The 288,358-nt window shown below is 41.9% G+C and overlaps 6 protein-coding genes across 12 annotated transcripts; 4 read left to right on the top strand and 2 right to left on the bottom strand.

The window, feature by feature from the left end:
* The first annotated feature begins 32,268 nt into the window (after positions 1–32,268).
* On the top strand, positions 32,269–41,162 carry VGLL2 (vestigial like family member 2). 5 transcript variants are annotated; one of them, XM_074580884.1, is made up of 4 exons: positions 32,269–32,407; positions 34,636–34,927; positions 36,655–37,173; positions 38,168–41,162. In XM_074580884.1, exons 1-4 carry the CDS (start codon positions 32,327–32,329, stop codon positions 38,209–38,211), a joined length of 936 nt encoding a protein of 311 aa, XP_074436985.1. In that variant the 5' UTR covers positions 32,269–32,326; the 3' UTR covers positions 38,212–41,162. The 5 variants fall into 5 exon arrangements, with proteins under 5 accessions (XP_074436985.1, XP_074436986.1, XP_074436984.1 ...); XM_074580885.1 differs by having other exon boundaries at positions 32,277–32,407; positions 38,330–41,162; XM_074580883.1 differs by lacking the exon at positions 32,269–32,407 and adding an exon at positions 32,465–32,602.
* Positions 41,163–50,594: 9,432 nt separating this feature from the next.
* Positions 50,595–123,830, bottom strand: ROS1 (ROS proto-oncogene 1, receptor tyrosine kinase). The gene is made up of 44 exons (XM_074578316.1): positions 123,708–123,830; positions 121,925–121,978; positions 120,178–120,237; positions 119,466–119,492; positions 116,562–116,622; positions 115,711–115,859; positions 114,152–114,290; positions 113,474–113,675; positions 112,726–112,802; positions 110,237–110,359; positions 109,044–109,228; positions 107,823–107,920; positions 106,782–107,293; positions 105,945–106,157; positions 104,630–104,740; positions 103,922–104,103; positions 102,789–102,980; positions 98,442–98,542; positions 96,714–96,928; positions 96,214–96,378; positions 95,381–95,542; positions 94,301–94,563; positions 93,371–93,434; positions 92,508–92,710; positions 91,567–91,781; positions 90,769–91,055; positions 89,659–89,835; positions 85,764–85,981; positions 84,958–85,093; positions 81,591–81,823; positions 78,787–78,963; positions 77,596–77,770; positions 77,012–77,129; positions 74,752–74,939; positions 74,161–74,253; positions 73,325–73,460; positions 72,745–72,907; positions 72,405–72,469; positions 69,683–69,812; positions 68,552–68,649; positions 67,717–67,920; positions 66,451–66,585; positions 60,977–61,137; positions 50,595–51,021 (listed from the first exon to the last, which is right to left on the bottom strand). The coding sequence occupies exons 1-44, from the start codon at positions 123,828–123,830 to the stop codon at positions 50,876–50,878; spliced, it is 6,936 nt and encodes a 2,311-aa protein (XP_074434417.1). The 3' UTR covers positions 50,595–50,875.
* Positions 123,831–141,460: 17,630 nt separating this feature from the next.
* On the top strand, positions 141,461–190,572 carry DCBLD1 (discoidin, CUB and LCCL domain containing 1). The gene is given in 17 exon segments (XM_074580882.1): positions 141,461–141,551; positions 141,554–141,606; positions 141,608–141,869; positions 157,995–158,207; positions 168,715–168,852; positions 169,423–169,474; positions 170,188–170,260; positions 172,004–172,137; positions 176,741–176,781; positions 178,052–178,267; positions 178,999–179,129; positions 180,988–181,135; positions 181,225–181,341; positions 182,787–182,877; positions 183,922–183,971; positions 185,542–185,661; positions 188,171–190,572. Coding segments are annotated over 17 exon segments (2,451 nt in total). The 3' UTR covers positions 188,692–190,572.
* An 11,331-nt stretch (positions 190,573–201,903) lies between these two features.
* GOPC (golgi associated PDZ and coiled-coil motif containing) lies at positions 201,904–227,052 on the bottom strand. Of its 2 annotated transcripts, XM_074580880.1 has the most exons (9): positions 226,684–227,052; positions 213,324–213,488; positions 210,748–210,771; positions 207,869–208,044; positions 207,442–207,607; positions 206,154–206,249; positions 205,205–205,369; positions 204,345–204,525; positions 201,904–203,823 (listed from the first exon to the last, which is right to left on the bottom strand). In XM_074580880.1, exons 1-9 carry the CDS (start codon positions 226,975–226,977, stop codon positions 203,705–203,707), a joined length of 1,386 nt encoding a protein of 461 aa, XP_074436981.1. In that variant the 5' UTR covers positions 226,978–227,052; the 3' UTR covers positions 201,904–203,704. The 2 variants fall into 2 exon arrangements, with proteins under 2 accessions (XP_074436981.1, XP_074436982.1); XM_074580881.1 differs by lacking the exon at positions 210,748–210,771.
* Positions 227,053–227,395: 343 nt separating this feature from the next.
* LOC141740095 (nephrocan-like) lies at positions 227,396–246,055 on the top strand. The gene is made up of 4 exons (XM_074578315.1): positions 227,396–228,416; positions 235,953–236,097; positions 241,000–241,901; positions 245,249–246,055. Exons 3-4 carry the CDS (start codon positions 241,018–241,020, stop codon positions 245,694–245,696), a joined length of 1,332 nt encoding a protein of 443 aa, XP_074434416.1. The 5' UTR covers positions 227,396–228,416; positions 235,953–236,097; positions 241,000–241,017; the 3' UTR covers positions 245,697–246,055.
* A 2,597-nt stretch (positions 246,056–248,652) lies between these two features.
* On the top strand, positions 248,653–266,930 carry NUS1 (NUS1 dehydrodolichyl diphosphate synthase subunit). Of its 2 annotated transcripts, XR_012586252.1 has the most exons (6): positions 248,653–249,216; positions 258,110–258,232; positions 261,583–261,735; positions 264,022–264,197; positions 265,872–265,971; positions 266,698–266,930. XR_012586252.1 is itself a non-coding variant. In XM_074580878.1 (5 exons), exons 1-5 carry the CDS (start codon positions 248,802–248,804, stop codon positions 266,786–266,788), a joined length of 882 nt encoding a protein of 293 aa, XP_074436979.1. In that variant the 5' UTR covers positions 248,653–248,801; the 3' UTR covers positions 266,789–266,930. The 2 variants fall into 2 exon arrangements, 1 of the variants encoding a protein (XP_074436979.1); XM_074580878.1 differs by lacking the exon at positions 264,022–264,197.
* Positions 266,931–288,358: the final 21,428 nt, after the last annotated feature.

The following is a 288,358-nucleotide window of genomic DNA, read 5'->3' as shown; positions in this document are numbered from 1 at the left end:
CCATGCCAGCCGTCTTCCAGCCAGCTGGGTGGCCAAGAAAATAATAAATCTGATCCATGCAAAGTAGCTGGCCTGGAATGCCTCATTACCCAGAGGCGAGCACAGGATCCAATTGACTAAATCCTCACGACATACCAGAAGACTTCACTCCTTAGTCTTCACTCAGCAACAATTGCAGTTCTTCATGGCCGCATCAATGGATCATCTTTTTTTTCCCCACTCCTTCTCCTTTCCATCCACCACAAATCAAAAGATTTTCATTTTGCCAGCCAGGTGAATTCCTTTGTCCTCTCTACTTTCTGGGGCTACTTTGTCCCTTTCAGCGTATTTGGGGTCCTCTGTGTCCAGAACCGCAAGGTACTCAGTAACCTGAATTAGGGTGGCACTGTTGCAGTGGTTGTTCATACTGACCTTGGCACAAAGTTACTTTGGTACTAGCAAAGTAATAACGCATATTTCCAATTGCTCAAGGTGGTTGATTACACCGAACTCAAAATTTGAATTCTGACAAGGAAGAACACACAGCAGTGTCTCTACTTAATTGGCCCAATACATAAAGTGTCCAGATGTTCATAGATGTTCGGATGTTCATAGATGTTCAGGTGTTCAAAGCGTTCTGATGATGCAGTGTTCAGTGTCCGATACATAAACAGTTCAGAATTAAACCGAGGCACCTGCAGTATGTGCTCATCTGCAGACATTTTCCTTCGCTAAAATGTCCTCTCTTTCATCAGCTACAATAATTTGTGCTCTCCTTCCACAGGAAGTTCTGCTCAAGATGCTGTTACTCTGTTAACACCTGCTGTATCCCTAAGGATTGTGCAAGGGTAAACTGTTAGCAATTCTAATGCAACAAACTTCTATTATTTTCCTCATTTCATTAGGGGACCATAAAAAAAAGTTGTTTTGTTTTCTGTGGGAATCAAATCACAGTCAGAGACCCATTCACTGCATTGGGTAGAAAAAAGAAGCAACATGCTGCCTCAGAAAGCAAACGGCCTAAAGCACTCTCTCCATCTGGAAAGATTTCTTGGATTTCAAGAAACACCTTTAGGAAGAAATCACTGTGATACTGCTCTTATTCGTAAGTATCTGAACTGATTTAAAGAAAAGAACTCAATGTCTCTAGGAAGTAAGGCCTGGGAGGACAAAGTGGAACAGATATCTCTCAGTGGAGATCTTGTAGGCTCACATTTCACAACCCTGTCTGTCCCCATTAGTTCCAGTTGCTAGAGGGTTTGAATGGACTTCCCATTAAACATTACATTTAGCTCCCTCCCCCCCACACTTTTTACGCAACGCTGCTCCTCAGAGGACAACCTGGTCTGAAGCAAATATGACTTGCACACAAGACTGTTTCAATATAGCCAAATAAAAGATTTTTTTGCATGCTAAAATGAGAATTAGTGCAGATCTCACAAACTAAGCTGAATACACCTCAACAGAACTTCATTTGGGGAACTAATATAAGAGTTTTTTGGACATGGGAATGTGCTCATACAATGGAATTACTTATTATTTCTTTAAATTAAAGTGGCCTTTTTATTTGGTGAAATGCATTTCAAACATTCAGGCCACAAAACTGCAAGTTCCCCAGCTCTGCATACTAAAATCTTCGTTACTAGAACCATTTAACTGAGTGTTTAAGTCCCTACCTGTTAAAGAAAGCCCTTCCTTAAATGCAGATGAATATAGGGATACTTAAGCCTGTGGTTAGGTCTTTTTCTCAATTACAATTCAGCTTTTTAAATCTAAAGAAGTTGCTCTTTAGAGTTCGTTCTGTGCAGAAGAAATTATCCATCATCACATCTTGCGACTTAACGAGTAGAAAAAGGCAGGAAAAGGCAGGCTTTAGTTTTGTTTAACACTGGAGAGTGGGTCAAAGCTGTTGACGACAGCCAGGTTGGCGGGGTCTGGCAGGGAATGAACTGGTTCTGGTCTCGGCGTTTCGCTGGCCGCCTTTCACCTGTAAATCCCGGCGGGGAGGGAGGCGGCCTCTGCCACAGCCAGCCGTCGTTGCCAATGCTGGCTGCAGCCCAGCGGGCAAAATGAGTTGGAGGTCCCAAACCAGGTGGTTGTGCCTGGCAAAAAATCCCCAGCGCTAATCGATACCCTTGATGGCAGAAGCCACGGCAGAAAGAACCAGGACCAAAGCAAGCAGGGAAATACCTTTTAGACACACAGTGCGCAAAGAAAACCTGAGACACTTTTCTAGACAAAGTAAGATTTTGCACAAAGAAAGAAACAGAACGCAGCACACCATACAGGCAGTCTGGAGATATCAAACAATCCCTAGCTAAATCTGAGATACAGTATCAAAAAAACTGTTCCTGTATTCCTGTAGGACAAACAGGGAGCTAGCAACTTGATAACTTGCCCCGACATCACCTAGAAAAATCCTCATCACAAATTAAAGCAAAAGTTCAGGACTACTAACTCTTGCCCCACCAAAGTCTTGCCACTGAAATCACAAGTACAGCCAAAGTCTAATCCACGGTCAATTTTTCTTTAATGCACCAGATGGCAAAGATATGGAAGGAAGAGGAGGCAGCAAATTTCCCTTCCCCACCATCAGGAAAAACTGGTCACAGGAACAAAATATTTATGGCTGATTATGCAGGGACAGCCAAAAGATGGAAAATACCAGCTATTAGGTAACCCTCCAGCTCTTCTCCTCTAGCTGAAGTGCATGTTACCACATTGTCTCATGCACATTCCCAGCCACCGCTCATTCATTGCTTGCAGGCCTGCCCCCTTTCCCTAAAAATGACAGATGCCGGCGCTCTAATGTGGGGCTGCCCAGATGCATCCCCCCACCGTCCCAGTCTCTGCCTGGCCGGCCCTGCGGGAGGCTGGCCGGCATGGCGAGTTAAGCTTAAGATTCTCAGGATTCCCCACAACATAACAGCAATGCTTCGGAGAGTTTCTGCAGCTTGTTATGGGGGATGCCGTGCATGGTTACTAGAGGGTATATTTTCATTTAGTCTGAATGCTTGGCACCCTCGGAGCGTAAACAGAAGCCTAGGTAGAAATAGATGGAATTATTTACTCACAGTCCCAGTGATGAAAATGATTAGTCAATTAACTTCCCTAACACACAGTATCTTGTGAGAAGATGTTAACAAGCAAAGCTAGCCTCCAGATCGTGTCAAAAAGACCAAGCCTGCTGACATTTAGGCTGATTTATGGTCAACTATGACAAGTATGCAAATTATGAGAGTTCCCTTTTATGTTTACATTTGTGCATTTTTCTTTGGCTATTTCTGATGATAGGCAGATTAGTGCGGCTACTTATAATTTGATCTCATTGACAGGAGAGCATTCAGCCTGCAGAGACGTCCTGCAACCCCAGCTTCCTGTAGTACAGCAGACTGAGGGCACCGTGTTGGTAAATACTTTCAAGGGGAAAATGGCAGCTAAAATTAGCCTCGATGGCATTACAGGGATCACTGAAAACAAGCCCAGATGAAAAAAGTCTATAACATGAGACAGGTTCAATTAGTTATTTAGTTCATTTAAGTAGTCCAGCTGGACAATTATAGACAGCTACCGATTCCATTACATAACCATGAAGCAATGTCCTCATGAACTTCTATTCGTGCATCACTGTATCCGTCCGGATCTCTAAATCTCTTTGCAGTTCACTTGTCAAATCCACCTTGATCAAATATCCCTTGTACAGGGTAGCTCCTGGGCTATAATCTAGCATGTGTTACCCACACTAAATAATATAATTTCTTGGTGTCTCAAGCCATGTAGGTGCTTCAAGCTTTCTCCAGCTGAACAGCCAACTCAGGTACTGAATGTGGTATGATCATGGATGGCCTGGACCAGAGGTTTCCATTCATTTTATGCAAATGGATCTTCATCCTCTAACTGTGCGCTTCTGCCTTCATGGGTGGTTTTGCTCTCTCTCTGCTCATCTGCTGCCCTCATTCTACCAAAGGACATGGAGCCCCACAGTTTATGGTCAAGCAACAGGCTTCCCTCAAACACATATAGCTGTGTGAAACTGGTTAAAGAATTAATTTTACAGATACTCCTTGGGTCAAAACTACCCCAAACAGTTTGACAAAAGTCACGTTACTGCCACAGGAGCTCTGTGAACTCTCCATGCCTTTGGTTTCAGTAGGCAGTTTTGGTGAAGAGTAAATCCAAGTGTTACACTCTCCAGAGAACACATTTTAGAGATTTCCTGTAAACACTCATTTTCCATCTTTGACAAGACTCACTCAAAACAATTTGGACTCTTCTTTAGGATATCAACAGTCCTTTCAGATAACCAAGATGTCTCACTCCAAGTGATGGCCAACACACAGCCCAGAATATAAGGAGCAACATGCCTATGCTTGTCCATATGACCATAAAACCCCAAAACTGCCTGTATTTTCCTGGCCATTTCTGTGTGTCTGGACTTCTCGTTTGCACTAGCACCAGCAGACCTGGTCTAGTGGGCCAGGTCTGGCCCATGGCAGGGGCTTTGGAACTAGATGATCTGTAAGGTCCCTTCCAACCCGAACCATTCTATGATTCTATGTAGTCTTATGTCAGCAGCAAGAAAAATTTCTGGCAATGAGTAGCCCTGATTTTGGTGCATTTGCTTGGAAGTGTCTTTCATTGCACATGTGCCAGGACAGATTGGGGCAACATTCAGGCCATAAAAAATACAAAATATTAAAGACCATCTAATATTAAAATGAGGTTTAATATCTATGTAGCCAGTTGCTGTGTGGGGGCCCATTAAGGGGGGGGGGCCCATTTAAGGGGGCCCCTTAAATATGTTAAAGCAGCTCTTCAGCTTCTGCTGTAGGGACTCATATTTTAAATTCATTGTGTCCCCCAATTCAAGCCCAAGCCCTAGATCAAAATGGCCCTGACACAATAAGGTAAGTGGTGGTAACAAAGCAGAGCTGCTTTTAGATCTTGTCAGGTTGTATTTAACTGAATGCTTCATGTAACTACCAGTTTTATCATTTCTAGCGTTTGTCTCCAATGTGTGTGTGAGCTATTTCAGAGCTTTCAATATTATCAGCTACTAATTCATATTTTTTCATGTATGTTGGTAATCCTCTCCCCATCCTGAACATTAAAAAAAATGAAAAAAACCCCAAAAAATTAAATCTTCCATGTATAATACTTTAATGTAGGTATGCGCAAAATAACTCTTGATTTGAAAAGTCATTGCATCAGCTGGAAAAATGAAATTTTCCATTGCAAGGTTGCATGAATTAGCTGGAAGACCCTCTCCCTCCTAAAATCAAGCAATGCTCAGCACTAACCACTGCTGCTACATTCCGAAAAAGCTGAAAGGTGGTTCAAAGGGCAGCCTACCCTAGCACAGGCAGAAAAGTTAACCCCAGTGTAATTTTTTCCAGCAAATGTAACACCCCAAGGCCTACAAAGCTGCGTGGTCACCAGCATTCCCAGCCACCAGCGAGGGCTCACAGGGCAAGCAGACCCCACACAGTTACAAGTGAGGTCTCCGGCGCAGCTCCTCCATTCCCAGACCGTCCCCATTCCCAGCGAGATGACACAGGCTTCTCCTTTGGCCCCGGCCAACAGTTGGACATGAAACCCGCCAGCAGCCCCAGGGTGTGCTACCCTGTGACACAGTTTCCACTAAGGGGGAATTTCCAGCCCTTGCAGCCCCACACTGCCGAGACGGAGCCGGGCTCTGGGATTTCTTCCAGGCAGTAAGCCAGAGGAAGGAAGAATGGGATATCCCCATCCAGATTTGACTCACTGGAGCTGGATTTCAACCCAAGGATGAGGCCGAGAGTCCCAAGGACACAGAGATGTCTGTCACACATTCTCTTCCCTGCCGGACAGGCTGCCTCAAAGAACAAGGCATAGACCGAGCCTTTGTGGCCGCATGTGGTCAGTGGTCACAGGTCACCCCATAACAGCAAAGTCCTTGCTGGTGGCCCCAGATCCTTCACCTTAGTCATTCACTTAAGGGCAGGGTGTTTGCCAATGTTCTTCCTGGCCATGGGTTCTTGCCCTTTAACGGAAAGATAGCACTAATGCTAATGCTAAGGGTAATGCTAATGCTAAGGCTAATATTAATACTAATAAGATAAATGGAGGAAAATAAAAACACCTCACACGTCAGTAACCAAGCAATGATTACAGTATCATATTTGACAACTCTCGGCTAGAGCATGTCCTGAGTCACCCAGATTATGTGGATCTGATTCCAGCCTGAACCTCTCTTGCATATCTGTAAAAAATTTGGAAGAGGGTTCAAAGGGCAGCCTACCTTAGCATAGGCAGAACAGTCAACTGCAGTTTAATTTTCTCCACTGGAAACTACTTACAAAGCTACTTAGTCACTGGCGTCCCCAGACATAAGCTGTGAATGAACCTGCACATCTCAACACCCCCAAGGCTTGAAATCAGATCTAAACTTTGAGCAGGTCCACAAGCATAAGGATGATGCAAAAAGTCTCACATCTGAGTGAATCCTGAATGTTAGGCAAGCATAGTCACAATTTCTTCAGGGTACAGGAGTGTTTCCACAGCAGCTTCCAGATGAGTGAAGGGGAAGAGGCAAGGCAATACCAGCAGTCTTTGCTTTCTTGTACAGCTGCCACACACTCCAACAAGCAACACGCTCTCTGCTGATCGCTACATGGGAGGTACAGCACTTTTACTGGGCCCCTGCAGGCTGCTTAAAAGTCTGAGGCTTTGGGAGAAAACCTGGAGACTTCAGAATATGAAGTTGTTTTCTTCACCTTTTTTTTTTTTTTTTCCTGTGGATGGCTGTGTAAAAAATTGAAAAGCTTTGGAAAAATTAAAAGGAAGCATTTTCCACACAGAAGAGATACTTTCTCTTGGAAGGAACAGTGAGAGAATCTCTGGATTATTTTCTTAAAGGAAAATCAAGTAATCAATTTGCCTTCTATAAAAATTAAGCCTTTCACATGATGTTACTTCACTGGAAAACTTGCAGCTTTGTGTTACTGAAATTCCTCTTTTCCTTAGGTCATTTCACTTAATATTGTGCAGTGTTAGCAACACAAAAATATCTCTACATACATGTTTATGGAATAAAGCTTAGTAAAGTAAAGAAAATTTCATTTTGGTGATGAGTAAGTAGCCCGCATTAATACTTCAAACTTCAGTTACTAGAAAATAAACAACTACAAGAAACAAAACCTGAAAAACCTTGGGAAGGAATGTTACTTCCTGGGGCTTCAAAACATCCAGAAATTTTGCACCTCTGGCTCTAACTAGAAACCAGCAAAAATTACCCAGGGCATCAAAAAAACCATATGAAATGAACTGCTGAGCAAATAAGCTGTTTTGCGCACTTGGTTTAACCATGTTATGGTTCAGTTGGTCACATAATGTTAGAACATACTTGATACAAGACAGAGCTATGCCCAACTTTACTAAACAGAGGCTATCTCTGAAGTTGAAACGGAAGAGGAATCAAAGATTATTCCTACTCTGGAAGCAAAACTGGCATTGTCAGGATAATATAATTTACATATCTCCCTCATTTTCTTAATAGAAAGGAAGAAAAAAAGAGTAATGTCACTGATTCCAAGAAGTACTAGGCTTAATCTGCTGCCATGCATATCTACACCAGTCACTTGGAGGCACGTCTCTGCAGGTCCCTGTGTTCCTGCCAAACCATTAGTCCAACTCCAATGTAACAGAAATAACGTGAAATAAAAATGTGAGCTCATCATGTGAGCTCATTGATCCTGCTGGGTCCTGAGACCAGTAGTGTGGAATGGGAGTAAAGGCTGGGGAAGTACCCATCATTGGGTACAGTCACAGTCGTATTAAACACCCAATTCTCACCTTCTCCATGGGTATGTCACATGCAATGAGGCATGCAGTCAAAATCTTCAAGGGTCAGTAAGGCAGTTCTGTCTTAAAACCAGTTTGGAGGAAGCCTCTTGGCAGACCGAGACTGCAGGACTCAGTCTTTGGATACAGTAAGAGTTTCAGCAGTAACAGGAGTGAGATCTGTCACAGGAGCCAGCCCATGCAACCTCCCTCGGTAACCACCAACCAACACTAAATGAAACGGTCTCTGCTCCAAGTAGACAGCTCATTTCATACACGCTTGGCCATGCAACGATGTGTGCATGTGTGTGTGTTCACATGTGTTACTTTACTTTTAAGATATCAAAACGTGTGCACATATCCTTCTGGGGGAAAAGATGAGAGAATAAATGTGGGATAAGTGTTAATTGCAGTGCATGAAGCAACATTGTAAAGTACTCGGACGGTGTAATGATGAACACCGTAGACAATGTGTTGGGAGCAGAACCGAATTTTAGCATAATATCTCTGAACTGGCATTTATGTAATCAAACTCTGTAAAACATGTCTAGACTTGCCTGCTGCTAAGAATAGCACCAATCCGAACATAAAGCAAACTGTATTAATTTCTGTGTATACCGTGGTTGGGATCATGTTGATGGTTGCTCGTTTTGAAAGGCGAAGTATGGCACGCAATCCCACTTGTTACAGACCCCGCTCAGCAAAATACCTTAACTTTAAACACAGGCTTCGGCCCCCAGGAACGGTTGGCCGAGTGAAGGCCTGGCCTGATTCGTGCAAGAAATGAGTTTCAGGAGGGTAAGACACACACTCCCATAAAACCGTAAAGCTCTGCAGGACAGCAACAGGCACCTCTCCTCTTACACGGGCAGCTGCTCCAGAAATACTGGCTTGTTTACTGCCGGCAGCGCGTGCAGAAGGCGAGCAGGCCTCCGCTCCTGCGCCCCGATTCAAAGACGCACGTAATGAGGCAGTGCGTGCCTGCCGAATCCTCCTGTCAGCAGATCTTCTCGGTTTTCACTTCTTCTTCACTACTTTGCAAACTCTCAGCTATTTTTTCCCAAGCGGTAACACGGGAGCTCTCCGAGATTGTTGCCATTCTCCCCCTGCCTGTCATACACCTTGTTTCCAAGTATGGTCACTATGAGGGGACTGTCGCTTGGAGCCTTTGTGGAAAATTAATGGCAGACAGGAAAGGGCAAAAAAGACAGGACAGATGGCTCTGTCACCACCACCAGCCTGATGCCACGAGAGAGCCTCAGTGCCTTTGCAAATGCCACTCTGTCCTGCAGACTTACTCTGAAGTTGATCCAATCGCACCCTTGGCAGCTGTCTTTCTTCTTTTTTGTAAGATTTTTCCTTGTCCTTTGACTTACCGGGCTCATCCACGTGGCGAATGCAAAAGGTCAGTTTTTAAATTAGTGACCGGGTGCTGATGGTCTGAAATACTGTTTAGCTATAAGCATATTGGCATCTTGCTAGAACTGGTGGTGAAGAGTGTTGTTAATAGGGCTTGTTTACTTGCTGGTTAAAATCCAAATCGGGTCAGCTGAGACCTGAAGGGGCAATGAGTAAACTTCTAATTTAGTAGGCGAATGGAGTGATGTCACCTCACTTTATTCTTTAAACAGCATTCTGTCTAGTTTCACTTTCACAGTGAAACACACACCCGTAGTATATTGGGTGCACATTGGAAGCATGAAGACACGCGTCTCCTTGTGCGAGAGGTGCCAGACAAACTGTGGTCCAGTTTATGCTCATACTCTTGTAAAGATATGATTAGGATTTTATGCGTTTAAAACACGATGAGCTTCAACAGGGTGAATAATAGTGACGTGACACGGGGCCATGCAGTCAGAGTCTGTCCAGAGAAAGCTAATACCCTGTCCTCTGGAGACGCGGGGCTATAATCTCTCGTTATGTAGCTTCAGCCTATATGATTGTAATTATAGGCAAAACTCCTCATTGCGCACATCCCAAGACACTTTGCTGTTAGGAAAGAAGAATTCATATCAGGCATATTTGCTTCCAAAGACTGGTATGTTTGTAAAATCTTGTTAATTAGATGCAAGATTAAATGTTTTTAATTTCCACCACTTTTGATATTGTAGGGGAACATTTCCAGGGTTGGACAAAATTAACAAAATGGAGAATTAGACTGAAGACCAGAAGAGCTAATGCTCCACTGTGGTTCGGAGTGGAACTATTTGTCCACATGTGAAAATGTGTCACTGTCACAAATCTACAGAGCATTCAACTGCAATTACCTGATGTGAAGAAGTATCCGAGATCTTGCACGTTCATGGGGACATTAACGGGAATTCTGAGACAGAAGTAAACAGACCATCAGTCACGGCGGATTGTTGCTGTTTCTGCACCGCACTCCAGAGGATCGGTACAGGCTGTTTCCTGTATCAGGTCTACCCCCTGTTTGATGGCAGCTTTTCCCATGATGGTTTTGCATCAAACACCAACACTACTGAGTACTGGAAAGTACTCTGCTGGAAACAGAGCTACAGATAGCTTGCAGGAAGACAGCTGACACACCACCTTCTGGAGTAGAAAGAGCTTTTTCTGTTGCTGTGAAGAAATACTGTGGTTTTTTGCCATCATAGCACTGTATCACCAAGTCAGTGATGACATTCCTTATGGAGAAGCCTGCTCTTCCACGTGTTTAAACAGGTTAAATTTGTTTTCCTAATCAAACTCATCTTCGAGCCTGATTCAATGAAGAGTTACAATATTAAAGTTTTAAGATAAGATGAAGTTCCATTCTGGGCAAAAAATACTCATTTTATAGTAATGGGTTACAACTATGCCTGAATATAAAGTATTAAAAGAATTTATGTGATCTGCCTGGAAAATGGGCCTGAAATAACTGAGCTTGCTGTGTTGTAGTACTGGGGTTACCAGCACTCAGCTTTGTGACATTAATCCACATATCAGAGAAGAACACTTTGTGATCACCTGCAAGGGGTAAACTCTGGATTTATGAAAACAGAAGCTGAGTAATGTATGTGGCAGCAGGATTTCAGGAATGTCCAAGATGTGTCACTCTTCCTATCATAAAGCAGTCATTGATAAGTTTTCTACATTTACCTGAATCATTTTGTATTCCTCCTGATTTTTTTGAGCAAGAAGAACTTGTAGCTTAGTTACACCATTTCCAGCAGACCTCACTTCAGCTTCATTTTCAGACAAATTAGAATGGAAGTGAATTTTATCTTTGGGATTTACAAAGCAGGATGGTACGCAGTGAGAATGTCACCAGACTAAACAGGGAAAGATGCAAATCATTGTATGTCAATATCTGCTTAACAAAATGGTGTCCTTACCTTGTCTGCACTTCACTGACAAGTCAGCGCTCAATGCTATGAACAATAGACCCACAGCTCAGTTGCAAAGCCCACTGTAGACACCACTGTTGAATCTGTTGCAACTAAAACAAGGTCCCAGAGCCATACACTTCCAGACCTGCAAACATCTGTTTGTGTATTCTGCACCCTGTCCAAACTTTAACCAGAGGCTGAAAGCAAAAAGGTTGCTGGGAAGGATGTAAAAACATAACTGCAGTCCAATATTCACTCTTAGTGGTGGACGGACATGCTGAGTACGGCAGGTGCCATCCTGCAGTCCCTCATGTAGGAACTTTGAATTAACTCATAGCTGCAATTTCATGTCTTATATTAATTACACAGGCAGCTTCCACACTCCTTAAATTCACTGAGAGTCATCATCTTTGCCTTTTCCAGGATGAACCAGAAATATACAATTTCCTTTCCTGATATATTTGCCTCATGATGTCCGTTCCTCTCCTTTCTTTTTTTGTCTTGAAACTTTCCCCAACACTTTCCCCCCTACTCCCCCTCTTTAACTGGCTGAGTACTCTGTCCCTTCCCCAGCTGGATGACTTGGCTTTCTCAGCCCTGGCCTAGATGTGACATTTCTACTTGTTGTCCTTGGGAAACATAAGTAATAAAGTGATGTCAATAGAAGACAAGCACGGGACTTTTGTTTTTGCGGCTGGAAGATTTTGTTTGCGTTTCCACCTGCTCCATATCACTTAGACACATCAAAATGCATCAGATAATTTCCTACTATTGCATTTCCTTGTCAACAAATGCTATAATCCCCCCCAGAAAGTTATGTCATGATGAATGGGAGGAAAGAGTCCGCTGTAATCTCCATGCGAGGACAGATAGGGTGCCATTCCATAGCTTCTCTTTCATATCCCAGAAGCACAGCCACCTTGGCCATGTTCAATTCTTGTTCTGTGTCCGCTCTTTATGTGGCAATAAGTATATGTCACCACCATGAGATCTCACTAGGGTGATTACAGAGGGAGTTTAGGAATATCAGGTTCTTAGGCAATCCACAAAGCCTAACATGAGGTTACTTTTTCCAGGCTGCAAGCCTGGGTCAGGTGCTTGATGAAGGGTAACTAAATAACATCTGCCAGTTTAGAGCGCGTGCTTGAAAAACAAAGGTGTTGTTAAAGTAAGCCTGGAGTTATGTGCACAAACTTGGACTGCAGTTCCTCTCCTTGGCCGTAAGCCTTGGTGCTGTGATGAGCCTACATGAGGCCTAATGAAGAGCAGAGTAAATAAAAAAAATACTTGTGATTTTAATTATTTCATTTACCAAGTAGATAAGCCTCAAATTTGAAGATGAGGCTATATCCCAGGATTGAATGATGGTGGTAACACCTCAGTGGCAATGTGTGGAGGTTAAGCAATGGATCAAGACTGTCTGTTCCAGGAACAGACAAACCCACTGTGAATGGGGAGATGGAGCCCCCTTCCTTCACAAGTTCAAGTGGGAAGAAAGGATGTGCTCCCTGGACTGAAGAAGAGCTCCAGAAACAGCTGTGTGGAGACATATTACTTCTCCCGATCAGCCATGTCTCATGTTTGCTCCTGTTTCCTGCCCTACTCAACCTTCTGGAAGAGCAACTCAAGTGCTGCCAGTGTTGTGGCAAGAGAAAAGAAGGCAGAGATTAACAAGCAGATAAAGTCTCACCATCTTCACTAACTACTACAAAATTACAAGCAACACTGATGAGCTACTGCTAGCTGCAGCTTATTAGGAGAGAGAAAGTGATCACACTGTCCCTTTTCTCCGCTAACAAAAAGTCTGTATTGATAAGCAGAGACCAAACCTTTGCCTTTCACTGAATGCAGTCCTGTGGATCAGAAGTGATGTGGAGGCAATGACAGTCACATCACAGTGACAGTGGACCCATTTCAGTGTCTACCTGACACACAACTGCCTCGTACTCATTGTAGTCTGGGGAATACAGAAAAACAAGGGCTACTCAAAATACGGCCTCGCAAACGTCTCATCAGATACATTGTGTTGCAGCAAAGGTTTGGAAATAAGAAGGTCATGTGCAGTGACTCAGAAGTCATGTTCAGGGTAAGCAAGTAGTAGAGAGGAGGGGGAAAGAATGGGGATGCTGCGTGGGGCTGGCGGAGAAAATGTGAGAAGTCAGGACTGTATGAACATGACATGCACATGGTCTTAGTAATACAGGGTGTTTAGAATAGAATAGAATCCTAGAATAGACAGGATGCCAAGGAGGACACAGGCAAGGTGTTGGGTAACAGGTTATTAAATGTCAAGTGAATCAAAGTGTGGGCTACACTGGGTCAGGTGAGTGCTAATTAATTATGCCTATGTCAGCAAAATGGGTAAGCACTTACAGTTGCTCTTGAAAAGCAGATACATGAGGCTGAACAAGACATGATTTGCATGACATGATGGTTTATAATGTCTTTGTGAGGCACATTTAGTCCTTATAAGCAACAAACAAGGAAAACCATGGAGAATATTATTGAAACTGTAGAATAAGAAATTAGTGGGGTCAGAATATTGACTTGGATGGCTTCTATAACAGAGGGAAGTGAATCAAAAAGCAAAGCTCATGTAAAATGTAGCATATCTAGGTATATAGGCATGTGTAGCTAGCCTAAGGGAAAAAAGGTGAAGAAACAAAGTCTCCCTGTCATGGTTTGGGCACTCCCCCAAGACAAAACACATTCAAGGACTTGATTACCTCTAGACCCTCCCTGCTCACCAGAATTTGAAACATATCGTTTCTTCATTCATCCTTACCTGCTTTCTAGTGTCAAAGATGCATTGCTGTAATATTCTTTCAAAAAGCCTGCGTTACGAGCCCGTGCTACCCTGGTAAGCTCATGGGTAACCACACCTGTCACCTGACAGGTTGATTCTTGTATTCCAAAAGAAATGTTTTGAAGGGGGAAGCTGCTTTCTTCGTCAGTTTGGAAATACCTTTTAGCTTTCTATCTCTGAGTTGGTTTTGGAAGAACTCATGAAGCAGAAAAGTGACATTAACCTCTTGGGGCAGCAGAGTGGAAAAAGAACCAGAAACGTTCACCAACGGTTCTGACCACAGAGAGGAAGCTCCTTTGGTCAATCTGAACTGGTCACCTCTTGGGAACAATTCCTTACCAAGGAACAGCATCCTGGCCAGTATCAGGAATAGTACGGCCAGCAGGACTGGGGAAGTGATTGTCCTGCTGTACTCGGCACTGGTGAGGCCCCACCTCAAAGACAGTGTTCAGTTTTGTGCCCCTCACTACAGGAAAGACATTGAGGTGCTGGAGCAGGTCCAGAGAAGGGCAACGAAGCTGGTGAGGGGTCTGGAGCACAAGTCTCATGAGGAGCGGCTGAGGGAGCTGGGGTTGTTTAGCCTGGAGAAAAGGAGGCTGAAGGGAGACCTTATTGCTCTCTACAACTACTTGAAAGGAGGTTGTAGAGAGGTGGGGTTTGGTCTCTTCTCCCAAGTAACAGGTGATAGTACAAAAGGAAATGGCCTCAAGTTGCACCAGGGGAGATTTAGGATGGATATTAGGAAACATGTCTTCACTGAAAGGGTTATCAAGCATTGGAACAGGCTGCCCAGGGATGGGGTTGAATCACCATCCCTGGAGGTATTTAAAACACGGGTAGACGTGGTGCTTAGTAACATGGTTTGGTGGTGGGTTTGGCAGTGTTAGGTTAATGGTTGGACTTGGTGATCTTAAAGATCCCTTCCAACCTAGACGATTATATGATTCTATTCTATTGTAAGTGGGCAAGGATTAAGGATCTCCAGCCTGCACAAGATTTAGGCAGGAATTGAACTGTGATAATAATTCACAGCAGTCTGCAAGGTGCCTTATTAAACCTCTTGCTTTTCTTTCCTCCATTCCACCAGCTCCTTCTGTTGGGAAGGGTTGTTTTCAGGGAAGGGTGCTCTTAATGAATACGCTGTTCTATCAAACCAATGGAAATAATTCTTCCATATTTCCCAGGGCCCTGAGAGTTCAGAGTGTCACTTAGCCACCATCAGCTTTTATTATTTGATCTGACTCTTAAAACATTGGCAGTTGCAATTTGTCAATATATGTAACCAGAAAAACAGGCATCAATAATGTCAGCCAAAAGAGATATGTGAGTAGCTTCTGTATATAGATGACATTTGTTACTACTGTGGAGACTGAGATGAATAGCTGTGTGTGACCAGGCTCAGACCACAGGCGCTTCATGTCTGCATAAGAGCTCCTTAATGACAATTTGGCCACCTGCACTGATACACATCTTTAAACTTTTTCAGAAAGCCACAATCGGCACACTGCTTAATTCACTGACGGCAAAGTCAGGCTCCATTAAACTCTTGCTATAGAAAGTGCACTGTCAAAAGGAAGCAGTGAGCAACTCAGAGATGGCAGGAAAGAGCGGCTGGGCCAACACTGCTCACGTCAATGGGCAATAGCAAGCGGGGAAGGTGGGACCCAAGAGCAACAAGAATGGATTCAGAAAAATTGAACAGAAAGCCTTCCTATTGAATTAAACCTTATACATTTGAAAATATGCAGCAGCTCAACTCAAATAAGTAATATAAGTACTTGAATATTTAAGGAGGAATCAATCTTCTGGCCTCCTCCAGATGTTCATGACCTCTCTGCATCCTTCCTCTTCCATAGCCTTAAGCCAAATAAGTATTATCTCTCCTTCATCATGTTTACAGAAGAGCACATACAACCCAATTCTTGAATACTGCCTTTTCTCTTTGATTGAGCAGAATGGCATCAGTGATGAAATTAAGTAGAAAGTTTGCTTCTGTATAAAAAACAGAACTTGGTAATTCTATTTTGAGAAAGCTGTTGAAGTGATGATTTAGCAAACAATTCAAACTCCTAAGCTACTTTTCCAGGAGAGAGGAATCTGTAGCACCACTTGTAATAGCATATCATTCCACACAAGCAGAAGTCATTGAATGATGCTTGGAATGTCAACATTTAAATTTATGGTAATGAGCGAACCCATCGCTTTTCTTGCAAGGGGGGTCAGATGTTCAGAGTCAAGAGAAAAAAAGTAATAATGTGTATTTTGATGGACTTGAAGAGTATATTAAAAGATGCAGACGCTGCATCTTTTAAATAAAGGTGTTACTGTTAAAGATGGATTTTTATCCACTTTTTGAAACTCCAGATTCTGCTATTAAAACATTTCATACAACTTGACTGAAAGACATCAAGCAAAAGATTTAAATCTTAAGAGTTAGCATCTCAGTAATGAGAATGCATGTATAATCGCAAACCAGGTCTAGCTCCGGGCAGCTCCTCCCCTTGGTGACAGCCCCCTTGCCAGTTGGACAGGTCAGCTCTGCCTTGCCTGGAATTTTCTTGATCTTCTGTCTTGAGTGGCAGCTGCTGGCACCCTGCGAGTACGGGGAATTCACTGGCATATTGTGGGTCAGGCACAGCGGACGCCTGAGCACAGCAAAAAAGTGAGGTGAGACCCTGCTAACTGAAGGCGAAGAGCACTGTAAAGAGAAAGAAAAGGAGGCTGTTGCACCCAAAGATCTGGTGTTTTTTTAGTTAGTTTCTGTCCAAAACTAGTAACCATCCCCCTGTGCCATTTTCTTCCTGCACTGTATTGATTAGCCTGAAGCCACCTCCCAGCCAGCAACGGGGCAGCTGCACCTCACTGCGCCCTGAGCCCAAGGTAGGTCCGTCCGGGAACACTCTACCAAGATGTCTGATGTGGACCTACCCTGGCATCCTCCCATCCAAAAGGTAGCACGTAGTGCCACACCTGAGTTGGCACCTGGAGTTTCTCTGCCCCTGCAGCATCGCTTATACCCACAAAGAGTGATCAGCCCACGAGTATCGGATGTATTTCCTTTGGCTTCAAAGCTTTCATTAGACTGGAAGCATTTAAAATACCAGACTGTTAATAGCAGCAGACATTTGCAAAAGCACAGCAGGCACATTTCTTACTGCTCTGTTGTTTAGTAAGTGTAATTCTTATTAACTTCAAGTGTCTTGCTTTGTGCTATGACTGAAGACCTCTTGGAAAATTCTCTTAAAGCAACATATCTCAGTCTGTCTCCTTAGCAGAGTTTTCTGCAATGAATGTGTTACTCCAGCCTGCACTACCGACCACATTTTCCTCCGGGTGTATCTTAAATCTCGTTTTTAACATACACACATTTTTAAGCAGCTTAGAGGTTAGTTCCCTTGGAAGTTAGTTATTTCTTTATGTAATCAGCTGAGATCTGATGGGGTGTTTCCCATCTTCCCGGTATCCCAGAGAGCTCTGTGTGCTGTGTGAGGGGGAGAGGAGAGGAGAGGAGAGGAGAGGAGAGGAGAGGAGAGGAGAGGAGAGGAGAGGAGAGGAGAGGAGAGGAGAGGAGAGGAGAGGAGAGGAGAGGAGAGGAGAGGAGAGGAGAGGAGAGGAGAGGAGAGGAGAGGAGAGGAGAGGAGAGGAGGATATAATAAATTCACCTGTGAAAAGGTTTAAAAGGCTGACTTGGGTGGGTGGTTGTGCAATACAAGGACTTATTACACAGTAGAAAGGATCAGTTTATGGGACATTGCCACCAGACCCCTCAGTTCAGTCATTAGTGAGCAACACAGACACTAGTGGTGATGAGGAAGGGTACAATGCCTATGTAGAAATGCACGTTCACTTCTTAAGCTCTCTATAATTAAATAAAATGTTAACCACCACAATAACCCGCTCACCCAGCCTGACATTCCCTGGTTGATTTCTTGGATGTATCTCAACACACAGAAAATGCTTAGGAAGGGTTTTCAAGGACAGGTCTTTCATGTATGGATTCAAGGAGGGCATCTCAGGCTATGGGGCAGTACAGTAAAGCAGACCTTGGCAGACCTTGATGTCAGCGGCCAAGCAGATGAAGGTAGGTGTGATAGGAGCAGAAACAAGTGTAATAGCTATTAGAATGCCACATCCAAGAAAGTCAGCCATAAATGCAAAAACATTTTGACTGACTTGGTTTTGGCAAATAGAAACTTATAATTACTGAGCAACCCAGAATGCCTACTTGCTAACCAACTAGTCTGCTGCTGTTTCAATTGGAAATAAACTTTCCCAATTAAAGTATGGCCCTGTGGAAACCAGAAGTCCTGGTTCACCATTCTCAGGTCAGGAGAAGCCGTTCGTCATACGACCAGATCATGACAGGGTGAGAAGCCAGGGCTATGGACTTCTACCATGAAAAAAATAATGGCATAATCTTGTCTTTAGCAATCATTATAGGAAGTCTTTGGTCAGAAGGAAGCCTGAAAATCCTGCTAAGTCCTCTCCATGAAGTAGATCAGCAGCTATCCGAATTATAGGAGCCCAAACTGATGAATTACACGTGGCGCTGACATTAAATCTTGGTGCGTCTAGCTCTTTTTTGGTTTTTAAATATGTCTACCCTCTGTTGGAGAGTCAGCATGTGTTGTCACAGCTTGGCTGCCTAATTTTAACCACTAATGGGGCTCGCGTATCCCCAGGATCCAGATTCGGGCCAGAAATAGGAAGCCGAGTGATGGTCATGTGTTTGACAAGGAGCCGGGCAGCGGGCCAAAACACATTTGAGCTGGATGGAATTTCTTGCCCCTGTGAAAATGCAGCGCTAAATCTTCCTCCCCCACTCGCCTCTTTACACACAAGTGGATCCCTCTAGTACAGTGAACTGTCACCCGAAACTAACAAGGAGGATGTGTCTCCCGGCAATCCGAGCTTCGGTCAAAAGTTCACCACTTGCCAGCCCCCCTATGCCAACTTGGACCAAGATTTCTGGAATGGTTAGAAAAATATTTTAATGTAATTCACCTTGCTATGCTATTTCATTAATAACCTCTAAAAATGCAAAGAGTGCGGCCTTAAAATTCCTTGACATCCTCAGCATATGACTAATAATAATGAAACTTTCTCGCTGTCGGCGGAGCCACTCTGTGAACGCTTTGTTTTCCCTGGAGTTTCATGGCGCCTTTAGCAAATGCAGTACATTTGCCGTGTCCATTTTTTACAGCCTAGTAACCGCTGTTCGGCCGGGCTCGGCTGAGCTAGCTCTTTGTCCACCCCACCAAACTGCACTTGCCTTTCTCCCTGCACTGTGCTATTTTTCTCACAAGAATTTTTTCTTTTTTTTTTTTTTTTTTTTGTCCGGGCATAATTTGGACGTGCGTGAAATACTCTTTTACACATCACGTCTTTTCTTATTTTCTCTATATTTGTTTTGAACCCAGTCTCTCAGTGTCTTCCAAAATATGTCGTCCATGCGAGGCACGGGGTTGTTACCAGCCCAGGGCTGCGTGTGCTCCATCCCGCACTGTGTGAAAAGGGCTCAGCCCTCCGATGGGGACAGAGCGTGTCTGACATGCCATTATATAACATGAAACCAATGTATACAAGACCGTCTTTAAAAGTACATTTTACAGAGATCCCTATTTCTGTGTCTTACTTCAAGCATTTCTTTCTAAAATAGCCTTTTGGGAGTCAGTGGACGAGACTCTGCTCACTGGGGGTAAGTCCAGGGCTACGGGATTGTTTTCCGCTCCGTCTCTGCATTCAGCCTGCTCCAACCAGGAGTTTATTAACCACTGGGTGGTATTTAGGACTAAATTAATTCTAGATTAATTTTTTGCCTTTTGCTCTAGATTTTGCCCCAACGGCACAAGCAGCGCAAAGAGTCAAAAGTGTTTCATTCTCAACATCTCCCAGACTAGTAATAAAACAGAAATCCTCTCATCGTCATGTTTTTTAGAGCATGTAACGAGGCCTGATTATGGCCCATACAGTGTACTCCCTATCCATCCGCAATAGGGCTGTCTCCACTGCACACCCAAATCTAATGGGATCATGGTCCAGAGCTCCCCTTTGACATGCAAGTATTTGGAGATGCTGTCCTGGATGATCGGAACAGACCCTTTACCCAACCAAAGCCTCCTTTGGACCTGGGAGGTTTGCAAAAATGTGGTTATTCTTTCGAGCTGGTGATTTTCCCACCATGAGAAGCACTTGAGATCAAATCAAGAGCGCCACCGAAAACCATGAGAGGTTATAACCCCAACATATTCTTTCCAGCAGGCTTAGCCAGAGGAACAGTCCCCTGAGGGCCACCCCGCACCGTGCCCAACTGCCCAGCTGCCCCGTTTTGCGTCAGGGAGTCTGTTCATACCACATTCAACCAGAGGCAAACAGGCAGATCCAGAAAAGTGTAGAAAAGGGAAGTGGCTGAAAATTATTTTTATAGCCTGATGACCTTCCACTGCGTTAATTTTAAATTATCCCTTTCCTAATGAATCCTGTTTTTTCCTATCCCTGCCCTGTTGCCTGCCTCAATTAACAGTTCATTTTTAGATTAAAGTTGTGCCATATGCACTGAGAATTTATTTCCAAGAACTTCACTCCCTAACAGATGTAATCTCCTAGCACAGGTGAGGTTGGCCAATGAAAGAGTTTTCCAGAAGTGAAATGGAGGTGGAATATTTTTTCCAAAATATTTCCCTATTGGCTCAATATTTTCCTATTTGTTCAAAAGTTGGGCCCAGGAACTGTAACTGTAACTTTCCAACCAGCTCTAGAGGTAAGCAAAAACTGAGGAAAAAGAAACAAAAATTTATCAAGAGAGTTTAGTGACATTTCAAAGTCCAGAATATTCATGGACGGCTGTAAATATTCCCAGCCCCAGATGCCTTGGATTTTGAAATAGCACAGACAACTAACAGCGGCTTTGCGAGTGGACTTTTTGTGGCGTGGACATTTGATTTGATTTGTAGAAAGCAGAGACTAGCTTTCCTCCAAAGTCTGGGCAGTTGTTATACTTCCACCAAACGCTGCCACATGAACACGAACACTGCTTTGGGTTTTTTTCCTGTAGGTTTGGCTGATGTCTCCAATAAAACCACTGGCACACGGTTGCAGGAGCAGCTGCAGTCTGAGGGAGTGGGAGCGTTCCCTTGCAGGGACTGTCTGGGAACAGCCACTTTCCATGACCTCCAGGAGAGAAGGAAGGACCTGCTTCTGGTGTCTTCTGGTTTCAGGGAAGCATCATCTACTGGGCTGGTCACATGCTTTATGTTGAGGCAGTTCTTCAATCAAATACTAGATTTTACCATTTTTTAAGAAAAGCATCCTTTTCTGAGTTTTTAATGAACAATTTGTTCGTTGCTGACAATTTTAATCTCCAGACTTTCACTATGGTTGCCAGAGAATGAAAAAGAAGATGAGCGTGTGTATCTATCTATATATAATGTACGTATACACATATGTGTGTGCGTGTATATTTGTATACACATGCATGCACACACTTTTTAACTACTTTTGCTGTCTTCTTCACGACAAACTGTCCATTTGTGGCAGCGTGTCAGAATATGTTTATCTGGGAGTTCATCCTGAGTGGCTGCTATACCAGTGGTGTGGAGTTCTGAGCAGTCATAAACCCTATTTACCCAGAAAAGCCAAACATACATGTATTGTATGTAAGCTGATTGGTGGAAAGCAGTCAATACATATAAATTAATCAAGAAAACAGTTTTTGGAAAGAGCTGTGTATATAACAAGCATTTTTGCAGACTTATTCTTACTGCACTCGCTGTCGGCCCACAGTGCCAACAGTATGCTTCTGAAATCTTCTGTTCTGAAAACCAAACCTATTCCTCCACTCCTTTTCTTCTCCCTTCCCTGCCTGTAGTGAACCTTTTTCTTGTTTTCCCAACTGCTGCTCACCGTAGGTCAGCAAGTCTGTGAAGCTGGAAACCTCGGTGCAGGTGGGAGCTGGCTGTCAGAAGCATTTTTCACACATCAACAAGACCTGCCCTGAGTAGGTTTACATAGCATGGTGTCAAAGAAGGTTGTAACAGCCAGCTGGCCATCCACGCCAGGAATGCTGCTTACACTGGCAGGGCTGAGATGAGGGTGCAAGTTTCTAGGAAAATGTCCCAATCCAAACCAGGGCCACAGAAGTGAGGGGCACCTGCTGAAGGCACACATGAAAAGATGTCTCACCACAAAACCTGAAGGGACCACACTGGGGTCTTCAGGGGCTGAGACTTCAGCTGACTCCAACATAAAGGGTGGAAAAGATGACTATGGCAGAAGAGGGGGCACAAGGTGAAAGTTCTCCCCCCATGACAGAGGGACCGGCACTAGAAAGCAACAGCATCAGGGAAAGCCCTCTCAAAAGTATTGACTACAACAGAACCAAAAGGTCATCAGCTGTGGCGCTTATTGTATAGCTGGATGCTAATTAGGGTTTTTTAAAGATATTAATGTTCCCAATACAGGAAGATTTCCAGTCCTCCTTGAAAATATAAAAAAAAGGGGGGGGGGGGGAGCTGGAGGAAATATGAACTCAGTAGAGCTGTGGGAAATTAATGGCTTTGGTTTAGGCCAAGTATTTCCACAAAAGACAACAGCAAACTGGAAATGTTTTGGGTCACTAAAGGAGGTTGGAGGTGAATCTTGGCCATGAACCTGCTGCGTATTAGCCTTCAGGCTGCCCAGCCCTGGTAAGCCAAAGTGCTCTTTCCTGTCCTCGGTTTAGAAGTTCCCCCATCATATCTAGTTCCCCCATCATATCTTTTAGATCTGAAGGCTTGACTTCTAGATAATAGGTGCTCAGCCTTCCCTTTCCATAAAATCCCTTTCAAATTGTCTCTGCTTAGGTAGCTGATAATTGTGAGCAATGTGTATTATAGGCTATTTAGGTAGGTAAGGAGAGAGGGAGGGAGGGAGGGAGGGAGGGAGAGATGTAAGTAGGAAGGAAAGGGTCTGGGGGGAGAGAGAGAGATAATCTTGGTAGGAACAGTCTAGCAGACATATAAACTACAACTTCCAAAGGATTTGGGGCACTTCAATGTGAAAGACACTGTATGTATTTTGTGCATGCTTTCATACATATTTAAAATATTTTTTAAATTTTTTTTCTGAAAAGCCAAAGGATTGACTCTTTGTGTTGATAAAGAAACTTGTAACTGACTTACAGTTTAGGATAAATGGTGAGTACAGAGGAACATAGTTGAAGACAAAAATGTGTTGGCTTAGAAATAATGGCCTTTTTACTAAGTTAATGAGGATGGTAGAGGTCTTTTTTTCTGCTTGTGGGTGTTTTTTCTTTCTGCTTTTCTGTTTCTTGTATGCGTGGAATCAATACTTAAGCATGTGCTCTCATGGTTCTGACTAAAGCACGTATAACTACTTGGATGAAAACATGCAGCCTCAGGATGCCCTGAATACCCTTTGGAAAGTTCATTTTACCCGTGTGCCAGCTTTCTCTCATCTACGTAAAAGCTGTGAGGCAGCATCACTGATTTAGGAGATTAACACTGATACAATTCATGGAGTGGGAGTCATCTTGCTTTTCTCAAATAACAGAAGCGTACAGAAGGGTGCCACAGGGCAGTCGCTTTTAGGATGCTCCTGAGACTGAAGGGAGGATGTGCGTTTTCCAGTGAGCTGCAGGAGGGATCCCTGGGCTGGGCAAACTGGAGAAAACTGAGCTGACAAACACTACCACCCTATTCCTACGGGGCAACTGGCTTTTGACGCTGTTGCCCCGTATGACGCTGACATTACCCCCAGGGGGTAATGTGCAAAAGTAACATGAAAAAGAGCTGGCAGCCAACCTCTGAAGCTCTAGTGAAGAGCAGGACACACATCCCAAACTGGCTGCAAGCAGAAAGGAAACAGCGTACCCATAATTCTGCATATGCAGACTATGGGGCAAGACAAAGCATAGGGCCAGTGAGGTTATGTGACATCTTCTCCAACACTGGCTTCACACCGTGTTAACAGCACTCGCAGGTCGGTGGAGCATGGCACCTGGGTGCATTTTGCTGAATAAAGGAAGTTCTCCTCCCCCGTGAGAAGATGCTTACCTGGAAAAGGGCACAACACCCATAAACCTGTGTGTGGTTTCCCCCGGAGCACGGCCGCAAGCTGTGCTCCATACAGGAAGGGGCAGGAGCGGGGTGTCCCGTGCTGCAGGAATGCGAGGACTGTGGAGTTTGCAGGGTGCTGGAAGGCGAGAGACTGAAGTATGGCTTGGCACGCACCGGCTGGAAAGACACGGCATACTGAAAGACATGCTCTGTCCTCGGCTGTGCAGGAGGCTGGGACACAGCACGGGGCGTGTGGGAGAGGAAGGAGCCGTAAGGGATTCCCAAGGCTCCCACTCTTCCCCTGGAGCGTGGCGTCGGTGGCAGGCTTGCCCCAACAGCTTTTTCTTGCCTGTTCCTGATTTTCCCCTTGAAACCACCCTCATCCCCTGCTGCAGCTGCCTTGTAAGCGACCACCAGCCTGCGCCGGGGGGTGCACGGGGGCTCCCGGAGGCAGCAGCATCCCTGCACAGCAAAACCAGTAAAGCCAGGTGCCAATCTATTCCCAGGTAGGGAGCAAAGGAGAAGACCAGGACAAGACTCACACAGACTAGTAAAACTTGCCCTGTGACCAGCAATAGGCAGTATAACAACAATTAATGCTGTGGACAAGGCAGTTTATTTAATGCAGCCAGGGACAGAGAAATAGCTTTGAGCTGCCTTCCCATTCCACTCTGTGTTTGGCAGGCTCTTCAGCTTTTATACTGTCCTCTACAATAAACCATGCTCCCACCCGGCCAGTGAGCTCTCTGTGAGTTAAAAATCAGTTTCTGAAAACTGTTATTCAAAAAGTTGTGCCAAATTCTGAACCTAAGCAAAGTCCTGCCTATTCATTTCTTGTGATGCAGTAACTGCAAGTATTTGTCACCCCATGTGCTTGGCTCTTACCAGCTAATACAGAACCTCAACAGAAACATAAAGGTAATTTTTAAAGTTTTCCCCAATTGCAATATCTTTCTGAATTGAAATTTGCATTCTCTTACCTTGATATATAAACTGGACCTGCATTTCAAAACCTTGATTTGTTAGGGTAGTATTTCCATCAAGTTCCATTTCCATTCAAGTCAGCAGACCAGAAGTTCTTTAATGTATGCAAGCCTTCTTTAAGGAAGAAAGCATAATCATGGGAGAAGTATGAAATGTCTTACTTTCTCTAAATTGATGGCTCTTACGTCTTCTGCCAGCTCACTGACTGATTTATATGTACGTGTAAAACACTTTGCAATTCAGGGAAGTGCCTACCTCAGCATGAGAAAAGATCCTTCCTTGAAACGTACAGCCATCTTGTGTGAAGAGCCCAGCAAATGATCCCTGGTGTGCACTTTGTGATATACCTTTGAGGATGCCTTTAATGCAGGGCGTTTTATAATTTCATCCCTATTCTAGTATTTTTGTGCAGGGACGTGGGGCACAGATTACATGGGTCCTCAATAGAGCCTGGAGCATTGTTGTTTGTTACAAATAATTCATCTGCATGCTATTTTGTTATCCTTCCGTATTAAATAAGATATATCTACACAGCTGCTAATATGAAATTAAGGCAAAGTTTCCAGATGGACTACAAATACGGCTATGTATACGCTAGTTTCCAGTGGACTGGGCTACATAAATAGGTATTATTATGAAAATCAAATGACATTTTCTTTTGTCCCCTTCTCCCTCAAACAGTGCGTACCTGCAGTGGCAGCATCTTTCTTTATTCCTTTCTTACTCTCTTCCTCTCTCTTTCTTGTTTGTTTTTGCAACTTCATTTCTAAGGATCGGGTTGGCTTTTGCAACCATCAGGACTAAGTTCTCTGTTAAGGATGGCCATAAAAAAAATTGGGCTCTGTTCTGTTTCAGAAAGTCAGGATATTTTCCAGCCCCTGAAATCACACCTATTTACACTCAACCCAGGAGCTACGTTACTGGGGCAATTCCAGGCGATGAGAACACAATTCCCTGTACCATGGCTCCACCTCCAGTATTTTGCTATGAATTTTCTTTTTACTTTATTTTGCACTTATTTTGATTAAAATATTCTCTGTCAACATTTTCTAGTGACGTTTTCTCGAGGCTTAGCCAAATACACATTGAATAAAACAGAAGTGAACCTGTGAGTGCCTCCGGTATGATATAATATTACCCATTCTGAGCAATACATATTTCCATTTGAGGAAGACTTAATCATGGAAGTAAATGAGAGACTTTCTTTTCCTCATCGCAGCTTCATATTGTCGGTATTATATGAAAGTGTGTACAGACAAAAACCCAACACCTTCTGTGTTTGTGCTCCATTGAAAACCTGATCGCCGTGTTCCCTTGCATGGAGCCGCTCACTCTCTCAAGCTGCAGTCTTTCTCTGCCACCTACCTCCCTCTGCCTGAAATATTGCCTTCGAAAGTGGAAAGAAAGACAGTTCTAAAATTAAAAAGAAAGTTACAGGAATTAAGACCTTCACATAAAAACACTTTATTTTTCAAAACAAGCACACAACTGCATGACTCTACCATCAAAATCACTGGGACTGGGTATTGCAGAGGATCTACATATCACTGTTACATCAAGAGTTTAGTGCCTATATTCATAGGGCTGGTGCTTAAGAAACTTCAACAGAGCTCAGACGCAGCCTGTTTCTACTTTCACATCAGAGCAACAAAAGAAAGTGAAATAAAACAGGAAAAAAAAATCTAATTTGTGCTTGGGGGTGATTTTTAGGGAACATTTTGTCTGAAATTGTCTCTGAGCACAGGGGAGATATGTATTATATATCCTGCATACAAATACAAAAATATCTGTAGAGTGTCTTGGTGAATGAATCTCAGAACAAGCCAGATCCATCTCCCGGTGGTTCGGTGCTGAGAGGGGGAGAAAAGGTGGGCAGTGATTCAGCACAGATCTCAGTGTGCCACAATACATGCACCAGAAAAGCTGCTGCTTCTACCTCTGACAGCAAAACCAAGCCTATTTGTGGAAAAAAAATCAAACAAAACAAAACAAAACACAACAAACTTCCGTGAGCTTTCATATTGCAAAACCAAGCCCTAAATTCAATGCGTCCAGTGTGTTCTCACACAAGTTAATATATTCCCTCATGACAGCTCTAGGTTTCCCTTCCAGCCCTGCATAATGATCTCTTCATCTGCCGCCATCAGTAGAGGAGGGACAGGTGATGCCCGCGGCCCGTGAGGGTCGGGCGGGACGGGTGAGTGACACACGCCAGATGCTGCGCCCAGCGCCGGGCTGCGCCTCCCCTGTAAATACATCACGGAGTAAAAAATCACCCCGTAGCTTCCAGCTGCTGCAGAGCCTGTCACTGGAGGAGACGTGTTGTCACATACACAAACGTGCAGCAAATAGTATCTGTACGTGTGATTAATTAGCGGCTAACAGTTAATTCTTCAAGACACGGGGAAAAAAAGGAAGAGGAAAAAAAAAAAAACAAACGACCGTGCCCTCAAAAGAAAATTAAAATTAACTGTACAAAGCCTCCAAGGTTAAAAATTAATAACAAAATAAATCTCGGTTCCTCAGGACAGCAAAGGAGACAAGGAAGCCAGTGATACGTGTCCTCGCGCTGTTTTACCGTACTGATTTTTATCTTGAATTTCAGTTAATGCAGTGCCCGTGAAAACTACCAAGCCAGGAGCTCTTGAGCCTAAAGTCTTCTGCATCAATACAGACCCAGAGGCCGCACCTCAAAACCATCCCCGGGAACACCATGGTAACAGTTGCCAAGCCCTAAAAAAACAAAAAGCTTTTAGGGAGACGGAGCACAAAGACCGATGAGCTAAGAAAGAAGAACAGCAATATTGATCTTCATTCATTTCAGCCATATTTGACCCACGTAAACCCACAAGCGGTGCATTCAACTGAAAGTTAAGTATGTGCTGAATTCTACAGACAGATTGAGGCATTACAGAAGAAAATAGAGAGCAGAAATAGGAAGCCTGGTGAAACTGAAGTTATCATCTCATGGCAGAGGCACTGCACAATATAAAAGATGCACGCAGCAAATGGACAAAAATTGCAAGAAACTAGAGTCAATGGAAAATCTTTATTATAAAGGAGTATGGATACAGCTACATAGGAACACTGTGTGTGATCACTATACAGGAGTATTCATTTTAGCTAGTTTGTGAACCATGCGAGATGTTCATCGGTTACTTGAAAGTTGGTATAAAGACACACCAATAAATTTTGCAGGTAACATAGTGACAAGAAGACCGGGGAGTAAGGTGGGAAGTGAGACATTTGGAAAGATCTGAGTCTCTTGCTAAGTCTCTTGGCACGTTCAAGATGAAACAGCACAGGAACGGAGCTGTTTGCAGCATTGCATGTCAAGGACCAAGGAAGAGAGGTGATGGAAAGGGTCCTGGAAAGGAAGACTCTACAAGGGGTCATGAGCAGATGTCACAGGCTCACATGGGATGGCCAAAGCTTTCAGCCTGGTTACCTGCAATCTCAGCCAGCTTTGTAAGGGCTCGAGAAGAAACACCAGAAACAGCCCTGCACCATCAGCTCCACACCACCAAGCAGTCCATGGTTTTTACCAACTTGTAGTAGTGCTTCTGAAAATACTGTGGTGATCACAGTGGGAAAGCACGTCAGCATGATGTGTCTTTAAAATTGTGTTGTGGCAAAAAAAAAACCCAACCAGCCACAAGCGTTGGTTGCTAAGAAGGTATTTTACTTTGTGTATACCTTCAGCAAGAAAGATGTCAGAATAATAACAAATTCTTTTGTCAGTATTTTTAAAACAGTGTTGAAAGATTGCACAGGGTGCACCGAGAAGGCAAAACAATGCCAGCACTTTCGCATGAATGTTTGTATTGCTCTGCGTTAAGGCACTGGAGTTTTCTCATGTCTTACATTGGACAGTTTTACAGTCAAATTACAGATCGTAATGTAAAAATTATCTGAGGACTGGAGAAATTGCAGTGGAAAATTAAGGAGCTGCATCTATTTTAGCAGAAGAAAAAATTGTAATGTGGAATAAAATAAGTTTCAGAAGAGAAAATATTACATAGGAAAGGACTGTTTAGCTAAGTGAAGTAAGGCATTACATGAACCAACAGCTGGAAGCTGAAACCAGCCCAACTCAAGCTGGAAGTGAGAAACACTGAAGGCAGCAAAGCACAGCAGCAAACGGCTGCAGCAAGGGCTGGATTCTCCATCCACCTCCTGGTATCTTCCAGTCAGGAAAGCATGCCTTTCTGGAAACAGCAAAAGTCCCCCTGTGCTTCTAAAAAAAAGTCTATTATCAACAGCATGAGGTGTATACGTGGTCAGATTGAAAAAACAGAAAGGTCCCTTCTGGCTAATAAATGCTTAATCCTTTTATTGAACATTATGTTTGCTGCTCAAACTTTTGCACGCCGGGTGCTGGCAGGTTGGCACTGGCTGTAGGATTTCCAGGGAAGGTGAGCAACAAATGTGGTTGGTGCTATCATGTTTCCGTGACTTTTTTGTCCTAGTCTTTCTGCATGGTGACGTTTCGTTTGACGATCTGTTTACCTGCCCAGCAAGCAGTTCACAGTAGTGCCCAATTCTTCTTTTGTGAAAGGTTCCATCTTAGTTAGAAGGTAACTTTGACTTCCTTTATAGGAATGTTTTCTGAGGCATCTCGCTGTTTATCAGAACCCATAATTCTTGATTCCTAACCACAAGATTTTCTTTTCGCATTGCTGCTGTGAAACATTACCAGTGTATGACCGTAGGAGTAGGCCCATGTCAGTGTTTTAATGGTACACAGCCAATTCTTAATCCATGTCCTTCCTAAAAGTGTGCTTTCCTTCATTGCTGTCATAATTTTCTCTCAGAGATATCTCAGCTGTTTTTTTCCAAGCCTTTGTAGTTCCTTGTGTGACTCAACCCACCTAAAATTCTTTAGTTAGGACCAAGAAAAACTATTTATATATAATTGTAAATATGCAGTGAGATCACTAGTGAATATAGTTTCTGACCCTTGGTTTCCAGGATAATTTCTTATACCAGGACTGATTTCACAGAGTGCACCGAGAAGGCAAAACAATGCCAGCACTTTCGCATGAATGTTTGTATTGCTCTGCGTTAAGGCACTGAAGTTTTCTCGTGTCTTACGTTGGACAGTTTTACAGTCAAATTACAGACCTGGTTCCCCTTACATATACTTGAGTGAGAGGCAAAACCCCTAAATTCAGCCCTCAAGGAGAGATTCTCCGAGGGACACAACTGTCTGCTTCATCACAGCACCCAGTTGCACGTGTTGCTATTACACGTGAATACGTGTAATATTCTTCTTCAAGAATATTACAAGAAGCAGATGCTTGGCCGTGGCAAGTGTCAGGTCCTACCTGTGCTATTGCACAAAGTCCTTGGTGAAGAGCTCGTACGAACAGCGGGAAGGTGCAGTGTGCCTTTGGAGTCAAATCAGTGTCACCTTCTGAGAAATGGGCTTTTTTTTGTACATCACCCAGCGTGCTGTTACCTCTGAAACAGGCACAGATCTCTGCCTGGTGGGAAAGCTCCCTACCACTCTGGAGCAGGGACACGCAGGAGGATCGAGATCCATCGTTCCAAGTGAGGTCCCTCGGTCTCTCGCTGTGAGGAGCGGAGGGGCGTTCCTTAGCTGAGTGCTTAATTTTGGATGCCAGCCACAGAGCGAGTCCTTCCCCGTACCGTGGCTATTCGCTTGCTACTCAGGGGAAATAAAATGATAGACTACGAGATACATTTCTTTTTTTGAAGGCCTAATACCAACAGTTCTTCCCCTCCTTCACTTTTCAACCAACGACACAAAATTTCCTCTGACGGGGGCAGGGAGCGGTGCTGGGGCTGAACCCCACAGCCACCGCGCTCCAGGCTGCATTGCAGTATGAAAAACAAATTTACCCAGCTAGAAGAGGGAGAAAAGAAATGTTTTAAATATGAATTTTAAACCTTGCACCTGGTGCAGAAAAAATTGAAACTTATGCTCATTAGGCACTGAAATACGATTTTGGCGAAGGACAGGCATTCGGAACAATTCCTAGCATTTGGAATACAAAAATTACATTTTGGGGGAAACAAAATAGAGGCAAATTATTGTGAGGACTTTCTGCTAAAATTCAACTAAAAATGTCCAGGTCTTCAAAATTGAATGTGTCCATTCTTTTCAGATTTTTTCCCTGTAGTTTTGTAAACAGTCAGCATTTGAAAACCAAGTTAAAATTCTTTCTCTCAGATTTCTTGTATTTTTTGGCTTTATTATAAATGCCTAAAACATAGTTTAAAACGGGTCTCTTTTCACAGTAGTTGTAACCCATAACGTGAAGCTGAATGTTTCAAAGGGTCGATATTGAAATGAGAACTTACATCTCTGTGTCAGAAAATAATCTCCCTCCTATGCGTTGCCGTCAAAATTAGCAGTTAAGATACATTCACCTATTCACGCCTCTGCGTGTCGTACTCAGGAGAAAGCTCGGGAGTAAATCCAGTTTACCGTCACCACAAGTTCTTCATTTCACGTGCCTTTACCCTCCGCGGTTTTTTTAGTTTCTATTAAATGCAAAAGCATCGCCATTCCCGGCATCTGTAATTACTCGAAATTTCTGGGGAGATTCCTCCTCGGGAGCAACTGTTTTTTCTTCCTTTGCTTCATCAGACTTTTCCGTTCCTCTAACTTTGGTACCGGCGTTTTCAGGGGGACGCCGGACCCGCTGCGATTTGGGGGTGGGGGGTGGGGGGTGTTACCCAGACCCCTGCCTTTCCCGGAGCCTCTCTTCGCCCCCGTCGGCAGCGGGGGGCGGCGGAGTGCCGGGGGGGGCTGTCCGGTCCCGACCGGGGGACACGGCGGGACCCGGCACCGGCGGCGGGGCAGCACCCGGCACGGTGAGCACATGAAATAAATGAAATTAAATGAAACTCAGCGGGAAAAGGGCTGCCCCGCCGGGCAACACCACCGTCCCCCCCCCCGCACTCCGCAGCCGCTGGCGGATCCCTGCGCGGCCGGGGCGGGCGCCGGTGCCGGAGCTGCCCCCGCTGCTCCCGGGCAGCCCCGGCTGGAGAATGGGGCTCTCCCCGCCTCCCCCCACCCCTGCCCCTCGCCGGGCATGGGGTCGGGGCTGAAACCCACCCCCCGGAAGCCCATGGAGCCCCTCCGGCCCCGGCGCATTTGCGGGAGGGAGCCGCGCTACAGGGAGGGAGTCAGGGAAGGAGGGCAGGGAGGGAAAGGAGGGGGGGGGTCATCTCAGCCCAGCGCGGTCTCATCCCCCCCTCACTCCTCCCACCAACGAGTGGTGCCTCTTAACCCCCGGGAACCTCCCTCCCGCGAAGCACTGCTCCGCTTTGCAGAACCCCGAGTTGATGAGAAAAAACCCAATTCCCGGCGGCGGCCAGCCATGAGCTGTTTGGATGTTATGTACCCAGTCTACGGTCCCCCCCAGCCCTACTTCGCAGCAGCCTACAGCCCCTACCACCAGGTACGCGCGGGGGGCAGCGGCGGAGCGGCGGGGGGTGGGAGGGGTGTCGTCTGGAGGATGGCCGTCTGGGGCCTTACCAAAAGGAAAAAGGGAAAAGGAGAAGGGGAGGGGAAAGGGTGGGGGGGAGAAGATCTGGGAGCCTGCGATGGTGAGCGGAGCAGAACCGCATCCCACCTTGGCGCGGGGCTCGGCAGGGTACGTACCCCGGCGGCGACCGACGGGCTGCGGGCTGCCTCGGCAGCGACAGGGAGATTTTAACCCTGCGGTGGCTTTTTAGGGATTTCTTTTCTTTTTTTCTTTTTTTCTTTCCCCCCCCCCCCCTTTGCCGGGACGGGCTCCATCCCATCGCGGCGGCTCGGGGCGGCGATGCCCGCGGTTTGCAGGGGTCCCGCCGGGAGCGGCGGGGCCGGGCTGCCCGGGGCATCGCTCCCCCCTGCCCGCCGGCATCCCGGCCGCCGCCGCGGGAGGGGTGCTCCGGAGTCACGGTCTGGACGTGGCGGGGTGCGGGGTGGGGGGGGGGGCGAGAGCTTCGGGAGGCTGCGGGGTTTCCCCGCTTTGGCGGTGGGGGAGGAAGCCCCGGCCCCGAGTGGAGCGGCGGGGCTGCGGAGATGCTCCCTGCTCCCGGGGCCCGCTCGGCGGCGGGACGCCGGCCCGGCCCCCGGCCCCACCGGGCTCCCGGCGGCGGCGGCCGCCTGCGGGACCCGCGGGTGCTTCGTGGCCGGGAGTCACGTCCCGCCGCCACCGCGCTGCTGTGTCGCGGCTGTCGATTCATCCCCAGATTTCGATAAAAGGATCCCGGCGGCCGCGGGGATGTTTGGCTGCACGCACGGCCCGTCCTGCGCGGGGAATCGCCCGCCCCGGGACACGCACTCTCCCGCGTGGGGCAGCGCTCGTTTCCCCGGGCTGCACCTGCTGCACACCGCTTTCTCTTTCGCCCTCTGGGTTTCTCTTTTTTTTCTTTTTTCTTTTTTTTTTTCCTCCCCCTTATTCCTTCCGGAAACGAATTCCTTCTCTACCCCGGCAAAATGAAAAAGGGGATGGATAAAGGCGGCAGACCCCCGCCGTGCAGGGCCGGAGCGAGCGGTCCCGCTCCGCGCAGCCCCCGGCGTGGTGGCCCGTGTGCCACCTCCAGCGCCTGGCAGCGGGACCGGAATTCCCGTTACAAATAGCAAATGATGTCCCCCCCTACCTTGCCTTCCCCCCCACCACCAACACCACCTCCCCCACTCCACCCCCCGCACACGGCTTCGTGACATTATTTAGGGGGATGATCATTAGCTCAATGGCCGAGCCGGGAGCCAAGCGGGAAAGGCGGTCGTCACGAAGGAGTGACATTATTAAATATCTCGCGTATCTTGGCCCAAGGCTGTGACTCGTCCCCTCGATGCTTCCCCCGCCGCCCGCCCCGCGGCTCTGCCCGCAGCGGCCGAGCCCGGACTCCGCGTCCCAGCGCTCATTTCTAAGAAACTCCCCGCAGTTGCGGACACTCTAACGCCGATAAAGAGAAGATGGGAAACATCCAGCGAACTTCTCCACGCCCGCTGTTTTCCCACCCAGCGGAGTCCAGTAAAAACAGAATCATCTTGTAGGAAATACCTGGAGCTTCTCGCTGGCCAGGGAAATGCTTTTTTTTACCCTGAAATGTGTTTGAGGCTGCCAGTTTTGTTTTCCCTCCCCCACTTCCTCCTCCTCGCCGCTGTGGGTTACAGGACAGTTTTGGGGACAAACTTTGCAAGCCGGGGACCGAGCGGCGCTCACCTTTCCCCCGCTGCCGGCGCTGCGCCGGGGGTGGCCGGCCACCGACCCCCCGCACCCCCTCCGCCTCACTCCCCGCATTTCAGCCCCTTGGCGGCCGCGCCTCTCCCCCGGCAAGGACCCGGCCTGCAAAGTGCCTTCTTGTGCGGCACTTCGTGTGGCGACCCGCGCGTGTGACCTGCCGCTGGCCCCGCACGGAGGCTGTCTGGCTCCATCCCGGGGTGTCGGGCCCCCGGCCCTATTTGCCGCCCCTGCGCTGCCTCCCCGGGGTGGGGCAGACACGCAGACACGGGCTGGGGGGTGCTGCTGGGGGGACAGCGGGGACCAGGCTTTTGCATCCTCTGGGAAAGATCGCGGGAGCGGGCTCGGCGCTGCATCCCGGCTGGCACAGGGAGAGCCAGCGCACCTCGCTGCACTGCGCTGCGTGACCGGCTCTGTTTTCTTCCTTCCGTCCTTCTTTCCCTTTCCTCCAGAAACTCGCCTTTTACTCCAAAATGCAAGAGGCCCCGGAGAGCGGCAGCAGCGCCGGCGCCAGCAGCTCCTTCCCCAGCCACCCCGCGGCCAGCATCAAGGAGGAGGACTGCAGCCCCGAGAAGGAGCGACCCCCCGAGGCCGAGTACATCAACTCCCGCTGCGTCCTCTTCACCTACTTCCAGGGGGACATCAGCGCCGTGGTGGACGAGCACTTCAGCCGGGCGCTCAGCCAGCCCAGCAGCTTCTCGCTCGGCAGCGCCAAGGCGGCGCGGAACGCCGGCTCCTGGCGGGGTGAGCGCGGAGCGGGGCGCGGGGCGGGGGGGTGCGCAGGACGGCGGGGTCCCGTCCCGGGGCACCCTGCTCCCCTCCGCTGGCCGCGGGTGCCCGGGAGCCGGCTGTCCCCGGGGCTGACACTTTTAGGGGAAAAAAAAGAACAGGAAAACTCCCTTCAGTTGACGTCGGGCTGCGGTGGCCCGGGGGCAAGCGGCCCGGGAGGTGGCCCGGGGAACTGAATCCCTTTCACAGCGCGGATGATTTACCTGGGGGGGGCTGCAGCTAAACAAGCCGCTGAGGAACCCCTTCACTGTGGCTCTGGCAAGCATCTCCCCTGCTGACCCCACTGGGGCAGTGTAAAGTTTAGCGCGGTGGTAATTGAAGATGGAAACAAAGGAAAAACCAAATGTGAGAACCAGCTTACCGGCTTCACACCGCTAAAAAACAGATTGTGCATGTCTCTGTATCTCGCCCTACGTTTATCACCACCCTGGTTACTGCTGGAGCAGAGAAAAGGACCTTAAATTTCTGAAAATGAGGGCTTTCAGACCTGCCGACGGCAGGGGCACTGTGCCGGCAAGGCCAAGGCCCCGGCTGATGTGCAGCTCTCCACAGCCATGCTCCATTCACCCGGGACAGGCCCGTGGGGGTACCTGGGGCAGATGGCAGTATCCTTCCCCACCTTCCACCTGCCGGACAGTTAGGGCAGGCATTTCTTTTGGGGCAGTTTTGGGGAACTTCCCTCGTGGGGCCACCTGCTCAGGCAAGAGGTGGTTTCCCAGCCCTTCTGTGAATTGCTGTCAGTTGTTTCTAAGAATTAAATAGTAGTTTAAATATTTCACGGGCGAAAGATATTCAGTGCTGGAATGGATGGCAGGAGAGAGAGTTCTTTGCTCGTCATGAACTGCTTCTCCTGAGTAATGCTAGGGCGCAGAGCTGACATACCTCCCTGGCAAACATGCATCATGATCATGTTTTTATTTGTCTCGGGAACAGTATGCATTCCCAATTAATAATGCATAACATCTATCTGTGCTATTAATAATCACTAGTCCACCTTGCATGTTGCTTACTAGGTCAAAAAAACGTAGGATCCTTGTACTTCGCCCTGCCAGTCTCCAAAGATCTGCAGAGATCTTCCCAAATATGTCAATGACATACCCAAGAAACAGGCGTAAGTCCAGTGTAATAGATGCAGAGTTGCCTGCAGATATTTATAAAATTCAAGTTGGCCCTTAGTTGCATCTCATGCTGTTCCTGCCCGCTTTGAAACCGTGCTGAGGCAGCAGCCGCTTCCCTGGCAGGGTCAGGCATCTCCGAGGTGCTGGGTGTAAATGCTTAGACAGGGAGATTACTACAAAAACAAACAAGACAAATCCAACCCTGGAAATCACAGCGGTGCATAATAGCTTTCAGTTTTCTCAGTTTCCAGTACTGAAGAAAAGAGATGCTTCCCTCGCCTTAGGTAACAGCCTTTTCTCCAAGTACATACTAAGAGAAACCGAGAGCAAATAGTTCCAGTTTCCTGGATGAGCCCTGGGCTAGGTGTGTTGGATTGTTTAGCTGGGGAGGAATCTGTACTCGTTGGGAGCAATTTCTTGTGTCTGGCAGTTTTTGGGGGGGATGAAGGGAATGTGAGGGCTGTTTTGGGGGGTATCTGGGGAGGGGCAGAGCGCTAGGGAAAGGAGAACAGGGCTCGTCGGGTGTGCTCATTGCTGCCTTTCCCTCCCGCTCCCTTCGCCCAGACGGCTCCTTCCCGATGAGCCAGCGCAGCTTCCCGCCGTCCTTCTGGAACAGCACGTACCAGCCCTCCTCGGTCCCCGCCACCCTCAGCAGCCCCCTGGCAGCTGCCGCCCACAGTGAGCTGCCCTTCGCCGCCGCCGCCGCCGACCCTTACGCGCCCGCCTCACTGCACGGCCACCTGCACCAGGGCGGCCCCGAGCCCTGGCACCATGCCCACCACCACCACCACCACCACCACCACCACCCTTACATCGGGACACAGAGCACCGCCTACCCCCGCCCCGCCGCCATGCACGAGGTCTACGGGCCCCACTTCGACCCCCGCTACGGCTCGCTCCTGGTGCCCACCGCCTCCGTCCGCCCTCACCGCCTCACCCCCGCCTCCGTGCCCACCCCGGTCAGCCCCCCCTGCGAACTGGGGAAGAGTGAGGCGGGCGCCGCCGCGGCCTGGACGACGCCGGGACCCTTCCCCAATGCAGCAGGGGACATGGCACAGAGCCTCGGCCTCAATGTGGACGCAGGTAAAGAGCTGCCCTCGGCCCTGCCGGGACCCCGGCTCAGCTGCACCCCTGTCCCCTGACTCGCTCACACCATCCATAGTACTAGGGAAGGACCCCCCGGTGGCGGGGCAGCTGGGGCGCTGCTGTGGGGGAATAAATCTGGGGGGTGGAAGCCCCATGGGAGACACCCACGCTCTGCCCTGGATGCTCTTCTTGGGGTTCTCAGGCCAGGCAAGTGAGGAAGGGGATAGGGACGATGGGAAGGGCAACACATCACACACACCCCCCAACATCCTTGGAATTTCTGACACCCTGAGGGCACAGGTTGCTTTGAAATACTGTTGTCCTGGCCCTGGCCCTGCTCTTGCCTTGGGTAGCGAGAGCTGGGAGCAGGACGGAGCCACCCCAAAGGTCACTGCCTCACTCCCTCCGTGGGCCGCCCCAAGGGCAGCCACCGCAGAGCAGATCATTTCTAGACCCCGGGCAGGTTCAGGAGCTACCTCCTCTCCTTATTTATTTTTTTCCTGCCAGTTTTTGAGAGGGAAGCACGATTGCATTTGCTGAGCAAAAAGGGCAATGTTTTTCCCCTGGTAGTGGTACCCTGTGCCTGGAAGTAAGGCTGTGTGGCCTTAGCGATGACAAAAAGGTGACACAGGCATAGCCAGCGGTGGCAGTTCCTGAGGCAGTGGTTGTGGAGGCAAGGAAAGCCCACTCTGGCAGCAGTTCTCCGTGCTGAAGTTGGGTTATCGCAGCCAGGAATGGCTCCTTTTGGTGGCCTCCCTTTAGGCAGGAGGGTCATGTGCCTGTCTCCAGTCTTGGAGACCCCTCTGGAGTCTGGACTCCAGAGCTTGGGCTCTTCTCCTTGCTTCTCGGCCTCCTGCCAGCTCTGAGGAGCCCATGCTTTAGACTGATTCTCTGATCTCAGCTGGCAGAAATGCAGTTTGTCTTTCTCTGTCCTTAAACGCCTGTACCTATTTTTCTTCTTCCCTTTTTTTTTTCTTTTCTCCGTTCTCAGGTTTGCAGCCTCAGGATAAAAGCAAGGATCTATACTGGTTTTAGAGCTGTCCTTCACTCTTCTTCCCCTGGCTCTCCCCTGTAGATCTCTGCCTGTTAGACATGGTGGCATTCAGAGCTGAAATCGGGTCGGTTTGTAACAGCTTCTGATCTTGGTTTGCAGCTCGCCGTTACTCCTTCTGTGGTGGATCCCTTCTGAGCTGATGTGCTGACTCAAAGACTCTCAGATCCCCCCCTTGCCCTTTTCCAAGCCCACCGTGGCCCTGCAGCTCGGGGAAAGACAACGGGACTTAAAAGGACCCGGCACTGCAAGGACGGAACTTTAGACTTATTTTGGAAAGGAAAATCCTTCCGTTGCAAGAGGAGAGCCAAAGACGATGAACTTCTATTTAAGCAGACCCCACACCCAGAACTGGAGCCAGACCACTCTAAAAGAGTCAAATGACGTCATGGATGGTGATGCAAAACCACTGGCCTTCGTACAGGGGGCAGAGGAAATCATGGGGTTGTTTTTTTTTAGTGGTGTGAATATTTTTTTACGTCAGCGAAAGTTATTTCTTGAACGCAAACATGGGAAAGCTACTTAGCAGTTTTGAACTGGATTTTTACTTTGCAGTACAGAAAAGTAAAAGGAGAAGAAACTGGAACTCACGAACGTTTTCAGACTACCAAGGAACTGCTCTGATTTTTCAGTTTTGTGGTTGTGAGTGGCAAGTGTGTGGCCGGGGCCACCTGCCCTGGGCTTACAGAGATGCAGCTGTTCCACACACAACTGCTCAAACCCCAGAAAGACGAAAACCAAGGTGGCACTTCTCAAAGTCTGGCACAACATTTGCATTGGATATGTAACGGTGGTTTGATTGTGTTTTTTGTGTTGTTTTTGTGGTTTTTTCTTTTTTCTTTTTTTTTTTTACAAGAAACATTTTCTGGTGAAAATAAAACCCTCTTAAAGCAGGGGGAGAAAGGAAACCCGTGAAGAACGGCTCACCCTCAACCCGACAGCCTTTAAGGGGAACACCAGAAGGAAAGGCACGTGGTGGACAATAGGTCTGAGTTGCCTCTAACATTTCTCTTTGTCTACTTGTTGCTGTCATTTTGTCACTTTAATAGTCGTTTTGCTTTGGTTTTTTGAAAGGGGGAATAAGATATCTATTTAACAGTAGGAAAGCTGCATTAAAGGTATCTCCTTCTTTCACCCTGTGTGCTTTTATGAAGAATTAAAGCTAAATAAGAGAAATGAGGCAAACTGGAAACTTCAGGATGAAATAGGAAAAAATACCTGTCGTGGATGAAGTGAGTTATTTTATTACTTTGCATTAAAGATAAATAGAAATCCTAGCAGTTGAAAATATTTTCTTACTGAGTAAAAACTACAGTGGTATATACAAAAGATAAGAAAATGCAAGATTGTTGCAGTGCTGCATTTTAGTGAACAGTGTCTGTGAGATGGGTTAAGGTGAGGGTGCTGCTCCATAATAACAGATGTTTCCTCATAAAGCTGATAGAAGAGGGGACTGTAGCATCCGGCTTTGCTATTGCACTGGTAAATTAAGATGCCATTATAGGGTGATGAATAAGTAATGAAACAGTGCAGAAATGGAAATTTCGCCCTATACTTAAAAGCTGACTTTTTTACAGGCAAAACATCTCATGCCAACACTACTGTGTTTTGGTTTGTTCTGTTTTTTTTTTCTTAATGTGCTGTTGTTGAAAGCTGACAAAGTTCAATGCACGTAAGAGGAGAGTCCTAACATTACCCCTCTGACACTAGGAGAAGCAGTGGAAAATGGAATTTTGTGCTGTGGTGCGAGTTTTTACCTTTCAACAACCCTCACGTAATCTGGCATAATGTTCATCACGTGTCAGAAATGGAGTTATGAACAACACAAACTCACTTCTCCTAGGTTTCAGCTCGGCAATAACTCCATTTCGGGGAAAGAATAGGAATCCTAGTAGTATGAACACGACAAAGCAGTGTGAGTAAATAGCGTGAGAAGCTGGCAAGGAGCGATGTGTGCCAGCGATCCCCGGCCAGAGCTCGGCAAATGGCTGGAGGTGACTTGCCGTCATCCCTTCGGCCAGACATACCCCCGAGCGTTTCGCGCTCAGACTCCGCTTAGCCAGAGCCCAGACAAGCTGTAAAGGGCAAGGGAAGGACTCCAGGATTTATATTACTGGTTAAACCAAAAATGTTCTGAGGCATCTATCAAGAAAGAGGGCAGCAGCACTTTGCAGGAGAAAAGTAACCAAAAATAGCATTTAACTGTATTGCTGCAGAGGCTTAGAGATAACAGGATCATTCTGTGAGCATTTGCCTGTGGGGTTTTTTAGGCTGTTTTTAAAGGTTTGTTTAAAAAAAAGATTAATCTGGCTCTAGCATTGGTTGTGTTTCACCACAATTGTTTCTTTTTTCTTTCTTTCCCCTCGCCCTTCCTCTGCAATTCATAATTAGGAGTGCTCAGCGGTACAACCCAAATACGTTTGGAAATATTCATGTAGGTAAAAAACAGTCATTTACTTCATTGGCATTTACAATTAATTTTGACTATGAATATTTTCAAGCATGAGAATTTATGCAGTGAGTACGTGAATTTGTTCTCCGGGTCCTCTTTTTTGTTGTCATATTTTGAAAGCATCCAAACACCAAAGTCCAGATTGTGGCTGGAGGTGTTAGAGGTTGTGCCAACAACTTTTTTTTTTAAATACTCCTGCTATGGATGGATTGCAATCTGAAAGAGCACATGCCCTATTTTGGCTAACCTTTGCAGAGTGTTGCTCATTCTGTGTTATTGTGCCTCCAGGTGCTCACAGCACCTACCTTACAGGCTTGGGAATGAGCCTTTCCAGGACCGGAGCCACGGCTCCCAGGGTGGTAACAGTGCAAACAACCCCAGTGCCACTTTGCAGGTCTGTTTTGTTCCTCTTTGCATCATAGTTTATTACTTGCTTAATCATGGATGCTTGCAGGGAATCTGGAAATACAAAAGAAACCCTTCTTTTATGTGACGTATGTCTTTTTTGTCACCTGCTTGTCACACGCGGAAAGAGCGGGGCTGCGAGTCCCCGCTCCTGCAGCCTGGAGAGCCGATCCTGCCGGTGCCCCTTCCTGAAAGCCGTGCGGAGGTCGGCACCGGCCTCGGCTCTCTCACTGCCCACCTGACAAACAGACCTGCCCAGCTGGGACAGACAAACAGACGCAGCTCGTGACCCATTCAGGCGGGGAAGGAGGCAGAAGGACGGGATCTGCCGCAAAGCACAGCAGTACCAGGCATAGCGAGAGTATCCGCTGTGAGAGCAGGTTGTACGAGTTTGCAGAGGGAACTCTGGGCACATTCACTACAGACATTTATCTCCCGTTCTGAAAATAACTGAAACGTAGCAAAGCGCTAAGGAATACCGTTTTAATGAACTTCAAGGTCAACAGCGATCTGTCAAGGAAAGAATGGAAGTGGGGACGGTACGTAGTATTTGTGTCGCAGTCTATATGGTCACAGTCTACGCTTTATTTTAACGAGTGTTTTGCTTCAGTACAGCTGCAGTTGCAAGAATGCTGCGCAGGCCTCTTTAGACACGTATTTATGTGCCCCTGCACTTACAGCCTAACGTTGGCGAGCTTTAGGGTGACGTTCCTTATTTCCCGCCTCCTTTTCCAGTGGGTTTTCCATAGGAGCCCCCAGCAAAGGAGAAGGAGGAGGGAAGAAGAGAGGCTGAAAGAGAGTCTGAGTAATCCTCTGCCTCTCCTGGACCGTCTGCTGCCTGTCTCTGGGGAAATGTATCTGCCCTGTCTCCTCCTTGGGTCAGGAGGGACTGCTGCCCCTTCTCGCCTTCCCTTTGAAGTCCTATTTAGGTTCATGACAAGCTCTAGTGAGGGCTTAAAGGTTGGTCCCTTCCTAGAAGGGAGGAAAATGCTGCTGGTGCCTTTGGATGCATCAGGGTTCTCTGACTGGCAGTCCTCGTACATCTTTTTCTGGGCAACGGCTGTAATTAAGGTGCCCTTTTGATTACAGAAGGGCGAGCCAGCTCCTCTGGGGGATTGTGGTGTCCTGGCTGGCTTCCCTGGCCTGCCACCCAGAGGAGCAGTTGCAGCAGGGGAAGGAGGGAGACTTGCAGTGTGATTATCTGGAGGAGTGAGGTATTGATTTTGTAGGCTAGGCAATTTTTGCACAGGGAAATGGGAATAGGGGATAGTTAAAAGAAAAAAAAAAAGGAAAAGAGAAAAAGGAAAAGAAAAAAGGGGGAAAAGAAAGTAAAAATTAAGAAAGGAAATGGAAAATAGAAAAAGAAAAGAAAGAAAAGACTTAACTTCAGTCAACCCTCAAGACTTGGGGCTATACCCTTGTGAACTGAAGTGTTAATTTAGTTCCCAGCATGGTTAGACTTTTCTGTAAACCAACTGCACTGTCAAGCAGCTCAGGCTATCAGGGTCCCCCCTGTTCATGTGGATCTCCGGTCGCACAGGAGGAGTTAGTGACCTTTGCAGTGCACCTTCTACTACCTCCATAGCCAGGCGTAACCTGTGAATCGTGCACCAAACAAACCCATGAGCGCAAATTGTAACAGAGAGGCACCAGGGCGCCGTGTCCCCCTCCTCCTGCCCCTGCCCTCTCTGCGGGAGAAGAAGGGGTGCAGGGCTGTGGGGGTGTGCACCCCTGGGCCCCACTCTCATGCACAGGCACCTCCCTTTGCCGTGCTCAGCTGCAGCTCACAAAAACACAGGCTGACCAAGGACTGGAGCTTTTCTTTAGGGATGTGTCAGTTGGTTATTTGCATTCACGGTAAAGGCAGGATAAATACAAACGGGAGAGCTGTCCCATTAGGAGATGTAACACCACGCTGGATGTTACTGAGGGTGCCCCGTCTCCTCCACTGCATGGCACATTCCCACCTGGCCAAGGCACGGCTGCAAGGAGCTCTCCTCGTTCAGAAACCCCTCCCCACCCCACACAACTTCTTCGCTTCTCCTGTCCTCAACTTCTGGCCCCATCCCTGACCCTGCATCTCATCCCATCTCTGTTCTCCTGCCTCACCCAGTCTCTTCCTTCCTGCACTTGCCACACTGGCCCCAGGGTGCAGGAAAGAGGAGCAAAGGAACGTCATTAGGAGGGACACAAACTTCCCCATCAATGCTGTTTGCATGTAGTTGAAGCATCAGTATTTGTACGATAAACAGAATTGGGCAAACATAGGCCCTCTCTGGAAGAGCCAGGGCATTGGCCCCAATCCTGCACCATACCCCTATAGTAGGAACCAAGCCCTAATCCCTGATCCAGTGGAACATCTCATTTTTTTCCACAAGTGGAGTTCTAAAGAGCTGCAACAGCCCCAGTTGCACAGAGACACAAATGATTATTCTCTCTTGACAGACCTGCACAGCTCCCTCCTTGTAGTTAACCGCAGTCCCAGTGAGCTGGATCAGGAAAGAGACACTTGATAGCTGCTGTTTCCGTGGTTGAAATATTTGTGAAGTTAGCGCATAATCTGAAAGCAGAAGCTAATAAATTATAGGGTGCTAATTGGGGCCGGAGTGGAGCTGTCAATCATATTATCCTAAACACACAGAGACCCTCATAACCTAAAAAGGCAAGAGAGCCTCCAGGAACAGCTCCCAGTTGTCACTAGCCATGACCTCCACTTCAGTGAGAGCACAGAGAGTCAAGGCAGAGAGTTTATTCTGCTAAGAAAACGCAAATCCTGTGTTTAAGAGGGCACTTGTATTTTGTTTTGTTTACCCTCTGTGGGAGTGTATTTCCCAGAGCACTTTCTTGTTTCGCTTTGCCATCTGAGACGCCAGTCTTGCAAATTTAAAAAAAAAAGTGTAAATCAGATAAGAATTCACAATTCTTATACTTGCATAGCCTGTAGAGCAACAGTCATAAGTTTTTAGTCACTGTCCAACCCCTGTGTATATAGGCCTGTCTTCTAAAATCCATTTTATTGCTAACCCTTCTTTTTTTTTGCTTCTCATGCCCCAGAAACATACATACTTCTTTGAGGCTGCAGGAGTCTATGATCTGAGCCAAACCACAACTGTGCAAACACAGGAGCAAGAGGGCACTTGCAGCTCTAGTCACTTTGTCATCATCTTTTCTTATGTTGCTTCCATCAATAGGTAGGCATTTCAGAAAGCATTCCCTGGAGAAAAGACCTGAAAAAAATGAGGAGCAACCCAGAAGTGAGGAGTGGAAAAGCTTGATTTTGGTGGCAGTATGACTACTGCATGCAGGCCTGACGACTGAGCTACAGTAAGGTCAAACCCTCTTCCTGATGACACCTCACCCGGCCTTTAGTGACCACCTGAACTTACTGCAGCGATACCATATGATTAACTATACAAGGACTTTTAAAGATATTTCTAAATGTGTCATTTTTCCTTCATTTTTGATACCTGTATTAATTATTTAATGCCAACCTTGAATGGTGGGAAGAAGTAGGACCAATGGTCCCTTCTCAGGTTGCTTCTGTGAAAAGAAATAACAGTGTCAAGCCTGGTGATGCTGTCACTAAAGCCAAGAGCCGTCTTTGACTGGGATAGGCAAGAGGAAGTCTTTGTCAACTGACTGTGGTTTATCATCAACACTAATTTTGTTTTAGTAGATTCAGGTAGAGGATAATTCTTTGTGCCTTAAGCAGCAGACTCAAAAATTATAGAGTGATACATCTGTTAAGATAACAAAGACTATGTCAGCAGAAAAACTGAGGAAAGCACAAAGCTGGCAAGGTCCTACTCAAAGAACACAAGGCTGCACTGTGTGAGCAGGTCTTGATCCTCGAGGATGTGGTGATGTTAAACTGAAGAAATATGAAGAGGTAAGAGGAGATATTCTCATAAAAGGCTAATTCTGTGACTCCCAGACTTCTGCCTCTCCTGTTTCTCTGTAAGAGAAAGCTAAATATATTCATGACTGGAAATTACTGAGAACTTACACATGGTCAGCCCTCCTGGAAAGGTGTGAAAATTGGATACGTGAAGAGAAATGCACCAGGAGATTAATCAGAGTCCTGAGATTTTGGTGATATGTAACAATGTTGAAACTCCACTGAGTTTCTTATAGGACAGATGAAGCTGCTTACTGTACTGCGTAGGACAACAAAGTGCTCCAATGAGCACTGAGTAACTTGTAACTTGTACTGTTAGGGAAGACAGGAAAGAAAAAAAAGCAGGAAAAAGAAGGTGCAGCTATGCCAACATCATTGCAAAAGGGATTGGTATCCAAACAGAGAGTGGCTATTTTACAGCTCTGTTCTTATCGTAAAAGATAGAAGGTGGTGATGAACATCCCCCAAATGGAAGACATCATCTGAAGAAGAAGTTAACACATTATAAAAAAGGTTATTTCATATGTCAGTATCAGTCATGTCACTGGCAATAATGACAATATTTTGGCATCGTCACTTGGCTTTGATGCACTGTGTTTCTGGTTATTTATTAGACTTAAAACATAATGTCAGTTAGAGGTGCCAAGTGTCATTATAAATAGAGCCATGATCGTTTGAAAAATCCACCTGGTATGCAAGCTCCTGCAACTTACTCCAGTGTGTGTGTAAGAAAAACTTCCAAGAAGCAATTGAAAGAAATTAATGTGAACTAGAACTTTTTAACCACCAACAGACACGTCTATTTTACAGACATTTTACAGGCTATTTTACAGACATTCTTCAGGCTATTTTACAGACATTCTTTTCCACAATAACGGTTTTCAGATCTGTTTTAGCTGAATTAAGATCAGCTTTATGTAGAAAGAGGTAAATTTGAATCAAGAAGAAAGCTTGCCCTTACAGTCATTATTAAAATGCATAGTCGTAAACCTGAATCACAGAGAATCGGTTTCACCTGGTTGTGCGCAGTAGAGCCACACCTGAGGACTCAAGCCATCATAGACAGCATGCTACAGATGTCAAAGAAAATAAATAAAAGAAAAACCTGGAGACATTAGTTCAAGTAGATGGTAAAACTTTCTCTGCTGAAAACAGCTGTGGGAATCAAGTGTGCAGTGGCCCTACTGTAAGGGTCTTTGTACCCTTCCATACAAGTACCGAGGGAACCAAATCTTGAGGGACCTTGTGATCTGGAGGATGTTACTAGTCTCTGTTATCTAAGGTACCAGGAAAGCTGAGGAACAGCAACTTTAGTTAGTTTAGTTAGTGTAGCCTGGGCCCTGGCTCGAGCTTCTCAAATAAGCAAGGCTGTGGTGAACTCAGCTCTTGTCTTGTCCCTGCCGCTTATCAGTTTTTGCAGGTAATGAAGACTAACAGAAAACACTCGCGTTAGCAGTATAGCCGCTCAACCTTTTGCCTTTATGGTGGCCATTTTTAAGTTCCCCAAATCTTGGGATGATGACATTGAATGACGTGACAATAAAGTTTCCCAGGGATGATGAGACCTAAATTGAAAATATAAAAAAGGCAAAGAAATCATCTTAACACCCTACGTTTTTCAGTCCTATGTGATACAAGCAAACACGTCTTTCGCTTTTCATATCTCAAAAAATCCTCTTTTCAAGCTGTATAAGTTTTCTATTCAGAGATCTTGACAGCCACATTCCCATAGCTCATGTCAAACTGCTGAGGGTTTTCTCTGTGGCACATGGGGATAAGCAAGTGATCCCACTGAAGCCTGGCATATCTCAGCAGCAGCTACACGCAAACTTTCCATAACTTTATCTTTCACCCAGTAAGAACTCAATTTTTTTTGGTCGTAAAGCTTTGTTTTTTCCTTTGTAGGATCTTGATTGTGATCCTGAATGGAAAGCGTGAAGTACACAGGTTTTGGATAGATCTGGTGATCACTATGTGCCAGCTCAAAAGCCCTCGCAAGTAACTCTCAAACCAGAAATGCACTGATGGTGGGGTGTTACCTCCTGCTGTAGACCAAGGGGGCTGAAGATAGCGGACTTAGAATTGATGCCACTGAAAATGCTGCCTTAGTAAATAAATAACATCTGCCCTGGCCCTTCACGTTTACAAAATAATTTACAAACTTTAATTAATCGCCACAGCATTTGTGTTATGTTGTAGTAAATACTATTCATAGGTAGCTGTAAATATTTTTCAGCCATTCATATGGATGTCAAGTCTGCAGCTGAGAGATTAAATAAGCCAACTAAAGCCACATAGTATGTCCATGTCTGTCCAAGCACGGCTCAGAGTTCAGTCATTGCCATTTGAGAGCCCAGCACTGTGGGCCTGTGGTATCACATCCTGAAGCATGCTCACCATCATTGCTCAGTGATCTCGCCAAGTGTTTGTTTTGGCATCAAGGAACAACGAAGAGCCTGAGATAGTAACCGACTGTGTCCCAGAGACTCACCTAGGGCATCCCCTCATCAGCCCCTGGGGTCACACACCTCTTCCCGGGCAGGTTAGAGACTGTAATGGGTTGGAGTCTATTTTCTTCATAGCAGCTCGTCTTGTGCTATGTTTTAGATTTGCCACCAAACATTAATGCTTTAGTTATTGTTGGCTGGGCTGGTCTGGGCATAGGTCTACCTCTCTCAGCCCAAATCTTGGGAAGCTATAGACTTGGAGGCAGTTTCTCCACTGCTGTACATCAGCACAGCCTAACATATTTAGCCTGATTTACAGCAGGTACACATTGGGTCCGTCTGCTTTATACCAGCCTCAGAATTATGCTTTTTTTAAGAGGCTTTTGGAATTGGTGGTAGGAGTCAGACTTGAGACATCACCTTCTGGTTCCTCCAGCTCTTGCAGAGGGAATCTTCTAAGGACGAGTTTCTCCTCTTATTTAGGTGGCTTTCTCTGGCTTACAAGGGAATCCAAAAATAATTCCTTTTATTACATAGATATCACACCATAGACTTGGTCTCACTGTACACCTTAAACGAAAAATGCATGATATTGCCTCTATGCTTGAGGATGAGTCTCTCAGCAGTACATCACACAAGTGTGGTCACAACAACGGCTTCACTTTTACCCTTATGTCGTATTTAACCTTTCTAATATGTCAGGATTCTTTTCTCCACTAAATAAATATTTCCTTTAAATTACATTGCCACTCTTGAACCCATTTACACTTATTTAAAAACCTATAGTCTTGAAAGTCAAGACACTTGAACTCAAGGCTTTCTTGACTCTTTCCCTTGATCTGCCACACCAGGAGGTGCCAAGAGCTAGAGACAAACACAGGCCAGGTGGTGCCACTCTCTGCACAAGGGACAATGTGCTAAAAAGATCTCTCATTCTCAACACTTCTTATATGCGCATCTCCCCGACTATAGCTTCGAAAACTGTGATCAGGGGCTGGCTGCTTGAAGGCAAGAGGTGATAGTGAATAAGAGTTGACGAGTAAAGCATGAATCATCGTGAAGAGTTCGAATGAAGAGAGGAAGCATCACTTCAATGAGAAGTGAAATGATGAAGAAGTGTAAAGAGAAGGGTGATACAGAAATATGAAGGATTAAGAAACTCTTTGCAAGTAGCATAATGAGTGGATGCAAGCAAGGTAAGCTTGCACACATCAAATTCAGCTTTGCCATAACTCAGTGGAACTAGTTGCGTTTGCATTCTTACTCCTCTAAGGCAGGGGAACGAGGAAAGGAGAATGGAGAAGGAGAATGGGTAGGGCCATGCTTCGAGCTGATAATTTCTATCACTAAGCATGCCTCAGACCACTGCACGTACAGGGAAGGTCGGGTACTGTGTCTTCCACTGAATTCAGCAACTTATAGATCAGGATCCTTAGATATGATTTGAGAGATTTGTGTTTTACCCAGTCCAATCCATTTTTCATACTATTAGATGCAAAAGGCATAGATCACTGGTCAGTATCCTGAGCTTTCATTTATTGGCAATGCATTAAACTTGACACTTTCTTCCTCATCATGCTGTGATAAATCCTTCATTAAAATTACTCTTGTCTTGCAACACTTACAAAATGTGGACAAAGGGAGACTTACCTTCTCCTCTGCTCTTTCTGTGCTGCTTTGGGTATTTGGGACTATTTCAAGACCTGAAGGGCATTACTTCCGAATGCTGTCTGTCACTGACACTCACCTTGCACACTAACCCATTTTACCCATATTGGATAGGCTCTTGCATGACTCTTTTTCAACTCAGACCTATATGAAACTGAATCGACTTGGGTTATCACATCAAAGACATGGTCATGTGGCCTGTGAAAGTTGCTGCCTGGACGAAATTTTGGCAGGATTGAAGGCTTCTTCTTCTAAAGAAAAAGATATCATGGGAAGTCTTGTTGGTTTTCAAAACCTTTGTTTGTGGCTTGCTGAGTAGTCCTTTTGAGTGAAGAGGAATTACACATGCACATGGAGTCATCCAGGTGTGGTGCCTACAGAACTGGGATCTTCCCGGATTCTGGCTGGCACATGCTACTGGTTAGTAAATGTTACTCACGTTTAAGTTAATGAAATGGAAGGATGATTGTACAATCAATTGAGCAGCACTTGAAGAGGAAGGAAATATTATACAGTATTTATTTATTTATCCGTCACTCATGGTCTGGTGAGCATGGTTTAGGAGAAAAAAAAAAGAAAGCAGCGCTGCAATTGTTACTAGCAAATCTGGCTTGTCCACTAATTTGTAGATGAAGAAAAAAAATATTTATATAATTATAGACCACTTGAAGGGGCTTTGTCAGGGACTTTGAAGAATCTAATTGAAAAGCTCTCAATTTCTATTTCGTTTGAGTAAAACAGTCAAAAAACAAATTTCTTCTTCATCTGTGTTGGATCTCCATATAAGAAACTTCTGAAGTTTGATTTCAGTGGAGTTGCATCTTAAAAAGGTATGCATTCTGACATCAGATAGTGCCTTTACTACTCTTTGGTGTCCAACATTCTCAAATATTTGAATAAGATCAGAGCATGTTTATAGTTTCCTGACAGATGTCAATGCTCTTCATAATTTGCAAACTACTATTCATGATGAAATGTTCCAAAAGGCTTATTGCTGTCTTTTATTCAGTAATGATTTATATATTGTTTTACTATATATTTTGACTTGATCTCCAAACATTAATAAAAATTTCTCTTCACCCAGTCTCATAAGAAATAAGCGAGGATGACCAACATTAAAAAGGGAAAGGAAAAGAAATGTAAGAAAACAAGCTTTCCTAGATTCACAGATCAGTTGCTGTGCAACTTAACATTCAAGATGATTGCAAGCATTTGTTTAAATTAAATGGCAAAATAGACTATCTTCAGCAGTGAACAAACCAGTCACCCTTGTTCAGTTGCTTTCTGATTTGGAGTTCATAAAAAAGCAACAAGAATTTATGTTAGTTTTTCAATTAGTAAAATCTTGTTTGTGCAAAATGAATTTAAACCGTTTGTTGGGTTTTTTTCACGAGCTAGTTGGTTGATTCTTTAAGACAGCATACCAATACTCCCTTTTTGGAAGTGTCTGAGGCATATGTGATTGTTTAAAGTTAATCAACACCACAGTAAAATCACTTGCTGTCTGGTTGTTTTATTCTCTTAAACTATCTCCTGTGAAACACCCAAAGCATAACATGTAGAAAATCAAAAGATATGTAATTGTTGTCTTATTCTGCTACACATCATTCAGTACCTTATGATTTTTTTGGTAGTTTTAATGTTTTAGAGAGTTCCTGTTTTTTTAAAGACATCTCTGTAAATATGATGAAGTGTAGAATACTTTCCTTGGCTTATGTCTTCTTTGGTAGAGTGTTTTCTCTTCTTTCACTCTTTCTTTCTTTCAGAGGGAATCAGACTTAACTAAGTTCAGCAGAATTGATGCTTTCTTGCTCTTGGTTGCCTTCTTTGACTAATACCAAATAATTTAAGCCCTCTTGATTCCTTGTTTCCATGAGCGTGGTTGAAAGAATACTGTCCGAATCTGCACATGGAACATCACTATCTGCATTTAAAAAAAAAAAAAAAAAAAGACAATGCCCCAGTGATATACATGTAGTATTAGAAAGCAAAGTCAGACAGCTGTTGGAGAAAGTTGGTCTAGTGACCACATAAAGAGTGACTGATGATTCAAATTTATTTTCTGCTATGGTCTGCATGGATTATAGCTTTAAGCAAATCACTTAGGGAAGGTTGGTCATCACCATTCATACTTCTACAGGCAACAATACAGTTATGAATATATGACTTGCTGCTTTTGATAGTAAAGATAGCCTGAATAAGGCCAAAGTGATTTTAATCTGTACCTTTGTGTAACCCTGCTAATAACACTGCTAGAGAGTCCTCTAACATAGGCAGTTCTACCTACTAAATCATTACAGACTGTCTCTCTGGTTTGTCTCTCTAGAAGCTTGAAGTTGCCAATCCAGTGTGTTTTTCCCATTTCTAAAAACTCTTCCCTAATTTGATGCTGTTCATATATACAGAGTTGCCTGAAATCTATTGCCAGGGGTATATCTTTTAAAAAATGTAAAAATGATTAACTAAGGGCTCAAGCTCTAATTGTTGCTGTGTTTTGCATTTATTTTTGTAACATGCACCTTCTTTTATTACACTCCCTCCTTACTTTACTTCACTACTGGAAAATTAAACATGTGACATTTGGGGTTATCTGTTCAAAAGAGTCACAAGCATTGTGCTGTCGCACCAGGCAAGATACAATTTATTATGTCACGATAATCACACACACCCCAAGCTATAAAGGCAACAGTCTGTTCCGGATGCTAAAGTCCGTTAGGAAAGATTAACAGGAAAAGTCTGAAGGAGAATTTTGATTTTAGAAACCTGTTAGCAAGATAGGGATTGGAACATAGAGCAAATTGTGGTCACGTACCACAGTGACTGACAGCTATGAAAAATCATTTGATACTCATTTTGTCAGTTCAGGACTATTATGGCAATATTTAGTAATTCAATCCCGACTAAGCCTTTACCAACCAGCACAGCTCTTCTTTGTATTTGTTTTTTGTTTAATAAAGCTTTTAATGGGAACCGTCAGGAGTCAGTTGCTTTGGAAAAGGCACAGTGGCAAATGCTGAGGGCATGTTTGCAGCAAACTCTTAAGAGAGAAACCTTAAAATAAGGACCCAAGTAAAACTGGGTATTTACAGACCAGACATATGCCGGCTGACCTGCCTAAGTATAGAACACTAGAGGAGCATTCAGATTTGTTTCCTGTATAAGTATCTGGAACTGATGAGGTGATGTTTACACAAATGTGAGTATGAGGTCACTGAGATATTTTTACCAGATATATAGATACATTACTAATTCTTTCCCCAACAGGTCTGGAGAACTACAGAATATATAAAATATTATAATCCTTTTTCAGCCTATGCACCACTGCATTTCTCATTATAGAGAAAAAGAGCTAAAAAAATCAAACACCTTGTCTTGGTTTTACTTTTTGAGTTTTGGGGACAAAATAAGCCAGAAAGACTATTTTTGCAAAATAAACATTCCCTATCCAAATACAGAGGAAGAAAATAATGTTGATGTCCTTTTCGCAATGGCATCACATGTATAAAATACATTGTCACTTTCACAGTGAGATTTTTGACTACAAGTGCCCTTTCCTTTGCTGTTGTGCCATCTCCTCTTAGCGCAGTTTTCGGCCCCCATGAAAGCGTAGCACAAGCCAAGATGTCAGGATGGCAAGTTATGCACTACAATGTTTGCCTCTCATGTAAGTCAGCAAAGCAAGCAAATATTTTTTTGCTCACTCAGTTATATGATGGATGGAGATAGAAGATACTGAAAAATGAGGAACTGAAGAAAAAAAACCATTATATGTTGTGAAATTCCCCCAGAAATGTGAGGGCTAGAAGCACCACCAACACGCTGGGGAAGCCATAAGACAATGCACAGAATTCTGAATAATCTTTGGAAGCTCATTCCCAAAAATGTTAAGAATTTGAAGGAAGAGAGAGAGAAGCTGGAGTGGGAAGGCAGGTCAGAATATTTATGAGATATCATTATTTTCTTTTCGGTTTTAACATTGCTAAAATTAGTTGATTGATGTATAGTCATGCTGGGTTATACGTGAGTAAATGCAGGATAAACCATGTGATGTGATCCCCTCAGATTTCACAAGCAAAGCCTGGCTGAGCCAACAAAACGTCCCAAGAGGAGGCGTCCAAGGAACACCTTCATGGAATCTGAAGTCGTGCTGGGGAGTCAACTCCAAACGCTTAAATCCTGAGGGGTTGTCTACACTGTGGACTGTTGCATAGTGTAGAATTACCCACGTTTGCTTTAAACTACCTACCTCGTGGCATGAGGCGGGCTAGCTCTGGCAGTCCAGACCTTTGTGCAGGCTGAGAAACACTGCTGAGAAGCAGGCTCCTAATTGAGGTCTGTGCTCTCTCAGGTAGACTGCTTCCAATAACTAAAATGGCATGTTCAAAGCTTGTACTTGGATAGATACCTGTCTCAGGTCCTAAACGCATGTAGCTTTGACCTTGCTGGACACTTTTCCTACTAGCGGTGTGCTTAAAGCACAACATCTGAGCCAAAGTGCAGGTAAATTAATTACAATGCATCTCTCCAGGGGTAGGCAGAAGCTTACTCTAGAGAGCCCCACGTTAATTGACACAAGAAACTATGATCGCCTGACTCATAGCAATGAGGGATGGAGTTTGCTTGCTTAGCCTCCTCTGAGGAGGCCAGTCCTAACCTGATAACATCCATGCTTCCCCCTTCCCAATCTCAGCATCTCAGTTGGCTGTTTCCTGCCGCAGGGCAGCTGCGATGCCGAGCTGGGTCACATATCCTGCCTCGCCATCGCAGAGTGTCTCTCTTTGCCTGCTCGGTAGGCTGTGTGGGCTCACAACATGTTTTGAAGTCCTGCCTGGAAGGGTGCAAATTTTTGTGATGTCTTGATAAGCAGATGGGTTTTTTGGTGTTTAAGTTCAGAAGGCGACAACATATAAGATGAAAAAAAAGTCAGAAGAAAAGCTGATTGGTAGACACTGAACAAACTGATCTAGAGAAGCTGATCTTCTATTACAGCTATTTCAGGGCCAGATCCTCAGCTAGTGCAAATTAACAAATCTCCATAGAAACCAGTGGGATGCCGCTGATTTACACCAGCTAAGTGGCCAGCTTGAGATGTTACTAATCCTGGGTAACATAAAGCCATTCGATGCTTAGCACCTTCAATATGGTAAGGTATTCAGAAGTACAGCCACGTTTACTTTTTCCCTCTAATATCCTCTTGCTTTTCTCATACATACACTGCCATGCGCTGTACGTGGCAGTAAACGAGAGGCTGGCTGACGTACTGGCATGGCTGAAAGGTGTACCTCACAGTGAACACACTCAAAAGAAGCGCTCGATGACGTATCTTTGTTCAGGGTGAAAAAGGTGGCTATTGAACCCTGACTTCTCCACCTCAGCTATGTTGGTTAGCTCAAGGAGATAGTTCCTGTGTAGGGAATATTTTCTTGATACCTGCTGGCCACCTGGAGCTGGAGGTGCTGTGTTTCAGTTTCCCCACATTGCCAGTAAGAATATAAATAGAACAAATATATATCTGTTTTAATACTCCACTCTGTATTATATATCAGTGGAGATATATCTGTGTTTCCTGTCTAATGAAGCATGTGATCTTGCATGGTTTAAGGGTGACTCACCAAGCTTTGCTATTCTGTCAAATACTAAAGGTGCTAAAAGTGAGAATTTTGCTCATCCTGCATTTCCACCGCACTAAACTGCTTGAAGCATTGGCTGCCTGTCTTTATTTTAATAGATTTTTTCAGAGATCTGTGGACTGAAATCTCTGTGTGCAAGAAGCTGTCTTGGGGAAATACAGATATAAACCTGTCTATGACCTTGTTTATTATCATTTATAATATAAGAGAACCAAAAAGGCCAGTTCCACATTTGCTGCAATATAATAAGACTATATAAATAGGGAAGCACCCCCCCTTCTCTAGGTCACAAAACAGGATTCATTTTATCAAGTTTTAATGGCCCTGTTCTTACAAGTCCGGTTTAGGCTCCTTGCCTAGGCTGCCTTTACAGTCAAAGGAGAGAGAGAAAGGAGGAATAAGTCACTTTGTGGAGATGCTTATTTCACACCCTTACCTGTACACAGTAACATCTCCTGGGCATGTCTACAGCTCTCTGGTGACTGTCAAACAGCTTAGACAGCCAGCGTAAATGCAATGCCTGATTTTTAGTTGCTTATACCTATACAACCATGCTACACAAATGTCAGCTCTTATAACATCATATCATCTGACTTTTTTTTCCTCAGTCCAAGGCAAAGTATTAGCATGACTCGCCTTGCAGTATCGTATGGCTCACGTGCGCGCTCTGGAATCAAACAGCATTTGTCTAGGGGACAAATAAGAAATGATCACACCACCAAGTCTCCCTTTTCCCGCAGTGTTGCAAGCACTCACTGTTTTGGAAGATGCCTTTTCTTTGACCTCTGCTGGCTTTGGGTCAGCCACTCACTAAGCTAAGTGGGGAAGAGGATTACTGAATTTCAGAAAAATACAAAGGAGACTAGATACAAGGTTTTAAAAATGTCTCTTATCAACACATCTGCTTTAGAGAAGCTTCCTTTTGTCCAAGTGATTACTTTAAGTTCAGAGAGGTGTGCAGAATAGTGTTTTAAAACACAGCTCATTTTAGGAAAATAAACTCATGACTCTTAGACAGGGAACAGCAAACCAGTACTCTTCAGCCAGCAGAGAGGACAGATATATAATGGTGAAATTGCTGATTCCAGATTTTAATATCAAACCCCCTCAATGCAAAATTTTGCACAGAGATTTAAAAAAAAAAAAAAAAAAAAACCACACATTTTTAGCAAGTACCTTAATTGCCAAAAAAAGTAAATACAATGAGTGACTGGCTTTGTAAAGAACAGTGAAAAAAGGAAACGTTACAAAATTCTGTTTTATCTTCCCACAATTTTCAAGTAACCTCTCCAGCTTAGGGATTTAAAAATGAGGATTTTTGAGGCCAAATGTGTTTCCTTTTAGTCTTTATTCTTTTGCCCTGGATTTCCTCGAGCTCCTTCCAACTGCCCTGCGTGTCACCAGAGGAGCCACTTCTAGCTGTAAGAGTGTAATGCTGCGGCACACCTTCTGAGTAATTTGCCATTTTTCCCTTATAGGTCCAAAAGGGATTGTGGGGAGCAGCACTGATAAGAATAGTCCTCCTGGGTCATAAAGGCAAGGAGCTGCTCCAGCTGCTTAATGACCAGTTGTCTGATGTCGGCAAAGACGTTTGCCAAAACAAACAGGTGTTTCCATCCGTAAAGGGGCACGCTTGGGACCTGAAAAAATATAGTGCTGTCTTGTATGTGCAAATGTAAAAAGTTATGTCTGAAAATAGACGGACTGGTTATTTATACAGCAATGCAGGGCCATCCTGTTAGCACACTGATTCATGACATTTCATTTGAACTTCTTGAAACTGCATAAAGAACAGCCTATCTTTCAGCAATGAATGGGGACTTTGGTGATGGGGCCTCTGCTCAATCAATTCCCACTGGATTCAAAGACCGCTGGTGTCTCAGCCTCCAGTTGGAAAGTGCTTCCTCACTCAAAAAAAATGTCAATGCTGCTTAATGCCCATGAGCAATGTCCTGGGAAAGCCTGTAAGAGCAAGAAGGAAAAACTCTGAACTCATAGACCTGTTCCTGGTCCTGAGATTGCTTCCCTCCTTCTGAGGCAGCAGTGCCAGGAGCTGCTGGTATTGCTCAGGCCTATTTATTGCCATTTGATGCCTCCTTTAGAAGGGCAACTGTGGCAATAACAAAGCCGGTTGTCCCTTTTGCCATCCCCACACTATCCTGTTAGTGTGCTGTCCAGACCACTAACATACTGTCTGTATTAGTTCACCCGCACTTGCAATCTGCATGTCATACGGCACCAACATTAATGTTGATGAGAAAATTTAATGTTTTCCAGCTCTCCCACCTATGAAATAGCACTGACAGCACATATGGACCTGCTAAAGGTGTGGCTACCTACAAGTAGGTAAGGCTCAACAGAAATTGGAAGATGCATGACTCCATGTAAGGCTAAATGTCGCAGTTATTTTGAGGCCTGTCGTTTCACTTTGCTTGACATTTAGCTCTTTCTTTTGGAATCAAGTCTCCTGGTGAGAGCAAGCATTTCTTGGCGGGAGGCTTATGACAGGAGTTTCATTACACACAAAGGCCAATGACCGCATAACGTTTTTGGAAAATGTTGTCCAGGACAATCCATCATGGAACAGTCTTTTGGATTATTCATTTTGGCTGTTATCTATCTACTACTACTACAAACACAAGAAGTACTGCATTTAGTCCCAGCTAAAAATGAATGCAAAATTACAGTTATTTTAAATATCGTTACTTATTATACAGCATTTTACAAATCACAGACTGAGACGTATCCCATGCCCCAAACTGCTCACGACAGGGTCATGAAGGAGTGAGTGTTTTAGTCTGGAAGCCCAACTAGAACCCTATGGCCAGTTCCTGCTTAAATCAACTGCACTTCTGGAGCCCGCATTTCACTGAACTCCATTGCATAAGATTTACATCTCAGGCAGAAAAACAGTTGAATTAGTTTAAGCCTGAAAAGCTACAGAAAACTGACGTGTATGTAACCCTGATCAGATAATCCAGCAAAATTTAGACATCCCCAGGACTCCAGACCTTCAGTCAAGTATGCAGCATAACGTTTTAATGGGCTTATAAAGACTGTACTTGGGGAAAGAGGGAGATAACCTACAGATAAAGTATTCATATAGTGGAAATTACTATGTGCATTATAGCAACATGTAAAGAGTTTATTAAGTGTTTAGTCTTTTAAAATACATTTAAACGAAAGGACGATACATAGATAAATAAAACTCAAGCTATACTGTTTCCTGATGGACATTCCCTGTGTGAAAATCACTAAATGAGTCTGAGGAGAAGTTAAGGAGGAGTTTCAAGAACTGAAGCATGAAAACATTGAATGGAAGCATGGAAACAGTTGTTTTGTCTTTCCATCCCAATGCAGATCCAGCAGCGGGTCTGTGGCAACAACAGCTGGGCAGAGCTTATGGAAAGGGAAGAATGGAGGGAAGCCACAAGAGGGAACAGGGCAGCTGGTGGGGAAAAGGGTAAGGCTCGGGGAGAGAGTGTGTCAAGAAAACAGGCTGACCCTGAGAGCTATTGCCAAAGCTCTGCCTGCATTGAATTGCCCTGGTTACCACAGTGGGACAGATTTTACCAACTAGGTTATTATAAAGAGGCTTAATGGAGTTTGATTTTTAAAATTACCACCACCACAAACAGATCCCCTGAACATACCTTATACATACCTTATGGAGTACCACTATTATTAAGACTACCTTAAAAGTAGTCTTACACACAATCACTTTCTCTATAGTAAGCTGTTTTTTCAAATTTTAACCATTCAAACCAAAACTTTTCATGACAGTTTCAATCCATATTTTCCTTTTCAATAACTTGGGCATTTCTAAGAATGCTACTTTTGTACCTGGCAAACAAATAAAGCAATATTTTTTTCTCTGTGATCTCTGCTGAGTGGCAGAACCTGAAATTTTGGCAAAAGAATGTTTTTTATGTTAAGAATACATGTTTGTCATCCCAGTGAAAGTACTGGTAGCCTAGATTGAGCAAGTTAACAGCAGAGGAAAGATCATGCTTAGCTGGCACATGCAAAGAGGAGACTTGCACTGAAACTAAAATCCTTGCATGTTACATCTGTGCCAGGCCTGCTCCACTAAAAGGATGACAACCTGTATTTCAGCCTGTTTCCCCAACTCCAAGCAGCAGAGGGGCAGGCTTGTATTTAAAAGTTTCAACCCTGCTAAAGATTTTAACAGATATTGACATAATGCCACAGGAATTTCTTAATTCCCTTAGTTTTCAGGTCTCTGTTGCCTGTGGAGTTAGGGAACGCATAGCAAAGATGTCTAAGCCAGGAAACCACATAAGCTCAGGAGCAGATGCAGGCAGCCAAAACAGTACAGCCCTGCGTCCAGTTGTGTGTCTGTAGCCATTTGAAAATTAAGCACCTAGTCTGGGATGCTGTGCTCAATTCGAATATTGCAAGCCTCCTAAATTACAACCATCATTGGTGGAGACAAAGGCAAAAGGTGACCATGCTATGGTACATGCCTAAAACATGTGAATTGTCACTCTCTGGAGATGTCCTTTTCTCCTCTCGACTACAGAGATATCTAGAAGAGTATCTTAGATGAGACTCCTAGCTTCTAGACAGCTGCATTTAGGAGAGATAAAGTCCATCCAAAACATAAGGCCTATTAGCTTGGACAAAGTGCCTAATTAATTGGCTGTACTCCTTTCCTGAGCTAATGCCAGGCTTAGATTTGCACCACATTAAGTATCTCTTTCCTGAACTCCACTGTTCAGAGTGAAGATGCCCCTAAAGAAACTAGGAAATTACACTACATGCAAATGCACAAAGCTCTTCATTAGAGCATAAGGGTGCAAAATCAGCTGTTTCACAAGCAGGAAATGGTAAGTTATCAGTGCTGACTTACTTTGGTCTCATCATGTCAATGATAAAGTCTTTAATCTGACATATAACCATATCATGCACAGACTGGCTCTGACAGAGAGAGAAATCACAATGGGGATAAACTCACGTTTGTAAAGCTACACCAAATGATAAAGATTAGCAAAATATCAAATAGACTATCATTAATTGAGCCTTGGACTATGCAAGTAAATTGAATATGGGTAGAATCCTGTAGAAAAATGTGTAATTGAGTACTGCATTATTCCTGGAATGGATAAGGAAGTTTTTAGAAAAATCACAAAATATTGATCTATCAAAACTGTTTATGAAGCAAGGTGATTTCTCAGTTCAACAACATTTTGTGAAGAAATGAAAAGAAAAAAAACTTTAAAAATTTTAGAAACAGCTAGTTTTTGCTTTTTTGGAATGGAAAACAATTATTTTCACAGGAAATATTTTTCACCAGAAAACCATTGTATGCAAATAGCTTAAAAAAAAAAAAAATCTGTGAAATAGAAGTGAAGTATTTCAACTGATAAAAACTTTCTTTTTACAGATTTTCAGATCACATTGTTTACTAAGGTTTCACTTTTCCTCTAGGTTTAGCCAGTCAGGAGTTACTGCAAGATGGGAAAAGCTTCTTGTTCTGTCCCAGTCAGGTTGTTCACGTTTAGAAAATTTGAATCACAGACAACTTTAAATTTGGCATCCCCTATTTATTTGTTCAATTCCTGTCCAACTTTATTCCAACTTTAACAACATTCTTATATAATTGGGCTTTGTTGTGTCCCCTGTGTTAAGTAGATCTTCCCTAACATCACCTAGTATTATTCATTCACAGTGTACAGAGGACCAACATGGTGTGACTCCTGATTGGGGCTATCATAGTTTGTGCTAGGATAAAGTTTGTGTGCCTAATTTATGCCTCACTTTCAGGCAACTACTGAATCAGTACTCCTAAAGTAAGTAAGTCCCTAACTGCCATGTTTAGCTAATGGAGAGGCAATAGATGCCTTTGAAATTGGAGCATATTTCCACCCAGAAGCCTTTAAAAGCTCTCCTGACTGTGCAGGGAACATTTACTTTAGCAGAACAGGGTCATGAAGTATCAAAAATTTAGATGCAAGCTGGATGTCTCTGTGAGGCAGGCTCAGTTGCAACCTCATAGGGGTCTTTTTGCTTGGTAATCTCGTATGTGCTTTACCTAATGCATCGTACCTAATGGCACCTGTTGAATGTTTACAATTTTATTATGAGAGAGATGTCGTTGGAGTTCCTGTTTTATAGGCAGAGAATTTGAGGCAGTGACAAATGCAGTGAAAAGAACTGCTGAATCACACTTAGTTACAGTACATAGGGCAGAAGCCACAGGGACAGGAGCTACTGGCCCAGACTCACCTTCAAAAGCTTCGTTGATGACTCCAGCTGTTGCTTCTTTGTCTTCAAGGTAGTGGAGACACAGTGGAGAGTGTCTTATCTCTTGTAGTTTGTCCTGAATGTAAGTAAAACTAGGTCTGTTGTGAGGTTCTTGGGCCCAGCATCTTCTCATTAAATCACATCTGAAAAAAAAAAGTGTTAAAATGCAAACATTAAAGATAATAGAATTGTTCATCTCAAAGCTTATCAATAAATCATCTGAAAAGCAAGTTTGGTCTAGATTTTCAACTTCTGAAAACTTTGTATGTGGTACAAAGATTACGATCAGTGGCTGAGGGAGGGAAAGCACATTAAAGATCAGTTGTTAGTAATACTCCCTATGAATGCCTTTAATTTTTCAAAGATGGATGTTTTTGAGACTGGGAACAGCTATAACATTAACAAAAAAATTTTAGAGAGAGACATATTTACCATTACTATCTGCTCTCACCAAAGAAGTCACCAATATTTTCTAAGAAAGCTGACAACGAGGTAATTCTCTCACAGAAAAAAATACATCTAAAACCAGAAATCAACCTGAAGCTATCGGCTTATTTAATCCTCCTTCAACTCACACCACCTCAACTTCAGGGGAAGTTCAAGGCAAACCCTCCAGCACAAAGAGGGTTAATTTAGACTTCTGCCTCCAGACAAAAACAAATAGGAGTAAGTTTCCCATCAAAGGCAAAAATGGTATGAGTTTCCTCCAAGTGCAGGGATCCTAGCCCACCTTGCACAATATTATCTGTACCATTCAGTGGAAAACTGCCCCTCCTGTTTGTCTAAAGGATAGGGCTGATTTATGTTTCTTACCCGAGGTGAGTCCAGGCTACACAAAACCAAATCCTACAAAAGCCAGGGGGAGCCAGGCTGAAAACCAAAACAGAGCCAGCACCTTGATATGCTAAATGGTGGGAGTGGAGGGATGTCTTATGGTCTCAAAACCTGAGAGCAGCCTTTGAGCAGCCAGTGAAAGGCCAGTCAGGAAGCTGCTACTGGAATGTGGAGTATTCACCTCTAAGCCCTAAGTTCAAATCCTTCCCTGACAAACAGCTTCCCAGACCTGCTGCTATATGACACCGGGCATTACTGAATTATTGTGAAAAGAATTGGCTTGCTCAGATCCTCACTTATTCATCTTAAAAAGGAGACTGCTGTCCTTCACCACAATTGGGTATTTTACAAAACCTTTGGCAGTAGGTGGGACAAATCTCTTGACTTCTGATTTTTCAGTGATATTTTCCATTAATATACTGGCGTTGGGTAAGAAACCTGAGCAGAAAAACTGTTTCAGAACCGCTTTTCATCTACCTGTATCATGTGGTTGTGGAGCTGGACAGACTGATTCTGGTTTTTCAAAAGGATACAGTGAAATCTTGAAAATCCATTTTAAGAATCTAAAAAGTGGTAGTGACTTCCTACCGCTCCGAATCACTTCATCTGCTAACTTTCAGGTGTACTCTTTATTGATGACACTGGAAATATGGTTGGAAAAGTACTGAATAGGATTCAAAATGAGGTGAAATTACTCTGGTTGTCCTTCTGCTGCCAGTAAAATGTCTGTCACATCAAATTCGAAAGCCATGCTTGGATTCTGGAAGCCAAACAATCTGCTTTCTGGTCATGCTGGTTGGTAGGATATTCAAGAAAAAAACATGAGTTCAGGTTCTGTGTTCCATTAGGTTAGCACTTGGGCTCTCATGAGCAGAGGCTTGTGCAAGGTGTAAGCAATGACATAAAAGAGCTCACTGAGTACATGGCTCCTCAAATGGAAAGAAAGAAACAGACTGCCATAGGCCAATAGTGGGAGAAAGAAACAGGAAATCATTCATACAAAAGTCACGGAGTCATAGAATGGTTTGGGTTGGAAGCGACCTTCAAAGATCATCTCATCCAACCCCCCAGCCACAAGTAGAGACGTATCCAACTAGATCAGGTTGCTCAAAGCCCCATCCAACCTGACTTTGAACACTTCCAACGATCCACAACTTCTCTGGGCAACCTGTTCCAGTGTCGACCACCCTCATCATAAAAAATTTCTTACTTACATACAACTTAACCCTATCCTCTTTTCCTTTATGAAACAAGAACACAACAAATGTGGACTCTGAATATTTTTGTATTCCTAAGACCAATCACTGTCTTTTTAAATAACTAATTTTTTATTGGACAATCATCTGCTTTATAAAGCTGTTCAGTATTGTTATTGAGTGGGGATATCATTGCTGCCAAAACATTCAGAATTGGAATTTTCTCATTTTAATTTTATTCCATATTCTTATTTCCTAAATCAAATTACTTGCTGGTTGGCTTAAAATTTTAATACCAGATAGAACTGATACTATTCACAAAGTATTTAATTCAGACAGGCTTTAGGTTTCTAATGACAAAAACTTTCATGCTGTCTCAGAATATATCTGCAACTTTTGCACGCATAGCTATTTGTGGCATGATATTTAGCTTTCAAGGCATGTCGTGACATCCAAAGTTTTAAGTCACATGGCATAAACTTTCACTAGTGCAGAAATGCATCAGCATGAGACCAGTCAAGAGGGTGAAAGCCAGGTTAATATGCCAAGACGTACATAAACGACAGCTTGAGCACATTCTTGTATGTCCTTGGTAGCCAAGCATAGGCTGGCAAGTAGTTCATCGCTTCAGTATGAGGAAAAGACTCAGAGGATTCCCTTACTTCATGGTGAAAGCCTTTCAGGGAGAAATGAAAAATAACAGATCCAAACACAACATCAGCTAAAGTTTTATGTTAGGTTTAAGAACTAGCCTGTACACCTGGATGTACACCTATGCACCTACATTTCACGACTGTGTTTTATCTGTGTGGGACAACAGGTAACCATATGTCCAATAGAGCTGCATACATAGGATAAGTAAGAATTTGAGAGCCTGGAAAACCGAAGAAGTAATATTCATTACCTAATATTGAAGGCTGAAAGTAAACAATTCTTGAAATACACTTTAGTGCACAGAAACTACAGGACTTACCAATTTTCTCTCATACAATTGATGTAGGGATTTTCTTAGAAAAAGAGAAAAATTGTTGGGATGAAAAAGAGCCTCTGCTTTCATCTGATGCATTCTGAGCAAGCCCTTCTCTCCCACCCCTCAAATACCTCCAAAGGGGGAGGGGGGTGGGGGTGGGACATTCCCAGAGCCAAATAGCAAAAGCTCTTAGTTACCAAACTAAAGTTTCTTCATCAAACTCAATTGTATAGCTTTGCATGGCAGTGAGCATTTGGTGAAACTGCAGCTTCAAGTCAGCAAGTGGCACCGCACTTGTACAAATTTTCCTGACTGCAATCCACAGGCTTTCAGGATCTATGTTAAATTAGCTCAGTTCAGTCCAAACCTTGGCATGCTCTTGCATGCAAGGCTCACACCCAGTTGACTGTGCCAGATGTCGATCTCTGACTGCAAAAGTAGTGCCGTTCATATATTTAATTCATATTTCAATAAATATGGCCCATTTATAGATCCCCAAGCTGCTTTTCCAGTTCATCAGCAAGCTTTACCTATCCACACTTCTCGGGGGGAAAGCAGATGATTACTCCCTGGAGTAACATCTTTTGGAGGCAAGGGGGAGAATTTCTCCCCCCTGCCAAAAGAAAAAAAAACCAATCTCACTTCCTTAGTGCTTTTACACCCCAAGGTTTCTGTGTCAGCCCTACTTGCCCTCGCAGTGTAAGCCTACCACAGATTCCTAAACACTTCTCAGCTGAAGTAATTTGGCCTTTGAACTCTCTTCCTATCAGTGATGGTTTGTTTTGTCAAATGACAATGAGCAAGCCAAAGTGCCAAGGAGACAATTACTGACTCATGGTGTCCTGATGCAGGTTCAAAACCAAAGAAGGGAAGCAGGAATGTCAAGAATCCCAGCATGCCATTAATGACCTAGCAAAGTAGCAAAAAGCTATTTAGCTACTGACAGAAGCTGCACGCAGGTGCTGAGTGTTCACCAAATGAGATAAAAGATGGTACAAGAGTCTAAGAGCTCATTCAAACCCTTGGCTTTCAAAAACTATGTTACTGTTATTAGGCCCTGATCCTACAAGTTACAACAGGTAGACTAGCGTTTAAGCCCTACCTGCTATGCTAAATTTAAGATCTGGGACCTTAAAAATTACTTCAAGCAAAGTTTTCTTGACTCTTCTGAAGATTTTGTCACTCATTTTAAAGGCAACTTATGAGCCTCTGTATGAGCTTGAATATCAAACTAGTACATGAATACACATTACCTCCTCTGCTTTTTTATTCATGAGACAACTCCAAGAATTTTTTCGAGGAAACTTTTTTTCAGCAGAAAATATTGAAACTGAAATTGTTTTGGGTTCTCATTTGTTCGGTGACTTCCAGTTTTCACTCTGTTGTTCAAACAAAATCATAATCTCTTCAATTCTTCAGTTCCCCTGAGTATTAAAGCTTACCCTTTTTTTTTATTGCTAATATGGTATTTAAGCTATATGTACATAATGATAAATAATCACCCTCTCTGGAACTCAGAGCATGGTAAATGATGTGAGACCTATCACAGAGGTCTGGGCTTGCCAATCACAGAATTATTCTCAAGCCATTTCCTCAGCACCAGGAGTAAGAATTGTGCACTTTAAGTAGCCTCTCCTTCCATTTGTAGGACCAGCTGTCAAGTGCATTGCTGTGACGGCTTATGCAGGGTGGGTGATAGAAGAATTGAGACATGAAATTAGACAATACTGAGTGATCATTGGGCTCAGGTTCAACTTCCTCCCTTATACACCTCTGGTCCGTATGCGTTTGATCCACTGTATATGTTCATTTTATTCTTTTAATGGAAAGAAATTTTCAATTAAACCTGAATTTTATGCTCAAGAGACAAATGGAAATTGGAATGTTTGTTTATCCAGCTCAGCTAAAGACTAACCAGGAGTGCAGACTTCCCTTTTGCTGCCTCAGCTTTTCTTATTGGCTTTTCTAAGATTAATATCTGCAAAGAGAGAATGGTTTGTTTTCCACACGTGTTTTAATAGTAGGCTAATTCCTGCGGCTATCATTGAGAAGGCCAGTTATATCTGCTATTGCAGGCACATGGGGTACAGGGACCAGTAAATTCTTTCTTAAAGCCATCTTAACTTTTAAGCAATATCATCAGGCACTCTCAGCCTGTTATCACATTACTGCCAGATTCATACCCAAGACTGACTTTATATTGTCTCTGAAATCCGGTTTAAAAGACCAATATCCACCATTCAACTTCAACACTTAAGTTCTTACTCACAGGCTGCACTACGAGATGAATCAGTAGCAGGTTGGCAGCTACAAATGCTAACTGTTTCATCTGAAATAAAATGGAGGATATTGAACTCTGCATGGGCGTAAGTAGCATTCAAAATTATGGCCACCTGGCAATAAGCCTCTTGCTTCTTATAAATATTACCAACAACATTTAAACAAAATTAACTTACAGATCATCAGGACAATTGTTTGGAGTTTCCAGCCTTCCTCCTGATCGTACATGGTGTAAAACTTGTGTATTGGAGAAACCTGGATATGGTTGTTGACCCAAAGTTAATGTTTCCCACACTAAGACTCCAAAAGCCCTAAGAAACACCAACAAAATAAATTAATTACCTTAGTCATCATTAACAATCATCCTATCAGCAGTTAAAATAACTCTAACCTAAGAATAAGACTCAGTCAGAAAAATTAAGAGTAAGAAGGTTTAATTTATCGTGAAACAATTCATATGTCTGTCAGACAGACTCTGGAATAGCTAACATAAATGTGTCGAACTGGCATACTTTCCCAGACTCATGGAGATGCAGCTTAGAAGACGTTAAGTGCTCACAGCTTCCCTGGGCAACCCTCTCTGGTTGAGCCTGTCTTCACTTAAACAAGTGTTTAGAAATGTCTAGAGGCGTCTTTCAAAATTGAGAGAGAGAAGTTCTCCTAAGCACCACTCACAAAATGATCAGCACCTCATTTGGTTTGGCACAGAGCATTAAATGACTTGCTTAGGTAAATAGAAGAGTGACAGTCAAATGAGTGGGCAGCAGGGGCTGAGGACTTGGAGAAAACTGAGGGGCTATAGCCCACCAGGAGTACCTATGGTTACCGAAATCTAAACTTGTGAATCTCAGGTTTAATGGATATGATGGGGCTTTTTTTTTCCATGCTTCCTGACAGTGGGTCTCTGCATCTTCATTTTAAACTCAAAACCACTCAAATAGGCACTTTAAGTAAACGTCCACAGCAAAGTATTATGACCTTCCTCTGATGATGCTGAGAAATTTGGGCTTGAAAATAAAGCATTCACCAGAAGAGGGTGAAACAGTAAGGGGAAAGTATTTGGCTCTAGGAAGGAAATGCCAATTAATCTAATGAAAATCAAAAAGGAACAGCATGCAGACGGTCAATTTACTGACCAATCAAGCAAAAACCACGTTGTGGACCTAGTACAAAATTGTTTGATTGAGTGACATTAGCTCTTTCCAGCCAGAATCCAAAGCTAGAGCTCAAAGCATTAAGAAATATATCCATGCAGGTATACTGTCATGGTGCCAAACTTTTCATTAGCTCATTAAAATACCAGTTAGGAGGAAATCTGCCTTAGCCTAAAAATTATTAGAGATGGCAATATGCAACCTTATCATTCCCCCTGTAAACCAGTATTTTCTTGCCGTGGGATTTAGTATGATTATTCCCACAGCTGTGTGGCTGCTATAACTCACCAGACATCAGAGCGATTTGTAAAGACACCATCCATGAGGCTTTCAGGAGCCATCCATCTGACAGGGAGTAGGCCTTCTCCTCTTTTCCTGTAGTAATCATTTTTGTAGATATCTCTGGCAAGTCCAAAATCACCAATCTTTACTACTCGAGAGGAGCTCTCATATTTCTTCTCAGACACAAGGCAGTTGCGAGCAGCCAGGTCCCTGATTTGTAAAGCAGAAACAAGAGGCTGCAGTTAGCATTGCAAGAATAACTCAGGTCAGAAGGGACCTCTGAACGTCACCCGGTTCAATGCCCTCTTCAGAGCAGTGCCAACTTCAAGGTTGGATCAAGTGGCTTAGGGCCTTATCCAGTTAAGTTTTGCATATCCTCAAGACTGGAGATGGCACAGCCCCTCTGGACAACATGTTCCTGTGACTGATGCTGCACGTTGTGAATATTATCCAATTTCCCTTGCTGTAACTTGTGCCTATTGCTTCTCATCTTTTCCCTGTGGACCTCTGAGAAAAGTCTGGCTCTGTGTCCTCTATAGCTGCCCATTAAGCAGGTGAAGACAGTAAATGGATCTCTCCACTTGCCCTTCTCTTTGTTGCATAGGATACATTTCTGTCCTAGGACGTAATGAGTCCTGGATTCAGATCTTAGATTAGGCCACCATTTTGTGAAAGAACTGTAGGTAATTTTTAGCAGAAAAGCGTAACATCAAAATTTACTCCAGTGCTCTCATCTTCCCTGTTACATTGTGACATCTTTCCAGGCATTTTTCCCCAGGTAAGGTAATTAATCCCAATACTGTGGGTAAACCTTGGAAGACTAAGAAAACAAGTCCTGTACCTGTGTATAAAATGCATTTTCTCTAAATAGACACAGCCTTTGCAAATATCCAAACATATATCCAAGAGGTCAGTCACTGTCAGTAAGGGACTCTGGAACTACGAGAAACAAAGACAGAAGTTAGCCATGTCTTCAAGCTTTACAAACTCAGAATGACAACATCCCTATGCAAAGATGCTATTGTTTCCTCATTTGAAATGTACAGGATTTTTCCAAAACATGCAAAGCACAGGTGCAAAATCTCTGTATATCAATAGAACGAATGCTAATTACTGGCAGGGTAAACTGCCAAATCACTGCTGTGGAAGGCAGATGAACACATCCAGGTTTTTCATTTGGGGCTAAGAATATCCTAGGACCTTCAGAATTGCTTCTTCACTATGGTGGGAGAAATGGGACCATGAAAATTTCCTCCTACTATCAGATCAGGTTTGCTTGCTGTTTTATTAATCAGCATAATGTATTGTTCTAGTAGAATACATGTATATACATTTCAGTAGAATTCATTACTGACTGAGATTTGATCTGATCATGTAAATGAACAAGACAGTTGCTATAATGCTATAAAATATCAGTGTTGAGGCCCTTTGACCTACAATTCAACCATCCATATTCTTAATCTGTATATTAACTATGGAAAAATTTACTTAATTAAAGAAATTTATTCTTTCTTTTTTTTCTCCTCTTTCCTTCTAAAGAATATGAGGATATGGGCGCAGGGACAGTATCTTCTTGTATGCCTGGACTATGCCTAGCACATTAAGGATACTGCTGATATTCAAAGACACAAAAAAACCCCTATGAGGCCTGATAGACCACATGCATGACCACCATTATTTATGCTCACTTTTCAAAGGATTGTTCATGGTATTCATAGAGAGAAACTCAGCACACATCTCACAACTGAAAACCCAATTTCAGTCAGTGGTCTAATGACATTCAATCTTCCTCACAACTCTGAATGCAAGGTCAGCACTCAACATTGAGGTCCCATCGTGTTAGGGAGAAGCCAGGTCAGGCCTTGCAAGTACAGAACAACTGGACATCAGCATGGCCTTTGAGGAAGGGAAAAACTGAGAAACTGAGGGCAGTTGCAGGTTAAAAATATGAGTGTTGTGGTCTTTACCCTACCTTTTGCTTTCTGGCTCCTCGTAAATAGCTAAGTAGATCCCCTCCTTCCATCAGCTCCAGTATAAGGTACTGAGGTTCATTTAACAGGCACACGCCAAGTAACTTCAGAATGTGAGGGTGATCAAATTTACTAAAGAGAAGGAAACGACTGTAAGATTACATATGAGAAATCCAGCTGGTTGATAGCTAATAAAGTTCATAAAGCTGCAAGCAATGAATGAGCAGCTTGGCCTTTACAATCCTACCTCTACCAACAACATGATTTAGTAACTCACAGCGCCTGGATTTGCTCAGTCATAGGGAGAGTGCAGGGACATCCTTTCAAAATGCAGGCTTACACTGTACTTTGATGGACACCCTAATGCATGCGTGCGTATTAAAAGCACACTTCATCTTATTTCCAGGAAGGAAAGAAAGGTAGCCAAATGTCAATCTCATCTAGGAACAACATGAATTACCACCTGTACCTTAAAGGTATCTGTATTATTTTAATAGAGTGCTTTTACTGCTGTATTCACAGTAGAACTGCTAATTCAGAGAAATGCACAAAGGTAAAAGCACAAGGTGCAACATATTATTTTCACAAACCAGAGGAGAACTGTTTCTCACGGTATGTTTTCAAGAGAAACAAAATACACAGGAGGAATACTTCCAGATATGCTGGTGATTGCCTCTGTGTGTCCAAACAGATAGGGATTACCACAGAGCAATCAATACTCCCAGACCTAGCACTCTTCAAAGAATGAAGAATATTTATTGCATCTGTCAGTGACCGTGTTTTTACAATCACATTTCTTGTGTTATAAAATGGTTTTCCCTTCTCACTGCTGTGTGAAAGGACTCCCACCAGCAGTCAGAGAAATTTGACTCTATTGAGGAAACTGCTCATGTCCAAAGTGCTGCTGTCAAATGCACCAGTATAAACAAACAAATAAAAGAGGACATTTTCCTTCTAACATCTTTCAATTCACATAATCTTAGGTGTGGGCAAAAACTCTTCAGCAAAATGTGTGATTTTGGGTTTGGCAGTTCCCCCCAGCACCCAGCACATACCTCTCACTCAGACAAACTCTCAAGAACAAAAAGAGAGGAAGGAGCACCTGGCACTTTCCTTACAGCTCAGGCAGCCCTTTCTCCCCTGAGCTGTCATTCCTTACTTCGCAAGCAATGGGATACACCCAAGAATTTATTACATATATATTTGTACACAAATGACTCACCAATAACCAATATCAAATGACTGTTTGAAATACAGGTAACTATTTTAATAAACGTCTGAAAAGGCAAGCAAAATGAAAGTTGCATTTAAATATCTAACATCAAGGTTTGTAAACAATCAGGTTCACTTACGTTCTCTTTCTGTCCTTGGTTTCATTTATGAGAACTTACAAGTGAACATCAAGAAAAATCATTAAGCCTTCCGTGAGGGAATTAAATCACTATTTTTCTCACATTAAAAAAATGAAAGTTTTAAAGTATATAAAACATACTGATTCTTTTTATTATTATTAAATGACTACTGGGAATATAATATATTTAAACTTTTCTGTTATCTTCATTTCTGTGTTTCATTGTATCGGTGAACATATGGGCCCACATTAGTGTTTACTTTGAAATGTAACAATTTCTAGTTATATATTTTTCCAGGATTTCTGGCTTGTGATTATTAGTTGTAAAAAGGAAGTAGTATTGGGGAAGCTTTAGACTTTAATTGTGGGTACATATAATTTCTGTTCTACACAGAAAAGAGACCTTAACTGGGCTTATGACTGCCACATTGACTGAAGATATATTGTAGAAAGTTTACACACAGCACTTATTCTTTGTTATGAATTTACAATTTAATGACATGGTTGCATTTTAGTTGTCACGAGCCTCTTACCTCAGTATTCAATCTACAGTGTGTGGAAAAAAGTTAGCCAAAGAAAAGCAAGATACTTTTTAAAAAAAAAGTAAATACATAAAAGAATGCTGTGAAAATCAATTTCAGATTTAGTAACACTGTTTTCTGTACATAATAAAAAATCTTTCATTTTTCAAAAGATGCTTCTAATTCTGCACTCATGAAATAGAAGTCAGAGAAGCCCAGAAGTGTGTCTGAAAACTAAACCGTACTCTCAGCCTTATGTTCCCAGCTGAAAACTACAGATCAACTTCTATTTGTCTCTGTGGAGACTCCGGAAAACCAGATTTCTAGCTGACACACAGACCTTCCTATGTGAAATTCCTGCACTGGTGACAGATGTATTATTTTTTTAAGTTTACTTCAATAGAAGAGGTGTGTGGCAGCCTCTAGTGGTAAGTATGCACATTTTTAAAAAACAGTTTCCACAGTAAATTGAAACTTCAAGGCATCAGCTTCTTTTGATAAGTTTATTGTGATAAAATGGGATTAGCCAAATGTTTCCCAATTGTCTTTAACAACTACCTTGGTTCTAGGGGAGCAAAGATATTGACTTATATCAGTCCAAACCCCAATAAATCCATGATACGAGCATACTGAACTTGCAATCTCTATCTTAAATTTTGCTAGTTGGTTTTGTACCCTTATTTTCATAAGATTCATCAGTAGTGTTTTAAATTTTTTGCATAAATAGGAAAGCACACCAAAAATAACACAGTAATTTGTTTAGAGGAAAGTGTTGCTTTCATTCCTCTTGAAGGCCACCACCCTCAAGTGACAACGGCTTCAAAGGGTGCTCAGTGGCAAAGCTGTCCCTACCTCATTAAGTGTGCCTCCTTCAAGAACTCACTCTTCTCGTGGTCTGTCGCACCCTTCTTCAAAGTCTATTCAATGGAAAGCAAAAGTGTAATAACACTTAGGTCATCACCACCGTTATCATATAGTGCTTAAGCAAAGCAATCAGACATAATCATGGCCTTAAATACACAGTATTTTTCAGCAATCATTACAAGGAGATAGGCTAGCTTTAAGTGACTTGCAAGAAATACTGCAAGGAAACACCGAAATCCATCAACACCTGTTTCTGTGGTACAACCTCTGAGCCAAATCTCTCTGCCCATCCCATTCTGTCACCAGAGAAATACACAGCTGTGATTACCTTGACTGCTACTTTGGACTCTCCACTTCCATCTGCCAGGATATCTACCGCAGTTCCTTCATACACCTCTCCAAATGCTCCACTTCCTAAAAATTTGTGTAAGTTCAGTTTGTCCCGAGGAAAAGCTGGCAATGATTCAATCTCTGCTTGAGAAGGTAGAGTGCTACAAAACAGCAATACTAGTCACTTGGTAATACTTAGAAATGTTTGAAATTTTATTAAAATTCTTCCTTAAATGAACCTGGTACTATTTGTCTCATCAGGTACGGTTAAGGGGAGCTCACGTGAAGCCTGGATGATTTGGAAGCTATTGGAAAACACCAGGTCGTCTTCCTTTCCCATGCACTCACGTTTCTTGCCAATGTGAGCGTGCAGGGTGGGATAGGGGCAATCCAGGCCAAGGTACACAGCGGGGAGTCAACATGGCAGGGTGTACTTCAGAGCAGACCTGCCCTGCAGCATGAATGCAGCCCTTACCTACACCTTGAGGTGTCAGAGGTGAGTGCACTGATGAAAACCACTCCAGAGAAGCCCTCTTAAATGTTTTTGTCCTGAAAATAAACTTGCTTCAAGGACATACCTTACAGCGTAACAGGCATTGGCTAGTCCCACTGTCTCAGCCACCCCCCTGAGTTGAGCTAATTCTTTATCTTCCTTGATAAACACTATCTGTCCAGGTAAGGCCTGTTTTCTGGATGTCCTTTGTTGGTGCCATACTGGAACAGAAAAGCAGACTGTCAGATATTTCACTCTGAGAACATCCCAGTGTGCAAGTAGGCTGAAAGCCTACAGGTTTTTTCTTATTCTGTTCAACACGTCCCCGCAGCAGCTCAAGTAAGCAAGATATTTCCATCTTTTCCCCCCAAAACTCAGACAACTGCTCCTTGAGCTGAGAAATCAGTCAAGCATCCAATCTGTAAGTGGCAAGACCCAAGCCCAAAGGGCTGCTGCTAAATCCCAGGAAGAAGATGAGTGAGAGGGCAGGACCATCACATGTGGAGCTACAGTTCAGGGTAATCTCTACATACTTTCTTCAGAAACCAAGCTTAAGAGGAAAAAAATGGGATCCATTGGTGCATAAATGCAGTACCCAACTTGAGAATTATAAGGTAGAAGTTTTATAAGGTTACACAGAAATACCAGAGTTCCTTCAGCATTCCTGTGCTCTCCCTGCAGGGAATCAACAGCAAAAAATGCCTTAGGATGGAGTGAACTGGTATTCTGTCCTCGATACTGAAAACATAACCAGCCATCTCTAGGTCCTCAAAGAATGAGAGCACACGAATTCTTCCCAGCTCCCACCCTGGGGATTGTTCAACATTTCCCTAAAACTAGAAGCCCATCATCTCCCGCCATCTGAACTGCCTTTTACTGAGGTCTGGTGAATCAAGGATATGGAAAAACTCAGCCACATACCAAAACCAAATAACATGGCCACAGTCAAGCCCAGCACAACCACTCCGATCACAACAGCAATGGCAATGATGGTGTCTGGGGAGATCATAGTATCTGTTAAATGGGAGGGGAAAATTGGTTAATGACTGTAGATACAAAACATATCAATCCTATGGAGCTGAGCAAACCTGAGAGAACCCTTGAGCTGCCTGCTGTGTAAATGCCTCTGCACAAAGCTCTCTTGTAGGCTGTATGTAGATGTCTACATTTGGTCAGACCAATCCTCCTCCCCCAGGTCTGTGCCATTCCTGCGCGGATGGCCTACTGTGTATACAGAAGAGAAAATCCCGAACTGTTTGACCACTCAAAATGTGAATCCCAAAAACTAGAACTACGAAGTGTAGGTCTAACATTCAGGCTGAAGGCAAGAAGTAATTCTCACATCCTTACCCAGCATGGGAGCTTGCCCTTTTTTCAAGAATCATTCCATAATGCAGATTGCAGGGCCACCGACACAAATCGGTATAAACAAGCAGAAGCAAATTTTCAGAAATCAGCATAATTATTCTGAATAAAAATCTTGATTAACAGTGTAAGAAAGTACAGACATACCTTCACCCAAAATTATATCCTTGCTTATGTCACTGTATTCACCAAGTCCCAGCACATTTGCAGCTGCTGCTCTGAACTGGAAAGTTCCTTCTAAGTTCTTGGCCTTCCATGTGCAAATACTGGCACAGGAGCCATTGTAAACCACCTTCCACAAGGACTTCACTTTGCTGGTGGTGTCAGACTGCTTCCTGCAATAGCCACAGCAAAATAGCACAGGTATGTCATTAATGCAGTGAGGGCTGTTTACGGATTCCTCCCCCATTCTTCACTTCAGTTCCATGGCCTTCACAACATCTCTCTGCCTGCATGAAAGCTCAATCTGGTCGTGGGATTTTGGCTACGGAGCAGAAAATTGTGCCGTGCCATTGCAGCAATGCTAGGAATCACACATCTTTAGCTTGGCATTGGAAATGAAATGCTAGAATGTTTTAGACGTAAAAAGCTCCAGCACTCTTTCACCTGTTTCAGTGTACACCTCACAGCCAAGATTTCAAAACTTTCTTATTTAGCTTTAAAAAATAAATAACTAAATAAATAAATAAAAATGTGTCCTGTCAGAGGTTTTTGCTTTCCTGGGCCCAGAGTAATTCAGTGGCTCTTGTGCATCAGGTTTCACAAGCTAAACAGGAAACAGGTCATTGGCAGTGAAGACACAATTCTTTAGCTAGCCAGTTTCCCATAGTATCTGCTGACTGCTGGGTATATTTCTTCCTTTCCCCATTGGACTGAGATTGATTGCTCACAATAAATTCAGACCTGATTATTCACCAACCAAAAGAAGACCATGTATTTAAACTTGAAAGGCCATATCTGAAATATCATTTCATGTCACACAGGACTCTAGTATTTCATGTGAAATGACCTTCATGAACATGTCAATCATTCTCCCAACATGTTTTAATGCAGAAAAAAGGTCAAACACTTCCAAACCAGAAAGACATGGGAAAACTATATGTTCATGTCCTTGGTGTGTACTCATCCCTACCAGAGCTGTACGAAAAACAGGGCTTATTTCAAAGGGCTATGCAAGTATTTTCTAGTATGCTGTGCAACTAACCTAACATTTTTCTACCTGTTGTAAAAGGACTATGAGGCTCAGTGTGAAATTCAGTCAAAAACATCAGCACATGCACAGTCAAACTTCATGAGAAAAGCTTGTTTCATTAAACTTAAAAAAAAAAGCACCTTAGTGATGCATTATGATTCCAGAGACAAACAAGAAGCTGGAGCCTGGAGAACTTAGCAGCTAAAGCACAATTCTAACAGAGACCAAGGGATTGTCCTTTCTTTACCCATCCACAGCAAGTCAGGTACAAACTGGCTGCTGGCGTATCAAAATTATTGTGGTCTCATAGCATGCAGGTCAGTGCTCCCGTAAACTCACAGAACTGTACGGAGGAAGCTTACAGCATCAGGAAAATATGTCTGGGTGAAAACTTATATAGGTAAAGCATGCCTGGCTCCACAGCGCTGTCAGTCTTTAGCTTTCATAAGCACAGAGTTAGCCGAGGAAAAAGAAATAATAGTAAAATAAAATTGCTTCCCTCCATCACTCCTGATTTAAAACAATGTCATAGAAATGTCTCAGAAGATGGACCCTGTTTTAATTAATGCATTCATTAAGCCTTGCACTGACTGCCTTCAGCAGACCCCTCCAGAGTCATGGTCAAAAAATGGAAAATTTCAAAGTCACCTGCCCACAGCAATATACTCTGACCTGTCCATTCAGCCCTTCCAATGACACTGCAGGAATAAGTGTGAATTGACGTTCTATAGATGCCTAATGAGCATGACATATATAGTCCAGGTAATCTATATTTAATGACAGAGCACTTTAAAAAAATATCTAATCCTACCATGTTGGTGGGAATACTTAGTGATTTTTTCTGGCAACTTTATAATGCCTTTCCATAAGTCCTCTGGCTAAGATATTTCTACATATATTTTAGCCAAAAATGCATACTAAATGCTTGAAATTCGTGATTTGAAAATCTTCTAATTCACTAACACGTATCCAAATATATCCCTGTATTTCAGGGTTGATCTAGAAATGTGTTTAGCGTACATCTTCTTCTAAGCTTTCCAGGAATTTCTGGAAATGGTGGCTACTTAGTTTACTCAAGAAAGGGATCCCATGAGAAAGGCCATTTGCGTCATTGATATTTCACTCTTCCCATCAGAGCCAAACTGAAAGACCCTGCACACCTGGATTTGTTCTGGGCTGCTCCCTATGGGGAGAGTGCCTGCACATGTAGCTTACCTGCATTCTAAGATGTAGTAGGTCAGATTGCTTCCATTGTCATCAGCTTTTTCCCATTGTACAGAGTTTTTAGTGTCTTCTGCTCTTTTTGGAACTCCTGGCTTACTGGGAACACCAGCTTAGGTCAAACGGGAAGAAACAGAACACTTAAAATGTGTTTATAGAGAGACAAAGGGCAAACAGGCACAGAGAAAAATTTAGATGCGCACATGGGTGTTTAAACATACAAAAGGACGGAGGATCTACATCAGTAGTCCTCATGGAGAATGAATCTTTGGCCTTCTCTTTTCAATGGACAAATTTCGACATTTTCATTCACAAGCAGCCTTTCACAACCATTAGTTGTGAGTTCACATGCATACAGGCATTTCTTTTCAGTTTCCCTCACTCTTTTCCCCTGCTCCACTTGGAAGTGAACCTCATTTCTTTCCCCCTATTACTTTTGCAGATATGGTACTGTGTTATTTATTTTTCAAATGCACATGACTACTGGGTCTTAAGATAAATTTTACAAAATATTGTGTTTGAATATTCATGGTCTGAAAATAGTCTTAAAATCTCGTTATCCTACACTAAGTGCTTACCTGTAGTTTTAAAGCTTGTTGAAGAGGAAACGCTTTTCAGTCCTGTAACATAAACTACTGTTACTCTTACAAAGTAGTTGGATGAAGGAAGAGTTCCTGTGAGATTGCACGTGTAAACAAGGTCTGCTGTGCAAGTAGTGCTTGCAGGAGAAACCCAGTCACTTTTTGTTTCCCACTAGAAAAAGAAAATATCATCATGGTCAACTTTCTTGCTCTGCTGAAAGTGTGTCACAGTTCTATTCCTGGGTGGATTAACTACTTTGCCACCTTTTAATATCATAGGGGAGAGATTATGCCCGTGCTGTTTCAGTCACGGGACTTTGTCCTCTTAGAGACCAAGGACACAAAACCTAGGTTTTTTCTTTGTTTTCAGGAGACCTACAGGTCTTGGCAGCCACAAAGGACAATAGATTAAGTGATACCTTTGCAAAGCCAAAAGGAGCCTTCCCCTTGCTTATCTCTGTGCAGCGTGTATTTCTGGATCACTGTGACGTGTCCATGAGTTCAGACATTGAAAGGAGGCAGTTTGGTTGAATTGTGCTATGACATTTGTTTTAGGGCAGATGGGAAATGTCTGGTGTAGGCCTAATAAATCCAGTTATCTATATTAAGGAATCTATGTGGTCCAGTTTAGTATGTGACATTTTCTGTGTCCAGTGGTCCAGACATTAAAATCTGAACCTTCCATCCATGCTGCTGTCACTGCAATGCCTAATTCTACGCTCTGCAGTAGCAGAGCCCCTTTTCTCTCCACCATTTTCTCCTAACCTCTATCACAGGAAAATAAAATTCATATACTAGATCGTAGCTGATATTTAATGCTAAAAACCCTTTTCTACTCTTTCTTGTGCAGAGCAGACATAGGACTTGTAGCTACCAGCCAAGTTGGAGGAGGGCAGTGAGGAAAGAGGGAGGAGACTCTACTGAAACAGGAGACCCAGGAGTAATTCTGGTGGGGTCATCCAGGATGTCCTTTGGCACTATGGGGTATTAAATGCTGCAGCTGCACTCCCCCTTGTTCCTGGCAAGCACTGCCTCCATCCTGCCCCTCTGAGCCACTAAGACTGACGTCACCATGCCCAAATTAACCACTGAGACTCTTCATATACACCCTGCCACCCTGTCCTGCTCACCAGGACAGAGTGGGTTAAGTTTGTTCTGATCTGGAAAAAAACTAAGGGGTATTTTTACCTTACGCAGCTCAAACCAGAAGCTGGTTTCATTGACGTGCGAAGGAGCTCTCCATTCTAGCTGGAAACTGGTATTTCTGGGAACTATGTTAGAAGGTGCAGGTGGAGTCTCAAATGTTTTTGCAGTAACAGGGGCACTTTCAGAAAACCAGTTCTCGTTGGGATGAAAAGCAAGAACCTAGTAAGGAAATGGATGAACTGTACTGTACCAGACCAGCTGAAAATGTGGCTTTAGCAACTTCAAGTGTTTGGAAGACTAGTTATTTTCAAACAAGAAAATATTCAGGCAATATAGATATAGATACATAAACATTTTGAGCCTCACAGCTGCAGCATTACACATCTTCAGGCTGGAAGATCACGGCCTAGAGTCCCCTTTTTCAGAGACTCTTCTTAGTTTCTTGCTTAATCTTTTTACCAAAACTCATCTTTTTCTAGACCTTTCTGAAATGCCACAAGCTCTTACACAGGCATGCAGATGTCACATCGCACACTGGGCAGTGTTTTAAAATCAGAAAAACACAGGTGAGGAGGTGTTTTAGCACACTGCCTTCCACTAAGCCACAATAAAATATGACCTACGTTTGGGTATACATACTTACATACATACATATAGGCATATAGGTGTATGTGTATCTGTGTATTACCTGTTCTACCATCCAAATCATTAGCAAAAGCACAAAATAAAATTAAGGCCAGAACAGATCCCCTCCAGCCATCAGCTGAATGTTCTCCCAGACCATGCACGAACTGTGAAAACCAGTCTCTGACTGGATTTGTGAGGCACCCAATGTGCATTCTGCAGACAACATGTTTACTTGATTGCTTTTGAAAATGTCACTCTGGTGACAGCTGTGCTGTCCAGGTGCATCATTTATTGTTCTCCTTTTAACCCTTCATCTGTAAAGGGAGAAGCAATGTGTTTTGTTCTTATGAATCCATATTGGACACTTTTATTCCTCTGTTATCCTCTAGATGCTTGTATACCAACTGTTTACCATTTTGTCCTAATATAGTCCTATCAATACCTATATATGTCCTAATATAGTCCTAGTAAAACTGTACATGTCCTTAAAACAATGTCAGGTACTGAAGTTACACTAAGTGCTCTATAAATTCCTTTTTGAAGCTAAGTGTGACTTTTTTTTTTTTTGCTAGTTCTATGGGACTTCCTCTCTTCCAAAAGTTACAGAAGATAATCGTGAACATTCACAGACTGATTTTAACCATCTCCCTGTGTAGTTTAAGGCCATCAGATGCTGCTGACTTAAATACATATAACCTACATAAATACCATTTAACCTGTTCTTTCCTTTTCTTGATCTGTTGTGCTTCCATTGGCTTCATGCAGTTGTGCTAAATTTCTAGTCACGGGTCTCCTGTTCCTGAAAACTAAATAAATTAAAAAAATACTAGATACTGCAGGCTGTTCTTCCTTTTGTCTTCCGCTTCAGCATACTAACAGAGCCTTCCCAACTGCTTTTTTTGTCCTTACTACTTTGAACTTCTTTGGTTCCTCCATTTCCTTGATTTTATCTCCATGTTAAGCTATTCTTTTCTGCTCATTCTTACAGCAATGACACATGTGCCCAGGCATGTAAGACTTCCATTACTTCAGGATGGTGCTCCCCTGCCCTGGCTGTCCAAAAAGCCTTGCTGCCCAAGTCTGACAGCAGGGGTGGCAGGGGTGCTGATGTCTCTGCCCCTAAATTCTCACTGTTCATAACCCAGCATAACTACACAAGTCACCAAAGTTTTCATGTGATGCTGACAGGGGAGTCCACACGAACTGCAGCAACTGATGGATGGGTATCCCATTCTGCTGCTTCTGCTAGTTAGCCTCAGGCTGGGCAATTTCCTATCTTCCTCTGTCTATGACTTGCCTGGACAGTGGAAGAAACTACTTTGATTGCACTGACAGCATCGTATTTCAATGAAATCCAAAATCAGAGGGTTTGCAACTACATTTCAACATTCTTGTCTACAGAAATTTTCTTCAAAGGTGACCAAATAACCAAACTCCTACTTGCATTTTTAAGTCATTGTTATTCCTCTGCATTTAAGGGTCAACATTGATGTATTGTTCTTGTTGTGAACCTTGCATGTGTATTTTATAATGCACTTTTATTTAAAATGTGACTGCTGCAAGACAGAATTGGTCAAGTATTAATTCAGTCATCACCTATATCTCTATGGACATAGCAGATACCTTTTGGTTTATTGGACTAAGAAAAAAATAGCTATTTTTTTGCTAAGTGAAAAGTTATTTATTAAAGAAAACAGCAAATGGCAAAATGGCTGAGTCTGCTCTTGATATAGCATATAGAGGTTTCCCCTTCATGAAAGTTTCAGATATGTTGCCTTCCTGAGAAAATCCTTTATCTTTTGGCCATGATCCATTTGCACTCATATAACCTTGTTTATTGTATTACATCTACTCCTTCACAAGCAGGTCACTGTTCCAGGCGTCCTTTGAGAACAGAGGTTACCCACCACTTGACCCTCTCTTCGCATGTTGCATGAAGTATCAGGACAGTAACAGCAAGATTACAGCAGAAACTCCTATTTACTCTTGAGATCTGTGATGCCCTCCCCAAATAGAAAAGATCTCTGTTCTACGGATTTAATCTGAACAATCTATGTAGGAATAAACTGCAATGTTTAATTTTCCTTAAGGCTAAAGGACTGAGAAATCTGCCAAATTTTTGAACTCATATTTTCAAAACACACATATGGCCTTACAGAAGAGCAATCTAAGGATTTGCAAGTTAGTGAACAAATAGGTAAAGCTGCTTGTAATTATACCTTGAATAAATTGTTTGTTCCGGATTGGAGCCCACTGACAGACCAGGCAAGTGTCCCGTTTGGAAATTCACTTTTTCGCAAGGGTGTAGATGGGACAGGAGGCAATAAATTGACAGAGATTTGATAGCGGATGTATTCTGGAGGTCCATTTGGCTTCAAAGGTTCACTCCAAGATATGTTGATGGTGGTGTCAGACAAAACCACAGTCTTAATGGAATCAACTGCCTCTGGTACTGAAATAGAAAGAAAAAATTAATCTCCTTTTAGGTACAGATCTCAGTAGGGTGGGGGTTTTGTTTGTTTTTTAGAGAAGTCAAGAAATGTCACTGAGGGAAGAAAAAAATGTTATAAGCATTATGATCCATTTACAGGACTGACACTCTACACTTGTAAAAGTCATATTCTTGTACAGTCAGACAGCTGCAGACAAGTTCAAGATATTTTGAGGGACTTTTCAGTATCTCCTTGGCTATCCTACCATGCAAGGAGACCAAAAAAAACCAAACTCAGATGCTGTCCTATACTTCTACATTTATAGTCATATCACTGAATTCCTGCTGTCTCTTAGTTTCCTAACCAGGGTCTCAGGTGTGAGTTTAGTATGATGCTTATGTGGATATGCACTAGAAAAAGTACCCACGCACTATTCCAATTTGAAAGTCTTTTCTTGAACAGAAAAATCCGAAGGACAAAACCCCAAAATTCAGCATTGTTTCACATTTACAATTTTGCTCAGCAATACATCATTTTCCTCAGCTGTGTAAGCAAGAAACTGGGTTGCTGGTCTGATGTCCATGCCAGCTAGTTACTCACTAGTTGTTCTGGAAAAATCAACCCTTTCTCTGAAGCTTTGCGATCACAGACTTTGAAATGGTATATGATATGCCCCAGCTCTGCATCAAAAATTCTTTTTTGCTATTGAACTTTCCAAATAGGTAAAAAGTTAACAAGTCATTACGCTACCTTTGTTCCCAGCATCTCAGAACGATGAGTACATATGCTATTATTTATGTCCCATAACAAGGCTGCAGATTACTTACGTGAAATATGCAAAAGCTGGGCTAGTAAAGACAAATTTCTCATTTCACTCGCTAAAACACTTGTGGAGCAAGAGTGACACTCTGTGGCAAGAGCAATGCAATAATTTTTCCAAGTTGTCTTCCTTTTTTTTTTTTTATTCCCTCTATCTTGATATTTGTTGGAAGGTACAAATTAATCCAAACTTCTTTCATTTCATTACAGAATTGAGAGAAAGACAGAGGGAATTCACACAGCTTCACAGGTGTGAAATAGTGTACACACTTCAAGAGGCTCTAGAAGCATCTGATTACAATATAAACTATCAGTTACATTCATGAAATTGAGAACATAAGTGCCAGGACGCATATACATTCTGTTTACAGCTGGTTGGAAATATTTCAACAAATTGTGAAAAGCTCTGAATGCTGATACAAATACATATTAAAAATGCTTAGGGTTTTGGGGGGTGGTGTGGTTTTTTTGGTTGTTTGGGTTTTTTTGCCTTAGACTTTATTTTGATCCTGACATTTTGTTTTGCCCCAACTAGAGAAGCCCGTTCTGAGTTTCATGTTTCATTTTAACTTGAGACTGAAAAATTCCGTTTCAGTGGAGCAACCAAGTCTCTCATTTCATACACTACCTTTATGTTTTACTACTGAAAGGGTGTATGTTGCTGCAGGATGGATCAGTTTACCACAAGAAGAAGCAATGCTGTGAATTCTTTCCACATCTTAATAGTATTCAATCTTATTCAGTATGTCATAAAATTTTACAATACAGCTGTGGATTCCCATGCAAAGAATTGAAATCTACTGATCATAAGCCGGCTTTCCTTATTTTTTGCCATAGACTCCTTAGGAATATGGTCATAATATTCAGAGATCCACATAGGATGAGAGACTATTTGCTTGATGCTGCAGATGCTAAAGCACCTGCCTGTTAAGAGAAAAAATATAGCATGGTTGGAAGAGAATTTCCAAAGTATAGCATCTCAGGATCCCAAAAGAAGAGTGGCAGTTTGCCTGCACCTGCACATTTGAAAGATGAAAAGAGGTTCATCTTAAACAGAGGTTTTCTTAAGGGGAAAAATGTGACTGCTGCCAGGACAAGAAATAAGGAATGATCTGTGCATGAGAGGAGCCCAGTACAGGCTCAGTACAGTATAGGCCCAGCTCTCAAATAGTAAAGAACCAGCTTGAATAACAACTACATGGAATTTAGATGCTCTTGATCATGCTTTCTTTTCTCTTTTCTTTTCTTTCTCATTCTTTTTTTCACAAGCAACTTTGTACTCAAGAGAAAACCTCTAAAATAAAATACACCTTTCACTACACCATAAGACACATCTTGTCTCTTATGGACAGCACTGTGTGCAGGTTTTCCCCAAAAGTAACCTTGACTTGTCATTTTGTGAACGCTTCCTGTTTTTCCAGAAAGTGAGCTGTGCACCTGTTATCTTTTCCCAGGCTGCAGCTACCTGCTCTCTTAGATGCTGCTACAAGCTCTTGTCCCTGTCTTCTTCCATTGCATCAGCATGTCACACCCGATCACAGAGTACAGAGGTAGCTCTGCTTGAACACAATTACATCTGGCTGCTTTGCCATCATATCTTGGCCTCTTGTCTTCACTCATACCTCTTTCACCCATTCACTCACACTGAAGTTTCTCCATTTCCTTCTGCCATAATTAGATAAGTTTACTGATGTATTTATTTATTTTTAGGTAATCCCTAACCAGTCCACTCTCTGCCCTAAATGACACAGTGAACATTCAAGTTCAAAGCACTACTCCTAGCTTTCTTCTATTGTGAAAGGAAATGAGAAGGGCACATCAAAATCCTTGAAACCAACTGAAAACGTGCTATTGGCATTTAGGTCAGGAGGAGTGAAAATGAAGTGTTGTCTTTTCAGCCTGGTTCACAATAAATCAAATCTGCGTTACCCTAAGAAACAGTAATTATCAGAATAAAATCAAGCCAAGGCAAAAAATCTTCATGCTGAATGAATACGTAACACACATACTTAAACATACCTAACCACATATACATCCAAACACAACTTATTAAAAACATGGTCCAAGGGAGAAACTGCAACTGTTTATCCACTTTCAACCATAGTTCATCTTTGCTCAGGAAAGCAATGAGCAAAAGCATTAAAGAATACGTACATGTCTTAGGAATCTTACAGATTCATCAAGTCTGGTTGCCAAAACCTTGTGAAGATCTACACAGGTTACATTTTAAGCAGAAAATATCTCTGCTTTCTTATTTGCAACCCAAATTTACACACAGCTTCCTTTAACTGAGAGGAGCATTCTGTTCAAAATCAGAATAAAATGTAAAACAAACCTCCATATAGTGTTGTGCCAATTGTCTCTTTTCCCATCACTTCCTGATCTGAATAGTAGTTTTTTGCTGCAACTTGTATGACATAACTTGAAAATGGCTGTAAGTTGTCTATGACGGCTATAGGACCCTGAAAATCCTGTAATTTGAAATCAGATAATAAACATGTATTCTTAGAAAAGAGAGTCATATGTCACACCAATCATCTGTCAATATAGTGAGTGTTAAAAAATAATAGTAGTGATTTTGTATTTTAATATACTTTAGTATTTAAGAATGTGAGAATTATAGTTTGGGTAATAAGTGACTACAGAAAACACATAAAAATACCCCAAGGTGACGTGTAATTAGCCTGGCTACAACAGCATATTTTTCGGTGACTGATACTTAAATAGGAGATGGCAAAGCAAAAAAAAAAAGGTAACAGAAGAAAAAATTACTAAGGCAAGTACAACTACCACAAAATACATAAAGGCAAGCCATATGGTTGCTGAACAGTCTCAAGAGTTATTTAAACAGATTAATATCAACCACAACTGCTCTTTTTACAAGTAGTAACTGAAGACCCGTTTCAACAGGATTTTAGCAAAGGCCTGTTAAAAAGTAGAGGAGTACTTGCACGAAGGAAAGCTACAGAATCTACCACTTAACAAATACCAAACAGAAAGGGGAATTACTGCTGGGGACGTAGAAGTGGAAAAACTCCCTGATAGAAAGTTACAGAATGGTTTATAAAATGACTAGAAGTGATATCACATCCCCTGTATATATATGGTATCACGTGCATTTTTGTTCCAAAATAGCCATACCAATGTTTTTTGCCATAGAGCTGACAAATGGTAGCTTGAGTTCCTGTGGTTGTTAGTCATTTGTTTGAGAAATACCAGGTATGTTGGCGTAGGCAGTGATATGCTGGGGCATAGCTGCTGTGGTCTGACAGATGGCAAGCTTAACACAAAACTGGTGTTTGTCGTAGCAAGGATAGTAGGTTTCTCAGTGTCTGGCAATAGAATCAGGCATCTTTTATCTAGGAAAGACATCAAAAAATAATAAAAAAATTAATTACTGCTGGACCAATCCAAATTTGCATGGGATTCTACCACCATTCCTAGGAGAAAGCATAACCACAAAGTTTTCTCTCTGCTTTCACAAAGAAGAAACAGAAAAAAACCCCACCTGAATGAACTTTATTTGATTACCTTCATGGACACAAGAATAGCAGTCATCAAAGTGAAGTCTCATTTATCTTTGATAAAATACAGATTTACTAGAGGTACAGATTTACTAAAGAATTTAGGTTCTTCTTTAAGTACCTAAATACCTTTGATGTCCACTCCATAGTTGCTGTCTTATCAAGGGCAGTACCTCCTGATGAGTCCTAACTTGCTTGTCATAGGAAAGGCAGATATGCAGAAGACAGAGTACCTTTCTCTAGCAATTAGATGTTATCTCTCTTTTTTTCCAAACAGCTTTTCATGTGTAAAGTTCATAGTAACAACAGGGAAAGGGGAGACAAATTTTGGAAGGAGAAAAGGAGTCTATAGGGAGAAAACAATAGAAAGCTACTATCTGACGGTAAACAAAATGCAACAAAAGAAACCCCCTCATCACTTGATGTACTTTTAAAACAAATTAAAAATATATTAAATGGACTTGCTGCCAAAAAGGAAAAGACTAAGGCAAGTACATGGGGAAGGTTGTAAAAGGACAAATGTTTGCCCTTAGGCCAGAACAACTGACCTCATGTCGAGATCTTTTCTCCCTAAATGAGCAACCCTGCAATTCCTACCAAAGTCAAGTTCATGCATATAAGGAAAGGAGAATAAAAAAGTCTGTTCAACAGAAATAAATGTAAAGTTGAATCTTTGTCAATTTTATGGTTACTTAGAGTAGCAAAACTCCCATCAAAAAAGTCCCAAATGGAATAAAAAATTGAATCATTTTCAGATTTAAAGTTTCTGTCAGGCAGTTCATAGAAATGTGTTTACCCTAACAAGAAAATCCTTCACTAGATATTCAGTCCCTTTCCTCCTAACCCTGACGAGAAATCATTCTCTCACAGAATCTGTGACAGGACAATAATTTTCACCAAGTACTTCTGATGTATTAAATGATCAACTGACATCACATCTCTGGATGGCAATTAAATAGGTTAGAATGAAAGATAACTCTAGAAGAACTCCTTGCTCACATCACTAAAGCAATAAAAAGCATGTCAGTCAACACAGCTGGTCTTTGCAAACATCACTTTTTCATATATATACCATTTGCTTCCACTACAGAGAAGGAGAATAAAATATTTTTTTTCATATTTTAGTATGTTCATTTACTTCTATCCTAAACTTGTGTGAATCATAGGATTGGGTTGGAAGGGACCTTAAAGATCATCCACTTCTAGGCCCCCTGCCATGGGCAGGGACACCTCCCGCCAGATCAGGCTGCTCAAAGCCCCATCGAACCTGGTCTTGAACACTTGCAGGGATGGGGCATCCACAATTTCTCTGGGCAACCTGTTCCAGTGTCTCACCACCCTCACAGTAAAGAATTTCTTCCTCATATCTAATCTAAATCTCCCCTCTTTCAGTTGAAAACCGTTGCCCCTTGTCCTATCGCCACACTCTCTGATAAAGAGTCCCTCCCCATCTTTCTTGTAGGCCCTCTTTATGTACTGGAAGGCCACTATAAGGTCTCCCTGGAACCTTCTCTTCTCCAGGCTGAATAACTCCAACTCTCTCAGCCTGTCTTCATAGGAGAAGTGCTCCAGCCCTCTGATAACCTTTGTGGCCCTCCTCTGGACTTGTTCTAACAAGTCCATGTCCTTCTTATGTTGGGGGGCCCAGAACCGGACGCAGTACTCCAGGTGGGTTCTCACGAGACCAGAGTAGAGGGGTAGAATCACCTCCCTCAACCTGCTGGCCATGCTTCTTTTGATACAGCCCAGGATACAGTGGGCTTTCTGGGCTACAAGCACACACTGCTGGATCATGTTGAGCTTCTCATCAACGAACACCCCCAAGTCCTTCTCCTCAGGGCTGCTCTCAATGTGTTCTCCACCCAGCCTGTATTTGTGCTTGAGATTGCCCTGACCTACATGCAGGACCTTGCACTTGGCCTTGTTGAACTTCATGAGGTTTTCACGGGCTCATCTCTCAATCCTGTCCAGGTCCCTCTGGATGGCATCCCTTCCCTCCAGCGTGTCAACCGGACCACACAGCTTGGTGTCATTGGCAAACTTGCTGAGAGTGCACTGAATCCCACTGTCCATGTCACCAACAAAGATGTTAAACACTACCGGTCCCAGTACTGACCCCTGAGGAATGGCTGTCACTGGTCACCACTTGGACATCAAGCTGTTGACCGCAACTCTTTGAGTGTGACTATCCAGCCAATTCCTTATCCATCAAGTGGTCTATCTGTCAAATCCATATCTCTCCAATTTAGAGACAAGGATGTCATGCAGGACAGTGTCAAATGCTTTGCACAAGTCCAGGTAGATGATGTCAGTTGCTCTTCGCTTATCTACCAACACTGTAACCCTGTCATAGAAGACCACCAAATTTGTCAGGCATGACTTGCCTGTGCATTGTCCCCCTTGCAAATGCCAAGTCTGTGGATTCCTCCAAATATATTTTCAGCAGTCAGTGTAAATAGGAAGAGCTCTGTGGGGTTCTCTGTGTAGAAATAATACCTTTGGACTGAAATTCTGTTCTTTCTTTTCTGCACCAGCTAAGCCTGGGGCTTTTGCAGGAAACCCTACCCCTGGGGACAGGGATTGGTACATTCTGTACCTGGGCCAAACCAGGCTCCTGTAGCAATGCCAAGCTCGTGTAAACCTCAGGGGAGCAAACTTGCCCAAAGTGCTGGTAAGAATAGCCTGGGCACTGGTCAGAGCAGCGGCAGGCAGGAGTAACTCTACTGGCTGCCCAACACAGTGTGAAATTATTTTGTTCCAAAGAAGTCCATGCTGTTAAAATATTCTCTTATATATTTGCCAGATTTTTATGCAAAGCTGAAGTTAAAGAATTATTTTGAATATATCCATCATGCTAGTGTACATTTTAAACCTCTGCATTTACAAAGATAGGTAGCATGAATCCTAACTTTCTATTAAAACTAATCTTTATTCTTCCATTATTATTCTACAATGGTTTGTTTAAAATATTAGGAGTTCTAAGTGAAGCCTGGCTCTACTATAACAAAAGCTGCAGTTGCCTCAGGTATTTCTTTATAAATCATTTTAATAAGCAGAGTTCTTATCAATTTGAATTGGGGGGGGGGGAGACTTTTTTTCAGCTTTGCATACTAGTGAACAAAACCAGAAATCTGTATCATAGCAGGGATCATTATCAAATTTTTGCTACAAAGCTTTGTGGACACATTTGGTCTTTTTCTGTGCTTTAATGTGCACCACCTTTTCTAAGTCTCCAGGTTTGACACAACTTTGAAAATAGGTGTGGTTTGGTGTTAACATCCTGGGCCTTTGAAAAACAGGCAATATTCATCATCATGACCTTCGTGATCCAGCAGAAGGCCAGTCCTTATATTCATAATTTTAAAAATGTGCACAGTGAATTTTTTCCCTCTAGAAGGTACCTGAATCCATAAAGCATACTTTACATAAATACACATAGCATGATCAGCAACTCAAATACATGCTCTGAAATAAATTTGTTACATTTACAAAACAATGCAAATCCTCTCTACCTGGATACAGTTGTGCTGCTGAACTGTAGGCTAAGATTTTCAGGTCATGAATTTCTCTCTTCTGAAGAAAGTGACTTGTGCTTTCTTTATTTGCTAGATGAATTTCAGTGTATTTCTTTGTTTCAATGCTCCAGTATATAAATTTCTTATCTACAGTCAAGCTTCCAATTTTCTTACCTGTAGGAAAACATTGTGTAGTTAAGCTTCAGAATAAACCCTAAGCAAACAATTTTGCAAGATCAGATAGTTGCTTGTATTCACAATGAGTCAATATGGGCAAGTATCTGGGTCATAGCATGTCTTCAAAGACCTCCACTGGAAAAGAGATTTCTGATATTTTCCAATAAGTCTCATGAAGCTGAGACACTTCATTATTTCAATTTACAAGTGTAGATTTGAAGGCTTTTTATTATCCATAATTATGAGAACTGCAGTTCAATTAACAAACACCAGAAATAAAACAGAAGAGCGAGAGTTGTATATAGAAACTTTCATCATTTTTCCAAGATGAAAACCACAGTGCTCTGCCATCTCTCAGGAACAATTAAGACAGCTCCTCTGGTAACAGAAAAGCTTTACTATCACTCCTCCAGGACTGAGCTGAAAACTGAGCAACAAAGATTAAGTTCATTACCAAAAACGCAACATAGATAAGTTGTCATACAAGGCTCTACTTGCGTGAAGTACCCTCCCCATATATTGAAGTCTGCAATGCCACTTTCAGGCATAACTTAAGATGATATTGTGTCTTTTCATGGAGATAAACTGTACTAGGTGTATCTAATATGAAATGCTAGCAAAATAATACATTAATACTATAAATGAAATCTATTGACAAGTAGCATTTGAGGCTGTAGCGTCTCCATTTGATTTACATCATACATACTTGTGTCAGTAAGTATCCTCACACTGCTCTTTCTCCTAGTTTGTATCAACAGGGTACACAAGTGGAAACACAGAACACAAACATTTTGTCCATCTTGCCTATAGGTGAACCAATTTTATAAAGAAAGTGCTTCATGAATGCTATTTTGCTGAAATGAACATTGTTTGATGTAAAGAAACAGCAAAAATCACAAACTACCTAGAAATGTAATAGAGCACTCAGACCTTGAAAACTTGGTATTTTGGTAATTCTCCAACAGTGGCAACCATCCATATCTGAGGCCCATATTTCATCTCTTCCTCTGATAAAGAGCAGCTGGGGATTCTTGGAGTGAGACACGTCTATACTCATAGGTTTTCCTAGCTCTGCTTCTGCCACGTTACAGGTGCAGTAGTTCCTCATCTGTTCTTCTGCTGATATGTATCCCAAAATGTGGTGCATGGTGTTATTCAGAGCATCATAATAAAACATGCGGCTGCCATAATCAAGCTCTTCCATCCAGTACAAGCGGCTATCAAATAAAATGCATTGCTTACAGTAGAAAAACTTCAATCTGAGCAATCATCTGCCCTAAATGCAGTTCTGTAAGTGACTAGAGTCACAAACCTCCCATACATTTAAAACAAGGTAACAGCAGCATACTTGCAGAGTGATTCCATGTGTTTAAAGGCTATTTTTGAATGGAAGGTCGCAATAACTGACTATTCTGAATGTAATAGTTATTGTAAAAAATGTTTGTCTGGTGCTGACTTTCATTTGCATCACTTAAATAAAAGAACCTATCAGTATTTAAGAATTATTTGAAATCTTTACTCAAACACAGGCGTCTTTTTGTCATTAGATACGTCCAAGCTCAACCAGCAGTATAAAAGTAGAACTACATCCAGAAATTTCTGAGATTTACACAATGCAAAAGACTGGTATACTAGAAAAAGTCCTTTTCAGTCCTTCTATGATTCTATGATTCATGAAAATCATATTTAAAATATGCTTTAAAAAGTTATTAGTAATATATGCCTCACCTTAAGAAAGGATATGACAACAGAGATGATACAGTTGAATTACTTTTACCCAAGCCTTGTATATTCAAGGCTTTTAGAGATTTTATCTTGAGCTCAAGATCAATAACACTTATTTGAGTTTCATTCCATGGTGTTTTCAGGGCAACAAACAGATGTCTTGCAATCCAGTCAACTGTGATGGCCGTGGCGTTGTGAAGATATTCATCTTTGAAAAACTTAAACAAAAATGAAAACATTACTAAAGCTGTTTGAGAGCAGAATTTTCCCACCTGATGCTAGGATATTATGAAATTAGATTTGTTTCCAAAATAATTTATGCTTGGCAAGTAGAAGTCAAAATATAAAGAGATGCTATGGAATGAAGATTCCAATATTTTTATACAAATGAAAATTATCGTTTCACATATATCAATTGTTGCTTCCATGTTGCTTCCATATTCTTGAAATTGGAATTAAATCAAATCAAATTAAATTATATTTGATATAAAACCAAATTTCTTGTATTTAATAGTGTGGATTTTAAATTAAATGCCTGTTGAAGTATTTTTTCAACAAAGCAGATATCAGTACAATCATATTTGTTTAATAGGAGAATTTTACCAACGGCATACTCTGGCCTATTCCAGTAGCTATTGATGACAAAAAAAAATGAAGTCCAAATTTTATTATATTATACATAGTTTTATTTTACTGCTAGAAATTATCCAGCTAATCTCTTTCATTTTACATCTCATACCAACTGACAGTCATTAAGGAAATTGTGTCTTTCCAGTTCTGTTTTCTCCACTGCATTTTGCCATTAAATGTGCTTTGTTCATCATGCTGCTTTTTTTCCTGTTTCAAATACACAGTTTTCTTCAAAACATAATTAGCCCCAAAATAATTACTATAATGGCCACATGTTTTCCTAGATTGTCTCAAGCAGGGGAATGAACGAATACCTGAAACTTTGAAGTATTCTGTTTATTTAGAAGAAAAAGAGAATCTTCTACGATATAGTACACTTCATCATCATTAGCAGTATAACAGATGTCCTTTACATTTGTCTTTGCTGAAAGTTCCCATATGGTATGATTATTGTCTATGTCAGTAAGAAACAACTTGTTGGCAGAAACAGTTAGAAGAGTTGGGACAGGGAAAAGATCTGGAAGGAAAAGGGCACAGCAGAATTTACAAAAAACATTCTAGACAGTAGCAGTCATTCATAAGGAAAGCAAGTACAAGATAAAAATAAATGATGGCCCTGCAGAAATTGTATTTGGTTGTACATCACAGCAAATAAATAAAATAATGAGATGCCTTCTTGTCATCACATGCAAACTCCTAAGATTTTTTCAATGGCATTGTGGATGTTTAGCTAATAAATTTAGGCCTAGTAAAAACAGATTTGCTCACTTAATTGCCATTAACAGCCCAAGTAGAAATAGCCTATGATCCCTAGTAGATCTCTAACTCTCACAGTTACCTTTCACAGCTCAATTAGAAAGATTCTATGATCTCTAGCAGCATGCAGATTGCAGACCAAAACCTGCTGTTCCATACTACCCTGGTGTTGCCTAGAAAAGTTAATTTAGCATAGTCTCGAGGAAAGTCTTCAAATTCCTGAAATTTAATCTCATTATAAGAAATGTGTAACCATTCCATGTCAGAAGCTATAACTATTTCCTCTGTGATGTCTACTGTAGGGTGGAACAAATATCATACAAAGTGTTGGAGACTGTTTATCAGATTACCAAATTCCTGTACTGTCCATTTCACCAGCTATTACACACAAACCATGAGATGGCATCTAAGTCATCCATACCTGATGAGTTCCTCTCTGCTATATCAGACAAAGCTCCTGGACCCACAGAGGTGAAGGCTTGCACCTGTGAGACGGGAGATTGTTACATATGTTAAGTAGCGGCATAAATAATTGCATTTCAGAACCTGTAAAGTCATAATTAATGACAAAAACAAAACCAGATTCCCTGTCTGCTCAGCTAGGAACATATGCATATGCTCTGTTTGACCTAAGGCTGTGCTGGTCAGTTCAAAGGCTACATTCAGGGTTGAACCAAGGCTATGAAGAGAATTTCAAGCAGTGGCCCAGAGAGCAAAGATTCATGCTGCATCTATCAGTTAGAGCTCGAAGGACACCAGTCAGTCTTGTCTCCTTCCCCAGGCTGGAGCAGTTCCTACTGTCAGTTGATATTGCATCCAACATGGTGTTATCCCCCAGTACCTGGCCTATTACATGCACTTGTGTTTTTAACTTGCCTTTCTGTGTGTTCTAAACTTTTTACCTCAATGAAAACATGACCTCTTGACAAGTTTTAATATGGAAGTCTCTTTTTATGGAAGCCATGTGAGTCCTTGCATTTCTCCAGCCGTGGAACTTCTCTTGATCTGTGGCTCTGTTTTAGTAGCTTGCCACCCTCCACCAGCTCAGCCGAATCTATGTTTAGCTTGCAGCTTTCAGCAGTAGCTTTATGAGACCTCTAGAAAAGTTTCTTCTGGGCCTCACCAAACCTGTGTAATATTGCAGCACTGTTTTGCACCTTATTTAGTGAACCATACAATACGTAGAAAGGTTAAGCCAGCTATCCATAGGTGAGTCAGTGAATCAGCAGTTCTACAAGCAGAAACCACAAGTTCTTGCCCCAAGCCCAATACCATCTCCTAAGCAAACATGTCGGGCTGCACTGATAACATCTACCATCTAGCAGGAGATAAGCTCGGTAATTTTTCATACCTGAAACCTTACTGTGAGGCTAGGAAGCACATCCCCGAGAGAAAAGAAATCCAGGGTAGGTGTGACGTTTCTCGCTTTCCACTCTGTGAATGTGTCAGCAGTGCCATTCTGACTCAATAATTGATAGTAAACCCTGAATTGTGTTAGTACTCCATTGTCCCTTTCAGGCCTGTCCCATCTGAACTCCACAAGGACTTTCTCATCGCTTCTATGTAGGTTATTTTGTAACACATATATTCTAGGGTTTGTAGGGGCTGAAGGAACTGCATAAAAAAAAAAGATTAAAAACACAGAATGAAGCACTCCTATTAAAACACAAACTTCACTTTATAATTAACTCTTTTAGTTTTGAGCCTGAGCTTTATAACCCCAATGCTGACAGTGACAGATAGCAATTGGTGAAGTATAAATTAGAGAATAATATCTAAAACTTCATTGTAATTCCCTTCTGCTTTTCATTGTTCTAATTTTTACTTGCTTAGCAAAAAAAGAATTGTATGAACAGAGGCAAATGCACTCCTGCACTCAGACTGGGGCATATCTATTTAGCCAAATCCTATAGCCAACAATGGACCTGCAAGAATTTTCACAATATAGAGCACACTCTGCCCTCCTCCTACCCCCTTCAAAATCTACTGCAGCTCATAAGCTTTCTCAGAGCTCCAGTCACTCAGCACTATATTTTAGCTGACTTAACTTTGACCTGCATGAGTGCAAAAATAAACGTTGAAGTAAAAAGTGTGTAAACTTTATTAAAAACTTAGTAAGTGGTTAATATATTACATGCAGCCTTTGATGGTCATTGTAATATATCTCAATTTCTCTTTCTTGCTCATAGTCATAGGCAGGTGGTAGATACATTGTCATGCGCTTTCTCTTCCAAATTCTATTACTGCAGCTGTGTGCATTTATATGTGCAGTAGATAATTGCAAAAGATACTCAAGAACATGTTCTTGCAACTCTGCCTACAACTGACTAGCCCTGAAAGCTGCTCATTCCTCTCCAGGGTATCACTTGCTGACACAGACCTGGTCCCAGTACCCATTACAGGTGAGGAAAGGGATTTAAAATCCTGGTACCTCCTTCAGGGGCTCGAAGAAGCACAGACGTTGTTGGCGCCTTGCCCCAGTATGTGTATGGAGTGACGGTAAAATCAAAGAGTGTGAATGGTTCCAGCCAATCAACTTGGTAGGATGGCACCGTCAAGTTACGGGGATGAAGGCACCGTTCACTCTCCAAAGACTGTGAATGAAATAAAACAGAATAAAACAAAACAAAATAAAACAAAACAAAATAAAACAAAACAAAATAAACCAAAACAAAATAAAACAAAACAAAATAAAACAAAACAAAATAAAATAAAAAAACTTTTTTTTCCCTCTCAGAAAGGCCTTCACTTTTCCAGAATTCCCCTCACCGAGTATGTCAACTAATTCAAGACAGAGCTTCTCTTCCTCTGAGTGACTGTTATTTCACCAGCTCCTGTGGTACTGCAGCAATGCGTAGCAGTCTGCTAGCAATCTGCCCTTTGAATTTAAAGTACAGCTTGCCAAACGTGCTAAGATTAAGTGTTGGTGAAGGCTAGATTTCACATTCAGGCAAAGGCTGTCCCACTGGCAACTCAGAGGACACTTCTGTCTCTGAGTTACTGTGAAAGGCTTTCTCACATTTTGAGCCCTGGGAGCTCCTCACCCGCACTTCGCACCTCAGCAGCTAGCCCAGAGATACTGCTAAGACTGTGTTCCTCCTGTGCTGGCCTTAGTGGTGGAGAAAGAGGACAGCTTGCTTTATATTTACAGTTTAGTTTTGTTACTTGACCAATTTGTAAACGCTGGAGAATAAACTGTATTTCTGTTTAAAAATAGATACATCAGCAAGTAGATGCAGTAATATATGTAGATAATCAGGAATATCCTCACTTGTAGAGTTTTTGATCCCACACAGTAAAAGACAGTTCCCCATTCCACATTTGTGGATGGACTCCAAGTGATGTGAAAACTTGAAGAATTTCCTTTAATCCTGAAGGAAGACTCTGGCACTGAAACTGGAATCACTTTTGGTGTAAAAGAAAAATTTCCTGTCCATAAAGAGAGGAAGAAATAATAATAATAATTTAAAAAATATGAGCTTTAAATAGACTTTTAAAACCTGACTTAAAACATTAAAGAACTATGGAAAGTCCTGTAAGCTGTCATTAGATAGAAACAATGAATAACACCACCGTGTATTCTTTTTAGCCACACCCATCAGCTTTAATAATTGCATATTATCCAGGTATTGCCCAATATATTTATTAATAAATTGTTGTTGTTCTCATCTTTTGTCACATGACTAAAGAATTTCAAGAATGAAGTATTACAGACTGACAGTGAATACCTTTATTGAGGGGTTTAGATAAAGAAAATGAGGTACCTGGCAAAGGTTTACGTGATGTGTGAACAAGGGTAAAGGCTGCAAACTCTGCTGGTTGCGAGAAGGGAATGCTAAGGCTCTGATTGACTTCCTGAGTTGTAATGAACTGAAGACTATTAATCCAGAACAGACGACCACTGTAGTACTCCACTGCACCCTGAGATATTTCTGAAGTACTCCATGCTGCAAATTCTGTGATGATGGCGTTACCACAACTGTGAAAACACGTATGAAATTAGCAAACTGAAAACACACATGTAGAGAGAAAGAGATTTATGCAATGTTTGGCACATCAATAAGTTTCTCATCATTCAAATTCTAAATACTCACGTAGGAGGCAGGAAAACAATTCAAAAATTTTTCTTTAAGGTCTCTACAGCAGGACACTTTTCCGAATGGCACATTGTAGGAGCGCATGCAAAACAAAGCCTTCATCCCTTTGATTTCGTTAGAAAACAATTACAAAATGGCTTAATATTCTGATGTATGGATGTAGAAAATTGAGTATTTTGAAAAGTCATCTCACCTTCTCTCAGCAATTCCGCTGAAACAGTGGAGTTTACTTCACACCAAGATTCACTCTACTTCATTAGAGTAAGTCCCCAGATGAATTTGACCCTGCTAGTTTCCTTGATAACATTCCATTGTTAATTAAATTCTATTATCATTTTCCTCCACTGGCATCGCTGGTGATTTAATCTGTCCTGTTACTGCTATGTCAAAATTTACAGGCTTTTTTTTTCCCAATTTATCTTCTGGGTAAGAGATTAAATATGTTGTAAGAGGCATCATTTTGCCATCTCAGAAATGTCTTTCAGCTTAGACACATGTTATCCAAAACAAATTTGGAAAAGCTTTGACACACCATCATGTCCATTAGGATGGATTACTTCTAATCTCTCTATTCTAGCATGCCAGGGACAATGATTTATGGCTGCCAATTGGTTCACAATGGAGCTGCATGTTCTAGCTAAAACTAATCAACATATTTTGATTCTTTAAATGTTTACCATTAATCATAGCAAGTCTAAAATCATTCACAAAATTCATCTGATCTCACACAAAGCCAGCCTGCAACATCATGAGCACATGTAAATACAGATACTGTTCAGTTATGTTTAAGAGGTTTAATCTGATGCTTGCAAAAAAAAAAAAAAGAAATCATGCACTTGGCACTTACAGAACAAATTAGCATGTTTCTTAAGGTTTTAGTATATAGTTGAGCTGACTCATAAACATGGGTTTGTTTGTGTGCTTTTTAAACTTTACCTTTCAGGAATAATGAAGCCATTTCATGTTCAGGATGATCAAGAGGAAAGCCTGCTGAGTGCTGATTGTTCAGGTGAGAAAGTGGTGTCAGTTCAAGTCCTAAGCTCCATGCAAGATGAACAAGCTACAGCTCTAGGCACTTGAAAACTGCCAGCTGTTGTAAATGCCAAGATAAAATAGACCATAAACGGTAACTATTTCCTAAAGCTAAGTCTAAAAATTGATGAGCGTGACCTTAGTTCAGTTGAGCACCATACTGTGTTTCTCTGACTGCAAAACCATGTTAACAACCATCTCAACATGTAGTTTCCCATCAGCTAGGTGTGACCATTAGCTCTTCTTTAGTTTATTGCTAAATTAGTAATTAGTGTGCCCAGCATTGGACAAAATTTGTTTTTAAAGAGAATCACAAAAACCAGAAAATACAGACTTTCTTACGTCTGCTACACATTTACTTACCCTTCTTTGCAAAGAGAAATTCTGTATAGGTTTAGGCACAGACTATCTTGCACAAGCCAGTAAAGAAAACCATAGGTGAGATCCAAAGTTAAACCAACCACCTAAGGAAAAAAAGTCCAAATGGCAATTTGAACATGCCTTCAGTTCTGAGGTAGAAGCCCTTCAGCACAACTGTTGTCTAGACAACAGCATAAACAGCTCTTCGGCAAAAATATCGGCAAAACCAATATTACTACTATGAACATTTAGTCTAAGACAAAAAGAAGTAGCACTAAAAAATAAACAGGTCATTGGTGCACATGTATTTATAGCAGCTGATGATTTTCTAGATAGCATTTTATGAGCATCTGTCACAGTGTTCATCCCTGGAGTATCTGAGTACTTCAGATATGATGGCAATAGTGTATCAAGGGATTAGTGGAACTACTTATCAAAATTTCCAGAACACCTCTGGTATTTTAATATTCTTTGTCAGAAACAGGTGGTGGACATCCATTCTGAAAGTCAGAATCACTTTTTGAAAGAAGTATTTCAGATCTTTTGTCTTTATTTTCTAGCTTTGATTTTATGCATAGAATATTTAATGTGTTGTCTTATTCTTGGAAAATACATGTAAAATTTCTATTGATGTATTTGGCTAAACAGGAAATTCAAATATTTACATTTTGGTAAATGCAAATGTACCAGAGACAGGGGGGGAAATGAAACAACCAAACAACCTTCCTGTTCATTACTTCAATATTTCATCTTTGTCTAAACTACATGCAAGATTTTTTGTTTATTTTTAATATTTTAATATTTTTAATATTTTAATATTTTTAATAAGGATCTAATATTCAAAATAGAGCTTTCTTGCTTTTGCAGTAAACAACAGATTTAACACCATATGCAAAAATAATAGAAACCAGACATCCAATAAACTGTTCTGTGAGTAACAAAGAATTTGCTTCCACAAATTAGTCTGCTAAATATTATCAAGTTCAGTCTATGTCATGTCATTAGCACAGCTTACAAGTTGTTAGGAGCCTTTCTGAACATGTTTTCCAGCAGCTCTCAAACTTCTCATCTAAACACTAGTTGTAGCTATTCTTTTATAAGCTTAAATTTCCATTATGGGTGTAAGTGGAGCAGCCTTTGTTTTTTTTAACTCCATTAATAAACTGCAGAAGATGATGACAGGAAAGCAAATGCCATATCACTTAGTTGTCTGTTGGTCCTTATGTAATCACATTCTTGACATATTTCTGTTGACACTGTATGTCAGAAAATCAAGGTTTGAATGATTGCTCCTGTAGGTTTTCCTGTTAAAAATATCTTACAGTATGTATGTGCCTGAGTGCATATTTAATCAAGCATGGTATATTTTATCCCATTTACCTATTCTCCCTCCCATACTCAACACCAAATTACATCTTCCTGAACCTACCGTACTTTTTTAAACATTTGGATCTTCTTTCCTTGCCCCAGTTCTTTTCTGCAACTATTACATTTTCCCATAGACGTGCCCACCCTCTTTCTCCTGATCCCTGTATCCACAATAATAAAAGGCAAAGGAATATTTGTACTATTCATATTCAGGAGTTAGGCAGTAATTTCACACCTCCCTTTCATTATGCTTCAAAAATAGACAAACTTTTTCCATTTTAAGAGAGGTATTAGCGTCTGGACACGACATGTAACTCCACATCATAAGGCACAACATAAATTTAGCTACTTGAAATACTCGTTGACTAGAAATATTAAGAGGCCACACCTAGAAGGTCCTGGCCCCTCCTGCATACAATGCACTTTGCTCCTCCCCTATAAATTACTTTTGCCCCAGGCATATTGTACAGTGTAAACAACTCAGTGCTCTGGAAATTCTGTGTCAGACTATAAACTGGAATAAATCAGAATACCTCTGCCAAAATCAATCAAGCTATGCCAATATGCACCAGCTAAACTAAACAACGGATTGGAAAATAAAATGATTGCCATAGAAGGATCTAGTTCCTGCCAAAGAAATTAGACTTTCAAAGTTCTGCCTTCATATTTGTTTAGGAAACCTGTTGTCTCCATAGTAGTCTCATCTATTCCTATCACTCAGATTTCAAGCTAAAAGGAGATAGAGCTATATACTGCTGGAGATCCTGTACTAACTAGCTGAACAGCAATTCTTTATTAGAAAATCAGCTAGTAAACGTCAGTAAGAACCAGCTATGTAGAGAAAGTGCTCTAACTGTCAGAGAACAGCAATTAATTATTACATCTGTGTTTTAATATTGAGGTAAGATGTACTCTTTTCAGGATAAAGGACTCCATTGTGCAAGGAAGGAATATTATTACTTGTGCAAACATATATTTGCATCTTTGTATGGGACAATAATGACAAGCCTGATAATTCCACCATTAAATAGTGGCATGCTGCCTTTTTTTTTCCTGATGGGTTTATTTGGGGTTTTATTTTAATAAACAAACACCTGTCAGCTATAACTGGTCACTTCTCAATCTAGACATTTTTTCTTGGCTTTTTTCCTGTATACATCACGGCAGGAGGCTGAGTTCAGGAAGTCAATGCATAGATTAGGGGCAGCATAGAAGCAGGATAGGAGATGTTTGTTTGTAGGAGGTGTGAATAAGTGGATGGTTGAAGGCTGGTATCACTGACATAGAGGAAGGTGCAGAAAAAAAAGTGACAGGAACAGACAAGCAGTCTTATTGCTGCCAAGGTTCTTGAAAACAAGAACAAGAAATTTAAGGTTAGAATGAGGCAATTCAGAGAAACAGGTAGTGAATCAAAAGAGAAGGGCAAGGAAGGTGACGTTCACTGCTTAGAATTGCCAGTCCTTTGCAACAGATCACCCAGAAGATGTGTGGTAAATGTAAGTGTGCCATTGAGCTTGGACAGCACTTATCTTCCCATGAAGACAGTCCACACTAGCCAGCTTCCATGGAGAGGTGTGGAAAATACAGTGACCCTTTGCAGCACAGACATTTCTGTACATGTGACAGAAGTTTTCCAGTTCTTCTGTATTTAGGTTTACAAGTATAGCAGGTGCCACACCAGAAGCAACTTTCCTCTCCTTCCCAAACCCTCATGAATATAACAGGGACCTGTGAGATTATCCGGCCTTTCCAAATGTTAATTGCCTTTCAGAGACTAAGCCAGCCCTGGCCTTCTTCATAATCAGAGAAACATCAGCCTCTTTTCCTTTGGGTACGGAAACTGAAAAGTTCTGGGGAATGATACAAAGCTAACCAAGATCTCTAAAGTTTAGAAAGGGTCTTTAATATCAGGTAAAACAGGAGCACAAATTGTAAGACAGATGGAATTTTTAAAAAGGCTTCTTTAGCAAGAGCTGTGTTTTAAAGAAAGCTGTTGCAGCAATGATATATCTAAGTTAACCTTTTCTGTGGCAGTCAACCTATGCCTCACTCCAGCACTAGAGACAGAGGGTAAAACCCCACACAGACTGTGGTTTGAGGTGGGGAGCATTCAGCTTTTCTTTGAGACTCCATAAAGTAAAAGCACTGCAATAGATGGGATGGTCCCTCAGCCTGACCTGCTCAGGACACAGCCTGGGAAAGTTTCAAACTTTCATCAAACCTTGTGTGCTTCACTGGGTCTGTAATCCCAATCCCACTCACTCCCAGAGTCCTCCCATCCCTGCTATGGCCGTAAGGGCTTTTCTTGCAAGGGAATTGGGTCATCCATCACTTTTCTCCCAGCTACATGAGGAGGGGAAAGAAGGGGAAGGAAAAGGAGGGAAGCGGAGAGGAGGGGAGGGGAGGACAGAGGAGGGAACAAGCACACAAGCATAGCGGCAGTCTGGCCCCCCTCTCTCATCAGCACAGGCAAAGGCCATCTCTGCAGCAATACTTCTGCAGCCTGAAGTGCCACTCTGGTGTCCCTGGCAAGTGTCTAGCCCCAAAACTGGTCCCATCAGGACCTGTAAGGTGGGGAACACTACAGAGGAGGCAGGATGGTATGAAGCTGTGGCTCTGTGTTTTGATGGGAAAGTCAGAACTGACCACTAGATTTAAGCCATTTGGAAAAAGCAAGCAACTTTCACACATGGGAAGGAGCAGCATTACAACTACAAGGACATCTTTAATGTCACATTTAGCTTCAAGGGTCTGACTTAAGAACTACTGCCAGAGTCTCGGTACAGCTATTACATGATTTAATTCTTATCCTGTGCTCAAAATGCTATAACAATATTGCAAGAAAGGCATGTTATTTTTCTGGTCATAATATGGTGATATTGACAACCATGAACACTGACTATATTGAAGACATCTAACCACTAAAACACATCCCTAATTAAAAAACAAAAAAACAAACAAACAAAAAAAAAAAACAGTCACCTGTTTACCCGAAAACTGTAGCTGCTGTTGAAACATAAGATACTCCTCTCCATTCAGCCTTGCGCTCTCCACTGAATACATTGTGGCCCAGTACAAATAGCCATTTACTGAATCCACTACTAGATCCTTCACTGGGAATACAACATGAGCCACAATATCCACATGGCCTCCCAGCAGTGATTTTCTGTAGATCTTGGGACAAAAAAATTGCTTTTAACATCACACTTAAATCATCAATTGAATATATATAAATGACTTTTCCACAACCATTTGTCAAAAGATCATGCAAGCATTAGGCTTTCAAAATCAAAACCTTTTGCATGCAAAGTATAATGATGAAGAATGAGGCAAAATTATTAGTTAATGTTTGTCAAAAAGTAACAAAAGAAAAAGCTGAAATATCTCTTCCTCTTGGCTTCCCCAGTTTTAGCAGCCTTCTGCCTGACAAGAGTTTCTCACCCACTTCATATTCACTATTCACAAGTGTAAATGAGGGTGCAAGGCACTGTGAAATCTGGCCTCCTAGCTCCGGTTTTTAAAACAGCTTCTGACTTTGCACTTACAAGAAATGAAAGGCATAATTTTACAGCACTGCATAAATTAGCACTGCAATTTTCAAGTCAGATACCTTTTAAATAATTCACATGTCAATGTTCCTGATATGAGAATGTACAAAGTGCAATTGTAATTATTTTTTCATCTGCAGTGATCTGCAAAATATCACAGTACAGAGGCCAGTCTTGAAAACCTCTGTGTAAGCAAATCATGTCAAATTTGATTAAAAGAAAGTCCATCTACTTCTTAGCTGAGATCAACTTGGCAGCCTCCATTTTCACAATTTCCACTTATTTTTACAATGTTGAATCCAACAAAACATGTTTGATTTGCCTGTTTTGCAGCTGGAGTTCAGTACTCTGCATTAGTGAATATTAATGAACGTTTTACCCCAAACTTTTGGATAACTGGAAAATCACACAAGGGAAGAAAGGCCTCCTTGTTTTACACTATAATAGCAAAGGTCCAAATGCATTTCAGGTTGCAAGAAGTAAGGATTATCTTCCCAAATACTGTTTTACAGTCTTTCTTATTGACCTCAGGGCTTTTTTCCTTTTAAGAAAAGCAACTATACTTACCGTATTTGCTTTGCCAGCCCAGTACAAGCATTGACCCAACCAATCAAAGGCCAACATCCTTGCATTTCTGATGCCAGATACATAAGTATTCTCAGTGGTACCCTCTCTTTTGTTCAGTGACCAGGTCTGAACTTCCCCCATGGAATTAATCCAATAAAGAGTGTCATTATACCAGTCAAGGTCTTGAAGAAAAAAGGGAAAATAATACGCATTTCACAAATATGTAAATAAAATCCCATATATTTTTAAAGAATAGAAAGTAGCCAGACACTTCATTTTTTAAAAAATCAATACAAATGAACAGTTAGGCTCAGTTAACATGAAGATAGACACTTCCTTTTAGGAATACATTGTACATATATAGTACGTATATAGTACATATATAGCCATGATAATTATAAATGTATGACATATATTGCGATGCTGGAGGCACCACTATTTAGTTCAGAGAGTTGATTTCAGCTCTTCTGTAACTGTGGTGATGTCAGTAGGGCTTCACTAAGGATTAATTTGATCCATAAAGTAGAAGAAAGAGGATGGAGAACAAAGAATTGTCTCAGTGAAGCTGCTTCATTGTATGGCACTGCATTCAAGTCTAGGCTGCTGCAATGAAAGCTCTTGTCTTCCAGTTCTGTTGACGAAATTTACAGAGAGCTAATAAATGTCAACGAGTCTGTAGCAGCAACATGCAGTTTGTTTAGTAATTACCTGAAATATTTCTTATATGATGATAAAGGAGTTCTCCCGGCCCGTAGCTATCCAACCGCTGTTTCCAGAGTCCTTCATCCCCCACTGCCAACATGTACGGGTCTTCTTCAGCTGACAAAGAAAGAAAACTGCAGTTGTGCACATCAGCAAGCAATTAAGGTATATTTGTATTTCAACAGCAGGGGTTCCTGTTTCTGGAAAGTTACAGAAGCACGGTTGAAACTGCCCTTGCTCCAAGGAATAATGGACAAAGAAGAAAGGCATGAAAATATCACAATTTGAGAAACTGAGAGGTTCGGGGCAGGTTTAGATCTGGAATAAGCCAATTTGGAACCCTATTAGATGCCTAAAAAACACTGTAGGTTTGGGCCCAGCCTTACCGAAGTCAGGCAAAAGTCACCCCGAATCACAGAATCATAGAATTGTTAGAGTTGGAAGGGACCTTAAAGATCATATAGTTCCAACGCCCCTGCTATGGGCAGGGACATCTCCCACTAGATCAGGTTGCTCAGAGCCCCGTCCAACCTGGCCTTGAACACTTCCAGGGATGGGGCTTCCACCACCGCTCTGGGCAACCTGTTCCAGTGTCTCACCACCCTCATGGTTAAGAACTTCTTCCTAACGTCCAATCTGAATCGTCCTATCTCTAGTTTTAATCCATTCCCTCTAGTCCTACCATTACCCGACATCCTAAAAAGTCCCTCACCAGCTTTCTTGTAGGCCCCCTTAAGATACTGGTAGACCAGTACCAGTACTAATCTCAGGTGCCAGTCCAGTGCCTTAAGATGAAAGCTCTTTTCCCCTCAGACATAGTTTATTATGGGTGAACTAGGTTTCAAAAAACACTCCAAAGATCTGCAAGTGTCAGACATCATGCGCACATCCATTTCCCCCATTATCAAAGATTTTCAGCTTTTAGTGAGCCTGCACTTTTCCATAAATTGTCATTAATGCCCAAGGCACTGCTCAAACCACTTCATCATAGAAACTGTTTTACAGAGCACAGGAAAGGAATAAAACCTCTCATACCTCTTCATTTGATAGTGTATCAAATAATGTGTTTGATAGTGTATTAGCAATAGAAAAATGTGTATAAGTAGTAATAACAAATACATAATACCGTTACTGTAGTTTGAGAATCTTACTACTTTAACTAAAGGCAAATTTACTTATCCTGTATTCTTGAATGTTTCTAAGACAATCCTTTCTGTGATGCCCAGTTTGCCATCCTTGCCTAAAGCCTGGGCCTCACTAGGTGGAAAGCTGTATGCATAACTCGTTCTTCATTTCTCCTGGGTGACAAAGCAGTTCTCACCTTCTTCTAAAGTTGTGCCTCTAAATGATTCCGACCATGGCCCTTCACCGGCAGGAGACACAGCTCTGACTGACACTTCATATGCTCTGAAGCTGGCCAGTTCCTTCACTGTAAACCTAGTGTCACTAATGTTTGAGACAACCCATTCCTCCTCAGATGGATGCTGAGATGACACTTTCACATCATAGGTCCAGTTCTGCCAAGCAGATAGACCTGTGAGATGCAAACAATCATCTTATTGCAGAATAGATGGCTGTAACAAAAGATACGCAAACTTTCAAAACACTGTACGTTGGAGACTCATTTCAAAAATAGTGTATCAGGGGAATTAGGAAAGGGATAAATTAAAAAATTACACTTTTCTGCTTTGGGACCAGCCAAGAGTAGTGGCTCATCCCCCATGAAGAATGAAGTTGGAAGAACCAAAATTTTCCTCAGACAGGTAATCTTCTGGTATTCAAAGACACATGCACATGTAGAGGATAGAGGCTGTAACACAGTCACTGATCAAAAGCCAGTATGTCTCTGGCATGCATTTTCTGTGTGACATCAGCAAAAACATTACTGCTACTCCATACCGTACTTAAGATGGAGCCTTGCTTAAAATTCCTTGCAGATGACAAATGAGTTACCAATATAAACTTGTATTAATTTAGCCAGACAATTTAGCTATTTTACCGGCAAATCTTGTGTTAAATTTTTCAGACTGAGATAATGACACATCTTCCAACAGGATTAGCTATTGAAGTCACCAAAGACCAGCATGAGGAAAAGGGAAAATAGGAAGATATTCCTCTAGAAAGAAAAGGACTTTCGGGAAGAAACAACTGAACTTACTTGTTCCAATAGCGTGTTCGGGTGGTGTCCAGCTGATCACAGCTTGGTCCAACCCAAATAGTGCCGTGACAAGTCGAGGCAGAGTTGGTAAAGGAAAAGGCTGAGTTGATGCCCCGTAGAAAAGCAAGTTACCAAAGCCAAAGTAGTCTGGATTTGCCAAATTGCAATCCACAACATACTCATTGAAGCTAGAACTCCCTACTGGAGAGACCTCCTCTTGGAAAACTGCTGAGCCATCTGTGACAGTAAACACATTATTCTCATAAACAAAGCTCTCAATGTCATTAAGTGACACCTGTGATCGCAGCGTGTGAAATTCTGAACCATCAAGAAAACCTGACACAAAGGCCTGATCTGTTTTGTTGAAGAAAATAAGTCTCTTAGACTGGAAGTTGATCGTGAAGTCTCTCAGAGCCCTGGATTTCACTACTGGTGAAGCTGTGGAGGCAGTGCCAGGAAAGAGTGGAAGGTTTGCTCTGTATATGCCATCCTCCAGAAGACAGAAAATATAGCTGACCAGGGAACAAAACAGACAAAAATAACTACAGTGCAAGAACTTTACAGATGAGTCACAAGTATTTTAACAGCTCAGAGATGCACCTGTCTACACAGACAATAGGAAAATGCTTTGGGTGCAATTAATATACATCCTAGGAGAATTAAACACATCATTTCTGGGGATTTGGCTGGCAGATTATTGGAGAATATTCTTCTATAATGCCTCACTTACTAACCGTGGACGTTTAAAATGCATAGAACTTCATATTCATAAAAACACTGAACGTCTGAAAACCAAAATTCTGCATTGAAAATACTTTATCTCCTCTGCTAACACCCGAGGGAAGAAAATGCAGAAAACAACACTGCATGGTGTCACTCTTGTTCCAATTGTTTTGTAGTTTGCTATTTGTTGCCAATTGCACTTTTGTTTTGGTAAGGCAGGAGTCTGAAACAGGAACCTAGATGACTAATGAAGTGAAGAAAATTAGAGAAGAGCTTTATAGCACCTTTGACACCAAATGCTCAAAGGAGTACACTTACCCATTATAGGGATCAGCTATAACCTTCCTAGGGGATGTCACGTAAAGAGGAGTGATGTCTTCAGCTGCTGTGCAGTTCTCTAAATGGCAGACATGTATCTGGGGAATGAGAAGAAAAACTGGTGATGCATTCATAGGGCATTTGCTAATCAGCAAACAAGCTGACCCAAGGCTCCTTCAGGGAAATTAGACAATGAAACACCTCTCTTGCAATCCTAGGTTCTTCTGGGCTCCTGAGTTGTCAGTCACCCGAGTATAACACTTGTACACAAGTATAAATGCATCCATGACAGCTTACCCTGAAAAAGCTGTCAGTCATCCTCCTCTTAACTTCCTACCTCTAAGCTGGAGGGAAAATCCCAATTCTGGGGGCTATAGGCAAACTGTACTTTTAAAATGATCTAGCAGAGAAGGGAAAAAAGGGAAGGAAGTGCTTTTCTGATCCTGGGAGCAATACCTTGGGTCTTCTCTAACCTGCAATGGATTCAGAAATCCCTGCCATCAGGCTGTTTGTCTACAGCTTATTTGTATCTTTTTCTCACTACTGCTTTTCCTGCTCGCTGTTCCCTGAGCAGCAAGTGAAAAATCAGACATGGCAAGAGGACTGAAAAAAAAAATAAATCTCATACTAACCATTTTGGTCAGCTTTCTAGTCCTTTGCACATTAGAGGACAACAAAGATACATGCAAAGTCTGACCATTAGTATATTAGTATAATTGAATTTTTATAAGTAGGGAATCAAGTGCAGGGTTGCCACCTACATTTTTACTTCAAGTTAAAACAGTTATAATCTGAGTTGTCATCACTGGTATGAAACACTTTCCCTCTTGAACATCTTTTACCAATTATGAAGGGCATTATAATCACTAACTAGTTATCTGACCACCTTCCTGAGGCGGAATAGGAACTGAACAGGCAAGATGGAAAACCAAGTAACAGAAACAAAGTCGCTTATACTGGGTATGAGGTGTCCCAAGAAGAAAAATAAGACAAGGAACGAGAGTTCCATAAAGCCTGTTTGCTTTAAGTATGTCCTGATATTAAAGTCTTTCTTCTTTTTTAAATCTCTGAAATATTTGAATATTATTAAAGTAAAAAATCTATTTCTATAATTATATTTTGTGCATGCATATCTATATATAAATCATATTTTCTCATGTACAATAAATCACAGTAATAGTTCAAATGAAATAAGAAATTAATTAAGCCCTAGAGCACCACCTTTTCATTCATGACAAAGTATATCCTCTGGTAAAGCCAGTCTACTGAGATGGACGTAATATTCCCCCAGCCAGCATAAAAGAGCATCAGGTCAGATACATCGGACGTATTTGCAGCTCCTTTCACCCAGATGGAATTTCCCTCAGAAAAATAGACAACTTGCTGATAAACATTCACAGAAATTCCTAAAAATAGAAAGATACACGCACACAGATAGCATAAGAAATAAATTTCAGTTTTTCAGTCACTTTTTCTATTTGCCTTAAAAAGAAGTATTTTTCAATTTGCAACCCAACATCATGGGATAAAAGTTAACTGGTTTTCTCCTCCACTTCTAGTCTTTCAGATAAGGAAAGTTTCCCATTTTCTATGTAAATGACATTATTATAGACAATTGCCCTTCAGAAAGGCAATCAGACAGAAAGAGGATACATAACATGCAAACCAACTGACACTGATAGCCCCTCTCCAGGGCAAACAGATGCAATTTTCATCTCCTCACAAAGCACCATTCACTCTAGAATTCAAGCTAGACATTATCTGTGCCACCCCTCCACTGTCAAAGGGTATTTAGTCAGGGGGAACATTCCTTCTTTGGCATCTTTGTGACTCTGTGAACTTCAGTAGATAAACTCAGATTTCCACACTGTCTCCAAGGACCAAATACAGCACCAGTGTAGATAAGAAACATTAGAGTGTAGACTAATTTGAGATAACATGGTTGTCTGGGGACTTAGGCTACTAAATGCCTCATTTAGGTCTGTGTCCCAGACTAGCAAACACTAGCATACTCTTTAGCCAGTACGTTTTGACACCATGTATTATTTAATTCTTAAGTTCCAACTACTTCCTCATATTCATGTTGGGAAAACACACTTATTAATCATAGGGAAAAATCTGCTTTGGCTTCATCTTACCTCAATTTAGATACCTACTATGTAAAAGTCCAGCTCTGAAGTAGCTGCCCAGATTCAGTGAAGAAGAGGTTGCACTGGGGAGAACAATTAATCTCTTCCTAAGGCCTGTCATTTCAAATAGGTCACACCATGTCCTGAAAGTTCCTATTTCTCCCCATTGGCTATAAAAGGAAGCTAGATAGCGTCTCAGGCTAGGTGAGGTGCATTCTGTCCTTGGTGAATACAGAGGTCTAAGTCGTACTTGAAAGAAAAGGAGAGAGCCCAATCCGATTTTACCTGTAATGTTGTGGCGTATAATATCATTTTGCAGGCACTGGGCTGCTTCGAGGAAATGTTCCATGTATCTTTTCCTCAAAGACCGGTTTCTGGATAGGAAAAGCCATGTTGCTTTTTCCTTAACTAACAAAAGGAGAAATTCAGAATTAAGAGGAACGACTGCAGCACAGAGAACAATGTTGCTAACTCAGATAGATACATCTTTCATAGACATGCATAAACACATGCACACATATATACTTGTAGATATATATTTTTCCACTAGCATCGACTGACTAAAACTTGAGCTTTTTGAGTGTTGGAAGTGGATTGAGTTATTCATTACAGTGCCTTCTGGCTGCTCGCCTGGGGTGAGAATGCACCGCATGAATTTCACACCATCGTTTCCTGTGACAGTAGCGAGTCCCTAGTGAGGGAAAGTAAACTGGAGCAAATGAGGCCCTACGGACTCCCAAGGAAACAAAGGCACTAAGACATCCATGTCACTTTAAAATCCAATGGAATTGGGATATTTAACCCTCTTGGGCCTCTATGAGAAGCCCAGTCAACCTAGAATATTATATCACAGAGCTGGGGGAAGAGCAAAGCAAGTATGTTTATTTCATGGATTTCATCATGCTGACCAATGATTTTTTCAAGGAACAAGTATTTTTCACAGATAAAGATGATAATGGGATAATATCATCTTCAAAGTTGATAAATTTAAAATATGTGGGGTTTTTTAATAAACTCACAGTTTTTATGGTCAAGAAGGAGAGCTTTGGTCACATAAGCTGACTTTGTGCTTATACAGGTCCAAGTAACTTACATCAAAACCTCCACATCAAATCCATACCTTCTGTCCGGGCTGTGCCTAGGGAAAGGTAGCTAGTATTCCTTCTGAATCCCACATCCCTGAAAATCTAGCACATCCCCTGCTAAATTGATTCACCAGGTAGTTACCTTCATTTTAAAAAGTGGTGCATTATTTTGAGTCTGAATTTGGCTAATTTCAGTTTCCAAACAATCCTTCCCTTCTTTTTCCCGCCCCCCTCTGGTTTAAACAGCTGTCTGCTATCAGATATCATTACCTCACATGAGTATCACGAGACTGTGATCGAATGCTGTCTTAATTCATTCCTGGATAATCTGCATAAATCGAGCTGCATGCATTTCTCACAATGCACACGCTGTGAGTCATTTCAGTAATGATCCCTCCAGAGCCGACTACAAGAGGCCAGTATCATTTCCTTATCTCTTTTCCACTGACATTTCTTGCAATCTAGCCCAGAGATCAGATTCTTTCCCTGATTTTTCTCAGGGCTTAGGATCTACACAGCTCAGTACCTGAAGCAGTAACATCATTTCTGAAAGTGATACATGAGGAAGGGTTGCTCCTGTTCACCTTAGCACAGAGAGAAAATGTGTTCTAATGCAGTTGACAAGAATTAACCTAAGTGGTGACTAGTAACAGGAGGTGGAATGGGTTCCACACCACCAGAAGGTGGAGTTTTGGGGGATAGGGTTGGTTGGTTGTTTTCTGCCTTAAATTAATTGGTTCGTAATTGGCTTGACTTAATGAACACAGTCAGATGTACCAGTCTGGACATTTCATAAATAGCACAAATGCTATGGCTCAGGGTCAGCCAACCCTAGAGCAAACTTCTGTGGAGTCTTTGGATAAGGACATATTACTTTGTCTAAGCTGTTACCAAAAAAATTTTAAAAAGTAATATTTTAAAAAACACTAGAGAAGCTAAAAGCTCAGCTTCTCCAACCAATAGCAGAAGACTGGTGATGCAGAGACGGGCTTAAAGTGTTTGCTAGAGTTGAAGAGTTTCCAGGTGTTTGACAACTGGATTTCTTCAGGAGGAGGGGAGGGACTTTTTTTTCTAAAGATACCTTTTGTTAATGTTGATTTCATTCTCACTTGTGGTCTATCTCAACATTTACTTTTTCTCTGGGAATTCTTTGAGTGATATCTATAGTGTATCATTACTTTCATTATTAATTAGTTAATATAGTAAAATAAATACAGCCATGAAGGAGCAACAAAAATGGATGTGATTTCACGTATTTGGCGTGAGATAACTGAGGGTGTTTTAACAAAAGAGTTTCATATTAAGTATTTAATATTATTAGAAGAAATACATTTGTTTTTCAGCTGTTAAAATCTCATCTAAAAAATGAAAGTATGTCCTCTCAGTCACTGCCTTGGACCACTGAGGTGTTTTTCATCTGTAATATAACTCAAGCCAAATTTGTTTGGGCCTGCCAGCGTCCCAGGTTATTAATGTGCTGTGTAGCTCAATAATATCTACAGCTAAAGAACAGGACTGTCTCTGATATGCTATTGACTCCTCAGTGTACAACTCCTTGTCATGCATAGTTTACAGTCTAAATATTGTTCTCTTCCGCTGTGCACCTCTTCTGCCAGGTACACAGCAGCCCAGGGAAGGTGACTTTGTCCCCAGGAACAGACAACGATAAGGACTCTGTTACTCTTGCACCTTTGAATTCTGGGGTTGTGATGTTGACTTCAGCAGGGGGTCCAGCACCAACCTCATTAACTGCCACAATACTGAACCTATAATAAACCAAAGAGACAGGATTTGGTTTGCAGGTTTCTTTTGAAAAATTGCTGGAGAAACATTTTATCAAGTAGGGCAGCTGCTACAGAAGTGCTTGACAATCAGAAAATGCCCATTTAAATATAATGCTCTGAGGAATTTGTAATAAAAATAAAACCAACCAGAATTTGAATTCCTCAAAGGTGGGACAATAGAATCTTCTAAATTAAAATTTAAAATGAGGCCTCAGACTCAGAAGAGCAACTCAATTTCATTTCAAATGAAGATCTGTATTTACCAGTGCAAGGGGAATGCAGGCCTTTGTGTTTAATAAAAATTAAGATATTTTTCCAGATGCTTAAAGAAGTAGAGAACACTGCTCTGTCATCCCTTGAATATACTGAAAAGATGCCATACAAGGTTAAAAAATAAAAAACAGCAGCTAAGAAAATGCAATCTGCTGGCCCTTTATCAAATTGCTTTTCCTTCCATCCCATCTGACTTACACATAAGCATCTAACTCATCTGCAATAACTCTGTTATCCCCAGGAAAGTACCCTTGCTTTTGGAAAGAACATTAAGTAAACAGCATAATTGTGCAGAAGTGATACTTAGGCATACCCTGTGCTATCTGGGCAAGAAGTGCTATAGCACACTTGGCCATGTTGCTTATCTTTGCTTTCTGTACCTGTAAGTGTTGTTTGGGAAGGTGGAGTAGAACTGAAAGCTATGCCCTCTTGAGGCTCCCAATAGTTTGTGATTCTCGCTGGTCAGGAGCAAGTTATACCCAACAATCAATCCATTGGGAAAAAGTGGTGGAGACCAACTAACTTCAACAGTGTTTGGACTTGAACTCTGAATATCTTTAATGACAGGAGCTGTCGCAGGAGCTGCAAAAGACAGAAATATACGACTCTGGGATGGAATTTCAGACATTGTTTTTTTTCTTTTTTTTTAGTTACATTTTTAGGTTTCATACCTGTTAATTCATTTATACTAATAAATATGATTAGGGACAGCATAAAATTTCAGCAACGGTTAACTTTTTTAGTGTCCAGGAAAATTTCGCTCAAAAAGTTCATGTGCATAATTGTGCACAGAATTATCCAATGTGCCCTCACAATTTTGACCATGTACTTTTCTGTGCATGTTCTCAAAACTAAAATCAGGAAGCAGCCCTAAATCTTCTAGTTCAAACAAAAAGATGTTGTAGTATTTTAGTTTGGTCTTCTGCGGCTACTCAGCAGACAACATACACATCATTCTGAAGATTAAGCATCAATGCTTTCTGTGAAAGAAACAACAAGGAAAACTAAATGTTTCTGATACAATCCTGAAAGATGCAACTAATAGTGTGATTCATTACCTCCAAAAGCGTGTGTCCGGTAACTGGGACTCGATGGAGAATGGAGCTGCAGCTGAGATGTGACGATCCAAACTACTCGAAACACATACTCTGTGAAGGCTTGAAGGTCTTCGACTGTATATGAAGTTTCAGATACTACCTAGATCAATGCACAGACACAATCTTTTTTTTTCTTCCTCCATCTGCAGTTACTATGTAGGGTGTTGTCAGGGCAAAAGAGGTCTCATACAACAACATACATATTTCAGGACACTTAAGTACAGCATCCTAAGCTTAAATAAGAGGAAATTCTGAGAACTATTTTCACTACAGACTTTGGATTTCCACCCTTTCAGAACTTTTTCTCTTCTCTTTTCTTCAGAGCATGCTACCAAATCTAAACAGTAAATGGATAGAAGGATGGATGCAATATAATAATACATTTGAAGAATAAGGTAAAAAAACTGAAATAATAATGTATTATAGGCAATGTATTTTAAACTGTTGGTATATATACTACAGGTTTAAGATCCAAAGGCTCCTAGTTACCTTAAAATATTTATGGTCTGAAGTCACTGTTACCCATTATTTCACCAATGATTAATTCAGAAGAACTTCCTGCTTAGCAAATTATCTTTACCTTTGGTTTGTGGCCCCAACTTGCCATGCTCTATGAATTAGTCCAATAGAGATGATGGCAAGATAACAAGTGTACAGTTGACGCAAAAGAACATAATATGAGAATAACCATACTGAGTCAGAACAAAGGTCTATCTAGCCAAGCATTGTGTCTTTGACAAGAGTCAAAAAATATCTCTAGGGAAAGGTATAAAAAAAAGAAAGCCAACAGTGATATATCTCTCAAATACCCTCAGTCTTGGCATTTTACGAGCATGGGTCAACATGAAACGGTGGCAATGTTTGCATTTAGTACAACCCAATTTTTTCTTCCAGTAATTTTTCCAGTCACTTGTTGAACCCCATTTAGTAATTTTAACAATTTTAAATTGTAATATTTAGTAGTTTAAATTTAGTAATTTAATATCCACACGTTCCAGAAAGCAGCTGAACATTTTAACTACACATTCTGTGAGGAAATGCCTTCATTTGCTAGTTTTGAGTCTGCTACCTGCTAGTTTCCATCACAGTCCCTAATTCCTATGTTGGAGGAAATGGAGAATAATTGTCCACTTCTCAGCTTCTCCATGTTACTCATGATTTTGTAAACCTCTTCCATGTGCCTAACATATTACCCAATGTTTTTCTAAAATAAAGTGAAGAGCAGAGATGACAAACACAACCAGTGCCCTGCAAGTACACAAAGAATACTAAGAATCCTAAAATGTTTTACCACTTTTAGCCAACTGCCAGAAAAAGATAAAGGAACCACTTAATTCACTAGTAAATTATGGCCACTTCTGTTTCAAAATCTCGTTGTTACACTCATTCCTCATGTGGTTTTTGTTATGATTCCACTCTATTAATAAATTACCTTTTTTTTTCCCTGTGAAACAGGGCTGTATTATAAACAAAACCAAGAACCTATTTCTTGCAAAGTAAAAGTAAGTGTCCTTCTTTACCTCTGTGTACCTCCAGTCTCCAGGGAGCTGCTTGAACTTCCACTGGATAATATAGTTCACCCCAGAGATGTTAGCTGGCTTCCACCCTAATGTGACATTGTGGCTTCCTATGGTAGATGCAAATGGTGCACTAGGCTTGTTCAAGTAGTCTGAGGGGAAAATAAAATATAACAGTAAGAAAAGAAGTTTTCATGGCAATTTCTGGGCCTTAAGGGTAAAAGCCTATTACTCCACACACCTGAAAGCTGGGAAGCCAATAAAAACACAGAAAAAGAGTATATTGAAAATGTTGCTGAATAAATCACATGACATTTTAAAGACAGTTTGATAAGTAAGCCTGAACTGGGCCAAGTTCAATGTGAGCAATTGCGACTAAAGCTCTGTGCTTGGGTAGATGCGCATTTAGTTACAAGTGCTTAGTAACTAAATTTTGCTGAATAGAAATCTAGAGAAGGTAGAGAGACTTCTGAAGAGATTTTCAAGAAGCTCATTTCCATAGCACTGTATTGGCCGAATTGTTGCCGTGTAAGTTGCAGGAGCCTTTTGCAATGATTTCAAGGTAGCAGGCAGGTCAAGGACAGGTGTTTGATAAATTATCATCTTAAACAGTTGAGATTGGATTTAAAAAGTCTCATGTCCATGAAAGGGAGGGAAAACAGCTTTACTATTAGATAGAGTTACCTTCATTGTATTTATTAAAAGAAATAAGAGGAGTGGTAATTTTCTGACGAATAAAAGCACTCAAGACATTCCTATTTTTTCAAAGAAATCCAGATAGTAGAACAAGTGTACAATACTAAAACTGAATTTGTCAGACTGTGAATCAGACACAGGACTGTATTCAGACTTACTCTGTGCTTCAACTCCATATGCATCCTCTGCCCGGCTACAGCCAAACTTACAGGAAACTGTCTGTGTAGGGTACAGAACTCACTGGTTAGTTTTGTGTAAAGGCAAACTTCTTCTTAGAATTATGGAGACATATTTTAAATACATACAAATCCTGTGGACATTTTGAATACATACAACCCCTGTGGAAATCATTACATTCATTCTAAAAAATAGCAGTTACACAAACTCACTTTTCCCGGGACCCTTTCCATCATTTCACTGGGCACTGAATTAAGGCTTTCCTCCTTAGACCCTGTCGCTTTGTGGAAAACACAAATACAGGGCAACATTAAATTTGGAAAGTAACAACCATGGAGTTGGGAAGTAATGGTTTTTAATTGTAAAAATGACATCTTCCACATGTTGGGTTTCACCCTTTCACACTTCATGTATTTCCGATGAACGAGGCACATTCTTACTTCCAGTGCATTCCAGGCAGAGTCATACTTGCAGTGAATTTTCAAAATAGTTGAAATTAGTAATTTGTAAGAGCAGTCATGCCTAATTCACACTTCCTTGTTAGTAGTTACTCCTTATGGTACAGTCATGTCTACAAGCTGCAAACACAACAAATACCTCAGGGCAATGAGTTCTCCACACTCACATCCTAAGAACAGAAAACTCCCAGGAGTTTTCAGTTTAGTTAGGGAACATAGATATAGCGTTACCCTGCTTTAGACTTAGAGAACTTAAGAAGAGGTAGTAACATTCTCTAGGTGAATCTCAGTAGCTTAAAAATTACATGTGAGACTGGGTTTCCTGGAAAGCCAGAACATTTGAGAAGTGATGGTTTGAGCTTTTCTAGAAAGGCATTTTATTTAGGCTCAATTTATTCTGCAAGTTCATTCAACCTATCAAATCTTGATGTTTGCTTCATACAACAACCACATTTCAAGTGACAATTAACCTTTAGATCATTCAGGAGCAATTCATTATGTTAACTGAGCAAATTTTTTTAATTGCTCTTCCTGTGATTCTAGGATATACACTTCCTGCACCCTGCGGAAACTGATAAGGCGTGTTATTTCAGACAACATGGTTGCAGCTGAGACGGATTTAAAACCTTGCTTAGCAGTATATTCCTACAAAAATTATCTCACATCTAGGCATTCAGTGTCAAGTGCAAGCACTTAAAAAGTTTTTTCCAATGTTTTTGTATTCAGAGAAACAAAATACTTCCAAGTGAATTATCATGACTGTTAGCAGGCAAAGATCTGGGTATTAGCAGACATCAATTACCAAGTGTACACTGGAGTTTTCATTTGCAACCAAGATTGGTTTAGTTTGTAGGGGATAGCGTCCCCAAATTACACGCTGATTCATAGTGCCTTCTGCTTCATTTAACACAGATATTTCTGACCATTAGGGTTTTCTCATATTTTTCTTTCTTGTTCTGATCTTTGTCCGAACCATAAATCCAATTTTTGCTTGAGGTAAGAGGATTACTAAAGCTCCTAGCCTTAGAAATTTTGAGGAAAATTTGCCATCTGCTCTGCCTGGAAACAAGAAATCTTTATATATTCCCCATCTATCAAAAATGCCCCCATATGACCCAGATTCTGCTGCCTTTTCTTATGAATATTCCCACCAAATTCAGTGACGCTCCTATGTTCCTAGGTGAGAAGTAATACCTAGAAAGGAGTAACACTACCAGATTTCAGTCTCAAGGTGTAGTCACCAGACAGAGCTGAGTGAGCGCCGAAGGAAAAGTGACACTCTTACTCCTCCTCCTTTCCCCTGCAGACTGCAATGACCTGATCCTCTGCATGCAACGACGTCATGCTTGCCTGACCATGTGGGGAATCAAGTCAGCTGATCAAGCGGAAAAATAATCCCACAGAAGCCCTTGGTGAATTTAACTGGCATATTGTGTAGCCAGACAAGTAAAAAAAAAGACCACAAAACCAACAACAACAAAAAAACCCCCCACACTAATTCTGTGTTTCTAAAAAAGTAAGTTGGTTACTTCTTGGACTGTTCCTACACTCCCAAACCACCATTTAACATATTTGTAAACCTTTATTATAGTAATAATTTCAGAGATTAAAAAGCATGAAAAAAACCAACCCTTTCAATTAAAGTTACAGCTTGCAAATGACTTTGTGTCCTACTTGGGATTCCCTCCAACTCCTCCATCTCCTACTTGAAGTGTGTTGCCCCCATCTGGGTACAACCTTCATACTGAGGCTTCAACAGTCCCAAACACAATCCTGCAATCGTCTCGTTCCCATCCCATCCTACACTCTATGTCCATGCTAAAAGGGCCCCAGAAAGGCACCGTCTCTGCAGTACCACTTGCCTCATTAATGTAAATGCCAGTCCATCTGCAGCACAGACCAGGCACTCCCCATTTGAGATCTCTTGCTAAAGGACAACATGCTGCCCTTTACTGAATTGCATTTTACTTCATTTGGACTCCCTACCCAGTCAAGCATGTCTTGTCTTCTAGCTCCCACTCCTTTTTTCCACTTCTCGCCAAGCTGGTATCATACCAGCCTTAATAAGCATTCTCTCTGGTTCATCTTTGGTGGGATTAATGAAAAACTGGATAGAACAAGACTCCTATGAAAGTCTAGAACACAGATGAAATAGGTTTGTACTGCATTCCGTACTGGTATGATTAGTCTGCTTTTTCTAAAGCAATATTCTTTGCTACATGGCAGCTTGTTATGCAAACATGTCCTTAGCCACCATGCTGGAAAGAAAGGATTCAGGTACTTATTCTTCAGCTTTAGGGAGCACAACACAATTAGACCTGGACTGATAAGTTTGTGTACCTAACATTGTGTTTCTTAGCACTATATGGACATAGTAATCACTGAAATAATGATTTTTTTGTATTGATCTGATAGTATTTAACTTACCTCACATGCTCTGGTGTATGTCTTGTTCTGCCAAGAAGCACATTAATAAAATGTGAGATTAGCATAAATATAATCATAGGGTATTTCAAACAGATAATATCAATTAATTAGAAGTTTCTTACAGTGAAAGAACACCACATAAACCTTGTCACTGGCAAATAATGAAAGAAGGAAAACCCACACTTGAAAAACCAGAAAGTCAACATTAAAATTATGCCAAGGATGAATGAGCTTCAGGTGTTCAAGAGGTCCAGAAAAAGGAGCAGTTTAAAAACTATGATGGCAGTTGTCCTAGACCAATGTCTTATCCATCTGGTTTAGTAAAAGCAAAAAAATCAATCTAGTAAAGACTATGTGCTTCATTTAAATCTGCATACAACTCTGAGACAGGCCCCAGTAGAGAAAAATCCTGCAAAGCACTAGTTCTTTCTCACTGCATGAAAATCTGGGTGAGTGGTTGAGCTAAACGTACTGTAAAATGTCGCCACATTTTGACAAACACAATGAAAACTTTTGATATTACAGGTAACTCCCATAGCAAGAATTATTAACTTCCTAAAAGAGAATTTATAAACGTACTGAGAAAAAACATGGACATCACATCTTTTCATAGAAACACTGCTGTGTTTAAGTTTTCGACATCTGCCATCGGATAAGGTACTTGATGGACTGGAGATAAGAGATATGGAGCTGAGGCTAAGGCAATACTCACACATTTCAGTGGACAATTGATTTGCACTGTTGCATTCCAAAACTGACATCCCTGTGTGCACTGCAAAGACAGACAGTGGCTTTAAAAAGGACTTTCAAAGCACATTTTTAAAGAGAAGGGATACCCCAGCACTAAGGGTGAGAACAGTAGTTCAATTTCCAGATGCAGTAATACATTCTGTATGACCAAGTCACTTAACTCCTTTGTGCCCTCATTCCTTAGCAATAAAATACGCATTTACAGCATTTAAACTCTGTAACAAAAATATTAAATATACTAAAGATTGTAGGTACTCAGATACTACAGTAAGGGAGTTATGTTGTATAGTGCCCTTCTCAATGTAAAACCAAATATAGAGCAGAAGAAAAAATAACTCATTCTTAGAGACTGGTTTGTGCAAAACAGTAGATGTTCAACTACCTGTTCAGGTCTGGTAAAGACTTTGACACTCTCGTATGTACTGAGAGCACTAAAAGGAATGCAGGACACCTGAGCAGGCTGTGACTATCACCTCAGCTTTTCATAGGCCTTGGGAAAGGGCTGATGCACAGCTCCAGGGGCAGAAGGAGCCCTGGATAAAACAGTCCACGTTCAGTCTTGCTCTGGGAAAGAGTCACCCAGGCAGCCATGATATGTGTGCCCAGTGCTCCCTCTCTCCCGTGTTTGTTTTAACACTTCTTCTGTGTGAAGAAGAAAGGGATACACAGTATGCAGCACAACCAAGCAGAGCGAAAAGCCATTCAATACAAGCACCCCACTCTCCAACAGGAAAGGCATCAGCTTTAAAATCATGAGTTTGCAAAGATGTAATAAATATTATATGTTTGGATTTGATGTCAGACCTTTCTTGTTTATTCTGTCCCATCTACTTCTTAATGGTCATGTACTTTTTTTTTTTTTCCTAAAGGGAAGCTGAAAGGGAACAGCTTTGGAAGCAGGAGACATATTGAGGATTGCAAAGACTCATGAAAAAAACAGACTTGATAACACTGAGCAAAGATACACAGTAACCTAAATAGGCAAGTCAACCTTGCTATGTATTGTCATGACAACACAGCCTTTTATGGTCCCTGTATCATAAATGACCCAGCCTATCGCCAGATACCAGGCACTGAGAGGCTGCTTCCCACTAGCCTCTGTGGAAAATATTGATGACTGAATTCCCCACCGCTCTTCAAAGAATATGTATAACCAACAGCTTGAGTTGCGTTTGAAATCTGAACTAGGAGAACATCAGCTAAATTCCTTGCAAGAACGCTGCCATGGAAAGCTCATTTTAAGGTAAAGAGCCCCTCGTAATAGACACAACCATTTGAAGTCCTAGAGAACTCTAAATTTTCAACAATTGTCACTTTAAGTTTCCTCCCATCAAATCACTGAGAAAACAAAATACACTACTTAACTGTACACAGGTAGCTGAATAAAACAGTCTTAATGATTCGCATTTTGGAAGGAACACTAGTTTTGACTCATTTTCTCACAATGAATGATTATTTTTATATCAATCACAAATGTGAACATGACTCACAGCAGAGATCCACACCCTTTACAAATTTTCTTTAAACAAGAAAGATAATTGTGCCTTTAATAATTTGAGCCAAATCTAAGCACACAACCTAATGACCTGTGCCAGACAGGCAACGGTGCGCATTTACGTGAAGTCTTTGACAATGTAATCATTGTAGGCATTTATTCAAATAGCAGTAACATAAAATACCAGCAATTAACAAAGTAAACCATTACTCACTGCTGCAGTGATGTCACTAACATTGCAAAGGTTAGTAATCCCAAATTCTCCTTCCTGTAAGAGAAGTACATACATTTTTACAAAGAGTGAAAATGTTTCCCCAAAATCCTTTGGTTAAAACATATTAAAGCATTGGTTTCTTGCAGAACAAATTTTCTTTGACCAATGTTTCCTCCTTTGAATAAATTTATTGTTGACACACCAGTAGCTTCTCACTTGAGACTAATTTCAGAGTACCATCAAGCAAAGACATTGGCAAAATCAGATGGTGTTGATTAAATTATCTCAGGTGGGGATTTGGCGCTCATCTGATTCTGGTTCACTGAGTCAATAACAAATGTTTCATAAATACTTTGGGCATAAATGACAAAGCCAAGTGGCTTTGACCTCTTGGGAGCAGAAAGAATTTCCTTCAAGCTAAATGCCTTTTGCCTAGCCTCCTTTTGAAAGGTTTTTATGCAGCCATATGGTGACCACCCTTCTTCTCCTGCCAGAAGTGATCTTGAGCTGAGGTGCCTATTTTTTCACATCATTCCAAGTGTGCCAAACCAGTAACCACATGTGAAGTGCAAATGAAATCTTACGTTTTGTCCTGCAAACAGGTAAAGGCACCCTTAACAACAACTCTCAGGAACAAATTTTCAGCACTCTGGGCACACCGTGATAACCGTAAGAATTAAAGTTGTCATAAAGAAAATGTGAACACAATAAGTAGACTGGAGATGAAAAATAAGATTTACAGCTCTCAGACTCCAAGATTATATTTTTCTCATTTGAATCCCTTACACAATACATTCACTGAACATGAATGCGATTTTCCTGTCTTTCAAAGCTGAGAGGAAGAGCAACTTATTTCTTATTCTGAATTAATTTAAGCTTAAATCAAAGGATCCCCATTAAATTTATCATTGCTTGATAGGCTTCTATCAGGGAAGGCAATTAACTCTTTCACTGGTGCAAGAGTTAGAAGTAGTTTTAAAGGAACTACCAGACAAATGTATGAAATAAATGGAGCAGGTGATAGTCCTCTGCAGTGGGTTTCCACAGTTAGCCCCCAGGCACAAAATGTTCTTTTTACAGAGAAAAGGTATATGATCTTCTAAACAACATCAACGTCTCGGGCAAATAGAAACAAGGAGGTAACTCCTGAAAGCCTCTTGCAGAATTGTTGTTTGGATTTGAGAGGTTTTGCTTATCTTTGTCGTGCATCAGTAGAAGGAAAAATAATAATATCCACTTGACTACTCAAAGGAACACTAAGAAAGCATAAGATTAAGAATCCAACCACTTACTTTAATACTTAAAGAAATATCCACAATTAAAAGCATAGGTGACTTTAAAAAGAAGCCGGAACCAGTTCAGGATAATTGTGCAAGCCACAGATTCCCAGCCAATTTCTCATGAATTTACAGTTTTCCTAGGTTTATGTAACAAAAGTCGTAGACTAGACAGAAATGGGTAAGTAAAGTGAATAAACTGAAAGAACAAAGGTTTCTCTCCTCCACCCTCCAGGGTCTTTAGCATTTATAGTAATTTCAGGAGCTGTTGGAACATAAGTATGTAAAGAAAGTATAAAACAAAAACCCATGCAATCTGGTTAACAGGATTTCTTCCTTTCCAGGTTCCACAAATTCAAATGTTAAGTATTAGTTCTCAGACTCTGCTTTTACTCAGATACATTCTTTAAAATAATTTTGAAGAAGCTGATAGGTAATAGAAAATCCTTACAGTGCTAATAATCATCTATGTTTCAAAAGATTAAGTACAGTTTTTCAAAACTTACCAGGTTACTTGTACATAAGTTTTGACAATTTTTTGAGAATGTACAGTACACTGCAGACATCCATACACAGTAAAAAACAGCAAGTCTGTTTAGCGGGAGAACCCACAGGCAAGCGTTCCTCATAACTTAAATAATTTCATCTGGCAGTCTGATTCCTTCCTTGACTTGGCCGTACAAACTCCTTTTAGTCTAGAGGACGGAGACGCCACTGTGAAATTTCTGCATTTCAGCTTACTAAATATTTTTAAAATCCTTGTTTACTCTCCGTTCCTTCAACAACTTTTCAGCTTCCTGGAGCACTTGTCTTGAAATTGCACAACATCTATTTCATAGTTTCTTATTAAACCACTGAAACAAAGAGTTGACCAATGAAAGTCAGCGTATCTCCTTACATAAATATCATTAAAGTAAAGAGGAAGCTAAGTGCAATGCTTTTAATCAGGTGCTCCAAGCAACATGGAAACAGGGAAGGAGTGAGAGAAAACTGGCCTAATCTTAATTTCTAATATGATTAAGCTATTTCTAAAGATTTTCAAGTGGATACAACTTAGAAAATTTGATTGTGATGATGAATAACCTTGTTAGAACACTACAGTTCATATCAGTCAGTACAAAAATGTTAAATAATTCTCATTTTTAATGACTCCAATATGACTCAAATGTTCCCTTTCCACACCGAAATACCAATCAAAGCAGACCCCTATCTGCCTCCTTCTGATGCAACGTATACACAAACTAACCAGAGCCAACCTGCTAGGGGGTCTCTACACATGTGGACACAATTGTACCGGTATGTTTGTGTCCATACCATGGAAGAAAATTGATGCTGATGGATAACTTGTGTATCTGATTTAAAAAGGTATGAAGAGTCCCACATAAAGTTGGAGATCACATTAAAGAGGTCAGTGGGAATTCAAGCTAAGATACACCCAGCTCCTAGCCTGTGGCTCATGTCTATTGTACTACAAATCTATCCACAGAGTCATTCTGCAAACCGCAATAGGAAATTGATCCAGCTCACACATATATATATGTATATATAAAAAAATGCTATGCAATTTTTGTGCATGTGTGCTATGCATTATAAATAAAATGTGCTATTTTTTTAATAACTAAAACATTTAATGTTTTAGGCTGACACATCCTGTCACTGGTGTTTAAAGTGATGACCCACTTTCTTACCACACCTAAATGCTCCTTCACATTCTCAAGCGCCATTCACTCGCCAAGCAAACATTCCTGCAGTCATGCAATAAACCAGGCTGACATCTGGTTACCACTAACCCAGCAACAACAGAAGTGAATCAGTTAGCATTAACCAGATGCTGTTTTCTCTGATTCAGGCTGCAGCACAGCCCCATGTGCTGCTGTGCCTGTGCATGGTAGGTGAAAGGAGCTAAAAGCGCCAAGGCAGGAGCAAAGGATAAGCTGGGCTGGAGGAAGCCAGTGGATATTGCCAAACACATGGCTAGAAGGTGGCCAGAGGAAGGAAAGGCTTTATGGAGTGGGGTCCTTCCTTTTTTTTTCTTCCACCTGTCCTGGGAAGCATTTGGGGGTTTCCTTGTGCATTACCTCAGCCTCTTCACCGCTACTCAAGGGAACTCCTAGACGAGAGTCAGACTCGTCTAAGGCGAGCTTAGCTTTCAGCTAAGGGCTTTCATCTACACAGGTGAGGGGGAGTTGCCGCCCCATTTACCTGTCACTTCTCCACTCCAGAAGGATGCTTCCCCCCTCCAGCCCACCAGCAAAGCTGCTCGAGAGGGTACTCCTTAGCACCAGCCAAAATAAGCCAGTTTAGTCTGACTGCTTAAATAGTAGCTTTTCGCTAATCCAGCTCATCTTGGCTGAAGAAGCTTTGTCAGAGCTCACATGAGCAGCAAAACTGAAGAGGAATCTGGTGACAGGCAGCCGTAGGCTACAATTTCTTCCTGAGGCAGAGCATTTTGTGCTTTGGATAGATCTTTATGAAATTTAGGACCATCAGGGTTTGCTCTGTAGGTCCATACCAGTAAATTAGATGTACCCACACCCATACCCTAGGAGGTGTCATAGGATAACTCACATCCACACTTGAAAAATCACTCATACTCCAGGAGAGTATGGCCACAACTGAAACACCTATGGGGAATGTCTCCTAGCTTTTACTAACTTCCAAAGTGTTCCTGGGTATTATTTGGGCTAATGCTGAACCAAAACCAGACAGGAACAACTCAACCAGTTGATCTTTGTGGTTACTCAGGGTTACGAATGCTGCCTGGCTTGTCTTTAAATTACTAGCTTAGATATAGCCCAGGCAAACAAATGTGTCTAAATTCAAACTTAAAAAAAAAAAATTTTTATTGCATTTAACTATTCAGCACTTTTGGGTTTTGGTTTTAGTTTGGTTTTGGGGGTTTTTTTAGGAAGCTTTATTGTTAGGATATGTCTTGTGACTTGTTTGGGGTTGTACAGGGAGGAGCACTGGAAAGGGAGGAGGGATCAGTTTAAGATCCTGGTGAGGAATGCAATAAAGATGCATCTGAAAGCCTGAAGAAGTCAGCAGCCACATAAAAATGATGGCATTTGGGTCTATCAAAATGCACGCGACTAACCCTTTCTTTATAACTGGAAAGATTTGTAATTACTGATGCTGGTAGTTCTTGTAAGTGAGAATTTGTACATTCATATACGTGTAGTACATGTCTACCTTGCACGAATGGTCTCTAATCATTACTGCAATATAGATATCTAATAAAATAATAACATTAAAAACGTTATTCAAAAGAACACCTCGTTTTACGACGCAGAAATTTTTCTTAGACTTCCAACACTTTTCCACAAGGTGTCACTGTAACATCCCATAAACCAAGACCTTCAAAGGAAAAAAGCACTCAACTGTTTCCTTCCTTCTTTATGTTCCTTCTAACGCATAGTCCAAACAAATACTTGCAGTCACCTGAGCCTTTGGATTTTTCACCTAAATTTCAGGAATTGTTCAGGAAGAAAGTATTTATGGCCTTTAGAAACTGAACTTTAAAAGGAGAGTTTGTAAAATCTGTAGATGATGGAGTATGTGTTATTTTTAAGGGCACCTCTTCCATAAAACTGCATCTTGGCACAGAACTAGGGATCCAAACCCTGTGAGAGATCACTTATAAACCTTGTCCTTTATATTATGGATCTACTTACAGATTATATTTTCCTTCATCCCAAAGTCCAGTGCAGGGAGAAAATCTGCAACTGTGAATGAGGAGAAAAAAGCAGTGTAGCGAGTAACAGAGAAAAGCAGACTCTCTTACAATTCCCTACCTGAACAGCAGTATATAGCAGAGCACTTTGCAAACTGTTGATTCATCTTTCAAAATCCTTTGAGAGCAATTGAAATATATACAGGCAAACAATCAGCCTTTATAGTAATGAATAGGGGCTACTATAACTTGAGGAGAAAAATGCACATTATTACTGCCAGCAAAGCAAGCAACATCTTCTTTATACCTGGAATTATCACGATCAGGAAAGACAAATCTTTCTGGTGTGTGAGCATGCACATGATTGGGCGTATGTACGCATGAATGGTATCATATAAGATGAGTAATGATCTAAGACACAGAGTTTTAGGGGTCCTATGCATTTACAGCAGAAGACCGAAATCACTGGCTCAAGGTGGGTTGACGGCTTCCCCTACCGTACACCCCAGTGCACAGACACAAGGTGTTACCCCTACAGTCAGAGGGATCAGTTGGAAAGCAACTCCCAGGCTGCCAAAGGTTACAGCCCAACACGTTAACATAAACCGATGCCAAATTCAGATTATTTTCACGCTCCAGAGAGAAAGCTGTAAAATTTCAGGGCAGCTTCCAGCTGACCCAGTCCACGAGCCATGCTATCATCCCTGGCCCAGTGACAGCAACCTCCATCAAAAAAGGTAGGCCAAGCAGCTCAAGATAATACCCACTCCAGCAATTTAATTTTAATCTGCTCCCTGTTTTAAACATGCCTGCGAGTCAGGCATCGAAAATCTCATCAAATGAAATACTTGAACATGCACTGCCATTTGAACATATCTATAAGTAGTTTCACAAAACCACAGCACACAACAGCAATTGGAAGGACCGCAAAATGAGAAAAGGGAATGGCTGAGGAGGCAAGGAGGGGGACACCCAAAGGCTCCAAACGTCTATGTCTAATCTGGACAGCCTGTGTCCAGTCACATAGCACTAAAAATTCCTTGAAGTTAGACCACATCCATGAGTCCTATCTTGGGGGGGCGGGGGAGGAAATTGGGAGAGGTGAGAAAGGAGAGGCTGTCAGTCTCACAGCCAGCCTACAGGGGAGAGCAATGAAAAGGAAAATGTCAGCTTTTACCTATCAATTTCTAACCCCTTTGTCTTGTGGGGGTAGCCTTGTAAAGATATGCAGATGTGAAGCACTCACTAGTGGTGACAGATTTTCACTCTATTCCAAACATCACAGATTATTCTCATTTTCCCTCCAGCAATGGTCCCTCATTAGCTTTTGAATTTCTCAGTGAAGTAAGTGAACAAGGACCCTAAGGGCAAAATCTTCCCTCCCCTGCCCCTGCTTCCCTCCCCTTTTATTTGTCAGTGCAACTGCTAAGGCAGCTGTTTGTCTGGCAATAGCAGCAGCAGTCGGTCAGGGCGTGCTTTGCACAAACAGAGGGAAGACCGTACAAGAGAAACCCCCTGGAGTCTGGCTCAAGATTTGTATCTATCTCTGCAGATTAAAGAATTGGGGTTGGGGAGGGGGGAGAAGCAGACTGTTAAACTGGATCAAATTGGAAAGACAGTCATGCATGAGATACTTAGCTAAACCATTCAGGAGACAGGGATTTGTTTCTATTGATCTGCTGTAATTATGACTGGAGAAATGTCTCATTAAACGATGTACAATGATGGATTTCAGACTAGGTAAATTTGAGCTAGTAGAGATTAACAATAGGAAGAGATGCAAAAGCTAGGCCAGGACAGAAAATATCAGGAATGCTAAAGGTTAATAAGGATCTATAAATATGCTGCTAATAAACTCAAACCTAAAAAAAAAAAAAAAAAAAAAAGCAAAGGCTATATCAGGACTTACTAAACTACATTTGTGTAATCATCCTACATGACATCAGGGGAGAAGAGAAAAAGAACTAGCACAAAGTAACAATAAAAGCCTTGCTGTTAAGTAGATAAAGCTTGCACTGCTTTTTGTATTGCTTTAAAGAGGATAGGTTGGCAAGGTATTTGCAAAGCTCTTTAGTGATTTGTTCAAATGTAATATCTATTAGGTACCTTCTGATTGATACTAATCAAATGTGCCGTCTAAAATTTGAAGAAAACTAGATTTCAACATACACAAGTGGCAGACAGGGCAACAGTGTAAGTGTAAAATGGCCCGATGCAGCATGTCTGAAAAGGACTGCATGGAAAAGATTTGCAATGGTTTTTAGAGAGGAACAGAAGGAAAGGAGATTGCATACTGCAGAAGGAGTGACATATCACTCTGAGCATCTAGATTAGCATATAAGAAAATATAAAGCCAAGATTAGGTGAAAAAGACAAAAGGAGCAGAAGCAGTAATGTAGATTACATGATCTTTGTAGAGATCTTCAGAACAGCTCAGCCTGCATAAACATCTCCCATAAAAGGCTTTACCTCTAACACCTCCTGGTTTCCATGGTATTCCAAAATACCTGAACATTTATTCTCCCAGTAGTTGCATAAAAAGAAATTGCTCACCCGGCAATCCAGAAGAGAGCCCATCTGCATGGAGTTGGTGACAGCCAGAGAAGCAACAGTGCCCACCATGTGGGGCAGGAGTTAGCAGGGGCTGGATTTGACCATTTCAATCACCTGCTAGTGAAAGTGTGTTGCTGGAGTGTTTTTTGGGTGTACTGCTCACTAACCTTTTGGTAAATAGCTGGAGTTTCAGTCTCTCTCCCTGAGAAGTTCCTGTCCTCCTCTTCTTGTCTGGCCAGTGCCCCTGGATACAGGCACTGCCACTGGTCCACAGGAACAAGTAGCTCCCTTTCTTGACACAAGCAAGAGCAAAGCTTCTCATAGTAGAAAAAAAATAACAATTTTAAACAAGTTCTCTAAAATGTTTCTGAGCCTCCAACAGGCAAGCTCAAACAGATGGAGATACATCTGATCCCTTCTTGTTTGAGGGACAGGGAGACATCCCCTGGGAAGACCACAGTTAGTTGGGACTACCGACATGAGAGGTCCTGGGGATGGTAACCCAGCACATCATTTCCACCTGTGTTAAGAGCTGGAAAGGTAAATGCTGTGGGAAAGGCAACATTTTGTCTCAACTTGCTTACATGTGCCAACAACACAGGCAGCCCAGTGGATTCTTAAAATGTTGTCCTCTAAGGGTTTCAAACCTCTTTGAAGCACCAACAGCCATCATGATTTAAGGTGTGGCCTTTCCTCAGCTTGTCGCTCCACTGGGCAGAGGGGAAGGCCTGAGCACGCCTCCACAGCCCCCAAATTCAGATTGAGCCCTACCGAGAGGCGTCCAGTGCCGAACTCCATGGCTGTGCCCGTGGTCCTTGGCTCTGGAGACACCTGGGGCTTGGTCACATTGTCTAAACACAGGTCACTGGTGACACTCGTGCTGGTTTAGGGTATCCCAGAGGTTCACCCTGGGCTGGTGTCATCTGTGCACCAGAGAGCCAGGGCCCAGCCATGACAGGGCCTGGCAGAAAGGGCCTGTCCCACCCCCAGCCAGGAGCAGGGCAGCCAGGGGCACCAGGGCAGTCCCAGCCCCCAGCACCGAGCACCTCCCTGGGGTCGGGGACGGGCTGAGGACAGGCTGGGACACAGGCCCATGGCTCAGCAGGGCCTGCAGACAGGCAGGGCAGGGCTGTGGGAGCTGGAGGCCGGCCTTGCTGCAGCATTGCTGGGGCAGAGGCTGGTGGTCCCAGGGGTCTGACACGTGGTCCTGGGCCGTGGCCAGGAGGTGAGCCCTTTGGGACTGGGCAGGGACAGCCAGGGCTCCCTCAAGGCCCGGGCAGGCAGGTGTGACCCCAGAGCAATTGGAGACTCCTGTCCTTCTGTACCAGCAGCTGGGAGGCAGGGAGAGTGTACAAGCAGCTCAAAAGGCAGCAGGCGCCTCTATTTAGGCCACTGAACCATGCCTGACATCTCCATTGACTGCAACAGCAGTCACCTACATTTAGATGTATTGATTTTAAATTAATTACAATGCTTTAAAACAGCCTAAGTGTTACCTGCTCCCAGCTGTGTGCATGCTGCCCCTCATGCTGGCACTGACATGCTGTCAGGCCCACATGGTGTCCAACCAGCTTTTCCTTTTCCTTGGCTGAGGAAGTTTCCTGATGGCTGAGAAAAGTTTCCTTCCTGAGGAAGTTTTCTTTACCAAGAAGTCAGGCAGATGCCCGAGCAAGGGGGCAGGTGTGCACACAGAGCTACAGCTGAACACTAATGGTGAGGGTGCACACCGAGGCTGAGAGGATTTATTGCTCTGTGAAAGAGGGCAGACCTGGCGTTTTACCCACCCTTTCCCTCCCACCAAATTCCCAGACCTCAGTCTCCCCTGCCCTGCCCTGCCCTAGCAGTGTGGTCATTCCCCCTTGCACCAGCTCTGGTGCTTTTTGATCCTCTACTGAGCTAATTCAGGTCCCCAACACAGCAGAAAGCCATTCACCTTGCTGTCAAGAAAATGTTCTGCTGGCTCAGCAAGTTGAATTGGCTCAACACAACATCAGGTGAGCACCAGGAAGAGGGGAAGTAAGGCCGAGAAAGGGACCTTGTGACCCGGCTGGTTTGAACCTCCACTCTAACAGCTGCTATTGTTAACTAAATTTAGGTCTGAGGATACATCATTGTCCCTTAATAGAGAGAAGCCCGGGGAGTGCGGGTCTGCTGCTCCTGATGTGTTTGAATGTGATCTTGCACAATAGAGCAGTGACCTCTCTCAGCATTATGATAATACAAATAATAAGAGTTGGCCTTTAATTGTGAGCACATCTGGACTCCCAAAAGACTTGCAAAACAATGACATGCTTGAGCTGTAATGACAAATACTACCTCAAGGTAAAGCAGGATAAGAGAAGAGAAGCATTAAACAAGAGGTGTCATACTGGTTCATATGTTTATACTCCCAGGATTAAAGATATAAGTTGGCTTATGAAAAGTATATTTTTTTTTCAGTATTACTTATATGCACAGACACAAGTACACACACACACATCCCTCTTCTAAGGCTGAAAGGAGTCAGTGAAGCTCAAAGAAGAAAGGAATGCACTAGAAAGAGAAAATCTCAAGATCAAAACAGATGTATCATAATTACTTATTTTAAAACAACTGATATTGTAGTAACTATTTCTGAGAAGATGCCTTTTTTTTTTCTTTTCCAGCAATGTTTGGGATATGGTCTAAATTGCACACCAGAGAAAGTCCATTCTGTGAAACAGGCTAATGTCCCCTTTTGCAGTAATCCACAGCAGAGACTGCAGGAGAGACCGTATCCTTCAACCCCTGCAGACACTCGTGTTCACAGTCCAGTGTACTGGTGGATAGCCACCCTAATAGCAATTTAAGTGAAGGCAGAACAGTTGAGGTGCAGGCACATGCAAGCTGCAGAAGTTGAGCAGAGCAGAGAGCTATGGGTACAGCAATATCTTGAAACGCTACAACAAGATCCATCAGAACCTGGGAAGTACAGGCGCTGCTGTCAGCACAGGCTCCCCCGGCAACTTCAAGGTGCTTTAGACTAGGCCCAAGAACCAAGCTGAAGGCAGAGACTCTGCCCAAGCAGGACTGCTTCCTTTGGCAGAAGAGTTTCCAGGTCCAGAAGGAGTGCCTGGGCACATACATTTTAATGTCTGTGTGCTAATCAAAGTAGTTTACTGCTTTTTGCACATGGTTCTCAGATAAAGAAAATACATATAAGAAATTGTCTATATGTGTATTTCTTTAAGATCAGTAAAACAAAATAGCTATAAATATTTCTCTTGTGTAGCAACAAGTTAGCCCTCGCTTGGTAGAACAGCTGTCTGCAAATATTATCACTATTTTCTGATTGTGGTATCTCTGTCATGCTGGATTTTATTCTTTTGCACCAATGTTTGCTATTTTATTACATTAATGTAATTCCGCAGATCAAAACAACCAAAAATATCCCTGGGACACTAACATAGAACAAGACTCATCAAGAAAAAACACTGGTTTTAAGATGTGAGGAAGTAAGTGAAAGTTCACAGTCCTCCACAGCCATTCTCTGCAACCAGAGGAAACCAATGTGGGATGACCTACAAATGCTCTAACAGTGGTTTGTAGCTGAGAGGAGGCTGAAGAGCAGCCGGGCTGCTTGCTCCTGCTTGTTTAGTAAGTGGCTGAACTGGCAAATTGAGAAGTCATTATTCACCACCTTGGCAGTGATAGGAGTGGATAGTATGACACAGGGTATTTGGCCATCATTTTTCAATGGCTTTGCCTCTCTAAATCCCTAGTAATGAGGGCATACTGGTGGGAGTGTGGGAAAGGAACCTAATAATGCTATAAGAATGATTCAAAATCCATTTGATCTCTCTCTTTTACAAGTAAAAGCCACAGTCAGTCAGAAAACAGTTCAACAGTGCTAGTGTGAATCCTGATGATTGATTAATATAGCGTGCTAATCTCTTTTGAAACAGTAGGTCAAATACCTAAAAATGCATAAGTGGTACAGTATTCAAATGTAGACAGCAGAAGTCTGAGCCTAAAAGACTACGGTAACCCCTGAAAAGGTACTGAGTCCTCATAATTCCTGGATAAGTAGGATGCTGTGTGAGAAAGTCAGAAGCTGCAGGGATTCAGGTCCTCTCTAGAGACAAGAGGTATGTGTTTCCACTGCAGGATTACACCAGGTAATTATTACCAGGGTTAGATTTGCCCTGGTTTGAGCTGTCACCAGCACAGCCTTAGCTGTGGCCAACTGTACCAGCACCATGCTCACCGTTTGGGGTTCTGGGTGTGTACCCTGCATCCTTTCATACCGCACTAAGCCGAGCCACCCCACGGTGTCTCCTCTGTAAAGCTGCCTGTTTCTCTGGGCACATGAGGAATTGTGGGTGGGGAGTGGGGATTGTTGCAGGGACTTTGGTCACACACAGGTGTATTCTCTGCCAGGGTTGTCCGTGCCAGCTGAAGGTTTTCTTGTTCCTAGCTGCTCAGCGCTGTTCATCCACTGAAGGAATGTCTTCAGATGAAGCCACATGCATTCACTCAAACTTTTTTAGCTGCTGTGGACAAATGGGTATGAAACAGGTAAGAAAACACACCTACTGCAGAGCCTTTAGAGTGAAACTCAACATGCCCAGGCAGCAACAGCTAGAAATGAAGATTAGGCAGCCGAGCTGCTCACCCAGTGAAAGCCTGGCCCTGGCCGTAACGTCTGCCACTGGCACAGGCGAGCTGCCCACAGGAGGTGAATTACCAGGATGAATCCACATAGGCAGTCAGGTGGACCCCACCACCCTGCACCTAAAACACCACCTTGCTCAAGGGAAGGAGGTAAATCAGATACGATTTTGGTGGACAAATGGCATACTGAATAACGAGGAAAAAAATAAAATATAGACTGGATTTAAGTCTAGGAGGCAGACCTAACTAGGTCTCAACTGCATATATCCCATTTTGAAGAAGGCCTTTAGGACCATTTATGAACCTCAGGGCCAAGAACAACCACCAGTATGCATGTCTAGCATAACTAAGAATATATTATCTTTAATTAAAAGACATAGACGGATGCCAAAAGTTCTTACTTTGGGAAGGAATATTTGAGAAATTATACTGTCCACATAAACCTAACTTTAAGTGATAAAAATTTTCATTTATTGATCATTTATTATATTATGAGCAATGAACATCTAAAACTGATTTGAGGGTTCACCAGCCTGCTACATTTACTCTCTGTTATCCAGGTACCTTTGACAAGGCACCTAAGGTAGGCTTTAATATTTTTTTTCTTTCATACACAGGCACAATAATACATTGAATCCTGTAATTAAAATATGAGAAAATATTCAAACTCGACCCCATATTTTTTTTAATTATTTAAAAAAGGCACAAGGGTCTTTGCAAAGACAGATGATATTTGATCAGTTTTTTACATTTAATAAATAGCCTGGCCTTAAAAGCAATTGACAGTGAACCCTCCAACTATATATACAGTTGTAATCCACAGCTGTGACAGTTATGAATTACAAGAATTTGACCTTGTAATTCACTGGTGTAGTGCCCCAGTGCTATGTGGAAAAGTTGCACAAGAAGCTTTTTCTCTGCACGTAATGATTATTGCAGATTTATGAGCCATGCTTCCACTGTGCAGAACTGGCTTACTTCTGTGAAGCTCCTGAGGAGTGCAGACTTCCATAGGGCCTGAAGTGAGCACAGAGGGGGGAGGGAGTACAGTCCCACACATCGCTAATTACTAAATTAACAAGCATGATTCCTATCCCTCTCTCCTCAAAGAAATCAACTGAAGGGAAAGAAGGCCATCTTTGGACTTACTTTTTAACCCCTGAGGCTTTCTGCCTGAGCTCGTATCACAACCTGAAAGAAAACTGCAACCTGGTACAAACACTTGAAATTAGGAAGAAGGGCTAGATCTGGTGTAAAATGGATGATTTCTGTTAAATCAGGCAGTCACTCAGCTCACACTTCTATTTGCTTTCGGCTTTCTAAGCCCCAACTTGTATAGCCAGGGGTATAGTGATCAATAAAATGGTATGTCAACTGCCCTCTCTAGTACATATGAGGGTAAGTGTTAGAAATGAGTAAACTCATCTTACTTGCGTTCACCTCCCATTACTCCATACTTTTTTTGGAAGAATATAACTAGACTGATTGCTGTCTTTATTAAAAAGGCATGTGATTCAAACGTAATTGGTTATTCCTGGAAGTGACCACGGGATTGCTTCATATTTTGCACAAGTAATTTCTTAGCTCCTACTTGGATGCAGTCTCATAAACATGAGTAAATGATTAAGACTACTTGTTTCTCATGGAAAAAAATGCAGACTCTGCAAATTCAGCTGTGATCTTCCCCTCAAAAAAACCCATGTTACAGTTAAAAATTACATACTGCCTATATATTAAGGTGGAAAAGTTGTTATCTTTTAAATGTATGAGGGCTAATACCTTACAGAAACAGGAAAAATCTTAAAGAACACCTATAAAAAGCAATGAGAGCTTTGTCACTGACAAATTGATCAAGGATGCTGCCAACTAGTCAGTTATAGAATAGTAGGCTCTGTTTTGACAGAGAGTGTCATGAATCTTTAGATCACAATATTTTTCAAGACAACTCTAAAACAATATGTTTAAATGAAAAGGAGCATTCTGACCCATATTTCTTGACAGAATTTAAGGCAGCAGCATGGCACGTCTGGTTGATTATCTTCAAAATCTGGATGATTAGCAACTTTATTTCATTTTGCTTGAAAGTAAGACAAATTATGACCTAAGACTACCAAGCAGCTGTGAGAAACTGCAAAATATGTGGCAGTGGGACAAATGATTAGTCTTCAGCTTGATCTCATAATTACATCATAATAGGTGACATGATTGGATAGGTTACAGTAATTAAAGTGATGAAAAGTGCACATTCATCCCCTATATGGCTCTCATTAGAGTTACACCCAACTGCTGCTGTTGTAGTGAATGAGGCTGCATATCCTCCTTAGCATCCAATTATCCCATAGGCATCCCCTGCCAGCACTGGTAAGGGCCCTGCTACCGCTCCCTCCCAGACAAGACCTCTCCCTCTCTGCTGCTGAAAAGAAAAGACAAAAGTCTTGAAGTCTGATGCAGTTTGGTTTTCTCTCCCGGAGATCATTGCCCAAATTTATTGCCCGCAATTTCTTCTTCCATGTTCTTAAGTTCTAAGAATATTTATGGTCTCTCCCTCCTGGGGATTTTTGCTACCAGTGTAATTGCATAATGCCAGTTTTATGGTTCCAACTCATCTGTATGGGTGCGGGCAGCGACCTGTGCTGGTGCAAGTCAAACTGCTTCTTCTATCTGAAGGGGTGTTTTTTCTGTTTGATTTTTTTGACTCGTGTTTCCCTTAAAGTAAGGAAAGGCTGTTTACTCAGTCATGAAATCCTCTTAGTTACTTGCTCAGAACTACTTGAAAAGTGGAAATGTTATTTTACTAACTCCTTCACTGCTGTGCGTTTTCACACCTGGAGAGGGATGCTTACAGTAAGCGAGGATGAAGGTTGCTAACGTGAGCATCACCACAATCAAGGCTGGCTCTGACAAGGAGAGTCCAGTTCCGCAGTCTGCTATGAATGGAGAAGACCTTTTTTGCAGCAGTAGTTAGGTGAATATCCAGAAACCCAGAGGAGTCCTGGAGGTCAGTCCATCTCCAGCTGGTTTAATGGTATGCAAACCTTAATAGAGGGTGGTGTTATGCAGGCTGAAATGTCTTTGCTGCTCTGTGGGCATGGCCTTCACCTTCCAATGATACAAACACAGCATGGTATTCCATTTCCATTAAATACTCTACATATAGAGAATAATTCAGGTGTGTCTCAATGCTAGACTTTCTAAGCCATGCCACAGCCTTGCAGCAGCACCGACTTTGCTGTAGCCTAACCATTTTTCAGAAGGCGGGCTCTTTGCATGTCATATACAAATGCTGAATCTAGACACATCTCAGGCTTTCACTTCATATGTTTCATTTTCTGATTTTTATATAACCACCACACACACTTCTGGGAGAACACAGTACCTGAATACACAGAAATCAGCAACCAGAGCATTTTGTTCTCAGCTTTATCTGTTATACCATTTGCTTTGCATCAATGAAAATGCAAAACCTGGCCCTTGTATAAAGACCCCGTTAAAAAAAACACTCAATCTGCAAGCTATCCTTCTGCTAAATGACAAGATTAACATACCTCTCAATGTCTAGAAATGTTCTTGCACTTTGTCATTTGTGACCTCGGGTCCTCTCCACTTCATTGTGCCTTAGATTCCTCCCCCTTCTTCTACACAATCGGCAAAGAAAGTGCTTACAACTTCTGAAGAGCAGGAACTTTCCCGTTAGCGGCACAAAACCAAAGCTGCTCCAATAAGATGAAACGTAAACCTCTTTGTATAAATTAGGGGTTTAGTTGCTTCTTTTTTTTTTTTAGGACAAATGTGCTAAACAAGATGCTTTTGAAAGAGAGTATGTATACAGTGTCAAGCTTGCAAGATAAGCTTAGGTAAACTCTCTAGTGTGTTTTTCCTTCCTCCTCTGCCCCTTCCCTCAGACAAACTACCAGCTTAACACCCCACAAGGCAGGCAAGGGCTCATTAGACGCTTTAGGTCTGCTTAGAAGCAGCTCATTCAGTGCGTGCTATGTACAAGTATGTAACAGTATATAACAAGTACAGGTAAGAAGGTAAATCCATGGTGCTATAGACTGCACAAGCCATACTGACCAACCACCTTCTAAGCTGTTTTGAGCTGATTTTGTCCTGAAGTCCTGTCTTGATGTTCATCCTGAGGCCAGACATCCTTGGAGTAAAAACATAACTTTGCATTCGCAGGTGGCTGCACAGTAAAGGTATCCATATAGGAATACTAGATGAGATATATTTTCTAGTTGTAGGTGACTCAGTTAATACCGTTTGCGTTAAACACACAAAATACTCCTAACTGGTATGCTTTGAACACTTAACTGTAAAGGAAGGGCACGTGCTCATGCTAAAAAGTAACCTGTTTACATCCTTGGGTGAATCCTGTCTCTTTGCAATTAAGTCAGTGCTAGTGACTAAAATCAGCTGCATTAAGCTGTGAGAAGCAGTCTGCCAGGGAGTTTTTATGTTGTGAAGCTCACATTTTGTGACATCCCCATGAGTTATTAGTCAGGCTCAATGTATGCCTTCTTTCTGAATTAATTTTTTGCCTTGACTCAAAGTCCTTGCCTTCAAAACTGTATTCATTTAAAAGTTGGTTTTAACTTTAACTCTCCTCCTTACAAAGGGAAATTTGGAAAAGTACACATGAACTAGTGTAGCAATGTGACAGGGGTTACACAAGTCCTTGAATAAGAGCTTTGAGAGCTATAGACTACTTCATTCATCTTAATGATTATTTAATCTTGGAAGCTGACAGTATGTTCCTTGCCTACAGCATATTGAAAACTGACAGGGAGAGGGCATGATAAAGTAATGTGAATTTAATAGCAAAATAAATAATAGAGAAACTACTGCACTGATTGCGTTATTCATTATCCTACTGAAGTCAATAGGAAACCCATGCTTCCAACACCTTCTGGAAGAGGTGGAGCTTCCATCTGAACATTATAGACATTTGCAATGGGAAACATATGGCCTTGGATGAGCAACCAGCTCCTGCTGAGCCCAGGGCAGTGAGAAGATTGAAAAAGCAACCTTCCTGTACTGTAAACTCCTTCACCTATCACAAAAGGAAAACAAATACCACTCCCAGATATTTTACAGCCCTGGTCGCAAGGGCGTGACTTATCATTTTACTACAAATCATTGGAATAAAAGTAACTGTGAAGGGAATTATTCTCTAGTTATCTGTCCCAGAGGGCATTGCCAAGCCTCTGACACCCAGGAGAAGGAGAGAGCTTCCTTTCCCGGTGCTTGCCAACCCACTTTCCTCCTCCTTAGGAGCTTCCTAAATGCGTGTGGTAGACAAAAACTGTTTTGACCTTCCAAGACTGCTAATTTACCTGTACCAGCTACCAGCCACCCAAGTTCTGCTGAGAGCTCAGCACTAGCAACGTTATCTGCAAGCACCACGGCAGAGGTTTTTGCTTGTTAAATTGCCCAAGATCACCAGACTCAGTGTATTGCAGCACTGCCTCCATAAAGTTACTTGGGATTGACTTGCAGGACTTTTCCGCCGTTGTTTATCATGGCCCTTAACAAATATAACTAAAACCTGCCCTATTATTAAGGAATATATTTTAGACCCCAGTTGATGGAATACAAATCAGTACAATTCCCAGTACCAACCCGTCTATGACTAGCTGGTTTTAGCTGCCCTCGGAAACTGATACAAAACTATGTACGCTCTTATGTTGTTACATTGCTTTTCAACAACTGCAACTCTTTCACAAGTGATACATGTTTTGCAACATCTGTATTGCCCTATGTATTAATCTCCCTCATGTTTTCATTTACCTTGCGTCTCATTTGTAGGTTTTGAACCAGTATTGGTTATAGGAGAAGCTGTTTTCTATGACTACAATATTTTTACCAATTCTGTGTTCTTTTTAAACCCAGTCTCGAGGCTCTTGCAGAGTTTTACTTTCTTGCCCCTTCCCCTCCATAATCACCCTCATTTGTACGGATTCATTCCTGACAATCCGCGAGACAAACACAATAACAGCCCACTTCTATTTGCATGGACATACCCCTCTTTAAAAGTCTCTCAGCCTTCAGATTATTGAAGCAAGTGACCCACCACAACCCCCTTCAGCCAGAAGGACGCTGGCATTCGCTGACGAGGTCCAGCGAGGATTAGTCTGACAGCTAAACTGCTGCGGTAACGAATGTTCACTCTGCCTTACACCACGTCTAATGTTTTAGTCTAGATTTCAAACTCTCCTTTGCAAAGAAAGGGTAAGTCTCAACTATTAAAAACCTGCGCTAAATACATAAACCAAGAATGCAATGTACCGGGTACACGGTAAAAAATATGCCTGATCACATATGGTGTCTGAAAAGTTAAAAAACAGGCATTAACACTCACAAATCAAGAGCTTAATTAGAATAGACATGTACTAAACCTGACTTTTTTTCTAAAATACTATAAAATCGAAGAATTACCAGTTGCCTCTAGAACATGTAAGTTAATTATGTGCTTCAGTTTAGCATAGCAGTGCAGTTTTTCTGACCTGCCAGCAGTGTGAATCCACCCGCCTCATAGCAACCCATCCCTGTACAGGCTGTACAGGGTCAGACAGGCTACTTTGAATTCTCTGGCATACTTTTAAAAGGCCAACCGCTGGGGCCTGTTTAATGTGCAAGTCTCCTGCGGCTGCTGGCACTGCAGCCGTTTCCTAACCAAGCACCTGCGTCCGTCCCCCTTGTGCCACAGGTCTTCTCCAGAGCCTGTCAGCTGAGGTTGTCACACCGGCACAGAGAGCTGCCCACAGCACCCTTTATAAAAATCCATAGTTAATCAGCATAGAACTGTAACGCACAGAACGTGAGCTTGCTCACGTTAAACATGCATTTTGCACCACTGCGAGGAGATACCACCCCGGGAGCGGGTTACAGGGAGAGGAAGCCCTAGGACGACGCCAGCTCGGTTGCAGGGGCCGGACGGGGCGAACTGGAGCGTCCGGCCCCACTCGTGTCCGCCCCCGCGCAGGTACCCCGCGGCTTCCCCCCACCCCACCGCGCCCCTTCTCGCTGTGTCAGCGGGGGCGCCGCCTGGGAATTAGCCTGCAAACGGCAAAATAATCCTGTTTGCTTAAAAATATGTATGTATGTACGTATATGTGTATGTATATGTATATATGCATATATATGGCCTGCCAACTTCGGGTGCTCGCAGGCGATGCTCAGGGACTGCGCGGGTTTGGGGTCACCTCCCGGCCCGCAGCGCAGCGGGGAGCCCCCCAACAGCGGGGACCCCCCGGCCCCAGTGCAGCACCCCCAGAGCAGCGGCGGGAGGGAGCAGCAGCACCCGCGAAGGGGAGCGAAGGGGACGGCGGGTCCGAGCCGGCCCCTCGGTCCGCAGCAAGAGGAGGAGGAGGAGGAGGAGATACCCCGTGCTGCAGCCCAATGGGAACGGCGGCGCTTCCCTTTCTCCCGTTTCCTTTCTCCACCCCCAGCCCCGGGCTGGGAAGGCGGGAGGCGGCAGCGCTGCAGCCCGGCTGCCGGCGGCAGCCCCGAACGGCCCCTTCTCCGCCTCCGCAGAAACACCTGCGGGGGGGAAGGATGCCGGGGGGCGGCCGCCACCCTCGGCGGGAGCGCGGGCTGGCCTCGGAGCCGCCCCGGCGAGGAAGAGGAGGAGGAGGAAGAGGAGAGGAAGAGAAAGGAACAGGAGGGAAGTGGGGAAGTTGTGCCTTGCCCGCCCCGCCGAGAGCCGGAGCCATGGGCCCCGCCGGGGGGGTGCGGGCCGCCCCCTCGCTGCTGCTATCGCTTCTGCTCGGAGCCTCGGCCCCGCTCTGGCTGCGGGCAGAGAAGCTGGGTGAGTGCGGGGGGCGGGCGGGGAGGGGGTCTGGCATGCACGGCCCCCCCCGGGGGGCTCCGTCCCGCCCCGGGGAGCAGCGGTGGGGTGCTGGGGTGGTGTGGGGGGGTGGTCCTCGCCGTCCTCGCCTCGTCGCTCCGCGGGAGCCTGAGCTGCTCTCGGGGCTGTATATAGTTGACCTGGTTAATCCTCGCCGGGTTTATCCCCGTGTCTGAGTAGCTGCGAGATTAAAGTGGTAACCGGCCTTACGGTAAATGTATACTACGGCTTTCTTAATCTTTCGTTAATTAGGACTTTTTTTTTCTCTTTTTTTTTTTTTTAAAAAAAAAAAGTCCAATAAGCGGAGAAAAGTCTCCGGCAAGTTGCAGGCAGGAGGCAGGCAGCGGCCCCGGGGTTCCCGCTGACACCTGGGCGCCTCAGCCAGCCCCGGCGGGAGTCCCGGGCGCGGCGGCCGGCGCTCGGCCACCGGCACCACCTCCTCCGCTCCGGCAGGGACCGGAGCCGGGGCTGGGGCCGGTAGCCCCCGTCCCGCGGCTGGATAGAGGCAGGTCTGCGTGCCCGCTGCCTCGCTGAGAAAAAGAAATGCTCTTACCCGTGCCAGGACAAAGTTTCGTAGGAATCTCAAGGGGATCTTGCAAGCCTTTTTGTGATACTGCGGTTTTAGCAAAATGAGGGCCCAGGTACTATGTTCTCTTTACTCTGTGTTTTTATGCGGCTCACGGTTAAGCTTCCTGTGTAAATCACATTTCGGCTGACTTCTACCGAGGAGTTGCATCCTTATGGCTATGACATTGCATGGCCTGATGCAGCCGTCGTAGAAGAGTTTGCTGACAGCTACTGGTAAAATAGATAGCACTGGAAACAAAGCATCATGATGAGCTTGACAATGCATTGAGATAAATTAATAGTTCCTATATCAATGTCCCAACTTGGCTGCAAATTCCAGAACCCAGTGCTGTGCATTAGCATTGCATCCAGGCAGCGGTACAAAGTACTTATTTCTCCTATAACTTCCTATTACCAGAGATTCCCAATACAGTTTTCCACAGAAGGGAAAATTTGGTACGAGTTGTGTCGCCTTTCACTTGTCAGCTTCATACAGTGGCATTTTTCCTTTGAAGCTTTGCTGTTCTGTTCTTAATATGTTTCCCCATCTTGAGACTCCAACTTGATATGCTTCAGAAACATGTACGCAGGGAAAAAACCCGTAAAATCCCTGAGTCCCCACTTTTCATCAGTGTTTTGTTTTTGTTTGTTTCCTCTTTCACCAATGTTTCTCTCACACATGATGACATCAAGGAGAAAGTCATTTGGAGAGCCAGTTAGAAATAGTTAAGTTTGCTGTGATTTCTGGGGGTTTTAGTGCGTACAGTGACACTAAGCAGTAAGTATGAATCCTACGCCTTGTCTGTATCCCAAATTAATTGGTAAAGGAACCTATGTTGTATTTATGTTCAAAATGTCTCTACCATCAAACCAACAGCATGGAAATGCAAAGGAATATTTTAAAAGCAGAAAAGATTTTGACCCCTTTCTTTCCTTTCTCCTCAGGGGGCAGTTATTCTATTTGTTTGTTTATTGATATTACCCTATAAATTAGGGGCTAAGTGTTCTAAAGTCACACCAGTGGAGAAAGGAGATAAGGATAAGTGGATACAAACTTCCTGTTACACAAGCTTCTTGTCTTGATTTAAAAGTTGTAATGGAGCACGAGAGGTGCCAGAGTGAATCAGGCTTGAGTTTCAGCTAATTCTGTATCTTGTCACCACTGGTGTCTCGCACCAGCTGGTTTAAAGAAAGATGTGCTAGTTTAAATATATTGATTTAAAAATACTCATTTAGAACAATAAAATAGTACATTTTTCTGTCTTCTCAAGAGCTGGCTGCACCACCTGCTTTTTTTCATGACCAATTCACCTTCATCTTCAGTTTTTCCCGAGGGATGCTACAGAACAAGGATGAAGTTGCTGTTATAGCCTCTGTTCGCTTCCTTAAGTTTTAAATTAAGGAAAAGCCTCTTTGTTCACTGTGGCTTGGTTACTTCATAGCATGTCTCATATCTGAGTGTGACTGTGCAGAGTCCCGGTGTCAGCTCTTTTTCTGCTCTTGAAAATATATTCAACGTGTGTGTTGTCCGAGGACATTATGAAACATGGAATTTTGTTGTTCACAGAATGACGATAGGAAAGGCTGAGTGTTTAGGGAACTGACTTTAACTAAAACATATTTATAAGATTAGTAGGTCTCACCTGGGGACAAATATCATATCTATGACGATGCATGTGTAATAAATAGCTTTGGGATTTATAGTAAAAGGCAATTCTTTTCCCTTTTTATTCTGCTGTATGCTGATCTCAACTTCTCTTGTCATTTTCTGTTGCCAGTTCTTTGCTGACAACTACAAAACATACTTTGTTCCATGCCTGCCAACCTCACACAGCTGTACCTGACCTGGTATCTCTTCTCAAAATCTCCTTCCAGCAGTTCAAACCCAAGGCAGAAGGGAGGCAAACCTGAACACATCATCTTTGCCTTTCACCATTCTTTGGTTTTTCTTCTGGTCTCATTGAGCAAGACCTTGAACCATGTAATTGTGGGCAGCAGGTATCTAAATCAGAGTTGAATCTGAGTCTGAGAAGAGAGTTTTGAGTCATCTTCTGTTAACGTTTCTGGCCAGTAGAACTTAAAACTGACCTGAGGGTTGGTTGTTTGTAGGAAGGCATAAGAAGAGGGAGGGATTTTACTCTATTAATAAGAAGATTTAAATCATTGCTCCTGCTGTAACTCATTTATTTTCATTTCAAATAAAGCACAGCAGTGAAACCAGTTCACATGGGATTTGCAGATCAGCATCTGAACGTGAACTTTGCTTGCAATATTTCTGGGTCTGTTGACAGTTGCACCCAGTGCCCAGTTGGAAGAATTGATGGGCAGTAGACTTCTAAACATTTTGCGGCAAGGCTGTTATTTAATGTGACAATGGCACATGCAGTAATTATGAGAGATTATGCCTGTTCTCAGGGGCTTGTACAAAACCCGTACCGAAGAATATTGGTGTGATCTTGCTAATCCACTTTGCATGCCCATTTCCAGCAGTTTAAAATGCAGATAGAGATGAATCTTTATTGTACTCACCCCCCTCTGGTTTCTGAATACAAGTGGTTGGTAAATTTTCAGTTTGTTTGCATTTTGTCCTTATGTCTGCTTCTTTCTTTGGCTCCCTCTATCTTGCTTTGCGAATGCTGACTGGAATCGCTAAACAGGGAGGCAACAGTTTTCCGGTTGCAGTTCATAAGCGATGCGTGTACCCACCACATGAAAACTGCAATGTTTTCAGTCGCACAGACTTTGCTATAAATAGCTCTAAGCCCTTCATATGTACTTCTCTTTAGGTTATCAGGGGACATATTTCAAACAAAGTCAGAGATAGGGAGGCCACCGGGAGTCTCACTGACAAAGGAGGGAGAAAAAGGTGCCTTGGGAAAGTTGTTACCTGCACATGCACGTAACATGCATGGCTGTTGAATCAGATTTCATGCAAATTACTTGTTGATTTGCTTATGCAAAACTACATTCATTTATAGTTATCAAAACTGTGTCACTTCTTGTCCACTTGAGCTGTGTGTGTGGCACAGTAAAAATTAGTTTGAAAAACACTGACTTTGAGGGTGCTTACGTTACTGCATAGAGATGCCTAAGGTACTTTCTCAAAGCCATTTTTAGGTAGCAGTAGTACAGTTTTTGAAAGCCCATCTGAGCTAACACACCATGCTGAGAAGCGTGGTCCTGAGTGGTGGCAGGCACGGAAGTCCTCAGCATAGACATCGCTGTAGTTTGGGGCCGGCTGTATCATATCAGATGCTCTCCTGTGGCATGTACTCATCAACACATGGGTTTGCACCATCTGCTAAGAATAAAACAAGCCAGACAAAATCAAAATAAATTCCTTCTGACTGGATTCAGTGGAATGGTGTTGGAGCCCAACTATCTGCAATAAAAAATTTTAATAGCAATGCATAAGAATGAGCACACAACTTTCCCAAAAGGTTTAATTAGTTTTACTACTGGGAGTAGGAAACTTCAAACTGGGACAATCTACTAGTGATGTTTAAATAAAAAAGAATAGTAGTTTGACTAGTTTTAAGACCATACAGACATCTTAATTCTTGCTTTCAGAACAAATTATGAACTATCTAATTAAACTGATTTTTGTCTGTGAACATTGTGTGAGTGCTAAAGACACATTTTTGAGGTTGGTTGGACACTTGCACATAGAGAGGCTGCCAGTAGTTATGGTTAGGATTGTTGATCCTGTATAATTAGGCCTGGGAGCTGAGAGTGTTTTGAGGAGGAAACACTTTGGTCTTTCATTCCCTCTCTCCCTGTCTCTTCTTTCGACAGAGCCAGGACCTGCCTCTTGGGAGTTTCCTTCTAAGACCTGAAGGCTTAGTTTGGTGGTGATGGGGCTTTCTCATCCTCCCTGAGCAGTATTTCCAGTCCCAGTGCATGCTTACTCGTTATTTCTGTTTCCCTGGTGGGATGGGGTTGCTGTCTGGTGGCAGCAGCTGCCTGTGTGGCAGACCTGTGCTGCCCCTTCACTTTGTCAGAGGGAAGGACAAGTGCGCCCAGGCCGTGCTGTCTTTGCCCATCTTTGGACCTGTTGGAGCAGGTCCAGAGGAGGAGGGCCACAAAGATGATCAGAGGGCTGGAGCGCCTCTCCTACAAAGACAGGCTGAGAGAGTTGGCGTTGTTCGGTCTGGAGAAGAGAAGGCTCTGGGGAGACCTTGTAGTGGCTTTCCAGTACTTAAAGGGGGCCTACAGGAAAGATGGGGACAAATTTTTTATCAGGGCCTGTTGCAATAGGACAAGCGGTAACGGTTTTAAACTAAAAGAGGGTAGTTTTAGGCTAGATATAAGGAAGAAATTTTTTACAATGAGGGTGGTGAAACATTGGAACGGGTTGTCCAGAGGAGTGGTAGATGCCCCATCCCTGGAAGTGTTCGACACCAGGCTGGATGTGGCTCTAAGAAACCTGATCAAGTTGAAGATGCAGGGGAGGTTATTGCAGGGGAGGTTCGACTAGATGACCTTTAAAGGTCCCTTCCAACACAAACTATTCTATGATCTCCAAAGAGCTTCAGTAGAGGTGTTTTCAAGCACCATGAAGAGGGACAGGAGAATAAACGGGGAAAGCAGAGTACGGCAAGGATAGAAACCCAGACCCAAGGTCTCCTACGAGACCAGGATCTTCATTTTGTTATTTAGTATGACACATTTAGGCTCAGGCTGCTATTGTAATTACAATAATGTTTATCAAGCATTTAGTAAAGCTCTAAAATGTTGCTTCTTCCCTCAGCTGCTGCAGAAACCTTGTTTCCATCACAGTTTTAATCTGCTATGTTCAAGTTTCTGGCACTTCCACCACAAATTGTTCAACGATATTGGATTTCAGGCTAGCGCTTTGACATTAAAGTTGAAGTCATGTTGATGTCATCTTCCAGATGTTCATGTCTACTGAATAAAAATTGTGTTTATTTGTTTTATTTCAAATTACAAAAACACATGGGGAATTCTGGATGCGATCCCTCATGCTATACAAAGGCCCGTGTGTCTGTCAGAAATCAAACAAAACTTTTCTTCATCGTGTAGTAGGAGAGACCTCAAAACACTGGAAACATAGGTGGGTTTCTTCACCCATCCAAACAGAATGGCTTTGTTACGTGCCTGAGCCTTGTTGCTGCAGCTGCAGTAACTGCACAGAAGGCAGATGAGCGGCTTCTGCCCAAAATGACTTGTATTTTGCTCTGGTGCCATACCAGTTTGGTGTTGGTGGGTTGCTTTGATTTAATAGTCAGCTGTGCTTCATTTGTAAAATGAGCTCATAAAAAAAAAAAGATCCATTTTGTCCTCCAGGTATGGAAAAATACATTTTAACCTGTAAAATAAATTCAAGGATCCTGTTGGGTCCCCCTCCGGCGGGAGGCTTTGGCAGCAAGGTCTGTGGCTAACACTGGAGATGTTGCCCTCCCTGTTGTCTCAGCTTGCTCCCAAAGCCAGGGGTTTGTATTATCCCATGTTTCTTGTGTCAGCATGGTACAGGGGAATTTGAAGGAATTTGAAATGCCTGGGAGCCACAGAGCTGAAGGCTTTAAACCAGAATTTCAATAGATAAGCTGTAATATGAAGTTTTGTGCCACACGCGGTGAGTACTTGGGTGGTCGTAAGCATTAATGTTTTCAAACCAAAGAAGGAATCAGCACTTGCTAATCTATCAGTATTTTGTCACAGACAGAAAAGGTTCAACTCGTGGTCCTTAAAACAGGTATCGGAGAATATACTGATTTTTAACAAGCGCTAATGCTTGTGTTTTGAAAATGAGTTTCCTATTTTTTTTCGGATGAAATTCAGTCCTTGTCCTCTTTAGGTGGAATGCAAAATAATATTGTATCAAAATAAATTGAGCAGTTACACTGAGGTATTCGCTCTTGAGATGAGAAAAAGAACCAAACCGGTTCAGGCCTTTCTGCTGTACTGTGTTTCAAAACTTGAGAACATGAGGTTTTTGATACTATAGCTAATCAAAAAGTCCAGTCAAATAAAGCTAAATTACAGAGTTTCAGTATAAGTGGTGTACAGAGAATGGCATGAAACATTCTCTTCTGCGCTATTTTTCACATCCATTTTGCAAATACCTCCTATGCAGTCTCATATTAATGCATCGCAGAAGAGGCAGAAATGATGCTGGGATCATACACAGCACCACAACAGAATAGTACTTAAGTAATGGTGTGGCTGTTTTCCTTTCTATTTTTTTAATTTCAAATATCTTTCACAGCAACCGTATGTAACAACAACGACCCAGAGAGATCACAAAATTTCCTGGTTTACAGAGCCTCTGAGCGTACTGTTCTGGTTAATACCTTGATGATGAGTATCAGACAGGCTGGTTGCAGGAGAATACTGAAAAAAAGCATTTCTTGCTTTCAGTGGTCCTGTTCAGAAGCCTGATGTAGCTCTTTGACTATATCTTCATCTTAGTTCAGTAAGTTTTTGCTTCCATTTCTACTGGAGTTGTAAGGAACCTGTTGTTAGGTTGCAATAACCACGGAGGAAAGAGCTAGTTTCCTAGAAGTTAGGTTGACTGGGTCAAAAGGCAAAACAGAAAACTGCATCTTCCTAATAATTGGTGATTATTGTTTCCATCACGAACTAATTAATTTTCTCTTGAGATATTTGTTCATTTATACCTTGGGGATAATGGGGGGTTTGCATAATTTGCTTTGAGAAAAGTGGCGTGCTTTCTGTTGTCCTTTCTTACTGACAAATCACATACTCCATCTAGGCATACAGGCAAAAAAGGTAAATGTGTGATTTTGCAAGGAAGCTGGGACAGGTTTGACTTCAAGAAAAAAGGCCACCCTTAATCGTTGATAACTGTTGATCTTCCCTGACTTGTATCATACTAAGGGAATTACATATTAAAAAAGGTGTGTGTGGGGGGTGGTTTCATTCTGTCATGTTCAGACTTTTCCTCTTACCCAAATTAAAGTTGTTTTGAAATCTTGCCTTCCCACCTGCTACTGTAACTGGAACAGCTCTGCTTCAGCCGCTCCTTACCCTGGTGTCTCTGAATTTCCTGTCCCTGTGGGTTTGTCAGTCCTTAGCACTGCTGTGAATATTCCTATTCCTGTGCAACCCAATATTCGAGTCTGGCCCTGAGCTTGCAGCATATGTTTCCCACACAGTCCAAATTCAGTGCTATATACTGTAAGTTAATCTCCAGTAAAGCATAGCAAAGAGAAAAACCTGGAAAAAAACAGATGGAGAAAGTAGAGCAAACAATTTGCATATATGTGATATGTCTCTCAGTTAAGACTAGCATTTTCTACTTTGCCTGAAAAGCCCTTAATAGAAATCCTACTGCACGTTTGCCCCCAGTCAGCGGAATCGGGGTATATGCCCTAATGGAATGATGTCCCCCCAGCCCAGGGAAAGCCCAGCATGGGATGGGAGGGGGCTCCATCTATCACTGTGGCTCCATGTCCCTGCCACATTGCTGGGATGCTGTGGCAGAGTGACAGGGAAGAAACCCCAGTCTCTGGGATATTTGTTCCCCGTAGCCCTTACAGCACTGAAGCTTCACCAGGATCCTGAGTTGCTCTATGTGGGTGGCTGGTGGAAAAGCACGACCATCTTCCCACTTATTTACAGTCCTTCAAGGTTCCTTCTGAGCGTGCAGTTACAAGTGCTTGGGCAGTGAACTTCTCGGCGTCTTCTCAGCACCTCTGCACGTGAGCTGCATAATGTAGATGTGTGTCTTAAAGCAGGCAGGTATTTGTTAGCGAACAAAAACCCAGCTTTCCTTTTGCAAAAAGGGGACCCTACGTGTAAGGTTACTCTGAAATTTCCTTAAACATGTAGCTCTGTTCTCATTTCTGTTTCCAAAAACACACAGGCTAGTAAAATGTTGAGGTGGTCAATCACAGAAATATGCCACATCCATAAAAGAAAAGCATTGACAAATATTGAATGCAGCTATGTAGGGGAAAAATAAATAAATTAAAAATTACAAATCTCTTTTGTTGCAGCAGTTAAAAAGGCATAGAAGTTTTCTCACACCCACAAGCTTGAGAGTGCTGTATTTAGAGTGCTGAAAAGCAAATTCTAGTGCTGCGATTCGCTTCTCTGGAGGACTACATTTGGGTATACTGCCTAAGTCCTGGAAGCAGTGACTAAAACATACTTATTTTTGACATGTACTCTGGTACTGTCTGTCTTTCACAGATTGTGATGGAACCAGATAGTGATCCTGAAAAGCAAAGGCAAACCTAGTTTGCTACTATTTGCGTATTTTGTAGAAGCAAAGCAAGAAAACTATATGATTCTATTTACATTTTTGTGCAAACCATGTCCCTTACATGTTGCAGGATCTTGTTCTTTACAGAATGCAGCAACTTCTTCATCCTGTGGCCTCATAAATAATGCAAAGGAAAAGGACTACCAGGCTGTAGCTGCTCTTCTCTCCTTTTGGCACTGTGATTTCTACAGTAATCTGAATTGCCTTGTCACTGAGGTCTCATGTGTAAATGTAGCCAGATAGTGTTAGGCTTCATCCTGACACGAGTCCCTAGGATGTGTATGCAGACGAGATGGTTGCCCTCCAGAAAGTTATTTGATTAAGTAGCAAAATTGATCAAGTCTTTATGGAAACTGGAAGAGTTTTAGTGTGCGAGTTTTTGGTTCGCACCCATGTTAGTCTTGGTAAGGCTTGCTCTACTACTTGTTAAGGTTGCAAACCTAAATACTGAGTGCAAATTTCCCTCTTTAGGGGAACATGGCTTCCTGTTGATGGAAGGAATTGCTCATAAGGAGATTTCTGCTTCCTTTCGACATTTTTTAGCAGCTAAATAAACAAAATCTCTAATGTCCCTAGGTTCTTTTCTTTGCAAGCTCCTGCAAAGGTGAGACGTTTCTGGGCTAGTAAAGGCTGCCCAGGTTGTTTGTGGCAATCCAGCAAAGTCACTGCCAGGTAGGTTAGCACAGCTGTAAAGTTTTCCCTGGCTACTGGCTGTGCCTGCAATTACTAAAAAACTCTTTAACTTTGCAAAATAGGAGGGTGGTTGTAAGCTACTTTGCTAGATAAGGCACTTAGAATGGTTGTCAGGGATTTTTTTCTATGCTTGAGGATGGTAAACTGAATACCAAAATAACTTTTTAGATGTTTGAGGCAAGGCATCTCCTGAGGCTGGCAGCCTCCCTGAGGAAAGCCAGCCCCCAGCTGCAGCTAAAATGGCTGAGGGGCAATCACAGCTGGGCACGTGGTGGGAACTTGTGATTTATGGAGCCGCTGTGGAACCAGTTGGAGATCATTTGCTGCTTTCTCATTCCTACTTTAAGAGGGACATTACAGTAAATAATGTCTGTGAAGAGGAGGGAAAAACATGCTGTGGTTTGTTTGACCTCCTTCTCCTTTTGCATCCCTTTGAAGTTGGTAAGTAAATAATTTGGGCAATGAAATCAGCACTCCACAATGTTCCTTTGTTTCTTCTGCTGCTCTACCTTCCCTTCCTGCTCTCGGCCCTCCTCCCAGCCACTGCTTGGTTAGCTTGGGCAGCAAAATGCCTGTCCTGAGGAACTGCTGCAGCACAGGGGTTATAATGTTTCCTGGGAACATAAAGGAGTCAAAGAAATTAAAATGCAAATCAAAGAAATAGTTTACACGCTATTTATTTTTCCTTTTGCAGTAGGGCGTACTGCAAAGTGGAGGACCTTTTCCCTTGAAAAGATATTAATACTAATTTAAAGACCATGGAAGATTGCAGTCACTGTTTTTTCAGATCATTATAGGTTTGCCTTAATTTTCAGTAGTTTCTTTTATTATTTGTAAATAGTTTTTGTGTTCTCCATAAAATATTGTGAAGAATGTAAAGCTGGACTTCTGAAAATTCTGCTGTGGATTTATACACTTCTTTACACACAGGGCTCAGCCAGCCGCTCAGCTGGTGTAAATGGCAGCTGCCCTGAAATCTGCGGTTTGTGAAATCCCCAAACCCGTGGTCGTTGCCAGGAAAAGCAAAGTGGTCTTCATCATTCTCTGGAGAAGTGACCAGTTTACGTCCTGGTAGTGTGGTGGTCTCTCTCTTCCATTTTAAAGGTGCAGCGAATAGCTGATGCTCTTGATCCAGGTTTATAGGCAGAGAGTTGAGAGATGAAGTCCTTAACTCTAGATTTTACTCCATCACCTCAGAAAGCAGTGAAGGTGCAAACCTGTTCATGTTTGCAGTGTGTGCGATTCTGTTAGTGATGAAGGTCAGAGCAGCTGTATGAAAACCTAAAGTGTTGTCAGACCACGCCAGTGGATTTGGATGGCATCTGGCAAAAAAACTTGTTTTTTCCCTGGTCTTTTCTCCTATCCCACAAGAGCAGGGAGGGCACAGGTTTGACTGGAAAGAGTTGGTTTCCTTTTTAGATACTCATCTGTTCTTATGCATAAGTCAAATCTTTCAAACACAGGCTCAGAACTCCTTCTTGACTCAGTTATTATTGTGTCTTTTAATAAGCTGGAGTTATTACTTCAGGGAAAGCAATGTGGAAGACAAGATGAATCTCATTTCTCCTCATGGGGCTTCTCATCAGAACTCACAGAGATGTACATTTGACTCAGTGGCATTTTCTTCACCTTGGCTGTGGCCATTTGCAGCTGTGACCCTTCAGAAAACACTGATTTTTGGCTGAATCCAAAATTTGTGTATACAAACTCAGTTTTCTGCTCTCTCCTCTCAAGGGAAGGAGGAGCAGGAAGGAAAAAGGACAGGCCAGCGGCCCCCCACAAGCTCTGCACCCTGACCTCCGGGTGGGGTAAGGGGAGCACACCTTGTCCCAAGCCACCACCGTGAAGGTGAGCATCCAAAAGGAAGTCAAACTGGGATAGATGAGGCAGAGAGGGAAATAAGATTACTTTGGGGTCTTTGCCCCGATGGGAAGAGGTCAGCAGCCAAGGGGCAGCAGGTAGCTGGAGTCTGTAGCCAGAGAGGCCAAGAAAGAAATGCTGGTGCCCGATGGGGGTCATGCAGGAGGTGGAAGAGGGCAGGGAGCCGCTGTCTGTGTGCATACACCTAGGTATAACACGTATTTAGCGCTGGACCGAGTCCAAGTCCGTTATTAATTGCTTAGTGAGGGTGAATCAGAAGGATGAAAAAGGCAGCTGTTTGCTGCCAGGATATTGTAGCAATGCTTTTGAAAACGCACTTTGATATCGTGCAATGTAACTGTTTTGTAGTTGGCGGGATAAACACATTTAGTGAAAGGTGCAGCACATGGAAAGTTTTTATAGCAGTTATTTGAAAAACTGCAGCGTCCTCCCTAACTCAGAGGGTGGTGGGCTGAGTGCTTGCATGAAGGTGCTGTACGCATCCAGTCATGTGTGTGAGCAAGGCGTGGAAAAGCCCAAGGAGCACAGGAGTAAGGAGCCTGGGCTTGGCTTGTGCACTGGGCTTGGGAAGAGTTGGGAGGAGAGAGTCAGGCCAGCCAGGTGACTTTGAATGGCGGGAGGGTACCTCAAGGAACCAGCATAATTTTCAGAGATCTTTAACACTGTTGCTTCTGGGACCACCACCATTTTGCTAAAACCACAGTATCTGCCAGGGGCTGTGTCCAAGGCAACTCACTGTGTGGAGCTCGTTCTTGGGCATCGATTTCATCACCTACATCCTTCCTGGGCAGGTCAAATCCTGGACGGGGCCCTCCTGCCCATGAGCCAGCAGCCATGGTCAGACCCAGCCCAGACGCAGCTGCCTGCAGATACTCCTTCACCTCGTCCCACGCACATCCGTCATGCATGTGTCTGAGGGTGGGAAGGGGTGCTACCTGCCAGCCACCTCTAAGCCTCCTCTCTGCAGGGACATGCACTGGTGTCTTCTGGCACGGTCCCGGGTTTGGTTTTACATGAATGCGCTGCTCTCGGTGAGCACCACGTGAGAGAGGGCAAGGTGCAGGCGGTGTGCCCGCTGCTGCGGCAGGAGGTGCAGGTCGTGGTTCTCACTTCTTGAGGAGTTATTTCCATCGTCTGCCATAGGAGACTATTTTTATCTGTGGTAAACAGCCTTAATTCCAGTGCCGTGTGATCTTTGCTACAACCTGCGCGTAGGCCAACAGGTGGGCGCCCGCAATCCAGAGACCACGATCTTGATCTTGGTTCAAATGCCCGTGGGAACTCGGTTTACAAAGTGTGTTTGATGTGCTTTTAGTAACTCCTGGTATTGAGGAGAGATTTTATTAAATTTAAGTATGTTTAAACTTTATGGCTGCTGAATACCTTGTGCTCAAATATTTTGCTTTGCTCTCGGCCAGGGAGCAGTGATGAAACCTGGATGTCTGAGGCAAGGCTGCCAGCTTCTTGGCAAATGGGGTGACAGAAAGCAGTTCTCAGAAGTAACACTAAGTGAAAGTTTACTGTTAGCAAGAAATCCTGTGTCGAACTCACCAGTTGAATATACATATTTCCATCTAGAAGGCCTGTGCCTATAGAAAAGAGTACGACATTGGGTATTTAAACCATAGTTTTCATGAGGACAAGCAGTTGTGTGTTAAACTCAATGTATTTGCGGTTTGACCAATCCATTTCTACTGAAAATCGAAATTTCATGTGGAAAATAATGATAAGAACAAAACTAATGGTAGTATTGTTCACATTTTTCATTTGAAATTTCCTTAGAATTTTGAATTCACTTGAATTCCTTAGAATTTGCCTCCATTTCTGAGCCCTTGGTATATAGTGAGGTTATATTCATAAGGTTGGGGTTTTTACTACATTTAGTCATTAAATAAATGTCTCTTTGAATGAATTATCAGATCCTGTGTTATATTCTACCTTCCATCTATACCTTCAGACTCCCGGCCTAGCGCTCGTTTTCCAGCGAATTTCAGCGTAAGATTTTTCTTTGCTCTGGTAGTCTTGCTGAGAAACACAAAATTTAGAGCTGCAGTCAGGCTTCTCTGCAAGAAGCAATAGTTAACTAGGACTTGGTCTGACTTTTTGGACGTTGCTTCGGTTCTTGTGGCGAACAAGCTCCTGTCATGACCTTTTCCTTTGAAGCGGGCAGGCAGAACAGAGACAGCAAGGGATGGACATTACAGGTACAAGACGATGCTGCGCTTGCCTCTCAAGTGTTTGAATGTCTATGCTCCACCAGTGAAAAGTCAGAAAATAGCATTTCTGCTTTCTTAGCTCAAAAGATGTTCTGGTGCTAATACATTTCAACGCTGACTCAAAGGCAGATTTTAAAAGAAGGAGTTTCCCTGGGAACAAGACCTCGGATAACCTCAACAGAGGAGGATGGCAGCCTGAGGTCTCTGGTGCACAGTTTTGCCTGTATGCTTTTTGCAGAAATATAGTGCTTTGTGACCTGGACCGTTGTCAGGGTCTTACCACCATAGTGATGCCTTTTCAGCTTTTTGAGGAGTTTTGTACCACAAAGGATCCTTGGGGTTGTACCGAGGTGACAGAGGCCAGAATGTAGCCCAGCGAGATGAAAACTTGAGAACACTGGACTTTTCATTTTAAGGAGTTCATCTCCATGACGTTTTGATGTGGTTGTGTAACTTTTTCCTTTGTTTCCCCTTCTCTTTCCCAATAAGGGTAAGTTGCAAACTCAGCTCCAGATTGTAGTTACTTTGTTTTCATTAGCCCAGCTAAAGTAAATGCTTACAGTTAGAAATATGCAGTTTAAATTAAAGGCCACTGGCAGTTCTTTTTTACTACACAGCAGTTGGCTACACAGGCAGCAAGGTTGTCCTGCGTCCTGCTGGAAGTGATGCGGTTTTACACTGCCTGGACCTCCCTGGGCCACTCTCTGGGCTCAGAAAGTTGATAGCTCACGTACTGTATTGCTCCTTGTATTTTTATTCCTGCTGCAGAAAGTTTCCATTAAAAAGATGATTTGCTCAAGAGGCCAGTTTGCCTTTCTTCTTGAGTACATTCCTATGCATTCTGAAATCAATAAAGCTTGGGTAACAAACTTGAACAACAGGTGTTTTTTAAAGCGTGTGAACAGGGAGATCTGAAAAACCATATTTAATGTGTTTTATGGTGATATGGTTTTGGATCTATGTCTCCTATTCACCTCTATTCCAAGCATGAACCTGCAACAAAATTAAATAGCAGGCAACAAAGCCAGTAATAATGATAAAGCTTCAAAATAAATGCTGTTGCTTGTGAAAAAGTAGTTGAGTGAGTTGGATGAAATGGCAGTGTAATTATATACTAGCAAGTCAAAATTTGATAGCTTGGAGCTTATCTTTGCACAGCATGCCACTTTTCTCCCAGCCCCAGGTATGGCACGTTTCTTTGTCAACACTTCATTTCTAGTTGTTCACCTTTAAATAATCTTATCAAATCTTAAGTTTGTTCCTCCTCGTGATTGTGGAAAGAAATTCAGAAAACAATTAAAATGAACAGACCAAAACAGTTTAAGCAAAATATCCCCAAAAGTAAAATTCTGCATAGTTAAAGTGAACGTTGTGAATTCCCAGCTCTGTAGAATTCTTTATTTTACTAACACTTCTAGGACTAGTTTAAATTTTGCAGTGATAGATGGTAACAATGTACAAGACTGCTATGTAAAGAGTGCCTATGGCCTAACTGAGCTAAAACTGAGCATGTTTTGTTATGTACGTGTACGTTATGGCACTAGTTCCACTGTTGCAATAGTTTCCGTTATTTGGAAGATTCAGCAGAATGAAATGGCTTAAGCTTTATAATATATAAATTTTAATTTACTCGTACACTTTTAAATAGTTCACTAAAAATTGCTTCCTTTGGTAGTCAGGGTCTCTTATCTGATACCTGCTTCCTTCCCCTCCGTGGATGCTTCCTGTTTTCCATCTCGGTCCCCACATTCCCCCATGTATGTCCATGCGCCTTTTCCTGTTGTCATGCATTCTGCTGCAGCTGCTCCTCAGATGCCTCCACCAAGGAAAGGCTCCTAAGCCAAGCCCACCCTTTCACAGCTCCACAAATAAACACTTTGCGGACCCCTACCCTCACCCCTTGAGCAAGGAGGCAGCAGCACTTACATCTCTGGGCGTGCTAATGTGACTTTGCCTTGTCCCCTGTGCTTATTGTGTTGTGCAAGTGGAGCAAGAAAACCAACAGGAAAGTGAGGTGAGTCAGGTCCGTGATAGTACCTAGTTAAATCATGTCTGTGCTTTCATGTATGATTCAGTCACCCTCTCCCTGATGGCTCTTTCTATAAATGTGGAATGATAATTGGGAGAAAACTATTTACGGAAGGATCCTACCTATTACATGTGGAATTGCATCTGTAATGTTTTGGTAGAGTTCATTTGTAAAACCAAAAACCAGAGAGACTCTGTTTGTACAGGACTGTCAAATACATCTTAATTCATGAGTATTTCCAGCCCTCCTTTCTCCTGCGTTACAAGAGAAATGCGACTGCATTTATTTTAATAACCTCTTTTCAAACAACAGCATAACTGAGGTAGAGTATTACAAAATACTTTTTAAAAAGGTGAAAGTGCACAAGACGTGATTTTGTGGTCAGCATTTTCTTACACGTTTTTTATTGAGGAATATGTTTCGCTTCATTGTTTCTTTTCCTACTGCAGGGGATGGATGTGGGCACGCAGTGATGTACCAAGACAGTGGGACCCTGGCATCCAAGAACTATCCTGGGACGTACCCAAATTACACTCTTTGTGAAAAGAAAATCCAAGTGCCTCCGGGAAAACGCCTGATCTTAAAAATTGGAGACCTGGATATTGAGTCACAGAAATGTGAATCCAGCTACCTTACCATCCAGAGCTCTTCAACGTTGCACGGTATGTAAAAGATGAGGCAGTGAGCCACACGTCAATTTGTAAAAGTGTGAGTAAACCCAGCTTGGCAAAATGCAAGAAATGTCAGCCTTTGTCCTTTCCGACTCCTTTTCATTTTTAGTGATGAAATTTTTCACTGTGATCATGGTAAGGCACTGGAACAGGCTGCCCAGAGAAGTTGTGGATGCCCCATCCCTGGCAGTCTTCAAGGCCAGGCTGGATGGGGCTTTGAGCAGCCTGGTCTAGTGGGAGGTGTCCCTGCCCATGGCAGGGGGGTTGGAACGAGATGATCTCTAAGGTCCCTTCCAACCCAAACCATCCTATGAGTCTATACTCAGGTGTGTCGTTCTGCCAAGGCTGGGGGTGCTGCTGTGCTGCCATGCTGTGGAGGGGCTGCTGTGGCCAGGGGAACTCTGGCACATCCACCCGGGGGCTCTGCCCTCAGCCCTGGGGAGCTGTACTGTCACAGCTTTAGTACTGCGAGAACGTGGATCTATATATCAGGCCCATACCCTTCTCAGATAGGGGAAGAGCTGTCTCACTAACCAGACAGAAGCCAGATTAGAAATTGGAGTCAATGGTCCTGCATGTCTCTGTTTCCTAGGCAGTTCAGGCCCGGGAGAGGAGATAACCTTTATTATTGCTAGCTATTAGTCACTGATAACCTTTGCTAATGTACAGGCTTTAATACTTGCAGATATTAAATGCGTGCAGCCAATCTGCACTCCTGCAACAGATTTGCACAGGAAGGTAAGTGAGTAAATATGCTATAGCCGTGCACTTGAAACAATCCTAATGACAACAGGATCCTCCCCAGGGAGAACCTAAGGCCTTCCTCAAATTGCTTTTCCCAATCAGTTGTCGCTGAAACTTTTGATCTGCTGTTTCTGGAAGAGTCAAACTGATTTTCAAGTCAGTGTGCCTTTTTTCAGAAGTCCCACTTAAATTCAGGGCTGCAAAGGAGTTCTACAATGCAGGCATAAACTCGTGAATCGACAGTTCATAAAATTTTGCCTGCTGGGAATGGGCTGTAGCCTTTAGTCAGCTGTGGCTGAATGTGCTGTACTGGACTTTACAGGCAGAATGGATTTAGTGGAAAAAGACAATGAAGCTACACAGAGCCTCTGCAGGTTTTCCGGGTGAGCCAGCTCATCGCTTGGCTCAGTGAAATGTGTGGTGCTCCTGAGATGAGGCCTCATAAGGTATCCTAGTAGTAAGGAAGGATGATTGCCTTTCATTCATGAGCATGATAGGCCTACCCTCATCTGGTAAGGTAAAATCAAGCGAGGTATTAAAGCCTTGCTCACAAACGAAGGTCAAGGTAGTCATTGTTCTCATGAGGGAGGTATTATATCTTGAAACAGCCTTCGCCGAGAGTGGGCAGTGACATGTTGATATCTAAGCCTTGCGTAGAGCTTGATTTGAGGCATAAGGAATGTTTCTGTTCGTGCGTGCTGGGATTTTTTTATGTTGTTTACCTCATTTCAGAACTGTAAGCAAAGAGTTGTGCTCACCTGAAGCAGTCTGTCTGTACTTGGCAGTAAGAGATAGGTGTTTAGTATTGCATTACCATATCTTTGAATAATTTTTACTGATGCTGTCTTGACACTGCTAATCAAAGGCTTTTCTATGAAACAAGGATAAATCTATATATTGTTTTCTGAAGTGAAAAATGAAGCTTGGATGTTGTTTGAAATTCTGGCTCCTTACACATTAGCCTGAAGACATCTTCACATAGTTTAGTCCTGCACTTACTCAGCCTGTAAACACAGAATACCTGTGTGTTATGCAATCAAATCCATATAATGAATTTCTTTAAAGTATTCCCACACCCATTTTCAGACTTGATTGGTAATGTCTGATGCATGTGGATTATAATTTGCATTCTCAGTAACGAACTGCACAATTAGCAGATTTTGCTCTTATCTGATTAAACAAGTTTTATAGCTTAGGCACACATACCATCTGTAATGGTTTTTGTGGTCTGCAGCTGGCTGTAGACTTTCCCACTAGCATACCTACAGAGTCTCTGCTCTGCATTCGGGTAAATCCGTGCAGAACAGCAGGGTGGAAATAGTGCCGTATGCATAAATCCATGATATTGCTTGTGTTTTAAAAGACACGGGGATTCATAGATGAGATTAGAGCTCCTCTAAGTCAGTTGTTTCGATAGTTTTGCTATAGCTCTGGGTGTTAATATAGCTCTGTGAGTGAGCACTGCTAAGTCCATTCAGTCTGTTAAGTGTCCTTTTAGGTAGCTGTTTCTGAGCCCAGATCTCCTCTTCCAACCCTCCCCTCTTCATGAACGTCTATAGGCAGGTCAACACCTTCCCTTGGCCAAGAAGGTACTGACGTTTGCCATGGAAATTCTTTCTTAGGATGATGGAGAGTTGAAAAGATTTCGCAGGCATTGAAAACACCCGAGCAATTAAAAGCTAATCTTTGCATGTTTTCTGTATTTGACCTGGTTTTAAAAAGAAAAACCAAAAAAGCTAAGTATGAAAGCTGGCAGTGTGAATATTACTCATGTTTCAAATTAGCCAAGCAGCCTTTTCTCTTTATTTAAGAGGTTTGCAATTATAAGACAATAAGTAAAAAGGGAAATATGTTTTAAATACCACGTTGATCTCTTCAACTCTACAGAAAACAACAGGGTGAATGTCAGTATGGGTACAAACATCTATTGAGGAGTGTATCTGGAGCTTAGAAAATTGGTCAGAGGCAAAACACTGGATTATGCAAATACATTTAAAATTAGTATAAATAAGACTTCAGATGACAAAGTATTGTTTTCCGTTCAGAATTCTCCCACATGTTGTCTTTACATTTAACTGTGATTCATTCATTGTTATAACCTCTGCTGGGATTCATGCAATACAGCAAGGAGTCACTCGGTTCTTGTTTGGGGTATTTGTGTTCCGTGTGGTATGGGGAAGCTGTTATACACAACCGAATGGATTAATTGATTTATGTTAGCCATAACATTGATTTCTTCACTTTTTTAAGTGGGTGACTACAGATTAGACCACTTGCATGCAAGTTTTATTTAAGTTCAGGGCATTCCTCAAATCTTGTAGACTGATAAGAGTGCTTTGAATCTAATTCCTTCTTAGAAAAGCGTGTAGCGTCGTTGTGTATGACCATCTACTGAAGCCTCCCTGCTCAGGTGGGACACAAATGTGGCACTACAGTTCTTGCCTTTGATACTTCTAAGCTTTGATGGACCTGTGAAGGCAGACATTGCATTTAGATTTCTCCAATATGTCAATCAAAAGATGGTCATTAAATAATCTTAATGAAGCTCTAAAACTGGAGACATAAAGGGGCTGAACACTCTGTCTCTGGATTATTACTCTACAGACTATTTTCTTCCATGTTCACTGGAGGAAACAACCTGTAGCACGTCTTTTCTTTCAAACTGTTAGCTTTGTATCCAGACTTAGGTGTGGAAATATAAATCATCAGTCAGCAAAGGTAGTCTAACAGCAGTTTTGGTGAAATTGAGTCACCTTTGTCTGGCAAACCTTTAAATATTAGCACAGTTTGGCATGTGTTGTCTCCAGGAGAAATAAACAGATGATCATGTTCTGTTTCAGAGGCATAGCTTTGCACTGGATGAAAATAAGGGGGTTTTGGTCCCACAAAAGGAATTTAGAATAAAAATTAATATGAAGCGTGATCTCGTGGTGTAGACAAGGTGCAACCTTTGCTGAAATGCTTTTCTTCTCGAGTTAATTGCATTATGTGAGCATATTAAAAATACCGAGCTCTGAATAAGAGCTTCTGATTTTTTAATTAGTTAAAGGGATATGTGTAAACAAGATTAACCATGCGGGCCCTGTAGTTCTCAAGAACAAAACTTGCACCACTTATGAAGGTGTACCATAAATGTTGTAAGAGTTCAACAGGAACTGCTTTTAGTCAGCTTCTTTTCATGTCTTTATCACATTTCTGTACCTCTTTTGACCCTTTTTTCTTGCTTTTTCCTCCTCTCTTTTCTCAAATAATGGCTTAGTATTTTTTCCCTTAATTTTGTGAGATGCTCATCAGTCTTGACTGGAGAGATAAAGAAGAGATAAGTGCCTACTTACTTCTCCATTCACTTGCAGTCAGTAGGAGGTTGATGTGTTCCTCTGGGGTGGATGTCAGATCTGCTGAGTGACTAGTAATAATTTGGAGAGTTAGCGCAGTTAACTACTTCTTGCATAATTTACAGCCAGTAACTAGCGTGAAACAGATAGAGAAATTACTGAAAATGCTTTCTCCTTCCCGCACTAAGGGTTGTTAGACAAATTGAGCATCTACTGCTGTGTGAGTGTCTGATGCGTCTGCGTGTGTGTGTGTGCATACAGGGGTGTGTGCGTGTGCACGGGTGTGCAGGGGAACCCAGTGCCTTTGGATGCCTCCTACCTGTCATTATGACTTCAGGGGATTCATCGAACCAGTCATTCCTTACTATGTATTGTAATAAATGTCTTGCTTGAATAAAGGGTGTGTCCAGGTTTCTTTCTCGCCCCTCAAAGGAAACTTGTTATTACAGTATTGTTTCTGGTATTTCAGGAAATCCAGGGAAATGCCCAGACAAGTTCTCGCTGAAGATCAAGTTGAGCAGTTTCTTAACAGTCAAAACTCTTCTAACAGTTGGGTTTCGCCTGAGTGGTTGCAGTATACCAAGGTTTCAGCTTTGGAAAGATTTATGCAACAAAGAATGTCTGCGTTTGTTTTATCAAATGCACTTTTTTTCCCCTTTTGCTGCATAAAGTGTATTGTGTATATGTCTGTGGGTTTTGTTAAGCAGCTGCAGTTCTTTACTAACGATTCCTAACTGTTGCTGTGCTTCTGTCTTTGGGTTTGGATAAAACCACAGCCATGTTAGAAGTGGGGGATCTCACCTGAGGTCAAATAGGCAGACCTACAGCCCGTGCAGGTGGCCCAGACCTTCCTTTTTTAAATCATAATTAGTGACAACATAAGCCTGACTCTACTTGGATACCTTTTTCTTTCCTTTATCGCAGTCTTTGGCAACCCTTTGGAAACGCTAACTGAAAGTTATATTGGTTTTATATTTTTTACATTGGTGGTTATATTTATATAGGTGATATATTAATATTTTTTTATATTGGTGGTTATATTGCCTACTGTTCAGCCTGAGGTCAGACCGTGTTGCACAGAGTTAAAGGTTGAATAACTGGGCTGTCTCATCCTGACTACTCTGTCAACTCGCATCTACTGAGTATTAAACACCACCTTCCCCACGTCCTACAAAGGACATAGAGCAGCACTTTTCATCTCCTAACATGTCCTTGCAGGGTGACGCTGGTCATCCCCGTGCACGTGCGTGGCCCTCTCTCCTCTCCTCTCCCTCTCCCCTCCCTCTCCTCTCCCACAGCATTTGTGTGAATGTGGGATGCGGATGAATTTCAAGAATGCAGATGTTTTCATACAACAGATCCTTGCTGTTTTCGTGAACTGTTTGTGAAAGACTTGCACTCTGGCTGAGTTTTTTAGCTCTGAAGTGAAGCAAGTGTTCATCACCTCCCCCATCCTTCCTCAGCTACCGAGGTACTTCCAAATTGCTTTATTTGAGAAAAGGCTACTGAATATAAGGATCTCAATTTAAAAAATTGTTTTCCCCAAACAAATGCATTAGGAAATGATAATCCTGGAGAGGCAGATCCATGGGATCATTGCTACACATTGCTCACCAGCTGTGGCTTATTCTGCAAGTAAAGACAGAAAAAAGCGAGATGATTCCCTGTTGAACAGAGACACCATGAGTTGATATCTAAACTGAGTTTCTTAAAGACCTCTGCAAATGTTAAACTCTAGATTTCAAATGAAGTTGAGAAATTTGAAAGCAGAACAGGCATAGCGAAATGGACATGCGATAGCTAAGGAGAGAAATAATTGCTTTTAAAAGGAAGAAAAAGCCTTACAGAAGAGGCAGAAAGTATTAAAAACTACAGGAAAAAAGGACATGTAGGCATTGCCAGCTGGTGTGAGAGAAGAGAGTCCTCTAGGCACAGCGCTTCTTAAGGGAAGTAGAAAAAATAAAGGAACATAATTCAACAAAGCAATCTCAGGAAATATGCCAGAGCCTGGTTGACAGTAGAAGTAAACTAGACCTCATAAAACCAGACAATGCTGTAAAGAGCATCAGATTTGCAAAACAACACTATTATGAAAAAGACAAAAGCAGTAGACTATTGCTAACATTTAAAAAATAAACAACACGTAAAATAGTCTCTTTGGTCTCCAGAGGAGCCAGCCAAAGGATATCCACGAGACAATTTACCATGTACCTTGCAGGATGTTAATAATGCTTGGAGACAGTGATTCCAAAATAAAAGTATTTCATTTAAGCCACCTAAACCATACCAACGAATCAGTATTTCTGGACAAAAGGCATTAAATGTTACCTTAATTCCAGAGAATATTAAGCTAGTCACATTTGAAATCCCTAGGCCTCTAATTCTTCCAGAACTTAAAATACATATATATATATATATTTTTTTTTTAAAGAATGTGGAATGAACAGATGGAACCGCAGCTGGGTCAACTCATTAAGGAGACATGGAAAAAAGAAAAGGCCCTGGCATCTAGCTGTAGTAATACTGAAATATGGAGAACACCTACTCAGTTTCATGACATGAAACACATCTGTTTATTAAATCAAACTCTTTTCTTTGTTCTTAGTAAACAAACCAAATAATCCTGCCTACTTACCCCAGCAGAGCTCCAGCCGAGTCCCTTTAACAGGAAACAGGGAGAGAGATCAGCATTCATGACTGGTTTTTCAAGCTGAATACGCAAAACAACCCACCTCACAACTAACTTTAGAAGATGAAAAACTGATAATGTGATCTGGCAGTTCTCAAAAGGGATCTTAAAAAACTTTTGGCTTAGTCCCAGGTTTAGGAATTAAATATTTATCCAGAGTCAAGTCCAAATGCTGCAGTAAAAGTTAACAGGGCCCTATAAACAAGTTTCTTGCTTTCATACCAGACACAAACCAAGGCTTTCTCCATCATCCCTCCTCTCCACTATGGTTGTACAGCATCCACATGGACAGCTTGGGGAAATCAACGAATCCTAGATGGAATGAACAAAGAAGATGTGGAGCACGTGTGAGCTTTAAAAGTAGACGATAAAGTAGGATTTTTGTCACCTCAATTGCAAGTGGAAAATACTGACTAGTAAATACAATTTTCAGATGAAATCTGATGTCTACAGATGCTGATTGTCTTTAATCTTCTAATGTCTATAAAATCTCACAGTATATGTATTCAAGGTAATAGGTAAGTCAATGGAGAGCAAATCTACTAGGCGTTACTGTGTATATAGAAAGTGCATTTTATTCAGGCACACCACAAGCTGAAATGCAGGGACCCTGGGAGACTCTCCTTTCTCTGGCTTTACAGCATTTAAGGAAACGGAGGGCTGCCATATGCAAGTGGGTAGGAAAAGAGTACATGTGCTTAAAGACATTCTTTTTCTAAAGAAAATTAGAAACCAGATGAAAGCATCAAATTCTCTCATCAGCAAAACTGAACCCAAAGAATTGTCTTGATCCTGAATCAGTTTTATTTTCTGAGTATTGCTACTTGTCCCCCTGGGGAATTTCTTGGAAGGCCATCAATGTAAAATAAATCGATTAGGGGGAAAATGAGAATTTGAGGTTAAAAAAGGCCTCTCTGCAAAAACTAGGCAAAATAGAGAGAGGTGCTGCTAAACCTAAAACAGTATTATTGGGTAAATTAAATCAGAAAGGTGCTTACGCTGGTCATTTTAAACACAATAAGAACTGAAAAGAGTGGAATAACACCTTTTTCTAACAACAGACTGCACATGTGTCTAGTTCTTTCAGGGAGTAAAGAACCTCTAAGCCAAACTGATATCTAGTTGCTTACTTTAAGAACAGCGATAGAGGAGTGAGATAATGCTTATACTTTTTTCTAAACCCTACCTCTCAGGGCTCATTTCTGTATTTGGTAGCACAGAAATGAACTCTACTAGATCTCAGGCAAGTCTGAAGACCTGGCAATGTACCTCCAATATGGTATTGCCTGAATTATTGAGAAGAAATGTGTTGAAATATTTTGCAAGGCTTCCTCATTTTGCAGCAAAAAAACAAGTGAATGTTTTGGAGTATTAAAAAATGCCTCTTCCTCCCCTTCCCCCCCAAATCTATGCAGAAAACTGATAAACTTTTGGAAAATATTCCTTCCTTCAGTGTATACTTGTTCTTGCTTCTATACCCTTGAAGGATTTAACCCTACCGACCCTTAGTTTTGAGCTACCCATGGGAGTCTCTTGGTACGCCAGAACTGCTCTTGGCAGAATATAACCATAGCCTGGTAGCCCTTCTTTGGTTTATTACTAAACAGTAGAAACTTGTCTCTAGGCGTTGCAGGCTGATTTCTTAAGCTGATTGTTTCTGAATTTTTGGCTTTCTTTTGCAATATACAACACTATGTATGTGTCTAGACTATTTTATTTTATTTTATTTATTTTATTTGTTTTGCTTATGACATGTGTGATTTGCTTGTATAATTATCTGGAACTTATGTAGACTTGCTACTGGAGAAGACACATAGCCCTGATCCAGCCGGTGTGTGGTTGAGTGAATCAGCCATCTAAATTATATCTACAGAGTAGATAGGTCACTGCCAATCGCTGTGATGGAGAAAGCCAAAGAGCACTTGTGAGAAAATATGTAGAGACAGTCCTTGAGAGAAGAAAAGGACTGAAGCTTTCTCAGGTGTTTTATTTTGAAGAAATGTGATGCCTCCCTGTCTTCTTCCCCTTTCTCTCTCTTGAAAAAAAAAATAGATCTAAGTTAGCACTTTACTTCTCCCACTGCAATCTGACACAAAAGACCTTCTCAAATAAATCACTCGTGCAGTTGTCTGGTATGACACAGTGTCAGATGCTGTCTTTTTGATAAGTTCATTTCCTAAGCAATTTGTTTAACCCTTTTTATAGGCATTGTTTTCTCTGACTAAGTCGTGAGTCATTTTCAACACATGAGTACTCCAGGGAAATGTCACATTCGTTGCTTGTTACTCTGCCTGCCTGACTTCACTGTATGATTTTTATAAGCCAAAAGACAGAATTCCTCCTTTGGTTTCTCCCATTCTGCTGACAACTGCTGTCGTTGGCTCCAATTGGGCTACTCCATAGGTTGATCTTATGGCTATTATGAGGCTGATGAAGTATTTGGGAAAGACCCCCCAAGAGCACCAAGCAAAATGAAGGGGCTCTTAGGAGCCCGTTAGGAAGGGTGCCACTCATCAAATCTGTGTCGTGCTGTGGCTGTATCTCAGAAGTCAGTTCCAAGTAGCCCTTAAGTAGCCACCACCAATAAAATGAGGTTGTCTAGGAAAAATCAAAGTGATAATTTTTCATCCTGAGGACTTGCTTTAGGAAACAAAAGCTGTCATTCACCTCAACAGAACAGATGAGCTGAGGGCTTGCAAAGGGTCTTGTTTGTTTTTTCTCTTGGGACAAAAAAAACCCTGTTTGCCATTTAAAAACACCCTCTTAGCAGTTTATATTGTAAGCATCCTTATAAATTCAAAAAAGTGTACCCAAACTGCTTTGGATTTTCTGTGTCACCTCTGCCTGAGGGCAGCCAGGGACAAGTGTTTGCAGCCAGGAGTGGTGACAGAAGACAAGAGCAAAGACTGGCAATCTCAAAGGGAAGCTCCCCTCGGGAACTGACTTCTGAAGAAGCAAATGTAATTATTGAGAGTCCCGGGCACGCCTGCTGTCACAAGAAAGGAGTGTCCCAAAGACTGTTCCAAGATACTGCAGTTGGTAGCTATAAAACCCTTATCTAATTCAACGTAAGCGCAAGGCTCTTGTCTCCCTGTCCCACTCCCTTCATCTTCCCCTTTCTCTCCCTCTCTTTTTTGTTTAAAACTCTGAGAGACTTGAACCGTACACTTCAATGGTCTGATGTTTTTAAAGGGAAACTAAATTGAGAAATTTTCTGAGTAAAGTGTTACTGCCTTGTAGCACAATTTGGCTTGTGGCACACAAGTCCTTGGAAACCAGGTACCCTGTTTGTGATCTTAATCTTTCCTGAATGGCTGCTGTGCTCCAGCAGCATGAGCTGTACGCCTCTGGAGAGTTTATCTAGGGGACCCTGTGTAGATCCCTTGGATTGCCTTTGAATGTTCTGTTCTTTTCTCTAATGAGTTACTGCTAGTTGTAAGCATGCTGTACTTCAAAGGCCGAGGGGCATTAATCATTCTCTTAAGGCTTATGTGATGAGAGATGTGGATGCTGGGATTGCTACCATGGAGAGACAATTGGATCCTGGCCACTCCTTGTCAGGGTAACTTAGGAGATCATACCCATAAAGGATCGAAGCCAAAACCCTTTTGTCAACATTTGGGTTGTTACTGAAGGAGAATGAGTGTGTTATGAAACCCTTTGCTAATCCTGAGAATACTCCAGCCTAATTATGTCATCTAAACTTTTGAAATCTCTGTTCTGTCTGTAGGGCCGTACTGTGGTAATGTGATGCCTGTCCCCAAAGAAATCATTCTGGATAGCAATGAAGCGACTATTCACTTTGAGAGTGGATCCCACGTGTCAGGACGAGGCTTTCTGTTGTCCTATGCCAGTAGTGATCATCCAGGTAAAGCAAAATCCAAAAGTACTAAAGGATTAAAGGCATAGTACCCCTATTTTCATTATCTTCTCTATACACATGGACTTTAGCCCAAATGTTTGTTCCTAAATATTTCCAGATTAGCACAAATCATGATATTTCTAATAGCATGCGTGCAAGAAGCAGTTGTAACATTAACCAGATAAAGCAGCTGCTGAAATCTTATCTAGGCAATTTGCAATACAGGCCCAGTAAAAGAGAAAATTAGTACCTTCTGCTTGAAGTTCCACTGTATTCCAGGCTCTAGCTTCTACCACACAGTGATAGATAGGATGAAGGGATAGGAGAGATTAAGATTTGATTCCTACATTTAATATTGTGTGTGTCTGTGCAACTTTGTTGAAGATGTAAACCATAAGAAGAGTAGAAGAGGGAGATGAAAAGAATGAGGCAAAACCATACCTGTTGCTTTCTATTTGATAAAATTGTTTAAGTATTATGCAGAGAGAACTTCAAATGGAATTTCATGTGTAGCCAAATATTTGTCTGTATTTCTACGTCCTGCAATGGGGATTGACATTTGTAAACTTTTCACAGATCTAATCACATGTTTGGAACGAGCGAACCACTACACAAAGGCTGAATACAGGTAAAGAGGGTTTACGGCTCTCTGCGCTGTGGCTTGCTTTGCTGTAGCTGTCATCTGGCCTAACTGTTAGAAAATCTCCTGTGAGGCAGGTGCGGTCTTGGTTTTTTGGAGAAGTGAATTTTTTTGAGCTCCGATGCTGTAATAGTCCAAGGCCCGGTTGTGAGCAGCAGTGGTGCAGAATGGAAGTCTGTGGCCCAGAAAGAGGAAGGGACAGAGTTACAGAGCAAGTCTCATTTGGGCATACATATACATGGTATATGTAAAAAGGGTTTCCATTTTGAAATTCAAAGTAGCCTTAAATTCTGGTGTGTCTCCTAAGAGCAGCTCACACCCTAGCTGATACAAGATTATCTGAGGACAAGCTATAATTTCTTGGTTCCTTGAACCTTGTGATAGGATTTGAAATGGTAATAAATTGTGCGTTTCTGGCTGCTGTCTGGGTGTGCATGTCGGCTTCTTATCTGGGCTGTGCTGAAAACTCGTGTGGTAGCATTTCTAGAACAAGAGAATTAAACAGAAATGCTCTCGCAAAACTGCTTTTCTGGTTCGTTGTGTGCTGCTGTCTACAGTCCACTCATGAACTCAAGGGCCCGTTTATTTACCTCCTGGACCCACTGGCAGACCATCAGCCAGAACTCACTGCTGAAATATTTGTTGGTTTGTTTCATCACTACAGTTCATATTTTAAACAAGCCTCTCTTCTCTCACTACAGCAGATACTGTCCTGCTGGCTGCAGAGACATCGCAGGTGACATTTCTGGGAATATCGGAGAAGGATACAGAGATGTAAGTACACGGGATGATGAGAGGAAATTTATAAAGACAGAGGAGAAAAGCACAGCACAACTTGATTTCAACTTTTGCTGCTTGACTTTTGTCAGTACTTCTTCCCAGCTGTGTTAGATACACCTTTTACTACCAGTATATGAGTATGTTATCAGTATACAATCACACGGAGACACTTTTCAAACAGACCAATCGATTGTGTGAGAACAAAGTCCATTGATTGTCAAATACACCTACTGACTTGTGGTTTCTGGCTTTCTGGCAAAACCCTGCATAGGGTTCGTCCCTCTTGAGGCAGTGCTCACCGATGTACTAAATACTCCTGTGACTTCAGGTTTTATTTGTTTGGAGTCCATTTGTGTTTTTTTTCTAAAGGTATCTCCTGTAGGAAAGAAAATACATTTCAGTAACATGTGGGTTTTCTTTACGATTATGCCTGCAGTATCCCAGCAATCTGCTCTGAGATGAAATAAATAATTATTGACTGCTTAATCACATGCCACTGATAACTACCAACCCCTTGGGTTGTTTTAGCTGCTCTTTATTTAAAGCGAAGAAGTTGCCTGAGTGGTTGCATTTATCCACAGTTCATATCACACAGTGCTCTGCCCTCTCTGTGCCCCTCACCCTGGACTCTCCTCCTGTCATGCCTGTGAAATCTTTACATGTCTCACGGTGGAGTAAGTTTAATCATACCACTGAAGTAAAATCCCACCCTATCACAAATACAGTAGTTGCTGAGTTTCCAAAATGTCAGTGTTCATGTTTAACCTGTTCATCCGGTTATTTGAGCGCGCTGCTCCAGCCTGGAAAGTGGCAGAGCTGAAGAAACAAAGAAATGCTGTTTTACATTCTCATTAGCTGGAGTTATTCCTGCCCTTCGTTGGGGTGATTAGGAAAGAAAAGCAGCACATGGCATGACCTCATGCAGATCTTTATCTGCGCTGAGGAATTTTTGAAAGATGTTTTCCCTCCACCACTAAGAGGGATTCAGCTTTTCTGATGGGAAGAACCTGGGGGGCTCCCCTGGAGCTCTGCCGCATTTGTGTCCCCACCCCTCCCCGGAGGGGACGGATGGGCACCCCAGCTTGTCGAGCAGTTTAGCCCAGGCTGCGCCCATGTGAATGAGACCAACCTCTGCCAGCAGCCCCTGGGAATGTCTCCTTTGCACCTTTCCACCGGCCCTTCTCTGCTCCGCCCCAGCCCAGTGGTATGTTCTTGCCACCCAGTCGGCACACAAGCTGTCCTGCCTGTATTTTTCAGCGTTATCCCACCTGAGACACCGGCAAATGGGCTATGCTTAAAAGCCAGCAGCAGCGAGTCAACACGTAGCCAAATCTCCTAATGTATGCCATGACTCAAACCCTAGGGCGCAGTAATAGATTGGTCTGCCTTCAGGCAAGTCCATCAAGTAATTATCGTTTTATCTTTCCAAAGAAGAGTTGCCTTGCCTTTGACTTTGTTTTCCTGAAGAGTGACTCAATACTTATTAGGTTAAAATCTCACAGCACCTTCTCAGAAGCAGATTATTTTCTTTTTCATTTGAAAAAAAAAAAAGATGACTTTTGGTAACGTATTTTTTTCAAAGATTACCGATTTTTCTCCCTCCCCTGCCTCTTATTCCTCTCGAGGCTTTGCCGGATTTTATGAGCTGTAACACCTGTATGCTAGTGGCTTGGAAGTGAAAAGCATTAGCAGTTTGTTGTCAGCTTGATCCTCTGAGCTTTGGCTTCTGCTTTCCAGACCTCGCTGCTCTGCAAGTCGGCCATACACGCGGGCATCATCGCAGACGAGCTGGGCGGTCAGATCAGCGTCACCCAGCAGAAGGGCATCAGCCGCTACGAAGGCATCGTGGCCAACGGTGTCCCCTCGCACGAGTGAGTACCACTGCCAGGGCTGGCTCCCGGAGCAACCCCCCTGTGCAGGTGGGGATGCTCTTTTTGGGGAGGAAAAGATGTTAGGCGTGGGTCTAGGGGCTTTTGGGCTTTGTTTCTATGGCTCTTATTAAAATGGTGTTGGCATTGGATATAGGAAAACGTTCCAAGTTTTCAGTGGCTCTATACCACGTAAGGCAGTATTTTCGTCTTTTTTTTTTCTTCTGTTCCTTCCAAAACGTATTTGCAAATTACTTTGTTAGCAGATACATGAAAGTACGATGTTCTGCAACAAACACCTTTAATCGATGTGCTAGTAAATCATGTTAAATTCATGTTAAAGGTTAAAAAAAGCAAGGAAGAATGAATAAATAAAAAGTGCTGTTGAGCCATAGGGGATTTAATGAACAACTTCTTAAACATAGTGCTTTTGACATGTTCAGAGTTTTTCTCTTTTAGAATATTTATAGCAAGGGTGTTATATTTACCGCTTATCTTCTGACTTTTAATTGTACTGTTGTTGAAGTAGAAATAAATCCTCTAATCTCTATCCAGCAGAGTAAGCCCTTCCAGCAACTGCCTCTGTCATTCCTGTTGGTTTATATTTTTTAATTTTCAAATGTTATCTGGATTTTACATGAGGCTTTTTGTTTTGTCGGAAGGGAAATCTCCTCAGTCCATAGCTTACGAGAGCTAAGGGAATATGTCCTTTTTATACGTTTTTCCTATTTTCCCCATGATTTGTCCACACCCTCCTGACAATTTTACAATCGTGGTTTCATTCACCAAAAAAGAAAAAAAAGCATTATTTTGTAAACTTCAGCACAGAATTAAATGCTTTATATATAATGGCACTGGAGTATATGAAGCTGGGTAGCATGTAGACTACTAGCCAAAGGCCTGTAAAGCCTAAATATTTTCTATTTTTCCTGAAAGTTAATGGCCAAAGAAAATTAATATAAATTTGTCTCAAGTAAAGCAGGACTGAGGGCTCAGCTCAGGCACCAAGCCCCTCCATAAAACAAATAATACGAATTCTTTCCATCACACATGCCAGCTTAGTGAAACCCTAAATTAACTATTTTGTGCCTTATCTAAAGATGTTACAGAACCATTTACGTACATCTGTATGTTTGTGTTCCTTGAGAATCCCAGAAGGAGTATCTCAGACGGTAGCGCATAAAATGTTATAATGAAAGGCAGCTGGGATTCCTGTTTGTATTTTTTTCACAGTAGAAGAGCTAGTGGGCAACAAACGAAGCGTATAAGAAAGCAAATGTATGTGTGCTGGGGGAAACCACTGGTTGCATAATTAACCCATCACCTTAACTGCCAAGCGTCCTTTTAATGTTGCTATCCACAAAACATCCTGTACACTTCACGTGAGTAATAGAAGTACCCACAGAGATGCAAACTCATCTCTGTTACATCAAGTGGGAAAAACTCCCGTTTGCTTGAAGGAGAGCTGAAATGTGCTCTTCCAGGCTGAAGCCAGCCTCCAGGGCTCTGATTTGGCCCATTTAATGTGAGGTCCCTGAGAGAGCCCCCCATCGCAGCCCCCTTAGCTCTGCTGCCTACCGGGGCAGGCAGAGGCGCTCCTCCAGCGGGGGCACATCTGGAAGGGACTGAATTGCCCCAGGGAGACAACCATCGCTTTCCACAGATTATGCAGGGAGCCACAGGTAAACGGGCTCATAGTGGGTGGGATGCCTGCAAACTAGATGTCACGGAACGCGAGAAAAATGGGGAGTGTGAGCACAGCACTTCCCAGGATGCTTCTGCTGCTCCTGGCAGCTGGGACAATCCCGGGAGTGGATGAACTGCTGGCGTGAGCACATTATCCCAGAAGAGGGAAATTAGAGGATGCAGGGAAATCCTTTAATTTCAAAACATGAAAAAGTGTTCCTAGAAAGAGCAGGCCTATTTACCAAGAAAATGAACCAATGCATTCCATGCTTTACAAAGGCTTTTGTAAGAGGTATTTCCAAAGCTGCGTGACTTCCCTGTCCTCGGGATACCTACATGTGGCAAGAAGTTCCTGCAGAGCAGCCAATGCAGTGCTTAGACAGCCGTGCTTCAAGAGCTTTTTAGATGCCCTTAAACAAAGGCTCACTCAAGTTTTTAAAATCTTATTTTTAGTGGATTTCAGTATTAAAAGATTTAAATCATTTAGTGGCTTGAGCCGAAATTGACCTCATCAGAAGCTGCTGCTGGCGTGCATCGAGCTGTTAAATATCTGCGTTGTAACGCGACGGTGGAGTTACGGCTCACTCGCCCACCAGCCCGCAAGAGCTGACCTTCGCCTCCCCAGCCCCATTTGTCACTGCGCTGGTTACGCTCCAGCATCCGCGAGGTTTTCAGTTCTCACGATACATGCGTGGACCTCCACCAGCACGGGCTATCATGACGACCAAGCATCTGGATTTATTGGGCAATCCCGGTACCCCAGTACAAATATATGGGGGTTCAGCTTTGTCACGTGAGCTGGGCCGTGACCGTACGTCCGTGCACGTGAAATCATTTGTCTTTGAAAATGAATTGTGAAAGATGAGATTCGGGGTTAACCTGCGCTGCTTGTGAAATCCTTGCTAGAGACTGGCTCTGGGTACAAAAAAAAAAAAAAGTATCCAACGCTAACAAAAATTTATTATGGGAAGCAGCATCCTTTTTTTGCAGAGCTCCCAGTGCCGCAGTCCCGTGCAGTCCTGCCACCGGTACTGTTGGCAAGGCAGGATCCTGAAGGTTGTCAGGAAAATGAGGAGCACGGGGGGATACCATCCCTTAAAGGACAAAGTGAAATTCGTGTGACAAATGCCACCTGTCACATTAGGAAACTGATGAATTACCACTTACTGAATTAGTTTGTCCTCTTCGGTGACTTGCAGAATGATGGCAGAAATATTTCAGCTTGGTTTCATAGCTTTATAGACCTTAGAAATTCTAGCCTCCTCCCTTTATTGCTAAGATTGCAGCCCTCTATTTGAAAGGGATCTGGGTGACTTTTTTTATTACAAAGCGTTATCTCATAAATAAGTATTTGAGGGGCGCTATGATTTCTGTTTTGGGTTTTTATTTTCTTCTTTTCTCTTGAAGTGGATTGCTTTGTATTCACTAAGAAAGCAAAAATTGTTTTGGCTGTAACGTCAAACTGGTTTGAAGCAAGCAGAGCACATCTGATCGCCCCTGAGGATTGCCTGGGGGGGAAGATGTGGGAGGGAGGGCTTGAGTTTCTCCTTCTAGCTACTCTACCGCCTACGTGCCCAAATAAATCAGCTCCCTCCCAGTGCTCTCCGTCATCTCCGAAGGGCTTAGTTTGCCTGTAGTCATTAGTTTTCCCTCAGTGACAAAAAAAAGGCAGTGTTTTTATTGACCTTGACGTGGGACCACTTTCCTATTCCCCCATTTGCAGCGCTCTCAAAACATATAGCCGTGCTCACCACCATGAGCCCACAGACGGTACCTCGGGGGAAATTTTCCTGGCCAACAACAAAGGGCAGCCTGAAAGGGAGCTGTCTTGACGCTTAAGTGCAGAAGTTGTTTTACTGCTCAGTCATGCTGCTGGCCAAGGCTTTTCCAAAGGGGCAAGTGATGCGTGCAGCTAATTGGAGCGACGTTGAAGGGGTCAGATTTTTCAAGAAAGCCAAACTAATTTCACGCTAAAACCCGGGCTTTTATTAGGCAGCCAGCCAGAGTCATCGCTTCTGGAATGAAACCTGAGGGGCATCTTGTTGTGAGTCAGAAAGTAGCTCCGTAGGCAGCCAAGGAAAGCACAGCTTTCCCTTACAGTGGTGATTCTATCTTGTCCTGCGTTGTGCAGGGTTGTGTGGAGAGGCCCAAGAAATGGCTTTTCTCCTGAAGCAAAGCAGTCCGTGCCAGAAGAAGGAAGAAAAGGGGAGCCATAGAGGTGGTCCTGTTAACCACCTGATGGGAGCTGTTGGTTGGGGCTATAATAGAATCGGTTCCCACCCAGATTAAAAGAAGGGGTAGTTTTCATTCAGTCTGGCTGTGATACACCTGTAGCCCAAGTAGGAACCGTCAGAGCTGACGTGCTTTAGTCTCCATCAAGCATAACTCTTTCACGGTGATTAAGGCTGGATTTTCTTCAAACTAGATGTGGACTTAGACTAATAGAAAGTCATTGATTCCAAGGAAGTTGCTCTAATTCAAAGTGAGGAAAGACCTGGGCCTGATGCTGGAGCAGCGCACCACCGGTAGCTCCAGGTCCTGTCAGCTTTCCTGTTCCCAGCTCTTTTGCACGCTCTCACGTTGCCGGCCTGAGGAGCAGAAGGGGAAAGCTTTCCCACAGCAGTACAGGGCCTGTGCAGAGGAGAAAAGCAGAAGCGTGCAGCAAGAGTAACTGGCTGGTGGGATGGGGAGTCATTTCAAAGTATAACAAACGCTCAAAACCATTAAAAAAACTGATCTGAATTCAGTCACGGTGAGAGATGCACAAGAGTGCTCTTACTGGGGTCAGTAACCAGCCAGCAAAGTAAGCGGCTATCTGGCAAGAGATATTTTGCTAGATAAACAGTGATTCTGAAACTGTACCGCAACATTCCCGTGACCTCCTCCTGAAAGGCTGAATCACCTTTTTCTTTTCTTACAGTGGTTCGCTGTCAGATAAGCGGTTTATATTTACTTCAAATGGTAAGACTAATGGCTTTATGCTTAGCTATTCAAAAGTTACCTTTTCATTTAAGTATTTGCTGTAAAAGTTTTGAAAAGGAATCAGGAGAATGTCAGGCTGTGTCTAGGAAGGATATTTTAGGACAGCAATTTTTTAAAATTGGCAAGGTGAATAAAAAAATTGAAGGGATGTGAAGTGAGCTAGGAAAAAACACAGAATAGGAATAGGTCATATGCACATAGATGAGAAACAGGAATAGTATTCTGCTGTTACATTTCTGGTGCCAGCATATGAAAAATGGCAATCAGATAATCCTGTTTTAATGTACTTTAGGCAGCAGAAAATGAAATCAGTTTTTCTTCAGACATTTATAAATTCCATCTTCATTATACAAGAAGAGAAAGAAAACATAGAGAGGAATGAAAATATATTTACATTGCACTGATACAGAACGAGTTTTTGTTTATGACTTTCCAAGATGCAAAAGCGTCTTTAATCTGTCAAGCTGTTCATTTGCATAAAACATAGCAAAGTGGGGGGAAAAGTTCGCACTCGTTCATTTGAATTATATTTCAGTCATCTGAGATAAAATCATTTACTATTCTACTGAAAACTGTAGAGCATGTATAGGCCTTTGAAAGTGCCAGGGAATTATTTTTAACTTCATTGAAACCTTATTCCACTAGCCTGTTTTCTCTGAAGAACCTTGATGTGTAGAAATTTTGTGGGTTCTTTGGTGGAGTTTGTAATACTTACCTCCAGCTATTATCTTCATGATATCACCTCTTGGCAGCAGTATCAAGGAGCTTCTCTAATGAGTAACTTTCCTAGCCCTAATTGCAGGTGGAATCATGAAATATTTACAGTAAAGTGCTCCTTTCAGTACAGTGCCTTCGTCTGAGAAATGTTTTGTACCGCCAAATTAGTTAATGCCAATCTTGAAATAAATATTGTGTTTCAGAAGGAAAATTTAAAAATATAAGACAACCTCACAGGAATGAGACAAAACTGCAGCGATTAAAAAAACATGTCAAAAATGGCAGAGGTAGTCAGAAGGTGTCATGAGTTGAATCGGTAAAGGAGAGGGACCGCAGCACTCTGGTACTGGATCATCCACTACAAATTGACTGGCAAACACCACAGCTAATGGATAGCATCAGGCTAGCACTAGACTAAGCAACATCTGACTTTGCTGTTGTGGGTGGTCTTCATATGTTGCTAGCCTAATATAAAAATATGCTGTGAAAACGCAAAATAACTCCTTCTGCCTGTCTGTGTGGGGACTCCTAGGCTGCAACAAATCTCTCAGTCTGGAAGAGGGATTCCTCTCCAAGAGCCAGGTTACTGCGTCTTCCTACTGGGAGGAGACCAACGAATTTGGGCAGCTGTTCCAGTGGTCTCCCGACAAGGCTTGGCTTCAAGTCCCAGGACTGGCTTGGGCCTCTAACCACAGCAGCAATCGTGAATGGTTGGAGATAGACCTGGGAGAGAAGAAGAGAATAACAGGTATGTCACTGTCTGGTTATCAGAAGCTGGGGTTTCAGCTAGAGAAGAAACCGAATGCAGCCAAAAAGCTAATAATGCACTAATCCAATGTTTCTTTCATTAAATGTAAGGGAACGTTCTGCCTCAAGGAATATTATTTTCCTATTTAAAAAATCAGGACTATTTACAAGACTGGTCTTCTACAGGGATATAGGATTGAAGTCAACTTGTCATACATGCCTGATCTGTAAGCATGCTGTTAGGCTCGGAACAAAATACTTACACAGGGACCAGTAAAGTCTGGATGGATGATAAACGATTGCTTAGGATCTATTAATGATGCAGTTCTGGAATCAATAAGAAACATTAAAGTCATAGTCTTTGAAACAGTGGCCCAGGTGAAAGAAATTCCTGTTTCCAACCCTTGGTTTAGTTGTAAAAATGTAAATTACAGTTGCTGCTAAAGATGTTAAGACTGATGATATGGACCATAATATCAAAAAGCAATTACCATTTTTGGAGCTATTGATTTGGGATCTGTTAAAAATTTCATTGCTCTAAATTCACAATTTAAAGCTGATTTCCATTCTTCACCCAACTTTTAAACTCAATTCCAACACAGTTTGAAAAATAAATTAAGACTTTGAAGGCAAAGTTCTCCAAATTGTTTTGGCTTCTGTGTCTGCATTTGAAAATGTTCCTTTAAAACAGACACCTAACAAATGAAAACGTATTTTGCGTTTTGTTAAAAGGGATTAAGACCACTGGTTCTGGATCCACGATGCTGAATTTCAACTTTTACGTAAAGACATTTACAATGAACTACAAAAATAACAACTCGAAATGGAGAACCTACAAAGGGATTCTGAGCAATGAAGAAAAGGTAAGGGAAAGTGGGAGGGGTAAGAAAACACAGAGCAATAATGCGTACGCTGCCTTGACATTGAAAGGCAGGCTTTCACTGTCAAGAAAGATTAGGAGTTTCAGACTTGTCTAGACTTGGGTTGTCTTCACCAGTGTAATTTATGGCCATGGAGTAGATAGCGAGCTTGTCGAAACAAAGAAGTTACCCAGGGCATGCTGAAGTTTTGAGACACACACAGGGAGGCATGTGTATGTGTGTGTCCTTTTTTTTTTTTAAAAAAAAAAAAAAAAACAAACAAAAAACAACACGGTGTAATTAAAGCTGTACACCAGGCTGTCTGGGCAAGTCTTTAGCTCAGCTCAGCGCTTGCCCATGCTAGGAATGCTGTACCACTGCAGAAGAATTGGTCGGTATGGCACCAGCAAAGCTGAGATTCAGCTGCAGATGCACTGGGATGGTCAACCCACCCACACCCCCCAGGAGCGAAACAACCGGCTCGGGTAAAAGCACAGCTCTGCTGGTGGAGCTGCTCCGTGGACTGAGCTCCTGCTTGGCTGAGTTGTGGTCACCAGGGACTGCACCGCTGCCCGCCCCTCGCTGGTGGGACTCTTCTGACACCAGTCTGTGGGCACAGCCTGTGTCTGTGAGGAATTGATGTAACTGAACACAAAACAAATGCTTTTACACCAAAACACCTGTCCACACAACTGCTTTCACAGACTCTGAGTGACTTTAATGATGAACAGATAAAAGCAGTGCAACTAGTTCCTGCAGACAAAGGATCTGCTGCACAGGTTCATCTAATAATGTTTTCCCCTGAAAACTTCATGTTTCCTTTCAACCAAACAAAAAAAAAGCAAACCAAAAGCCCCCCCTCCCTGCCCCCACAGTGTTCCAAGTCAGACCTTCACTCATAATTTCTGAGGGAGCTCTTCTTGCCTCAGGATAAGGCTCTACCTGGTCTTCAAGTTAAGGTAAACCCAAGTTTTTAAAAACTTGGTAGAGCTCTAGAGAGTTCTGATTTTCTTAGCTTGTATGGCACGGGATTTCACTGCGCAACGTTAACTGGTTTTATATTTTTTAAATGTTAAGCTGAAGTGGTGTCAGCCCAAAAAGTGACAAATCAACCTAGTAGTGGCTGAGCTGTGGAGGCTAGCAATTGAAAATGTGCAGGTATGCAATTTTCCACAATGACTTGTTATATACAAATAATCTTGTGGAATTATTATATACGAACTTAGTTTCAGCTGAGGTGCATGAAAAAACCTGTCCCATCAGAACCCCACGTGGCCTGACATTTTATCTGAGACATGCCGAGCTCACTTCCCTATCTCATCAGGCTTTTAAGTTGTCCTAGGTCGTGCTGAAGCATCTCCCAAGAACTAATTTTGCAAGGACTACTGTTCTGCACATGGGCTGAGCTGATGCTGGGAAACACTGTGTAAGTGCAGGGAAAAGGAGACACAACCGCATCGCTCTTCAAGCTTGATACAGAAAACTGACCATTTTACTAAAATGGTTAGAAATCCTTCAATTTTTTTCTTTTTACGTTATTATCCCCTGTTGCCCAAGTAAGGGTGCTGCAGTGCTACTAAATCAAAAATTATAGCATTATACCAGCATACATTAACTAGAAATTACACAGAATTGAAATAGAGTGATACTCTTTCTTCTCCGAGTTAACAGGAAAATGGGATCATCCGTCAGAACTAAAAAGATTATTTCTTTCCAGAACTCTCATTTCCAAAGGTCTTGTGGCTGCATCCCAGATTATCATTGTATTAGTTTTAGGATAATGAATATCTTTGAAGTTGGGGCACTTTGAAGAAAGGAACTTTTAAAACAGCGCAAACAACGTGCCTGTGTTCCGCTGCAGGTATTCCAAGGCAACTCCAACTCTGGTGACATAGTACGCAATAACTTCATCCCTCCGATAGTGGCCCGTTACGTGCGAATTATCCCTCAAACCTGGAACCAAAGAATAGCATTGAAGCTCGAGCTGATGGGTTGTCGAATAATGCAAGGTATGGGGTAAGCAGCGCTCCCCAGGCATGGTGCCTCCAAAGGCCCCTGTGCTACCACAGTGCCACTGACGCCCCCTTCTCTTTTGCAGCTAATAGTTCATTTACGCATTCAATGTGGCAGAAACCAAGTCAGAGCACTGAAACCTCCCTTGGAAAAGAAGACAGGACTGTTACGGAGCCCATCCCATCGGAAGAAACTAACTTGGGTAAGACTACCTGGCGCTGCATTTTCTCCAGGATGCACCATGTCTTCAGCCCAGCCTGAGTGAACTTGAAACTTAATTACAAATCAAAACTTTTATTTTCCCTTCAGACTTCATTAAAGGTTAACGACAAAGAGGAGAGGGAGGAGCACAGGTTCTTTTTGTCTTAAGGCACAGAAAGAGATCGAAAGCCTTAATTTTCCTTGATGTGTGAAACAGCAGGCTTTGGTTTCCCTGTCTTACTGGTTTATTTGCCATGCTTGGTAGGTGGCTCAAGGGACTACACTGAGCACTCATCAGCATTTTTTTGGAGGAGCTCTTCCTCACTCTCTTCCCATATCTTAAAATTTTTGTAACACGTGAGGCAGTGGTCTCACAAAAATGTTACCTTCCCTCTACGCAACCACGACTCCTCTCAGAGCAGGTCCCCAGGTCGAAGCAACATACAGTAGCGCAGGGTTGGGTAATTAAACACTTTTTCGTAATGCCTGTGTTCACGGGGCGGGTCAGAAAACCTTAATTCTTATACTTCTCCTTGAATATGTAACCTTTATCCTTCAACGTTGTGGACCTAATTTATTGGATCTTAAAAAGCAAGCAGGAATTACCAGACCCACCACACCAAACACTGCTACCCATTAGGTAGCTGGTAGCTGTAGGAAAGTCTCTGTAAAAAACTGGTTGTAAGAAGCAATGACTGTAAGAAAAAAAGCTCTTCTGAAACGGCATTGCTCTTGCCAAGAGCAAGCTCAGTTCACCTCTGCAGCGGTACGGGTAAATTGTATCCATGTTCACTGAAAATGAAATATACTGAGATTTTGTCTGCTAAATTGTAAAGACCCTGTGGACACGTGTACTACCTTATTTTCACAGCTTGGTAAGTGTCTGTAGGAATAGCGAATGGTGCACTCCTGACACGAGAGCCACCCCACTGCTAATGTTCAAATGCCTGCTTTAAGCCACGTTGTGTTAGAATTTAACAGGGGCTGAACGGGTTTTTCCCTAGCTCCCCTCCTGGAAATCTTTGAACTACTTTGACTGAAATGTTTCAACCAGTTCAGCACGAGCCAGATACTCGACATGTAAAACTGCAGCCTCATTCGGCAGCTCTATAAGCAACTGAAAACAGAGTTGTTGTAAGTGGCTTTTAAAAAGTTACCTAGTGTGTAATAAGAAAGAACTGCTCTTTGTGAGGACGCATATAGATACTAAGCCAAGTATCAACCTTGAGAAAGTATATTTAACCCTCTCATCTCAACACTGTCCACATAGGTACACGTATGGCTGAGGACAGGTCTTCCAGTTTTACAGCTTTATGTTTTCACGCTCTCTTGCAAGGAGTGTTCCTGCAAGATTATTTTGCCTTTTACTGTACTCTCTGTAGTAAAAATTACCAGCTTCGGAGTAATTTGCCTTTTAAACTTTTATCCTTTTTTTTTCTCATGCAGGCTTAAAGCTTACAGCCATAATTGTCCCCGTCCTCATCGTGCTGTGTCTGTTCCTGTTCTCTGGAATTTGTATCTGTGCAGCCCTGCGCAAGTAAGATACTGGCTTTTGTCACAGGAGGCATTCGTGGCTACCTAGCACGCCCAGCTACATGCCCTCTTTCCAGACCCTCTTTACCAGGGAGCTGGAAATTGATCCTGTTCGGCAGCCTTCCATTTAAATGGAACTCATACCGTGTCTCTGTAAATTGTATTTCTTACTGTACGTCTCCCCTAGTCGGACAAAAATGAAGGTAAAGCAGGTCAGAACCACACACCCCAACTTACAGCCCAATATAACCAGCTGTTCTCTTCAGCCTACATACACCCACAAATACTAAGGTGTAAAGCAGTCAAAGACGGAATAGTTTCCACACCAAAGCCAAGTAAAAATTCGGTGAGGAGAGGATTTGAGCTATCTATCTGGACCATTTTCTTTTATTTTCCCTCCTGTTGTGTTTCTGCTTCCCAGTCCCTTAAGTCAGAGCACTAAACCTAGCGGGCTGAAAGCAGAGCCCAGCTGTAAGGAGTTGTACACGTACACTGGTAAGCAGCTAAAACTAAGCCACTTAATTGCACAGGTCAGAGGACTGGAAGAAGCACTCCTAACTGTGGCTCCTGGTAGATGTCCATTCGTATGAGCCCGCACTTGCACGTAGAGCCGGGAAATGCTTCTGTCAGTAGATGGGGGTTTGGAGTATAAGCAATGCTCTGGTGATGCTGCTTCATCAGTAGCTGTACCCAGCTCTGCCCTGGATTCCCAGTAAATCTATAAACTAGACAAAGAATTCAGAAGAGCAGACCCACCAAAACATAACCTGGAGTTACGCGTATGGACATGGACACATCAAATCGGTGCATGCCAGACACAAGAAATTTGAACGCCAGCACTCACAACTTGTGTATAGATGGGGAAAAACCGAAATGTTGAAGCCCTGGGTTTGCATGCCTTATGTTCTAGCAAACACCAGCCTCCAGAAACTCAAAATGAAGTGTTGTCCTCAGCCGCTAAACACAAAGCCTCTCTCTGCTGGAGCTAAGGCATGAAGGTGAAATGCTGTGAGTGCAGATGTTTATAAATGCTTTCCTCTCCTTGCAGGCGAGAAGCCAAAGGACTTTCTTATGGATTATCCAGTGCTCAGAAATCAGGTTAGTGGAGAATCATGAGCTTTGTCCTGTCCTGTCCTGTCCATTGGGCCAAGGGGAAGGGGTTTATGAAATTAAGCATGAAATGCTTATGAAATAGCATCCACATTTCCTCGTTCAAATTCACTACTTCATACAAGGGAAATAGCAAATGATAGTCCCACTTGTGTCATCCTAACACAGTGCCCTGAGAAACAATATAATTTGGTTTCTATGACAGAAAGGCAATTAGCAAAAGATCTATTATACAAAGCGCATAAATTAGCATGTAAGAGTGCTCCCAGGTGCCCTCCATTTCCTTCCCTCCTCCAAAATACCTATTTCGCAGAAAATTGCTGCTTTCCTTTTTTTTTTCCCCCGACAGCAGAGGGAATTTGCCTTTCTCCAAGAGAGCAAGGGCTAATAATTTTTTATGGCTTTAATATTTCCATCTTGCTGCCCTCCCTGGTTGGGACTGTATTTATAAAGCCTAATAATACTGAATTGTACTTCACGTGTAAAATCAGAATAGGGGATTGGCTTGAGGACGCTACTTCAGGAGGCGCCTGCAAAACCCTGGTGAAGTGACAATCTCTGTCTTGCTCAATAATGCTTTCTAGGGTGGCAGCTCCCTTTAGCTTGGAAGTTGGGGTTTTGCTGTTTTTCCTGGCCTGCCATCTCTATAGAAGAATATCCTTCTGAATCTCAGCTTTCCATAAAAAGAGAAACCACTAAGCAAACCACGTCTCTTAACAAGTGCCTCGCAGTAGCTCAGCTCCAAAATTTCATCCCTCGGCAGGTGCTGGCGTCAGTGAAAGGAACACTGTCACCCACAGCAGCTCGCCCTCATTAGAAAATTAATTTGTACTTAACATCATATTTGCTAATATGATTTCTCAAGGTCACATCATAATCCTTTCTCACTTGCTAATGAGGACAAATCCCAAGAAATTGGAGATAGCCTTTTACCCAGTCAGTTCATTTGTCGTGTGTGTGCTTCATAAATCAAGCTCCTAAGCCCTGGTGAACCAGGCTTGGGACTTAGAAAGCTGGGAGTGGAACCCACCTCTCCACAGACCTCCTGCCGCGGGCTCCAGGCAAGTGCCTGACACAGTGGATTTTCTCTTTTCTGTCTCACGAGGATGTTGTGAGAACAAATGAATTGGTATGTGCTCAGATATCAAGGAAACGCAAGCCATACTTGTCTACTGGAAAAAAAGGAAATTTTTAAGCATTATTTTCCCCACATACGCAATGGCAAAACTTGTAACTGATTTAAAGCTGGTATTTTACTGGTACACTTTGTTAAGGCTTCAGTGCAGGCACACCTACAGAGTTTGAGCCCTTCTTGCCAAGAAAATCCTCTGTAAAGTTTCATTTTCACTTGGAAATCCCAGCTGATGATTCACTTTTTCCCTTTCACCCTCCAAATTTAGGGGCTTTTTTTACAAACAGCCTGTTTTAGTCTTGCTTTTTAACTACTTTAAGATATTGACAGCAACGAGTCCACCAAAAATTAAACTTTCTGATAAGCCTTCCGATTATAAGCATTTAACTTTCCGATAAGCCTTCTGTTTTTATTTCTTTACCATAGGTTGTTGGAAACAAATCAAGCAGCCCTTCACCAGACATCAGTCGACTGAGTTTACCATCAGCTATAATAATGAGAAGGAGACACCACAAAAACTAGATCTGGTCACCAGTGACATGGCAGGTAACAATTGCTCCCCCATGATGCCTTTGTGTTTCTCTGCACCCAGAGCAGGTAACAGGGAGAGGGACGGGCCACAATGTTGTAAGCTCCAGGTCTCACACAAGCTGAGGCCCAGGAACAGATTTATCTCTGTTCATCCCAGATGTATAGCGAAGCCAGCTAAATATATCAGTGGAAAGTTAAAAAAAAATTTTTTCTTGGAGTTTTCAGGAAAGATTTCCTGACTCTGAAATGGGTACAGTTGAAGGTAACCATGGAAGGCAGTCAGGCATGGATGCAGCGCGGGAATGCGCCTCGGATAGGATAGTTTGGCTTTGCTAATTGATTTTTGTGTTTTTATTTAAATACAAGTGTCTCTGGAAATGGAACAAAGTCTAATGCCCCTTGTTGCTGAGCAAATAGAAAAGCTGCTTACTTGGTTTGCAGTGGGATTTCATGCCCAGCTGGAAGTCGTGCTGAGATCCCTGTGCAGCTTTCCTGCTGCCTGAACTATTCTGGAGACGAGGCCCCCTGAAGTGGAAGCAGGTAGATGAGAGAGAAGGGAAAAAACCACCACCATGCGTCTCTCCTGTGCCACCTCGGCTCCAGGTCACTCTTTGGATAGAGCAAATCCCCACATCGGTACTATTTGCATCCCAAAGGGATGGTTTTTTAATTCATCCTCTTAGCACATCTTATCCCTGCCCAGTTTAGTCTGTCTGGAAAGGCGAGTGAGACCAGCCATTTCATGGGATCAGTGATCAGCAATCTTCCAGAAAGATTAACTTGCTGTTTCCAGGCTCCAGACCATAGAAACTCCTTAGAATTTCTCCAATGTGTTTGGCAGAGAAATACACTTAAAAAACAAATGGATGGTTACTGTAATTCCATATGGTGCTACCCTGGATATCTTTCAAAGATGGTTTCAACCCCTTACAAAAGCTTTCAATATAAATACGCAAAGACCTATAAAGCAGATTAATTTCATGAAGGAAAGGGAGCGAATAAAGGTTGCTCACAAATGATGGTTATCTGGCTCCCCTGGCTGTGGCTGGGGAGCCTCTGCTCTCTCCATCCTCCCCTCCTGCCCTGTGTGGGAAGTCTGGACACCCAGCCTGGCCAGGCAGCTCCCCAGCCTTAGCGTTTGACCCGCAGTCTCCTTAAAAATAAGAAACGTGAAATAAAAAAAAAATGTGAACGCAGCCCAGAAATGTGCCGTTTAATACTTTAATTGCAGAGGGCATGCAAATGGCATACAGGTTAACGTGCTACACGAAATTCCCCCACACACACTTTGAATCCCTGGCTGCCAGTTCTCAAAGGCAGCGGGAGCGACTCGAGATGCTTCATCCTGAGCGAGGGAGATTGCTGGGGATGGCGGCAGCGATGCTGGGGAGAGCTGCACCGCTTGCTTAGTGAAATATCATAACACCTTCACCCTACATGCTGAAGTTTGGGAAGCAGCCAGGAACTGCCAAAAAGATTCACAGGACATATGGGATCGAATTCGACGCTCATGTCAGATGAACCACGATGCCAGAACAGAAACTGAGCTAACTTCTTCACGCCTGCGTCAAAACACGATACTTTAGCAGTGTCATTTACTAGAGCTGTTCAGGCCACCGTATGTATCCGTAAGAGATTGTCACTAGCACCAAAGCGAGAAAGTTAGAACGCTGAATTTTCTCATAATAGTTCTACTGGGTTTTTTGAAAACCCTTCAAGTCCAGGTCTCCTTCTTACCCGTCAGCCTCCTCGACTAGAGCTGCCAACGCGCGCTGCTTGAGGCTGCATTTTCTCCACCTCGCTCCTTTGCTCCTGCTCGGGCCGTTTGCCCATCCCTGGCTCTATCCCTGCCGTCCCCCCCTGACCAGGGTGACCGCCCGGTTCCTCCGGCGGTGCCGGTCCCGCTTCTCCTCCCACAGCCCGGCCCAGCCCGCCTTGCGCACCCGCAGCCGTGCTGAGCTGGCTTAGCACATTTCACACTTCCCTTGACTCTCTTGGCTGCCGTTCCGCCTAACTTCATCCTTCTTGTCAGTCAGCCACTGCGAGATGCCTTTTAAATAAAGCCTGCGCTTGGTTGGGATCGTTAAGAATCCTCCGGGCATTTTAATTATTTCAGAAGTGGAACACTTGCTTTGGAGAACTTCTTGTTTGTGGATCTCCATGCAATGGCCGTTGTCCAGTTCATTGCTAGTATTCTGTTGACTTCTCTTTTTCTAGGGGTTTCGAGTATACTCCAGAAATGACATCAATTTTTTTGTGTGGGTAGGTGGGGAAAGGGAGGGAGGGAGTGGGGAAAGGGGTGGCAGATTGGAGCTCCTCCATGGAAGAGCTTCTGCCATGTTCTGCAATGCGTGCTCGCTGAAGGAGGTGACAGGACCGGTGCTGGGGCGAGGTTTCCTCACATCCCTGATAACCACGTTTGATACAATAATGAGTCATTTTTCAACATAAAATACTTATCAATGCCTTGGATACATAAAATAATCCACCTATGCCTTATTGAGCAGTTCATGCTTCCTTTTAGATTATCAGCAGCCTCTCATGATCGGGACTGGGACGGTAACACGGAAAGGATCTACTTTCAGACCCATGGACACGGAAAACGAGGGAAGAAGGGGGAGTTCAGAGTTTGAAAATCACTATCACTGTCCGCTCAGAGCCAACCGGCACGAGTACGCTCTGCCCCTGACCAGCCAAGAGCCCGAATACGCCACCCCCATCATAGAGCGGCACATCGCAAGAGAAAATAATTTTCCCTCGGAAAATGGCTACAATGTACCCGTTGTCTCCTCTCAGAAACACTCCCTTTCCGCAGGCAGCTTCTCCGGTTCGTGTAAGGCCGATCTCAGGAACGGAGACTATCAGACACCCCAGAGTGTCATAAACTATGACAAACCCAAAGTTAACGGGGTTCTGGCCTCTGTGAGCTACAGCACGGACTACCAGAAACCTCAGCCCAACAACGCCCTCGGGAGCGAGGGCTACTCGACGCCCAGAGACTGCCTAAAGCCAATTAGCCAGACAGCAATGACAGCTCTCTTGTGATCTGGCGAGCAGGGGAGACGCCGTGCGCAGGAACGTCGCCGCACGGCTTTGCGAAGCCAAAACAGAGTTTGGAGGGGGCTCTGCCGCGGGAGGCAGAAGGCAAACAAGCCCTGTGTACATAATATTGCAGTCTTGCTGGGTTCTGACATCTGAAGAAAGCATATGCTGTTTATCACTGTTTATAGCAAGAGAGATGTTATCAGTGAAGACTGTACATCTTATTTTCTGTAACTGATCTCAGTGCTCCATTTGCAACGTGTGCAATTTGTACATAGCTTTTATTTAAGGCGAATTTCTTAAGTTTCCTTTTCACCTGGGGGACTGAAAGGATTGCAGAAAGGCCTATTTAAGAGAAACAGGCCTCCTCCGTCTTCATTTTACCTGCTGTCGTACTGGCAGCTGTAAATGGTGTATCTTACGGTTGTGGTGATTCATCTCCTTTCCTATGAAAACTGAAGATAGGGCATCACTGTAGTTCTTCCTGGGAGGGTGGAAGAAGTAAAACTACTTGAGAAGCATAACGTGCACAGGAGAAGGCAGCTGAGCATTTAAATACCATGCTCAAACACACCTTCCCGGCTGCTTTTTTAGCAGCAATTCTTACATGCTTGAATTTGATCCTAGCATACGAGCTGAGCCTGTCTAACTTGCTATTCGTATTAGAAACCGGTAGAAAGGCTGAAACCAGTTTTGGGTTCAAGCCATGGTGAGCACTCCGCGATAGAAAAAAAAAAAAAAAACAAAACCAAAACAACCCACAAACCAAACAACTGTCAATCTGTGGGTTTTTTTTTTTCCATTAAGTGTGTGTGGAACCAAAATGTGAATTTACAGCTGAGAATTAAATCCTGTTCAAGCCCCAGCTGATGCTTTTGCTGCTAAACTATAAGGAAGTTTGTTCCTTGGCACAAAGCAGCCAGCTTCCTGAACTTTTCATTGCTCCACCAGGTATTTTTCTGCCTTACAAATTTAGTGTAACATTTCTATTTGAAATACTTCGACTAAGTAAAACACAGTGTGTGCATGGCTTACTGTGGCAGTTAAATTTGCAAGATGGCAGATCAGTACGACAACAACAGTTGTTTTCAACTAGTTTTTCTTTTGCGGCTAATGTGACCCTTAATTCTGGTTTTGGACAAACTTGAAAAAGCGTGGGGATGGGTGCAATGTATCGCACAGCAGCTGGCTCCTCTTTCAGCAGAAGTGTCATTGAAGCCAAACAGCTTCTGGTAGCAACTGGGACCGGCCGCTGCCCTTCTACCTGCAGTGCTCGGAGCGTCACTTTGAATTTGAAAGCTTGTCCTAAAACGTCAAAAAGCGATATACTTCTGGGAAGGAAGAACGGTGCTATATTTAAAGCACAAGGATGGGAAACGAGACCAGTAAAACCTGAGCTCTGGGAAAGTCGCTACCTGAAGGCCCTCCATTTCTGTGTGTATAAACCGGGGATAATTTGCAAAAGATGCAACAAAGATTTGTGGTCTGTTCGCCAAGTGCTTTCAGATCCTTGGGTGGGAAGTGCCGTCAGAGCACAAACTAGTTGCAGTGGTGCTACTCACAAATATTGCTAACTCCAGCCATACCCAACCTTAAGGTAAAGCTCTTAGCAGGTTCTTTGCATATGCTTGTTTTGTGGCCTCAAGTGGTGCCATTCCCTCACACTGCCGCGCCGTGCATGCCATTCCCGTGCAGATTCGCGAGTCAAGGTAACCTCGTAGCCTTCCTGTGTTTGCTGTCAATACAGTTTCTGTGAAATGTCTAAAACACCTCAGGTCCTGAAGCGAAACAGCAGCAGCCTGTTTGTTAGACCGAGCTGGGCGGTGTTGTTTACCTTCTGTTGTTTACATGTCTGTGTAAATAAAGAACACCGGTATTTGTAAATCAGTCACACAGGCCTGCTACTTAACTGGGTGACTTGATCATCGCTGCACGCCCACTCTCGTCACATATCCCGCAGGGCGAGAAAGCAGCGTTCCTTACGCCCTGCAAAAGTACCAGTTGCGCTGCTGCAATTCACGGTCCCAGTGTGACAGGCTAAAAAAAGATTGTCTCGGTGCCCCATTTATAGCCCGGCTTTTCTGTCCGTAAGCGCTCGAGAAGAAGCGCCCACGAACAAACGTCTGTGCCCAACGCCGCTGCTGGATGCATATAATTGAGGAAAGGATGAGGATGCCCTCCTGATGAGCCTGAAACCAATACTCCACCCACACGGCTAATTAGCCTGACTTGTCGCTTTACAAACAAGCAGCATTCAGTAATCAGGGCTACTCCCCACCTAACGAGGCACCTAGATAATGCAAAGGTACCAGGCAGCAGATGACACTGCTTGTATTATAACAAACTTTTTGCATGCCTCCGCCACATGCTTTGTACATCTGCAGATCGCTACAAGTGTTCAAAGGGTTCTTGGTAGCACATGTCCCTTTCTGGTGCCATTCAAACCCATCTCAACACAGCTGGTTTGGTTTAGTCTAATAAAAAGTTGGGTCTCGCTTTGAACCTTGCCTTCATTCTCCATCCCCCTCAAAAATACCCCTGCAAAACTGCAAAAAGATAGCTTAAAATAAATCCCCAAACATCTTCGTCCTCCCTGTGTCACAGTGGCTTGGTGGTGACAGGGACAGAGGCAGCGCAGCACCTCTGGTGGTCGCTCACAGCTCCCGGTCACTGCTGTGGTGGTTTATGGCTCACGTCTGAGTGACTGCCGGGGGTGGTTAACATAAAAAACCCTTGGGCTTCTCCACCTCAGCCTGGGAAATAGGAAGTTTTTGGTGACCCTGGAAGCAGATATGCAAGGGAACTTCCTGCCTGCGTAGTCTCTCTATCCTGATGGTGGTAGAGATACTAAATCCTGGTGTAGGCAGGAAAGGGGACTGCCTGAACCTTCCCAGTGGTAGTGGCTCGTCCTCATGGTCCTGCTCTGAATGGCTTCTCACATACTGGTACATCAATCTCCAGCTTGTCTACATCAGCCTGTTCTCACCATCAAAACCAGTTGCAGGTATAACACAGGCAGCCTTATCAAACATCACACATTTAAAAACTCTCCCTTCCACAGTGAAGGTTAACGTATGCCCCCTTTTGAGACATTTACACCCTTGGAAGGTCTGCGTTAGCTCTGGGTCTCCAACATCTCTAGAGATGATTGTGTGAGAGCAGAGTCTCGCCCTCTGGCCGATGGAGACTTTCAATAGCATTTCCGTACTGAACTTCTTCCTGAGCAGGCACTCCCAGCAGGCTGGAAGGGTAAAACTGAGCCAGAGTTCACAAGAAGGTTAAATATTAACTGATCAGGGCACTGAGGGCCTATCTGTCCCAGCTGCAGTTGGCGGCAAGCCTCCGACTTTGCCAGGAACAGAGTCAGGAATTGTAACTGCACGTGTCCAACCGAGGGAACTGAAGAAGGCTCCTGAGGTAAGAAAGCGTAAAGGGCGACATACGCGACCTACAACTGAAAACCAAAAATTACAACTTAGCACGCATTTCCAGCTAGGGCCTTATATTTAAAAACAAAACAAACCAAAAAAAACCACAGAAAACAACAACAAAAGTTCCTGAAACACCACAGCAAAAATACAAATGTTCTTTGCTCTCACCTTCTTAGACTGAGAAATAGATTGCAAATTCTTATTTCTTCGGTCAAGTACCTTTCTAACACTCGATACGAAAGCTTTTTTTTTCCCCTATCAAGTCTAATTCTAAATAGTATTTCCCTATTTCTTTTAGTTTCTAGAGTTTTAACATCAGACATTAAACTCTACCTTAGTACCTGCCAGAATCTTTACACCCAACAGGCAGTAGATTAAAATTAGCCCTTGAGTTGCAGACTGGAACCAGGATTTCCCCAGCTCCAGATGTCCTACTCATTCATAGCACCATCTGCTCTCTTTTACTCTGTCTCTGGATCAAGCACTCGGCCTCACCTCCCTTTCCAGACACCTTCCACAGGGTGGCTTCCACCGGCTTGCACTGTGCACAGCTCAGTAGCCCACTGGCTACGACAGTCTCCGCATAGATGGGGGAAGGCAGGAAAAGAACCGAGGCCAACCTGCATCCCTGGCGTCTGATGAGTACTGTAACCACTGAGCTAACACGGCAGCGGTGACAGCAGTGCCTCCAGTACCTGTGTGTTTTAAAATGAGAGATCCCTGCTTCAGTCTTTAAAAGAAACACCCATGAGGTTGGATTCCAGCCATTAGAAGCAGGCTGTGAATCCCATGGCTTGTCTGTATTACTGGCATGGCTAAACCCTGGGAAGACTGAGTTTTTAATGCAGACTTCCTTCAGTTTTTTCCCCCACTAACTGCCATGTGGCAGTTCTCCACTCCGTGGGCAGATTTTCGTGGAGCCCCGTCTGAGGCATGAAATGTTCCCTACACCGGATAGGAATGTCAGGCTGTAGATCCCGTTACAGAAGCAGACACCTAACTGAGCTTAACTGTTTGGTGGATCAGTACCATTAAAACACCTATGATTTGTTTCCCCATGGTGCTAGAGACTCCCATCCCGTGCAGACATGGGAAGGACAGCTGCACCCTCCCCAGTGCCGCTCCATCATCGCCAGACTCTCTGGACACATTACCAGAAGCTGAGCTGCTCCAGGACTCACCTCCATCTCACTGGAGGAAAATGGTCTTGTGGCCATGCAGGAAATGGCAGAAGGCACCAGAGGCCTTTCAGTGTCAGGTGATCTAAACTGCATCTGCAACACAGAGCAAACTGGGTGACCAGTATCAGTAACTGGTAGAGCCCATGCCTGTGACCCACACCCACTGTTGAGCGTGAGAAGCGCTAAGAGAAACCCCCAGGGGTCAGCTCTGTTGTGGCATCCACAGTAAGCCCCAATTTTGTATCCGTATAATACAGGTGGCAACCATCTGACATGAGGACTCGCTCACTTGCTATTTCTCAGGGATCTAGAAACCACAGCGAGGAAGCACTTTTGCCATAACAAATTACACTGTTTACCCTAAGTTCCACTAACATCCTCTGGCCTTAAAACAGTAGTGTTGCATTTCAGCAACACCTTCAAAAATGTGCCACTGAGGTAGTTAGTTCACCACTGAGGTAGTTAGTTCACCACTGAGGTAGTTAATAAAAACTAAATGAAGTGCAGTTATTTATCTGTGTTGTGGCTTTTGCCAAAGGGAAGGCAAGCTGTTAATTTTTCCCCAGGGAGTTCCAATTCCATTCAGGAGGGCAAGTAACAAAAAGCAAGAAAGTGAGCAGGAGTTTTGTGACCGCTAAGAAAGGAGCCAGCGGTCTCACATAAGTCCTGTGGGGTCGGGCACCCATTGAAAAGTAACCACGTAGAAATCCATCACTATTCTTCTGTTCAACCCCTCTCCAAAACCAGGTTAGCTTTGCTCAGCGAGTGGGTGTCTTAAGGGCTCCCCTAGCCCGTTATTAGTCCGGACCCTAGGAATGACAAGGTCATGCTGTTGCATTCCTTTTTTCCTTCTTATTTTCCGTAATAAAAATTCTATACTGCCCTTTTCTTTTCAATGTCAGCAATGATGTAAGCTGGTACTGATCTCCAACCTCTGCTGCGATAGTACAGCATGGGGTAAATGAAAGCAGGATTTATCGTTTCATTTGAAACTCGTCGGCGGTGTTGATACCTGTACTGAAAATTACCCTCCCGTAGCTGTGCAGGGTTAACAAGACTAACAACGTTACGAGGAAGCAGCAGCGCCTATGAATTATTGAAGAGGGAATACATTTCAAGGAACATGCTTATTTAAAGGGAAGGTGCTATTTCTGCACAATAACTTTCAAACTTAAAATAGAAACCTCTCCTGAGGCTTTCTTTTTTTGAAGCCCACCCCCCCCTCCCCCCCGCCCCGGTACAGTCCTACCATCTATAAAGGACACGCGAGAAGGGGTCAGATAAACTATTTCTAAACTAGATAAAGACAAGAGGGACGACATCCTTAGTTGGGGAAAACTCATGTTATCCATGATAAGGAGGACGCCTAGCATCTGACTTTCTGTGCTATCTCATTGTGTAGTCTGGAGATGAGAACTTGGAGACTTTTTCATTCAAACTTTGCCGTATTTGTTTAGGCTTGGCCTCACATTATGCGCCGGCAAGTCCTGAAAAACATTTGCCATCTACAGTACGCAGAGGTTATTCAGTAACCTCTCGTCCTGGGCTGAGTTAATTCATTATTTATTCAGCCGCTTGCAACACAGCTCCTGGAGCTGCCATGCGATGTTCAAGATATTATCATCTCGTTTATTTTTATACGGTCACAGGTATTAAAAAGAGAAATCCAGGAAGGAGAAAAGTTGATTAAGTAAGTTAAATCACAACATCATTTTTCAGCGTAGCAAAAAATATAAGCCAACATATATGACATAGTACTGTTACTAAGGCTTTTGTGTCCCGATTAACCACCCTGAACTGACCTCAGGAATTCATAATTTTGACTAGACGCAACATTTTTAACAGGCCTTACTGGAAAAGCTCCCTTAATGATCTGCCTTTTCTGCTCACCCAAAGAGGAACATCGTTCCTGGATATCCAGCGTTTCCTCCTATGAGTCTGAGCTAGAAAGAGGAGTAAGAAAAATCACAAGGTATTCACAAATTATTCACAAAAAATTCACAAATTATTCAAAACCCGCAAGGTTCTCTTCGCCAGATCAGCTGACGACAGACAATAATATACTTTAGAAACACATGTATGTTGCCTACCAGAAGGTAGCCAAAAAAGTAACGCCAAAATTCTAGGCTCAAAAGAAACACTAGGAACAATTTAATACAAAAAATACAGAAACATACAGCAACGGCTGAAGCCTGACCCACGACAGGGAGCTTATCAGAAGTCCTCCTCTGTAGGAAGTGGCAGATAGCAGAGAAGATGGTGATACTTGCCATAAAAGAAGGGGAGAAAAGACCGCAGAGAGTAAGTTACATCAGCCACTACCCCGCCTCTGGTCTGAACGATTTAACGCCTTGAGCATGTATTAGAAACTTTAGCCTTTACAACCGTAATTTACACATCTTAATTTCTGTGGCCCAGGCGACCATTTCACAGATGGGCAAAGTGAGCCAGACAGATATGCTGCCACTTGTCCAGAGCTGTAGCAACAAATCAAGCCCACCCAAAAACGTAAAGGCCTTTGAAAACGCCAACCGCAAACCTGCGAAAAGTCCTCTGTCGTGCAGGGAGAGAAGACAGAGGTGATAAAGGCTACGACGCGCGGGCAGACCTCACTTGAAGAGGCAGCTTTTCTTCACATCTATGGCTAAGCTTTTTATCCTTAAGTGACACCATCTGTTCTGACAGACAGTTTTATAAAATTTGAATACGGTGACCTGGATAAAGCATGCCTGTTGTATGGAAACGCCAGTTGTATGTGGACGTGGAAAGGTTGTGGACAGCTCATGTAACTTCTTTTCCACGGACATCCAAGCGCTTTCAGCATCTCATCACAAAAGGCAGCACAAGTCCTGTGACACCCCCCAACACAAAACGAGACACACTTTTGTCAACAACGCCGCAATAACTTTTCTATCATCTTAGAAATACCTGGCAGGTGGCATTCATAAAGATACCCCTTTAGGGTACGTATTTCATTTATACAGGTAAATTTTTGACAGATGAAGTCACGCCCCATCCTCCCCTCGTTTACAGTACAATCACTTCACTGTGTAAGGACCAGCATCAAGGACAGAAATATTTTATGCCATAGAACACTTGACTGACAAGTTCGCTGGTTACCTGGTTAATGACAGCAAACAAGGTTTGGAGACTGCACAACCACTTGGTGGTCATTGGAAACCAAGCGCAGTAGAGAAAAAGATGACGGCGGGTCAATGTGAACTGACCTTCCTCTTTCCTCTGACCAAGAAGCTTCTATCTGAAACTGGACTAGAGCCAAATGTTAGCATAATCTCCTTTTTTTCACTTCTCCTCACCACGATCTGACACGACCGTGACTCTGTTCCAGCAAAGATGCCAGGAATGCAACAAGGCTGATCATGATTGAAGGGCACTGGCAAAGTGCAGGCAGGAGAGTTGAGAAACCTACCCCGTATATCATTTCATATTTTTTCAGGGCATTTAGTCCCTTCTTTTGGAAAGACTTAGTCAGTCCACAAAAAGATAAAAAGTTTCACTGCTTGAGTGTGAGCTTTTAGGAGAGCAGAGCCCTCATTTTTAAAGTAATTGATGGGGATATTTAAGCAGTCTTTAACAAGTCATGAATCCATGACATTATAATTCTGTGTGTGTGTGTTCACATGTGCTTGTGCATACGCTACGCAGACACAGAGGACAATTTTTGCCATAAGATCTGTCACCTGCAAAGTACTTGCTACAAGATGTGAACTAGACTGGATGTTTATTATGCGAAGAGTACATGTTACTAGAAATAGTTCTGACGAATAAAGTTTTTTCTATTTTTTTAATTAAAAAAAAAACACAACCAAAACACAAAACCAACAAAACCACCACCAAACCACCCCACAAAACAATAGGCTGCATTTCTCCAAGTCTGGTTGATGTTGAAGATTTGAAGGACTCTGCTGCCCCCTTTTGGCACTAAATACAAATGCAAATACCTACACTAAAAACTAGGATTCTAATCACAAATTGCAACTACTAAGTAATAGACAAGTTTTGATTTTGAAAATAGCATAAAACTGAGATAGTTCAAAATACACTTGCCTATTTAACCACATCACTCAAGGCAACCACGTTACCTTACTATACGTACATAGCCGTCTTGCTAATACAGAAAGGCCCGTTTCCTTCATTTTAACATAAAATCAGTTTCAAAATTAGTAATATGTGACCTGGATTTAGCATTACCACTTTAGGAGCACAACAAACCTGAAAAATTTCCACTAGCTCCCTGAACTGTCTTATGACACCCCACGTCTGTCACAAACTAGCACATCATCTGAACCGCCACACTGGACAAAAAAAGAATATCAAATAAATCAGAAACTGTGCAGTAACACTCATTTGATAGCTGTACAAAAATCCTCATTTGGCACATATAAAATGTCTATTCCACAGTTTCAAGCTCAAAGCCACCAACGCTGAGCAGCTGAGGTGCGTATCCATTGAAGGGTTTAAGTCGTAGCGCCCATTGGGAATCCCTTCCCTCAGAATCCTAAATAACCACGTACATTATAAATGAAACCAAGAGGAACCGGTGCCTTTGTGGCTGTAACCCAAAGGCTCTGATCCTATAAGAGGATCAACACGGGCAGCCCATAGCAGCCTTCTTCACCCACCCTTAGCTGAGGAAGAGTCAACAGCAGCAAACTCACCAACAGGGAGTGAACTGGGACATCCTATTTCTTGTCGGAAGGAAAATGTTCAGGCCAAGGACGCTTCCAGCAGTGTAAGCGCGGGGGACTGGATACATAACTACTCTGGTTCAGCAGCGCGACTTTAATGCTTTCATTCCCCTAAACAAAATGATAATAAACACTTAGACAACAGCAAATAAAATATCATTAGATAAAAATATTTTCATGCCGTTCTGTTTTACTCCATTTTACAGAAGTAACAGCTGTGCAAATATTTAGACAGCTAATAGGAAAAATTAGATTTAGTCAACAGGACTTACGGAGATGTACATATATTTATTAACAATTTGAAGACTTGCAAGTCAAAAGAAAAGTTACCATTTGTCTCCCAAGCACCCTTGACTTCCAGCACTACAGGCAATCAAAACATGTCTGTAAATGTCTGTACTTTCGCTTTGCTTGTTTTTACATTTTCCTAACCTCCTGGTGGGGATCCAGCCATTGAAAACCAGGCAGCAGAGAGCTGCTGGCCCCGCAACTGATGGGGGGAGATGCTGCGGAGATGGCTCAGGCTGCAGTTCAGGAGCAGTGCTCTTGCTTTTCAAAAAGGACATTTGAAGAATTACAGAGTGCCAGAAATTTAAAGAGGGAAATGCAATCATTATCTCCAGTAGAAAATTACAAGAAAAAAACCAGCACAATTTCAATCAGTTTTCCTGGATTCTTTTTTAGGGATCAATGCTCATCTAACATACCTTGCAGAGGGGACTGGAAGAGCTTCCTCCTGCAGAGCCTTCAAAGCACCGGCAGCTCCGACGCTTCCCCTGGTACAGCTGGGAGAGACAAGTCTCCGCACGCTATGTGGAAGGCTGACAAAGAGACACTCAATAATTTTGACATTAAGCACTTGTAAAGCGTGTGAAAAATTTACCAAAGTGACTTAAGTTTTCCCATAAAAAGGGAAAACCCTCAAAAAATATTCCTTGGCCTTATTCAGCCATTTGGCCTAGAAGCCCCATTTTTTTCTTTCAAAGCCAGCAAAACATTTGCCACTTCTCAACTCCTGGGTTCCCCTCCAACTGTGAAACTTCTACAGTTTCTAAAGAAAGGCAAATCACATTGTATTGGAAAAGACATACTATGGACAAAAGACAAGCTTGAAATATTTTAGGTAATTTTCTTTTCAGGTGGTCGAGTTGAGGTTTTAACCAGCAAAAATGGATTCCTTCTCACACATACCCTGAGTCAGGATGTGTTTCTCTTCTTTTCTGTCATGTGTGGATCTCTGGAAAAAAGTGCAGAGGACTATTTAGTGACTGCAGTCACTATGAGCAGCCTCTGAGGTCCTTCAGTAGGGTACTGGGACACAAAGACATTCTGAACGATCTTTCTTGATCACAGTTGACATAAAGTTACTTTTTTCTCCTGTTTCCATCCATTTCCACCTTCGTTCATAGCTGTCTCTAATCCTCTGCTTGTTTTACGACTGCTGAGTTTTGTCTCCTTTCCTTCTTCCTTCCATCTGCTGAAGTCACCTGTATCTAAACCCTTCTAAAATTTCACAGAGCTGAAAAATAAATTCTTGCAGTTCTAGCCCTCACCAATTGTCCATTATACACCTTTTCATCCAACACGACTCAACCTTGTCCGCTGAGACAGTTCCAACCCTCAGAGTCTTCTACTCTCCGTACACTTTCTCAAGAAATCCTTAATTACTGCTATAACGATACTAGTACCACAGTCACCATACCATTACCTTTCATTTGGTGAACTGGATGCTTTAGGGCAAGACGACCACTCAAGTATAGGTGAGTGATGATATTTTTAAAAAATAAAATTTAAAAAACACAAAACAGACACTTAATCTGAACGAAAAGACTTTAATATCAAGACTAAAAATTATAACTTAAGTGTAACTGCAGTGGAAAAATCAGAATATAGTTATTATTTCTAATGCATGGAAAAGAAAGAAAGAAACAAACAAACAGAAAGAAGAAAGGCAGTTTCCACAATTTTACCCAAATGATTTAATCCTTTGACAAGTTTGGGTCTTTATAGCTTTCCTTAGCCAAAGGCTTCAGAATATTTATGGTACAGCCGGACACTGCAAATATTTCTTTTTTTTTTTTCCTTTTATTGAAAAACATTAATCAGAAAACGCATCTCAAATAACGAAATTTGAGACACAACCTATAACTCTATCTTTTTAAAAAGGTAATTTGCTATTAACCATTGCCAGCCAAGACTGAATTTGTGTCAAACTTCATGTGATGTAGTTTTGGCTTTTCTCATACTAGCTTTACTAGCTTTTTGGCTGGGTGTGGACTACGTGCTTAATGGGGGCGGGGCGGTGGGACGGGGGGAAGAATCACATGCAAGGTTAGGTGTCTGTCTTTTATATATAAAAACAGAAGAAAATTAAATACCAGTCTGAATTAGGTGCAGAAATCACCGCAATGCAGAAGAGTATATTTATTTACAGGCTAATAAAAATATATTATATTCAGCTTAACTAGATGTATACATTTGTTGCAAAATGTGCTATCTGCTACAGAAATGAGATTAATCCATGATGTTGATGTAATAATGTTTGGACAGATACAATAAATACCTGAATTTTGTTTGATACAACTGTGGATTAACATATATTGAGGCAGATACAAACCCTCTTCACTGCCAAGAATACACTTCTACAAAGGAAATACTACATACAGCCTTTGATCAGAGTTAAATTTATTGCCATAAAGCACTTTCCTTAACTTACATGCTCTTAATTAACATTGGTCCCAGACGCCAACAAACACTGTCCACCTTTAGCTTAAAATACAACTGTCTCACTAAAGATTTTTTTTTTAATAGGCAAGGAATTATCTATTCAGAAAATCGCAAAATTCTCTGTAGAATATTATTTTATTTTTTAAAAGTAAAAATATATATACACACAAGTAAACCGTTTTACATTTTAAAAAATAAAAATGAAGTCTGAATACTGACTTTCCTTGGAAATTCTTCCAAGTCTAATTCATTCAATCTCTGGGAATCAGCAGGACTGAGTCTTCCGGTTACTGACAAAGGGAAGAATACACATTTGTCTACTGAATCTGGAAATCCCAAGTTGCAAAACTTTTCTCAGGTTAAATATTAATCTCTGAGCATCTCACTATGACTACAATAAACCAGTATGGTAGGAAGTACAGAGTACATGGAGACAGGCTGTAGTGTCCGAGCAAAATCCTCCCATTCAGGACTTTCTAAACAAAGATTATAAAAACTGCAGGAAAGGAAATCTGACGACAATTTACTGTTACATGATTTGTCTACTCCTAGCCATTTTCCTCAGCAATTGTTCCCTCTGTTTATCTCATATATAGGTTAAAAATAGACAAGGTAAGAGCAGAGAAGGGGTCCAGCAACTTCCAGAAGATGAAGAAAAGAGCATAGCAACACAAGAAACTGGTGGACAAGGAACGTTAGGAAAATAACTTAAGAAACACCCTCCCACTTCAGGCTAAAACTGATCAAAAGCATTAAGTGGAAAATAAGGTGTGTCAAGAAGTAAGGAAGAACAAATAAATTAAAAATGTCACCTTTCCCTCAAATGGAGGTACACGGTACAGGCAAATTTAATGCCTTATTTCAAAGCTACTAGACTAGTTGGACGAGCATCGCTCCTTACAACTGCAGCAGAATTTCATACAGCGATGATTTTTCAAAGACAAGAAGATCACGACTTGGCTTTGAACTATCCTTTCTGACAGAGAGGATATTGAGTGTCCAGGCCACAGGCAGTTTCAAGTGCACTCTGCTTGAGTAATTGTGGGAAAAACACAAATCTGGATGCAAATTTATGGCAGTGGATTCATCTGCTAACTCACAGCCAACGTGTCCTCAAGTTTCTGAAGCTTCAGAAAAAGAAACATGCCTGGGGACCTGTTTCTTCTTCACACAGCTTTATTTTTAAATACTAGTTTCTGTTTGGTGAAAACTGTACAGCCTTGACTATTTTAAAAACCTTCAACAGTATGCTGTATGACAAAGACTATTATAAAAAATGAACCAAATAATGGCATTCCACTGAGTAAGTGGAACTCATGCGCGCACGCACACACATACACAAAACCATCGTGTAAATAGCGAAGTTAAGGGATTTATAAATAGCAAAATCTTTGAATAAAGTATATACATTTTTAGGCTTTTTCTATAAACATATATATATAGTGCTCCTAGGAGAGACAAGTAACTGTGTCCTACATCACAATTTAGAACATAAGATTAGTTGATGTTACTCTAAAGGCCTTTGAGGTTTTTTTCCTTATGTATGTGCATCCTACACAGTAACACTTGCAAAGGTGTCTTTTCACATTAGTTCCTCTCTCAATGTACAAAATCTTATCTTTTCACATTACAGTTCAACAGCCTGCAAAGCAGTGACAGGAAAGCCAGCATTGCACGCTGAAAGAATAAATGTGATTACAATGTAGAGCCTGCACGAGGAGAGCGCTGCACTTCACCAAAAAGACCTACAAATGGAGTGTGAGAAACTGGCCAAGAAACCACCCTCAACATTCCCATTTGCAGCCATGCCTTGGGCCTTTAGACGTACACCAATTAAAAGCTATTTTAAGATACACCGCTCTTACAAAAGGAGTAACATTTTGTTTCAACAGTAAGACAATTATAGGTTAATACGACTGCCATACCATAACACGGATAGGGCCAGACACCGTATGACTCTGAGCACCTCCTGTAAAGTACTGTGCACTCAACTTTCTCTTCTTTAAAGATTATTTAAATGTGAAATGAATATGTTTGGTACCCATCAAAAGCACTCAGTATTTCATAAGGTCAAGCTAACGATGACCAAATCAAACCACTCCGTATTAGCAGTAATCATAACCATTCAAGAATGAATGCTAAATGGATGATGCTCAGAAAAAAAAATACCAAAGGGCCCACATAATTGCGAGTATTTTTAAAACTAATTTTGCTTTTAAAATCCCATAATACTCTGTTTAAATACTTCTGGAGCAAGTTTCAAATGGAACAACTGGCAGTGCATTCATGAAAACAATGCCAAAAATCTCACTCATAAAACGATCATGGGCTGAAGGATCACGATTAGCAAGTACTCCACTGTCCCGTTTGCGTTTTGATGGTCTTTGCTCAAATAGAAGCTCTGATTTTTGCTATTCTGAGGAAAAAAAACCCAAACAACAACAAAAAAGCGCTTTCTTTTAGAAGTTACAGTTCGAAAATTCAAAGTACAAAACTCATGGATGCAATGGTACCGTTCCCCACCCCCCTATCTTTCCAGAGGTAAAGCTTGTTTCACACCAAACTGAACATCAGTTGTCCCTTTAAAACATCAAAGGGGCAAAATGAAGCTGGCCACATCTTATTCTACTTCCTTGGGGACATCAGTGAGATTAAAAGTTGAAGGTACTGAGGTTATCCTTTTTAGAAATCCCATGCTTTGGTGCTTATTATTAAAAGAAAATTCATTTCACATGCCACGTGTTAGGTAACTACTGCGTGTCACGCAAAAGACAGTTTTCCACATTTAGAATTGCTCACAATGAAGCCCTGAGGTAACCGCCTTTTTTCCAGGCAACAGTAAGACAGTCCCCTTTGACATTTCATCATCCTTTTACAGTCTACACTAGTATATGCAACTTGGAGCAGTCAATATTGATTATCAATTGTTCCCAACGATGGGATCTGTCCAGTTGAGTTTTGTGTGTTTTTAGGATAAAGACTCAGCAGAACGGGCTAATTTGGGTGCAGTGTCTTCTAACGGAGCTTCAACTGAATTGCCCAGGTCTCCATTTTCATGTCCATCAATACTTGGTTTCTTATCAAACACTGCAAGTTAAAAAGAAATTTCATTTAAGGAAGAGAAGCAATCTTGGGAAGGACAGATCAATGAGCCTTATTTCAGAAACTAAAGTTTGCTGAAATGACTACTAAAATAAGAGCTACTAATAGGCTTTTAGCAGGACATAGTATGACAGGAAAACAGGAACTGTTTCTATATCTCTCTGATCCAAAAAATGTATTTGAAGAAGCCAACAACATAAAGTGTTAAGGGGAATTAACTACTCCTAGACTACAGTCAGGAAAAGATAAGAATAAATTTGAATTTCAGCCTTTGGGAAAAGGTGATCACAAAAAACTCCCACAAATTAATTCAGTTAAATTCAGTTGTATCTAAGTAAACCAGGCCAATAAGTGAGGGACCAACCAAAAGAGCTGACAGCCTACTAGTAGGTTAATTGAATTAAAAGTAGATTGATTTTATGATGAATATAAAACCAATGTTTTCCAGAAATTGGTTTGCATGTTGACTTCAGAATTAAACTGCATGTAACACATTTTAGGTTTACCTTGTGAGGGTTTGACATCCACATTTGCATCTTTCCTATTAGAACTTGAATTTGCACCTTCTTCCAGTTCATCGAGATATAAACGATAACGGTGTCCACTCTCATCTTCATATTCTACATTTTCATCATCAGAATCAACTTCCGGAGCAACATACACTACTTCAAATTCAATCTCACCTCTCTAAAATGCAATGAAAATTACAAATTTACTTATTACTGCACAGCTATGTAATAGGATTACCCAGATGAGCTGGGTTACTAACACAAATACATTTTACTGTTGTAAACACATTTACAGTTGTGTTGAATACTTCCGATATTTATCTGAATTAAGTTTTTACTGAATAAAGCAGCACAGCTCTATAGCTATGATTTATCAAAGTTATCCGAATTTCTTAATTATGTGCCAATACATTTCAAACAATGACTTCCAGTGAGTAAGTTTTCTGACAAATCAAATTCACCTTAACTGTCTGAAAATGGGAAGCAAGGCAGGAAGAAGATTCTAGACCACAAAGCATATGACAAACATTGCTTGGCTGGACCTGATCAGTCATAGAAGAATAAAATATACGTCACTAAATTATTGCTGTGGGGCAATGTAAAAAGGTAATTTCCTTCAGCCTTACTGAAGAATCATTAGCCAATACATGGGTTTAACTGAACCAGTACTGGTCCAGCTTTTTTCTGCTTAAGTTGCAAGACATAAGAGGATTTAGCATAAGATAATACAGCTTCAGGAATCACTGTAGCTTAGCATAACACTGTGCTTAACAGAAAACATTACAATTCAAGGTAATTCAACAGGCAGAACACAGTGAGAACCTAAATGTGACTACGGATTACAGGTCCCAACTGACCTGTTGTGAAAGAATAGTTACAGCTTCTTTATGTTTTGCATCTCTTAAATTAACTCCATTTACTGCCAGAATAGCATCACCAACATGCAGTCCTCCACATCGATCAGCAGGTTGTCCAGGATGGATTTCAGAGATCAGTATTGGAACACCGTGCTCCTTCCCACCCTATAAAAAAAGAAAGTAGATTTTAGTTAACTGAGGTGTCCATTAGCATAAAATGAAGATTCCAGTACTTGTTCTTAAAGTGCTTATTTCAACTTCTATCATACAAAATTAGAAATTATGCTTCAGGCAAAAATAACGCTTAAGAAGAACGTATGAGATGCTTCCCTTAACTCTTCTCCCAAGAAAAGAATGGACAAATTTCAAATATATCTCAAAGAGTCAAAGGAGACGATTCTGAATAATAACAAAAGTCTAAAATCATATACCAGCTGCTGAGGCAACGTCAAAACCTCACTAAGAAAGCGTATTGGGCACCATATTGACTTGCAAGAAACAATATTAACATTTAGAATAGAAGTATAATAGTCAAAATTTGTTGTAAAATGTTAATACAGCTAAGTTAATACAGTTAAGTGTGAAATGTCAACACCAATACTTTTAAAAAATTACAATCGCAACAGCTAAGCTTTGGAAGTTAGTTCTCAGATTGTTTCTGCTCTTCTACAGACTTACCACACCTGCAATTCACCACTGGCTAATCTGCTAAAGCATCTATATAAAGCGTCAACGTAAGTTAAAATCATAAGTTTTACATAAAGTAGCAGTTATCTATTTCCTAGTCTATCAAAATGAGTCTTCAAGTTCTACAACCACAGCTATGAATTTGCACATGCTTTTTTTTGTATGTTCTAACAAAACATTCACTGAGCCACATATTTTACAGAAGTACAAAAACAAATTCAAATTGCTTCTTGTGTCATGGAAAATAAATGCAAGTATTTACTGTGATTGAAATTCCTAGTCCTTCATGGTCTTCTTTAACCAGCAAAACTTTTCTGATTGGACCAACACCTTGGCTCTTCTTTAAGGCATCAGGATCCTAGTTTGATAAAAAACAAACATAGCATACATATAAATGTGTGACCCAAAAAGTGATGCATTTCTGCATTTTGGGCTTTTTTAATTGTATATAGGCAGCATACCAGCAACACAATTTTAGATTAGCTCCAGGCTTACAGTGAAATCAGAAAAGATTCCTCACTATGAGCTCCTGATGAAAATAATTATTTCAGTGCTGAGTGATGCACAACACAGAAATTAACTTCAAAAGAAGGAAATCGGTCACATATTAAAAATATAAGGGACTACGTGAAGGCATGCTGATCTCTGCTGAAGAGTTATATGACATAAACTGCAATTTAAAACTAGAAGATGCAATACGGTTCCAAGGAAGAGGTTGCTTGCTCAAGCTTATTTTTATTATGGTAAAAACAAACCACACCTAAACCCATTCAACACAAAACTAAAAGAGAGACTAAATAAATCAAGGTATTTATTTTGCTTTTGTTAAGCCACTGTTGCTATTATACAGATCCTTAAAATCACAAATACAGGTATTTGTCCACCAATATTTTATATGCAATTAGCAACATAAGCACTAAGATCCATCTGACCAACTAAGGTATTTAGAACAGAGCAAAGTAAAACACTCTCCTGAAAATGTTTAGTTTTACGCACTGGAGTGATTAACAGGTCATGTGCCAAGTTGGGTGAGTTCTACCAAGGCTACCCACAGTGAAATGCCTTTTAAAGGTTTTATTTTAAAAAGTACCTTTTGGAGGAAAAAAAAAAAATCAACTATGTTTACAGAATGTCAATTTATCTGGTCTTTAAAAAAAATTTAAGAATTAATTTCAGTTCAAACGGATTCTAAAAATGTTATTCTTGTTGTTTTTTGTAAATAAGTTAGCTCCACATTTTGAAACCTAGGTCACAAAATTAAGCTGTTAAATTCATATTTGTACACACACATAGCAGAGGCTCAGTTTTCAAAAGGACTGAGTGTTGCTAAGTAAGTCAAAGGAATTGTATCATCTTTCATGGTCACTTATGGGGACATGCTATTCAGCGTGGAACTGTCCTCCAGCATACAAAGAACTATGTGCTTAGAAGTGACTTTTGAAAGAACAAAATATTGAAGTAAAAACAATCACAAAAATTAAGAAATAGCTCATATCTATTTTCCACAAACGCTGGAAATCATGGACGAATGGCTCATCTTTTCAACTTACGTGTCCTGGTGGTGCTTGCATTGGTCGTTTTAGATCATTCCGACCTCGACAAGCTCTAATAACGGTTTTGTGACGGTGAAGGTGTATTTCTGCTTCAAGCTGATTCCAGAGCTTGTCATGAGCCGGTCCCTTCATATCTCGTCCCAGTAACTGAATCTGCTGGACCCTACATAATGACAAAGAGAGTAAAACAATACACTATGTTACAACTGAAAAATCAATGCATTGTATATCTCATACACTTCATGTGGCCACAGCACAACTAGTGCAAGTGCAGTAACTGTGGGGACTTTTTGTTTCTTCCTTTTGTTCTGCTAACGTGAGACTTCTAATTAGTCTTAACTTTAGACCTGCCTCTGGGGATGCAAAGGAAGAAAGCAACAACAAAAGCATCTCATGCTAAGGGACACAGATTGACTTTACACACCTTCCAGCTAGTTCCTTATCTAAATACTTGGCTGCCAATCTTGCTCCATAAACCTCAGCCTGAAGCACAGCTATGTGTCGACGAAGAGCTTCATTTTCCTTCCTCAGCAACTTCACCTCAGCTTCCAGCTGAGCTTCTTTCACTTTTTCTTTCTTGTTAGCTTCAAGTTCTCTCTCCTTTAAAAAAAAAAAAAAAAAAAGTTGAAAGCTTTTATCAAAGTTAATAATGAAAGAGCACTCTCTGCTTCTGCACACACAGTATGAATTAACTCTTTTGTGTACAGGACATGCATGCAGGAAAAAAAATGTAAGCAGGGATTATGGCACTGCAGCTAGCGGTTTGCACGCTCCCCTCTGGGGAGAGGGGGCCTTGCAGTCAACTCTGTGCTCCTGACATGATTTTTATCCAATTTACAACTCCTCAGCACAATATGCATCTACTGGTTCAAAGCCCAAGGACTGTAACTAACGACAGCACTTCTCCCTGTCACACATAGGTGGCAAAATTTAAGTAGCCTGAATATCGTCCTTACTTTTTCCTGTGTTCAAATGGAAGATTCATACAATGAGAGAGAAGATTATTTTAAAAATGAAAATCACTAAATATTTCAATTTTATAATATTCTTTAACTATTTTAACATGAAGGAAATTTCTTTAAGTCTGTATATCCTTAAAATGACAATTATTATCATGCAAACAACAAAGAAATGTCCAGCCAAGGATATATCCAAATCAGAATCTGAAGACCAACCACAAAACTAAAGCCAGAGATTCTACACATGAAGTTGCCTACCCTGACAAAACTTAAAAGAGAAGTTAGTGCAAAACAGCTTTGTTAAAAGAAGAACAAAACAACCAAAACTCAAAACAAAAAGAAACAACAACAAAAAAAAACATAAACAAAAAACCCAACACACAAAAAACACTGTAAGGAATGTACCTTCTCTTTTTTTAGGGGAAAATTTTGACTGATCTACATCTGAACAATAGGAGTTTCTAAAACTATACCAATTCTCTCTATTATTATGATGGTCTTGGGCTATTTTCATTCCCATCTACTGCCAGTAGCCAAAGGGCCATTACGAGAATTGGAGAGTGCTGACAGGCTGCGCTGCCTCTGCCACACGCTGCATCTGCAGGAACGGTCACAGCTCAGACATAACACTCCTTTTACAGTAGCTGGAGAGTCCGTATACAGGTACAATGTTCCTGTAACACTTACATTAGCTATGTATGTATTGCCAATATTACTCTAAATAGCATAGGCCCCCTGTTTATCTATGTACTCACTTTTAGAAAATCTTCTATTTGACAAATATAAATAGACAAAGACTAGAATTTGACAGACACATGAAGGTGCATCATTCACATCCAAACCTCCGTTTTCTTCCTTATTGGATATTTTTATGCTTTATTTACTGAATAAAAAGTAATCAACTAAAAATTCATAATATCTTTGCCAATAATTTGTTAGAATGTAACTATTCAGAAGTGTATTTCTATTCAGAAGAGTGCTCTAGAGCTGTACAAGTTCCTTGCTGTATCCAAAATACACCTTGGGAGAAGAATTCCAACCTCCTCCAGAAAAGTGAATTGCTGAAGTGATCCAAGATTGCTTACCCTGGCAAATTCCATGTAGCCCACTTTACTGTATTTATACAAAGTAGTCAGCTTAAAAACTCTCATCAAGTTTCCATTTATTTTCTCTGAATTAGATTAATCATTTAAATTAAATTTAAACGAAAGTCAAATGTTACATTTCTAAGTGGAATCACTTTTAGTCATGCATTTTAAATGTCGTACCTAAACTACGAGGAACAACGTAATTCCATAAAATTGTTTTTTTCCTATTTTCTCCATTACTACAACTATTAGTCTGTGACTGAGGTGGAAAATGACACCCTGAAGCCATAGGATCATATTCTTAATGCTACTGCAGACTGTCTCCAATTGATCACCACTAAGAAAAAACAAAGGTTGCAATACAGAATATCTGAAGATGTACCCAAAGGACATGTCTTTTTTTGACCAACTGTCATGAGATGTCATAAGTCTCCAAAAATCTTTAAAAAAATTGAGGAAGTTACAGCATCATTTCACACCTTCTAGTGATTATAGCGTGGCATAGGTTCTGCAAAACAGAAAAAACTATGTTTTCTGTTGGTAATATAAAAAAACACCAAACCAAAAATGCAACTGCAATGTTGAAGATCAAAGCTTACAGTTACCAGCTATCCTGTGGCTTTTCAAAGAGCAAATACTGAGCAATGATAATGAGGTATATAACACAATAAAAGTGGAAAAGCTGTTTAAAAACCTTTCAAGTCTATTGCCGTGAAAGACCGAAAGATAAAAGTTAACTTTGCATCGCTTTTTCTTCTTATCTATGTGTTATTGAGTTTATGTTTTGGGCTGTCACACAAGCCAGTAAATCGTATTAGTCATGTCCATAAAGAGAACTGAGAAAAGTGAAAACAAGGAAAAATTCATGAGATTTTTTAAAAAAATACAATATATAAAATACTTCACATTACACTGGTAGATGTGTACAGTGTTTATGCTTTAGAAATTGTATAACACCTTAAAAACGTTTCAGATACTGCCAGAACAATCTTTCAGAATGTCAAGTTGTCAGATATTGCCCCAAGTTAGCTGTAACAATAATAAATGAAACACACACAGGCTTAGGAACGAGGGCACCAAAACTAGAAAAGAAAAACTAAAATGCAAAGAAAATTCTTTACACAGCATCTTGCCAACAGACAGGAAGAAGGAAAAAGCCAGATCTGGTTTGCCAGTTTTGGAGGCCAACATATAGAAGTTGTTGCACAAAACAAAAGCACTGCTTAAACACAAAAAGAGGCAATCGGCATACTTACCATCTCATCCACAGAAAGGACAGACTTAAGACAGAAGAAAAGAGTTCCATAATTAGAGAAACAGACAATAGGAACTTCAAGAAAATGCAACAACATAAATGACTTACTCCAAAAGAAATTTACCAGCAGATTGTGTATTTCATTGGACAGCATAAAGAACAAGCACACTGTTACAATTGTACTTAGCAGCAATTTTGGTGTTTTGCAGTCAAAGTTATTAAAAATCTTCTTAAAAATTTTAACCTTATTGTAGTATTGAAATCCTACCAAGAGAATGTGAAATGCATGAAAGCACTTTTGAAAGTATCATAGAAAATATATTCTGTAATATAACATCTGTTATACAGATAATAGATTTTTTTTCCTTTCAGAAAGAATAACAAAATACATATTACAAGACAGACATCAAGTATCAGGAGAAGTAGCAAAAAAGACATATTAATTGCAAAACTCAAGACAAAAAATTCCCCTAGGCAACTTCATACTCTTACACAGAAAGAGTTATCGTGCCTGTACTAAGCAGATACACCACTCCTAAAACCAGATTCAGCCTAAACTCCATGATGTTATGAATCGCTTCACAATCTGAAACATTTAGAAACGTCTTAGTTCACCACTAGGTACAATTTTACAGTTTGTTGCAGAGTATACAATTATGCTGAGTCTACATTCAAAAGAAGAGTGGTCGTCGTTAATAAAGAAAGCAGGAAGTGAACTAGTACAGAACTTTATTTGCCCAGCGCATATTCTGTTGACACAGTCCGTCTTTGCCCTCAGAGGCTTTCTGACTGCCAGAAGGTCAGCACGACAGTTTTTATCTACCTAAAACTCAGACTTCCCATTTTATTGTCATGTAAGCAACTTCAGTTTTGGTTGTTCAAGCTGCCCAGGCCTTTATAGCTTTCTGTATCTACAACAGTTTAAAAGTGAGTTTCTCTCCATTAGAGCTATGAAATCCCTAAAGGCAAAGTAAAGCCAACTCAAAAGATTAGCCCTGATGTTTATAAAAAAGGAGGAACAAACTGGAATTAAGGAGAGAATATCAGTATAGGCTGTTAATAAATTCAATTTCAACACAGATGAAGACCTGAAACAATGCAAGCAAAATGTATTTACTGTCATCTGTGGGAAAAAGACTGCTGTCAATAGCATGGAGAGTTAATCTTTCTTTAGAAATTGTTTATAACAAGTTAAGGAGAAACAAAAAGGTTAGAAGTATTATTCTCTATGTCATCCAGATGTTAAGCCTCCCTAATAAAATTTAGGGACCAAAACCACTCATAGTGATGTTGTGTTGGCTTAAAAAAAATTCCCTACATGTAAACCTGCAGCCTAACACTTACAGAATGCTGGTGATATTTAACTAATGTTAAATTAGTTAAATATTTACAGGGTGATAAAAATTATTAACAGCTCCAAAGAAGCTTCATCATGCTTAAACTATAATTTAATACAGAATAAATTACATGCACACAAAAATTATGTGCGATCCAGAAAATGTTACACTGATACCGAATATGCAAGTACGTAGGCCTAGGAACACAGCTCTAATTCAATTACAGCTTTTGGATCTGAAAAAGGAAGAATTTGGGTTGCTTCTGTTATTATAGCCTAGATAGCCTTTAAGCCCTACAGCCTATTGCTGTGTTTTATTATACATTAATTAACAGGACAAAAGAGCAGAGGAGACTAATCTGGTGTTCCGTATATGTTGGGACTAGGTATTTGCAATCAACCTGTGAATCAATTTTACAAACAGCCAGAGAGCTAGACTTTGATTTATGCCAACACTTAGAAACCACAATCTATACAACATTACTTTATTTTTCTAATTGACAAAGTCTCAGTCTTAAGAGTCTGAATCTGTGCTGTGGCTAGTAACAAGGCAGACTACACTCTGGGTATCAGTCAATACCAACTAATTGCACAGATTAATTATTGTTAACTTTTGGTGGGCTTTGTATAGGTCTAAGTTTCTAAAAAACATATCGTACAAAATTATCAGTGGTTTACTCAGTTCTTTTACAACAGTCTGCTGCACGTAGCAATGAATAGCAACACAGACGCATCTGCAGCATTCTTAAACAGAAAGAATGACAACAGAGACGAATGTGATGCCATCTACCATCTCTCTGTACGTCCGAACAATCCCATTCTTTCTCTTATCAGAGTGTAACTACAATAAAAATGATAGACTTACCGCACTTTCAGTTTTTTTAAGATACATGAAAATTTGTTTGTATTTGTATATTGGAAGCTATTAGCTTTTGCAACTTCTGCCTCCAGAAAAGCTTTAAAAGCCACCAAAATATTTTCTTATTCTACATTAAGAAACCACTTAAAAACAGTTTATGTAAAAACAACTCCTTAAATTTTTACTCATTATTCTGATATTATTTAAGTTATTTTTAATGGTTGCTAACAACCACCTATAAATGTTATTTAAAAAAGTTAACTCTCTCTAACATTTCTGATGTGAAAATTTGTAACAAGCTTATTCACACCTGCCAAGAAAGACCTTCATCCAGGAGAGGGAAAAGGATAATGTAATCCTCCATTCAAGCCATGATACTCACCAGTTTTGCCTTAATAGTCCCAGAATCAACACTCTGACCAGTTTTGGCATGGAGCTGAAGTTGAACAGCATGGAGTTGCAAAAGCTGATCATGCACTTCCTTTTCCAATACCGCTTTCTCTGCCTGCGTTTCTGTCAGTTCAGACTTCAGATCAACTAACTGGGCCTGTGAAGATATAATCCATCGTAGTAATTAGAGCAATGATTAAATGGGGTCATCAGAACTGTGATACACAGACACATCATTTGCTTGTACATATATACTATACATGGTGTAATACAGGTAAGAGTACACGCTGTCACAAGTTCCTCCGTAGCACAACCTAAGCACTGGATCATTTGCAGGCTTTTCTACTCCCCAGCTGCCACCAAATTCATTCCTCCACAGACCCAGTGTCAAACAACCACACTGCTGAAAGTAACAGTAGCTGTGATTTTCCTCATGCAGGCAATGCTGTGTGCTGATGATGTCTACTCCAGAACAGGGCAATGGCATTAAATCTACGTAGGAATTACAATCATAGCAATGTAAACACAATTTAAAGCTTAAAAAATACTAAATCTTATTGAAAAAAAATTATTGATCAAAGTAAAATGATGATTATAAATGCAACACTGAAAGCAAATAACCCACCGTACAATTGGTCTGTTATCAACAGCTTAACTGAAATAGTAAATTAAGTGGGCAAACCAGAAGCCATGAATTAAAATGCCCATAAAATGCATATGTAGGAAACCAGGAATAGTTATTAACTCTTAAAAAAGTGGTTTTGAAACATTTTAAATACAGGTCATATGTAGTATGTATATCTGGAATACAAGAACAAGTTCTAACATGTTTACCAGGTTACTTGTTATCCTTAAGTTCAAGTAGCATTTTATAAGATAAACGTTTATATAAGCTTTAAAGCTACTATTTGTCAAAAAACCCACAGGAGATGATCTCAGGGGAGGGGAATTTTGATCACGCTTAATATTTTTTGGTAAATTCCCAGATTACAATTTTGCTCCCAAAAATTTGGAACTAAAAAACAAAACAGAAAAGCCATTGATTCTTAAAAAAACCCAAAACAAACCAACAAAACCCTTGTATTATAGTATTTTAGATAATTTAATAACATTATATTAATGTTCAAATTTGCACTGAGTATCAAATTGCAAGCCAACAATCACCCCATTCAACTACATAAACACTGCTTTCCACCTTCCAACTGCTAGAATGACAAAAAACCTGAGTAATTTGTAAACCCTAGTAGAACTCTAAAGCAGAAACTGTCTTCTACATTAAGATGATATTTAAAATACCATAAAGCCATACAATTTTAGAGAAATGGGTGACTTACAAAATTGCATTGTTCTCCTCAATGACCAGCCACTGCTAAAGTCTCTCTGCTATGGGTTATCTACCCTCAAACAAAAGCAGACCTTTTGAACACCTGAACTAAAGCAGCAAAACAAAATAAATATCACCAGCATAAGAGGTGATAATATAGTACAGAGCAGATAACTAAGACCTTAATAATAAAGACACAATTTGACCCAGTCACAATTTCACATAATGTATAACAATATTACTTCTACTTTACTATAATTTGTTATTATTATATAATGTATAATGATATTATTTCTACTTTTAAAAAAGACCACTAATGTCTTCCTCCTTTCAAACAGATACTAACAACTAACATACTAACACTTATTACTTTTTTTATATAGACACACACACACACACAAACATTCATCCATTCTGACTGGAAATACCTGGAGAAGCAGAAAGTGGCAGAACAGATAAATTACACCAGTTTAATATTGTCCAGCCTCACCTAGTAGAGAATGGCATATAAATTCCGTCAAAAAAAAAGTTTTTTTCCCTGTGCAAATTACAAAGCAGCAAGAATGATGGCTACCAGGTTTGCGACATGCATGATGCTCCAAAGGGATCACAAAGAGACTGTCAAACTCATAATAAAAAGAAATAGTACTCTGCATAAGACCTAGGATTTACATTCATATCCTGCTGTTTTAATGAAGAGAGCAAAATGAGAAATGGTATGAGTACACACCATGGAAGTAACCTATTTACACATTATGAAAAGTCATAAATCCATCCCCAGGAACAGATGCAGATACAAGAGTCACACTGAAAAACAAACAATAAGCTGTTTTCAAATCTTGTGATCTACTTCTATGAAAGCTGACAAATCTTTACACTATTTCACAGCTTTCTCAACTTGGCCAGCTCACTTAATTCTCCTTTATATAACTCTTACTAGCACTGTTTTTTATCCACATTCCTTCACTTTGTTATAAAGGAATCATATGGAGAGACCACTGGAAATTCAACAGCTCTGCATTCGAGTTTGGAAGGTACTCAGTAAAATCCAGAGAGGGGACAGAGACAGCAGAGGAAGTGATGAGCACAAACAAGAACTATGGGTACGGCCATGCCTTCCAAGAGCACCATTCACTGCATGAGGCTGGAGTTCTACAGGAAAAAACATATAATTCTAATGTTTCAATTTGCATGAGCACAATGAGGAAGAACTAGTGTTGCACAAGCAAGTGTACCCATCCTTTAATTGCTGGCTTTTTGGATGTACTTTCCAAGACGACTGTCAAACGAGAGATGTCATCTATTTTGAAGGTCACCTGTGACCATTCTAGAATTTGTGGAGAAGCCAGTTGGGGCAGAAGTACCGAACACCAAACTGTGGGAGACCCCTGAGCTTCATGGTTAGGAGAGATTAAGAAAAGACACCAAACAACAAATAGAGAACAGAAACTTTCACTGGGGAACAATAAGGGGCAGAGGTTGAAGAGAAGGTAGTATGTTTACTTTCATAACATTCTTTAACAGTAACTTGCCGATTCACCCAAAAGAGGAACTCTTCTGTATTTAGGGCAGTATACCACTGTGCAGATTAGCAATTATTGCAGATTAGCAAGTATCACACTGCAAGGTAACACCTTAGTTTCTCTCTGATAACTCACTTGTGAGTCTCTGCCCCAGGCAACAACACACAGTGTGTAGCAGGACTGGACTGATGGAACTACCATATAATCACGAAAACCTACACCCAGCCCTACAGCAGAGATGGAGAGAGAACTGGAGAATCAAGCAGACAGGACAGGAGAGACAGAATTTGCACAGCTCTTTTTTCCTTTAATTCTGACACCTGTTGGCAAGGTCAATGCCTTTTGAGATATGCTCATTTCTCTCTGACTCACCGAAGTCTTTGATAGTTTTCTCAGACTGAGATCTGTAACTGGAATTCGGTGCCAATGGCAATGGTAAGTGCCTGGTCTGGGCCTTAAAAAGGAAGCCAAAGCTTATGTAAATCAACCAGAAAATAATCAAGTTTCTTCTTTACTAAAGGAAGTCAGACCATTTGTTTCAATGCTCCACTTCTCCCACCTCTTGTCTGGGGACAACGATCACTAAATTTTCCTGAAGTGTTCTGAGAAATGTTTCAGTTCAATACTGACCACCAACTGAGAAGTCTGAGAAGTTATGTATATGAGACACTATGGAAAAGACTAAGAAAAAAAGAAGAGCATTACTGACAGAATCACTTATTTTTCTAAAGTACCTCATTCAAGCATGTTCTCCAATTTATCAATAATTAGACACATTACTGTTAATTTCTTTGTATGTACTGTCCCAATTACAGTCCCTACTCTGTCAACTATACAAGACGTACTCCTTGTTTTCTTACCTTTTTTCTCCTTGCTGTTCTGAATAAAAAAAAAACAAACCAACCTTTATTACTGATCTGATCTGTCTGGGGTGGGGGAGGAAAGGTAATCCCACAAGCCTGTATTTTTCTTTTCTTCCACAAAGTGCCAGTAAACACATGCTTTTTCAGAAAAAGCTACTGTTTCAGATTATTCCTCCATCAGTCTGTAAACAATCTACTCGTAATTCTAAATAAAAGTCTACAGTTTGAGTAAATTGCAGACCTTGGTCAAATTAATCAAATAGTAAAGCTCAATATTTATCTTCCAAATAATCTAACACAGAGATGATACAAGAAGAATAGTTTTGAAAGGCTAACTAAATATTTACTCAATTTTTGGCAATATTTTGCTGTTTACTAGGTATTTTGTATTTCACAGAGATCTTACACCTATGAAAATTAAAACAAATTTTCAATGGAAATAACACAAGAATTTATAAAGTATTCCTTCTTTCCATAAAATATAAAATAAATCACGGCATTAAGCAGCAGAAAAATGCTTATTCTGCAGGGCATTTGAAAATATTATTGCAAAAATTAAAAATAAATAAATAAAAAAACCCTAGACAAAACAGTCCAGACATAATGTCCTTCTATTTTTAATCAACAGCTCTTATTTCCCGTTCAAGCAGTTATGAGTTATCAAAAAATTGTGTTTGATATAAATGAACTTATGCTAAATATGTATTTTAAGCTGTCAATATAATCAATTCAGCTTACATGCTGGGATTGATTGCACTGACAGTTATGGAGTTCTTCAAATCTTAACCAGTGTTTGTTAGGAGGGACAAGGCTTTGAGCTGTAAACACAAAATGAACATCACTGAGGTCTCTTCCAATTATTTAGTATCATATCTCACCATTTTTTTTTTTGTATGCTGGTCTGAACTCTCAAAAAGCTACTTATTCATCCACCAGGACATTTTTCATAGAAAAGTAATTGTTAGAATAACTACACAAAGAGAAGTTATTTCTATAAGATCTTAGAGCCATATTGAAAGATCCTATGCTACATTTGTACATAATGAAGAATAAAAATGTGGACCTTGCCCTGACAACTTACAAAGTAAATACATGAAGGAAATGATGAATAAATGTAACATGAAAGAGAAGTACAAATACAGATGTATTTATGTATAGAGATGCACAACAGGAAGTAGACAGATGGCATGCTAAAACCACACGTTACCATTTCTCCTAAACATCACCACTTGAATGAGGCATTAGAAGACGGCAATATCGCGACCTCAGAGATCTAAAGCATCAGAGGGAGCACACGCAGACTGAGAAAACTTCAGGAAGTGGGACGATGGTGAGTAACATACCGTGTTGGCAGGAAACAATCCACCTCTCACTACTGAAAGGGAAACCAGCGGCAGGGGGTTGGTGGGCAGAGAGATGGCACCATCAGATAAAATAACAACATGCTTTTAACTTTGGGAAAAGCTTTTTTGCTGTATGAGCTATCATCCCAATAATTTCTGCAGTACAGACAAGAGTCTTATTTGAGCTAATAGATGTGAAAAAAATATCTAAGTCTTATCCATTGCCCAGACATGAGGACTCGAAATAGAGCTGAGTTGAACTGGAAAGCTAGATCCTAGGCCTGAATAATCCTAGGATGAGGCAGTGGCATTATTCACCACAGCAAATAAAAAAAGAGAGGAAGACCTGAATTCCCTCAACATCAAAGTATAATGAGTGCTTTTTGAGGCTTGTAATGATGCATATCAACTTCTGTCTCAAAAAAAGGCTAAGCATAATGGACGTATTAGAAAACACACAGGTTTTTCAGCAAAGGAAGAATACCCAAAAATATTACCAGCCTCCAGTGACTAAAAGTCATAAGCCAAGCACTCATCAAATGCCTTTAAGTAGCAAATATTCTCTAAAGATTTTTTTCATTTTCCTTTCATTTCAGGCCTTTAGGGTACACCTAATTCATTCTCATACCAAGCCTTCTAAACTCATACAGGTCTGAAAACTGCCTTTTTAAAATGAAAGATGACTTTTTTCCACCATTATCATCTCTATACTCCAGCAGTTAGGACTTAAAGAAACATCAAATACAAGCATACTAGCAATAAAAAAAAAAAACAAAACCCACAAAAACTGGTAACATTTCATCATTTCTATCTTAGTTTCCTAAACAAGGCTGTCTACTGCCATCATTTTATCTGTTTGTGTACATCTTTCCCTATTTTGCCCTCCCTGCTTGCCGATTTGAATTGAATCCATTTTCAAGATTCAAACAAATCCATTAGAGGGGTAAAGGTGTGTATGATTAAAGTTCCTATGACAGGCAAGTTTTGCGCAAAACAGCTGCTCAGTAGGAAAGAGTGACGGATTAGTGCTCTCATGGAGGGAAAAGCAGGAAGAGCCAGATCTTCACTAGTTTGTCTAATCCACCCAGATATAAGAGCAAACAGCGCGGAGGCTCAGCACCACACAGGCAGTTCTGAGCTAGTAGGTGTGCTGCTGCCTCTCATCCAGCCAGCTAACCAAAACTGCAGGTAGATGGAAAGGCAAAGGATGCCGTGCTGGGGAAACTCACACATCCCGGGAGAGAACCGAGGGTGCCTGAACTGGAAGGTCTTAGTGACTTGAGAAATTGCTCAATGTTAACTTTAGGACAAAAGCATTCCCAACAAATCAGCAGGAAGTGAGACTTCACGAGCACCATTGATTCTGTTACCAATAAAACACCTCCAGTACACATATTTTTTAATACTCATTTTACAGGAGAGGTCCCTATGAATCTTGCCATGGATCAAACCAAAATTCATAGACAAATAAAGCATATGAGGTGGTTTTACTTCTTCAGCGTTGTGTCCTCATGTAATTTATGCTAGACTCCAGAAAGTTTACCGACACGTGTGTTTATGTATTTAAACATTCACTCCTGATCGAGACTATTAACCTTCTAATTTAAAGGCTGAAACATGAAACACACAGAGAACATTGCTGCGATTACTCTGTGGCTTCCACCCCAGCACATGCACAAAAAAGCAATATAAACATCAAGATGCGACAGTAGCATATTTGCTTAACACTACATTTTGGAGGCATTTTTTTTAAAGACAGAAACATTGCTTAAAGGCAAAAGTAGGTTAAAAAAACCACCCTGATTATGCTTTACAAACAATGAAATCATTATTCCTAAGTGTTCCCGTAATGTTACACAACTGCAGGACAGAAAACATTTTTCAGGATGTGACAGCTGTAGCTCCTGCAGCCCGAGGCCGAAACATACCCACAGGCACCAGATACAAAAGTGGTGTTGGTTCAACAACAGAAGAGCCTGTCCTGCAGAGTTCTGAACCACACATACCGATAAATTTTCATGGGGAACCCCAACTTCGGCATCATCCCCTAGATGTGAAGTATCCCAAACTCTCAAGTACTGTGTTTCTCTAATTGCTGGAAGAAAGGGCTGTCTGCATTATCTCACCGGTGTCACTTCACCACTTGAACTACAGCTCTCCGAAAAACAAGAACAGTCTACCCTTCCTGAGTCCTGACTATTTGAGTCTTCCTGCCCATTAAGCAGCATTTGCTGCAATTTCTCACACAACTGTATTAAGTTTAATGGACTGGTTTGAATGAGAAACCATGAAACAGATCAGAGCCCTGTTAACCTCACTGTGCTCCTTACAAAACTAAACAACGTGACAGCACTGTAAAAAATGTGAGTTTCTGAATAAATGATACACTTAGGAACCATAATTTTTGTTGATAAAAACCCCCTTATTTCAACACAACCAAAGAATGCTTACTGCTTGTCAATGATGAAAGCCTGTTTCAAGAAATTATTTTGAAAGACTGTGCTTACAAATTTCTATGATTCTATTATTGTGACCTCAAAAAGGACATATGTGACTTAAGTTTTAGTTGAAGCTTTAAATTTAGTAAAATGTTCTTTATCATGTGGCTAATAAGAACGTGAAATACAAAATTTAGGACTAAATAAATACTACAGTAGTGTAGCTAACATAGGTAGTCTTGGTAAAAATGCAGTGTTTGAAACTGAAAACACAAATGAATCATAAATTAATTTAGTCCACCTTTAATGTGTCCCATACAGAATACACAGTACATGAGACATCTGCAAATTAATTGCTCCATTTCTCAGGTTCTATTCTAGTCCTGACAAAACATTGAAGAGACCGGTCAGCAAATTGAAAGGATGCAAAAGAACATTCATATTTTATCTTCTCTGCTGAAGACCATTCTGGATATGAAATTATTTGCACACTTTTCCTCACAGTGATTAAAAGATAACATAATAATAATAATAATACGTGTAAAGCATCTTAAAAATTTGGTTTCTATTTACATAAATGGAGATATCAGCCAACATTTATATGCCAGTCACTGATCTCTTTAATCTCTGTCATTAAAATACCTGTTACTGCAGGAACCTATTATTGTTTTCACTTTGCTTTACATACTGTTTCTTGCCGCTATTTTACTTTGTATTTGTCTGTAGCATTCTGTTTGCCCCTACTTGCAGAAACACAAATTAATAAGGGGCTTATAAAATGGGGACAAACTTTTAACAGGGCCTGTTGCGACAGGACAAGGGGTAATGGCTTTAAAATAAAAGAGGGAAGATTTGGGCTAGACGGAAGAAATTTTTTACAATGAGAGTGGTGAAACACTGGAACAGGTTGCCCAGAGAGGCGGTAGATGCCCCATCCCTGGAAACATTCCAGGTCAGGTTGCACGGGGCTCTGAGCAACCTGATCTAGTTGAAGATGTCCCTGCTTATTGCAGGGGGGGTTGGACTAGATGACCTTTAAAGGTCCCTTCCAACCCAAACTATTCTATGATTCTATGAAATTACATTTTTTTAAAATTGCTGTTTTTACACTTTGCTGCCAGTGCCAAATTTCTGTCTGCCTCACAAAGACTTTTTTTTTTTTTCAGGTTGCTCATGCTTCTAGTTGTTTATTAAGAAGACACAAATCCATTTTTAGAAGTAATATTGGTAGTTTTATTATTGCCGTTATTTTGAAAGTCATACTAGCTATGCAACACAATTCAGTAAATAAAACTAAGAAATATAAACTAAAATACCGGTTCCCTATCACTTACTCTTTGACAACTCCCAGAGAGATGAGAAAAGGAAAATACTGTACTATATGCTGACAGAAACTAAAGTAAGCTAGTTAAACTTGTATAGAATTCCAGAGCTTCTGATACAGGAAAATATTAATTAAGTATAGGTCACCTCTTTAAAAAGGGCGTAATTATTGTGAGAGAAATTATACGTATCAAACTAATGACAACTTGGTATATAAGCCAACTGGAAAATTTATGCAAGCCTGTACTTCCACTTCCCGAATATCTAAAAACTGCTCCCATTTTAGGATATACAACTAGCTGGATCAAATCTCATTCAATCGATTTTCCAAAAGAACACATTCCATCTAGTACCAACAGATTTCTATTCCAAAAGAGAAGAAGTTAAAAGTGACATTAATAAAATAACATCTCAGTAAATACCAGAAGTTTTTATGACATTTGAAAATATTAAACAATTTACTTTTCTTATGAAGTTACTGCAACTACGGTCCCAGTTTTATAGACACATAGGTCAGTGGGTAAAGAAATATCCTGGTCTTGAACAGATGCACTTCTCACTACAAAGCGAAGGAGGGAGGGGAAAAAAATCCAAACAGACCCTGCTAAGAAGGTGTATGGTCCTACCTTGGTTTAAAAAGTACTGCTAAACGACAAAGCCAGACTACAGTTCTGCAGTGTGCTCCATAAGATGGACTCACACACTATATGAGAAGTCACCACGCACATATTTGGGTTTCAGATTTTTTTTTTTATAGGGATCTTCAGATTACTTACATAATACTACATATGCTTTAGCTGATACAGTAACAAGTTACAGAAGAATTCAGCTTATAGGAACACGTTCCTCTAAACGTGCTAATTCCAAATTCATCAAGGACATCAAACTACATGGGCAATTAACTTCTTACACATATCCTTCAATGTTTTCCTTAACTTTAGCATGTACATTGGCTCAACACAACTGCCAAGACACAGGGTGTGCTCTACCAGACATTCCTTTCTAGCTTGTTCATTTAAAATTACAGAATCAGATCGGCAGTCAAAGTGACAAAGTTAAAGTCAAGCTCAGTTTTCACTGGCACATTAACCTACTTCTTTTACTTCTACAAAATTGCACTACACAGAACTTTTATTTTTTGAAATGGACATTTAGAAAATGTCACAGTCAGCATCATGTAATCTTCTCACCTCAAGTGATAGTCAAACAGGAAAAACAAATCCTACAAGCCTCCTCTCAATTAAAAAATCTACTGAAATCTTATACACTGACTGCCAGCCTGTACCTGCTGCTTTATAATGCTTTCTGAGACAGTGAGCATCACAAAAAAATCTCCTTTAAAATGGCTGTCATATCCTTTTGTTCTAACACCCTGAGGCCCTTACTGTTCTCCATCAAGGTACACTTCATTTGTTCATACTGAAGTGAAGTTGATCTCAGAAAAGACAGTGGCTTCTATCACCTAACACTTTTTTTCCTCTTTGATAACCTACTTAATTCAACTCTGTCCTACTGTGACCAGCAGGAAAAATATTAAACAAAAGGGGAGGAAGATTTGTTTTTGTAAGTTTAATTTAGGACTGCAAATGTTATTAGCACAGTAGTATGTTTATAACCTTTCACCACCCTAAAGCACCAGTAAATTTATCTGCATACATCCACTGTCGATCTGCATACCTTCAGGTTCCTTCTAAAAATAACTTAACTCTCAATTGGCAACATATAACTCCCTCTTTGGAAACTACCGTCTTCCTGGAATACTTCTTCCGCTATGCAGAAACATCCCTCTTACAATATTTTACTTAAACTCATCTCTCTCGCAGTAGATATACACCAATGGTGCCAAAATACTTTTTTTTCACCGAAGTCCTAGAGCAGGAGCTTCCATCCACCAAACCAACTGAGCTGTGCCTCTTAAAAGCAACTGTATCAGTCAGAGAACGCATATTAAACTGATAACTCAAAGTCTGAACTGCATTTCTTTATTCTTGTCTGTAATATTATAAGACGACCCAACAATTCTGGTCAAGGAAATGGAACCCACAAACAACAGAATTGTATTCAACATTCTGTATTATTAATTTGATTTTCCTTTAGGAAATAATACCACTCTTTCAGTAAGACAACGGCAGGCAAACACAGCTGTGGGAGTTAAAGTCCTAGCTTTTAACAGTCACTGACACATTCAGTCAAAGAATTATTTTAATCCAAATAAAGGCATGTTTCTGAAGATGGATTTAACTTATTGGCTTGAATAAGTGTTTGTACCTAAGTAAACTATGACTAATGAGACTTTTATGAATGTGATGAAAGCTTTGTATTAAAATGTACAAGCACTATAATTAAAATTGTGAGCTTTTAAGAAATGACTGCAATTTTAAAAGTTATACAAAATACAGTAACTTGCATTATAAAAAATAATAAAAAAGTAAATACACTGATCACATCCTAAATACCAATTCAAGTATCAATAATATAATAATAATAATATAACATTATCAATAATATAATAATTCAAGTAACCAATATCAATTCAAGACAATACTATAACCTTCTAAAGATCTATTTGAAAAATAAAAACGCCTTTATAGGTATGAGGTCTAATACTAGTATCAGTAATAAAAATATTTCACAAAATAAAAGGCTTTTTATTCACTTTTAAAGCACTCACTCTGGCTTATCAGCATCATTTTTATCAAACAATTACTTCATACGCTTAGACATACACAATAATTGTGCTATTACAACTACTAACTGCACTCCTTTGCTCTTCATCTTTCAGACTGAGGCACAGATCCTCAGTTATTTAGGTGCCCCTGATGATTTTAATTAGATACCGAAATACCTTTCAGGATCTGAGTTTTATCATTTCCTTTCAAAATATTTAAGCTTGAAAACTTCTCAAAGAAATATTTACCAAGCATTGACTCATTCTCTTAAAATAACCTGAAAACTCATCTGTTTTACAAGTCTGTACACAACACCCACCATCCCTGTGTAATATGCAATAAATACTGATTGTCTACTATAAACTCATAAATCTTACTTTACCACGCCTATACAATTAAGCCTACTGTATAGGTTGATATGTATATATACATATCCAATACTAAAATGTATATGACAGCATAGCAATAAAAAAGAATACCATAAACATCACTACAGTAAGTATTCTGGTGAAATAAAGACTGCAACGAAAAAAGCTCCTAGTTTAATGAGGTCTTTGTTCTACTTTGAAATAACCTGCTCCTCTGTTAAACTCTGTGGATAATTTTGCATAACAATGTCTTCACACCAGGAAGAAACATGATTAAAATCAAAGCCAATTTACTTACTTTACTTCCTACTGCAAGGCAGAGCTTGAGAAAAGCACGTTACCGTTTGAAGACTCTTAAATTCCTTTATTATAATAAGTATAACACACAGGACTGAAAGAACTGAATTCCATGGTTTATTTGTCTGCTAAAGCTCTTACAAAGGACGTATCTTCACGGTTCCAAAGAAGTCCTTCCCCTTACTCCCATATATTTACAAGTTAGCAGAACAAGGAATACAACACTAAAAAGCATGGCCTACAAGAGATACTGAAGAAATTGGATGGTTTTAGCCCAGGGAAAGGATAACTGAGGGAATGTCTTCCCTCATCAACAGTCTTCTAATATGTAACAGAAAAACAAGAGGGCAGTTAACATCCACACCTGGTAAGAACAAGACAAGTAACATCACCTACTAAACCAAAGATGACTCAGGCTGGACTGCAGTTCTAAAATGACCATCAAGTTCCCCAGAAGCTCCTTCCAGAGCGCTCCAGTTCTCACACAAGTCACAGGACCTGCAGCCCAGCCTCTTGAGCAGCATCAGCACTGGCCAGCTTGGCTCCAGCTGATGCTTCTTTCTTCCCACCCTGACTGAAATTCTGGATTAGGCACGAAGAAAACCTTCCAACAGCAAGGACAATTATTATTCTCCTCACACAATATGCAATCTCCACTATTAATTTTCTGACAGTCAGTTGGGCAGCGAGACATTTGATCTGCCTCTGAATATGAGGGGACAAGGGTACCTGTCAAAGCCCATCCCCAATCTGTTTTTCTGTTTCATTTACTTGAAAGTGGGAATGATGTCCTCATTTTGACTACTGACTATAAGCTTTAGGCATCTTGATCATATGCCTTCATCATCCCGTTTTTTAAAAAGGCTTCCCAAATTCACCCGGGACTTCATGCAAAGAGACCAGTCAGCGGCATCTGTTGCTCAAGACTACTGCTTTCAACATCAAAGAGAACTTTTTTTTTTTTCTTCTTCTTTTTGGCACGCACCGACCGCTTCGTGCCCACGCTATCATAACCAAAACCAGAGGACGGGCACGGCCGGGCCCAAATCCCGCGGGGCCGGACACACAGCCGCCGGGACCGAGGTCGGTGCGGGGTGGGGGGACACACTCCGGCTGACACCGCGGGCAGGGCACGGTCCCACCTCCGAGCAGAGACACCCCCCCCCCTCCGAGGGCCACCTCCTCCCCCCACTCCCCCCCTCACCTCCAGCTTGTGGTTGATCTGGGAGACGGTCTGCGCCTTGTGGCAGAGCTGGGCGAAGCAGGAGCTGAGGCTGGTCATCTTCTGCCGCCCCTCGTAGGTGATGTCGGCCTGGTCGGGGTCGATCTCCCCCAGCAGCAGGTCCACGTCCACGAAGGCCTTGTCAAACTCCTTCTCCAGCACCTCCAGCCAGCGGAACATGGACACCCCGCCGCCCGCTGCCGAAGCCGAGCCAGCCGCGCTCCCGCCGCATGCCGCCGCGCCCGGCCCGCAAGAACCACCGCCCGACGCCGACATGCTGCCGCTGCCGCTACCACCACCACAGCCGCCGCCGCCCCCTCCCCTCACACGCCCCGGCCTCTCCGGGCCGGGCAGGGCCCGCGACCACCCGCCTCAACCCCCGCCCCCCGCGGCCCGCTCCCCCTCCCGCCCCGCAGGACAAGGCGGCGGTAGCGGTAGCAGAGGCGGCAGCGGTAGCAACCGGCCCGACCCGGCCCGGCTCCAGCGGGGCAGCCACGCAGGGAAGCGAGAGGAAAGCTCTTGGCCGCGCATGCGCGGCGGCGCTGACAGGCGGCTCCGGAGGCGGTGGCAGCGCGCGGCTCGCACTGCCTGCCACAACTCCAAACGGCTGGCAGGCAGCAACGGCCGAGCCCCGAGCCCTCGATCGCGGCCGCGGCCGCCGCCGCCGCTACCCCGGCCTGCGCCGCCAGGGGGCGCTGCGACGCGGCGGGAAGCGCCGTGAGGGGGGCGGAGGGGCTTGGCTAGCGGCGGGCGCGGGGGAGCTCGGATAAATGTTATTTTTACGTTGTATTTAGTGTTTTCCAAGTTTAATCTTGGTGTTGAGGCGCGTCGCCTTGCCCCTGAGGAAGCTGGCTGCTCGTTCCTGTGGGGTCCCCCCCCGGGAACCAGCCTGAGGCGGTGGCGGGACGCGGGCCGGGAAGGGTCACTTGGCCCTCAGGATTCACCGGACAGCACAGGCCTCACAAAACTGGTGCCGTTTGCGTCTTTCAGAAAAGTTCCACTTTTTTGGCGGGGTTCAAGAGGCTGGAGTATCAATAGCTGGAACACCAACAAAATTACTTCAAATGCACACATTTTCCCCACCTCCTGTGGGAGCAGGAGAGGAAAGAGAAGTCTTCACTGCTGGATTCACAGACGCCATGTGCAGGTGCAAACCACACAGCTGGATTTGCAGTTATGCAGTCATTGCTTGTGCTCAGCAAAGATGCAAACTTGCAAGTACTGTATGAAAAGAACTGCCCCGGGCACCTTTGCATCTCTAGAAGCACTGATGAATGCATTTATACCCATATAAAAAGTATTTGCCTTTTTTTTTTTAGCTCATTTTAGTTCTGAAAATGAAATAAATTTCAGGGAATAAGCTATCTCTCCATGGCTGCTTTCTCCAAGCCTGCTAAACTTGGCTAACAGCTCGTCTCCTTTGAAATACTGCAATTGATGCTGATGTTGATTTCAGTAGGAGCTTTATTAGCAGGTCTTGTGGAGATCTCATGCAGCTTGGCTTTATTGCATCAAAGCAGTAACTCCACCTCAAAAGAGAACAAGGATCATTTTAACCCAGATAAGGACCCTAACCCTGCCTGCAATGTGGCCCCACAAACTACTCTGCGAACACAATAGAGGGGAAGTGCAGGGACCCTCCAGTCAGCAGAGGAGTGGATACCAAGAAAACAGACCCCTGCATGCCCTGCCCCTGGGCTGTAGCGCACCTTCGGGTGAGTTTCTTTCCTTGCTCTGCTTTGCATAAATAATTGATTGGGACACAGAGAGACAGAAAGATACCACTTTACAGCTCAGTGGTTAGACCACTCAGCTGGAATGTGAAGAGATACGTCAAAGCAGGAAGGAACTGTATTTCCATCAGTCTGTGCTTTCAGAAGAGCTGGGTAAAAGCAAACTTCACCACTAGCAGTAGATACCACATTTCCTCAGGGATCTGCTATCATAGGCTTGACAAGAAGCTTACAGATTGTTATTACAAAGCTGCTCATTTGCCCTTTACTGCTCAAATTGTCTTCACTGTAATTGAAGGTTGGTAGTAACAAACCAGGCATCTAACAGGGGTGCTCTATCTGTTAAGCCCATCCATGATGGAAACAAAAGCTACAAATACTTTTATTTATACCCATAGAAAGAGATCTACTGGCTCAGTAAATCAGGGTATTCAGAATAGTAGCTGAGCAAAGGGTTTACGTGTCTAAAGTCACCCAAGTGCTTCTGAGTGAGCCCAGATGAAGAGAGCATTTGCTTGACCTTCGTTCTAACATTCATTCTCCACAGCTATATCATTGTTTTATACACAATAGCATCTGCCAGGGAATCAAAGTATTTGCTGTATCAAAACATAAACTATTATTGTTTAAATTAGTTCAGCCACATAATAAAATTAATTGTTTCAGGACTATCAATTTTATTTGTTCGCTTTGGCTTTGGTTCTGGTAGATGCCACACTGGAGAAGTACCTAAAGAATTACATTACATTCATGGCCTTTTTTTAATGGAACAGTAATCTAGCACTTAGCCAAGCATTAGAATTTTCTGCTAATATATCTCAATCATGCATTTAAACAGTATCTCCTTATCCTGAGAAGGAAGTTTCCCATAGTTACTGCGTGACATACAGATAGCAAATACTGCCTTTAAAAACTTGTACTTAATGTAATTTATGTATACATACATATGTATGTATATATTTATGTGTCCTTTCCCTTTAGCATAGGGGTTGGTCCACTTCTGTCTTAAACTGTTTTTATTTACAGTGGTATCAGAGTTTTGTGGTCATTAATTTTAACTTTTTCATCCCTTATCAGTGATACCTTTATTTTGCATGTTCTTACGTTTCACAAGTCAAACAAGGTTTTGTCTCTGCTTATTCCATTCAAAGATTAGCTTCTCAAATACAATTCTTTTAGAAGTCTACTTGCAGGATAATATCAGTATAATACTTGCTGGACTACAGGTAAATGACAAGGAATCCTGTATATTACTAAGAAAATCTGTGGTTGTGGCACCAAATCTTAGTAAATGTAGTTATCATTAGGTATTATTTTTATTCCTTACAAGAAATACAGTGTAAAAAGGGTGTTGAAATGAAAACCAGATATCACCGATATAAGGGTAAACACATGAGTAATTTAATTATCTCAAAACTATATTTGTAGGACCGCTGGAAAATTCTGATCAGCTCCAGTTACCCTTGAAATGTCTGCCAAAAGCCCCCAGACAGCTTGAACTCTGTTCTGTAAGCAAGCTGTGCAGTAATTATGGAATTGACCCCAAAAAAGGTTAGTAGTTTTGGCCTTCAATTAGATTAAATTGATTTAAAGTAAGCTGTAGTATACTCTCCCCTGATAACATCAAGAAAATAATTGAAGAACGTTTAAAGAACAGTGCTAGTTTGAGTCAACTGGTCTAGCAGTAAGAATCCTTTCTACACCCAAGAGACATTTCTAACAATCAAACAGTTGCAGCAAGTTATATGTCAAGAAGAATTTAAATCTGTTGAATATTTTTAACATCCAAAGGACTTCAGTTTCCTGATCTGTTCACTTGACCTTATCAATCATGCGGCAGAGCTGGTGAAGCTAATCACCAGCTAATTTCTTCAGATATAATTTATGCACATAATTTAAATTATTCTAGACAAGGTAAAGTATAGAGAATGTGCGATGTCTGTGTTACACTGCTATTAAGTACCTTTGAGTACAAACAGTACTTCATAAATTTAAACCTACGTACTTTAAGTGATTACTGGAGCGCCTGATAAATTATCTGAAAACTTACTTTTTGCTTAAATAGTAAATGCCCTTAAGCATGAGGAGGACACATTTTCATAAAACCAAAGCGAAGTAATACCCAAATCAAAAGGGAAAAGACATAAAAATACTTTGATTGACATCCCTGCTACTGTATATTTGGTATCTAGTGTCCATGCCAAGACTGGGAAAGTGTTGTGTGACATATTCTACAAACCTTTGGTTAAACCTAGCCTCTGCATAAAGAATTTACAATATAAACATGTGTGTTTGCACATGAGGTCAGTTCACCGGGAATCTTCTGTAATTGCAGCTGCCCAGCTGTGCGTGCCAGGCTGCAGCGTGTGCACGTGTCAAGGCCATCTTCTGTGTAGTTAGCGCTGAAGCATCTTGAGTGGTTTGATTGCGTGGGTGGTTGTACAGGCACAAGCGGGGACACCAAAGGGGAAATGGAGAGAAAACAAAGAATATCTCTCAGTATCAAACTCTGTGAGGAAACTGAGATGACAAAGCAAGATTTTAATGTTCTAAAAAAGAAATTAGACTAGATGAATAGAATGTGCCTTTCTAAAGCATGTTAGAAAGGATCAAATTATCCACCCGCACCGATACTTAAAGTGACATACATTTTCAGTTGTCATTACAGAAAATTTCTGCTAACAAATCCCAGACTTTTTATTTTTTTACATTTTAGGTGACTCCTGCCCTGCAGGCCTAGAGAGCTCATAGTTGGCTGCCTGTTACAGTCCATGCAGTGAGTCCATGGGTGCAACAATTCACTCACTGCTATTTTGAGGGAACACTCGCTCCTTATTGGTCTCTTTTTGCACAAGATAACTTCCACAAGTCACTTCTTCAGACCAGCTTTTCTTTTTTACACTGCTTATTGTGGTCTTATTCCCATACTTACTTCTATGTATACACTTATGCTTAACTCTTCTCATTCTGAATTTTTGTTTTATTTTTTAAAATGAATAAAACGCCAAAAATGCTCAGCTTTTACAGCATGGAAGAATTAAACCCTCTTTTTGTGCACACAGTGGGTATAATTTAGAAAACTGCTGTTTCAGAGTCCTTATCTTGCTGAAAGTGTGCCTTGCAGTTTGAACAGTTGACAAGTTTTTTACAGTTTAAGCTCCATTCTGGTTCTGTTGGATGTGCGGTCACTAGCAGGCTGCTCTTAAAGGCTAAAGGCATCCACAGGAAATGAAGGGCCAGAACTAGCTCACTTCATACCCAGGACTCTGAAAAGCCCTTACAGGTCACGGTTGTTAACTACTGACCTGAACCACTTTTGGGTGTGCAGAATTGTCATGGTTCCAGTATTGATTGGATAATCCATCCCTGTCACTTTACTTTTAGGTGCTAACTGCATGAGGCACAGTCTCACATAGGTTAATTACAAATCTTACATAAACGCTCATATGCAAAAAACCCCCCGTGTGTTTAAATTCTAGGTTGAGAATGGATTCCGCCATCATATCTGCCCTCTTTATCTCCCCTTCTTCATCCCTTTTGGGACTAACTTGGAATATCATTACTAGAAAACTGTCGTGATACCATACCATAATCTATGGTTTCACGGGCACTGTTCTCTGTGGCTCAGTTATCAATGACGAGCAGTTCTCCATCAAGTGGATGACATTGGCAACAATACTTTGAAGGCCAATTACGGCAGTATTAGTGGCATATATGTACCAAATTATTTCAACTGACCTCCTCCACGTGGGTCCTGCTTATTTGTTGTTTGTGGGGTACCTGCTCCAGATACATCTGGTCTTGGTTGGCATCCCTCAGCACATTGACATAAAACTGTCAATGACTAAAACTCCTTGATACGTGAATTTTTATTTAACAAAGTTTCATTCCTTTTCAACAGGTTTCACTGTGCTAGTTCCCCTGGAATGCAAACGTGCCACACACTGGTGAAATGTGAGAAATACCTAAGGGGTTATCACTTTCATCTCCTCTATGTAGCCAGCATGGAGGAAGAAAAGGAAACCTACCTTATTGTGTGGAGGAAAAGTCTGCTTTAAGTCATCCATGAAGATGACCTTGCCTGGAGTTAGAAAGCGCATTCTCCACATACTATGAAAGCAGATAAAAAATATTTCCACAAGATTCTTGACTTATGAAGAAGATCAAGACATCATTTTCAGACAGGCCTATTGTTTTTGTCAAACTCTACTTGCAGTTTTATCTTCAAGGAATAAAACACTAAATCATTTTTGATAAATTTATAATCTTTATATTAATTAGGTGGCATTAACTTGCCTATAATGCATCTAGCTTGACATTCTTAATTCGTTGTAACCCTCTGAGGCTCTTTGTTTAAGAAACATTTCTATAAAGCAGTTCAGATTATTTCAACAGATGATTAAGGGAAGCATAATGATTTTAAAAACAATGTTATGATTGTTTCCCTTAGGAGCCCAATCCACTCTGGAGAGAAGTGCTTGATTGGAGGTAACCTTTGCAGCAGACAAATGCCATTTGTTGTCCCTGCGAAACACTGGTCCAAATCCAAGTTAAAAACCTCCAGCAAAAAAAAATTATAAATTTAGATGTACGCAGTGGCAGGAACTTGATAACGTATGGCAGCTAAATATGCCAAGGATTTTCCAGAGCATACGCCATCACTTAGCAGCTCCCAGTTGCCAAACTGCTTGTGATATCCCTCAGGGACCAAGCTCCTACTCATGCCCTCTGCAGGCCCTAAACTGGTCTTTCCCTGCAGTTTCTCTTTTCCATAGACAAGGGACACCCTGACTGCAAGAGCTTCTCAGCTTCTCCGTGTCTTTTGCAACAGGACTGCATCTTCCCTTGTGTAGTCAGTGCCATCATGTACGTTACAAGGGATCCACCTTCAGGTTTTATGGGCTGCCTTAACTCTGATATTTCTAAACGCTCCATAACTAGAATTTTGCAGATTCTTTCTTTTAATTTTAATGTCATCTTACTTTTATGTGGTTTTCTAAGTGTAATCTTAGGTTAAAAAATTTAAAATCCCCATCAAAAGGTGTGGAGAGTTTGCATAAAAACTGCTGGCAGGAAATCGCCACCAGTGATTGACTTTCTTAACATCCCCCTCCGAAGCTGTGCAATTCATGGGCCAGCAGTACTGCTTCCACAACAGAGATCCTGGAATATTTATTCACCTTTCTTTTTTTTTTGCATAGCTTCTTTTTTTTTTTGCGTAGCCCACATCTTCCCACTAGAGTTATGCTCATACAGCCCTGTGACTCTTCATTGGTTGTTGCCATCAGGTCTCCTAGAATCAATAAAAAACCCAAAGGTTGTAGTTTTGTGCAAAAGCAAAGGCATCAGTTCTGGCAGATGCGTGTCAGAATCTGTACAGAACAGATTTAATAGGATCATCTTTCAGAGCTATCCCTTTAAAATACCTAGTTGCTGCAAGCAGACATATATCAGAAATTAATGGATACATTACATTATTCTTGATTAAATCGTTGTTAATATCACATAAATGAACATTAAACCAATAAAGATTCCTTTCATTAGTTTGAAAGGGCCAAGGTTATAGATATTACTCAAAAATGCAAAGAGACAAAAATATTGCACCTTACTGTGGCATTACCTGGTAACTACAGCTGTGAATTCTAACATCACCTGAGTGACTTACAATTACAAAATAGGGAAGGATGCAATATATGGTTCTTATTTAAAGGGATTCTCAGACTGACTTTAGAGCTCTAAACTGCAAACCATAGGGTTTGATCTGCCATTTCTTTTGACCCTCCTTGAGCAAAAAGCATTTGCTTTTTGATGACATTTTTGCGGAACGCAAATTCCTACATAAGATCCTGAGTGTTACTGTCTTAGTGACCTCAGCATTTAAACTCACGTCAGTGGAGAGATGGGATTAAAGACTGTTCCAGGGCAGGCTGAAAGATACCACAAGTAGCTGTCAGGATGCAGAAAGGTTTTACACTTTTGTCTGGGTACTTTGACTCTTTTAGAGAGAAGAAAAAAAAAAAAAGAAAGGAAAAGCCACAAACCAGGAACCTAACCCTAGATCAAGAGATTTTAAAATATCGGTTTTAAAGCACCATTGCTAATCCTGCTCACCCACTCATTTTTGCTTGATTGATGACTATGGCGTAAGTCAGGCAGGATTTTTCTGCACAGCTTGTTAAACATGCCAATTTGACAGGCAGCTTTAGGAAGCGGTTTCTGCTCTTGCTGTTTGGTTTAGCAGATGCTGGGTTGCAGTTCTGTGCTCACAGTGCAAGGGATTAAGGAGACAGAAGGATCTCCAGGAGGGAATATGGAAATTGTCTAGTGTAAACCCAGCTGCATCCAATAGGCATTCCCATCGAGGACTGTCCCCAGTTCAGTTATCCTTTTGTCAAATCAACTTGGCATCATCTTGTGCTGGAAAAAATAGCTGGCCCAGTTCTGCATTCAAGGAATAGGTTTAGTTGCTGCTGAAGACGTGACAGAGAGGATGGAAGGAAGCAGGTAACAGTGCAAAGCAGATCAGTATGATAAGATGCAAAAGTTTCCGAAGTACACTGCTTTGTACGTTGTAAATTGCTGCATACAAAGGAAAAAAACAATGCATGGAAAGTTCCTAAAATAATCACAAGCCAGACTTTCAAAAACTGTACATCTCTAGCTGGCACAGCTAGTAGACATGTAAAGGAAGCACTAATAAGTAGATAGAAAATTCTGAGGGGAGCCTTAGTGTTCTCCATCTGTCATGGAGTAAATAGGTCTTATTGATCATCTACCACTTGATTTATACTAAATGCTTTCAAGCATTTCACATTTGTTATTTTCAAATAGAAGAATAATTAAACTTTGATTTATGGGAATTACACAAACACAAGTAACTTACATTTTTGTCCAATCTTTAAAAAAATGTGTACCAACCAGCAGCATTCAGCTGTACAACAGATATTCAGAAGGTGAATAGAATGTTTTAGCCTTAAATAATAGCTGCCTGGGTTTGGGGGGGGTTTGGGGGTCTGAATAATGCAAGAGGAAGAGTGAAAAAGCTTCGGTGTTGGCTGTAGTTGTGTTTTTACCGTTTCTAATACTAGCTCACAGAAGATACAAAGGTTTTACAGCCCCACTATAAAACAGCTCTTTATCTTTTCTCCACTAATTCTGTGGTGGCACATTTAACAAAACTAGGAAACTGGAGATAATATGGATGTTTGCAGATTAGATGTCAGGTAATAAATAACACTAATTTCACATACCTACAAATGTAAAGGCACCTTATCACTGTTTAAGTTTCTCACTCTTTGTAATGCCTGCCAACATTTTAACCCAGGCAAATTACGGTATTGTTTTTGCTGTTTTTTCACTGGGATAAAATACACAGTCATAATATCCTTTTATCAGATTTCATGGTATAAAAGGACTTTGTGCTTAATTCAAGCTGTAAGTTGCCGAGACAATTTCAGAGCTCCTGTTTTGGAAGATGTATTTATCTTACCTTTTTGTCATCTTCTTTTATTTTCACAGTGGTCTAAGTACCACTTGCCCGAGAAGATGCAGCTGTGACCCTGCCCAGTCAGTGCAATGCTACAGAGCTACGGAGATCCCCAGAGAGATTCCTTTTACCACCCGGAGACTCTACATCAGTCACAGCAAAATTAAACAACTCCAGGTAGGAAAAAATCCAATAAAAATACTTTCTGTAGCACGCTGTAACTGAAAGCTGGGCTTTCCAGATGGTGGTGGCTTTCAAGTGAAGGGAGAGTCTTATTCTACGTTCTAAAAACTGATGAAATGCTGCCCAATCTGGTTTTATTTTTACTTACTTTTTAAGGCTATGTAAACATACTACTATAATGTTTTTATTATACTGCAGTCTCTGAGCACTAGTTCATGCTGTCACAATGATATTTTGTGTGCAACTCAAAAAACAGTAATTTACAGCTAAGAGCCAAATGTTGACTAGTTTTTTATATGGTAAAATAAACATTGACTTCCAAAGTAATTTTTTTAACTTGTTAAAAGCTTTTTCTACTTTTTCTACTTTCTACAATATAATACTTTTTCACAGTAAAGGGAAAGGTTTTATGTAGCCAGAATATTTTCCCTAATGAATAAAATAGAAGTTCTTGTCCCTGTCTGGAGTTGCAAGTGTCAGGTACTAAGACAGAGTGTGAGCTGTTTCTAAAAGCAATGCTAGGCCTATCTAATAACCCATATAGACAACAGCAGCTTCTAACTGAAGCTGCCAGCTATTTCTGTTATTAAAAAAGCTTATTCTGCGTTTCTTGAGGCATCACTGGAGCACATTATTAAAGGCATGACCAGTTTATGCTCATTTTGCACTGTACTCTGGAACGGTGCTCCTGTTTCCTACGCTGAAATACATTTATTTAATAAATTCAACTTCTATAGATAGACACAAGGGAAGTACAACCACCTGTATTATACATGCTTGCTGTGTATCAATTTACTACAAATAATAAGAAATGTTCGATTCAAAAGAAATATATTTTCTCTTAAGTAGGCTTGTTCTCTTACGAAGAATATAACTTTAGCTGCTCTGAAATGCATCTTTGATTTTGCTCTCGGGGTTGAATGAAATAGGCTAGAAGGCAGCTTAGAGCAGCCTCTGGGACACCTGTTGCCCACTGAGAAATAGTAATTTTACAATTTAACTCTGAGAAAGAGTTTACTTCTCTTTTAGCTGCTACTAATATCTCTGGATTTCTTGTTTTACCTCCCATACCTACAAGAGTCAAAGTTCATTGGTGTGATTTAGCCATATTGATGTGCTCTGGTTAAACAAAAGATATGTCAAATGAATTCTTTATTAGGAAATACGTTTTCTGTGGAAAAAGCCCACAATTGTGTTCTTTCCAAGATAAGGAAGATGAGCCATTTTTCCTTTCTTTGCCTAGTTGCGCACACCTGTCAGCTACTCAGTTACTAGTAAAGCGGCCTTAGGTTCTGACTACAGCAAAAGGCAGGTGTTATAAAGCATTTAAATGCTGGATATAAGTGAATAGAGTAGTGGAATAAATGTTTTATGACTGTTTAGAACAAATTGTGCGTGAAATCATCTAAGGAGAGAGTTTTTCACTTTATACATTAATTCAATGGAGCAATCGGTATGCCTTTACCTCTACTACTGACTTTGCACTGAAAGGAAATAAGTCCTTTCGTGCATTCTGCCTGTAATTATGTAGATTCTTTCCCTAAGATTAGACTGGGTCTGTGAATATATTTTTCACTTTTCTTTCCATGTAACAAATTATGCTTCTGAGGTCTTGACATCATAAATACATACGCTTAATTTTACACAACTGAGCAGTTCCACTGGCACATCTTATAGTGCTTGTAGAAAAAGATTTTGATTTCTGCTTGTAAAGTACATGTCTGGAAGTGCTAAAAGAACTCTGTAGGGTTTGGGGCCTTTTTTTGTTTTGTTGTTTTTGTTTTTTAAAAAAAAACCTCATTCATTTACCAAAATAACGTATTTTCAAATAGAAGTTGAATGGAAGCCTACACTTCCCACAGCTGACCTCCAAATGACTTTTATATGTAAGCATTCACATATACTATGGTTTGGCAATTACCCACCTCAGAAGAATAAACAAATACTTTTTCAAACTAAGCACCGATTACTTTTGTACATTACTTTGCATTGATTATTAAAATGGTAAAGAAATTAAAAAGGGAAGAAGATATATTTGTATGCTAAATAGAGTCTGTTTTGAAGAAAAAATGCAGATCTTTTTTACCCAAATCAACTTTGTATTTGTTCTAACAGGGTTGATCTTCATTGAAAACACTGGCAGGGATTTTTGCTTTTGGTATGTTTACAAACTGGGGTTTGTTATAAACAGACTTCATAATCACAAAACTAGATTAATTTTAGCATCTTTTTTCAATAATTTCTGCTTTCTCCTTGATTTAAAGACGAGCTATAACCTGTTTACTCTTACTTTAAGATTTAGTTTATTTCTAACTATATTAATACATGGGACTTTATCTGCTACAAGAAAATTGTTTATCTGGGCCCTGCAATATAGGACTGGTTTAAGAAAACCAGTTTAAAAAAACTGCTTATAACAAATCCCAGTTCACAAAAATTCTAAAAGCAAAAAAAAAAAATTAAAAAATGACAAAATTATTGAAATGTTTCTATTAAAATAACAGTATCTTAGATCCATTTTCAGGAGGTCTACATTTTACGTGTAAAACTATATTAGTATATCACTTTACAGACAGTCCAGTTAGAGAATAAAGCATCGCTTTGTAGCAAAAAGAAAACTGATATGCTTTCAAATATGTCTTGATTCAGACTAGAACAACTGGGTGGTTTGTAACAGCATGGATAAATGTTTAAGGCTCAAAACAGCATGGTCACAAAGCCTAGTGAAGCATACCAAATAGGTGGAAAATAGAAATTATAATAATAAACATTAAAAAGCCTAACATCATTACAGAATGAATGTCTGTACGTTGACCTTCACGTAGCTCTCTGTCACTTAATAAGATGAAAATTAAGCCTCTTAGAGACACACAGCAATCAACTGAGGAAAAGCAGGAAATACTGCTTTTGAACTTATAGGAGAAAATGTGTTGAATTTATGACTGTTCACATCTGTTTCAATTTCCTTAAGACTGTTTTATCACTTATATATGACTATGCCTTTCTGCTCCTGAGCAATGCAGTTCATTCCTATGGGACTTCCCATGATAAAGCTTTGCAAGATTAGCCTCCAAATCATGATCAAAACTGGACATGCAATTCTGTAATTGCTATATAGTTATATACATATATATATTACAAAACTGCATTTATAGAAAAAATAGAAAATGGACAACTTTGATATTTACTGCTGAGAATATACGTTTTTTTATGGAGGTACATTCCCTTATTGAACTTAAATGTAATTGATGGAGAAAACTACACCAATAGAGGTTCCATATCTATACTTTCTCACTGACTGCATCATATCTTGCAACGCTTGGAAATGACTTTACAAGACAGAATAGTTGTAATCATAAGGTAGTGACAACTCGGGATACCAAAGCAGAATGAAATCTGACTCCTCCTTCACAGTTGTGTGGGCTCTAATTTTAGCAGAAGTTAAAATGCAGAGTTTGCAGCTAAGGTAAAGAGATACAACCCAAAAACATGCAAGAGTTGGATAAATGAAACTGGAAGGAATCTTTTAACAGTCACCTTTATAAGCTGATTTCACATACACAAGTATGATCACCAAATGTATTCAATCAGGATCATAGAACAAAAATACTACCCAGTACCTGGGCTGCAAAAGGACTTGTACTGCCTTCCATGTGGATTCCTGACTGGGATGAGGGGTTACGCTGTAGAACAGGCTCTATAGCTTCTCTCAGTGAGAGTAAAATGTGCTGGTAGCTACTAAGCCCTGTGGGAAATAGCATGAAGACTGTAGTGTTAGTTTAACATCTGTTACTGAGGTGGTACTCCTGAGACCTGTAGTGAGATGTCTATTGGATGTGGGAAGGGAAAATGGATGAGGACACACCTTCCCGCCTCTCCCAAGCAGAACATCTGCTCATCTTGCTTTGAGCTTTTTGTGATTCCCAGATAAATGAATTTTGAAAAGCCAAGCACCTATGTCAATGGGCATCATGATTTCAGAAAACTACAGCTTAAGCAACTGGAGTGCTCAGAGAACTCCCAGATTCACCCTCATTGCATGCTTCCTCGTACCTAGGCTTGGAGGAAACTGCCAGATTCACTTAAGTGAAGTTTGCTTCTTAACTTGAGACACAAGATGGCAAGCTTTGTAAACAAACAGGTTCCAACAGAGCAGAAAAATAATGGAACAATTAGTGTGCCTCTATATATTATAGTCACAGTCAACATCTAAGTTCCATTTACGACTGCAAAGAATCTGTTTATTACTAACTAACAAAAACTAAGTTCCTGTAAAAGCAATCTGTCCCACAGAGGTGATTTTCAGACCAAGCTGATCTGACACTTTTGGTTTGGTCCTCTTGATATATGAGGTTTTTACTTTAAAGAAAAGGATAGTGGGGGGAGAGAAGAAATACAAGCGTCAGATTTTAGTTTCCTACGAAAACTTTGTAACAGGGAGAGGTGTACTTCCTTTGGGGAATACATGCTGCAGTGACAATACTGCTGATATATGGAAATGGCTGTATGATGAACTCAAAACTGCTCCAGCAAGCTCAGTTGAGCGCAGTGAACATTAGCAACCATCTACTCTCTGCAAAGATTTCTGACACTGGTGATATTAGTTCTCCATTTTACATAGGCTATGCACCAGGCAGAAATAAAAGGAATATTCCTTCTTCAAACGTGTTTTTGCTCGAAACACAGACACAATATGGGCTTAAACAAGAAAGTTCTAGAAATGTAAGTACATACTGGCAAACTGACCTCTATTACTACCATTTTTCTTAGTTTCTCTTTCTAAATGTGTAGTTTCTCAATGTATATTAGCAATTGTCAGAGCATCCAGAAGTAACCAGTGAGAAGATCCATAAATAGACGGTATACTATCACAAGAATTATTTTTTTCTCTTTAAGATTACTGACTTCAGGAGAATGCCAGCCCTTGAAGAGCTGGTCCTGTCATGCAGTGGCACAGAATCAATAGAAAACAATACTTTCAAAGCGCTGAGCACCTTGAAGTCCCTGGAACTCTACAAAAATCAGCTAAAGCAAATACCAGCCTTCCTCCCATCTGGCCTTGAAATTTTAAAACTCGCTGATAACTCCATCAACACTCTGCAAGTATCTGATTTTGAAGGTTTGATGAAACTAAGGGTGCTCGATATTCGGAACAACCTGATTGTAACTCTGTCTCCAAGTCCATTTTCTTCCCTTTGCAATTTACAAAGTCTGATTCTGGATGGCAACAATATGGAATCTGTGTCTGCACCACTTAAGCTTCCCAGGCTGAAGTACCTAAGCATGGCTGATAATAAGCTGAACTCATTCCCAGCCAACTTCTTTGCATCTTTCCAAAATCTGCAGTTTCTCAGTTTAAGTGGCAACTTTCTGACAAAAGTGCCTCTTGACCTACCTAAATCCCTGCTGTCACTAAAATTAGAGAAAAACCAACTCAAAACAATAAGACTTCGAGACATGAAACAACTAGAAAACCTGTCTGAGTTCTTCCTGTCAGAAAATCAGCTATCATCGATAGATGGTGCCCAGCTTCTTCCGAACTTAACAACGCTGGAACTCTCTAAGAACCAGCTCCACACCCTGCCACCCAGGCTGCCCAGCAGACTGCAGAAACTCGACTGCAGCAATAACCTCATTCAAAGGGTGACAGGGCAGGACTTCCAAGGGCTACAAGACCTCAAGCACTTGTTTCTTGACAACAACGCTGTTAGCATGTTTGAGGCAGGAGCTCTTCAGCAGTGTGCGCAGCTTTCCAATCTGGCGCTGGAACAGAATCTCCTCATTTCTATTCCGCTGAGGCAAGTGAATCTGAGGACAGCTGGTTCCCAGGTGTCATCTCTCCTTCCTTACATTACGAGAATGAGGGCCAAACTGGAAAAAAAAATTGTATTCAGACCCAGTCATGGCAGAAGTCTATCCATACGATAAACCCATTGCCATAACTGGCACTAATTAGCACTCTTTTTAGTAGTCTCAGCATAAGAAGTAGAGCTGTTCTCATTACATCTGTGGCCCCCAGTGAATCTACTCATTTCACATCTCTCCCTGCCAGTGAGACTACTTTGTTCAATTAGCACAAGAATAAGAGGAACCTGCTAGGAGAATATAACAGAATGATTACAGAGAAGTTATACTGCTGCTTGGATTTATCTTCCCCCATAACACAAAATTAATAGAGCATTCAATAAAAAGGAAAGACAGCAATTTTAAAGATGATGTTTCTACCAGCCCACACTGAGTTTATTATTGTTATTATATTAAGAGTTTGGGAGAGGACTATGGTAAAAAAGAATGTGATTTTTTTTCAGTGGATATTAGCATTCCCAACTTCATTAAATTCCCACATTACAAAGTATTTGGAATGCGTATAAGCTCTCTGGCTTCAGGCTATAAGCAAAATTCCAGTAAAAGGAGCACAGAAGAAACATCCCTTGGGCACACTGTGTTCATTAATGCCCTGCTTACAGGTTCTCTCACATTCATCTGAGCGTTGGTCTTCGCCATTATCAGAAATGGTATGTTAAGCCAAATGGAGGCTGGTCTGATATAAAATGGCAATTTTATTATTTCAAAAAGCTATGCAATAAGATGGCATAAAAATGGCGAAGTAATTTGATTAACATCAACTTCTTTAACACAACTGCAGTATTAAATTTTATTTTTATGGCTTGTGGACAGGTTTAACTAGCCCAAATAAATAATGCAGTAAAATTTCAATTCATTTAGCATCAAGTCCTTTAGCATTTGAATCTATTTGGCAGCAGCTTTATAATCAGAAAGTGATTTAGTGGTGTATAAATATTTGATTTCAGTCTAGCTTGACAGGAATGTTTAATGCTTTCTAGTTACTTTAGTATTGTCTAATCCATCTTATTTTACAACCTTCGTAGTCAAGAGAATTAACAGGAAGGAGTTCTCTATTAGCCTTTAAACAGTACAGCTTTTAAGGAGATATTGGGGACTTTTATTTTCAACTCAACAATGAATACAGAGTTCAAGGGGAGGCTGTAAACATAAAAGAGGGGAAAAAAAGACAAGATGTAAAATTTATGTACTCAATTTAATTGTCTGATGATCACCAGGTATGCATGGATATGCCGAAGTAAAAGAATTACTTCTGACAGTTATCCAAGAACTCAGTCACCAGTGTCAAAGGTTAAAAAATATAGTTAGTTAATGTGCCACAGTTAACAGCTCTTAGCAGTTATTCGGCAAGAATGAGAAGAAAGAAAGCTTCTTTTGTTTTTTTCTGAGAAGAAAATAATCCACAAGTCCAAGTATTTTCAAGACTTGCAGAGAAGAGCCTATACTCCATAAAATTTTGCAGGGAGTGGTCAGAATGCTGGGAAGAGTCTGATGATCCTCCCTGGAAGGGCAGCAGCACAGTACGGCTGCCATGGCCAGCTCCTGAGTGAGCACGGCTTCTCTGCCAGCAGCAGGATCACTCATCATGTACTCCAGTGCCATTTTTGTCAGTGTTAGGTTGATGGTTGGACTCGATGATCTTTAAGGTCCCTTCCAACCTAGACAATTCTATGATTTTATGATTATTGTCTCAAGATCAACGCAGCCTGAAGTCAAACAATACAGCCATAGAGCCCAAGTCTAACATTAGTACAATAAGACTCTTCACAGGTTTTTTAGGACTTGCTGGTCCTTTATCCAGACTGTAGTCAGCCTGGATAAACATCTCAGGTGATAACCTACTGCTTTTGACACCAGCGGCACTAGGGTTTTACCCCAGAGTGCCCTTCTGACATTATAGTGTCATATTGGACAACTATAATCATCGCCCATAGTTAGGTTTCAAAACAGATTTATTGCAGTCACAAGCATTTGGTAAGATCAAATGTTGTGGAGTGACTCACCATATCAACACATGAAATTCTCATCTCCCCCAGGAAATACAGCATAATACAGAACTGCCCTACTCTTGAAACAACACCACTGAAGTTGTGAGATTTATAGAAATATGGCAACTACCTTTCAGCCTAAGAGGTCAAACTCATCTTTACAAAAAGCAGCCGGTGAGGGTCACAACATACCCTCTTAGTAATTTTCAAAGGTCATATCATTACATTGAGATAAACTATCACATCAGCCCTCACCAGTTGTGGTATACTGCTGTTCTATTCTAAGTAACTCTTGGTAGTATTATTTATAATTTCCCTGAGAGTTTCAGTGAATAAGTTTCTTTAAACTTATGACTCTTAAATTCATCACCTTGCATACTTCTATAGTAAAATGATTTTTAAGGTTCTTTCAAATTAATTTTATTAAAAATATTCCATGCCAATTAACTGGCCTTTCTGTCAAGCATTTATCACTGACTACAGCAGGAGGAAATTAGAAGATCATAAATGAGCAAGACTTTTGAAAGAAAATAGTCTTACCATACAAATTTGTAAGATGATTGAAAATAAGAATGATACTGACCAGTCTAGAATCATATCTGTAGATTATCAGCTTTTTTTTTCTTTTAAATGTAACGAGTTCTAATTCTGTAAAGAAATATTTTAAAAGTCCATCAAAAAGCACTTCTGTTTTCCCTGTTCCGGATTTTTTAAACAGTATATCATCAGATGGGCTACTTCTGTGATGATTAATGTTTCAATCTGATGGGAGCAGGAGAACAAAATGGAAGAAAAATTCTACTTCTTTATGAACTAAAAAAACCTTTTGAACAAATCGAATACAGAAGTATTTGAAGGAGCAGCGTTGCCAGGCTTCTCTAAACTTTTGATCTTTCATGGTGCTATAATTTGGTCATTGGCATATTTATGGCATTGTAGAGTACAAAATGCATTTTTAAGCTTGACACTCAATTGAACATATAACTTTCTTCATCGTACAGTACAGTAGGACTGCTGTTTAGTTCAGTTGCACAAACACAGTCAGTACAGGTCAGAACTGCTGTAATTTGGGAAAGCAGTTCAAGTATGCATAGACAGTATTCCTATAACTTCAAAAAAAACCCCATGAACACTTCAGGACCACATCTTTTTTGCAAAGATTGCATTTTTTGTTATTGATAGTTTTATTTTAATATGTCAGATGTGGCTGGGCAAATACCCACCACAAAGTACCACTTACACAAAGAGAATCAATATGATGAATGTAACAGCTTTGTATTATTTTTATTCAGACTTCCAGACACCCTTGCTAGATTGGATCTAAAGGGAAATGACATAGAGGATGTTGGAGAACAGGAGCTGAAGGACTTGAAACAGCTTCAGGTTTTAAATTTACGGAATAACAAGATATCTGCCTTGGATCGCAAAGTCTTAGAGTATTTACCTCGTCTTCGTCACCTGTATTTAGATGGAAACCCTTGGAACTGCACCTGTGACCTTCTCAGAACCAGAAGAGCGCTGGTGGCCAAAGGAACGGATGTCAGGGGAGGGCAGTGCGTGGCGCCGGCAGAAAGTCGAGGAGAAAGCTGGATGTCTTCCAAAAAGATTCTGCAGCAGTGCGAAGATAATCTGTCTTCCATGGAAAGGGGCAAAGAGGACAGAAAGAAAATGAAACCCAACGAGGCCTCCAGCGTTGGAGTAAACACGGATGATGATTACTATGATTATGAATTAGATTAACCCCATGGTTAATCTATCGTGAACCTATGGTGAACCTATGGGAGCTGCCCACCACCACCAGCGTCTCTACTGACAACCAGCCTGCTGGCCTGCCATTAACTTTTCCTCTGTAATTTGTACTACAAGAGGTAATAGCTGGTGACAGAAGGGCTACAGTAAGGATGCCATTGTAAACTGAAAAACATAGAAAAAATAGTTTTTCTATGTCATTAGTACTATGTAGTTTGAGGGAAGTAAGAATACAATTACTATCTCGTAGAAAAGCAGTCTGTAACTCTGTATGGACCCTTTTATAGTAGAACATTCTTATAGTTGCATAAAAATGCCATAAATAAAATCCTGCAATACCGCAAGATACTATTACGAGGAGTCTGGCATTCAACACATTAAAACTCAGGTCTGCAGTTCGAGATGGAGACTTACACTGATGTGGGCAACTTTTTAGGATTGTTCAGAGATTCTTGCTTTTGAGAAATTAATTTCAGTTCTCCTGAAATACTTGCCTCTTTCATTTAATTTATGCTATTTTAAATGACATTAGCCTAAATTAGCTGAGCTTCAGGCAAAACACAAAAGGCTCATCTTCATCACTGCAAATGCAACAAACAAAAGAATCAGTGTCCTGGTTAATGAGATTTAATACTAGTTCCAAAGTTAATTAATAGTGAGGAACGAAAACACTGGAGTCAACTTGACCAGATGCTATTGTTGTAAACAGAAGGGAGATTCTCAGGAAATAGACCTTTCCCACTGGCAAATAGCAGGATAAGATCAAGTGAGACAAAGTTTTTGGAAGAGTTTATTTTGGTAGCTGAACAGCTAATTGACTACAATATAGCTCAAGGTGCTGCATGTATAATTTTGGGTCAGGAGTACTTCAATGTGGGAGTACACACAATAACTGCCCCCGTTCACTGGCAGGAACATTCCAGACTTTTGCACGCAAAAAAACCCACCAACAACAAAAAAAGACTTAATGGTATATGCATCAGCTCTGATGTATGTACAAATTTTATCAAGCCGTTCCCAAAGTGCTTGAAAACTAAACAAAACTGGATTACTGAGACCACTAAAACCAGTGACTTACAAAGAGTAATCTAAGGGGTTTCCTGGCAGTTCATAAATCTTGGCTGATAACTGAGGAGTACTAACACCAGCAAATTACTTTCCAAAGCAAACAGTTTCTATTCTTTATCTTCTGTTGGCATTCAGTAACTGAGCAATCACTCACATTCACAGAGGCTGTTTTGTCAAGAGTGCAGCTATTTGGTTATGTCGCCTATGCAAATGCAATTGACACCTGGGGTTTTTAGGCACCCCACACATTAAGTTATACAACTGGAATAGAAAGACCTAAGTTCATTTTTCTTTACATTTTAACTTTTTAAGGTATCATCAGCCACCCAAACTTTTGGTAGCTAAAGATTTAGCTATTTATGGAACAGCACAAGCCTTCCTTGCGCTTTGCCTGTGTTATTTTTGCTGGCTAACATTGGTCTGTATTGGAAGTCTGAGAAGTACTTACTTTCGTGATACAGAATTTTTCATTCAATTTTATATTGGCAGATTCTTTATTAATAGAGTACTTCAAATATCCCCCTGTGCCATTTCAGCCCACCCATCTGTCTGACAGCACAGGGCTGCCTTGTTAGCTCATGCTCTACCTTTTGCGTGCAGTGAGATTTGTAGTGTTGGATCTGTGGGCCGCTACAAGCCAAGGCAGGAAAAACCTGAGAACCATGGATTTTGTGGGAGACAGCAAAAGGGGATGTGCAGCCCTGAGGCCTCACTGTCCCAGCCACCGTGGGGCCACCCTCAGCAGGTCCCCAGGGGCCACACTACCCCCATTGCCTGCGCCACAGAACCACACAGTGAGTATTTGCAGCATGCTTTGAGGGTGAAACATACCATTTAATAACGATAATAAAGAATCACAGAATCATAGAATGATTTGGGTTCGAAGGGGCCTTAAAGATCATCTAGTTCCAACCCCCTGCCATGGGCAGGAACATCTTTAACTAGACCAGGCTGCTCAAAGCCCCATCCAGCCTGGCCTTGAACACTGCCAGGGATGGGGCAGCCACAACTTCCCCGGGCAACCTGTTCCAGTGCCTCACCACCCTCACAGTAAAGAGTTTCTTCCTAATATCTAGTCTAAATTTCCCCTCTTCCAGTTTAAAACCATTCCCCCTTGTCCTATCACTATGCACCCTGATAAAGAGTCCCTCCCCATCCTTCCTGTAGGCCCCCTTCAGGTACTGGAAGGCCGCTATAAGGTCTCCCCGGAGCCTTCACTTCTCCAGACTGAACAGCCCCAACTCTCTCAGCCTGTCCTCACAGGAGAGGTGCTCCAGCCCTCTCATCATCTTCGTGGCCCTCCGCTGGACCCGTTCCAACAGTTCCATGTCCTTCCTGTGCTGAGGACTCCAGAGCTGGACGTAAGATCCCAGGTGGGGTCTCAAAGACACCCGTGATACCCAGCTGCCCCTGCGGCCTGCAGATTTCCACCCCCGTTTCAAAGGCCAGCGCGGGCGGGGCGCCACGGGCGCCGAGGCCGGAGGCGGGGTGTTCCCATGAGCCCCGGGAAGGGCCGGAGGATTGGGAAGGAGGATCGAGGCTCCACGGGGACCGGCCAGGCCCTTCCCAAGCGCCCCGTCCCCGCCGCTCGCTCCCGCCGCCCCCTCCCGCCCCGGGGCGCCGCCGGCACCGGCCGCCAGGGGGCGCTGCTCCGCCCCAAGACCCTGCCCACCGATGGAGGGGCGGGGTCGATCCCAGCCGATCCCTGTCCCGTCCTCCCCTCGCCCCGCCCCGTCCCTTCCCTCAGGGCCACGTCATTCGCTCTCCGCGGACGGAAGTGACGCTAGCCCGCCCGGCGGCCAACTGGCGCCGTGCGTGTGGCGGGGTGAGAGGTGAGGGAGCGGGCGGGGCGGCAGGAAGATGGCTGCGCTGGCGGCGGTTGCCGGGCGGGGGACGCGGGCTCCGTGAGGGGATGGCGGCGGCGGCGAGGCAGGCGGCGCGTTGCGGCTGAGGCACCCCCCCGCTCCCCCCTCCCCACCTCGCTCTGCCGGGCCCCGCGCGCGCTCCCGTCGGTTGAGCTCTCCCCCCATGAGCGGGGCGGGCGGGCTGGCCTGGCGCGCGCTGCACGCCTTGCTGCGCGCCCTGCTCTGCCTGCAGCGCGCGCTGCTGGCCTGCCTGCGCGGCCGCGCCGCCGCCGCCGGGCCCCGCGCCTGGCTCTGGCGCCGCGCCGCCTCCGCCGCCGCCTCCTGCGCCCTCCTGGCGCCCGCCGCCGCCGGGGCTTTCGCCTTCCGCAAAGCCGGGGCGGCCCCCCGGAGGCGGCGGCCCGGGGCCGCGGCGCAGGGCCGACAGCGGTGGCGCTCGGACGGGCGGGCCCTACAGAAGCTGCCGGTGCACATGGGGCTGGTGGTGACCGAGGAGGAGCCGAGCTACGCGGACATGGCCAGCCTGGTGGTGTGGTGCATGGCGGTGGGCATCTCCTATGTCAGCGTCTACGACCATAATGGTGAGCGGCGGGTGCGTGTGGGGGGAGTCGTACCGCGGGGGTGCCCCGGGTCCTCCACCGGGCGATTGCCGCCCTGGGGAGCGCCTCCGGGCCGGCAGACGCCGCCCGGCCCTGGTGCGCCACCGGCGTGGAGCCTCCTCCTCCTCCCTCTCCCGGAGTCTGCCCGAGCCGGGTGCCGTTCTCGCCATTGGCAGCTCCTTTCCCGTCCCCTGGATGAGCCTGGCCTGTGCAGAGCTCCTGGGCTTGGTAAGCCTGGGAGTGCCCTGAGTGCCGTCCTCTGCCCCAGCTCCTGGGTCGGGGTGACTCAGTCCTCCCTGCTCACTGGAGGGGGCAGATGGTGGGGCCTTTCTAGAGCCTGGTTCCCAGCCCTGGTCTAACAGGAACTCCTGGCATCTGAGAGTCATGAGTCCGTAGGGTATGGGTTCTTAAGTAGAGAAGAGCTGTAGGCTACTTGTTCTTATGAGCTATGTCTGAACTTCCAGAAGTGGTTGGATGAATGAGAGTAGCCATCTATTTTCATGTACTCTTTCTCATGTGAAGAGACAGGCTGGAAAGGTAGTTAAACATAAACGTGTGTTTTGTGTGCTGCTTGTGTTATGAAATTAAATTACATGATCTACATTTGGTATAAGGACTGGTGTGCCTTGACATTTGAGTGAACTCTGAGCCAGTGCTTGTGAAAACTTCAGTGTTTTTTCATATCCACTATGTGATTTTACTCATTACTGTGTCTCAGGTGTAAGACTCTTGAATTCTCATGCTTGCAGGTACATTGATTCCTTGTCACTGAGTAGTTTAAAGATAAGTTCAGTGTTTGGATTTAACATGCTGTGGAATAATCATGGAACAAATTTGTCTTTCTCATACCTATTCTTTCCTACGGAGGAGGTGAAACCAGCTGTTTTCAAGATATTCTTAGGTGAAGCTCTCTACCCAGCTGTTGAGAGATGATTTCTAACTGAGACTAGACAAGCTATCAACTCAGAAGGGCTAATAATACATGAAAGGGACTGTCCTGCTTCTGTCCTCTCCAGAGGAGAAGGCTTCATCCTGAAGATACCTGTGCTTTTGCTGTCAATGGTGAGACTGTAGGATACCAGTGTTTAAATGTTGTTTTGAGCCACTTCTGATGGCTGTCTAAAGATGTCATGGAAATTAGATTAACTCTGTAGATTTATGCCAGGTTAGAGGTACAGTGGTACAGTCTGCAATAACTGTCTTCTAGTGCTCTTTCAGGAAAGACTCAACAGTACATCACATGTAAGTAGGTGGAATCTATTGTTGTCAAGTGTGCAAAAGCATTTGAGGTATGCAGGCCTTTTCCTGAGCATAGGCATTTATGACTTTTTTTTTTTTAAAACCACTGCTATTAATAGTTCTGTTTCATGTCTGGTCCTTCATATGTGATGCAAGACTCAAATGGCTTAACTTTCACTAAATTCTCTAAATCTTATTAAGAAACTAGGCTTAATACTAGTCACTTAACAGTTTAAACTGGCCATCTGTGCAAGGCAGTTGTGGAACTTGATTATGTTGTGTTTCAGCGGGAGAAGACTTCCTCATTTAGAAGTCAAGGAATGGTATAAAATATTTGCATAACATCTCAAGGACACAGAAAACAGTCAGTGCGTTTTGGAAAGCCATTTATGTGTTGATAGTTTTTGCTCTCAACTTGGAAAGCATTCAAGCAGGTTAAATGCTGCAGAGCAAACGTTAGTACCAATCAAGAGTGGGAGTTTCCCTTATAGCCTGAAGAGAGATACTTTTATTGTACAGGATCTCTAATTTCTGTCAAACCTCAAATAAGTAATCTGCAGTATTGCTTAATATGTTATGCATGTATGCTTAGTTCCTTTTTAGATCTCTGCACTGTGCTGCACGAATTACATGTATGAGAACTGAATTGAGGAACAGATCCATCTGGGAGTCATGTTTCTTGGTGGTCTTGGTTTTCAGCTTGCTCACTGTGCAACCGTTCAATGCTGAGGAGGGAGAATGAACCAGCCAATGCTTAGGTAGCCACTGTTGCTGAGATTCTGACAGAGAGGAGCCAGCGCTTTTGTAGTGTCTGATGCCTTCATTAAGGAGAAGCTACTTCTGCTTCTCCAGCACATATGTTGAGATCCAGTTAGATCTAAGACTGACTGTTGGAAGACTGTAAATATGATGACCAGAAATGACAAAGTTATGTCCTCTGAAGAGCAGTATAGTTGAAATAACCTTGCAGAACCATTGTCTTTTTTAGCAGTTCAGGAAAAAAAAAAATCTTGGAGACTGCTGCTGTTTCCGTGTGTTGTTACATTCATTCTAAAGTTGCATGTTAAGAGGTTTTGTTAACACCTTTGAAATCTGAAAATATAGCTGCGATCTCATGATGTTAATATCAAGACATAATGCTTTTCAGTAGTTCATTCTTCTGTTGGTCCTTTGATACCAGAATATGCTGGTTTAATTGCCAGCTTGAATTCCAGTTTGTTGGAACATAATTGAAGAAGGCAAGACAATGCAGAACAACTAAAATGTGTTAAATCAGTGGCTTTTGCCAAACTTTCAGAGTTGATGAGAATAGCCTGCCATTACACACGCGTGTTCTTCATGGGTGTGCAATGGGTTTCCTGGGACAGCAGCCACAACTGCTTTTTGCACAGCATTTTGTCAGCTGAGCCTTTTAAACTGGTTTCAGAGAGTGAGCAAGTGGTCATTCATATGGCTAAAGTAATATGCTTACTTCTGGTAATAGCAGATATGTTGCCTTTATTTTGGTGCTAAGCTCCTTATGGTGTTTAGATTGAGCATACAGCATTTCCAGATAGACTTGTCATTAAGTAGGACGTTGCAGTTGTTGCTAATTCCGGTCCTGAATAATAGTGATGTCTGGAACCCTCAACAGTAGCACTAGTGTAGTGAAGGTGAATAAAGTGAGGTACAGCTTGCTCTTATCAGTAGCAGAGGGTGAACCTTAATTAAGTTGTGCACTTGTTCTCATCTTCTCAGGTGGGAAATTTGCTTTTGATCAGCTGAGTTGCTTCAGTAAGGTTCTGTGTTCATACAATTGTACCAACTATTGACTTATCAAAGATATGTTGTTCCCACTGATGTGGCTGTGGCGAAGAAGGAAACACAATGACGAGTGCTCTGAATCTGTGTTAGATGTAGTGAGGTATACTTTAGTATGTTTCCTTTTCCTTCATTGCACATTTGCAGTACTGAGATTCTTCTCATTGCAACGGGAAACTTTGATTACAAGAGCAGCCTTCCATGGTTGTGTTTTCTGTGAGAAATGCTGTCGGTTTCCTGTAGAAGGCTTAAATTAAAAATGTGTCCTTAATTGCCCCTTTTGTAAGAAAAGAAGGAAGCATGACATTCTCTAAAGAAGTGCCAGATAAGCTGTTCATTTGTTTACAGTAGTGAATTTCTATATTTTTAACTGAATGACTAAATAGAAGGTTGTTTCTGTATTCTCGGTGTCAAAATAAGTAGCTGCATCCCAGCTGACACTAGTGTGTTATAGCAGCTGCACCAGTAACTGTAAGGGCAGCTTGGCTGGAGTTGTGCTGATTCTCGTGGGCAATTACAGAACCCAGTATGTTACAAGTGTATTGGTTAATAATTGTGGAATGTGATCATGTACTTGGCTGTCTTCTCTGAATCCATGAAGATCACTATGTCAGCAGACTAGGATAAAAAGGACTTTGCAGAATGCAAGAGGACCATAATGTAAGTAACCACCTTGTACTGTAAAAAATATATGATGCTATGAGTTGCAGTGCTCAAAACTGAGAACCCTGTCAGGCTTGGAGACCTAAGGTGGTGTGCTTTTACTGCCTCTCGTCTTTAGGAGCCCTTTTCGTTTTTCTGATTTTTCAATGATATGCATCAGAAAAAGCCATAATAAACTTAATGCTATGGTGTGCTCTTTGGTTATTAAATCCAGATTGACTAAAATTTTAGGGTTTTGATCAAGGATGTTTTTCTGTGGACTTGCGTGTTGCCAATCCTATTACTTAGTAGAAATCCAGCCATGCTGGTCAGGACCTTATCTCTGAGGAGATAATGCAGCTTTGTCACAGTCAGAAGGCAGTGATTGTGCAATTATATAGTAGCAGTTAAAATATCTTCTGGGGAGCAGAAGCCTTTGACCAGTGTTACGTACTTTAACTTTATTCCATTAAAGTTACTTTGCCACTCAAGAGCTTGCTTGAGTGTTACTTCTGTCCATCCGTGGAGCTTTCCTGAAAAGGTTTGGGACAAGTCTAGAGTGCTTTTTGGCACCTTGATGAACCTTCGCATTTGAGTACTTTGGGCTTCTGAACAGATGCTGCAGGGTAAAGGTTTCTTAAAGCCCATAGTGTGACTGCATTGAGAGCTTAGGTTTCTTCATCCTGGGATTAGCTTTCCAGTGAACTGCTTTACTTCTGACCAGTTTTCTCTTGGAAATTCTTTGAAAGGATGGAGTACTGCACTAGGCAAAAGAAATTGTTTCATTAGCCTCAAATATAGGTTTTTAGTCTCTTCCAAATTACTTGGTAGTTTAGCCAATCCGATCTATCCATACAACCTTCTGGGTGTTCAGTGGGTTCACTTCACTGGGGGAACATAAATATGTTGTGGTTTTGTGTCACTGGAACACTTCGGTGAGATACCAGTATCATGTGCCATCTGCTGTGGGTCTTCACACATGTGAAACATCATGTTTGACAATTGCATTTTGGTGTTGAGTTGGTAAGAGTCCTCAGACCGCATTTATTAAAAGGGTTAACGCTAATCAGCGGAAGGTACCTTATACATATGGGTAATATGAAAGTAGTATCTTTTCTCTCGACTGCTGATGAGCTTTTGTTCTCCTGGTACAAAGTGTCCCTCCAAGAAGAAATGTGGGAGGAATCGTCGCCTATGAGGTTATAAGTTCTAACTTGAATCCTTCCTATTAGGTTAGCACTAGCTTAAGTGGCTTTAATGTGAGTGGAACTTAAGTGACTTCATCCACTTTCAAACTTCGATTATATTTTTTTCTAGCCTCTTGGAATAGACAGCCTAATACATTTTTCTAGCCTCCCATATCCTGTGAGGTCCAGTGTAATGACTTAAACCCTGCTTTCCTCCATTATCAACCAGCACGATCCAGCACGAGGATGCAGGCAGAAGTCATTCATGTCTTGAAACAGTTTCTTGCATGTACATTATTTGAATTGGGTTATGATTTGGCATTTCTCAAGCTGTTAATACTTCGATGCTTGTTACCTTATGACTCTTGCTTTGTTGGCACTGGGAGGGAATTGAGAAAAAGCAAATAACTGAAATGCTGTGGAAATGTATTCTTTCCTAGGCTAAACTTTAGGTAAGGTGTTTGTTCCCTTGTAAGGAAGAGCTGACTCTTAGTCTGTGTTTTATCAGATTCTGCTGCTTTAAAAAGCAGGGCAAGTGAGAATGTTGAACTTTGAGATGCTACCAAGGCATTAACACAGGTGGTGGCTGTGGTAGTCTAGCCAGACAAACAAATGGTTGATACCACCTGGTGCTTCTCTGTGCCAGTTGTTCCCTTCCAGTTCGCAGTTCCTGTTACTTTTGAGCCTTGCTTCTGCTGAACTTGCAGCCTCTTAGTTAACAAACTCCATTTGTCAATCTCTGACCCTACAATGCTGCAACACCACAGTTGACTGCAAAGGGGCATGGCTTGTAACTATTGTAAAACTGAGCAAAAGGCATGTGCTCTGGAAAAGACCCGTGTAATGGAGGGCTACTGCAGGAGACTGAAACACTTCTGGTTTGCCTCAGCTCTAATGGCAACTAATGATCAATAGGTTTGCAGCTTGTGTTGTAAAAACAAAAATCAACCCTGGAAACAGCTCACAAGTTCTTAGTTAAATAAAAAACCCAAACAAGCAAAACCATGAAGTTTTATACTCTCTTGCTTTGGTAATTGTAGTGCTTAAATATGCATAATTCTTAAAACACTTCATTTGTTCGAGTATAGACATTTGCACCCACTTGAAAAGACTCCAACATTCTGACTGAACAAAACAGTTTCTGCTTTTCAAAAGGAAAAATTATTTCTAATGAAAAATAATAGTGACAACTTCATGTTTGTGTTCCATATTAGAAACACTAGTAGGGCCGAAATTGTCCCCGCTTAACAGCAAACAGCTGTTGTATTGCTAAAATTTATTATACCTCTTGTCAAACATTAACTTTCTGTAATGTTAAAATCATATTATGGACTTGCTTTCAACTTATGTGGAAGACCATGAACAAAATTGGAAGGTAGCATTAAATCTAGGCTTAAGTCTTGCTGCTTAGGAAGACTTGAATTCTGTTAGCGAGTTGGTCAGCTTGTGCACTTTTGCTTACTGTATTTATCATGTATAAATTAGCAACAGCATCTTCCAGAACTAATTGGATATATTTTCAAAGTTTTAAAAAATGCACCTTGTAGACAGATAGGTTTTTGAGATACTGTAAGGGAAGGGGGTGTATGCCTGAGCCGCAACTGTGTAATTTTCAAAGTCAAATGTGAATTTGGCCCACGTACATTGCCTCTGGCAGCACTGTATTTGCCATCATATGTATCTGTAGGACAAAGTCTCTTGTGCACTGAGTGAGAGACAAAGCACTGAAGGAGTAAAGTTCCCAAATGCTATTTGTTTCAAATGAAGGTTTCAGTTAGTTTGGATGTTTACTACCATCTGATGTGCTTCAGGGTCTTCTCTGCAGGAAAACTGCAGGTGTGTCAAGTTCGGTGGATTAGTTGGAATTTAGGTGTGGAGGTTTTTCCAAGAAAAACATAGTATAACTATATAATACAACTACCAGGAGCTTCCAGTTTATGTTAAACTGCTATTCCAAGAGCAATACAGGACCCAGATTTGAACAGCTAAGGAGGTGAGTGAGGTATATGAGGAGAGTAGAAGAGAAATGCTGATGATATTCAGACGAATCTCAAGAACACATCTAACATATCTTTAGTATCCACTGTGTGTATTGAGGACCTTCACTTCAGAGCTGGACCAAGTCCTTTATCTGATGTCCCTTTTTATTGAGCAGTAAGCACCTTAGTCTATTCTCCTACCTGTTATCCTCAGTGTCTTCATTTACTTCATAGCTGGAGTTTGTATTCTTAAATCTGTTCTTCCAGTCTTTGACAGGAACAGGCAACAACTCTTCATAAGAAAAGAATCGATATTATTAGTGCTGGGTTGTGAAGGGGAAGAAGAGAGCAGCTGTTTCCCCGGTTGTGAGCCTTTTCTAATTATGCCAACTCTTTTTCTGAATATTGAGTGTAGGGGTTTTTTCCTCATCTTGAAAAATGGATGACTCTTAGAGGTGAGGCATATGCAACCTTGCACAGATCTTACTTGAAGATGGTGCGAGAGTAGCAATTGCAGTAGCTGCACTGCTGCTGACCTTAAGAGTAAGGAAGACAATCAGTACTGACCGTAGGACAGGACAGACTTATCCAAGCAGAGTTGTGTCGAACGGTATTATTCAAAGCAGCATGCTCAATTTCTAATGTGTACTAATATACATTAATAAGCAGGACCACAATATGTAGCAATTTAACTTTATTTAGACTTAGTAAAAGTATTCTACCACTCTTTTTCTATCAAGGTTGCTGCCTTTGAGATTTGCTTGTCTGTCAGCATGTGAAATCAGTTATAAGCATCACTAACACTTGTGTAATGAAGTAAATTATTTTCTATCCAGGATGGTAGGAAAACCAGATGCTTTATCACCTGTTAAAACCTCTAATGAAGCCTGTATAAAAATACTAACTCGCTAGGCCTAAAGGCTAGCATATTAAATAAATGCATTGTATCACTTCATGTTGCAAGCTAACTCCTAATGTCTTATGGTCTTAACCCAATGCTTTACACAGTTTGACCATCACTGATGTAGAAACTGCTGTTTCTAGCAGTTTCTAATCCCAGAATCAGGTGGAGGTGATGAATCATAAGCCTGATCATAAAATTGTATACAAGTTCAGTGTTTCTTGTAAGATTACTCTGCTGGCATTTTTAGACTGGTCAACAGAGGTGCTTGACATAGGATTTCCGAATGAAACTTAGGCTTTTAGTAACAACCCCTGAATACAAAGTGATAAAATGTTATCACTTCTTAAGTAAATATGCCTAGCTACGTTTTTGCACTGTAAATATTTAAGCTGTAACATTCAGTTTTTACTGTGGCTTTTAATTAGAAATAACTGTGTCTTTTTTTAAGAGCTAGAATTTATTTTTGAACAGGAACCAAAGTATGTTTGGTTAAGCAAGTTTTTGTAATCTCCTGCACTCAAAAATGTCTACCATAAATATGTAAGTATAAAAAAAGCTTTGGGGACTGCATTAACTCCTTGGAATACACAGCTTGTGAAATCTTCTTATTAGGAAATCCATGGCATAGGAGTAGGCAGTTATTGTCACCCGATACACAGATTTAGTCTTCTGGCTCTCTTTGGTGACTTTCTGTTAGCCTGCAGCCTTAGTGGTGTGGCAGTAAGTGTTAGTAGACTTAAGCATCAAATCTACAGCAACATGGGCATTAAGGAAACTTGATGTTAATCAGACTTGGTGGTCCTGTGCTGGTAGGGTATTGCTCTTTCAAACTATTGCTAGTCTACTAAGGACAATGAAGTAAGTCTTAAACTATCCCTTATGCAATTGCAGATTGATACTTAAACCAGGCTGGGTGAAAGAGGAGCAAAAGCACATGAGTTGTCTTTCCAAGGTCACTGAAATTAGTCATGTGTAGTAGCATTTGCTTTGGATTCTTACCGTACTTGTGAGCTCCAGTTTGAAACCAGTACTGACTACCTGATTCTTTTTTCTTCCTGCCTAGTGTCAGATTTATTTTGTAGTACTCTTTGTAGGAGTTGGCTGACATGCAACCTTTTTTAAAGGTATTTTCAAGAGGAATAATTCAAGATTGATGGATGAGATTTTAAAACAGCAGCAAGAACTCTTAGGACTAGATTGCTCCAAGTACACCGTGGAATTTGCAAATCAAGACAAAGCTGATCAAGGTAAGGTGAACTGAGGGGTGGGTTGATATGACTTTAGCTGTATGTAAATCACAACTCTGCTTTTACTTAAACACATTCCTGTGTACAGTGACCTTTTCCCTTCATTAAGCACTGATTATCAGAACACGCGCAGCCTTCCTGGCGCAGCCTTCCTGGGCTAGTATTGAACTTTCATTGTAGTTATTTGTTCTTAACTAACAGTGAAGTGTTGTGTCTTCCTTCCCATAGTGATCATTACTGGGTAGTCTGATCTTCCCTTTACACACAACTGTTGTGCTGTGACCCCTTTAATGCATTAGTGTAGCTCAACTCCCAGCTGTTTCAGTGAGATGAATAATTCTGCTGAGTTGAAAAAGCACTGGAGTAAGTGTCTTGCTGATGTCAAGTTAACAATGTGTGCACTTCCATCTTTCCAAACTTATACCTTAAAGTGGGGAGGAAGGGAAAGAGCAAAACTGCTGGTTGTCATGACAATGTATAATAACACCAGGAAGGTAAAGGATGTTAAGTTTAAAAGAAAAATAAATTAAAAAATACTCTGTGATAGCAGCTTTGGCATGTAGTAGAAGTGCAAAACAGGAATTTATTTGGACATTAATGTTCCTTATTCAATACTATGTGCTGTAAATATTAATTTAGCTATGTTGACTAACACAAATGCTAAAAGTCTGTTCAAAATGTAGTAAATTACAAGTATGTGTTTACTAAAGCAGGCCTTTGCCTTAGAGGGATAGGCTGATATTCAGGGCTCTCCTGACTACAACTCATAATATTTAAATAGTCTCATAAAAAAAAAAGAGAAAACCAACCCATATGTTTTAAGACAATCATATTACATAGTTTGAAGACTTAAGAAAAGTCTACACGTCATAAGCTGTAGTACATTTAGAATCATAGAATCATTTAGGTTGGAAAAGACCCTTGGGATCATCGAGTCCAACCATCAACTCCGCTCTACAAAATTCTCCCCTACACCATATCCCCCAACACCACATCTAAACGAGTCTCAAACACATCCAGGGATGGTGATTCCCCCACCTCCCTGGGCCGCCTATTCCAGTATCTAACCACTCTTTCTGTGAAGAATTTTTTCCTAATGTCCAGACTAAACCTACCCTGCTGCAGCTTGAAGCCATTCCCTCTTGTTCTATCGCTAATTACCTGTGAGAAGAGACCGGCACCAGCCTCTCTACAATGGCCTTTCAAGTAGTTGTAGAGAGTGATGAGGTCTCCCCTCAGCCTCCTCCTCTTCCTCAAACTAAACAGTCCCAGCTCCTTCAGTCGCTCCTCATAAGATTTATTCTGCAGGCCCTACAACAGCTTCATTGCCCTCCTCTGCACTCGCTCCAGCACCTCGATCTCTCTCCTATTGAGGTGCCCAGAGCTGGACACAATACTCAAGGTGTGGCCTCACCAGTGTTGAGTACAGGGGGACAATCACCTCCCTGCTTCTGCTGGTCTCACTATTTCAAGCCAGGGTGGCATTGGCTTTCTTGGCCACCTGGGCACACTGCTGGCTCATGTTCAGCCGCTTGTCAATTAGAACCCCCAGGTCCTTTTCTGCTAGGCAGCTCTCCAGCCACACTTCCCCAAGCCTGTAGCAATGCATGGGGTTGTTGTGGCCCAAGTGCAGGACCTGGCACTTGGCCTTGTTGAAGCACATTCCATTATCATTGGCCCATCGGTCCAATCTATCCAGGTCTTTCTGTAGAGCCTCCCTGCCCTCATGTAGATCAACACTCCTGCTTAGCTTCGTGTCATCTGCAAACTTGCTGCATTTAAGATCCTGCAGGCTGAGTTCTGCTTCCTCTACAAGAACTGATAGGATGCCGAGATCCTTTGTGCTGCTTTTCTAGTATAAAGTCCAATGTTGTAGCATAAACTTGCCTTATAAGCAACTTAGCCTAAGGTGCTAGCATTTACATGGAATCAGCAGAGTTTCATGTTGTCTCTTTATTTCTGTGAAGGTAGAAGTAACCAGCAGAAAATGGGATAAACAGGCTGTTAATGTCTGAAACTCCAGCATACTTAGCTGCACTTGACTAAATCAGGATATTTGCATCCATACCAAATGAACTACTGAAAGATTGCTCAGACTTGCTGACTGAAAGGGTACATTTAAGTCTCAGGAACTTCTTATGCTGGAGACTATGAAAAGCAGAGGTGTTTTCTGTTCTTAGAATTCTTCATTCTTCCTTAGAAGGCTCCACAGTCAGATCGGACACTTCATACTGAACTGAACAAGCTGATACCTATCCAGTTTATCATATTAAACTGCAATATTTCACTTTTTCTGAAAAGCAAAATGACATGTCTTACACTTATGAATGCTGTTAGAGAAATATTCTTTAACGTAGGACATATGATAAATCAAAGAATATCCAGGAACAATTATTTTCATTGTGGTGGCTTTGGATAGACTGAGGGTTTTTTGGTGCTCGTATGAGTCTTCTGACTGTATTCTCTGTACTTTGCAGTCAGGTTCTGCAGTTTTAAGAAGTGTTATTTTTAAGTATCTGATTATAACTATCATAAGTTCTGTGTAAGTCTAATGTATAACATGCACTAGTGTTCAACCCATTTACTTCAAGCTGGGTTTAGTATGCTGTCTGTAGCCTTCAGCTGCCTTTGGTGAGTTTACCTCTTAAGTACCGTATCAGAACTGACAATGATGCAAGTCATGTAGTGTGAGAAGGCTCCCACCTCACAATAGTGTAGACAGTAAGATTGTTGTGAAATGTTCTCTTAAGTCACTGACATAATTACAGGTTAATGGATAAATTCTGGTACTACTACCTGGCTTCCGTAGCAATCTTAGATCAATATTGTAACTCTTGCATCAATTTCCAAGTGCTGCTGAAAGATCTTGTGATCATATATGGGGAGGGCCCCAGCTTAATCATTGTCACATGAATGTCTGCAGTAGCTGTTAAACACCTTCCTCTTTTAGGGTAGGAATTAGATCTTTTTTTCCTTTCCCTGAACTGCAAGTCTTTCTACGTTGTTTACCACCCCCAAAGTTACTATCTAGGTGCCTTCCTCTCACTGCTTCGCCTGACAGCATAAGAACCAATGAAAATTTCCTGGAAGACTCTGCATTTCAAGACTGACGTTAATTAAACCACTTTCTACGAGACCCCTCGAAATAGTCACCTTAAACTTGTGTTGTAGTAATACAGCAAATACAGAAGACACCCACTTCTGTAAGAGACGAATGAGGTATATCTATGACTAGTTGTATAATATGTGAAGTAAATGACAAGTTTCTTTCAGTCATATCCTGTGAATATCTAAAGCACATTCAAAACAACTATAGTTCTGTTGCTTTTAAACTGTTTTTGTACTTTCAGTTTTAAATTGCCAATCTACATTGAAGGTGCTGTCTCCGGAAGATGGAAAAGCAGACATAGTAAAAGCTGCTCAGAACTTTTGTCAGTTGGTAGCACAGCAGCAAAGAACATACACAGACCTGGATGTGAATGTGTTAGACAACTTATTAAGTAGTAAGTATGACATGGTCTGTGGGGAGGAGGGGGAAGAGTACTCAATTTGTAACAGACTTGGTTTCTAGTATATTTATTGCTTAGAATGTATGCATCTTCTTTCTTAGTCTGTCAGGATAAGTTGTGATTATTGATTTCAGGCTTCTGCTAAAAAATTCTTATTGGTTTACTCCCTTTTGAGCTTTTTCTTTAGGCAGAAAAAGGAAACCTTAAGCTAAACTGGAGAGTCTGCGCTCTTCAGAGTTTACAGCCTCTGTGGGAGGTTTACAACCTGCTGGGATCCCCTGAAAATAGACTACTATAAGTTAACTTCTTGCAAGTTAGCATGCTGCAAACCTGGGTATGGGCAGAGAGTCTTTTCCAGATCTGGTTACAGCAATTAAAGCTGTTAACTGTTGCCTAACTATCATTGTGAGTGCAAACGATGGAGCACTTGCTGATCTTTTGCTGCTGTATAACCCACACTAGTTTAGTTATCTTCATTACTAATTCATGCAGATTACTGACTCTGCACTGAGGTGCATGGCTACATGCAACAGCTAGGAGAAGGGCAGGGCTGCCCTAATCTCACATCTGGGAGTAGTTTAGCACAAGCTTCCACATCCCCAGTGGTGCTACGGAGCTGTAATAGTTGCGCAGCTCTCCTAGATGATCCGTGCATGTTGATTGCAACTGGAACTAGCTTGGCAAGGTTCAGGTTTCAGATTGTGTACTTCAGCTTGGATGTCTGCAGACACATTATTGTGGCTCCTGTTAGTTGAACTTTAGAGAGTGATGATTTTTTTTTTTATTAAAAGGTTGGTCAGTTGAATTGCTCTGCAGACTGACTACTGTGGCCATTTGGACACTTTAATGTTAATTTCAAACTGAATTCTATCCCTGTTGTCAGCATGCTGCATAATAGCTTCTCACTGTAACGGAATTATTAAACGAATTTAGTAAGGCATCTGCAGAAGTAACTTAAACATCTGTCCTGTTACACCCCAAAGGCAGTTTAAGGAAATGAAAAATTGCTTCTTTAAAACACTCATTTTGTGAAGAACTGGTGGTAATTGATACCTACATGTGTATTTTGGCCAGTGATGTTTCATTGGATCTTTTTCAAACACTTGTTCATGGTCTTCTGTCTGTGCATTTAAGTGTCTGGGTATGTTAAAAGTGTTAGGGCAAGTCTTAAATGGAGCAGATGTATTCTTCAAGTACTGCATGCTAGATGAGCATAGAAAGAGAAATCTAGGTTTTTAATCTGTCAAAACTGTAAACTTTGAAAACAGGCTGCTTAATCTATGTGGCTAATAAATAGGGATAGTATCTTTAACTAGTCCTGCTTATTAATTTCCTTGGTTTAAATGTTTAGGACAGTTGGAGGTGAAGAACTGTTCTTTCATTACTTACTTAGCAGCAGCTTATGAAACTACTCATTTTAGTTGTAGGCAAATTTAGTTTCTGTGCATACTTAAAGGCAAGGTATTGAATGTAAACATCTGTGAGTTACTGGTCTAAGTTGAGAGTGAGTTCTGAAAAGCAATACTTGAGTAGCTGTATTTTTAGCATTTGTGTTCATGGTGACTTCTGTAAGTTTCTGGTTTTTCACATTTTGATTTAAATATCTGATAATGTAGTTTTTTAATTTTCTGTTCATATTTAGGATGCAGGTACTGAAGTCTAGTTGTAAAATGGTACGGCTCTAGCTTGCCATGTGGCTTTTCTGGTTCTTAATCCAGTCATGCCCTAATTCTTACAGCTTGAGTTTTCTTCAGTGTAAGAGTACTTTCTACTGAGCAATGCTTCAGGTAACCGTTTTGTTTTCAGAGAAGTAGGTGTCACCTGCATTATAATATTGTTTCTACTTGCTGTCTGCCTTCCCAGTAAAGAACATGACTATCAATTAAGGCTGTTCAAGTTGCCCTGTAAAATCCCTGCAGAGAAGAGAAAGGGTAGCGCGGTCAGCTCTGCAAATTCCTTCATGGTCTTCTCTCTGAACTCTTGATCTAGAAGGGATGTTGCCAGATTCCTGTCCCTTGCGTGTCCAGGTCTTTTCACCCCTCTTTCTTTTCTCCACTCCCCCCTCCCCGAGTCTGCTTACAAATCCTTCTATCTTGTGTGTGCTTAAACTTGAAGGGTGCTTTAACTCTAGCAGCTCTGAGGGAGCTCCCACATGTAAAGCATTTGTAGTGCTGATATGTTTAGGTAGAGAAATGGATGCAGAGTGGAAAGCACAGTGCTGTGTTTTGAATAGGCTGTTCTGATGGTAATACTACAGTGTATATTTTCATTTTCCTTCAGATAGGAACCAGAAGGAAATATTAGCATTAACTGGGCTCTCTGAAGGTCTTTTCCTGTTTGAAAAGCCATTGCAGTGTTGAAGATCCTGTTGCTGAACTGGCCAGCTGAGGAGTACTTAGCTACTGAATCAGCTGATGAGTAAAGCTGTCCACTTCCTCCAGAGTCCCCACTTCTAAGTATTTACTGCTTCCCTGCAAAGCTTTTTCATACTAACACGCTAGCTTCAGAACACATTACTGGCTTTTGCTATATATTTTTTTTCTTAACTTTGAGATAAGATTTGGACCATGGCACAAGGCCCTCATACCTAAATACCCTTTCTTGGAAATGCACATGCTTGGGAAAATAGCTTCTTCTGGCAAAAGGATTGCTATTGTGATGATTCAGTGGGGAGGGAGGATGTGGTCTGTCTGAAATCTCCAGCTTCAGTTTCAAAAACTGGGTGGAGCAAAATCTGATAGGACATTAGTTTCCTGTTCTGTTATTCCCAAAGTTAAGTTCCTCTACAGCTAAACTTAACCTTATAAAAGGCTCTTGACTGGTTTGGTTGAGTTTTTTTTAAGTGAAAAAGAATTGAGAAATAACATTTGAAGTTCAGAGCAAATAGGCATTATTAAACTTTGTCTGCTAAAGGTAGGCATTATGCAGTGTAAGCACTCTTGCAGTTAACTTGTAGAATTAGTGGATAATGGAAGGGCTAATACAAAATAGCATGCAGTAATCATGACTAATTGCAGCATTATAGCAAAGTAGGGTTATAACCGGAATGTTTTTCAGATGAGTTAGGTATGTGCATGAAGAACAGCTTACCTTCTTGGGTCCCTTTGGGTACTATACTGGTTTTCCCATGTTGCCGTCATCAACTTGCTAGAATTAGCAGGGAAAGCTGGACTGAGACTGTTCATTCTAAGCTTCTTGCCTGTCTGTCAATTTTAGCTTGGAGCAGCTCAGGCATGGCAGAAGGGTATGCAAGGGAAGCAGTGTTGTTTGGTCACTAATTGTCTTCAACCTCGGAAGATCAGTAGGGTGCTCTCACTAGTGGAATGACAGTGACTGGGGTTTTAAGGTATGGGTAGTAAGAGTGTGTGCACCTAGTGAAATCCTGCAGTGTTACCTAGCCTTGCCCTGGGACGGGTCATGCTCTCCACTTAGTGACTGGAAAAAAAAATAAAAATTGCCCGGTTCTTCCTCACGCATCTAACCAGAAAGATGTCACCTGCAACACTTTGTCTGATAGAAGAAGTTGGGTTTTAAAATTGTCGAGCTCCATACTGAGAAACAGACAATTCATCTGACAGGGTACTTCTTTTACAACTTGTTTTCTTGATGGTCTGTGATACCAATTTGTTCTTCAGTGGAACCTTCTTAAGTTTTGGGTTTTTTTTTTTGTGTGTTAATAGTTCTTTTACTGTACTTGACTGCAACTCCACATAGTTGAGTTAGGACTGTAGTAGGTTTATTGGTCAGGGTACAGCATGTTCTGTGCTATTAAAATCGAGTTTGTCAAGACAAAACTAGAATGAGTCAGTTTAAACAGCAGTATTAAGGTTTGCCGTTAAAACAATGTGGCTGTTCCTATCACTTCCTTACCAAGTCTTTGAGAACTACCTAACATAAAAATAACAGTCCAGCTGGGCCTGCAGTGGCTGCCTAAGCTTTTGCTCAGTTGTTCCTGTTCAGGTGATGCAAGACCAGTCTGTTGTCTTGGGCTTTTAATTGTTAACTTGTCCTCAGGAGCTTCACTTCGTTTAAAAAATGCATTTAATGAAAAAGCGGACGCCTTAGGGTTTAGAATTAAAACAAATCTTCTGGTGAATTTGAAAAAATCCTAATTTAATTTGTTCTGACAGGTACAAATGGATTTCCTGATCCTGATTTAGTCTTGAAGTTTGGTCCTGTGGACAGCACATTAGGATTCCTTCCGTGGCACATCAGACTGACAGAGATCGTGTGAGTTTCCTATAAATACTGTGAAATAGATTGGAAAAATATCTAACTAAACAAGTCTTTATGTGACTTACCTTATGGAAGTAGTCATAAGAAGAGATTTGCCTAAACAAAGGTGTCTGTAGATTGATTTGAGGGTATTCAAAAACTGTTAAATGAAACCTGTCATATGTTCATTGTTGCTCCTTCAGCCATGATTAGGCAACACCAGACTTTACTCTTCAGGTGAAAGGAACAACTTCTGCCACCATCTGGTCTCAGTGATCCAGTCTCAGTTCTATTGGTGTTCCTTATGTGGATTTTGAGTGGCTTACAGGTTTCTATCAGGGAAACTAAGGATGTAAGGGAAAGAGGATAATGTAAGATGATCATGCCTCTGGATTACCTCCCAGTTTTGGCAATAACTGAACTGACTAGAGTTGCTGTATTTCTTATATCTCAGAGCATTTATAGGGCACTTAAATATTTGGGCAGACCTGTGCTTCTGCAACTTTCTCACTAATTTTAAGTGCCCTGTGTGCTCTAATGGGTTGGCTTTGACTAAAAGAGTGACAAGATATTAACAGCTAGTTTAGTTAATAGAGTTGAGTGACAAGAACAGTGTTGAGAACAACTTCACAAGGCTGCTCAGATAAAAGCTTGCTTTAAGTAATGATATTGCTGACTGGCCATACCAATTGTGCAGTGTTTATAGAAGCTTATTTTAACTTTTCTAACTTTGTTTCTCAGTTCTTTGCCTTCCCACCTGAACATCAGCTATGAAGACTTTTTCTCTGCCCTCCATCACTATGCAGCCTGTGAGCAACGCTGGGGAAAATGACTTCTGGCTGAGCACATGGAGTCAGACTTTCTGTGGGAAGGAATTGATGTCTGTTTACAAGCACCTGTGACCCATACGTCTGGTTCATAGTCCTTTCTTAATTTATCAACAAATTCAATAAAGTGTCTTACCTTTCTAGAGAGTCTGTGTGAATGCGTGAGAATCTATGGGGAGGGGGAAATTCACAGATTTCCTTTATGAAAAAGACAGTTATTACAAGCAAAGCTGTTCCAAGATCAGTCATCCTTACTTTTGTGTCCAAGTGACCTAAAGAACATGCAAGAACTAAGTTTTGTGAAGGCTACGGGACAACATAAATAGGAGTTTCGTGCCATGAAAGTCCTTAAATCTAAAGAAGAACTCTCATGTCAGCTTGTTTCTTTGTAATTCCTTGTGGTCAAGCATTTCAGAGCTAATCACCTGGTTTATCTTCATGTATATTTATTATATAATACGTGATTCCAGAGGGGTCAGTTCTGTTGTTAACTATGAGAATAGAATATGCCTGTGATGACTAAGCCAGCAGCAGGTAGCAAGTTCTAGAAATACTGAGAAGATTCCATAAAAAGGAATGGGAGCTTCTGTGGTAAGTGGATAAGGCAGTCTGTGTAGCACTATCCATCCTCTTGTCTTTTTTTTTTTTTAAGAGGTAACATGAAAGTATTCCTACAGCCCTGACTGAAACTTTTTAGCAACAGGTCAGTTTTCCATAGAGAATAAGCACAAACAGTACCATGTATTGTTTGTATATCTATATTCCCCGTAAAAGTCTCCCTTACGGTGAGAAGCTGGCTAACGGCTCTGGCACCACTTTGCTGAAAAATCTGAAAATGGACTAGGTCCACTCTCGTGGCTTGTTGTGCTGGTGCACCCCGCAGGGGCGGCTGCTTCAGCCTTTTGTCAGGTCTGTTCCGAACTGCCCATCCGAAGTTTGAATGGGAGCCTGCAGCAGGCGAGAAAGAAGATGAAGCTGCACTACAGCACCTCAAAACGGAGATGACTAAATAGATGCATTAGCTAAATGGTCTTCATCACAGAGTGCCCTGCTCTAATTACATTCTTATTGTTGGGAGTAATTTGAAATTGAAAGTCTTTCTAGCAGCATTTGGGCAAAGCAGTATCTTTCAAGCTGTATTACTGGAGACAAAGGTTAATATTGCAGCCTTCTGCCCTGCGGGCTGTAGAGCTGTTGGATGCTTCATTCTGGAAGTGGGTTTTTGTTATTTTTCCCCCCTTTTCAAAATGAGTCTGGCTTTGTCTCCTTTGGGGTAGGCATGTGACTAGAAGGGAAAGCAACTGCATTTAGAACAGGAATTGCCGGATTTTAAATGAATGTCTGCTTCTTTGTGAAACAGTGTATTTTAACTGTTGTCGCTTGATGTAGTGTTATAAAGCAGACTCCATAAACTCCTGGCTGCAGTTTTTTGTCATACTGAGATCAGATTGCAGTTAGAGGAGAACGCTGCGGTCAGCTTTTATCTCATAGAAGAGAAAGGGATGTTTAATCAATTAAGTAATGGTTTTGACATCAAATAACATTGCATATGAGCTGGAATATGCTCCGAGTACAGTTGGCTGCGTTTTGCAGCCCGGTCTCTGCTGTTTGCCAGTTACTGTATTGCAGAGGAGATGAACAGTCGTGCAACGTTCCCTGGGTTCTGCTGTTGCTGTAGGAAAGTTTTTTGTTTGTTTTTTTTTTTTCACTGAATGTTAAGTTAAAACTTCTGTTGCGGGGAGTGGACACCCTCCAACAAACTATCTTAAGTATTGAAGTTTATCTGTAATACGAATTTTGTTTCATTAAAATGTAAGGTTGTGTTTAAGTTACCACTTGTAAGTGTTACCGTGTCACTGAAGCAGTTCTGGTGCTGGCAGTAAAGAGATAAAATAGGAAAAGCTTAGCTTAGTCCTCAAAAGTAATCTATTTTTTATATTTGTATCAAACTGCCAAAGAATACTTCTAATACCTGAGTTCCCCTCTGTCCTCAAACTTCTGCATATCTCAACTGAAAAGACTTCTTTTGTATTGGAGACAGATCTCAAGGTCTAGGATTTGTCTATAGAAGGATGCTTAATGAAACTAAAATGATTAGTTCAGCTGCATTTGATTCAACTTAATCAAATCTCTTCTGATGGCTAGTTTAATTGTGAATGAAGTGGTCCTCCTGGAATTAATGCAGTTGAACTAATCCACGTTATCACTTAGTTGGGATTATTTTACTGTCCCTGTGTGGGCAATCCTCAGTGAGCTGTGCCAAACGCGCTCTGCGTATCCACAACTTGATCTCTGAATGTACGTGATTGCAGGTAGCGCCTCTCCCCGGCTTGTTCTGTGCAAAGGTCTGTGGTAGAGCTGTGACACGCTGTATGGCTGTAGTCTCTGGGTACCTGTACATAATGTGTAAAACAAGTTTTTATGATTAGGGAATCGATTTATTGAACTTTATTATTGAAAGTTAAATCTGAATCTGTAAAACGAGAAATCAATAAAAGACTATAATCTTTCTACAGGCTATGGTGATACATGAATACTTTTGACGGGGGAGATGTAGCCTTATTCATGTTGCTACATCACTCTGTGAAAGTAAGAACTTCAAACAGCATGTGTCTTTGCGCTCTTAAATTGCTTTCTGTGTTGTAGGAAATGGACACTTTTTTTTTTATCTGCCACTTCCAACTTCTTAGAAGCTCTTATGAAGGCTTTTATAGTAAAGCATTTACCGTAAAAAATACTACTTTGATAGTCCTGGGAACTTGCTAAACTTGTTCCTGGCTACTGAAAAGCTTGCTGCTTCCTCTCCCTGCTGCTGAGTCAGCCCTGAACCCGGAGCTGGGCCGGGCCTCCTGCCAGCTCGTCCTCTCCTTTGGAGCCGGGTCAAGTGAGGGTGTGGTGTGGAAGGAACCTCTGTGATTTGAGCCATGCCCGAGTCCTGGGCATGGCCTCTTCCGAAAGGGGAAGACAGTGTTCCGGCAAGTTTTGAGAAAGCACTGGAGGTCACGGTGGGTTACAAGCAGACCATGAGCCAGCCTACAGTGAAGGCCAACAGTCCCTCAGGTTGCATGAGGAAGAACGTTGCTAGCAGGTCAAGGGAGGTAAGCCTTTCTACCCAGATCTGGTGAGACATTTGGAGTGTTGGGTCCAGTTCTGGGCTTCCTTGGTACAAGAGAGACTCGGGCTTACTGGAGCAAATCCAGCAAAAGGCCATGATGATGATCAAGGACTGGAGCACCTGTTGTATAAGGAGATGCCAAGACACCTGGGGTGGCTCAACCTAGAGAAGGCTCAGGAGGGACCCTACCAATGTATATAAATATATGATGGAGGGGAAGTAGAAACAGCCAGACGCTTCTCGGCAGTGCTTAGTTGCAGGCTGAGAGGCAAGGGGCATAAATTGAAATACAGGAGAATCCATTTAAACATCAGAAAAACCTTTTCCTGTGAGGGTGGCCAGACAGTGGAGCAGGTTGCCCAGAGAGGTTGTGGAGTCTCCTTCAAATCCTGGCTGGATACATGGGGGTGGGTGGGGATGGGTGTTGGACTAGATCATCTCCAAAGGTGCCTTCCAACCTCAGCTGTGCTGTGAGACAGAAAACTGAAGAGGCAGCCGTGCCATTTTACAGAGAAGGGGGTTTATGGCAAATAGTCTGCCACGGCCAGAGTTCAGCGTACGGCACTTCCATACTTGCTGTAACTGCACGAGCTTTAATCTAGAGGAGAGCGGTGGGTGGTGGAGCACTGCTGTGACGGGTCGGCACACTCCACTCACAACAGCGAAAGAGCACGCGGGGCGCACACAGCAGTGAGTTTTCAGTAAGCTTGCAAATTAACACTTGGGTCTCAAAATCCCAACTGTTGACAGAAACCCTGTAATTCTTTGTGACAGAGACTCTTCTGTGTTATCTGTTATCACAGGTGTTTCATCCTTCCTTCCTTACCCAGTGCTGCTGGCACTCCGTTTCCTTAGATGTGCAAGCTCCTGGTAAGAAAACTCTCAGGTTATTGAAGGTAACTCTTCCGTGTATGCCCTAGATGATACCAAAGGTTTGTTACTGTGCAACCCAGTGGACAGTGAGTGTGGAGGAACCTGTAAGACTTTTCACCAAACGGGCTCACACCCAGCTTCACGCTTGCCAGCATTAAGCTGGCTCTTGAAAAGCCATTTGTGTGTCTCGGGTGCATTTTGAGTTATTACTCGCACGGACACAACCTGCCCATTAAGGTTAACAGAGCAGGGCTGGCACGATGGTGCTGCCGGGCCCTCGTGCCTCAGCGGGTTTTTAATAGAGTCAGCAAAGGTGGCTCACTGCAGTTAATCTGTAATTTCAATAACTAAGAATATTAGAGCTGACTGTATGGTGGAAAATTCATCTTAACTTGCCCCGATGTGAGAGCCCCTATTCACGGTAACTGCGACTCTCTTAAATTATTAAAGTTTCTACATCTTTCCTCTTGTTTTTCCCCTTCCAGTGCTGCGCAGTAGTTGATGTCTAGTAAGGGAACTAGAAGAGATTCTGAAATAGTTGCTGTGCAGTGGGGAATTTGGGGACATGGTCAATAACACAGCTGTTACAGGAAATAGGCCTACGAAGCAGTTCTTGAAATGATAGTGATTTTTAGGACTTCTTGTTACGAACATGCGTTGAGCGACTGTAGAGCATTGCATGCTGCATTGAGGGGAGATTGATGAGCAAGTAGAATGTAAAGGAAAGGTCATTCTTTTTAGAAGAAAGTATGTTCTTACACGCTTATATCTGGAAGTGCTTTCTAAAGCACTTCACAAAAATTACAAGAAAAAATCACCTGGATGTTTCATGGATTCAGCTTATGTGTGAAATCATAACTGCCCTGAATAGTCCAAGAGTTGTACAAAATAAGGACGTTTTTAAGCATAGATTGAGGGGGTTTTTTTGCCTTTACAGTTGAATTAAACTGTAATTAATTGCACTATTAACCGTGTTTATTCATTGGCACCGAAAAGTGGGTATACCTGTAAATAATGAAAGGTACGTGCAGGTAGTTTTAGGCTGCATCTGCTGATCCCGACGTACCCGCTGCCTTGCAGCTCAGCTTTGCCCGGCGTTGCCAGCTGGGACTGTGCCACCCAGCCAGCGCCGGTGGCAGGAGGAGCGCTGGGGACAGGGGGACAGGCGCTCTGCTTCGGCGTGCCGGCTCCCCCGCTGCCGTCCTCCCCGGGGTGGCAACCCTGCCAGAGCCGTGCTCTCCGCACGCTTTCTTGGAATGAGGTTCTCGTCGCTGCTTCTCAGCACTTGGAATGCAACAGCAGCAGCTCCGGCTGAGGAGCCAGGGAGGAGCTGGAGAATAATGGGCTGAATGTAGCCCATCCTACGCACAATGCAAAACTTTCCAACTCGTCTTGCTGTGAAGGTTACCTTTTGTCCAGCTTTCACCACACCATGGATGACTGTAAACAACTTCTACGTGCCTTCTAGGAGCTAAGCTACTCTGATAAGCTTGAAATGCTAAAGCAAATGAATCAAAGGCCATGCATTAAACCCCTACACAACCTTTTTTTTCCTCAGATCTGCCAAATTAAAAGGGAGACTTTCAACCTTTCCTCTGCTGTATGTTTGTCTGTGTTAAATGATGCAAGACTTCCCCGAATTCCGTCGAATCACTCTGCTGAGAGCCATAGCATTATTCCTTAATTGCATCCAAAACAACTTTTTTACATGATGAATAATATTATGTATTATACAGAAGCACGCCTCAACCTTAACTTTGAAGCGCTTCACCAATTAATGTTTAATGAAACCGTTCGCCTTGAGGTTTTTGCTGTACTATCTATCTCGCCGGCTGAATACGAACACAAGCCAGGGCTCTTTCATCTCCCCAACAAGCCTTGCTGCTTTAATACAGCGTATATTCTCCCACCATTTGCAGCCAGTCAGTTTTCAGTACTGTTTGTTTTCTACACATATCTCCCTGGCCTGCAAAAATTCTGCCTCCCCCCCCCCCCAAAAAAAAAAAAAATCCCCCAGAGCAGAAGACCCTCATGGATTAATTTTATAGCAAACACGTTTTTAAGGGAATGTTTAACTGAACTAAACATGACTGGTACAACAGTTTTGTAATATAGTTCACATTGTAAACATGAGAAGCCCAGTAGCTGATAAACCGAAACAAAACATTCGTCTTGCTCCTTGGCTGCAGGTGTTTGTTGTAATTTTCATAGACAATTTCTCTCGGAGCCAGCTATCAAAGTTAAAAGCTTCCCATTAGACTTTGTACTCTATAATTCTGCAAAAGTTGCCCCTTTGTTGGCAGCGTGCCTAATATTTTTTTGCGAACACAAAGGTGTCTGAAAATGTCATTTAGAAGGGGCCCTCTCTCTAAACCTGGCAGTGCAAGGATGTTTTCGTTAAACCGATGCCTTGAGCTATTCTGCAATTTGCAATATTTAAAGTTGAATTCCAAATCGAATCTCCTCTTTCTGTCACGATGGAGCAGTCATGCTGCTGGAATCTGTCGGGATACCAGGAGGACATACTGGCATTATAGAAATAACAATGTCTTAACTGTGTAAGTACTGTGCTGGCCCCAATTCCTGGTAGTGCATCAGCGCTGAAAGAAAGCAGAGTAAGACGGTGATGAGAATTACAGAATCGCAGGAAAATGTTGCTCAGGAGGAGGAGGAGGATGGCTGGAGATCACCTAGTCCAACCTAGGGTTCAGGTTCTCTCAGTCCTTCTCCAGCGCTCCATCCCTGCAGCGTCTCGCTCGCAGAACTGGGCTGCTGTAATTCAGCACCCTGAAACGGCAGCTTTCAGGTGTGAAGGAAAACTCAGGAAGGTTTCAGAGACGAGGCTGAGCGTTTTGCCATGGACACTGTCAGATCAAGACTGTCACACACGTTTGGGCTTGGAGAAGAAGCGTCAAGGTCTGGGGACCTGCCCTGGAGAAGGCCCTGGCAGAAACCCCACTCATTTGGGCAGAAACAGCTGCTGGCCCCCTGTATCTTTTAGAGCAGAAGCTTGGATTTTCACAGACTCAGCTTGCAAATTTTATGAGTAGTTTATAGATTTTAAAGTAGTTTTAACTGATCGAAACATCTGAAACATTTTTTCACAATAAGAACCATCAGCCATTGGAATAATCTCCCCGTGATTATTCTCCGTGGTGGATTCCGCATCGTTGGACACTTTAAAGATTCAGCTGGAGAGGGCACTGGGCCTTCTTGTCTAGACCGTGCTTTTGCCAAGAAAGGTTGGACCAGATGATTCTTGAGGTCCCTTCCAACCTGGTATTCCACGATTCAACAATTCTATGATCTTTAATTTCCCTTGCGTTTCAACTGACAACCCATGCAGCCCATCACGTGTGTGCTGCACGTCAGCTGCGGGGTGGGCTCAGCTCATTGCGCAACCCATTGCTTCGGCACCAGGGACGGTGGCACAGGACTGGCAGGACTTTCCCCCACACTGTCTAGCAATGCCAAGACCATTTCCTACCCCTTGCCTTCATTACCGAAGCCCTGTTCAGTCTGCGTGAGCCTCTCTGTGCAAGTATATCCTGGAGGCATAAACCAGCATGTCTGATGATGAGCACTGCCTTGCAATTCTCTCTGTGTAGCTGCTTCTGACCATGTTTTATTTAGCTGGCTGGCTAGGGCAATCTCTGCCCTGAAAGCCAGCCACCTCCTCCAGCTCAAAGCAATTCCAGACACTCCTCTGAAGGCCGCATTGACTTAGTTCTCCGACTGCTTGTGCCCAGGAAGGAGCTGGGCATAGGCTGGCTGGTCCACCTCAGGGGGAAGGCTGAGGTGAGGATGGTGCCTGCCAGTGCAGCCCTTCATGGCTACACCGTGTCACCCAGCCACAGCTCCCCTCCCCACCACCGCCCATCACCTCGTCCTCACCTCTGCAAAACCCCACTTCTCCTGTGGGGGCAGGAAACCCCCACCTGGCCCTGCACGTCCCTCCCGCTCCCTCATGACTCAAACCCACTGGACAAGAGCACGTGCTGAGGACCAGCTTCTTTCCTTGGAGGCCCTCTCGTCCTGCAGGGTCCCCCCGTGCAGGCAGAGGCAGAGGGATGCTTATCTCCACACAGCAGGCTCCCAGCAGCAGCCTGTGGTACCACAGCTGCAGCCCTCGCTAGCACGTCTTTCAAGTTCTTGATCTCCAAATCAAGAAGTCTATCCTCACGAAGGAGCATTATTTTTTTTTTTCCCAAATAAATTAAAAGTTGGCTTACTTTGTATGTGGTTTTCTTCATAGTGAATCTTTAAAATATGTGAAATGTGTGGGAGGTGACGGCAATGCTGCAATATGAGGCTTTGGGGAGTGTGTTTCTTTTCAATGGAAAGAAAATTAAATTTCTATTTATGCATCATCTCTACTATGAATTTAAAAGTGCACAGGAATGGGAGTGAAAAGATAAAACTTCTTATACTGACACCAGCTCAGTTGTATTGCACACATCATTGTACGTATGCAAAACGATCTGATTAACACCACAATGGTTGTGCAATACAATCCGTTTTGTACTGCTGAGATTTATTGCTTCTTGCTCGCCCTCATTTTACTGATGGTGGCCTTTAAATCCTAATATGCTAAGATTGCATTTACCCAGTTTATCCTACACTTTTATTGCAACGTGGTCAAATTAATCCATCTTTCCTACAGCAGAAACAAGACCTGTGATTATTACCGCAAGTGAGATTGCTTTACGGGGTCTTTTGCCTTCACAAGGTGTGCACAGAGATGGGAACAACCATTGCAACTGTTGTTCCCATTGCATACAAGCTCGTGCAGCTTGTGGAGAAGGTTCTGGAGTTCTGCAGGTACAAGAAACAGAATCTTTCTGCATGAGTTTGGCATGTACATTCAAGAGACCGTGACCATCCTTCTGCTGGTATTGTGTTAGCAACCAACAAGCCTGCAATAAGCTTGCTCTTAATTTCTGCTCTTTTTAGTGTCTGTTGAAGGTGCTGGTTTTCTAGGGGACCAGGGAGGAGGAAGTCACTTTGCGCACCGAGCTCCTCACAGTTGATAGATTGTTCCATATAGGGCCTTAGAAGTAATTAATTGTACAGATAATCAGTGAAACAGTTGCTAAAGCCTTGCAAAATGTAATTGTAAATATCTGAGGCAGTGGACAGCAAAGTTGCAATCCCAGTTGTAATCCAGAAGCAATGTTTCAGCTCTTAAAGAGCTTTACCCCATGTCCCAGCACTTGCTATTTGCCCTGCTGTGCTGTAAACCGCGAGGGCAGGGGTAACCTAGGAGGGCAGAGAGTTATGTATGAGGATATCTTCACAGGAAAGGAACTACCGGCTCTGAAAAATAAGTGCGAGCTTTCAGAAAGCTCCTTGTATGTGATGTTCGCAGCCCTCAGCAAGCCACCAATGCATTACAATAACAGCTGTGTCAGACTACTTAATGTTAAATATCAGGGAAAAGAGAGCTTGCAAGTCTCAGGATCTTTTACATTTTATGAATAAATAAGTTAACTCTGTCTCATAGGGTATTAAGGAGGCAAAAGAGAAATGGGGGGCCCATGGGAGACCTGCTCTGGCTTCGGGACAGAGCTATACGTTATCTCAGCTGCTGGCATTCAGCAGTGATGCTAAGCACAGCATGAGGATGGACGTGAGGCTGTAGCCGACGGCAGAGCAGGGCTGCTCAGCCCCACCACACTCATCGCCCCGCTGCCTTCCTCAGCCCTCTTTGCGGCACAGACCCAGCAGGAGCAACGGCAGAGCTGCACTCTCTGGCTGTCCTCTGGCGATGTGTGGCAGGTCGGGGTTTGGCCGCCCCAGCTGAAAAAGCCAAGCCTCTGCTAAGAGAGGGCATGAAGCGGGCTCAGCACTGACAGCCCCCTGCCCCCCCCCCAAACATACTTCTAGCAAACATGCGAGGCAAATACCCAGCTCTGATGATGTGCCACACTCCAAAACCTGCAGAGCTCCCAACACCCCAGAAAGGCTGCTTTTCTGTATTCATTTATCACAGAACCTTTCTTTACATGATATCAAGAGTTGGTTTTGTTATAGCATCATAAAAAGCCCTGGAAATGTAGTACAACTCCATGTTTTGTCTATGACGTGAGATCTTTTTGCCCCCTCCTGCAGTATGCAGATAAAACAGTTCTTAGAAAGGCAAAGCTCATTGTACCAAAATCCGTCTGAGCCATTGTCCTGGTTTGAGGTAAAACAAAACCAATTTTCTGATTTGTAATTTTACTTTTTAGCTGGGCCTCTTCTAACTGACTAAAGTCTGAAATTAACAGCATATTGTTCAGAAACTGTTCACTCCCAGAGTGATAAGACCTGATTGTACCAAGGAACGGTATGCACACAGGCTCTTGCTTAGACTTATTGCTATAACAACCAAGGTCAGCTCGCTTCGCAGTTTGCCCCGTTCGAGGGTCAGAAGCGGAGAAGCGTAGAGGGGTCCCACCTGCAGGGAGGAGCAGAAGGGACAGGTGACCCAAAACTGACCAACAGGGTGTTCCATCCCATCTGCATCACGCTCAGTATAAAAGCTGAGGGACCAAAGGGGCAAGGGGGCTCTGGCTCCCACTTTCTTCAATGGCCGACGTCTGAGGAGGACCCTGTCTGTTCGTCTGCCTTTGATCCCGATCCGAGCATTCCTGACTCTAGTTCCGGAATTCAGCTCCTGTCGCTGACTCCAGTCTGGGACTTTCCCTGTGTCTGCTGGTGACGCGGTCGTCATCCTGGGAGCTGGATACTGTTTTGTATATATTGTATACTTTTTTTCTTTAATTTTTATTATTCTATTATTATTTACTATTTTCTTATTTATTATTATTTTCATTAAAGTAGTTTAGTTCTTTTTCTAAACTCGTAAATCTCCTTATCTCTTCCTCTCCTCTCTGAGGAGAGAGTGGGGGGAAGGACCATTTGTCGTTCTGCTTGGCCAATCCGGCCAAAACCACGACAGCCATCACAACCCCTGCTGCTGCCTGTGTTACTGTTTGTGGTGTGAGGGCCAGGTTTATCCCTCTTTTCCAGTTTTTAGGAGCTTGCCAATGTAGCTGTGGTCCTTTTAATAAGAATTTCAGGTCACCTTGGTGTCAGTTCCCATTGCTTTCAACAACAGCCTCCTGCATCTTTAGGCACCTGAAGGTGTTGCACATCTGATCCCAAACCTTGGTACAATGAATAGAAATGGGTCTGCTTGTAACAGAACTTGTCTTGTTAATTGTTTGCATTTTTCACTGTCTTAAGAACAGAATCTCCTTCAGTATTAATACCCATAGCTGTAGTGGTTTTGGCCAAATTGGCCAATGGCCGGCGACAGATGCTCCCCCCAACCTCTCATACATGGAGAGGAGGAGGAGAGATAAAGAGATTTATGAGTTTAGAAGAAACTAAACTACTTTAATGAAATATTAATAATAAAATATAAAGGAAATAATGAAATAGATACAGTATATACAAAACCATATTAAGCTCCCAGGATGCCATCACCAGCAGGCACTGGGGAAGTCCCAGACTGGACTCAGTGACGAGTGGGAACTGGATTCCACAGCTGGAGTCAGGAACACACGGATTGAGATCAAAGGCAGATGAACAGACAGGGTCCTCCTCGGACATCAGCCATTGAAGAAAGAGAGTTGACCCTTTGATCCCTCAGCTTTTATACTGAGCGTGATACATATGGGATGGAATACCCAGTTGGTCAATTTTGGGTCACCTGCCCTGTCTGCTCCTCCTGCAGGTGGGACCCCTCTGCGCTTTTCTGTTTCCGACCCTCTAACGGGGCAAATAACGAAATCAGCTGACCTTGGTTGTTATAGCAATAAGTGTAAGCAAGAGCCTCGCTGAGTGCCGTTCCTTGGCACTAATTGTAAATATTGGTCTTATCACTCCGAATGAACCTTTTTAGACACAACATGCTTTTAATTTCAGAGAGTTACAAGAGGCCTAGCTAAGAAGTGAAATTACTGAACAGAAAGTTGGTTCTGTTTTACCTCAAACCAGGACAGTAGCATACTAGATATATTTTTGTAGCAGGAATATAAAAAAGAGTTGTCACACTTTTGCAGCTGGAGTCACCTTTCCTCACACTGCATCCACAGTACCAACAGGGCAGAATAAACTGCTTGATGGCCTTGGGCTGCCACCTTCCCACCTGGCATCTCTCAAATCACAACGTGTGCCTGGGGGAGCAATGTTCTGGAGCTGTCACCTGTGCTCTGTGGGCATGGTTTCTTCATGGACCAGAAGTACAACCCTGGCTGCAAACCTCGAGGCTTAACGCACCCTGCAGACACAGGCGCAGTAAATCTTTGTGACGTTTCATGGAAGCATTACACCCATTTCTATTGCCTAGAGACAGCACCTGGTTTGAATTATTAGGCGGTAGCTCTAGAGAGGAGGTCACCGGTCCAGAGAAAAAACAGACAGACAGTGAAGGTGCCCAAATTCTGCTTGGACAAAATATCCATGAGAAAAAAGAGGGCATATTTGGGAAACCTGCATGGATAGCCCCAGTGTTACCGTGTCTCGAAAGATGAGCTCTTGCTTTGAGCTGAGGAGAACATCTCCTCTTCAAGTCCTTCGCATTTTGCTGACCAACGTGGAAGAATCAATTCCACCTTCAATTACTGTTCTGTAAACAACTAACAGCTAGAAAATATAGGTCACCGGGTCTTTTACAGTAAGACATCCACCACGAGATAGCACCAGCTTTGACATTAAATCAGTGAATGGGAGACATAACCTACTCTTACTCATTTTTATTACGGTTGTAATAAAGGTGGTTCAGGCAACTTAAATCTCCGTGGCCAAAATATATCATCTGACAACAGGCCTACAAGCTACCTATCATAACATTATTCTGACCTTAAATCATTCGCAATCTTATTCTTCAAGGAATCACATCAGTTTATCTTGATCATTACACCTCTTGAATTGGGAATCTATTAAATGTTGTCTGATCTCTCTAATCTGTAGTACGCAGTTTATTTTTATGCAGGAAATGAAAACTGCAGCATGATCGTATCATCCTGCACCTTCAATTTCCGCTGTATACAAATACAGAATAAATACTGCTGCTTTGACGTGTTTAGAACAACACTTTCCAAAAATATATGGGTTTTTTTTCAGTGGCCTAGCCTAGTTCTCCAAGTGAAAAAAAGGCTGCAGGTTTATTGACGCAGAATTGGAATATTCCTAAACAGTGTGATAGTGTGTTCTTCTTTAATAAATTAGATTATCAGTCTTAGAAGATTATGTCTAAAGAGTCAAAGAGTAAATTGTTGTTTAAGGGGTCTGGGGTTCTTTTTTTTTCAGGAAATTGCTTTGAATATTTGCTTTGATATGGTAAAGTACATCATATGTCAAGCAAAACCCCAGCTTTCAAAGAAAGCACATTTGTGAAGAAAGAAGTGCTAATGTCGAAGGAGTTAATATGAATATAGAGGGCACCAGCACCCCTCTAAAAAGAAGAAATTCTAGGAAGGCTGTTGAAAATAAATTGAGCCATAGTCTGCTGAGAAAAAAAAAAGAAAAGGAGCATTGAAGATTAAAATCTCCAGTTTAACTCTGCACCATTTTTTAATGCACAAGATTCTCCAGATTCCATGTTCAGCCAGAAAAGCATAAACCAGAAGATACAAATGTTTAGATGTGTGACTTTTGTTATCTGACCTTGGGGAAGAAGCAAAAGGCTGCAGAGCATCCAGTGCTGCTCCGGAGGGAGCAGGATCTCTGCAGAGGTGACTACGAAGGTTACGGTATCGTCAGGCTGAAAGCAGCAAAGTGGAAAGCAAGGAAAGGAAAGAATGATGCCATATTGATTCCAGATCATGTTTGGATTTTTAAAAACGTATCTTTTTAGCAACAGACCATTGCTGAAAGTCCACCAGGGGTTGTCCTGTGGGAACAAGACATTACATGTGTGAGTTTAATTCAATCATCTCTAGGCTTTTGCAGTCAAACTCCACCGTTCTAGGGGATAGTGTCCAGTCCCCAGACTATTAAAAAGTGAATCTGGCTTCCTCTTCCTTTTATCTTTAAAGCCTCTTTTGTTGTTTGCAGGCTGATAGAATAAAGTCACTTGCAAAGGATGGAACAGGTTTTTTAACATCAGAAACAAGGACAACGGGAGGACATCCTATGCTGCAGAATCTGCAAGCATGCAAAAAACGAAAGTTTGTGATATTCAAAAGAAAAAAAAAAGAAGGTTCAAAGCAAATTGCTCAGTAACATATTCTTTCATCAACAAATAATTGTGAGTGGGGATGAGTATAGCAAGGTATTAAGTCTGGAGATAAGTCAGAAATTTAAATAACAAAAGAATGAAAATTTTCTGGACACATAGAAGCTGCAGGTCTAGTACACCCCATCCCAACTCCACCCCCCATAAATAAATAAAGTGGAAAAAAACCCTAAAAGGCAAGTTTTTTCCATGACTAGTGCATAATACTATGTTTTATGTTCAGCACAATGCTGAGCTGGCATCCAAAACCCCCTCACTTGCAAAAACGAACTGCCAAAACCTACTCATGTTCTCAGGGACCCAGCCTGAAATAAATATGATTTTTTAAAAGGTGCTGAGCATCTCCTTCCAGAAACTCAAGCCTTTGGGGACAGTCAACATTACTGACCGCTTTTCAATATTTTGTGTAGGGCCTTGGCTGTCCTTAGCACAGCAGCTTTACACTGCCCAGACTGACAGCAAACCTGAAGCCACAAGCACCAGGGTGCTTTGGGCAACTTTCCTTCTCCAAGGAGCTGCCAGCTTTGGATACTGCTTCTACAGCTACTACGGTTTAGTACTCAGCCAAATGCAGCTGAGCACTTTTGGTCAATGAAGGGTGGCAATAGTAAAATATAGGGGAAAAATAAAAGATTCCATAAGTGTCGGAGATTTCAAAGCTATGGAGAATACGCTGGGTCTAGAAGGAAGCTTGGGAAACAGCTGATATTCCTGGTTTTAACACTAGAATTTCTAACATTATAAATCAACACAATGCTAAAATCGAAGAGCTGCTGTGGTTATAAAGAAGGATGGAGACTGTTGTTTTGGTGTATCCCTATTGTAAATGCAGAGTCAGAAATTGTCCATGGAGTACTCTTCCTACAGAAAAAGGAAGCTGCAGAAACTGGCCACGTGTTTCCAATTCATGCTGGAAAGTGTTTTTCAGCTTTCAAAAGCATTTTTTTGGAAAAAAACCCAACTTATTGGCACTCAGGTGGCAATAGAAGATACCCTTTGCTTTTACAGCCATGCCTTGTCCCCTAGCTAGGCCTGCATGCTGTGGTTAGAGTACAATGGTTTCCTAGTCCAGTTTTACCTCCAAGTCATACAGACAGAGGCAATTCTGTTGACCTTGCTGGGCCTCAGCTTGGCTGTTCATGGACTTGGTCATCCTTACTTGGCCTAAAGTCATTGTGAAGTTTAAAGCATGCCTTCAGCTTCTGAACAAAACCACAAATTATTCCTAGGATGTCTTTTCTAGTGCATTTGCATCTGGTTGGTGGTGAATTTGCTACACCAATCTGCCTTTCTGATGCTCAGAAACATCCTGCAGGTGACTCTTCAGAAGCCGTTCCCATAGGAGATGGCTGGTTTGTCTCCATAACCTTTCAGAAACACCCATACCGGCCCAGGTGGTGCAGGCTGTGCATTACAAACCTGTCACTAAAGCAGGTATGGCAGAGAGAGAACTGACAATGCAAAATGCCTATAGAAGTTTGGAGAAGAAAAATCACAGAAGAAAAATCCATTAAGATCTGTTAAATGCAAAGAAAACACCTCTAAGTCAGGGGCTGAATACAAGCGGAGGCTGGGAGAGTACCATATAGTGACGGTTTTTGTCAGAGTTAGGCTGATGGTTGGACTTGATGATCTGAAAGGTCCTTTCCAACCTAGACAATTCTATGATTCTATGATACTGTCACAGAGGTCTTACACTCTTCCCTAGTCATCTGCTGTAGGCCACTGCCAGTGGCAACGTACTGGACGATCTTGGGTCTGACCCAGTAGGGCCATTCTCAGGTTCTTATTATAGCAAACCTAGAAATCTCCTTAAGCCTATTAAATGTGTGTCTTGAAAGACCTGGCATATGGTGTACATACTCTGCCCTTCAACAGCCAGAAGAGCATCCCAAGCTGTAGCTTGCAGAGCCGATAACATTCTGAAGCTTTTTGAGTGTTTTATTCAGGTAGGACAATCCTGTCCTCAGAGAATAAATATTTGGTTAATACCTTCTTTTCAAAGATGTTTGTTGAGAGAGCACTTTGCATTTCCAACAGAGGATGAAAGCTCGTTAGCCATAAGGACCGAAGTTAAAGTTTGCACCGCAGGTGGATGTCAGCTGGATAATAGCTGGATCTCTTGGGATGGAGCAGATACAGACCGGCTCCTTCAAAAACTGCTTGCCAGGTACACACACATCTTCTTGAGTTTTGATAAGATGTGGAATTTTTAATGTAAAAAGTAACACCAGGTTTGGCTGTTATCTGGTTTCCGCTGAAAAAAAAAAATTAAAATATTAATTTTATCTCTACTATTTGAAGTTATGTCCAGAAATGTATCAGTGTCCCTTTCCACTTGAACCTCTTGAATTGAGGCGACAGAGGAAGGAAACTTGAAAAAAACCATGGGAAGCCTTGAGCATTATTTAGGAAAGAGCAGTAGACAAAATTAATATCCATGTACCTTAGACACTTGATTAGATTGTATTTCTTATGCTGCATAATTTTGTCTCTAAGATCCTTTCCTCACCTTTTCTTCCATCTGCATTAAGCAAAAATTTAGTATAAATGTTTCTAGGAGACAGAGCTCTGACAGATGTTCAAATGATAAATATTTGCAGTCAGGGTAATTTGCAAAACCAGTGTCATTTTGTTGATATAGGATCTTTCTGTATATTCTATTTTTGAGCAAACACATAACTCTGGGAAATAAATTTGTCTTAATTGAAGCAAAAAGTAATTAAAAGGATTGTAGCCGAAACTGCTGGTGTTGCTTGTGAATGTCACAAAAGTGGGATTTCAAGCGAGGCATGCTGCTTTTCAAATGTACTTAAGATATACAAAATTGATTGAAAATTTCTGTGTTTGAAATGATATATGTAATGGAAAGCATGCACACTACTTTAATACAAAAACTAGCGAAGCAGAAAGGAGAAGAATTATAGAGCTAAAGCAAACAGAGACAGACATTGAAATAGGTGAGAAGGCTTTTAGAAACAGTGCTCTAAAACCAGAAAGACTTAACAACAACTTGTACATAGAGGAATTGCTGAAGGAAACACATCCGCATATTAGGGGACAGGATAACTGCTGCGGTGCGCTTCCCAGGGCACTTCCAGGCCAGACAAGATGCAAATGGTGCTAATAGGAGGCTGCTTTTATGTTGCAATTTTTTCACTTTTTTCTTGAACTTATTCTCAAAAAAATGGTGTGTGAGGAGAGAGAGCAGTATGCGTTTGTGGTCTTCCTTATTACAAATAATTAATCCCTGCCTAGATTTTCTGTTTTCATGGTTCCTGACCCTCCAGGCTTCTGGCTCTAGGTTAAGCAGTAGTAGTTTATACCAGATAAGATCTGGGTGGAGAAATTTTACCTAAGCCACTGGCTGAAACCTCCTGCGGACCTTATTCAGCACCAATGGGGAATATTTCTGTGCACTGGAACTGAAAAGGCAAGGAGCCTTCCTTTCCAACTTTTTAAGTTTTAAAAATCTCTCCTCCTTTGGGTCTATTTGCTTCTGGAAAAGCAATCACTGGTGGACTTGTGTTGTGGGGAAAAGAAAATGTGTTCTTCACCTTCCCCTTGCCAAAGTGCCTGCATTTAAAAGTGTGCAAGGCCACACAGGTAGAAAATCTCTGTGTCCGCAAGGGAAGCGATCCTGCCTCTGCTGTGGGAAGGCTTCCCAGGGAGTGGAATTGAATTAAAACCACCTCAAAGGTCTGGAAAAATCTGTATTCCTGTCTGCTTTATCACAGCAAACAGCACATTTCACAGAGCATAGAATCACAGAATGGTAGGGGTTGGAAGGGACCTTTGGAGATCATCTAGTCCAACCCCCCTGCCAGAGCAGGGTCACCCAGAGCAGGTTGCACAGGAACGCATCCAGGTGGGTTTGGAATGTCTCCAGAGACGGAGACTCCACCACCTCTCTGGGCAGCCTGTGCCAGTGCTCTGCCACCCTCAAAGTAAAGAAGTTCCTCCTCATGTTGAGATGGAATTTCCTGTGTTCCAGAATGGAACACAGGAAATTTCCCTCCTGATGCATCTTAAACGCTCACTGAAGTGCGGTGAGGAGGGAAGACTTGGGTGATGATGCCCGGACCCTCGGCAGACACTGCGTTTTTAGCAGGAGAGAGGAAAGTCTTGCGGGAAGGATGGTACCAGCCACACTCTTGTCTATGGGTTTCATCTTGCCTTCTGTGCGGGAAGAGAGGGCAGGGCCTGGATTACTGTGCAGGCTGTGGACGGCAGGGGAAAAGGCCACAAGGAGCGGTGAGAGGTCCTCCAGTTTTCATTGCAGGATCCCAGAGCTACTGCAGGAGAAAGGCGACCCCTCAGCGGAGCTGTGAGGAGCAGGCTGGAGGCCCTCCCCAGCCCTCCCTCCTCCTGAGCCCAGGACGCTGGGAGCCACGGCCCCCTCAGGGCAGGCCACAGAAGAAAATCTCCCTCTTTCCAGGTTTGCCAGGCCCTGGCCCCATTGCTTACCCCGGGGCCCGGCCGCTTCTGGTGCCGTCCGGCCTCAGCCCCAGGCGGCAGTGCTTTTCTTCCTCTCCCTTTCACCCGCCGCCGGCTGTCCTCCTCAGCGCTGCTCCCAGACACCTCCACCCCATCGGCATTCCCCAAGCCCTCGAGCAACAGTGTGCCTTTGAGATGGAAGATGAAAATTTCTGTTTTATTTGGGAGCCTGCTATTATTTTAATAAAGGAACATAATCTCGTTGTGCAGCTCTTGTAGGGCTGAGGACTGCACCCTCTAGTGGGTATTTGACAGAAAGGAGAAGAGTACTCACATCCCTTCCTTTAAGCAATGTTTTGTCTAGGCCTTCACTTGTCCCGTAGCCCTGAGGGCACTGGGAAAATAAGAACTTTTTGTTAATAACATCTACAGCACGGCTGTGCTTACAGGTCATACCCTTATGCTGGGACATATCCTTTGTGAGACTACACAGCCAACACTGAGAATCCAAAGGACTTCTAGTGGAAGGTGTCCCTGCCCATGGCAGAGGGGTTGGAACCAGATGGTCTTTAAGGTCCCTTCCAACTCGAACCATTCTATGAGCCTATGAAAACATGGCAAAACAGGACACGAGATGCATCTTCTGAGCAGGTCTAGAAAGGAGGCACCACTTCTTCTCCAGTGCTAAGCCTTGCTCCCCTGCCCGGCCATGCTGCGCTCGCAGCTTGTCCTGTGAGAAGGGGAGCATTAGAGGGATGTCTTGGGGGACCAAGAAGAGCTTGGGTGAATCTAGATCAGTTTAGCTGCTCCAAATTTGAGGGGAAGTTGTCAAAAATTGGGAGGAAGGAAAATCTATTCCTCACATCTTATTAATCAAAAAAAGAGAATGTGTTTTGTGTCTCAGTTCTCAGGTGAACTTGATTTTTCCTGTCTTGTGAGGACCTACAGTTTTCAATAGCCTCCTGGCAATAGCTCAAAGTATGATGGTATTTGTAAAGACCCACTTCCCTTTTTTTCTTTTCCTTCCCTTCTTTGAGAGGAAAATCTTGTGGTGTTTGTAACGCAGAGATTATTTGTCCAAATGGGCTAAATCTTTGAATGCATCCAGCACTTGTTCAGTACAGGATTTTTGCGCACGTGCAATCAATGAACTCTTTTTGAAATAGCCTCCCTTCACTTTAGACTTCAGACCTAACTCCACATATATTATATTTCTGCAAATACTCGATCACATTAAGTCAGAATAACATCCCTATAAGACAAGTGATCACATTAAATCAGAATAACATCGCCAATGTAAATACCGTGGGCACCTATTCTCAATTGAATGCATTCTAAGCAGGGGTTCCATTTGCAGCCTGATTTCTCATGCAAGTCACGTGTTTTCACAAATTGTTCAAGTCACGGCAGTGCAAGACCATTTTCTAGTCCCAAATCAAGTGTTAGCACTCTGTATCAGAAGAGCTTTAGTATTGTGATGGTGTCGTTGAGAGTGAAAACACTGAATTAATCTGAGGCTGATGGGAAGCTTAAATTTTATTGTTGTTGACATTCAGGCAGTGAAAGCAGTGCTTTGTTTCTTTTTTCTTTTTTTTTCAGAATTAGACAAAGAAAACAAATGTTGACAGTGTGGTTGTTATCCTAGCTACTACTTCTCCACTCCTTCCCTCTGAATGAAGAGTACTTTCTGAAATTAAGTAACAAATTAATAGTCAGCTATGGAGAAAACAGAGACAGACTTCTCAGAGATGTGCAGTGGCAGGACCAGAGGTAACAGTCACAAGCTACAGCAAGGGACTTTCCACCCACACATGGGAAAAATGGGAGAACAGATGTCAGTGAGAGGGCCATGTGCTGGAACCAGAGCCCAGGCAGGATGTGGCCTCTCCAACCCTGGGGATTTGCTGGAGAAGGTCCTAGACAACCTTGGGACCCCCAATATACCTTTGGAGTTGACTCGGTTTTGAACTGGAGATTGGATTACATGACTTCCAGAGTAACCTAATTTTTTCTTGGATTCAATGAAATTTTGGATCCACGTTTCTTCTAATAGCATTAAATTCCCCTCCTGCTCCCACCCAGCCCCTGTGAAAGTCAAATATTTAAAATAAAAATTGCCTTTTATTAAATGGCCTCAAACAACCCTGCTTAGCCAAGTAAGGACGTAGCATCTCTCCACTTATGGATGCCTATATTATATCCCACTGTCCTCCTGTACTAAGATATTAAACTTTTCTGGGCAGTAACCATCTCTTTTTGATATGCCTCTTTCAGGTTTTGGCACTTCTAGGCACTACTATAGTTGTGAAAATGCATTTCTCCAAGCATGTCCCAAGGGGAGGACTGAGTGTATTGCTTTCTCCACTACAAGACACTTTCTACAGACATCCTGGTTCTTCTCATTCCCCATCAGGCCCAGCACCGCCCACACTGCTGCTGTTTGCTGCCGTGCAGTACTTCAGCTGTGGCTGCATGGAGCACACATGGGACAAAGGAGCCCTAAATACACCGTGCAATGGACTAAAAATGCTCAAATGCCTGAGAATTCCTGGGAACTGAATCTGTACCTTGGTGTGTGCTAGCCCTTGCATGCATGAGAAGGACGGTCCTGCTTCAATGTCCCTCTCTGGGGTACAATCAGGAAAACCAATTTTTGGAACCAGCTAGGACCAAAGCACTTTCGGGGTGCCCCGGAGACCATCTTCCCCCTCCTTCTCTCTGGCTCAGGGTTGCTGGTGCTGTGGTCCCTCAGGGAGCAGGCGGTGGTGACCAGGACTTCTCGTGGTGGAGCCTGGCAAAGCCAGTGCCAGCGTTTCAGCCTGCATTGCTCGGCTGGGCGGTATTTCAGGGCAGGGGCAGAGGGAAGCTGCCTTCACTCTGGCCTGGGAGAAGTGGAGCAGGAGAAACAAAGTGAAGCTCTTA

This window comes from Larus michahellis, chromosome 3 (genome assembly GCF_964199755.1).
Source record: "Larus michahellis chromosome 3, bLarMic1.1, whole genome shotgun sequence".
Lineage (NCBI taxonomy): Eukaryota > Metazoa > Chordata > Aves > Charadriiformes > Laridae > Larus > Larus michahellis.
This window is presented reverse-complemented; position numbering and strand designations above follow the sequence as displayed.

Coding starts and splice junctions, on each gene's coding strand:
- ROS1 (XM_074578316.1), bottom strand. CDS start 123,830: ATGAGGAACGCTTGCCTGTGGGTTCTCCCGCTAAACAGACTTGCTGTT. Junction 113,676..114,151: donor CCGGACACACGCTTTTGGAG/GTAATGAATCAC, acceptor TGTCTTTTGCAG/CTCCTGCGACAGCTCCTGTC. Junction 85,982..89,658: donor AGCAGCACAACTGTATCCAG/GTAGAGAGGATT, acceptor TGTCTTTCCTAG/ATAAAAGATGCCTGATTCTA.
- GOPC (XM_074580880.1), bottom strand. CDS start 226,977: ATGTCGGCGTCGGGCGGTGGTTCTTGCGGGCCGGGCGCGGCGGCATGC. Junction 208,045..210,747: donor TCCTTTCTGTGGATGAGATG/GTAAGTATGCCG, acceptor TTTTTTTTAAAG/GAGAGAGAACTTGAAGCTAA. Junction 204,526..205,204: donor TAACTATTCTTTCACAACAG/GTCAGTTGGGAC, acceptor ATTGCATTTTAG/AGAGGTGAGATTGAATTTGA.
- LOC141740095 (XM_074578315.1), top strand. CDS start 241,018: ATGCCAGCCCTTGAAGAGCTGGTCCTGTCATGCAGTGGCACAGAATCA. Junction 241,902..245,248: donor CTCATTTCTATTCCGCTGAG/GCAAGTGAATCT, acceptor ATTTTTATTCAG/ACTTCCAGACACCCTTGCTA.
- NUS1 (XM_074580878.1), top strand. CDS start 248,802: ATGAGCGGGGCGGGCGGGCTGGCCTGGCGCGCGCTGCACGCCTTGCTG. Junction 261,736..265,871: donor GTTAGACAACTTATTAAGTA/GTAAGTATGACA, acceptor TTGTTCTGACAG/GTACAAATGGATTTCCTGAT. Junction 265,972..266,697: donor ATCAGACTGACAGAGATCGT/GTGAGTTTCCTA, acceptor TTTGTTTCTCAG/TTCTTTGCCTTCCCACCTGA.
- VGLL2 (XM_074580883.1), top strand. CDS start 32,465: ATGGCCGTCTGGGGCCTTACCAAAAGGAAAAAGGGAAAAGGAGAAGGG. Junction 32,603..34,635: donor TTGGCGCGGGGCTCGGCAGG/GTACGTACCCCG, acceptor CCTTTCCTCCAG/AAACTCGCCTTTTACTCCAA. Junction 34,928..36,654: donor GAACGCCGGCTCCTGGCGGG/GTGAGCGCGGAG, acceptor CCCTTCGCCCAG/ACGGCTCCTTCCCGATGAGC.